This window comes from Etheostoma spectabile, chromosome 9, assembly GCF_008692095.1.
Source record: "Etheostoma spectabile isolate EspeVRDwgs_2016 chromosome 9, UIUC_Espe_1.0, whole genome shotgun sequence".
In the NCBI taxonomy this organism is placed as follows: Eukaryota; Metazoa; Chordata; class Actinopteri; order Perciformes; family Percidae; genus Etheostoma; species Etheostoma spectabile.
The window spans coordinates 35,636,965-35,925,322 of record NC_045741.1 but is presented as its reverse complement, the minus strand read 5'-3'; the positions used below and the strand labels follow the sequence as shown (position 1 = coordinate 35,925,322).

At 41.4% G+C, this 288,358-nt stretch overlaps 8 protein-coding genes and 1 long non-coding RNA gene across 20 annotated transcripts in view; 6 read left to right on the top strand and 3 right to left on the bottom strand.

Moving 5' to 3' along the window:
* The window catches only part of colgalt2b (collagen beta(1-O)galactosyltransferase 2b), a 23,357-nt gene extending 8,401 nt beyond the window's left edge, over positions 1–14,956 (top strand). For both annotated transcript variants that reach the window (XM_032524809.1, XM_032524810.1), the window contains 11 exons: positions 4,248–4,358; positions 4,497–4,614; positions 5,613–5,747; positions 5,842–6,046; positions 6,703–6,822; positions 7,210–7,283; positions 7,637–7,743; positions 8,435–8,567; positions 8,767–8,894; positions 9,008–9,214; positions 13,658–14,956. In XM_032524809.1, coding sequence (XP_032380700.1) covers positions 4,248–4,358; positions 4,497–4,614; positions 5,613–5,747; positions 5,842–6,046; positions 6,703–6,822; positions 7,210–7,283; positions 7,637–7,743; positions 8,435–8,567; positions 8,767–8,894; positions 9,008–9,214; positions 13,658–13,931 — 1,612 coding nt within the window. In that variant the 3' untranslated portion in view covers positions 13,932–14,956. The remainder of the gene's footprint in view (positions 1–4,247; positions 4,359–4,496; positions 4,615–5,612; positions 5,748–5,841; positions 6,047–6,702; positions 6,823–7,209; positions 7,284–7,636; positions 7,744–8,434; positions 8,568–8,766; positions 8,895–9,007; positions 9,215–13,657) is intronic.
* A 4,798-nt stretch (positions 14,957–19,754) lies between these two features.
* Positions 19,755–47,251, top strand: rgl1 (ral guanine nucleotide dissociation stimulator-like 1). Of its 5 annotated transcripts, none has more exons than XM_032524807.1 (19): positions 19,755–19,777; positions 35,315–35,468; positions 37,746–37,856; positions 39,894–40,102; positions 40,201–40,275; positions 40,411–40,601; positions 40,694–40,818; positions 40,943–41,158; positions 41,252–41,355; positions 41,450–41,534; positions 41,731–41,820; positions 42,141–42,227; positions 42,505–42,537; positions 42,674–42,795; positions 43,160–43,249; positions 43,433–43,616; positions 44,374–44,625; positions 44,746–44,860; positions 45,352–47,251. In XM_032524807.1, the coding sequence occupies exons 2-19, from the start codon at positions 35,424–35,426 to the stop codon at positions 45,537–45,539; spliced, it is 2,322 nt and encodes a 773-aa protein (XP_032380698.1). In that variant the 5' UTR covers positions 19,755–19,777; positions 35,315–35,423; the 3' UTR covers positions 45,540–47,251. The 5 variants fall into 5 exon arrangements, with proteins under 5 accessions (XP_032380698.1, XP_032380699.1, XP_032380696.1 ...); XM_032524808.1 differs by having other exon boundaries at positions 19,763–19,777; positions 35,311–35,468; XM_032524805.1 differs by lacking the exons at positions 19,755–19,777; positions 35,315–35,468 and adding exons at positions 25,507–25,764; positions 25,851–26,109.
* A 7,146-nt stretch (positions 47,252–54,397) lies between these two features.
* abhd17ab (abhydrolase domain containing 17A, depalmitoylase b) lies at positions 54,398–67,179 on the bottom strand. 2 transcript variants are annotated; one of them, XM_032524830.1, is made up of 5 exons: positions 66,372–67,179; positions 65,366–65,736; positions 63,437–63,631; positions 62,536–62,715; positions 54,398–59,800 (listed from the first exon to the last, which is right to left on the bottom strand). In XM_032524830.1, exons 2-5 carry the CDS (start codon positions 65,728–65,730, stop codon positions 59,575–59,577), a joined length of 966 nt encoding a protein of 321 aa, XP_032380721.1. In that variant the 5' UTR covers positions 65,731–65,736; positions 66,372–67,179; the 3' UTR covers positions 54,398–59,574. The 2 variants fall into 2 exon arrangements, with proteins under 2 accessions (XP_032380721.1, XP_032380722.1); XM_032524831.1 differs by having other exon boundaries at positions 66,711–67,179.
* Positions 67,180–72,400: 5,221 nt separating this feature from the next.
* On the bottom strand, positions 72,401–76,633 carry zgc:77486 (AN1-type zinc finger protein 5). Its single transcript, XM_032524848.1, has 6 exons — positions 76,480–76,633; positions 75,146–75,345; positions 74,655–74,766; positions 73,907–74,034; positions 73,519–73,620; positions 72,401–72,576 (listed from the first exon to the last, which is right to left on the bottom strand). The coding sequence occupies exons 2-6, from the start codon at positions 75,303–75,305 to the stop codon at positions 72,428–72,430; spliced, it is 651 nt and encodes a 216-aa protein (XP_032380739.1). The 5' UTR covers positions 75,306–75,345; positions 76,480–76,633; the 3' UTR covers positions 72,401–72,427.
* A 108-nt stretch (positions 76,634–76,741) lies between these two features.
* plin3 (perilipin 3) lies at positions 76,742–85,040 on the bottom strand. Of its 4 annotated transcripts, none has more exons than XM_032524817.1 (8): positions 84,952–85,040; positions 82,403–82,497; positions 81,993–82,188; positions 81,574–81,656; positions 80,886–81,117; positions 78,446–78,786; positions 77,843–78,061; positions 76,742–77,451 (listed from the first exon to the last, which is right to left on the bottom strand). In XM_032524817.1, the coding sequence occupies exons 2-8, from the start codon at positions 82,469–82,471 to the stop codon at positions 77,311–77,313; spliced, it is 1,281 nt and encodes a 426-aa protein (XP_032380708.1). In that variant the 5' UTR covers positions 82,472–82,497; positions 84,952–85,040; the 3' UTR covers positions 76,742–77,310. The 4 variants fall into 4 exon arrangements, with proteins under 4 accessions (XP_032380708.1, XP_032380705.1, XP_032380704.1 ...); XM_032524814.1 differs by lacking the exon at positions 84,952–85,040 and adding an exon at positions 82,597–82,768 and having other exon boundaries at positions 77,843–78,058; positions 82,403–82,492; XM_032524813.1 differs by lacking the exon at positions 84,952–85,040 and adding an exon at positions 82,597–82,763 and having other exon boundaries at positions 82,403–82,492.
* On the top strand, positions 80,126–98,416 carry LOC116694927 (uncharacterized). The gene is made up of 3 exons (XR_004333309.1): positions 80,126–80,211; positions 89,023–89,030; positions 98,404–98,416. It is a non-coding gene; the product is annotated as an uncharacterized LOC116694927 (long non-coding RNA).
* Positions 98,417–103,264: 4,848 nt separating this feature from the next.
* sema6bb (sema domain, transmembrane domain (TM), and cytoplasmic domain, (semaphorin) 6Bb) lies at positions 103,265–234,575 on the top strand. Its single transcript, XM_032524803.1, is given in 18 exon segments — positions 103,265–104,315; positions 165,613–165,737; positions 167,397–167,511; positions 174,027–174,087; positions 174,208–174,270; positions 184,682–184,780; positions 186,231–186,321; positions 186,790–186,909; positions 187,470–187,558; positions 188,341–188,524; positions 188,527–188,557; positions 195,643–195,774; positions 196,297–196,446; positions 197,755–197,934; positions 200,336–200,476; positions 204,272–204,349; positions 208,386–208,444; positions 228,382–234,575. Coding segments are annotated over 17 exon segments (2,607 nt in total). The 5' UTR covers positions 103,265–104,315; positions 165,613–165,631; the 3' UTR covers positions 229,290–234,575.
* A 21,470-nt stretch (positions 234,576–256,045) lies between these two features.
* Positions 256,046–270,689, top strand: rorca (RAR-related orphan receptor C a). Its single transcript, XM_032524812.1, has 10 exons — positions 256,046–256,401; positions 263,096–263,181; positions 263,352–263,493; positions 263,626–264,066; positions 264,186–264,307; positions 264,812–264,944; positions 266,250–266,357; positions 266,518–266,628; positions 267,223–267,335; positions 267,472–270,689. Exons 1-10 carry the CDS (start codon positions 256,395–256,397, stop codon positions 267,631–267,633), a joined length of 1,425 nt encoding a protein of 474 aa, XP_032380703.1. The 5' UTR covers positions 256,046–256,394; the 3' UTR covers positions 267,634–270,689.
* A 1,208-nt stretch (positions 270,690–271,897) lies between these two features.
* sh3gl1b (SH3-domain GRB2-like 1b) overlaps positions 271,898–288,358 on the top strand; it is an 18,670-nt gene continuing 2,209 nt past the window's right edge. Inside the window, exons 1-9 of one of the 3 annotated variants that reach the window (XM_032524825.1) lie at positions 271,898–272,312; positions 277,736–277,804; positions 278,776–278,848; positions 278,930–279,073; positions 279,296–279,429; positions 279,539–279,697; positions 281,227–281,330; positions 281,467–281,600; positions 284,018–284,434. In XM_032524825.1, the coding sequence (XP_032380716.1) occupies positions 272,268–272,312; positions 277,736–277,804; positions 278,776–278,848; positions 278,930–279,073; positions 279,296–279,429; positions 279,539–279,697; positions 281,227–281,330; positions 281,467–281,600; positions 284,018–284,160 (1,005 nt within the window). In that variant the 5' untranslated portion in view covers positions 271,898–272,267 and the 3' untranslated portion in view covers positions 284,161–284,434. Of the gene's footprint in view, positions 272,313–277,735; positions 277,805–278,775; positions 278,849–278,929; positions 279,074–279,295; positions 279,430–279,538; positions 279,698–281,226; positions 281,331–281,466; positions 281,601–284,017; positions 284,435–288,358 lie in introns of those variants that run through there. The other 2 variants (XM_032524824.1, XM_032524826.1) reach the window with 2 other exon arrangements.

The following is a 288,358-nucleotide window of genomic DNA, read 5'->3' as shown; positions in this document are numbered from 1 at the left end:
CTGCAGCCACGTCAGCCTCCACAGGAGAGACTATACTGCAAAGTCAACACAGACACACAGACACACAGACACACACACACACACACACACACACACACACACACACACACACACACACACACACACCACACACACACACACACACACATTGCCATAGTTATTACGTTTTAAAGGCATCTGCACTCTGGTCTATAAGAGGCATTCTTGCTTCTTAGTTACACACAGCACCCAGTCATTATTGGAAACTATATTAGATAGTTTATTTAATCAACAGTCACCTTACACTTACCTGCTGGATCCTTTCAGACCCATGTTTACCTAAATGGGCCAGTCTTAGAGACAAGCCTCTGTGTTTAAAGGCCAGATGTCAGCTTTCTCCTTCGTGACACACTCCCTGTTATCTGACACCCTCCTGCAGTGGATAACCTAAAGACAGAGAGAGTAATAGAATGGGTTGATAATTACGTTATGTGGTGGAGATGCCGATGTGACATGATTGCTGCGCTGCAATCTGACCAAACAAAATTGCTTTTAGCAAATATACAAATGTGTAGTAAAAATAATATGGTTATTTTTTTACTTAAAAGTGATACAAGAATGGGTGCTTAACTCAAACCAGTATCAGAATTGGTTGAATAAGGGATAATTTTGAATTTTCTTACTACAAAATACATATTTTGTCTTCCACTGTCTATGTTGTCTGCTGATAATACTCGTAGATGCCGCAGCACTGGCTAGTGTGTATGTTGATGTTTTGAGAAAAGCACAAGGACTATAGACAATAAGAGGGATTGATGCATGTAGGTGAAATGACAGATGGTTTTGTGCACTGAGATTTAATAACGAGGCAAGAATAAATGGACGTCTATGAAGTGATAGAAAGAGAGAGCAAGCGAGTGGTAGGGTGTGTAGGTGAGGCCTGGGGAAGCATGTTGTGTCCAGATGCTGATCATAAAGACAGAAAAGGGGAGAGGAAGCCCAAACTCTAAGCTGCAGGCAGCAGAATAATGAGGCTGCAATTTACTGTAAACTTCAAAACAGGAATGAGGAGATGTGGCACGAGGTAAGAAAGAGATATAGAGGAACGGAGTGATGAGAAGGGAGCCCATATTGTATCTTTGTGCAGAGATGCATACTATAGTTATTGTATATCCTCATTTCAATTTAGTTTTCCCAGACACCCAGGTAATGCTGCTAGCTTTGTATAGATGTGGCTGTGTCTCCATATTTTCACAGACATCAGCTTTGCACAGCTGAGGAATTTGCCAGGAACTGCAAAGGATCTCGCACTAAGCTCACAGTACAATACAGTTCAGCTTCTGTGGGTTATCTTGCCTGAAGGTAGAGGAAATTGAGGAGCACATAGTTGCCTCCTGAAGAAGGACAAACGTGTCTAAAATGAAATGAGATAGAGGAGATTATGCCCCATGGAAATGATGGAAAGCACAAAATAAGGCACATCAGTATAAGACACACTGAAAGGCAAAGGTGACTTTATTTGATGCTGTTTTCTTTGTCTGATTAAACTTGTAGCCGACACAGTGAGAGGAACCCTAACACTAAAGAAGGACTGTATCATCCTCAATAGATGTATTTTGGTCCAAAGGAATCACAGCACAATTAGTTTAAAAGCTTACCTTTTATTGGCAAAATCTACTTTTTTCTTGAAGTAATTGTTACCACATTTCTTTTTTAACCATAATGATTTTGTGAGGCAAATAAAAAGCATTTTAATGAGATATGTGTAGAACAAAGTGAGTGAGATCATTTATAAGTTTGGAAGCGGTTTAATGAGCTCTTTGAGGGATTCACCGAAAGTTTAATTATGTATCGATAAGAACATTTTGCACATTTTATGTTTAATAAAAATAATAATAAGGTGGTGCAAACACAAAACCCCTTGCTGTCTCATATATCCATAAACATACACATACCCTTTATACTACATACTGTATGTTCCCACATGCTGTACCATGTATTGTTCTTTACTTACCAGAAGTCCCTTCCTGTTTAAGCCCTGCCTGGAACCGAGACTGTCATAGGAAGATGGCGTGTAGGAACACATTTATTTCCCTCAGCAATGCAATGCAGTGCAGTTTAGCGGTTCAAAAAGCACGTTAATGTGAGTGTAGATGTACTCATTACCAGCGAGTCAGGTGTTTCAAAGCCCCTTATAAAAAACATGCATGCACGACGTGCTTGCACACACACGATTTTGACTTTTTACACACATACCCAGAACCCTTTACATACACTCAAAAAGATACATTTGAAATGGAAAACTACCACTTGGGCGACAGGTAAATCACCAGTCACACTGCTGTAAAAACAACATTCTCAGGACAAGAAAATGAACGTCCATATGTTTTTGTCACACATTTGCAAGTGTAGGCACGAACATTCACACACACACAAACACACACACACACACACACACACACACACACACACACACACACACACACACACATTCTCTCCATCGTTATAAAACTTGCCAATAAAAAAGCAGTGACACAGACCTTTTTGATTCATAAAATTGAAATCTCACTAAAACAGGGTTTTAATCATTAGATGACAACAATTTGCTTTTCCAGTAATTCAGCTGTTCTACCAACCAGCCAGTAACATTTTACACACACACACACACACACACACACACACACACACGCACGCACACACACTATTAAAATTATTGACCGCTGTGTCTCCTTCAGGCTCATGGCCCCTCTCCAGCTGGTGATTATGTCTGATGAGTTATTTTTCTGTCTGACTGGAGATTATTGAAATTCCACGCCTAAGAGGGCTCTGCCTCTTTCTGACTAATCTATGTGTACAAAGCAAGACTGTGCATGTTTATGTATGATTTGTGCATGTGTGTAGTTTGTGTAGTTAAATAAGCATAGGTGTGCATGTCTGTGCAAAAACAGGTGTTTCTGTATTGCTATTTGTGCTTAATGTGGGTAAATGAAGAGTGTCAACACTGTTATCTTACTTAAAATACAAGTAGATGTTGCACAAGTGTGTGTGTGTGTGTGTGTGTGTGTGTGTGTGTGTGTGTGTGTGTGTGTGTGTGTGTGTGTGTGTGTGTGTGTGTGGTGTGTGTGTGTGCGTGTGTGTGTTTCTATCTCTGTCCAGCTAAAATTGGGTGTGATTTTGGATAGAGTACAGCAAGGAATATTACAGCAAGCGGTGGAAAACTCCATTTCACTAAGTGCGTGCGTGTGTGTGTTTGTGTGCGTTTGTGTGTGTGTTTGTGTGTTTGTGTGTGTTTAATGCCCACATTAAAGTACTTCTGCTGACTCTGCATTTTGTTGACCTTTCCACTTTAAATAGCAATTTAAATGCAAAGACAGGTGATGTTTATTTTTCTGAACCTCGTATAGAAGTGATTGGGAACCGCACAGTGATACAGTTACAGTTTTTAATTTCCGTTGCACAAATGTACGTACACACACAAACACTCTCACCCACACAAACAGTAGTCACAGTGTCTTCTCTGAGTCACCTCTGGGAGCTGAAGTGGTAATCTCTGTGAAGATACAGCGACTCAAAGTGCAAACCACACGAGTGACAAATAAGCAGCTGCAACTGTGCTAACTTTTACACTCACACCATTAGCTTACAGGTATGGGGGGGGGGTGTGGGTATATGTGTGTGTATGTACAGTATATACAGGTGTTCTGGCTGTTTATGTGTCGAGTTGTTGACACATCTAAGTATTCAAATTCAGGTTAAGTGAATTATACTTTTAGGCTGGGTTAACTTTGATGGACATCTTCGTGGCAGTTCTGTTAGCATGTGCCTGGTATTACTTTCTTTCTCTTTGTTATTTTCTACCCAGAGTGCCTCAGAGTAATGTTTGTCTGCACTGTGGCTGTGCTTAATTAGGCAGTAAGGAAGCTTTGCAGCGCGGAAGCCGCCTGTTCCTGTCTGTAACATCAGACATGAATTGGATAAATCTGGAATCTTGAACGTCTTCTTCCAAAACACGCTGTCTGAATGTCACTGCTCAGAGTGTAACAAACTGTTCCTTGTTACCTTACGTTAACGACAGTTTGACTCAACTTTACATCCTCATATATTTCTAGTGGGTGTTATTTCTGGAAACAGTGCTGACATGCCAAGATGTTTGTTTCTGTGCAGCTGTTGACATCTCAAGTGTTTAGCAGATGCGTTTAAATAAGCAGCGTCATAGTTTCAAGAGTTCATTTGAATGACATGCCGTGTTGTCTGGGTTGGTGTTTCAGGGCAGCAACAGATCATAATGTGGACAACACCACTGCCATGTTGAGAGAATGGCTGAAGAGAGCCCAGGGTGTTTACCACTACGTGGAGTGGAGACCCATGGAGGAGCCGCGGTGAGTCACGATTCCCACGGGAATCATTTATTAACATTGAATCAAAGTAATGGCACTCTAGGCTTTCCTTGTTCTGTTTTTCTCACATAATAAGTTAGATAATGATGACCAAATGACTAGCTTTTGCCTCTGTATCAGGTCCTACACGGATGAGTGGGGTCCGAAGCACTGGCCTCCGTCCAGGTTCAACCATGTGATGAAGCTGAGGCAGGCGGCGCTGAAGGCTGCCAGGGAACGATGGGCGGACTACATACTGGTAAGACTTGAGATACTGTTTGAGTGTTGTATACGCTGCTGCTGATGTGATTGTAAAGCATGAAGGAAACAGCTGATGCTAGTCAGTGAGGTCAGTGCTCTGCCTGAACTATTACCATGCTTCAATTTGGTTTAGCTGGGAACATAAAATTATTTTTTACATTTGTAATTGAGGACTATTGATTGTCTTTGTGATGTCTTGATGTGGCTTTGACTGTTTGCATCAAGTGTAGCTTGATGTACACTGCAAAAATATATTTTTATTACTGATATTTCTAATTTGCATTTATAGAATTTTCTAATGCTGACTAAGCAAGACTGTGTTTGTTTAAAGGGACAGTTCACCTCAAAATCAAAAATAGTTATTTTTCCTCTTACCAGTAGTGCTATTAATCAATCTAGATTGTTTTGGTGTGAGTTGCCCAGTGTTGGAGATATTGGCCACAGAGATTCTCTTGAATACAATGGAACTAGATGACACACGTCTTGTGGTGCTCAAAGCGTCAAAAGAATACATTTGAAAGACTCAACAACATTGACTCTTTCCAGAAATCATGACCCTGTGACCCTAGAAAATTTACAGGCTTTGGTTGTGAACAGTGTAATCTAGGAACTATTTTCTTTCTTCCGAACCACACCTGCTAACCATATCATGCCCAGAAAGAAGCTTACTGATGGACGAGAAGCTCAAGACAGCGTGAGATGTAAACATTAATGGCGTCCTTCTCGTCTGAGCTCAGGTGAGCTAACAGTATCGGTTTGCTATAAAGTAATCTCCAAAGCAACTCACACTACAACAATATAGATTGATGAATAGCACTACAGGTAAGAGGGAAAAGTTGTATTTTTGATGTTGGGTTGAACTGATCCTTTACCTAAATGTAACATGTGTTCTTTTAATTAGATACAAGGCACATGTTTGTGAAAGATTGACCACAAGGATTTATTTTCAGAATGCATATGAGTGACTTGTACACTCAGACCATCTTCCCTCTTTAGTTTGTAGACAGTGACAACCTGTTGACCAACCCCCGTGTGCTAAACCTGCTGATGGCTGAAAACTTGACCGTGGTTGCTCCCATGTTAGAGTCTCGCTCTCTCTACTCCAACTTCTGGTGTGGCATCACCCCACAGGTAGACTTTAGACTTAAATTCATGCATCTGTCCATCCACTCAGCTTGATTTATTCCCTGAAAACCTCATTCTTCATCCCCCTCCTCTCTCTCAGGGTTACTACAAGCGAACCCCAGACTACCAGCCGATCAGGGAGTGGAAGCGGCTCGGCTGTTTTGCTGTTCCCATGGTGCACAGCACCTTCTTATTGGACCTGCGTCGTGAATCCAGCAGGGACCTGGCCTTCTACCCTCCTCACCCTGACTACAGCTGGGCTTTCGATGACATCATGGTGTTTGCTTTCTCGGCACGTCAAGCAGGTCCGTTTGAAAAACTCAACTCACAGCAAACTGACACATTTGTAGTAGGGCTGCGAATGCCACATGGCAGCTTCACTGAGATGAGCTGAGGACTGTCAGTGAAGTCCTTAATTCATGAGAAGTCTATTACAAACGTGTCTTTGTTCTGCAGGTGTGCACTGCTGAGAGCTTTTTTTGGTTTCATGCAAATGTTTGACATTACGGCAGATGAGCTAAAGCGGAGAAAAATTGATCCATGGGTTTGTCTTGACTGTGTGTGTGTGGTGTGTGTGTGTGCGTGTGTGTGTGTTATTCACACTAAAAGTACGATATTATTAGTTGCTAGCTGTATGCCCTCTGAGGTCTAAGCCATTTTTCCCTATATTTGGTTTGCCTGGTCACCTTGTGGAATAATGGTTCATGACCCGTCAGTCAGCGCCATCTTGGCCCTTGGCCCCTTCTGGATGCTGGTGTCCACAAAAGGCAACATCATGTATTTCATCTCTCTCAAAGCATTGTTTCCCATTTATTCTAAGAAAAATATGACATTAACAAAAAACACTTAAAGGAACATCCAACAGTTGGCTTTAGTGTGACCTGGTGTGCATGTTTATTTGAAACGTTTGGGTCAAAAGGTTTTATTTATAGAACCATGTGCACATGTGTGTGTCTTCCAGGGGTGCAGATGTATGTGTGTAACAGAGAACACTACGGTCTCCTGCCGGTCCCTCTCAAAGCACAGCAGAGTGTGGAAGATGAAAGCGAGAGTTTTATACACACAATCACGGAGGCTTTGAGTGAGTACAAACACACACAAACACACACACACGCACACACACACACACACACACACACACACACACACACACGTTCCAGCTGACTTTATCTGTCACTCCTTGATTACTTGTTTCTTCTCCTTCTTGACCTCTGTGACCCTTCATGATTACATACTGCCAACCCACTTTGTTAAATGTAATCCCCCTCCGCCGTATCTGTCTCTTCCCTGTTCCTGTTTACTCAACCCCTGCCTCCCTCACACTTTCTCACACTTTTGACCTCCTTCAATGCTCAGACTTTAAACAAATCAAATTAAATAAACCGCCACGATCCAGAGAAAATTCAGTTATTTACCAATCCTGTTTTTGCTGTCTTAACCGTTCTCCTTCTCCTCTCTCTGTCAACAGTTGACCACGACATTGAGCCCTCTGAGCACCTGTACTCTTCTCCATCACCACAGGACACCATGGGCTTTGATAAAGTGAGTTACGAGTGTGTTGGCTCTGCCTGGAGGAACAGGAGCTCTTCAACTTCTGTCTGTCTTTATATTTGCTGTTCATCAGCAACTCTCACTTCCTGTTTTTGTAGCAGTGTCACCAAGTTCTTCTTCCTTGTCTTTTGCCTTCACCTCATACCTCTCTGACCCTAACTTCTGTTTTATCATTCTTCTGTTTCTTGCATTATGGATCTCCTATTCCAGTTGGAGAAACAGTAACAAAAAACACAATAGAAAAAAACATTTGGAATATACTTACAGAATGGGCTTTCAGATTAAATTAAAATGTTCCGTCTTTAATGAACATGTATGCATTATTTCTGTTTAACTGTTTTTAGATTTTCCTGATCAACCTGAAGCGTCGGCTGGACAGAAGAACCAGGATGTTGAAAACAATGTCTTCACTGGGCCTGCATGCCACGCTGACAGACGCAGTGGATGGCAAGTAGGTCCCAAACACACAGCCCTGCATGAAGACGATGAACTGACCTGAAGGCTGATTTAATTAGCACAGGCCGTAGGGAGTTGGTTTGGGAAATATAGGATCAGTGGTTCAAATCCAAGTATGGACCAAAGTACAGAGTGTGGTTTAGCATCTGGAGAGATGCCATTTCATCTCCTGGGTGCTGCCTGGTGCTCTTGAGCAAGGCACTATAATGGCAGCCCACTCACTCTGACATTAATCCATTTGTGCAATAGAATAGGTCCTGAGCATGTGTGTGAGTATTTCCAGCCTATGTACAGTATGTAAGGATTTCTAACAAAACAAAGTGTAATTTCCCCACTGGGGATCAATAAACAGTATAAATTAATAATAATCCTAACAAAAATCTTCTCTGTGATAAAGTTTTTTGAAGTTTAGTTTATTCTGCACCACGACAGAAGTAAGTTTATCTAATACACTTTAAGTATGGTCCCTGAGCTTTCTGTCCTCTGTGCCTACTTTAATCCACCGTTGAGAATGCCTTAATCCTTCTTCCAGCCTTTGTTTTCCTGACAACACTTGTTGCAACTTGTATAATTTGACTTTGTTGTGTTGTGCAGCGAAGCTGTTTTCACTGATGACAGACTCAACTGCATAATGACAAATATAGTTATAAGAAATACCTTTCTTTTCCCTTCTCCCTCTCTTTCAGGGCTCTCAATTCGTCCCAGCTGCAAGCGCTGGGAATAGAGATGATGCCGGGCTACAAGGACCCGTACTCTGGTCGAGTCCTGACCAGAGGGGAGATCGGTTGCTTCCTCAGCCATCACTCCATATGGACACAGGTGAGAGCAGGGTAGAGTATGCACTAGCATGGGGAAGAAGTCATGTCTAGTTCAATAGAGTACAACACGATCATTACCAGGAATTATGTATAAGAGAGGGACAATCTGGACAGCTGGCAAAACCTCCGCTGTTATTCTTTCATTTTAAGTGCGCGTGTGTGTGTTGTGTGTGTGTGTGTGTGTGTTTTCTGACCATCAGGTGGTGGAGCATGGCCTCCAGAAGGTTCTTGTTTTAGAGGATGACGTGAGGTTTGAGCCCAGGTTTAAAAGGCGAATCCAGGCCATAATGGATGACACAGAGAAAACCCAGCTGGACTGGGACCTCATGTAAGAACCCCAACCCAGACACACTCCCTTTTTTTGGATTTCATGAATGCATGTTGAAACTAAAGTTTGCACCCATTTGCCTCGTCAACACACTCTTTCTGTCTGTGCTCCAGCTATGTGGGGCGTAAGCGTATGCAGGTGCAGCAGCCAGAGCAGTCTGTGGACGGTGTGAACAACCTGGTCAAGGCCGACTACTCCTACTGGACACTCGGCTATGCGCTGTCCCAGCAAGGCGCCAGGAAGTTACTGGCTGCCGACCCCTTCAAAAGGATGCTGCCCGTTGACGAATATCTGCCCATTATGTTCAACAAACACCCAAAGTCAGTCTTTACTTCCGTTTTCTTGGATTTTAAATGGCTGTGCTGCATAAATGCAATTCACTTACATAACATAGCAGGAATAACATGTGCTACAAAGGCATGGAGCTTTATTTGAGGCATGTAATGCAGAAAACCACAAAGCTACAAAATGAAGTAATACTGTATAGTGTTCACAAACACAGCCAGAAAGACCATTTTAGACGGTCTGGTTTATGAACAGACAGGTCAGTATTTACTGAGGAGGACCACAAATAGATGATCGCATGTGCATTCTATATCAGGTAATCCACATTAAAAATAAACACGAAAATGCAAAAGTAAAAGCTGTAGTTAAAGAACACAGGCAGGCCTGCATTGATCCATGCACAAAAACAGACACGAGGGCAATAATAAGCCAGTGTAGAAAAACTAAATGACCTACTCTACAGTAATTATCCATACATAGACACAAACATACATGATCGTTGGCAACATTTTAGATGGGATAGTGTGTAGTTTTCTAGTTTGTTCTCGTGTGGTAGACCACAACGTCTGTCCAGTTCAACTCCAAACTATACGTCTTTTTTTATCTTTTTATCGTCCTTCCCCCTGATTATGTCCTTTTTCTTTCCAGCACCACCCCTTTCTTCTTCATTTTCTTTAGTGCTCCCTCACACACAGGGCAAGGATTGTTCTTGGGGTTCAGTAGGTGTGCGGCTTTGCGCAGGACACACAATACCCGCTTTCTCTTTCTTTTCTCCTTGGGGATTCCTGCCATTCCCTGCTCCCCTCTACCTCCACCTTCACCTCCTCTCTCCTTCCCATGTTTTTCATCTTTTCATCCTTTAAGTCCGCCCTCTGTCTTTTCTGGCCCTCCTCTCATTCTCCATTTCTTTTTTACTTCTTTTAACCTTCCCTCACTCCCCCCAACAGACCTTTACTTTTTTGCACACCTACTCCTTCCCTGTGTCACCCACTTCTCCTCCCCCTTCCTTCTCTCTCTTTGAGGAATGTGGGCCTGCACGGCTCTTCCTGCTGGTTGGAGAAGGGGACAGGAATCCCATTGATAGAGGCCTGGGCGTGGGGGTGGGGCAGAGATGGACACTGTGTGAATGTGTGCGTGTGTTATTATATAAATACATGGAGATGTGTGTCCAGTGTGCAGTGTATAGATTACTAGGTAAACACACTGTGTGTGTATTCAACAGTGAGAGAATGTGAGTTTGTTCAAAAGTGAAAGAAATGGGGAAACATGGACGAAAAGGTAAAATGTGTCGTATGTTACATAAATAAACATCAGTAGATTATGTGCTGTTTAAATTGTGGATATTATGTTACATGTGTTGTTTTTAGGGAGAGGAAGGCTGTAAGGGTGGTGAGACTTTGCTGTCTTCCTTAAACGTCCCTTGACATGGTGCACTTTGGATGCTTTTATATAGACCAAAGTGGTCCCCTAATACTGTATCTGAAGTCTCTTTTATATAGACCGTAGTGGTCCCCTAATACTGTATCTGAAGTCTCTTTTATATAGACCTTAGTGGCCCCCTAATACTGTATCTGAAGTCTCTTTTATATAGACCTTAGTGGCCCCCTAATACTGTATCTGAAGTCTCTTTTATATAGACCTTAGTGGCCCCCTAATACTGTATCTGAAGTCTCTTTTATATAGACCTTAGTGGTCCCCTAATACTGTATCTGAAGTCTCTTTTATATAGACCAAAGTGGCCCCCTAATACTGCATCTGAAGTCTCTTTTATATAGACCTTAGTGGTCCCCTAATACTGTATATGAAGTCTCTTTTATATAGACCTTAGTGGTCCCCTAATACTGTATATGAAGTCTCTTTTATATAGACCTTAGTGGCCCCCTAATACTGTATATGAAGTCTCTTTTATATAGACCTTAGTGGTCCCCTAATACTGTATATGAAGTCTCTTTTATATAGACCTTAGTGGTCCCCTAATACTGTATCTGAAGTCTCTTTCCCAAAATTCAGTCTTAGTGCAGAATTACAGCCACTAGAGCCTGTCCCACAATGAGCTTTTCTTAGTATCTGCCATTTCTGAGTCCGTAGCTTTTGAGGAGGAGAGAAGGGGGGGGGGAAGGTGGAGGCTGGGGGTGTGGCCTAGACCAACTGCCACTTTGCACGTTTGAAAGCCATGATGTCTCTCTCTCACGGGCGGGCCAAATTCTCTGGGCGGGCAAAGCAGAGAAAAGGGAGGTAACTTTTCCCCTTATGACCTCATACGGAGCAAGATTCCAGAACAGCTTATCTGAGCTTTCATTTTCTCAAAGGCAGAGCAGGACACCCAGGGCTCGGTTTACACCTATCGCCATTTCAAACCCCTGGGGGACCATAGGCAGGCTGGGGGAACTCATATTAATGTTAAAAAAACATCATAAAATGACATTTTCATGCCATGTGACCTTTAACACAGTGCTTATCTTCTTTTTTCTTTATAACGTAATAAGTGTTTATACTCAATGCACATAAACAGAAGAGAAATACATGACAGGGAACCCAGTGAAAAAGGCCTGATTGTGTGGAAAACGTGTGGGTGTTTGTTTGTTTCTAGTCTAATGAATGCGTAGGGTTTCACTATCGTCATGAAGCGCCGACGGCCTTTAAACAGCTGATTGGACGGCGGGGAGTTGACCTATGTGGTGACCTCTGTCTGCACGAGCCGAAGTGTCACACCCAAACAGCCCCCATTCCTCCCTCTGGCCCTCTTGCAGGCTGATGATGACAGGCTGATAGTAGAGTTATGTGCTGTTTGTTACGTGACACATTATGTCCACATGAGGATGGGATTTTGATCTGCTGGGATGAATGTTTTTTTCCGATATTCTTCATCGTACCCGGTGTCTGTGTTTTGATGTATGTTGTTGTATGTAGTATTTTTTGGTACACAATACTTCTGGGCTATTTAGGGCTGCAACTATTGTTTTCATTATTGATAAATAAGCAAATGAGACTCTTGTTTGGTCTATAAAACAGTAAAAAAGAGTGAAAAGGATCATTATAATCCTCAGAACCCAATGTAGTGTCTACAAATTGCTCAACTTGTCTGACCAACTGTCAAAAACCCAAAGATCTTTAGTTTAATATCATATATGTCAAGCATTACATCCTATTTTACCTGATAATGGTTGAAAATGACAATTTGCCAGAATAGTACCTTATAACTTTACATTGAGTGAAATAATGACTTTCAGCTCTAATTCTACCACATTTCAGAAGGAAATAATGTGATTTTCATTCAAAAACATTTATGTGACAGCTAATAGACACATCAGCCTTTAAAACACATGATCATTAGCATTGCATTAGCATTGTTATAAATAACTTTCACCTTTACTTAAATGGATCAACAGACTGAATTTCCCCACCACTGTTATTATTAAACATGATTGTGTACATAGGAACAAAAACATTTTTCTGACTGTGCTGCAGTAGAGAAGAATGTCCTGTTCCCCTATTTGATATCCTGTAATTTTGCTGTCTGCGTTGAAAGTAAAATAATGGTACATTGAGTTTGTATGCTCACCAGAACTTCCAGTTAATACAGCATGATGTGTCAGTGAAGCAAAATGCTAAATAGTCATAGTCCTTCCTTCTTTCTTTGGCATAAAGCAGTCCTAGACAGGGTGAGTTGGTAATCCTAACCATGTCAGTGGTAGAATACTGACAACACTTTTCTAGATGTCAGTATTTTTATTGTACTCGCATTTAAGTGCCTAAAGCTTCCTGTTGGGAATCCTTCATCATTATTAGTGTAGAAACAACCGGTTGATTAGTTGATGAGTCAGTTGACAGACTTGAAAAGTATTTTTGATAATCAGGCACTGTCAATCTTTGCAACCAAGTGACATCAGTCATTCACATTTTATAGCAGCTGACTAACAAACAATGTTATACAGGTGTACAATACCATCGAAAACTTCACCAGTCCTTATGTGCTACATCTTTGGTGTAGATAATGCAGATACAACTTAATTTGACTGTTCATGTATGAGTTAGGGATTCGTTCTCTGAGAATCCTCATTGCTGCTTGTAGTTGGTGAAAGCCCCTTTACAGACCAGAGCCTTTTCCACCAAATCTAACCATTTGCTATGAATGGACAATTCCTTGACATACAGTAAGATTGTCATTTATCAAGCAACTCCCTGTTTCCAGTTTCCCAAATGTGAGGATTTGATCCTTCTCTGTTATTTAATTAACTTACTACCTTCGGGTTTTGTACCTTATTGGACAGCGTTAGACATCCTCTTGGACTCTGGGAAATTGTTATAGTTGTTTTTTCTAACATTTTATGGCTGAAATGAAATAATCAAGAGGTTCTTTGATAATGACAATAATCAATACATGCTGTCATAATCAACATAAAATCTCTTCCAGTGCCCAACACAGCTCTTCTTTGTCTCTCTTTCCATCTCCCCCATCTGTCCCTTCTTCTCCTCAGCACGGAGTTCATGTCTCATTTTGAGCCACGGGACCTGAAGGCCTTCTCAGTGGAGCCGCTGCTTATCTATCCCACCCACTATACCGGAGAGCCGGGCTACATCAGCGACACGGAGACCTCCACCATCTGGGACGATGAGGCCGTGGCCACAGACTGGGACCGGCAGCGCGCCCGCAAGACAGCCCAACAGGACAGCATTCGCCCCGTGGCGCAGAACAGCGTCACTGGAGATTCGCCGCCTCCTGCAGCTCGAGCCTCACGGGACGAACTCTGATCCAGAGACCTGAGACTCTGAGAGAAAGACTTGTGTTTACTATAACATGTACACACAGAGAATGTCATGTGTGCACACACTTGAAAAGACACTTGAACTAAAAGCTTACATACTGTACATTCACTCACAGGCACACACACAAACACACACACACACACACACACACACACACACACACACACACACTGGTGTCCAAGTGGATGAAGGCAGAGTTAGGATGTCATTCTACTCTGCTGCCTGATGAAGAGGGACACCCCGAAGGAGAGGAGGAAGAAGAGAATCTAGGACGAGGGCCTAGGCCTTTGACAAAAGCTTTATTTATTCCCAATGTGCCTCCTCTGGGCATCTGGAGCCAGTTATTTCCCGAGAAAACCTAAGCAACACATGGAAGACAGCTAACATCATTTGCAGGACGTGAAAGAAAAAAAAGATTCACACAAATCAATTTTTTTTTTTTTTTTTTAAGATTGTTATTTAAAAAGAACAGATGTGTGTTTTTTTTTAAATGGGCAGCCAAAGAATAAATCCTAAAGTTGTCTGAAAACAACTCTAAAGTGTGCATGTGAAACTGAATGCTTACAGAACTGATCATGTGTGGGAAGAGGGAGGCTGACATACTGTACCCAAGAGTGTCACTGCCTTAGATGATGTCACTGACTCACACACACACACACACACACACACACACACACACACACACACACACACACACACACACACACACACACACACACACAAACAGAGTACAGCCCTTCTTTGTCAAGCAGCAAGGCAGTGATGGATGTTATTAGGCTCAGTGTTTGTCATTACAGACATCTCACTTGCACAGCGGGCTGGTCCGGCTGCTAGTTAGCATTTCAGACATCAGTCCTAAACCTGCAGGATGTAAACTAGTATAAATTCAGACCCCTGCTTTGAATATATTTTGGATAAACTGGATTATTGAATTATTCATGTCCTCAACACAGGCTGTTCTTCTTTCAGTTGTGGTGCGGGGCTGAACCAAATAAAACAACTTCCCTGTTTCTGTGTCATTACTCACTCTGCAACATAAACCGACACACATGTTAACCTTATCTTCTTACAGTAGTTTGGATTATGATTGGTTTACTGGCATTGCAGAGATTTTGCAGATGGAACCAAATGAAAGAAAAAAAAAAAGATTTCAAACCCATGACAGGAAAAAAAACAAAAAAAACACACTGCTCTTTTTATGTTTGTGGGGCCGGAACAGAGCTTTCATTAAGTATTGTATATTATTGTTTATTTGGTTGAATAGCAAGCTTGACTTTTCTGCAACTGTTCACACGACCTGACATCCCCTACAATGGAAGACAGACTTTTTCTGCAAGCTCCTGAAAATAAGCATCGTGGCACAATACATTTCACGAGATGGTGGTAAAGCATGAAAGGAGTTGCAACCTCCCAATAAATTTGAGGTCTGAACGTTGATCACAAAGAGGACACTCAGTGGGTGTGTTGGCTCCAACTGTTCACGGGCTGTGAAATTTGGCTCAGTGTTTTATAGTTCCTGTCTGATGTGGGATCTAATGGAGAGGGGGGAGCTGGGGTATGGTGGGGGTGGTGAAGGTGGAGGTGGGGGTTATAGGCGATGATGTGGAAGTGGATGAGAGAAAGAAATGGAGGAAAGGTGAAGAGGACTATCCAGCACAAAGATCTATTTAAGTAATAATATCCTGCAATTGGTTTGAGATGTGAGACAGAACCTGTTAGACCGGGTCAAAACGTCACACTATTGCTAACCCTGCTCCCTGCAACGCTGACCAGACCTCACCTACAGTCCCATAACTATTAAGCAGTTAGAAGTTTTTCATTTGCAGGTTTATTCTCTCAGGCAAATTCCCTTTACAGTGAGATGCTGCAATGCCAAAAGAGAGGGATTACACTGCCCTCTGCTGCTCATGACTGGAATGAAAACTGGATTGTACAGTTTTTGTTATATGAGACAATACAGATCATATATTACATGAGACTGCGTATTACAGTATGATTCACTGTTACATAATGCAATAGATAATCTATCATATTTACATTACACACATACGCTATAGTGTACTTATTTTCATTTTAAAACATTAGAAGTCACATGTTTACCTCCTCCTCTTCTTACTTTTTCTGGTGTTTTTGTGTTTTATGGAGGGATCCTGCACTCAGGTAAGAGAAACATTGCCCTATCTAATATCTAATTGCCCTATCCTATTATCAGACTTTACCGTAATGTGCCAATACATTATGTATTATGTGTTATAATGTATTATAGCTTGGAAATTGTGCAGTTACTGTAAGTTTGCATTGGGAGTGCTCGAGAGGAAATATTGACCCACAGTAACACTTACAATAAGCTAATGTCAGGAGTTAGAGAAGAAGCACGCACTGGGAATCACTATCAAAATGTGTGACCCGGTCTCAATGATAAGGGGTCAAGTCAAGCCAATTATAGTCATATAAACCTAATTCACATATCACAGTTGTCTCAAAAAATACATACAGAATGCATTTTGCTGTGTTGACAAAACTAAATCCCTAAGTCATACAATCTAAGGGATCACAGTATTCTGAGTAAAACCAGAAAGCAGCAGAGTTTGATTCACAGAGTTTTTGGAGACAGATTTACACAATGCAGGATTCCAAATGCCAGTCAATACACAGCAACATCTACCTGCTGTCCTGCTTTCACATCACAGAGTACAAATGGACCAATGTCTACTTGACACTCATCCTCCCTGGGTGCATGTGCCTGTAGGTTGTAACCATGGTCAACTAGAGAGAAAGAGAGATGTCCCCTGTTTTATTTGAATATTTGAAGAGACATAAACAGAAAGTTCAAGAATACAGTTAAACGTTGTTTACGTGGGATAAAAAAACATGTTCTGCCTCCCTGTCACGTTTATCGTCCCGCAAACCAGCTTGTGCATCAAGTTGATGCGATGCAAATGAAGTGAGCTAGATTAGACCTACTTTTTTTTAGCGCTTGTGCACTGATGTGAGAAGGCGCTTCATAGTTTAGAAAATGGCTGTTTTATCAGTTCATTTATTTACATTCGCATATCTTAACTGATGATCCAATTACTGAAGGGGGTGTGCAAAAATAGTACATGTAAATGCCAAGTGCAGGATTCTTAGTCACCAAATGGAGCTAGTCAATTAAATTTTTAGTTATTTGCAATTCAGTTTCATTTATAGTATCAAATCATAAAAATTATCTCAAGACACTTTACAAATTGAGTAGTTCTAGACCACCTTCTATGATTTACAGCGAGTGCTGTGTTTGCGTTACTGGCAAGAATGGCAATAATTGATGATTCTTTATGAGATATTGTGTAAGTGGCTGATATGAGTCAGTGATGCTGTGCTGAACAGGGAAGAGGCTGGTGACTAACAGTAGTGTTGTAAGGCCCTGACCTTTGGACAGAGAAGGGTCTCACGCACATGCACAAACGTAACCCACACAGGAGCGCTCACGTGCACATCCTTTTCTTCTTTTGTTTTTCCTTTCTCTCCATCAGTGATCCAGGGAAAGTGTCTGTTGTCTCCTTCTGTTCTCATCTTCCAATAATGAGTAACTGTTCAGTGTCAACAAGAGCACCTCGGACCCCGGTGTGTGTGTGTGTGTGTGTGTGTGTGTGTGTGTGTGTGTGTGTGTGTGTGTGTGTGTGTGTGTGTGTGTGTGTGTGCGCGCAAGCAGGGGGTTGTTGTACTGTCAGTACATAAAAGGCCCTGGCTGCAGCACACTCACAGGAGTTTAATGTTTAATATAAATAATCTGTTAATCTGATGATATTTTTGTTTTTACATCAGTGCTAATGCTCCTTAACAAGGATTAAGTAAGAAGACAAAATTAAGAAATGCATTTTTGAGTTTATTGTGTGTGTTGTGTTCCTATGGTAACCAGCAGAGAGCAGTGTGGAGTTGTGAAAATGGGAACTGAAATGAAAGCTCAGCTACAGAATGTGTGGTGTGTTATCATCTGAAAGAAAAGGTTTAATAGGAAAATGTTCTAATTTGTATAAATTGTGACATTATGCCATAATTTAGCATCCAATAAATTAATGAAGTACATTTACTCCAGTACTGCATTGAAGTAAGATTTTAAAACTCTTACTTATACTTTACTTGCGAATTTCCATTTTATATTACCTTTTACTTCTACTTTACCATATTTCTGAGATATTGTACTTTATCTCCTCTACATTTAAGTGACACCTATAGCTGGTTTCTTTTCAACTTACACACAAAACGTTGGTTCAGCCTCTAAAATATATAAAATATAATGCATGTGATGCATTTTTGTTATAAATTAAATGAGCCTATATATAAATTAGTTGCACCTCAACAATAAATGATGCTTGCACAATAGTGCGTTGTAAAAATAATCAAATAACACAACACTGACTGTAATTTTACTTTTCATTGTGATATTGTACTTTTACTGTACTTTGAAAGTTTGGGATACATCTTCTCCCAATATGTTTTTTTGAAGATTCTACTCAGTATACAATATTTACTATTGCGTCCAATAGAGACGTCTCCTTGCGTGGGCCACTGTTTGTGTGAGAAACAGAGCAAGAGAGGATTTGTTTGTGTTGACCCAGACTAAGGGGATCTTGTGTGTGTGTGTGTGTGTGTGTGTTTTGTGTGTGTGTGTGTGTGTGGTGTGTGTGTGTGTGTTGTGTGTTGTCAGAGTTTGGAGAGCTTTACCTTCCCAGCTGTGTAAACTAATGCTGGCTTCTCTGTGACTGCCTCAGCACACTCCAACTCTAGCAGAGAACAAAAGAAAAGCAAGAAAATGGATTTCTTGAACTCATATTTTACTCAACAATGAAAACTAATTCTTCTGAAATTTAAAAATCAATGTGAGAGTGTGGTTGCAGTAAATAGAAAATGAATAGATTCGTGTTATGGCTGTTTTCTATGCTCCATCCCTCATATCCATCACTATTAAAGGGGTTTGGCATCAGTCAAGTGATGACCCACCAAACTGGGGTAAAGGGCAGTGAAGTGAAGTGATTGAGGTCTTCTAGAAAAGGCGCTCATAACAACAGAGAGAGGAAATGAAAGAAGGAGGGGGAGAGGAAGGCAGAGAGCGGAGGCCAGTTCACTGGAAGTCCATCCAGACAGCAAAAAGACAAGGCAGCGTGTTTACTCACTCTTCCTGACTATCGCGCTCCCATTCATTCCCAGCAGTCACTCAGAGAGTCATGGTCAAATGACTGATTTCTCCTCTTCAGTCACTCAGGCTAAACTTGATTTATCTGGTCTGATTGCAAAGGCATTTTAATGTTTGATGTTTTTTATCCATAGCATCCACCCATGAGTCACTGCTAAATATAAATCTACTTAGGAGTCTCTTTGCATTTTTGTGTGGTGAGGAATTGTGTCATGTTGAGCCAGAGTGAAGGTTTGAATCATGACCGCAAACACAGCTTCTGTCTCAGGAGAGGCTACGTGATGCCGCAGCAGTGTTTTCTCTTTGGTGCTGAGCTGTCGGTGATGAAAGAGGACTCCACGGGTGTGTTTGCGAGTGGTGGAAGACGTGTTAGCGTAGTGGTGAGAGATTCTTTTTGTAGGTGGCCGCAAGCCATAAAGGATTACTGGCTTAATGCTAAACAAAGTTTTTATTAGTTTTGTTAACGTTTTGTGTTGTTGTGAAATCTTCCTGTAATCTAAAAAAAGTAACTAGTTTTGACACAAGATCAACATTTCCCTCTGAAACGTAGTACAGTATAGAAGTATAAAGTCAAGTACAAGGTATATTTTAGCATAACATAAACATAGTGCATCAAATTGTATTGCTATTAAATACAGTGTGTGTGTGTGTGTGTGTGGTGTGTGGTGTGTGTGTGTGTGTGTGTGTATCCAAGTTCCTCAGCCATGGAGCAACTTCCCCGGATGTTTTTTTCACATTGTTGTTTTTTCCCATGGCTGTTGATTTACCTGAGAAAACAGGATGTAAAGTCTGACTACATACTGCAGCTTCTGACTGTAGGAAGCAACTTTCTTCACACTTTGTATATTATCAACCGCTGAATTGACATCTAACATCTTCAGTGTGTGTGTGTTTGTGTGTGTGTGTTTGTGTGTGTATATGTGTGTGTGTGTGTGTAGGAGCACTGCTTGGTCCCAGATAATCCTCTCCCCTCAGCAACTGCAGTGTTTTACACATGACTGGTTGTTATACCCTGAGCTTGATGAAACACACACACACACACACACACACACGCTTCATAATTGTTACACATTCATTATGGTTTCACCTTTGCCCTGCTGTCAGAAATGTCACCAAACCATACTGCTTAACAGAGAGCTGAATCAGTAACTTTATGAAGCCATCTGCACAGATAAACCTTAAACGGGGTGTTAAGTTACTGTAACACAAACACAAAGTCAGTGTATTTTAAAACACAGGATATGTGACAATATATTATATTTTATACTGACAAATTTGAAAAGAGGGAAGTGATTGATAGGGACTTTGGCAGCAACGACAATTACTCAAAACACCGAGAATAAGATTTGCATTCTGTTGAAGTTTCAATGAGTGCAGTTAGGATTCAGCACTTCATAAAAGAAGGCAAAGTCCATCTATCATTGAAATATTGGCTATTGTTGGTAGTTCTAGACCCTCGTCCATAACATCCTCCTCTCTATAACAGCTTTCCTGCCTTTCTTTCCTTTTCTTCACATTCTTCCACAGTCAAGCTCTCCTTAGTCAGGGTAGATTTTTAATTAGTGGGCTGGGCCACCGAGTTATAATCCCTCCCCTTTGGCTGGGATGAATGTAGGGGGAGAAAGAGAGAGAGACAATCCGAAAGAGAGAGAGACAATAGATTTAAATCATTCATGTGGTTGAGAGCTGTTGGTAAGTCAAGTTCCGGCATGCAGACAGAGGAAGATAAAAAAAAACAGAAGAGGGGAAGATAGGAACTTGTGGGGGGGAGACAGAAGAGAAACAAGACGGGGGAAGACTGAGGTGGACAACTTGGGAGGAGAGTTATCATTGGTGACACCTCTGAGCTGAGGACAAGTCGAGTCTACAAGCCGACTGAGAAGAGCGAGGAGGTGAGCCAAACATCTGACAATCAAGAATTAAAGGAGCCCCTGAATCAGAACCTTAATCTGTCAACCCTTTAAAACTCCGCTCCAGATCTCTATTGATTCCACGGAAGAAGTCTCCATTGACTCTGCCATCCAGACTGGAGTATGCCCTGCCATCCCTGTCGACCCTGCCGCTGATCCAGGCTGTCAGCATGATCTCCCACTACCCTCTGGCCACCCTGATGCCCTGGCAGGGGCCCAACCACCACTACCCAGACCTGGACTGCACCTTACTGCCAGAGGGGGAAGGAGGTGTCACCCTTCAGAGGTACCAGCCTCGCTTCCCAGAGAGCAGCCCCCGCCACTGGTCAGTACATCGCAAACTAATCTGCTTTTTTATTTATTTCTGGGAAGCCCAGGGTACTTCCAGTCTTCTGAAACAATCTGGCTATGTTAGCCTTTGCCTGCATGACCTTCCTGTGCCTTCTGTTGTTTGGAGTGGGTTTGTTTAGTGTCAAATGTCAGTTCTGATAGATTCAAGGATGGAATGGGTGAGTGAAGTGGAAAGTGTTCGGAGCAGTAAAAGGATATGATTAAGAATAAAAAAACAATTCACTGAGAAAGACGCTTGGAATTATAAACATTTAAAGATGTGCAGTGAGGGACAGAGAGATTGGCAGTGTGTGGGACTCCTCCAAGGTCTGTTTTATCAGTTCATTTATTGGCTGTTTTATCAGTTCATTTATTTACATTCGCATATCTTAACTGATGATCCAATTACTGAAGGGGGTGTGCAAAAATAGTACATGTAAATGCCAAGTGCAGGATCTTAGTCACCAAATGGAGCTAGTCATTAAATTTTTAGTTATTTGCAATTCAGTTTCATTTATAGTATCAAATCATAAAAATTATCTCAAGACACTTTACAAATTGAGTAGTTCTAGACCACCTTCTATGATTTACAGCGAGTGCTGTGTTTGCGTTACTGGCAAGAATGGCAATAATTGATGATTCTTTATGAGATATTGTGTAAGTGGCTGATATGAGTCAGTGATGCTGTGCTGAACAGGGAAGAGGCTGGTGACTAACAGTAGTGTTGTAAGGCCCTGACCTTTGGACAGAGAAGGGTCTCACGCACATGCACAAACGTAACCCACACAGGAGCGCTCACGTGCACATCCTTTTCTTCTTTTGTTTTTCCTTTCTCTCCATCAGTGATCCAGGGAAAGTGTCTGTTGTCTCCTTCTGTTCTCATCTTCCAATAATGAGTAACTGTTCAGTGTCAACAAGAGCACCTCGGACCCCGGTGTGTGTGTGTGTGTGTGTGTGTGTGTGTGTGTGTGTGTGTTGTGTGTGTGTGTGTGTGTGTGTGTGTGTGTGCGCGCAAGCAGGGTTGTTGTACTGTCAGTACATAAAAGGCCCTGGCTGCAGCACACTCACAGGAGTTTAATGTTAATATAAATAATCTGTTAATCTGATGATATTTTTGTTTTTACATCAGTGCTAATGCTCCTTAACAAGGATTAAGTAAGAAGACAAAATTAAGAAATGCATTTTTGAGTTTATTGTGTGTGTTGTGTTCCTATGGTAACCAGCAGAGAGCAGTGTGGAGTTGTGAAAATGGGAACTGAAATAAAAGCTCAGCTACAGAATGTGTGGTGTGTTATCATCTGAAAGAAAGGTTTAATAGGAAAATGTTTCTAATTTGTATAAATTGTGACATTATGCCATAATTTAGCATCCAATAAATTAATGAAGTACATTTACTCCAGTACTGCATTGAAGTAAGATTTTAAAACTCTTACTTATACTTTACTTGCGAATTTCCATTTTATATTACCTTTTACTTCTACTTTACCATATTTCTGAGATATTGTACTTTATACTCCTCTACATTTAAGTGACACCTATAGCTGGTTTCTTTTCAACTTACACACAAAACGTTGGTTCAGCCTCTAAAATATATATAAAATATAATGCATGTGATGCATTTTTGTTATAAATTAAATGAGCCTATATATAAATTAGTTGCACCTCAACAATAAAATGATGCTTGCACAATAGTGCGTTTGTAAAAAATAATCAAATAACACAACACTGACTGTAATTTTACTTTTCATTGTGATATTGTACTTTTACTGTACTTTGAAAGTTTTGGGATACATCTTCTCCCAATATGTTTTTTTTGAAGATTCTACTCAGTTATACAATATTTACTATTGCGTCCAATAGAGACGTCTCCTTGCGTGGGCCACTGTTTGTGTGAGAAACAGAGCAAGAGAGGATTTGTTTGTGTTGACCCAGACTAAGGGGATCTTGTGTGTGTGTGTGTGTGTGTGTGTGTGTGTGTGTGTGTGTGTGTGTGTGTGTGTGTGTGTGTGTTGTCAGAGTTTGGAGAGCTTTACCTTCCCAGCTGTGTAAACTAATGCTGGCTTCTCTGTGACTGCCTCAGCACACTCCAACTCTAGCAGAGAACAAAAGAAAAGCAAGAAAATGGATTTCTTGAACTCATATTTTACTCAACAATGAAACTAATTCTTCTGAATTTAAAAATCAATGTGAGAGTGTGGTTGCAGTAAATAGAAAATGAATAGATTCGTGTTATGGCTGTTTTCTATGCTCCATCCCTCATATCCATCACTATTAAAGGGTTTGGCATCAGTCAGTGATGACCCACCAAACTGGGGTAAAGGGCAGTGAAGTGAAGTGATTGAGGTCTTCTAGAAAAGGCGCTCATAACAACAGAGAGAGGAAATGAAAGAAGGAGGGGGAGAGGAAGGCAGAGAGCGGAGGCCAGTTCACTGGAAGTCCATCCAGACAGCAAAAAGACAAGGCAGCGTGTTTACTCACTCTTCCTGACTATCGCGCTCCCATTCATTCCCAGCAGTCACTCAGAGAGTCATGGTCAAATGACTGATTTCTCCTCTTCAGTCACTCAGGCTAAACTTGATTTATCTGGTCTGATTGCAAAGGCATTTTAATGTTTGATGTTTTTTATCCATAGCATCCACCCATGAGTCACTGCTAAATATAAATCTACTTTAGGAGTCTCTTTGCATTTTTGTGTGGTGAGGAATTGTGTCATGTTGAGCCAGAGTGAAGGTTTGAATCATGACCGCAACACAGCTTCTGTCTCAGGAGAGGCTACGTGATGCCGCAGCAGTGTTTTCTCTTTGGTGCTGAGCTGTCGGTGATTGAAAGAGGACTCCACGGGTGTGTTTGCGAGTGGTGGAAGACGTGTTAGCGTAGTGGTGAGAGATTCTTTTTTGTAGGTGGCCGCAAGCCATAAAGGATTACTGGCTTAATGCTAAACAAAGTATTTTATTAGTTTTGTTAACGTTTTGTTGTTGTTGTGAAATCTTCCTGTAATCTAAAAAAAGTAACTAGTTTTGACACAAGATCAACATTTCCCTCTGAAACGTAGTACAGTATAGAAGTATAAAGTCAAGTACAAGGTATATTTTAGCATAACATAAAACATATGCATCAAAATTGTTATTGCTATTAAATACAGTGTGTGTGTGTGTGTGTGTGTGTGTGTGTGTGTGTGTGTGTGTGTGTGTATCCAAGTTCCTCAGCCATGGAGCAACTTCCCCGGATGTTTTTTTCACATTGTTGTTTTTCCCATGGCTGTTGATTTACCTGAGAAAACAGGATGTAAAGTCTGACTACATACTGCAGCTTCTGACTGTAGGAAGCAACTTTCTTCACACTTTGTATATTATCAACCGCTGAATTGACATCTAACATCTTCAGTGTGTGTGTGTTTGTGTGTGTGTGTTTGTGTGTGTATATGTGTGTGTGTGTGTGTAGGAGCACTGCTTGGTCCCAGATAATCCTCTCCCCTCAGCAACTGCAGTGTTTTACACATGACTGGTTGTTATACCCTGAGCTTGATGAAACACACACACACACACACACACACGCTTCATAATTGTTACACATTCATTATGGTTTCACCTTTGCCCTGCTGTCAGAAATGTCACCAAACCATACTGCTTAACAGAGAGCTGAATCAGTAACTTTATGAAGCCATCTGCACAGATAAACCTTAAACGGGGTGTTAAGTTACTGTAACACAAACACAAAGTCAGTGTATTTTAAAACACAGGATATGTGACAAATATATTATATTTTATACTGACAAATTTGAAAAGAGGGAAGTGATTTGATAGGGACTTTTGGCAGCAACGACAATTACTCAAAACACCGAGAATAAGATTTGCATTCTGTTTGAAGTTTCAATGAGTGCAGTTAGGATTCAGCACTTCATAAAAGAAGGCAAAGTCCATCTATCATTGAAAATATTGGCTATTGTTGGTAGTTCTTAGACCCTCGTCCATAACATCCTCCTCTCTATAACAGCTTTCCTGCCTTTCTTTCCTTTTCTTCACATTCTTCCACAGTCAAGCTCTCCTTAGTCAGAGGGTAGATTTTTAATTAGTGGGCTGGGCCACCGAGTTATAATCCCTCCCCTTTTGGCTGGGATGAATGTAGGGGGAGAAAGAGAGAGAGACAATCCGAAAGAGAGAGAGACAATAGATTTAAATCATTCATGTGGTTGAGAGCTGTTGGTAAGTCAAGTTCCAGGCATGCAGACAGAGGAAGATAAAAAAAAACAGAAGAGGGGAAGATAGGAACTTGTGGTGGGGGAGACAGAAGAGAAACAAGACGGGGGAAGACTGAGGTGGACAACTTGGGAGGAGAGTTATCATTGGTGACACCTCTGAGCTGAGGACAAGTCGAGTCTACAAGCCGACTGAGAAGAGCGGAGGAGGTGAGCCAAACATCTGACAATCAAGAATTAAAGGAGCCCCTGAATCAGAACCTTAATCTGTCAACCCTTTAAAACTCCCGCTCCAGATCTCTATTGATTCCACGGAAGAAGTCTCCATTGACTCTGCCATCCAGACTGGAGTATGCCCTGCCATCCCTGTCGACCCTGCCGCTGATCCAGGCTGTCAGCATGATCTCCCACTACCCTCTGGCCACCCTGATGCCCTGGCAGGGGCCCAACCACCACTACCCAGACCTGGACTGCACCTTACTGCCAGAGGGGGAAGGAGGTGTCACCCTTCAGAGGTACCAGCCTCGCTTCCCAGAGAGCAGCCCCCGCCACTGGGTCAGTACATCGCAAACTAATCTGCTTTTTTATTTATTTCTGGGAAGCCCAGGGTACTTCCAGTCTTCTGAAACAATCTGGCATATGTTAGCCTTTGCCTGCATGACCTTCCTGTGCCTTCTGTTGTTTGGAGTGGGTTTGTTTAGTGTCAAATGTCAGTTCTGATAGATTCAAGGATGGGAATGGGGAGTGAAGTGGAAAGTGTTCGGAGCAGTAAAAGGAATATGATTAAGAATAAAAAAAACAATTCACTGAGAAAAGACGCTTGGAATTATAAACATTTAAAGATGTGCAGTGAGGGACAGAGAGATTGGCAGTGTGTGGGACTCCTCCAAGGTCTGTTTGTTGGATAACTGTGGTGATAGTGTGTGTTCTGATGTGAACATGAGAGAAACAAAGGCGAGTACATATAGCAACAGATCTGCAGCTTTTCTGCACTCAGCACTTCTGGTGGTAACATGGACAACTAACTGCTGGTGGCACAAACCGTGGTATACGCTTCCTACATAAAACAGATAATAATACAGTGTATGGTACAGTAAGTGAGGGTCAAATCAAAATTAAGTGATTGGTTTGCCATTTCTCTCAATGTATTGCATTTCGGTTCTTCTGTTTGACCTCGACTTACTGAACTTTTATGCAATGAGTCGACTGATCATAATACAATAACGCAAACTAGACAGTAACCTTTAGTGGCACAGATGGGAGGACAGCTGACCTCTTGTGCAAAGCAGTAATTCCCTGTAACTACTGCATATTGGTCACTGTGTGTGCGTGTGTGTGCGTGTATATGTGCACAATTTCGCTGACTGGTCACAGAGTTCACAGTAGAGGAATTACTCACTTTACTTCAGAACCCAAACACCATAATGACTTTAATATGTGTCAGCCGTTAGTAGAGCATGATAAAAATGTGGCTTACATTACACTTCATGTCAACGTACATGCATTCATGTTTATTTTCCTCTATCTAATTTGTGTGTGAGGTTGCAGATTCCCCAAAGCAGCGTGATTAACAGAAAACGACCTGCAGCGACAGCTTATTCCTGCTTAGTTGTGGCCTAATCATTTGCATGTGCGCACATGTGGTATTGGGGCTAAAGTGAAAATATTTTTGGTTTTTACATCTGGCATGTTGAGATTTAGTCAGTACAGACACTGAGGTCAGAAAAATAGCTCACTGAAGTGTCCCTGAACAAGACACTGAACCCCACCTGCTCCAGTACGGATATCCTGTGACAGCAACAAAGAAAAGTTGAACCCCAAAACCCAATTATGAAAATAATGTATGTTTTGATTCTATTCGTTGGGAGAGCGTCCTCTGCATCTGATACCCTGGCTGACATGTCCTTGTGATTCACAGCATCGTTTCAAGGGGTAAGACGACTGGAGGTTAGCATGCAGACGCTGACACTCTCTGGATGCTGTGAGGCTCGGCTTGCATCGCTCTGTGTCAAAAACTCCTCCCCGTGACTGTTTTTGCAGCATTGAGTTGTGATTGCCCTCACAGCTTTAGGCTGGGGACAATAAGGGCAATTATATAGAGTGGTAAATACCCTCAATAAAGTTATATAAGAATAAACAAAACCATCAGGGGGTTATTATACAAGACCAAGTGTAGCTAGTACATCCTTTCTTGTGATAAAAAGCCATAATTGCACAACCTCTCAACGTGTTATTTCATCAGTCTAACAGTTGCTGGCTCCCGCTGGCTTGGAGGAGACCTTACCTTTACTGCTGTCAGGTGTTCCTCAGTCCCCGTCAGTCAACTAGTTGCCTACCTGCATAAGGTTATGAAACCATGTCAGTCATATAAGGCAGTGATTGGACTTATACCCTCCTTGTAATCACCCTGCTGTGCATTTACAGGCAGCTGTCAGGTCCACAGTTCAGGTCAGAGATGAGGGAGGAGTGCTGAGGTGTCAATCTCTGTCAGCAGTGTGACTCCCGCATGAACACACACCATCGTTCAGGGTTAACAGGTAGATTAAGCAACTGAAATTAATGATAATGAATCACAAAGTATAAACTGAGAAAATAAAAATGCATCTTTTCAATATAACTTTTCGGATGGTGCAAGATGGTGTCACATGTAGGAATAACAAAGGACTTGACCGGGTTTAAACCCAGTTGCACAGAAGTGAGAGTGTTAACGAATGCACACATGTCAGTGGGTTATCACAGGACATTTTACTGCTCTACACTGCATTTTGGAAGTGTTCTTTTATACTCGTCTCACTTCATCAGTGATAAGGCAATGTAATTAAGCCGATAAAAACTCCAATAGAGGGAATATTAGCTGCTAACTCACACCCCTTTGGCTGACAATAACCAGCAGGGTTGTTGAATAACCTCAGAGAGCCATTTGCTGGAAATGCAGAAGTGATTTTATAAAAGGAAAACAGGGACAAAGGAAGGGGGGGGGGCAGAGAATTTCGATGATGGCTTGTTTTCCATTGAAAAAAGTAAGAAAGCTGAGTTAGCACTCCTCCTTCCTCTTCACTTTTTGAACAGAGAAGTGCACGTTTCGTGCTGATGCTCAGTGACGTCTCAGTGTTTCCTAAAGTTTTGATCCTCGCTCGTCATTTGTTTCGAGGATTGCTCTGAGTGATTCATTCATCCGGCTAAGACTAGTTCTGTAGCTTCTGACCTGCTAATTTCCTGTAAATTAATATAAAACCGTATGGGTTTCAGTGGTACAATTCTTTAATGTTTATAAAATATCTATGCATTTTACACAATTTTATGTGGCACAGCTGGGAAAGCACCATTCAGGGAAAAAGAAAAGAACTTGGCTTTATTGATTAACCCAGTAAGCACTGACAATACAAGACACAAGTAGAGGGCCGATAATGTACTTGAGTCCTTTCTTTTTGTTTCAAATTGCACAATTCACAAACTACCACAGTTCTCTTTTCTCCAAACCCAGGTTTCCATCATTCCCTTTCATTCAGTCCGCCACTTAAGATGGTGTTTACACACTTTGGTGACCCCCAGCGTGCAGGGTGTCTACTGGCCTGCAGCTCTGTAGAGGCACATATTGTGATCTTCGGCCTAATTAGATCACATAATAGGACTGATGTAAAAAAGTCAATACTGCTGGCATTGTCCCTGTCACCCGAGCGTCCATCCTAGAGTAACAACACCACAGGAACAGCTCGCTTAACTGGGGCAGAAACTTGTATGGAGATGGGTGTGTGTGTGTGTGTTTGTGTGTGTGTGTGTGTGTGTGTGTGTGTTTTTGGGGGTGGGTTGGTAGTAGGCAGAAGTCAATATGTGCTGCAGCACCATCTTTGATTTGGTTTGTTTTATGGTTTGGCTGCTCTGTGACACACACACCAACTTTTCTACTCCTTTTCCCGCTCAGGCAGGGCTTGCAGTATTAGCCAGGACGCATGACTGGGATCAAGCTGGCACTGTGATGTGTGTATTAGCATGTGTGTGTTTCAGAGAGAGAGAGAGAGAGAGAAAGAGTTGTGTGTGTGTGTGTGTGTTGTGTGTGTGTGTGTGTGTGTGTGTGTGTGTGTGTGGGTGTGTGGTGTGTGTGTGTGTGTGTGTGGTGTGTGTATGGCAGCAGTGTGTAAAGCTGGAGGCCGCTAGTGTCCGGACGACAGTTATTAATATGAGCACTCACACATTCTGTATGTCAGCAGGTTACTAACTATAATAACTCTACTGAGGTTAAACGCGATGATAAACATATAAATACAATAACTTTAGAACAGGAAATACATCCTGTATTTGATTAAAGAAGCATACATTCGTATTATGACTTTACACAGTATTTAATCTGTCCGTGTTGTTTTGGCAGAGGAAATATCTTATATTTTGATCGTTGTTTAGGCAACAGCTGTGCTGTCAAGGCTTGTTATTGTGCTACTGCCTCTTTTGTGTGTGTTGTTGTGGACACCACTTGTGCAGTTTCATTTCCTACAACGCACATCCTTCATTTGATTTAACACTAATAGAACTACAGACCTCAGAATTAAAACAAGCAAAAAATGGAAGGATGGTTAAAACAAGTGCAATTTTTGCACATTCTGATGTGATGGATTTGCAGTCTTATGTGTAGTTTTTGTGGGTTTTGGCGAGGCAGCAGTTGTTACCAGGGTGTGACCATCTTCACTGATGCTGTGTGGTGTTTTTGTTGTATATGTGACAACTTTAGGGTAGCATGTATCTGTCGGGCAACAGATGGTCCATCTCTCATTAGCGCGGGGGGGGGTTGCAGACAGACAACCAAGCCAGTCCAGACCGATTCATGCAAGGCTTAGCAGGGCTTAGATCTAGAGGGGGGTCAGGGTTGGGGCCGCATGAAGGGGGTTGTTGTGTGTGTGTGTGTGTGTGTGTGTGTGTGTGTGTGTGTGTGTGTGTGTGTGTGTGTTTGTTCTGGGAATTTATTGTAACTCTCCTAAATGCTGAGACACCTCAAAGTACCTTAACTACCAGCATACCATCTGAGTCATAATAGCTACGGAGAGGATTACCCTCACTTTACGGCCCGACTCATCCCATGTGGAGGCTGTTATGAGAAAAATAAGTCTGTTTCACAATTTCTAATAACCGAAACATCTCTTTACATAAATATGATTTGGGTGGTTTAGTGTTAATAAAACTTTGAGGAACTTTTCCTTGAAGTGTGTCTTGGTTTGCAGGGTCAGTTTTGTTTGTGTGGAGTGTGGAGGAGGTGGATGATGAGGAGGAGGAGGAGGAAGGGTCTCTGAAGCCCTGGACTTTACTGGAAACTAATGATGTCACCCATCCAGAGAGAAAAAAAAAAGGGAGAGCTCAACAACAGCCAGGACAATAGAGCTGAGGGGAGTAGATGCATGACATAAGAGAAGGAGAGAGGCAGACAGAGCTTTAATGTGGCTGTTTGAACAAAAGGGGTTCAGTTGACCGAAGGAGAGACAGAAACAGAGACAGAGAAAAAGAAAACGCAGCTGTGTGTGCTGTGTGAGTAGACCTGACATGTCCTAATCCAACTGTATTTTCATTGTTGCTGCTTCTGGATCCACAGACACTCATCTGCGGATCTGTTGCCTCTTCAAATAACTATCACATAATCTTGTGCACTTGTTAAGTGCTTTGCCCCTGCTTCCCTGCTCTCAAATGACCCATTTAAGCTACTTTGATTGTCTCATTCATAGGTTTTATTGAGCCCACGCCATAAATCCAGCCTCTTGGGTTTTGTTACTCTGGCCTGGTCTGGCTAAAACCTCTGCTGACTCTAGATAAATACAGCGGTTTATGAACTCTGCCCTCTACTGGGCAGAATGCGTTGAAAACACAAACCCACCAACCACACACAAACATACAGTGAGACGCACTGAGTGTTTGCATACCCATGCATAATAAAAGATGAATGTTGAAACAGTACGAATGAACTGAGACATTTGGTCCAGAAATGGTAGCAGATAAAGATCCTGTCCATTTAAAATTTTACACAATGACTTTCCACTGGAGCCACAGCTGATACTCCTCTCTCTGGATGACACGATGAGTCTCCTCTGTTTACTTGTTTCCAGCAGAAAAGAAAGCAGGGCGTCTCTTTCCGGTCCGAAATATGAAATCACTCTTTTTCTGGAATAGTGCATGATGGTCCTGTTGCATCAGGCATATCTGTCAACAAGTCTGGATCCTCTCAGTTTCTGGCTGTGTGAACTCTCCCTCTCTGTCTCTGTCTCTCCCTTTCACACTCACAGCAGAGATAATGTCCTTTCAAGTTAATCTCAACTTGTCTCACATTTTCTTTGATAGATGACCTTCTTATCTTGGATGTAAACACTGAGACATTACACATGCTGCCCAGAACCACCAGCCCCACTATTGTCCTCCTGTGTGTCTGTGGTTTGGTTCTGTTTTTTCAGTTTTGTGATTCCTTATGTTTTTCGTTCTCTCCTGCTCCTTCTACTAGCTTTAAGAAATCCCTTTTTCCTCTTCTCCTCTCATCCTTTTTTTTTTTTTTAACCATGCTTCAGACCAGAGAAGCTCCCCAGCCACTCAGGTATGAGGACAGCAGGCTGGCTGGAGTCAGGAGGCGGGAGACAGGAAGTGGGAGATTTCCTGGAATGTGCGTTTTTTCCCCACAGTGGTGCAATAACAGTGCAAGTGGTGCTCCTCCTGTTTTTGTCCCCTTTCTGTCTATACTGTAGCTTCGTGTTCTGACTGTGTGGAACAGGGATAAGAGCGTAATTGGGAAGTTCAATAATAGCAGGAACCCAATGTGAAAAAAAACTCCTCAGTGTAATTTTACGTCATTAGTCTTCCAAGAGAAGGGAGCACTTGGTATGAGGATTGGCCGGTATTACAGTGGAGGCATAATATGTGCAATATTTGATAAATATTAGAACATGAAGACACAGATTATTGTACTTAACTTGAGTATTCTACACTACTGCATTCTTCTTCTTCAGAGGAATATTTCCGCTACATTTATTTAACAGATACTGTACTATAGTTTCTGAGTTACTTTGTACAGATACAGATACAAGAACTTGGTCTGAGTTATTGAAATAACTTTATAAACACCCGTGTCATTTTATGTCAACTTTGGCATTCATAAAGACTTGATGAGACTAGCAGCTTGAATTGTCTGGCACCACAAAGTGATGATAAGACTCCGGGAAGTTACCGCTTCTGTTCAATAAATAGTTCATGATGTAACTCTGTAAAACCACAGCTTGTCACTTTCACATTTTGGTTTTTGGACAGATTGAGCAAATAAGTGTTAATTATAGGGAGCTTAAGAGGGGCTGGTAGGTGGATTTTGTTACCTTTGGAGCCAGGCTAGCTGGTTCCCCCTGTTTCCAGTCTTTATGATAGGCTAAGCTAAGCTAACCGCCTGCTAGCTCCAACTTCATATTTAGTGTACAAAGTGGTATCTACCTTCTCATCTAACTCTTGACATGAAATTGTATAAGTGTATTTCCCAACATGTTCCCAACTCTTTCTTTAACTTGTCCTCAAGGACTTGAGACTTTATTTGGACCAAAATACCTAAAAACACCACTGACATTTACTGAAAAGTAGCCACCTATTCCTCAAGCTATAACAGGCCTTAGAATCTTTTCTGATGCAGCCCATTAAGATGATAATATGAGTACGCATTAATGGACCTGGACTCCAGCAAAAGAGAAGAAATGTCTCATTTTTATCTCATGTTTAAAGATGTGCGCACTGATGTGCTCATCCATCAGTTGGCAGCTGTCACCTTTGTCTAATGTGTTGTTTGCGCTGAGATGTGACATCATTCCAACTATGAGACCAACACTACAATCCCCCTGGGGCTAAGCTGGAGGTCGTGTGGGGTTGCAACCTTCCCACTGCCCCTCTGGGCTTCCCAGAGACCCAAGTGTACACCAGGGCAGCTCGGCCTGGGAACTGGAGCCCGGCCAGATATGCAGCCTGATGAACAGTCAACGAGAAAGAAAACCTGATAAAACATGTGATTACCACACACAGAGATACACTGACGGAGATGTACATTGGGCTTCCCTGGCCTTTTAGTGCCCTGCAAGCATCGATGCCAAATGTGAGGACCTTGTGTGTGTGGGTGAACCCTGCTTCATGGCATGGTGTGTGACAGCCAGTGACGCTGTGTGTGACGTTGGGGTTGCGTGTTGGTGTTATGGGAGCCAGAAACATCACGTACATACACACACACACATTGTAAAAAGGGACCACAGTAGTTCTTGCCATCTCACCCACTGAGCCAGATGACAATAAGCATCATAACGTTCCCAATGTCTCCTGACTCCGGATCAGTAGTTTAATTATTTCATCAGCCGACTAAATGGACCTGCAAATGTATGAACCACTGCTTGCTCACATTTGATATATGTTCACGATACCACTTTGCACAAAAAGACCACTCACAAAGTCAACGCTTGATTCATATCTTCCTGTTTATTCACACAAGTGGGCTTTTTGAGTACGTGTGCAAGCCCATTCACAGTGGAACAGTGTGGTCATTCTCACACTCAGCCTATTCTGCTCTCCTGTCACTGACAATGCACAGTACTGGTGACTGCATCTACGACCTTCCTTGCATTGTCCCACGCTGGGGCCGTGAGGCGGCAGCTGCCTTACTCACAAGACAGCTACTCAATTCATCCACTCATCTGAAATCTGTATGTTAACATCACAGTAATATGTTACTGATGATAAACAGGTTGATAAACCATAGCTAGAAAACTTAAAGGTTAATGACCCAAAGAAGCCTCTGATTTGTTAAAGGGAAAGTTCACCAATTTTACACATCAAAGTCAGTTTGCAGGTGACTGGGAGCACTAATGAATTTGTGAAAAAGCTTAGTTAAGTTTAGCTAGCAGCACTTAAATGTTAAAAACAATGTTTTAAGTTCCAGTATGCTGAACTCTATTTACTGATTTAGGGGGAAAGACAAGCACATATTGACACTATTGTTGGAAACTGAAATATAAACAATGAACAACGAGAAAAATTTGCCTGGATTGATGATAATAAATGGCCGAACATATGCACATGCACTTCTCCTACAGGAGAATTGTACAAAGTGGATGGGTGAGGGTGGCAAAAGAAATTTACAGTGGGGATCACAGAAGAAAAAATGGAGAAGGGACCTTGAACTTGAACTTAACAGATACACAGTGTACATAATAGGGTTGGAAGCCTTCCTGGTCAGATATTAACTATTTGGATAAGACCTCCAGCCCGCACCACATCTCTGCTTGAGTTCTGCTTGACACCTGCATCTCTGATCAAACTTTCAGCGGTTGAATTGCATTGTGAGCAATGCAGGAGCCAGGTTTTGTTTTTCATTGATTTTTTGTCATTATTAACAAGCTAAACAAACCAAACACAACATAACCCAAATAAAAGAAGTGTGCAAATAACAACACAAGACGTATCATAAGGACCTATGTTGACTTGGTTTTCTAACCTCCATTAACGCATTATAAAAATCAGTCATGAGTGATCTGAATTTCATAGAACTGAGATTTATGATTCCTGTGTATTGGGGCATTGCGTAAACAAAACTCACAACCCTACGTCTGAGCGCGCACATTGTTTGGTGTGATGGAGGGCGGACAGAAAGGGGGGAGGAGTTTAAAGGCTGTTGTTAGTGCAGGAGGAGGAGCAGTTTGGTCATTCAGTAGAAGAAGGAGCCTGCTGACAGACAGAAGAGCAGGATTTAGAGTTTAGAGTTGAGCCAAACTGTGTGTGGTGAGAAAGAAGACATTTCTCAGCGAGGATCTGGGATTTGAAAGGAACGCATAGTCTTCTTCTTTCCTTGGCGGATTATTCCCGAGCTCTGATGCTGTCCCCGGATCATGAGAGAAACGCTCACCATGAAATTCGCCTGGAAAAGTAAAATGGTAAAAACAAAACAGAAAAACTCTCATGCTTTTCCATCCTGTGCTTTGTTGTTGGATTTGTGGTTTTGTGAAGAGAGGGAGAGAAAGGGAGAAAAGCTGAAGGGGGGGGGGGAATGGGGGAGCTTGTAGGCTTGGGAAAGTAGCGGATAAAGGGGAGAAGAGGAGGAGGGGAACAGTTGAACATTTTATTTTGATTGTTTTGTACTGGGTCTTAAAACCAGTTTAACCTACATTGTCGGTGCGTAAAGATGTCGCGCAAACTTCGGAAACGTGGGAGAGGGGGGGATAAAATAGAAAATCCCCTGTCGACTCCGCCAGAATATGATCTCGATCCATTAACCCTCCCCTCCCTGATGGTGGATATAAAAACTTTTGTCTGAGGGCCCACAGCGAAACAGAGAGGCGACACTTGGCGAAGCCCCGGGGCCATCAGTGGCTCTCTACGGGTCCCAGCTGCGTCCAGGCGAGAATAACACAAAAGCCCACAGGTCAGCGCCAACTGTTGTTGTTATTTTGGGAGTGTTGTTTCTCACCCAGCTGAAAGACAGATTAGCACTATTTGATCTTAGATGGTGTGCTATTTGCACTCCTTAGTGTCCTCCTCGTGCACTGTTTGAGCATCTTCTTGGGAAATGATCCAAGTTAGTGCAGAGAGTAAACAACTTATCTCCTGTTTACCTGAGTACCCAGGCTCCTACTGTGCTCTCTGTAAAGGCATCCCTGACAGGCTGTGCAATGTTTCTGGCCTGTGTTCTCTGCTGAATAGAAATATCACAGTGACAGGCTGTTTTGATTCCAATTTCCATGCAACCTCGTGGAACTTTGTCTCACAATAAGCCCCAAACTTGTAGCACAAAGCGAGCAGAGCCTTTTTTAAAACCCTGCTCTGAAAAACATCTCCAGTTCTGTGGCTGACAAAAAGCAGGCTGTGTGTGCAGACTGTGAACTCAGCATCCCGGGCCGGCCAGCACAGAGACCTCCAGCTATTGTTTTGGGAGTGTGTGGACTGCATGACTCATGCACTGATGTATTTATCTGTCTCTGCGCCAGCCGTCCAGCCAGCAGCAGCCAGAGAGAGAAAGAGAGATATGCACTTACTAGGTCGCTGACCTCAAGACGAGCTGCTGAACAGGGTAGAGGATGGACATGAGGACACGTTTTGGACAAATACAGCTTGTGACATCATACAACAACACAAACATACTTACTGGTTTCATCTGCCAGAGGCGGTTAAAATCCTCCTCTCCCTTTCTCTCTCTTTGTGTTTTGTGCTTTGGGGTTTCTTTTCATTTCAGCATCACATGTTTCTGTTCAAACCCAAACACGGCTCAGTCATGGCTGAGTGCCACCGGCCGTCCATTGAGCTTGTTAATGGCGACTTTGACCCTTGACTTGTTTTCTGGCAGCCCTTCTGTTTGGGGAATAGTGTGGACATGAGTGTGTAAGAAAGTGGGGACGTGTGTGTGTGTGTGTGTGTGTGAGACTTGGCCATAATACTGTCATGTGTGGTGTTTATATTTGGCCAGTCCCTCTCTTTTGCTGTCTCTGCCTCATTTGTCTCTGTCGCGATATGTTGATGTCTCAACATATCTTGGGCTTTTTGTACACATTCTTCTCAGAGCAGGACTTTTGAATTTGATTTCATTCTGTTTTTTTAATCTACTCTGCTGTCTGTCAGGGATTTATAACCAGAGGCAGACACAGTACATATGGAGCAAGATGAGCACAAATCGATTTAGTGTTATGAGCTGATCTAAGTGGGGTTTGTGCTCTCATTTGTAATCAAGCTCTCCTGGCTTATCACCATGTTTTGTTTTATTATGTATGGGTTTGTTTGCTTATCTCCATCATGTTGAGCTCCAGTGCAGCGCTCCAGCTCTGACCTCACCTCAGACAGAAGGGGACACGGTGAAAGAGATGGATTGGGAATAAAAGAGGGAGTAAAGACAGGGAGGGAGTCCTGGCAGGCTGCAGTGGTGGGGGTTGGGGAGTTAGTCATTCTTGATGTTTTCCTGCACTTTCAGTCCTTATTTTACTAGTTTGTTTGAGTGTTGTGGTCGTGTCTCTGTGTTCTTCTCTGATGCTTCCTTCTGCTTTTCTCAGAGATGTTTTAAAAAAAAAAAAAAAAAAAATCAGTTCCTATTTTGTTCAACTACTGAAATGACAAGATAGCTCTGCAGTCTTTATTTACAGAAACTTGTTATAACTTTTCCTATCCTGAACGTATCCTGTCTTCTGGAGGCTTCCAACATTTTCCCTCTTACTCTCTCCTTGCAGAGCTCGGTGCAGGACTGGGGGGAGGAAGTCGAGGAAGGAGCCATCTACAATGTGACACTGAAGAGAGTTCAGATTCAGCAGGCCGCCAACAAGGGAGCAAGATGGCTAGGGGTGAGTAGGCCCGCCTGATGTTTCCTAGTGTGACAGAATCACAGCAGATGAAGCCTTTTCAAAGAACAAGTCAAGCTCCAAAGCCTCAGCGAAACACATTATACAAATGAAAACCTGATGCTGCTTTTTCCACTCCATTAACCTGTTAAAGTGTGAACTGCAGATTTTATACTCAAAGTGGAATGGTCTCTCCCTTGGAATGTATCAAGTGTAGATGGTTTTAGAAAAGCTATCTAGTGTGCCGACTGCTGATCATAGAAAAAGAACCTAATCTCTATTATCTAAACCAATGGTGTCTTTCAACAGTAGGGCGTCATAGCATTGTGCTCCACCAGGGCTGTTGTTTTTAACATTTGAGCTATAAATCTCCCTGTGTGGACAACACCTTTTTAGCTGCTTGCTAAAAATCAACAGTTTTACCAGACTTGGACCGTTTAGCCCAACCATGTGATTTCCTGACTTTCGCGGCTGCCAACAATACTTCTCGCTCCCCTCTACAGTACTGTTTTATAAAGAAAAAACAAAAAATAAATGCTGGTATGGCTAAAAAGGGGTATTAAAGGCTTTTCCTTGAGTTGCGCATTTTTTCAGTGCATATGAAGCATTGCTTTTTCCTCCACTGTGTTGTTTATATCAGCATAATAAGATGTTATACGGTATATTATTATACTGCGCAGAAGGGCCAATTAGAGCATTATCCCGAGTTTCTCTGGTGTGTTTTTTTTTTTTTTTCTACCGAAGGAATGCATTAACCCAGCACAACAGAAATTACTGCCTTTGTTTACAAGAAACAAATCAGGCTTTCGTGTTGTTGGTTTGTTTGTGTCACTGTTGTCTCTTTGTGCTTTTGGCGCATAAAAGAAGAAATAGATAACAACTCTGAGGCTTTAAGAGTGATGTATTGACAACGGCATGAGCTGCCAACTGTATTCCAGCTAATTAAAACAACACAGGCACTTTATACAGAGCTGTCTATTGAGTCGAGTAGAATAGAGAGTGATCCTTGTTGAGGCATCAGTATATTTACTATACACAGTCAGTTGGTGGTGAATAACGGCAATTAGTGTACAATCAGTGGGATTGTTTAGTGATGCGTATTTACTGTGTGTGTGTGTCTGTGTGTGTGTCTGTGTGTGTGTCTGTGTGTGTGTTAGTAGGTTAATTGTGAATTGCAAAATCCTAGCCTGTGTTTGGGACTGTACAGCGGGTCACCTCACGGAGATGAATAATGGTATTTCTTGTTGTACGGAGTTATCAGAGGGGAGTGGTGGGAGAACTTGGCTGTGCTGCTGTCCTCCTCTCTATCTGGAGGGACGGTGGAGGAGGGGTCTGCTGTGATTAGAAGCAGATTGGAGCGTTTCCTGTTGTAGTATGCTAACTTCACCAAGGTCTCTTTTCTCTCCGTGTCTGTGCCACCTCCTCTTCTGCTCTCTCCCTGCCTGTTTTGTAACCGCGGAGTCTATTTCCCTGTGGACACAATGGTCGGACACATCTGGAGAAATCAGAATTAAATATAGGTTATGGTTCTCCTTACCGTTTCCTCCATCTTTGTTTTGTAATGAATTGTTTCACTACTAATTGGAGGAGACGATGCAGGAACATTTTCTGTGTGAACAGACAATAAGTCTTATCTTATTTTTAATCTTAACTGACAAATTATTTTATGTTCCATTTTGGAGATGACAAGTTAATCTGTGATGCACTCAAAGCCAAACAAAGCAGATAAAAGCTCATTCCATCTTGTGAAGAGCTCATTGGAGGAGTAGGATCTGGTCTCAAATGCAAGTCTCCTTAAAAACCAATCCAAGGCACACTATAGGGTTTCTGAAAAAATGAAAATGCTTTTATTTTACATGGCAATATGCATTTAAAATGACCAACGTGTTGCGACCGACATAGGTTTTCATTGGGATCCATAGCAGATAAAAGCATTTGGAAGTCCCAGCCAAGTTGTTGCAGTGCATTATGGCGCTCCTCAGTTCAATTCACACTGGTTTAACAATGTAAAAATATGTGTTGTGTTGCATGTGTGTTTAGGCGGAGGGGGATCGTCTACCTCCCGGCCACACGGTGAGCCAGCTGGAGACTTGCAAAATCCGAAGTATTCGTGCTGGAACGCTGGAGCGTCTGGTGGAGACGTTATTGACAGCGTTTGGAGACAACGACCTCACCTACACCTCCATCTTCCTGTCCACCTACAGAGCCTTCGCCAGCACACAGACTGTACTGCAGCTACTGCTAGACAGGTAGGGCTCGAGGAAAGTGTTGCAAAAAATGCAAAATAATGCGTTGACTATTGAGGTTTAAGAGGTTTTGAATATCTCCTTATTTTTTTTTGTTGCAGGTATGGAAGTGTTGAGGAAAATGAGCAAGGCACAGGCAGATGCAAAGGCTCTGAAGCCAATGGAGCCATCAGAAGGTGAGATACATTTTTCTATATCAGTTCCATATGGATAGCTTTTAATAGATTTCAGCAGTATTGTTGACTTATCACACCTTTCCCTCTATCATTGCCAGCTCTCTTAACACAAACCTTTCCCTACTGTCTCCACAGTGCCTTGGCCTCTATCCTGCGTGCCTGGCTGGACCAATGTCCTGAAGACTTCCAGGAACCGCCCGATTACCCATGTCTTCACAGGCTGATGGACTACCTGCGCAAGGCCCTGCCAGGCTCGGAGGCTCTTAGACGGGCAGAGGGTCTGCTGGAGCAACTGCAGAGTCAGGCCAGCATGGAGGACACTGATGGTAAATAACGCTCTTTAAACTCTTTTTTAAAACGTTTTTCATCATAAGTGAGTATTTCTCCCGAATCAAATCGTCTGTTTTCCTGCTTTTAGTTGGTTTCCAAGGCAACAGTTCTTTCTGCCTGGGGGAAGAGGAGGAAGTAGAGATCGAGGTCCAGGAGGACTTCCTGTCGTTTGAGGCCGACCTGGTTGCGGAGCAGCTGACCTACATGGATGCTGTGAGTGGAGGGAAATGAGAGATGGAAACGTGTGTTGTGTAGCAGGGAAAGGTTAGGCAGGTTACATCCCTGCGTTGTTTCGTCAGTGTCGTCACACTAACGTCAGCCTGTTCTCCTGCTCTAGCTGCTGTTTAAAAAGGTTGTGCCCCACCACTGCCTGGGCTCCATCTGGTCTCAGAGGGATAAAAAGCACAACAAGCACAGCGCGCCCACCATTCGAGCCACCATTACGCAGTTTAATGCTGTGGCGGCCTGCGTGGTCAGCACAGTGCTGAAACACCGACAGATCAGGCCGCATGTCAGAGCGCGGGTCATCCAGCGCTGGATAGACATCGCTCAGGTTGGCAGAAACACACACAAATTAATATCTATAAACCTACAACAAAATGGGTCATGTTGTGACTTTCTTTGTGTTCCAATTGTCTCCCAACAGGAGTGTCGAATACGGAAAAACTTCTCGTCTCTGCGCGCCATTGTATCTGCGCTGCAGTCCAACCCTTTGTACAGGCTGAAAAGGGCATGGGCCTGTGTGCACAAGTAAGTCTTGGTGGAAGAATCATTTCTGAGATTTTTATTTTGGACATGTGTTTGTCCTGTACCATTAGCTAATACGAATCTGTGCTTCACACAGAGACAGCATGCAGACGTTTGAGGAACTGTCGGACATTTTCTCTGATCACAACAACTACCTGACCAGCAGAGAGCTCCTCATGAGGGTGAGTGATAACTTTAACATGTATCTAATATCTGAGGGATTTGCAAAATTATGAATTAGTCAATTATGTGTCCTCTGTATAAAGAAATCCCAGTTTGAAGTGAATTAGACAACTTCATCTGGAAGTCTTAAAAACATTCCTTTATTCACTGGTGAGATGCTGGAGGTCTGAAGCTGCTGTTTTCTTTGCTCTACAGGAAGGCACTTCAAAGTTTGCCAGTCTGGAGAGTTGTGCCAAGGAGCACCAGAAACGCACCCACAAGAGACTACTGTTGCAGAAGGAAATGGTGAGACAAAGACTGGTGCAATAGGAGCTTCTGAAACAAGTGCCAGACAAGTGGAGCGTCTTTCAAAGAGAGCTAAAACTGAGCTTTATAATTAAAAAACAACACATTCCTCTAAAGCAATGTACTGTATGATGAAGCCACATGCTTAAGCTTTGTTTACTCAGTGCACCATGTGCTGTGCTTACATTAAGCCTGTGTTGTGTTTTACAAAACCCACCCTGGCATCTGGAAATCACAGGGACCACAGTGGAAATTAGTCTCTGGTTTTATAGTCGCATCCTTTTTAAGTATTTATTTAAACCAGGTGTTTTTCTCCGCAGGGAGCCATGCAAGGAACAATACCGTACTTGGGGACCTTTCTAACCGACCTGACCATGCTGGATACAGCTCTCCCTGACATAGTAGAGGTAGGAAAAAATCCATAGCCACCTTGTGTGTGTCTGTGTGTGTGTGTCTGTGTTTGTGTCTGTGTTTCAGAGCATGTGTCTGCAAGTTTACACAATTCTGCTGATCTGAGAGTCTATCTGTGTAACTGTTGTCAGAAACCGGCGTGTAAGTTTCCATGTGTGCATGAGGAATTTTGTCGGGCCGTTTTTGGAGCGGTCCACCTAATGCTGTTTGTCTAAGCAGCCGCTGGTATTTGAGGTCCATGGTCTGACAGCGTGCTCTTTGTGTCCTCCGCAGGGTGGTCTGAACAACTTTGAAAAGAGACGCAGGGTGAGTGTAGCTGCGAGCGGCCTCCTCTGACATGATTATACCATGACAATTACCACTTGAAGAGTTTGGCTAACATGTGCCACGTGTTTGAAGCCAAACGGTACTAACGGTGATGGCTTTCTCTCTGTCTCTGCAGGAGTTTGAGGTGATTGCTCAGATCAAGATGCTCCAGTCGGCCTGCAACAGCTACTGTCTGGCTCCAGACTCGGCTTTCCTCCGCTGGTTTAAGAGCCAGGTTCTGCTCAGTGAGGAGGAGAGGTACTGCTGCTTTACTAAGAATTCAATCTTTCTTAGATGCACCGTTATCCATTAGATAACAGGCAAATTGGTGCATGGGGTCATGGTCTGTTGGACCTATTGTTCACAAACACACAATAGAAGCTACTTTCTGTCCTTTCTCCACGCCTCTCCCTGCTGTTTCTATGTTGTGTCTTCACTCCCTACTGATCTATTGTGCTTATTGCTTTTGCTCTGTTAACTGTCTTCTCATCCCTCCTTCTCTTGTCCTCACTGACTTTCTCTTTCCCTCTCACTTAGAAACCACGCTTCTTAACACCAACGGCACATGATTTGACAACTTTTTATGCTGTCTTATGTTGATTATCAGTGTTTTCTCTTGCAGCTACGCCTTGTCCTGTGAAATTGAAGGTCTCGGTGACAGCAGTCCAACCTCACCTAAACCTCGAAAAAGCATGGTGAAGAGACTCAGCCTGTGAGTACATCCGGGAAAAAAAACATGTTAATAGAACCTAATGGAGAGGGTCTAGTTTAATATGTGAAGTATAGAAAATTTTCTTTGCCTAAGATAGTCACACAGTCATATATATTCAAGCACTGACTTGTTGTGACTTTTTTTACTTTTATTGTCTAATAACTGACTTCCGCTACTTTCCAGGCTGTTTCTTGGACCAGACAATAATACAGCCAGTTCTCCAGTCAGAGAGACGCCGCGCTCGCCTCCTACTGGCAGCTCCGGGGAGAGCATGGACTCAGTGAGTGTGTCCTCCAATGACTCCAGCAGCCCGTCAGACAGTGAGGGCCTCACCCCCACCCCCACCTCCGACTCCCAGCAAAACAAGGTGGGCTACAACGCTAAATAAAATGTGATTATTTTGATCAGACTTAGGGACCGTATTAAAATGATTGGTCTGGGGAGGGGGCTGAACTTTGTTTAACTTTTTTAAAGAGCGAGGCCTTCTCCAGTGTTATCGATGCATTTTTTTTAGAACCCCACCCTGGTGAACGACTAAGAAAAACTACTAAAAATTCTAACCCCCTGTCCAAAATACCTAAAAATAAATTCTTCGTACAATGCACTTGTTACTAACAAACATTGCACATAAAAAACTACAAGTAAGATATTTCTCTGTTCTGTCTCGTAGGAATGCCATATTGATCCTTCTAGCCCTAATCAGTCTGAAAATATTTTTTTACAACATGTCTTATTAGGAAAGAATAAAATAAGAGAGAAGGCCCTCTACTGCTCTCACAAAAGTCTTGACAACCTTCCTTTTAGCAAAAAGAAAAAAATACCCTACCTTTTCTCGTCCCCCCTCACCCTTAATAATGTACATGCAGTCCCTTGGTCCCTCCCAAAATGTAATTTGAGGAGGGAAAAGGTTTATATGAAAAAAAATTATATTTATCTCTTTTGAGTCTTGCACATCTCATTTTATACCCCCCATTTTCGAGTCTTGTTTCCTCTCGCCTCAAACAGCTGCAAATGGATGATCAGAATATGGTTATGTACAATTGTAGTTTGTATAAAATTGTATAGAATTATCCTAGGATGGTTTTGTGTATCTGTATGTAACTTATGCTTATATGTTTCCTCAGCTTTCAGAATCCTCCTCTTGTAATTCACTCCACTCCATGGACACCAGCTCGTCGACAGCCAGTGTCTCCATGACTCCTGCATCTCCTTCACTCCCTGGGCCCCCCTGCACCCACAGACGCTCCATCTCCCTCACACCCCTGTCCCCCAGCTCCCCGAGTCAAAGCCCAGCCTATAACACCCAGGCCCAAGATGCATGCATCATAAGAGTCAGTCTGGAGCATGGCAACGGGAATCTCTACAAGAGCATATTGGTAAATAAATATGTGTGTTTGTGTTCCTGTTTGAGTGAGATGCCCTTGGTTTACTCACAATATATGTAAAACCCTGTATGAGTTTTTTTTTTTGTTTTTTTTTGTCCGTTCCCTAAATAGTTGACAAATCAAGACAAGACTCCGGCTGTAATTTCTAGAGCCATGGCAAAGCACAACCTGGAGGTGGAGCCAGAGGAGGGATACGAGCTGGTACAAGTCATCTCTGAGGAGAGAGGTAAAAACCATGGCTCTACTTTTCAATTTAGCCTCATTCATAATTTTTTTTTTTTTTCATGGAACCTCTGCGGTTCTTGATGGTTTTAGATGATTGTTTTCTAGACGTGTATATCTTTTTCATTATTCAGACCTACATTTCTCTCAACCAGAGGGAGCTGGCTTTATGTTGGGCTTTCCAAAAACTGAAATAAACCGTGCCTCACATTATCTGTCATTCAGTAAAATCCTGAGGTATACAGTCATATATTTACAGGAATACAGGAAGCAGAAGCTGTTGCAGCAGTTACTGTATAACAACTATTACTAAACACCCTTTGTATTTGCAATTCAGCATTTCAATTACTGTAAGTTTTTTCCACTGATCAGCCGTTTTACAAACCACAACAAGCTGTGTATTGCTGACTAAAAAGTACAATAGCAGCAACAAAAGTGGGAGCCAGAACCATACTCATAACCCCCCCACCCACATACCTTTTTATCTCCTTTCAGAACTGGTGATCCCAGATAATGCCAATGTCTTTTACGCCATGAACACTTCGGCTAACTTTGACTTCCTGCTGCGGGTGCGAGGCACAGCGAGTCGGCCAGTCCAGCTGCGAAGCCGGTGTAGCTCCACACTCCCTCGCGCCCAGCACCGCTCCAGCCTGTCGCTTCGACTCAGCAAGGTCCCACTGTGACCCTGGACCACGGGGACCCAGCAGCTTGCCCTCACATCCCTAATCCTGGATGATACAGGGCGTGGACTTGACGTGAGCTGTTGTGTTTTACATAAGGAGGCTGGAGGGAACCATGGATGAGGAGCTCTGGTGAATTCAAGAAGCAACAGATGGAGGTTTTAGGTTTTAGACTCTTTTAGAAGCCCCACTTTGACTTTAATCTTGCCAGTTGAGCCTCACCCTGAACTGTGCCATCCCTTCCTGTCCTTTGCCCAGCCCTAATTTGGAACATGGATGTGTACTGTGACTGCTGTGCCAGTGGGACTTGCCTTTTGACTAGTGATGCCTGTGACAGAGTGGAACAGTGACTCCTTGTGGCCTCTGCTCTTTACAAAAACAGGTTTTTTTGCACATGTAATGGGAGCAGACCAAACTCGACCTCCAACAGTATTCTGATATTGAATGAAATTGTTTTTGTCCTGTGATGTCTATGTAGCTGAACATGTACTTTTCTGATAATAGAAGTGTGATGAATGCAGAAAGAGAAGACGGATGGTGAAATAGAAAGGAGAAGTGGACTGAGTGTCCAATCTTGTTGCCTTTAATTGATGAATGAATGGACTTTTGATAGTATTCTGAATGATATTAATTAATTAATTAATTGATTGACAGGAGCTATGATGTCATTCTTTCTCCTAGTTGGGCATGTTTACCTGCCATGTCCGGCTCGTGCACAGTGTGCACTGTGTGTGTCCAGCCCCTCTCATATTGTGAGCTGTGTGACGAATGTTGCGTGCATTCTGATTGGTTCCATTACTTGGTTTTAACAAGTCCTTGGCAATTATTGAAATGGCCTAACCTGCCCTATCTTTAGGGTGTAGAGATGACATTTGTGTTGCGTTCTATTCCAGAAAGACATTCCCTCACATTTTTTAGAATTTTATTGAAATAAAGAATGAAGATTTTAGATTTACATTAGGACAGAGAGGAGGAATGAAGTGACTTCCTGGAATGGAAAATACCAACGTGTCTCAAACTGATGCATACTTGTACCTCTTTGCCCCTCATTATATCAACTACAGAGTTGCACTTGGCAGTTGGTCGGGAATGCCAGTGGGATGTAAAAACAGAAAAGCAAACAAGCCGCTCTGTAAGTGGTGTTCTCCCTCTTCACTAAATGAATTACTATTTTTGTTTGTAATTGTTGCTTTTTATATGTTTTTGTAACACATGTCAGGCCAGCAATGTATGAGAAATGAAGTAAATGTTAACAAATTCAGTGTCATATATTTTAAAAACAAACAAAGCCAGTACCAGATAATACTGTGATACATGTGGAAATCTTTACTGAGGGACACATCACATCATTAAACAAACGAAACACTTTTCACCCAGTAAACACTCATCTGTTCCCAACACTATCATAGTTTCACAACAACATCACCAACACTTCTCACCAGTCATAATAAAGTGTCCTTTTTTCCTTCAGTTATAATCATCTCTTACAGACCTTACAATGTCATGCCATTGTGCCAATTTGTGCAACCAGTTCATGTTTCTTGGTTGATATTTTAAATTCCCTCTGTTGTTAATGGCCCAGTTGGGCCAATCATTTGTCCCAAGCAGCACTTCACTTTAAAATGTTCTCATTAAACCCCCCTCAGTTCCTGTGTTCGTCACTGCCAAAGACTCTTCCTCTACCTGAATGAATAAATAAATTATTATCATTATTATGATGGTTGCCTTGTGTGTCTTTGATTCCCTCTCATCTTTGGAATGAATGCTCTGAATCTATTTCTAACGTAAAATTATTTTGTTGAAACGCAACTTTTGTTATGTGATGGTTTTGTTTTTTTAAAGCACATCTATCTGACTCCACAGACAACCACACTGCTATCCTGAATTAATTGACTTTACAAGAAATTTGCCCCCTCTGACTTAAACCATCAAAGTTTTTACACAAGGTGAAACTTAACAGGTTTAATAATGAATCAAGTTTTATTAAAACCTTTTTGTATGAATTATACATATCTGTTACATTCAAACCCTTACTAAATGAGTTGCTACAAAGCTAATTAAGACCATCAGCTCTCTGTATTTCTCATTATGGCTATGTTCAGAAACTGGTGTCTTATCTTACATCAAGAGTCCATCATGTTTTTCCAATGTGTCCTCCTTGGTAACTGTGTGGAGGGGGGGGGGTGCGCGATCACGGAACAGAACGTTTTTTATGGTGATGCGCCGACATTTTTGTTGGCATTACTTACTTAGAATTCCTCATGGGGGAGACAGAAACTACACTATAGCTTTAAGCAGAGCTAAGGACGTCACGTTTCTGAATGAGAGGGGCGGGGTCATTCGAACTGCTGAAGTGATACAAAGGCCCATGGGAAAAATATATATTCTGAACTGTTTCTCTCCTAGTAAAGTATATTTTAATAATGTAGCTTACTGTTAATGTTTTGGGTTGGTTGATTAAGTGTATATGTTTATGTAAATGTATTGTTGCACCATGACCATGACATGGGTGGGGACTGAGGGATTCAAGACCAAGGTACTTACTGATTACATATATACTAAATAAATCTAGAAATTCTTGCCTCAGAGTGAAATTTTCACTTTTACCGATTCTTAAATTCGGACTTAAACAATGTATTGTTTTCGCTGTGGTTTGTGGATCAACTGAAGCGACTATGTTGTTCTAAAAGAAAGACAGTTGTAAGGAAAATACATGGTTATAATGTACACATTGTGTTTTTAGTACTAAATGCTATGCAAGTTTTTACTATTCAGTAAACTACTTAGTAAAAGCTAGCATAATATAGTATGCATGTTGGGTTTCTTTGAGTGTTTTAAGCACCAACATGTAATATATTGACTGTAATATATCCTAAAATGAGCCCAATGCGTCATCAGATATTAAAGGTCCCATGACATGGTGCTCTTTGGATGCTTTCGTATAGCCCTTAGTGGTCTCCTAATATCATATCTGAAGTCTCTTTCTCAAAATTCAGCTTTGGTGCAGAATTCCAGCCACTAGAGCCAGTCCCACAATGAGCTTTCCTTAGTATGTGCCATATCTGAGTCTGTAGCTTTTGAGGAGGGAGGGGGGGGAGCTTGACCAACTGCCACTTTGCTCATTTGAAAGCCATGATGTCTCTCTCTCATGGGTGGGCCAATTTCTTTGAGTGGGCATGGCAGAGAAAGGGGAGGTAACCTTGCCCGTAATGACCTCATAAGGGGCAAGATTCCAGATCGGCCCATCTGAGCTTTCATTTTCTCAAAGGCAGAGCAGGATTCTCAGGGCTCGGTTTACACCTATCGCCATTTCCAGCCATTATTGGTAAACTAAACCTCATAAAGTGAAATTTTCATGCCATGGGACCTTTAAGGACACATGCTAAGTTGTAATACTATGTGACAACAATGCTAATGCCAGTTAGTCGGGTGATCACCAGACCAAGCCAAGCTCAATAGATTTGAGATTGAGCGTTGGTCCGGGGAGTCCGCTTTGTATTTTCTCTGCACAAGAGCTGTGACCAACGGGCATAGTTCAAATGACTCTGTGCGTAATTGGATAGTCTTTCAACCAATCAGACCAACGATCCGGGTGACGTAGAAGCGACAGCGGCATCAACGGGCTGCTGTGCTTTGGTGGGGTTCGGTGGCCGCCGCTACGTTGAATGTAAACAAGAAGCTACTTGGAAGCTTCTCTATCGTCATTGTGTTAAACCCGCAAATATCACGCCAGGCAGACAAGCCAGTTTGTGATTGGTTCCCGCAAAATTGTGAACAGAAGCAGGAGATTTAAACGTGCAGGTCTCCAGACCGAGCTGCAGGGCAAAATCCAGTCTACAAGCCAGTCTTTTCTCGTTTAAAAATTTCCGTTCCATGAAGGAATGTCTGTTTGTGTTTTAGCCTGTGTGTTGTTATCAACTCCCCAGTTTGACAGCCAAGCCGGGTTGCCAGATCTACCTGTAAAAAACATAAACCCAGCGCGCTACAGCTACAGCGTTAGCATAGCCATGAAAGCAGCAAACAAACAAACGGGATCAACAGAGAAAGATTCTTATTAGAATTTGTACTGCAGTAACTATTACATAAAGACAACAAAACACGATGGACTCCTCAGTAATATCGTAATTATCTTCACTCAACGTTTTGTGTGCGAAAGTCGCCGGACGGCACCAGTTTCTGAACATGGCCATACTGAGAAATACAGAGAGAGTTTTGTGGAGCTGATAGTCTTAATTAACTTTGTAGCAACTCATTTGGCAATGGCTCGAATGTAACAGACGTTCATTAATGTAAAAAAGTTATGCACTAAAGCTTTAATATGATCTGTGCATTGCATACTTAAGGTGATTATTACAAACAACTAATGGGATTTAGTAATGAATATGGTTTATTACAAAACCTGAAAGAATAAGTAATGACTAGGGCTGGGCGATATTATATCGATATTGTGAAATGAGTTCAGATATAGTCTTAGAGTTTGGTAGAATATGGTAAGTGTTGTCTTTTCCTGGTTTTAAAGGCTACATTACAGTAAAGTGATGTCATTTTCTGAACATACCAGACTGTTCTACTTAGTCATTACATCCACATTACTGATGATTATTGATTTAATTTTATTTTAATTCTTTTATCTAACATTTTGTAAAAGTACCAATTGTCAAACTTGAAATATCCTCGCAATATCGACATCAAGGTATTTGGTGAAGAATATTGTGATATCTGATTGTTCTACTTATCGCTCAGAATTAGTATTGACCAATAAAAAGTTGAATTATGACTAAATCTGGGTTTACAGGGCAAACATAGTCATCTTTCTTCTTCTGAGAGCATTGGATAGATGTCTTTTTGCCCTTGTCTTGTGATAGATAACATGCTTGTTCCTGTTAGGATTGACATTACTAAGAAAAGGACCAGAGTCTGTCCTGGACACAGCCCAAATTATTTTGCTGAGTGGAAGACATTTCTGCTGAGTTGTATGCGACAGTCACGACCTTTCTTCCCTCAAACTGGGTTTGTGCGCTGGTCAAACACTATCCCAGGAATTCAAGGACAAACATACAGTACATTTTTGACATTCACAGGGATTCTTTAAAAACATTAAAACAGACATAACTTGTGAACTAGTGAATATAAATTTATTTTACAAGCCAGTGACTCTTCACGCAATGGGATTTTGTTCTTATCCATAAAATTAAGAGTGTGTAATCCAAATGACAGAAAACTACATTTTTGAGCTGGGTCATGTGATATTAAAGTGTGGCTGACTTTGTTTCATTGTGTCAGCACAAGAAAAATGTGTTTAGTTTTTCTAACTTTTCTCAATTTTTTGCTATTTCTTTGTAAAATACTGGAAACAATTTAACAAAACAAAAATCCTCCCTTGGTTGATCTCACAATTCATGTCCATATTAAGACCATAACGTGTGATAAGTGGTCGTAAGAACAGTAGACATTTATCCATTTGAGGGGATCTTAAGCCAAAAAGGTTTAGAAGCTAGTTGAAAAAATTAGCATTTTGTGTCATGAACGTTTGTGTGCATGCAGCTCAAGTCCCCCACATGGCTCTGTCGCTCTAAGAGACAAGTCCATTCTTTTGTAAAGTCAGTGTAATTATTCCACAAATGTGCTCCTCTCAGCCAGACACACAACTGTTTTTAAATGTGCAACAGTGCAACATAACACTACAGACAGTTAGAGGCATTCTGGAGACGAATGGTGAAAACATTGGTGCATCTCTGCACTGCGTGACAGGATTGCCTGTGGAAGGCTTTCAGTATTTCCAAAGGCCAGTATCGTCCTCTGTATTCTGAGTTCAAGCTGCTCCCCTCGGGCTGTAGGCCTCACAAAGCTCCTTAACGCCACAAGCTATTAACACTAAGGACTTCCTCTTTCGTGTTTAGTTATTCCAAGAATTTTAATTATTGTAATATGTTTTTTTTACACATTTTTTCTTCCATCAGTTTCATTTGACAGAAAGAAACTTGGTGCTCCCCGAGTGAATCCGAGCCCAACAAAGAAAACATTGAGGAGGGGAATGCATTAAAATCTACAAAGAAGACAGCAGATAAACATCAGGGAAATATACATAATGCACGGGGTAAAAGACGCTCTGCAGGAATGGTAATGAGAAACAGAAGCAAAACATAAACTCAGCAGGCGAGCAGGCAAGCCTTAAATTAATATGAAACACAATACTAAAGCAGGAAATATTCTCTAACACTAATTGATCCAAAAGCTGCATGTTCCCTTTTCAATGCTGGAAGGACTGTTTCATTAGAAGGCACAGCTCATCCTGCATGCTGGCGACTCCTTGACTGATTATGCAGCAACATGTAATAGGAGTACTTGTGTAGGCAATATCGTCCAGTTTTGTGTTTTCCCTACATCCTGCTTTGTGATATCAGCCTGATATCTGCTCTGACGTGGAGGTCAGGCCCTCTCAGTTGGAGGTGTCTCTGAGCTGCTTGTACATTCAGTCTAACCTGCCTTTGTCTGGGCTCATGATGTACCATATTAGTGGATGATTACTAGTTGTTATGAGGTCTGAATTAAATGAGCTAGGAGAGCAGTCCAAGAGCTAATTTGCACATACAAACACAATTTCAGATACATCGAGTGACTGACAAAATCTAAAAAAACGTCAAGTGTAGAGTCCATCGAGACATGCAGCGCAGGCATAATGGTACCATATGGATAAAATTGTGTATTATTTCATCACTTTTGGAATTTAATAAAACTTCCTTTTTGTGTGCGAGTCTCTGTCTGCTAGAAAATGAGATCAGAATGGGAATATTGTACTTACGTAAGCAGCACCATGCTTCAGAAAGAGTATTAAAATTCTGAAAGTGATCCGGGGTTGAAGTGGTTGACCTATGGTCTGCTATTATGGCTTGTACATGGCTGCTAAAAGATTCATCAAACTGTAACATTATTAATTATTCTGTTAAATATTTAAACAAGGACACTTCTGGGTCGGGACCAAAAGAATGAGATCCTGGTTAATGTGGCTCTGGAAAGGGGAGTTTGGGGTCCCTGCTGGAGCTGCTGCCCCTGCAACCCAATACCGGATAAGCGAACGAAGATGGCTGGATGATACATCTGGTGGTGGTGGGGGGGTAATCTTTAGCTCACCCAGTAGAGCGTGCACCCCATGTGGGCGGAGTCCTTGGCAGTAGCCGTGGGTTCAAATCCGACCCACAGCCCTTTGCCGCATGTTGTCCCTTTTGTAATTGGCCAGATTTCTCCGCCTATTCCTTTTCAGTGGCTAGAGCTGACAGAGGAGGTGGCAGTTCATTTTCACATTCACGATGAGTAAAAACGGTTGTTGTGTGGCAGGGCACCTTTAATTGCATCTACTGTGTCTACACTGTTTGCTTAGAGTGAGCTCCTTTTTCTGAACAGGCATCATAGTCATCTGCAGACTTGCGTCACACATTAAGGTCATGGCAAACTGTGATATTCATACGTCCAGTTGACACAGTGTCAACATCAATGCAGCAATAATGCAAAACCGCAAGACTGTTTCATTTCCTCATCCAGACCCTTCATACTACGTTTCTTTAGCTCTCAAACTGATGAGTATAGTCGAAATGTTTATCACTACAGTCCTCAAAAGGAGAACATTCAAAGTCTTCAGATAAGTCCTGTTTTAACCCTTGTGTTTTCCAGACCCAGCACATCCACAATCCTTTGATACATATCAACATGAAAGGGTTTCTGTGCTCAGGGATGTGTGAAAGACATGTGCGTTTGAGTGTGGAGGAGCAGTGGTGGTGGTGGTGGTGGTGTTTAATGCAGTAGATCAGGCTGCACTAACTTTGCCTTTTAGGCAGGGGGATGTGAGCTGCAGCTGCTTTTAATCCGTGAGAGCATTTGAGTAGGACACCAGATTGTTTATGTCGTCCGTTGAAAAAGAGCTGGCACAAGTGTGTTCAGAGGGAGGAGGGGGAGCGCAGCTTATGATCCATCTGTCCCTGTGTCCCTACAGCTCAACGCGGTGGCAGAGAGTGAGGGGAGGCAGAGTGTGAGGGGAGATGGGGACAAACTACAAGTCCTTTGGTACCGCTTTAATTAAAACACATCAGTTGAACCTTTTATTTCTGGAACAGATGATAACAAGCCCATTGCAAAACACCCCCCCACACACAGGTTTGTGGTACTATCTTTGTGGGGACCCGTCATTGACATAATGCAATCCCTAGCCCCTTACCCTAACCTTAACCATCACAACTAAATGCCTAACCTTAACCCTTACCCTCACTTCCTGTCCTGTGCTTCTTTGGCCCTGCTCTGAACATTTAAACAGCTTTCTTTTAAACAGCTTTTTAGAACCGAACCAGGTTTTATAAGGAGGTTTTAAGTGTTTTATTCACACCGGTGGTCCCCTTGTGCCCGTGCCCCTTGTAGCGTCCATCCAGGGCGCTACGTTTCTACCCTAACCTAACCATAACCTAATTCTAACCCTAAACCTAAAACCAAGCCTTAACCCTCAAACAGCCCATTAAAGTTCTGGGGTCCCGCATTTTGGTCCCACAAAGCTGTCAGAACCCCTCAAGTATACTGAACCCCCAGTTTTAGCACCCCACGAATATAGTGTTTTGCACGCACACACACAATTAAAGACTCATTTAGTCATCGGCCAATTATTCGCCCGAGCCGTTCTTGGATCTGTCTCGTGCAGCGCTGTGAGGCCTTTCACTACCGGCAGGTCATTAGTCACTGTGTGCCAGGACTGCCATGAGTGGAAAATCAGTGACTGAATGAGAAAGGCTGTTCTTCTCTTAGAGCTTAGAGCACATACTGACTGTACAACAACACATTTATGGGATGGCACTAACTTTTAGAAAAGCAAAAGAGTCAGGTTAATTACCAATGTCAGATGATGTTTTATTAACTTCTTATTCTTTTCAATTCTTGGAGAAAAAAAAAGACAAAATCTTCCAAAACTACAAATTAGTCAGTATAATAAACGATGGAAAACAATGTGGGATGACAAAGATGATACCCACAGACTCAGATGTGTGTTACACCAGTAATCCAAACATTTGAATAAAAGACATTTTTCATTTATCTGCTTGAAGCTTCTTTATCGTTGTTCTTTAATCACCCACCCCCCCCAAAAAACATATCCAAACTCACGGTTTGATGTATTGCTTGGCTGTACTCTTTAACCAATGATAAATTACAAACAGTTCAAAAAAAACTAAACAAAAACACCACCACCCTAAACTTGGTAATTGATGCTGTTCCAACTCTGCTGCTGCATAATGGCAAACAATTATTTATTATTATTACATATTTAATTTGTATGCAAATGTACTGTATAGTGGAAAAAGATCAGCCCAACCACATAGATAAATAAAAAAGTTAAAAGAACTTGAATTGAACATTTTTGCCTTTGGTCAAAAAGATAACATAATCAGCAGGTACGCTAGGTAAAGCTCTAAAAAAATAAAAATAAAAAGTTACACTTTGGTTTATACATACACATTCTTGCAATTCAACTCAGTTTAGGAAACACTTTATTCCTTTTCATTTTAAGCCATAGATTTGAATTTTGGCTTCAAACTTCTGTGGCTTAGTGAGTGTTGCACCTTTAAGATGGATGCTTTACACTCGCACCTTATGTCTGCTTATAAATCACGTAGGAGATAGAGTGCAGTGAATCTAAAGTAGGCAGGAAAAAGGAAGGGATTACACTTGATCTTATAAGTCAACCCAACATGACTTGAACAGGACAGGCAGGTGATAGAATCGTGAACCTGGCCTTTTTGTATACTGATAACAATGAGAGAAAGAGGGGGCCTTTGCAGGAAAACGGGACAATTTAGTGTATATTGGTTAGTGATATTTCCCTAAATAATCAGCGCTAAAAGAACAATCAAGAGGGCAATGCATGTTTTGTTACAAAAATCACACCAGCAGTTAGAAAATGTACTGTACCACTCTTACAGTTAATTGTTTTTGTAAAATCAATGATGTTACTAAGACGTTCTGCCTAAAATAAGCACACATAATAGTTATTATATGTATGCATACAGCCAACCAGACAGCTGTTATAGGCAGTTGTTGTAAAGACTGTAAACCAGAGAGAAGTGAGATTTGAAGTGGGATATTCTTCTTCACGTGCACTCAGCCTGTTTGCTTTCTACTTCTACCAGTAGCACAGAATAGTAATAACGGTTATCGATAAATGTGCCAAAATGTTGTCAGATTTCTAATGCTCACGTCTGTTTCTCAGAAGAGCTTCTTACTGCGCTCTTTGCTTACGCTGTTGAAGCTTTACACAAAATAAAGAACCATACTGCTTCCATTTGTTTTTGTGAGACATCTGTTCCTGTGCTTAGCTGTATAGAAGTGGGAATGATTTGAATTCATCAGAATGTGAAGCTCATCCATAATTAAAAAGAAAATCGACGAGCAATTCTTTTTGTCAACGGTCATTCACTGCTCAAATGGACAAACTGCCTCTCAAGATAGAGTGCAAATGAGTAAGATGGGCGTCAAACAGCATTAAAGAGATTAAAAAAAACCCGAGGTCTGTTTAATTTTAGTGTGTAGTTGCTTCTCTGTTCTAGACACGGATGGAAACAGGAACTTCACTGACAGCTGTGACCTACTGGTGTGAGACACAAACAAGACAAGATTAGAACAAAGCGGGCAGGACTAACAGACTCTCCACTTAATGAAGAAGCTGCAGGTATTTTCTTTCTAAGACTCTTGAACTTTAAAACAGCCAATCCCACCGCATTACCGGGACGCAGATGTGGTGCAGAGAAGAAAAGGTTTATGGCTCACCGAACTCGTCAGTTTTGGGATCCTAGTTTCATTTGGTTCTAAATTGAAGATTAAAAAGACCCCACACACTGGATGACTGTGTTTTCCGAAGTCTTTGCTCAAAGGATCGGAGGAGATTTAGGGGACTGAATAAACAAAAACAACAAACTAATGTGGAACCCTAATGTCTAAAAGAGGGTTACCTGAGCAAAATTAAAGATGCAATATTCAATTTCATCACTATGCATGTATGTATCAAATAAATACACATGGTAATAGGATATTAGAAAACACCGTTAAACAGGGAAGTGCACAGGTACAGGTTATTGCTGCCCAGGCAACTGCCCATTTGCCCTGATTGGATGAGCTGCCCCTCTGGTGGAAGAGCCTAACTAAACCTTTCTGTCTTTTCTTTTTTTTTTTAACGGTTGTGGCTGCATACGGTGATAATTACTAAAGTTAAATCAAATTAAATCGCTCTATCATCCAATCTTGCCCTCAGCGATGCCCCCAGTCACGTGGCTTTGTTTAACCCTGATTTTTGTCTCTGTTTCAGACTTTTATTTAGTTTTCACTAACACCACCTAACAGTACATTTTGGAATTCATGGTCAATAACCCTCATTTATATAGAAGTGTATCAAATATTTGAGTTAAAAAAAGCAGAAATTATGAATTATTTAGCTAATAGTTAAGATTAGAGTAAAGGGATCAGTTTCATCAGGAAGGAAAGTGATCAATTGTATTTGCAAAGAGTCTTGGATGGAATCCAATCCATTTTTTGTGGTAATCTGGTTAAAAAGATACCCAAATTTCAGATATGACATAAGACATGTTTTAAAGGGAGGACAGGAGGGTTATATTCTCACAAACACGGAGCAGCGAAAATGAAAGAGGGAAACCCAAGACTCTCTGCCTTCACAAGAGTTTTTAAAGTTATGGAGATTGTGACAAATGCCCTGTGAATAGTAACCAAAACAATCCACATGAGTTTTGAATAACGTTTGCATCACGACGCACAGTGTTTTCTTATATTAAAGTAAAATGCCAACCAAAGCTAATGACAGTTAACTGACGTTCCATCCGTTCCATTAATGTACGCTCTGTGGAGAAGAGAGAGGCTCAGGGATAGGATGGTTTAGGCTCTTGAATCTCACTAAGTTATAGCATTGTTTAAACGTTGTTTAGCCTATGACAATCAGGTGTGACGTTGAAAGTGAAAGTCGCCTTATTCTGTTATTAGAAGATAAATGAATGTCCCAATTGATTAATGTAATAAACTCTGTAAGATCTGCAACTTTGCAAAGCTGGATTAAAACTGCCAGCAGGCCAGCTGCCAGAGAAGCATTTGATAATGTCAAGCAACCATCCTACATTACTCTTTTAATTGGTATTAATTGGTTTTATTTAAGTTGGTCCATTTTATCAGAAGCATTTTCGTTAAGTTGGAGCAGGGTGGTTTCTGCATGTGTTGTTTTCCCTCCCTCCCTTTCCTCTATGTTTTTTGGCTTTGGGACGCGTTCCATGTCTCACTAGAATTGTTTGTATTTCTGAATATAAAAAGGTATTTATTTATTTTTTAATTTGATCACAAAAAAAGTGTGGAGTGGAGTAGGGTAATAACTCATTAAAACAAATGTTTCATTTAATAATAAATGCACAGTAATTTGGTTCTGTGCCGTATATGGCATTGTGAATTAGTTATTTATATATATATATATATATATATATATACCAAAAGTGTCAGTTTACAGAGCATTTAAGAACCTGGGGATTGAGCAAAATACTTTTACTAGTTGTAGTCATGTTGTATTGTTCTTTATAATATATACGCTACCGGTCAAAAGTTTAGGGACACTTAGAAATTTCAGCAAAAGGCAGAAAAGACTTTTTATTTAAGATTTTTTTGTTTGTTTTTTTTTCCCGTTATTAGTGACAGTGGATAGACAGGAAAGGGGGAGAAAAATGGGGGATGACACGCAGCAAGGTTGGTTTCGGACCGGGGCCCCTGCAGGACTCAGCCTACATGGGACGAACGCTCTTACTGGGTGAGCTAGAGGCCGCCCCGGCAGAAAAGACTCTTAAACTGAGCTCAAATGGAAACAGTGTGCTGCAACAACTAATTAAAGGAATTCCTTTTTGTAAAGATTAGTTTTTGGGCGTTTTAGGCCTTTATTAGACAGGACAGCTGAAGACCGGAAAGAAAGAAAGAAAGAAAGAAAGAAAGAAAGAAAGAAAGAAAGAAAGAAAGAAAGAAAGAAAGAAAGAAGGAAAGAAAGAAAGAGAGAGAGAGAGAGAGAGAGAGACATGCCGCAAAGGGCTGCAAGTTGTAATCAAACAGGCGGCCTCCTGCGGTGAAGACTGAGCCTTTGTACATGGGGTGCATGCGCAAGCAGGTGAGCTACCAAGGCGCCCCAAAGGGACTCATGTTTTTTAGGATTCTGTTATTCTAGGTTGGGCCTATTGAAAAAAGAATCCCAAAATTAAAAACCAAATACCTCCCCAACGAACCAGTAGTCGCGTATTCAGGTCCAGCCCTACGTGAGGCGCAAAAACAATGTGGGAATGGAAGCACGGCTGTAGTGCTTTGAATTTCGATTGCATTAAACTGTACAGGTGTTGCTAAGAGAAACCTTACAGAACTTAAGTTACAAACTTGTTTGCTATTCTGATAATTAGAAAACTAAAACATTCCCCAACACGTGTCACAAGCACTTTTGCAAGTCTTCTTTAGTGTTCCCCATTCTCCACCATTTCCATTTAACTATCCCATTAAAGTTACACACAAACTATGAGTAGGCTGGGAAATATTCAAGTGGACCCCAATGTTATTGATCTACATGATTACTTATGAGTTTGTTGTTCTGTTAAATCTCCTTTAATCATTTAAAGTATTTTTTCCTGTGGACACTGTCCATGTTATTGCACAGTATCAGAATATATATGCTGCCACATAACACGTGGCAGCTGTAGCCTACTGTTAAAGAAAAAAGAAAAAAAACAGCAGTCGAAAAATGCAGTTTGTGAAGACTTTCACACTCACGCACTTCTGGTGTTTATGAACACACTTGTTTTCTCCTTGTTGCATCAAACCATGGTCCATTAAAGGCGTTCTGTGCCCCGGAAATAGAGCACTGCAGTGTGTGAAGCATTAAACCCCCGGAAGCCTTGGTAAGTGGAGGGAGATGACTCTCGGACACATCTCCAACTTGGACACAGAAAAATGGTAATGACCACGTTGATGAGGATCCTGGTGGGGATGGTCAGGCGTGCTGTACTGCCAACTCCTGTCCTATGAAGCGGCGTAGGCGCTCCAGATACTGGCTGTACAATTCAATGTCGTTGTGTCCCGCTCCCTCCACCCAGAGAGGCTCCACAGCCTTGGGGCAGCGCTCAAACAGAGCCAGGCCGTGGGAGAAGTCGATGACCTCGTCCTCTGTCCCGTGGATGATGAGCACTGGGGATGTGATTTTGGACACTTTCTCAATGCTAAGAGATGAAAAAGGGAGAATGGGAAAAGGAGAAGAAGAGGTCAGATTTTTCTTATGCAAGAGCTCTGAAAGCAGATTGATCAAGTCAGGTTAATGGTAGTCTCGACGACATTCCACATCCAGGATTGTTGCACCGGAAATTTCCTCTTTTTTGGTCAGATGTCAGTCACCTTCCGCTTTCTTTGTGTTGGCATTCTAAACTCTGATGGATTTATGAGGACTATGGTAAACTGTTCCTCAGATCTCTGCAGGGTTAACCCAGACAGCTAGCTAGACTGTCTGTCCAATCTAAGTTTTTTGTTGTGACTAACAGGGTCAGCACTGCGGTGTTAGCCACAGCTAGCCAGGACCAGTCAGGATCACTTTACTGGCAAAGTCTCAATTGTTTTTTTTGAAAGTAACCAACTCGGCTACTCTAGCCATATAATTCAATGTGAGTACACAAATGTTGAAATGACAAAAATGCAGCCGTGATAAATTAGCCTGAAGCTAATGCTTAGCTACCTGTTCAGGAGGAAATTAGCCAACTCTGCGCGCTTTTGGACTCTAAGCTGAAACTGCTGAGTATCTTTTAAAAAGATGCCTGGAAGTCTGGAATGTGTCTAGTTGCTGCATTATGACCATTCATTGCTCTTTATTATGTTGTTCTATTGCACATGTTTTGTATGTCTTGTTATGACAATTTGATATTTTTCAAATATTTCAATAAAGAAGTTCACGTTTCAAGTTAAAGTACATGGAATCTTGGATTTATTTTTACCGTGGTATCGAAATAGGCATCGAGAATAGTGTTATTTTACTGGTATTGGGACCGACTACTGAATTTGTGGTATTGCGACACTCCTAGAAGAAATGACAATAAACCAGAGCACATTTTTCTCCCAACCCAGAATGCCTTGCTGCGTCTGAAGGAAGGTCTGACAATGCGAGACTAGGTTAATGGTGACGTCCAGCTGAACTCCCAAACCACTGGCAATGTGGATCAGGTCATATAAAAGTGAAATTGCGGTGGGTCAGTTTGCTGGTCTGAAGAAAAGTCAGTCAAATATGTTTTAATAATGTTTATTAAACAAGAATATCTTAATGGATGGGCAAAGCTTCATTTTTGTCTGGAATGCTAAAGTAAATTATTAGGCTATAAAGCATATGTTTTGCTTTATAACAAACGTGATATTTTAAATGTTATTTATTGTCTACCGACTGTAAAATAATGGTCTTATTGCCTGGGTGCAGATCATTTGCACATATCATTTAAGTCACACATACAAGTCTGACCCGTCTGTCACTTTAGTACAGTTTTGACAATTGAGTCTTGGAATTTATAGATTTTAATAGATAGAAATAAACATTTATTGCCAAATGAGATATATAAAATAGATTACAAAACTACTTCTGAAAAAAAAAAGATTACAATGGTAATTGTAATAAAGTTTAAAGTCCTCCCATGGAAAACAGATATCGTTTACATAGAAAACAGTAGAAAAGGCTACAGATAGACACACAGAGGAAGGAGGGATGCCAGCTGCCTACTCTGAATCTGAACAACAAGCGAACACTGGAGGCTTTCTCAGCTCGCTACACACACAGCAAGGCTTCCCCTGGTTTCCTACCACCTCTGCTCCCTTACCCACTTGTACCATCTGGGACTAGACTCGGCGTTAAGGCTGGCGTTGACTGCTTTTGAACCATTGTCAGACTCAGCCATTAAAACTAAACTGACAACAAGAAGAGAAGGGATACAGTCTCACTATTGATAGCATTACTTGGCGTTGGTACTGTCCCGCCATGGGAATCCATTCAGTTGCCAAGATTTAAAAAAGAAAAAACACAGTTACAACACATTTACAGTAAACACCCACATTACAGTTGCGCACAAATGTGAGCAACAAAATCTAAAAAAAAGGAGGTTATAACAAAATATGAAGCAATAAAAGCACAGCGCCAAAAGTACTGCATTTCACAACCGGCTACTTAGTGTTGGAGGACAGGCTTGTTAATAACAAAATGTTACTGTTTTAAAAAACTAAAAAAGTGTATGTGTAGTGTGTAAGTGTATGTTGCAGATCAATGCAACCATTCACTGTCACTCATGTTTAAAATATGTGGGACAAGACTTTAGTACTTGAAAGTTACAGGCTGCAAGTTCTACACTGTTGTTAAAAGTTAATGATAAACTAAGATTGCACTCATTCAAGATCACTTTTAGATCAAAATGAAAAAGACTTTGGTCGAAAAGTGAGATCCCTTCAGCAAGATAGCGCAGTTCTTCTCTGAAATATAACAGAAATCGGATGGTCTATTCACAGCTATGAAAATGAAATTTGATGTCTACACACTAACCAAGAAAAGACACTACAACTGAAACTATGGCACCAAAATGCTATCCGAAAGCACAGAGCTGTTCTTTCAGCGCAGATGTTTGTCTTGGATAAGAAACACTTCACAAGTGCAAGTAGAAAGTAGGCTTTTCTGTTGGCTGATCTGTAATTATTTGGAAATGTCAACTGGTCTACTAATCTGCGTGTGTATCATGTTTCCATGAAGGAGTTTATGAGACAGAAGGGAGTATAAAGACTTAATTCTCTGCATTATTTAATGAAATTGGTCAACTTAACCATACAATGCAACTGTAATTAATATAAATCTGAATTTGATTGAGGCTGATGAAGGGAGAATGGTTGAAAAGGGTACAAAGCGACAGAGAAACCATAGCAACACTCAGCAGAGACTTACTTGGGGAACGCGTCAAAGCAATAAGTTTTCTTTGTGTCAGGAAAAGCCACTCTCATGCCAGATGTAAGAGGTGAGTGAAGAACCACGGCAGCACACTCGTACCGCGACGCCAGGTCTACAGTGGGTACTGTACCAATGCTCTGTCCATACAGGATAATATTCTCTGGGCTGATACCATACCTGGTTAAGACCAAAGACGCAGAGAGAGCATTATAATGCAGGCTAGTGGAAGTTGTACCTTTTCACAGATTTTAGTCTAGGTTAGCAACTATAAGTATACAATGGAGAAAAATGAATGAATTGCTGCATGTTTAACTTAGGAGATAGAGTATTGAGACGTTCATTTAAAACAAACAGCTACACCCAAATGTAAATTCACCTCAACCAACCCTTAGTCAATGCTCCGTGGTGTCATGTCTTCCTAGGGCTACAGCTGCATTTAGGCAGCTCCGCTTTCACTAATGAAACACTTTATCACATTCCAGCGTCCTTGAGAGAGACATCCCCCCACAGGCCTTCCCTCCCTTCCTTCATCCATACATCTCACTCTTTTTTTATTCCCAAGGCATCTGTCCACCCTCTGCTCTGCTCTCTTCATCTCAGCTCTGTCCTGATCACAACCTCTGCCACCCTGATTCCCCCCCTTCTTTACATCTTTCTCTTTCGACCATCTTTCTTTTTTGACCACTTCTTGCTTTTTCTCCGGACACACAACAGTGGTATCCCTAAAAAAAAAAAAAAAATGCAGTGATATTTGAATCCATTGATATATGCAACATGGTTTGAGTTGCTCCTAAACTAAACCATGCACCCTGTCTCAGCAGAACATACGGCGGATAATAAATCCCCCATTAAAAGGACATATATGAGCCAATTACCGGTAGCCTATATCATAACATACCGCGTGCGCAGGGCGTGCCAGGCAGCATCTATGTCTGCATAGAGGTTCTTCTCAGAGGGCTTGCCAGTGCTGACGCCGTAGCCTGAGTAGTCGTAGGAGAAGATGTTGCAGTTAATGCGGGTGCCGAGGCCGATGTAGAAACTGCTCATCTGGCCCAGGTCGACTGCGTTACCGTGGGAGAAGAGCACTGTGAATCTGAAAGGACACATACAAAAGACGGGTTAGTAGATGGGCCAACAATCCCTGAGCAGTAGTATGGTTGGAAATAAAGCAGTCTATAGACAAGTATCAATGATATTGTTACAAGAGAAATATCTTGACTGCAAAACACCACTAGTAAATGAAACAAATGCCACATCATATGTATGGACATGGGGAATTGTACTGAAGTTCATTTGACGCAGAGTCACATGAAGGCAGAACTAGGCGATAGGGAGAAAATCAGATACCACAATATTCTTGACCAAATACCGCTATATCAATATTGCGACAATATTCTAGGGTTGACAATTGGTGCTTTAACAAAATATCTTCACACTTAGATTTTAGATAAATAATCATCAGTAATGTGGACATAATGTCTAAATGGGGAAAAGGCAAATAATAGAACAGCTAAAACAGTCTGGTAAGTTCACAAAAGTAAATGACTTTACTCTAAAGCAGCCTTTAAAACCAGGAAAAGACAATATCCACACAATATCCAAAATCTAAGACGATATCAAGTCTCATATCACGATATCGATATAATATCAATTTATTGCCCAGACCTACATGAAGGAGTAACAGAAAAATGACAACTGACACAATCAAATGGACTAACAAACAATCCAGTTTCTAATTCTCCATCCACAAGTCCAACCTGGTGACTCTACACTAAATCAAACTATAAGCAACCTGTTAGGATAAACACAGCGAGGTTACTTGGACTCCGAGCCAATGTGTCTTTGTCTAAAAGTGCGGTTGTTGGAGGATTGGTTTACCAATCTTGTCCAATGACTCTTACTTCCAGACATTTTGCACAACCCGAGAAGCAGGGTATCCACTATAGAAGCTGGGTATTCTAGCCCTTGCCTTTTATTCATGAATGCTTGTTGTGCTCTCTTGAGAAATTGGATACTTTTTCTACACACTGACTGTCCCTCAGTGGTTTTGTTTATGAACTCATGCAGCCCGTGGCTTTGCTCGTGGTCTTTTCACTCAGAATGTAGCACAACAATGACTCTTCCATATCAAGTCTAGTTTGGATTCATTTGTATGTAATACAAGCTAGACATTAATACAAGACACACAGACTGTAACAAAAGCTTGTCCATGTCTTTTTAATTGATTGAGTAAATTAATCAGCAGCAGCACACTGCAGCACGATGGGCATAAAACTGAAAGTTTTGCATTTTACAGTATATCTCAGGGCACATATAATAAAACATCTGTTGCTAAATGATAAGATCACGTTTCATTAAATTATCTACCAATCACTGCCAAAAAATACAGTGACACAAACCTACAAGAGAGACTGCCAGATGGCTGGAAATGATACGTCTCTGAAAACAGATATCTTGTTACTGAGCTAGACACTTCTTTATTATGATCACCATCATGAGGCAGAAAAACATACTGGCTGCGGGTGAAACTCAACATTTGAGTTCCTACAAACAAGAATGAAAAATAGAATGATTTTTTTTCAGAATTAAAGAAACTGTTATTATAAATAGCAGTGATCCATGGCAAAGCAGGAAGAGACAATCTTTTGAGTCAGCTGAGTCAACAGGGAGACAAGTAAAGGAAGTAGACCTGGATGTGTGTGAAAGAAGACTGACAAGGAAGAAAGGGGTGGAAACACTTCTGCGAAATGTGACATACTGTCAAAACATCAATATGAAAGGTCACTTAAGCTGTGGTCTATAAAACGAAACCTTTAAAACGACCTACCTGGCATTAGGAACACAGCGAATGTACATGCAGCCGATTCGGTTTCCTCTGCTGGATCGTGTGAGGAACACCTCTGTCGTGTCCAGCTCTCTCTGCGAGTACTGAAACTCTGCTCGCTCCGTCAGGTGGAGCTTCCACCTCCCATCCAAAGGCCCGGCCCCACCGCTTCCAGCAACTGATGCAACGCTCCGCGCCCGTAGGCTGGATGTCCCTGTTGCCCCTGGTGCAGCAGGGACAGCCTCTGGGTCTGGAAGAAAGGCGTAAGTGGGCTCAGGGGGCAGGAAGGCGAGCTTGGCTGCGATGCGGCTGGGGCAGGGCGGGCAGCAGAACAGGCAGCAGAGCTCGCCGAAAGAGAGGCCATTCATCCTTCACTGTGCAGGAGGAAGACAAGAGGATCACTGTCCTAATGAATCCACATCATCCTTGTGTTTACACAATGAGATACCTATTACAATGTAATGTAAAGGCCTTCAGTCAAAGTGTGGCTGCAATGAGGCTGACAATGTTTCTACAACAGATAGTTTGGGACATGTAAAGATTGATAAATAATTTGTTCATAGATAAACACATATGAGAAAAGTTAAAAATGGGTGTCACAATTTCCTAAAGCTCAAAGTCACTATGTTGTTTGTTGTTTGTCTAAAAACATTATGTTCACTGTCACATCAGACAAAGAAAATCAGCAGACCCTCATAATTGAGAGGCTGAAAAATATATTTCCAAGTAAGAACTTATCAAAACAGTTGCTGTTTATTTATTTTTTTGTCAATCAGCTAATCGATTAATTGTTGCAGGTCTAATACTAAATACTTTTTGAATGTTGGGTAAGCTAAATTAAGCCAGTTTTAGGGCTCTGGTATACCATAATGATTATGACTGATCACTTAAACATATCTTTGAACTAATAATTTAACGATGAGCCAATTATGAAAATAATTTTTGGATAGAGCCCCACAAGACATTACCCCAAATATATAATAGATGTACATGACAACAGTAGACCTACCTGTTGAGCTGAAGAGCCTAATCTAAGTTAAAGTTGAAAAAGAAGTTGCTCCGAAAACAAAAAATAAAACAAGGAAGACTTCCTCCGCTTCAGTCAAATTCAAACACAGGATACTGTTTGTAAAGTGCCCTGTCAGCAGGAGGAGTAAAAGCAGTGGACTGACAGGGAAGTGTTATTTACAAAATATCTGCTGTGTTGTCTGTGTGGAGACTGAAGTCCAGATCATATCCATTTTGTCCATTTGTTGAGATGTCAACGAGTCACTTCAGACACAATGGTGTGTTTCCCAAACGTGCCCTTGATATTTTAAGAAAACTGACTACAACTTTTGTAACTTACTTGTTTTTGACAGTGAGCAACGAACGTTTCCAAAGCAGTCTACCTGCAAAGTGACCAAAAACTAATCCTGAACGCTTTTCAATCACAATCAAACACGCACAGCACTGTCTACGCCTGTACAATTGAGTGATGTGTAAAGAATAACGACAAGTCTTCTTTTTTTTACCGGAGAGAGAAGCCGTTTGTCTGCGCGTACCAGCTAACGCTTCGCTGGCTTAAGCTAACAGCTAGCAAGAAAACAAAAACACGGCTACTCAGTAAAAACAGGGCTTATATGCGGCCACCCGATGTAAAACACCGTTAATACATCGTTTCCGACGGGTGTAATTGTGTCCATGAATCCACTCTGGAAGGTGCAGGCGTCTCCTCTGAATTTATGGATGGCGTCTTGTCATTTAAATTAATCCATGTAGCTAGCTACGTGCGGTGTTTTCCTTCTTCGCTGTCGTTTCACCGCATCCGGAAGCGACAGCTGACAGGATGTGACGTAAGGAGTTTCCATTGGACAATTATGGGAAACCTGTTATCAGTGTCTGTGAAAAAGTTGTAAAAGATGACATACTTGAACTTAATTGTTCATTTGCACTTTTGGAAAAAGGGTAAATGACACAGTATCCATTATCACCAAAGTGCTCATGAATCATCACATTTACTTCGTATTGGTGACTCTTCTACTCTAGACAAATGATTCATTCAAGTTGGTGGGAGCTCATTGTAATTAATTAATGTATTTGTTTATAACAAAGAACAAAGATGCATTAATAAAATGATACATGACAGGAATACATGACACACACACACACACACACACACACACACACACAACACACACACATTGCCTTTCTATTGCCTTCCAGCTTATTTATTATGAAGCCACTTTGTTACACAATACCTCACACCACACACACACACACACACACACACACACACACACACACACACACACACACACACACACACACACACACACACACACACACACACACACACACACACACACACACACACACACACACACACACACACACACACGTTTTTCATTATTCTGAATCTGATTGGATCTTTTTTTAGGTGAAAGGGTCAGGCCACCCAAATTACATTAGCCATTTTTCACCTCTAGTCATATCTAGCCATGCAGATAGTTTTAGTTTTAGAGTGATTTTTAGGAAAAAGGGGACTGAGTACCCAGGGCTCTTATGTGAGGAGAGGCCAAAAAGATGCTAGAATGAATAGCTGTGGATGCGGACAGGCCCATAGAAATTGTCTTTCTACAGGGCCCAGAATTTTGTACTAAGTCCCTGGGGTGATCAGCCAACTCCAAGCTCAAACCAATGTCTCAACAGACAGGACAACTGCGGCAGGATCCGGAAAGATTCATCAGAGTCTTTATGTTAACTTACACTGATTATAAGACCAAGACATACTTTGTCAAAACATTAGTTTGCTGCACACTATCAAAAGCACTTACTATAATTGTGTGCTCATCTTTCCAGATACTGCTTTAGCTTTGGTTATAAGTGGTTCTGAAATATCGGTCAAGTATAATTTGTGGTGCTTGCATGATTTAAAAAATTCAACAACAATGTGTATTTCTAGAAAGACAAGTCCCTGGACAGTGGGTGGACTATGGGTGTCCATGGGCTTTAATTATTGTACTATGAATAAATGAATCACACTATTGCAGCTAACAATATGAGAGGAAACTCAAATAAAGGGGTATGCAAAAGGTGTAAAACACCTGTGTCTGTTAATATGAATCTTGGTTGGTAAGTTTCCAAAGATCATCATCACTGGATATCTTATTTTCATCTTCTTGGCCAGCCCTGTGTGAAGACAAGTTATTGCCATTTTTGGGTGTAAAAGACATGCGATTGGTAAAATTATTTCATTATGTATTCCAGATCTTGTGACGAAGTGTTTCCTTCAGTACAGTTAAATGGCTTTGTGGCAATTCCTCTCACATCATGCATTGTGTGGTACCAGTTATGCCTGAAATGTTTTTGCTTTGTATTTAAAAACAAAATATATATATATATATATATATATATATATATGTTATATAAGTACAAAGCTGTGGGGCCACAGCATGACTGGTCTAGGACAGCAAAGAGCTCACAAATGCTTGTAACTATATACCACTACATATATAAATTATTTTTATAACAATTTATGTTCTAGAACACTGACATTTAAATAAATACAAAAGACAAGTATAATTTAAAATAAACTTTGTGAATTTATTGTTTTATACTTACTCTTACACATCATACAATCCTAAATCTTTAAAGAAAAACAAAATTAAAAAAAAGATATCTGGTGGTGTTTCTGGGGGACTGGAGTGCCAAAGAACAAGAACTACAGCTCTGTGAACATTGGAGATTTCATTTGCTGTCCCTCAAGCTCATTTTGAAAAGACAGAATGAATCAAGTCATCATTTGTCTTTCCTTCTGCAGTAAAACGGAATTTCAACCAGACTCATCACAACTGACAGGTTCATCATTATTATCAATCAAAACCCTTGCATGATGAAGACATTGATTATGAAAGGTTGTGCTCAATATGGGATTGAAGACATCACAACTCTACAGAAGCAACAGAATAAAAATGTATATGTACTGATAATATCTAGATCATTTCGGTTTGGTTGCCCTAATTGCTGGTGCCAAGTTCTTCATCACAAACAGTCAAAACAATAAGTGATCCAAATGTCCAAAACTACACGGAAGGAAATTGGGCTTTTCACCCAAAAACATAGTCAATATCAGGGCCAAGTAGTCTGATAAATGACATCGCAGCTGATTATGTGACCTATGGTGGTTTACATTCAAACTGCCCATGTTTATTATGAAAATAGGGGTAGGGGGTTCGATATGAGCAGTCAATAGAAAACAAATGTTTTCCGTTTCAAACAATCATCCCCAGTTAAGGGCTTTTACTCTGAAAGGACTTTCAATCTTTAAAAGAAAACAAAGTATTTTGTAGGTGAAAATTATTTTGTAATGGTCAACTCAGCAGGCAAGCTTGAATACTCTGAATACATAAGATACAGCTGCTCCAACCACTTGAATACTACAATATTTAAACTCCTCCTGAATTTCAAGTTTCCACCAGTGGTAATTAAATCACAGTCAGGGGCTTGAGATGCCCAACTTATCCTGGGTAAATACTCTCGGTGTTGGCACGCCTAGTCACAAAGCTATTTACACGTCCATCACCCACATTAGAAGAGAAATTATGATGAAGGCCAATTTTCCAATAAAAGGAGCCAGAACTAAACACAACCAGGTCCAACGTAATATTCTGTGTGTACAAGGAAAAAGTCATTCATGTCCAATACATTCTGCATTGGCTTATTTTAAAAATACACACTTCACAAATTCCTTGCAACTTTTCTACAGCTCTTTCATAAATATATGATCAAGGTTAAGCAACATTTACAAGGAAAGCTTTTGATAATCAAAAGATGAAACCTCAAATGCCCCTCTGCTCCTCAGAAGAGGCCTTTTTAACTTGCGCTAAGCTATGAATAGACTTCAGTAACAGGATAAAAGCATGGACTGGGATACTGTGTAATTCCGCAATTAATCTGACTAATATCGTAGAATAGAAGCCACATGGCGTGTAGGAGATACTCATGGTAGAGCCAACTACTAAACATACTTTGGACATTACATGGGCAGATGATGTGGTTAATAACTTGTAACTAAAAAGATGGGGGGGGGGGAACAGTGCCATCTGTGGCACATTCATTTTTTGGGATAATTATGAAAAGCACTTTTATACACATAGTACTATTCTCTGCCTTAGTCCCCCACCTTTATTACTTGGCAAAAAAACTACATTAAGATTATACTATATGAATAGGAGCCATATGGTATTTACATTTGGAAGAAAAGTAAAAAAAGTAGAGTCCTGTTAACTTGAACCTTAGGGTTCTAGCCATGCATTGTGCTACTGCTGTGCGGCTTTTTTGAACATTCCAGCTTCATTTCAAACTGTGCAGCCAGTTACCAAACAGCAACTTATTTGTTTGACTGCACACATGCAGGTATGCTTGATCTTCCTAGAAGAAGCTAGCTAGAGGCGATCTCCGTAGCAAGGACTCGTCTGTATTGGAGCACATTGTAAAAAGCACAGCACGCAAGTCCGTAGCATTGTGACAACCCTTACTTCAGCAGAGCATAAGGTGTGTCAATGTGTAGAGTCACTGCAACCCAGGTCAGTTTTCATTCAGCATGTGTCAGTGGTCTGCTGGTGGTTAGAGAAACAGGGAGCTTCACTCTGACTCCATAGAACAGAAAAGGGCATTAAAAGGAGAACACACCGCCTTACTAAAACAGAACGTCTCATCAATCAGGCAATTTGTTCAGCAAGCCTGCTATACAGATCAAATATAAACTGCAAATGACCCAGATGCTGAACAAAACTGAGTTGGTGTGGCGCACTATTTTGTGCTCTGCAGTTGACACGTTGTTGTGCTTTGTTTCCGAAATCCAAAACTATGGCCATTTCACTGCACGATTGTAACTGCAACGGCAGCTTAACTGGACTCTACTCTATCATGTCAGAGCTTGTGTATCTTTTATTCGATGGTTATATAATCAAGATGGAATTACTTAAATATAATCGAAAAGGTTAAGTGCAAACCTTAATGATTTGCTGACACATGCTGCCAATCCTCCAGCACAGACCAACCAAACGATAAAAAATAAATAGAATGCAATCACACAATTCAAGCTAACTACAATATATTAATATAGATCTTCTGATGTCATACGCTCATTAAAACAGAAAAAAAAGAAAACAAAACAGAATTCAATCACTCGGTTAAGTCAAGGTTCTCAGTTTCCCCTCCCCTTGCCCTCCCCTACCTTTCCCGTCCAATAACTGTTCATGCACCCAATATCAGTATGATAAGTCAATATATCAAAGAGAAACGTTTCTGGAAAATGCTGAGACTTGGGAGTTCAACATATGTTGACCAATAGAGAAAAGGTAAGAGGAGGTGGGAAGGGGAAAAACAATCTGCCAATTTGACAAGAAGTTGACATCATTTTCAGTCGGGGAGAAAAACAAAAAAATTATTTTCCAAAAGCCCTTAAAAGGTCTCGCTGATACATTAAATCTCCCAGTCAGGTTATTGTTTTTCTTTCTTTTTTTTCTTTTTAAAACTTGTTAGACCTTCTTAATTGACCCTTGTGTCATTAACTAGGCAGCGACACATTCCTCAAAAGCTTACCTGTCTCATTTCAATGGCCTTACAGGGATTGTATATATATAAAAAAAAAAAAAAAAAAAAAAACCACACGATCCCCCAAACAAAAAGAGGTAAAATCAAATGTCTTCCCTTCCCACAGCCACAGTCAACCAGGCCCCTATGGCTCTCTCCCTGACCCTCAAGCATAATGTGCACGTACACAGACGTACACGCCAAGCATAATGTGCACGTACACACACCAAGCATAATGTGCACGCACACACACGTACACGCACACCACACACACACACCACACACGCGTTCAGCCGCATTCACTAGTGGAGAGCGAGGGAGATGCTAGTAAGGGAAGCGTCTGGACATTGGCTGCTCACCACCCCGCCCCGCCCGTCTTAGTCTACCATGAACAAATGAAGCCATGATATCAGGTGTTTTCATCCAAGTTGCCATTGTTCAAATTCATAAAGTCAGAGACTTATTTGTTGTTGTTGCACTCAGTCCTCACAACTTCTGAATTTTCTCAGCCACCACGATGGGGTTCTCCTTGCGTATACGGGCAGCAGCTGCACTCCGGTAATCATAGGGACAGTCGTGTTTGTCAGAATAACGGTGAATGGCACAGAACAGGTTCCCGCAGCGACAGTCAAAACCTTCAACAAAGAGAAGCAAACATGGTCATTCAACCTGTAAGCTTTATTATAGACATCACTGCACAGTTAAAGAGTTTGCAAACAAATTCTTGTAAGCAAGACAAGGAATATGAAGTATTGCTGCACTGACCTCTACGGGTTGAAAGGGTCATATCAGGTGATCAACACCAGAGTATATTTGATCATTAACTGCTTTTACACTGGGACTATTGGATAGTATTTAAAATAGTGTACACAATGCCCCTTAAACAGAGTAAAACAGGACATAATTAAAGGTCAGCAACTCGGCTCAGAATTTGACTTTACCTTGAGGGTAATACTATATCAGGCACATTTTTAAATTATTTTTGTTCAGGAATCATGCATGGAATACAAATTCACTACTCAGCAGACAAAATGGCGACTGAAGCCCATTGAGGAAAAACATTAAGATAAAACGGTGGAGGCCAGCAGTACACTGTGAAATGCCTTGGACTGTGAAATGCACCACTAACTTGCAGTATGTTGCTCTCTGTACCAAGTGTTGGGTTGTGGAGAAAAAAACATTACACTAAGATTGACATGGAGAGGGAATCTTGTTAGGGAATTACATACTTTTTAGTAAATTTTAGAGATGCTGTTTAGGTAGAAGCAACAAGACTAAATTACAATGCTGGAGTCCAAAAAACTCCAACTGTTATCTATTGTGTTTGTCAGACACTGAAAGGCAGGAAGCTTTTAATCAGGAGCATCAAAATCAGAAGTAAGATGACTCTTCTTTCTCAGTAGCCAGACTCTTGATAAAGCCCCCCTAAAAAAAGCACATTGTCTTGGAGAGGTTCAAGGGACTGAGTTCACAAACGGTGTCATCTCACTGACAGCTTACTGACAAGGTTCATGACTCATGAAGATTTAAACATGTCTACTCAGTTTGAATGTGTGCAAAATTCTTCTCTTCCTTACCAGTGAGGCCTACTTTCTTCCGGCAAGAAAAGCAGCGGTTCTTTTTCTTGTTTTTATCTGGAGTTTGGTCATTATCAGACAAAGCCTGTGCTTCCCTACTGTCTCGGTTGAGTGGGAAAAAATCCACCAAAAAGTACAATCGGCAAAAACATCTATGTTTTTATCTTATTGTCATTAAACAAAGCCGATCTGTTCTACTGGTACTGTATGGTTAAAAACTATCAATAAATACAATGTCATATAAAAAACGGGTTACCGCTTTGAGTCAGTCTAAATTTTAGCAATCGCATTGTTTATTTTTCATTTCTCTTTTGGAAGGAAATTCAGGCAACTAAACGAGCACCCTATAACCCTCCACACAGGTGCTCCTGATTTCTGTGATGTTCACCTGAGCTGCTGCTAGTACCCTCCTCTTCTCCCTCCTCAGCCTCCGCTCGATCAGAGTCTACAGCTCCCGAATCCTGGGAGATGCTCATAGCTGTCATCTGTTGGGTTACTGGGCTGGGAGAGCTGGGACTGACAGCACAACAACAACTCATAAAAAGATTTCGGACAATTGATTGATTACATTCTTCTGAAATTACATTACAACGGACTGAACGTTTTGTATTGACTGGCAAAGAACTCTTACCAGAAAGCTCAGAGTTATCAGGTGAAGTTAAAATGGTTTGAGTGGCCAGGGGATTGTAAAATAATCCCAAAAGATTGTATATTGAACAGTAAAAATGTGAACATACATAAATGGCTAGTAGCTTACCATCTCTGATTTCTGCAGAGGCAAGCTGTTGTGCTTGTATTAATTGAAGGGATGACCACACATCACACAATGTGCTTGTGACGAACTGATCTATTCATTATTTAGTAAAATAAACAAGCATTTTAACAAATATAACCAAAAGTCCAACAGAATGACGAACACCATGTTAAGAGGGCAAGGTTTTCCAATCATTTTCATGTATTACTAAACCTTTCTGATGAGCTTCTAAAAAAATGAAATAATCATTAAAAAAAAAGACTTCACAGTGAACACATGATATTGTGTCTATAATTTGACTTAATGTATGAGATCAAAATGACCACCCATATTTACTGTTATTTATAATTTGAGGAGTCCATCCATCTGTCAGTCAACGTACCTGCTTGTTTGCTCCTCAGGTGGGGTTCCTGCCACCTCTGTGCTGGGCTCTGAGGTTGTGCTCTCCACAGTCACAACAGCTGAATCCGCTGATCCTGCCGGTGATGTAGCAGCTGGGTGGGGACAGAACAGTGTGATAGCACCAACAACACAGAACCTGTTGTTTTGGCCCTGGACGACTTTCCATTTGTTTCCAAGTATCTTAGTAAAAGCCATTCATTGCCCGTGTTTGTCTAACATGATCAGATGTGCTTTGAGGTCATGTGAAACAACAGATGGGAGATGTCACTCTCTTGCTTCGCTGATGCCACAGTGTAAGCAGCGACTGCTACCTCGGTTCTCCAACCCCTTTTAGCAAATTCCAAGTGCCTCTCATGACTGTCCAGTTTTTGACTGACCTCGTGTTCCAAGGTCCTGTCTTTCCCACCTAGGAGACCCAAATCTAACACCCCTCCTTGTGTTTTATAGGTCATGTCTCTCCCATCTTCCTACCTTTCTCTCCTGGCGGGCTGGATCGCCCCCCTCCCTGTTGTCTCTGCAGGTGTTCCTTGTAGCAGACCGAGCACATGCCATTGGTGCGGGGGTTACCATAGAAACCACATCCCATAGTGCAAAGCATTGGCACCTGCGTCTGATTGGTCTCCTGAGCCATGCTCTGACAGAGGGGGCAAGGGGGATGGGAGAGGATATTCCTGAAAATGGGGTTGCAGAAGTTAGTCAAAATGATTAGCAGTCCCTGTTTGATTACATGGTTATTCATATTTTTTTTGAGCTAAAAGAGTTTGGAGACTGGCATTGAGCATGAGAGTGGAGTTGAAGAAAAAAATGAGTAACTTAGGGAGCTAAGGGGTTATGACCCATTCATTACCGCTTGTAATTAAGGTTTAACAAACCTTACTTTCATACCTTCAAATCAAAATTAAGTCCAACACCAAAAGGTCTTAAAAGACTTATCACATTTAACTGAGAATTTGGTCAAGGTTTCTAAATTAATATGAAAGACAAAAAATAAATAATCTGACATTAATGATAAAACACTACAGCAAATAAACACAAAATAAAAACGATCACTTAATAATGTAATGCTCCTCCTGCAACACGGTAGGGCAATGCGCCAGGAGTTTTGAAAGTAGCACGCTATGGCATTGTGCACATCAATGAAAACAAAAAGGTACAAAGAGACGTGCTCTGTTCCACTGAAAAAGGCAAGTTACAGTCTGCGAAAACACAAGCTAGCTCTGCTAACGTCAGTTTTTTTGCTTTCTTCCGCCGCACAGCAAGATGTGTTTGATCAAGACAAAGTTACCAAAAAAGAAACAAAAGCTGAAGACATGTATACACAAAACCACCCCGAGAACTTTGACGAAACCCTTAAATCAAGCGACGACCGGGCAAATGTTAACGCTACGTTGCTTAGTCAAGCTAAACAACTTAATGCTGACCCCAGTTTGAGTTTGTCCGCAGCAGAAAACAATTGGCGTCCTATCTATGCTTGCATGGCTCAAAGCAAACACTGTAACATTAGCAAACAGCCTCGCTGGACGTGAATACCAACACAAAGAGCCGGATAAAACTCGCTTGGTAGCCTACCATCAGGATGAAACTCAAATAAAGAATAAAAAGTACAGCGTCCTTAGCGACAGACCGTAAACAAATAGTGTGTTTTAAATCGAATAAACGCGAGTGTTAGCAGGCTAGCGTTAGCTGACCTGCTAGCATAACCAGCCAGCCCAAAAACAGTGCGCTTGCCGACAGTGTCCCAGCTGGTTTAAAATCGGTTCCGCACAGCGAGAGTCTCTCATTGCGGTGAAGGATGATGAAAGTACCTGAAATACAAGGTACCGAGGGCTGTCGACGACCTTGGGTTTCAGATTTGTATAAGTTGTGTCCCCAGCAGAGCTCGCGGCCTCCTACCCAGCGCTACCTCCCGACATTCGAAACAACGACCATGACGTCATGCTCAGCATCGATTCAGCCTTCAGTCAGTGAGGCCAACATAGCAAAGTCCAGCACCCCACCAAAAACACTCAAAAATAATAAAAAATAAATAAATAAATAATTGAAACGAGACCCCAACACTGTGCTGTCATTTTTATTGACAGTTTATTAGCTGCTTCCATAAACCCATCAAGGTTCAGACACAAAACACTGAAATTAATACTGAAAATCTAAAAGAAAATTAATACACTATAAACACATTATGAACTCAACATGTCATTAAATTTGCATATCGGTTTTATTTTCACAAAGGGAATTTAGGACCTTGAAATGATCTTGGTGCTGATAGGAATGCTTTGAATTATATTTTGGGCACTATCAAAAGTCTTTGAAACAGCAGTATAGGCACACATATAGATTCATCTTCAACAAATGTACAAATGCTTATATCTTATCACGTATGTAAATTCTCTACGGCCACAAGTCGGAGTTTTCCGTCCTGATTAAATTCCATTAACTTCTATATCACAAATGTAGTGTCATTAACTAATAAAAATGTAGTGTATCATCATGAAAAAAAACATGACTAGATGAATTTAAGGCCTCTGTCATTAAAGCAAGCAGAAAGATATGTTTCTTTTTAAAATGGTCCATCTACAGTAAACACCGGTCTTCTGTCCCCACACTGATTATCTCCTGGAGAAACACAACAGTCTTCTCTAGTTGTGTGGCCCGCTCTGCTTCACCGCCACATCTCCCTCTACCCTCTCAGTGACCAGAGGACTAAAAGGTCCCACCAGCCAGTTGAGCGGTGTGTTGTGTAGAAGATATTCCATTACACCATCCAGAGACTTTTGAACCTGGGAAGAATAACAAACTAGTATCACTACCAACAAGATTACTTAACATAATCAAAACAAACTTAAAAATATGCTAAGCTTATTGTGGATGGGAATACTGGGGTTTTATATGTGTAGTACATTGCTAAATACAACATTAGCTTGACTGTCCTAGTTTCATAAATGCATCTGAATGAGCAGACATCCCTGAGAATGGATGTTTGTTTGTTTATGAAAAGTATGCAGGAATTTCCTGTTTAAATCCAGTTCAATAAGACTCTGTGGGTATTATTCAAGCACCGATATAAAAGGTAATGGAAGGACCACAAGTGGTAAGTGATGGAATTGAAAAAAATGTATAATTAAGCTACGCTGATGCAGCAAAACAAAGACAAAGTGGTGCAATTAGTACTTGGATCAGGTGGTGACGGCTGCGCTCCAGAAGGAGGGGTGTGATAGTGCTGGTGTTCCCTAGAGAGGAGTGCAGTTCTTCAGCTGATCGCCTTGCGCTGGTAAGCTGCTCCTGGACTGCACCTGGCAGACCCTGAGCGCTTGACACCACATTGGAGCATGCTGACCTCAGCTGATCACTCAGACCATGCACCATGGAGAGGACTCGCCATTCCAGCTGCTGTGAACAGAAATTAAAATTGAGACAACTGATAAACATTAGCATATTTAAAAATAAATATAGCTGTTAACATCTTCCCAATTCCCTTCCCTTTCTTTCCATTGGCCAAGGTAGTTTCCCCATCCCAATCCTGATGACACAGTGTCTCCCTCCTATTCTACATACATTTGTGGGTCTCTAAAATACAACTCAGCTTTATGCTAATTTCAGGACTCTTGTTTTGTTGTTATCCCTGTCACGCTCTAAGATTTCTTTAATTTGTTTAAGTGGTATTCCAAGTCACTGTGGAGTATACATGCGGCATATGTGCAGTAAATACACTGTAAATGCTGTCAAATGCAAACATAAAACATTAAGTCAATTCCAAAATGCTGCAGCCCTGACCTCAGCCTCATCTCTGGTCCCATCTGGCTCTGACTCAGTCTGTCCAGCTCCAGTCTGCTTCTGCTTCCACTCGGTCCAGCGCTGCAGCAGCTGCTCGGAGGCTCCTCCTATCTGGTTACTGGCGGTACCCATACTGGTACGGGCGCTCTCCAGCAGGTCCAGAGTGCTGGTAATCTGAGCCACTGTAGCATAGGTGGCATCCCTGGCATGCCGGGCCCGGACCAGGGACTGCTGCCGGGCTCGCTCCTGTATTTTTGCAGAGAGTTTCCCCAGGCGGACAAAGTAGCTGGGGCTTGCCGACGGGGTAGTCACCTCACTGGTGACAGGTTCAGCCACAGCAGCTGAGAGAGAATATTATTAATCTCATTTGTATTCAAAAGAGGTGTTTTATGCTGTAGAAATTGAAAAATGGCATTAAATATTTAGGTTCAAGCACATAGGTGGGATTATAATACTGTATGTTAAAATATACAATTTTGCCAACTCTTGAAAAAGGATAATCTAAAAAACAATACAGCAGCCATTATTAATCTCTTCGTTTCCTTTTTCTCAATACACACTGGAGAAACTCAGTATATGTACATTTATGGCATGGGTTATTATTATTATTATTGTTATTAGTGATGGATAGAGGCACAACTGGGTCCCTCCTACTGTGCTAACTGGTGCATCTATTACAAGTTGGACTTCTTGAGTCTGACAGGGTTAAAGCACATCTGCTCAAGAGAGACAAAAAGACTTGAGAGGCACCGTACTCCCAACGGTCATCTGTCTGTGGAAGCTAAGCGATATGCAGAGTAACACCGTCTCCTCTCTGTGCCTCTGTTAACAGCCACAGTAACCACTGAACAAATCCGAACCCCCCCCGAGTACTGATATTATGGGCACTTTGCTGCTGATAACAGTTGCGACTGCATCTTTTTCATATCCATGAATAGGATGGCCACTGCTATATTGGAGTGTGGCAGGTTGTCATGAAAACATGACATCACAGTAGCAGGTGTCAAAGCTGTGAGTGTTGGAAATTGTAGGTGCTTTACAGGCCAAGTTAACAGAGGGGCAGTTCCCTGGAATGCCTCCCTCTCTATGAATAGCATTGATCATTCATGTGTTCAGATCCATTCACTGTGGTAGAATGTAACAGTTTTATCCTGGCCACCCCTATCCCGCCATATTACCTTGTGTGGAATTTATAATAATAATTGATTTGGACGGTCTCACCTAATTTGCTGTCTGATATATAGGTAGATCAGTGAAGCGAGGACACAGTGTTGGCTACTGACTCTCATAGTAAATGGCAAATAGAGCAAACACCATCATTCACACATTAATTATGGAATCAATTCATTTTCATTACATGGCAGTATTGTTAGGCTAATCATTGGGCTTACAACTTTAAAATGTTCCTCTTTGATGCACAACTGTAGCATTAGTAAGGATGAACTGAAAGTAGATGTAACACCACTGCCATGTACTTTTTATATGCCAGTGTAGAACTAAATACTATTCTTTCCTATTTATATTTTGATTGCAAGTGCAAATGTAAAAAGTACAAAAAAGGCCCAAAAATCTGATTAAAGGTGGTATAGTACATCTCGAATGGCAAATTAAGGAATTATTATATATATATATATATTTTTTTTTAAATACTAGGGGTGTACAATTCAGAAAATGTCACGATTCAACTAAATATTGATTTTCGATTCAAAAACGATTCTCGATTCAAAAAGCGATTCACAGTATGTAGATGTACTTACTTTTCCCATGTATGTATGTATGTATGTATGTATGTATGTATGTATGTATGTATGTATGTATGTATGTATTATATATTATTCATGTGGATTTTTTTGCTATTTATTTTAACATCCTGTTATGATGTATGTGTATGTTGTGTATGATGTGTGTAAGATACTGGGACCCGGAATTTCTGTCTATCATGTGATTTTGAATCGGTAGAGCATGAATCATGATTCAAATACAAATTGATTTTTTTGCACACCCCTATGAAATATATTATAAGATACATTCTGTGCTCCGAATCCGAAACAAAAACATAGGGTCGAAATGATTCCCACTGACTTACAGAAAACCAACTAAATCAAATTTAGAAGTGCTTTTTTATTATTAGAGTTTTTTCAGCATTATTTATCGGGGTGAAACAGCTCTATGAAAAAAAAAGTATTTGTTTTGTTTATTAACAATCATCTGTGTTTTAAAAAAACAAAACAAAAAAATACTCGATAACCTGGCTACTCGTCCATAATTAATTACTTCCAACGGCAGCCTTGTTTCAGCTTCATTTGATCCAACTGTCAAAACAAACCTGTCTATACCTCAGCAGTCGCCATATGGGTTTATCACCTCCCCTGGTTCCTACTGGCAACAGCTAGTTTTTGGACTGATTATGCTTTACACATCAACGATGATAGCTACTGACCCAGCTCCCTCTCAGTGAGTGGTAGGTTCTGGTCAACCCAGTCCTCGGATTGGCTCAGGGCCAGGCCCATCCCACTGCTGACCATCTGGCCCATCCTGGTGCCCATGGCGGTGGAGATACCTCCAGTGACCGCTGCCCAGGTCAGCCCGACACCGCCCATCACAGCCCCCACCACGGCATCTTTGGCCCCTGCCACCGACTGGTACACCATACCGACTGTGTCCGACACCACCTGAGGAAGAAAAAGCAGATTATGAGTCATGCTTGGAGAGAAATGGTGGTGCTATTATGCAATTTACAGAGCAACATAGCTCTGACATTTGAGACAATTTAACCTACAAGGAGCAGTAAGGAGCAGTTGAGTGTATTTAATGAGACAGTGGTCAAATTATCTTTTTTCCAGCGTGTTATTTATTTTTCACCAAGGGGTAGCAGTAACTATTCACATATTGTGTAAGTGTAAGCACTGTTGCTCTGGATATCTGGAGTGTAATTCACCTTGTGGACTTATTTAGATGGCTAGTTAATGACGGAGTGAGGTTTTAAGCGTCTTCATACATGAATGTGCTATTACACGTGTTATAATAGGGCTGTTACTCTGTACAACAACCTAGTGTGATAAAGAGATACAGTAATTAATAAATGCACAGTAAGAATGTATTTCTCGACTGCATGGTTTCTGTCAGACCTCGTCCGCTGGTTGGTGAAGAATCGGCAGCTTCTCTTCCATCTTACCCAGTCCTTTCAAGGCATACTCATTTACCGTAGCAACTGAAACAAGTACATAACAGAAATTCACTACTAATTTAAGAGAAATTAGATGAATTGTTCTTAAAATCAAAAGAATCCTCTGCTAACTTGATCAGTGGGAAGTAATACCAAGGGACAAAAAGGGTTATTGTTTCAGGTTTGCAAGAACTGAAAGGGATTAAAAGATTTGGAAATTTGGTTGTTAGAAGTAGAAACCCATTTTAATTCTTGGTTTATTCCAGCCCAGAGGTAACAAGTGGACATCAGTTTCACACCTGCAATGTGCAATATTCTTTTATAGCACGCCACTATTGCAAATATATGACATCATATTCTGCACAGAGAAGAAGGACTCACGCTGTGGTTCTATAATGTCCAAAAGAGGCTTGGACCCCGTTGTGGCCGCTGCTCCCAGGGTTCGGACCCCACTCTCTGCTGCGTCCATCACTCCCTTCAGCAAGGGCACACTGTCTTTGGTGCTACTGTAGGCGCTGGAAACCACCTCGCAAGCTGAACTGACCAGAGGCAAATTGCTCAATCGGGAAACAACATTCTAGGATAAAAATAAAATTTAAAAACTAAAAACATTAGTGTCATTGAAAAGAAATTGTGAAATACAATACTGCCTGTGTAAAGTTAAACTCTTTTCCGCCAAGAGTTTAAGGGATAAGGATTGATTCCCCACAGTGGCTTATCAAGCATCAAATGAGTTCATAATTTGCCTCGGCTTGGTAATATGTGTCCTTTTGGGTCCCAGTGCTCCTCACCTGCTGGTCTCCATTAACAGGTTGTGCTGCCGCAGCTCCAGTCTCATTAGTCTTCCCGCTGTCTGCCATTAGGATTGCTAGGTTCAATCTCTGACATGGAATATAGAGTGTCAGACACAGAGATTCACCTCACATTGCTTGGTATGCATGATGAAATACATTTCTGATATTCTTTGTTGAAGTGGCTGATATACTTTATCTTGCAGAGACGAAATGTCTTGTGAATGTGGAAATGGAATCACTGTCCTGCCAGACAGTTTAAGAATATAGGCAGAAAAGCAACTCACCCATCTTAAATTCATTTGTCAACACTATGATGCAATCAGGATGAAACCGCACTTCAAAAAATAAAAACGGCGCAGCCAAGTCACCACACTATGTCAGAGTTGAAAGTTACGAGAAAGATATATATATATATATATATATATATATATATATATATATATATAATATATATATATATATATAATATATATATATACATATACACACAGTTTTTTTCTTGTTTGCTTCCCACAGCTATGTTTTTGCATTTTAAAAACTATATAGCATCTTGAAATAATGAAGTCTTAACATCAGAGACTCGGCAAAATTTAGACTTTCCTTATAGAAAGAGTAATTAATGATTGACCAAACCATTAATTAGAAAAATACATGGCAGATGAATCAATAATAAAAAAACAGGATGAAGAGATGCAAGTGAGGAAAGCAATGAGGGATAATAGCTGCGGTGCTCCCAACATGTGGGACGGCATCTGTTTGTGTGTTCTACCAGATGGCACAGGGAGACATAAGTGGACTCCACCTGTATTTATTGGAACACTGGCTATTAACCATGATTGATCTGATGTGTAGGGCAGATGAATCAAAGAAGGACATGGTCTATGTGATCATACTGCTGGGGAAACAGCAGTGCGGCTGACCAGCTGTAACCTGTTGCCAACATGCAGTAAATGCTCAGGTAGATTATGCTACACATCTGCCTGACAGAAGAAGCTATCCAGAAAACTACACCGAAGATATGCAACTCCATCCATGGATGACCTTTACATAGAACTGCTTTATTCATTTTACTAATTATTTTCAGATGTCAGGGTGAATATAACGCTTTCTGGTGATTTCATGACCTGTGGTCTTCCACACTCTGTGATTGCAAATTACAATTTATTGCAACAGCTTGGTTAAGCAACATGTTTTTTTTCTTCTAAAAGAGGCAGTTGATGGCATCACTGGCTTTATTACAAAGCAAAGTCTGCCACATTGCTCCCTGCTATCAAGTGTGTGATGAACCCGAGATAATTTTTTTATTCAGGAAGGCTGTTATGAAACACAAACTAAGCTGTTAGAGACGTTCGGAAATAATCATCTCCCTAACAACTGGTTCCAGCAAAGCACTTATAAAAAGGCTATCTGGCCTCCTATTGCGCTATAAGACTGTTTGTCACATCCTCACAATGTTGAGCCATGTCATCCCCTGTCAGAGAAGAGAAAGCTGCTACACTCCCTTTGGAGCTGAAACATAATGTGACCTTTGATATTAATGGACAAGCTGGTACATCTCCAGGAAACTATTGAGACACATGCCATAGGGGACAGTGTTGGAGCTGACACAAAAGAGAGATCACCACTAGTCAGTGGGTTAAAGAGGCCGACAGCTATCCTGGAACCAGGAGACAATACATACACCCTGATCTGACCGACTGAGATAAGAAAGAAACACATGCTAGTGTGTCATGCTTAACAAAATCAGTAAAGAGTAAATTAATCAAAGAAGGGAAGAGCTAGGTTCTTAAAGGTGGAATATATATATTTCAGCTTTATGTAAAATTGTGTAGACCAAGATCAGTGAGGTCAGATCCCAGATCAGTTTGAATGGGCGGAAAAGCATTTAGTCAGAGCCCAACCTGGAGGTTAGGGGTGACAAGATGACCAACATTCAATAAACTTCCATTAATTACAGTGTTCTTGTGAAAAATTGGACAATTCATTTTTATCAGGCCACTAAAAATCCTTCAAATGAAAAAAATTTGATAGGGGAAACAAACGTAGACACCTTAAACGTAACGCTGTGTTTGAATTCACTGGTATAATTTGCAGATTGTAAAGAACCGCAGCAGTCTTCTTACATGATCAATGGTCAATTCTGCTGAGTGGATGATTTCCAACCCATTTTAGCTGCTTTTGAACACAACACGGTGTCTTCTCAAAAGGCGCGCTGCATGCTACACAGCAGCTTATTCTTCTAGTTACTAATGGTTAAAAATTTCCCCAAATGTAAAAACTATAAATTTTTTGTAAACTTTTACTTCACCCAAACAAACAAGACAACAGCCCTCTTTTAATCGGCCCCCCCTTTTTTTATCATGTTTTTGGCCAGAAGCTTCCTCGCTTAAAACGAGCAAGAAGTAGGTTTATAATAGGGGGTTTCCAGTTCCAAGGAAAACGTTGGTTTAAGTTCGCTGTAATAACGTAGTACTAGTTAGGCAGCAAACTCTTGGAATTGGGTTTGGGTTTTGAAAAAAAACAGCTGTAAATCAGCCACTGCCTCATGGCAACCTTGTCCCGTCCTGCCGGACTTGGAAAATGTTGGTCAAAAAACCGGTCCACCCCAAAACACGGCCTTTTTCTTCGCTTTTGACCCAAAAAGCACAGTAGGGGCGAAAGGCGGAGAGGGGGTTTTGTCTTATAAATTTTTAACCAATTAAAAAAAAGCCGGAATGAAATTTAGACCCCAGGGCCCACCCCACACCCCAAAGCTGTCAATATGGGATTTTAAGGGGTACATTGTAAAAAAAAATGTAAATAATTCAAAAAAAAAAAAATAAAATTCATACAAAATAAAAACTTTTTTATGTTTTTTTTTTGTTTAATTTTAAATCGCTGGGGAAGTATGAGGAACTTGTTTTGTGATTGGTACGGTGGCCGCCAAAAAAGCCTACATAAAGGGAGAAGGGGCTAAAAATACAAAAACGCAAAAAACAGGCAAAAAAAAAAAAACGCTGAAAAGAGAAAAATACAATAAAAAAACATTAGCAAAGGGAAAAATTTTGAAATTTGAATATTTAAATTGCAATATCCTACTAAGCATTGATTGTTCGCTCACATCACTTTACTATGTTTAAAATAAGTTTAAAAACTCTTCTCTCACCTCCGGTTAAGTGCCGCCCCCATCCTCCACAAAAGGGCCAAAAGAGCACAGATGCTAAAAAAAAGTCCAAAGAAATCTGTAAAAACCCTTGACTTAAGAATTTTTTGGGGAAGTTTACTCTTTAAAACGTGTTATGGGATTTGGTTTTTGTTTCTACACCATTTATGATGTTTCAATTAAAAATTTGTGAGAAAAACATTAAAAACATTTAAAATGTCCCAATTTGTCAAAACTGCAACGGTGTTTTTAAAACCATTTAAAGTGTGTACATGGTAAAACAACATTAAACTTAAATAGTGAATCAATGTGATGCTGAAATGAAAAGGGGGGCCCTTTTCCTCCCCTGTTGATACGTATTGTAAAAAAGGGTGGGAGAGTCGGGAACCCATAAAACGCAATTAAAAATAGTAAACCCTGAGGGGGCAGTCTTTACCTTTGAGCAATTTAGATTTTTTTTTGTAGCCCACCCACACTGAGTAACGACACATTAAATTTTTTAAAAGAATTTCTTTTTTTTTTTTTTTTTTTTTTTTTTTTACTGCAGATGCATACTTAGAGAGCAGGTTTTTTGTTTTAAAATTTGAGTATAAGAGTAAGAAAAAAATAGTAAAAGGAAAAATTTTGCAAGGAGGTAAAAGGGGACAGAAATAAACTAAAGGCTGCTTTTTAAAGTGCTAAAAATGTTGGGATTTTTTTTATTAAAAAGTTCTTTTTTTCTTTTTTTTTTTTTTTTTTTTTTTTTTTTTTTTTTTTTTTTTTTCCCTTTTTTTTTTTTTTTTTTTTTTTTTTTTTTTTTTTTTTTTTTTTTTTTTTTTTTTTTTTTTTTTTTTTTTTTTTTTTTTTTTTTTTTTTTTTTTTGTTCTTTTTTTTTCCCAAACCTGCACCGTCCCCAAAAAGGAAACTGATTACTTTGAAGGGTTTGCTTTAAGGGAAAAAGCAAAAAGGAAAACCTGGGTTTTGCTTTTTTTTTTTGGCCCTTTTTTTAAAAACCTTTCTGCACTAGGAAAAGTTTTTTGTTTTGACACCGCCTGCGGCCGTGAGATTAAAGGGTCATGTGAAGAAAATACATGACGTGGGAATGGGTGGTCTGACCCCCCAGCGTTGGCTCCTTCCTTTCATATTGTTTGATATGTTTATGAATGACTAAGCAATTTTAACCTCGGATTTTTTCCTATAACTAAAGGCCCCAAAAATCCATCACACCATTTCCACCACACTCCCTGCAAAAAAGCTGGGGAACAGGCCCCCAAGGCTCTCACGGGTTTCCCCCCAAAAATTTCAACTGCTTAGGGGCAGTGATGAGGCCAAAAATTTTTTGGATATGAGAATTGAAGATTAGAATAAAGGAAAATATCATCCCCAAGAGTAAAAATGATCAACCTCCCCCCCTTTTGTCTTTTGTTCCTTTTGAAAACTACCTTTTTAAACAGCAACAAATTGACAATTTGACCAGATTTTCCAGGATGTCATTCATATAAAATTTTTTAAGGTATGTTGTGCCTTTCCCAGAAAGAAATGCTTTCTTTTTAAAAATTGTTTTCATAATAGAAAAAAAAGCACAAAATGCTGTTCATGAATAAAAAGCACCCAAAACATGGGAGAAGGTAAATGGTCACCAGTTTTCAAAAAATGCAAGGGAGTATGCAAAAAAAAGAATTTTCATCAATACAGAGCCATTATCAGTTAAAATCCCCAAATAAAAAAAAATAATCAAAAACCGCAACAAATAGAGGGATAACCGTAAAGTTTAAGATGTTTAAGTCCAGGAGCAATTTGAGTCTTTGACTCGTAACGCGTGAAAGATGAATTGTTTCAATAAGATATCCATCATCATCAAAGCGCACTTTAGAAAGGACGTGGTCTTTGCTAAGCAATGAAAGGAGCAATACAATTAGGCTCTAATGTAATCCATTTGCTCTGTTTCATGTTAACAATCAAACCGCAAGTCTCAGGTGTGCTGTGATCACATCACAAGCATTTCTTTGCCTCTCGTTTCACCTTCTGCTCTTCATTACCAGCGGCCTTGAAAATGTAGAAATTAGCTTCCATCCATTAATAGCTGACCAGATCTGCTTGGTTTCATCTGCACCACACCATTGATGGGAATCTTATTTCCCACATCCTGCAACAAATTTCCGGACGCTTGCAACGCCAGGTATCAGTAACATACAACACAGCTACAAATCATCTGCAGGTTGAAACTTGATATGGACCTCTGCCCTAACTATATTCTGCCCAATAACATATTAATAAGGCATAACCAAGGCTAGGGTATTGCACTGGCTGTGTGAGAAGACTTCTCAATCATGTTGAACTAATAAAGAGACAGGGGGTTTGACCTTTTTTTCACATGCTGGTGGGGCACGGTTTTCTTTTTAACATTTTTTTCCAAATGACCCCAAAGCGGCTTTGGGATTTTTTTTAAAAAAGCAATAGTTTGACACTTGGAAATTTTTTTTTTTTGGGTTTTCCTTCCCTTAGAGTTTGAGAACATCGTAGAAACCTCACGTAGGGTTAGGAAAATATTATTTTGGGCTAATCAAAGGCAGTTTATCAAAGTCTTGAAACTCGGGGAAAGATTTCCCTGGTTTCTTTTGTAAAAAACAAAACCCAAACCCCCTATCAGCCCTCAAAAGGGCTCTTTAATAACATTTTTATATGTTGTTTTGTTTTAGGGGGGTTTTTTATGGGGCCAGACTATTCTTTTGGCTTTAACAGTTTGCAACCAACCATTGGAGACCCCCAAAAAATTTACTGGTCCTGGCCAAGACTTTAGTCGGGCCCACAAAACCGCCCGGGGAAATGGACAATTGTTTTTTTTTTACCTTTTTGTGCTTTTAAAAAAATTTTAAATTTAGTGATTTTTAAATTTTTTCGGGGTAGGGGATTTCTTTCCCCAAAAAAAATCGGTCAGGGCGGGCTGTTTCCCCCCCTTGTTTTTTTAAAAAAAGGGGTTCTGACACCCCAATCCAAACCCCCAAACCCGGGCCCGCAGAAAAAGTAGGGGGACCAAAAAAATTGGCTCCCCAACGAAAAAAAGTGCCTCGGAACTTACCGAAGAAACCGCCGCCTTGGGAAACTTTCTGCCGGCGAAACGGAGGCCACTAATCTGTATTGTCCGGGGTATTGCCTCCCAAAACTGAAAACCCGAAATAAACGGAACATCTCTCTCTGCCCTTGTAAACACCAAACCCCGCTCCTTTTTTTTCCCCTGGGGCACAGTTTCACTAGTTGGGGTTTAGTACTATCCACCCCCAGATTTCATTGAGTCTACTACCCACACCCCCGATTCTACCGTTAATGGCCAAAATTAATTTTGCCCGGGCCCCCTCCCTGACACCCCCGGGAACCCCACCAAACAACCTAAATTCACCCCCTTTCCCCAACGGTCAAACAGCCGGAAATTTTTGGTTGGGTGTCACGCCTTTCACCCCCTTTAAGGTCTTTCAAGCAAACTGACTTTTTCCCTCAGCTAAAAAAGTGTATAGAATGGAAATAAATCTTATCATCAACCTGGGCAAAAAAGCCTACATACTGTCCCTTTTACCCCCCAAAATATATTAATTTTCCTTTTACCCAAATAAAATTTGGGACAAAACCCCCTTGTTTTTAAGGTTTGAATGGCTTATCTGGTCATCCTCAAAAGCAAAATACACAAACTTCACTAATTATGTGCATGGCCAGAGTGTATGAGAATTGAACATTGCAAGAAATTGTATTTTTTTCCAAATAAACCCCAAAAATGAAGCTCATAAAAGAAATTTAAACTTTATGCATTAACGTTTTGCGAGAGAAAAACAGCCCCTTTAAAATCTTTTGGTAAAAATTGGGCCGGCCCCGCGAGGAAAACTTAACTGGCTACAGACGTTTTATGACTGTTGTGCCTTTCGGCTTAAAGGATATTGGAAAAGTGATTTGTGGGGGCCCTCCAGCCAAACCCTTAAAAAAACCTAATTAAAAAATTTGTAGCCAAAGTCAGAGAACCTTTGGGGTTTTGCCAGGGGGCCCCTGTATGCAAAAACAAAAAAAAACCAAAAAAAACCAGCTGAGGGGTTTTTCCATTTCCACAGGTAGTCTCAAAATTTGCTTCCCCCTGAAATGCCAAATTTCCCCCACTCGTTTTTTTTAAAGACTTTCCATGTTTTTTGAAAACCAGCAAACGGCGGGCCTTTTTTTCCTGGGTCTCCCCCGTTTATTTTGAGAGATTTCACCCCAGGGGCCCTGACAACTTTCAGCTGGGTGCCAACGGCGGGAGGTGGAGAGGAAAAAGAAAAAAAACAACTTGGCCCCTGAAATATTTTTTTGGTTTTTTTTTTGTGTTGTAATTGTATGATTTTTTAACCTTGATGGCAATTATTGGGGACCCTTTCCCCCCAAAAAGAAGGCCTGATGTTTTGCTATCGGTTTTGGGGGGGAATTTGGGGGGGGTGAGGGTAATTTCAAAGCCTTTGGTTTACCCTAATTTAGTCCCCGGGGCGTTTCTTGTTTTTTCTTCTCTCCTCTCTTTGTGTATAAAAGATATCTCAAAATGTTTTAGCATTGATCCTCAATCCTTTCTCTATCTTTTTGTGTTGTTGCTTCTTTTATCCTTTTCCACTTTTTTTTTCCCCTCCAATTATTTTCCCTTTTAAATATCTTCAAAGTGTGCGTGGCTTCTCTCCTCTCTCTTCTCTTCCCACCTCACCTTCCATCTCATTTCCTCTACCGTGTCATCTCTGCACCAGATTCATAATGGCAGATTGATGGCTGCCTCTGCAGTAGCACTCAGTAATAATAAAGTCACCTAGATTGGTCCCAACTAATTTACAACAAACCCCACGAGTTTAAAACACTGGTTTTAAAAGGTTCATAAATTTTAAATATTAAACCTTTAAAAAAGTAATCAGAACCTTTCTTTACTTTTTGGGCTATTTAAAAACGGGTACTTTTGACTGACTAACAATAAGAAAAACCCAAATAACCGTGAAAAGGAACAATTTGGGGTAAAAATGGGTAAATTTAAACTGATTTTTCTTTTTCACGTACTGACAGGAATGAAATTACAAACAACCTTTTTTGAAGGCAGACTTATTGTTTCTTTTCGCATTCAAAAACCAAAAAAAAAAATTTTTTGATTTAAAAAAACCTTTTTTCTTTTACACTGAGAAAAAGGAAAAAATTCAAAAAGGAGTAACTGCGGGGATGTTTTGTATGAACAATAAGCTATCCCCCACCCGGGATTGTCAATATCCCGGGAATTTTCTCCCATTTTCAAAGGATTTAAATTTTCCTGTAAACTGGGATTAGGCAAAGATCACAGGGTTGAGGTTAAATTTTTGTCACTTTATCACACGGGACCTCATTTTTAGTTTTTTGTGGGGCCCCCCACTGTAAAAATTTTTTAAAAAATGGGTCATATTATTCTCTTTTCCCGGTGCATAATTGGATTTAGAGGGTTTTGGGTTTAGAATAGGTTTTTGGTTTGGGGTTTTAAATTTTTAAAAACACCCTAAATGGGTTTTACTTCCCATTGCTTGCAGCTCCTATTCCCCCCTGCAAGGCTCTCTGTTTTAGCTACAGAGCGGGCATCTCCCTTTATTCCATCTTTTTTTTGGAGTTGCCATGTCAGTAAGTACGGTACTATTTTTGGGAGAGTATGAAGGCGGGCCAGCTAAGGGAACTACGTGAGCATTTAACCCTTTTTTACCAAAAATGACGCACGTTTGTCACGGTAGTAAATTTTGAACTACAATAGAAACGGTTGGGGCATTTTTTGAACCCTTTTTTCTCTGAAAATTGGGAAAAAATCCCTTTTGAGGGGGTTTTTGGGTTTTTTACTTTTTAAAATTAAAAAAATTAGCATAAAGGTGTAAAAGTTATTAAATTTTGTTAAATTTAAATTAAAAGGTTAAAATAAAATATTCTATAACTCCTTACTGCAAAGTAGATTTTCAAGTCTTTTTTTGATATCCTTTTTAGATTATGGCTAATTAAAAAGCTTTTTAACACCCCCAAATTCCCAAAAACTCGAAAATTAGGGATTAACTGAAATCCCAAAAAAAAGGATTTTAAAAACTAAATGCCCCCCTGGAAAAATATAATCATGCCTAGGTTTCTCAGACTTTGTTTAGGCCCCCTTTTTTCTGAATTTCTTCCCAATGCGGCGTGGCATGGTGCATAACCCCTTTGGGCCCTTTCTGAGGTTCTATTTAAAACCGGGGTGCTACAATGCGGCCTTCAGCTCTTCTGCATTGTTTGGTCTCATGTCTTTTCATGAGGCAAGCCCCATAGATTCCCCTAGGGGTTTTAGGGCAGGGGAGTTTGTAATTGTGTTAAAAAAAATTTTTTAGCCCCTTTTTTCCTTCCCTTAACCCGCTCAAAGCCTTTTAATCTACAGCCCATGGTCAAACTCAAGCCCGCGGGGCCCGATGTTCCCGCCATGTCTTTTATTTGGCCCCCCCCGAGAGCTTTAAAAATTTTTTGGGGTCTAAAAAAAATACCAAAAAATAAAATTTTAGCCCTGCTTTTTACCAAAAAATCCCTTCCCCCACATGCCTTTTTGACTACCTAGTTTTCGGGGTATCCATGCCCAAACCCTACCAACCGTAAAACCTTATGATGCCAACGGTGGGGAAATGGATATAAATAATATCCCAAAAATTTTAAAAAAAAACTTGTGCAGACGGAAACTGTTTTTAAGAAAGATTTGGAAACGAATACTTGTTGTGCTTCAAAAGAAAAACCGGGATGTCTTTTTTTGTTTATGAGGGTTTTCGGTTTTTCAAAAAATACAATCTCGTCGGGAATTTTTACACCCCAAAAACGGAGCTAATACCTAAAGCTACCCCAAAAAGCAACCAAAATTTCCCAAGAAATTTAAAGGAAAAAATTTTGTTTGCAGCAAGTTTGTTTCCGAATCCCCACCAAAAAAGAGGCAGCGGGGAAAACTAGCTTCATTGGGGGCTGAAAATCGCCCACCTTCCAATCTTTTTCCCGAGGGCGTTTTTGAAACAGTGCATGCTGGGTCTGGAGCAGGGGGGTCCCGAAACCCGTTACAACTTTTTTAAAAAGGGCATTTTTTTCAAAAAACACCATCGCCGCCGATTTAAAGGGAAATAAACAAAATCACAACCGCTGGCCGAGGAACCGCACTAAAAACCCGGTTTTTCATTACTTTTTTTGAAAGCACGAAAAACCGGGCCCCAGCGCAAATTTTTCATTTTTTTAGGGTACAGGTGGAAACCCCCAAACAATGAGGGCTGTTGGATGTTTGGGAGCAATGCATGGGACCCCCCCACGGGGGCCCGGACATTTTTTATGCGTGGGGAATTTCCCTAAATAAAAAAAACCATTGCAGTGGGAAAAATTGGTAGGATTAACACAGACTTCACCGGGAAAGTGTGGGGGAAAAGGGGGGCTTTTGGTTTTTTAATGAAGGGGAAAAAAGCAAAAAATGAACTGTCCCCCACGGGCCCCTGAAAAACGTATCATTCATTTTCCCCTCAAAAACTTTGTGTGGGAAGGTGCTTGGGGGGGCATTGTGACCACAGTCATAAAACCCATAAACTTCATTCGGGCGCGTGGCCTGAACACCGTCTTCCAGCATTTTTTTTGCTAGAGATGGGCTCGAGCACGGGGATTCGTCCTACAGAATCGGTGGCGGGTGGGGCAAAGCCTAAAGCTTTTTTTTTGAGCCGGGGAAGACTTGCCTTTTTTTGCGAGTAAGTAACCTGTCGACTTCAACCCAAAAGGGGAGTGTGCTTTCGTGTTGTTGACAAACGCCATCTCCCCACTTTCGAACCGGGGACGCAAAAAATCATCACGCAGACCCCGCACATCACGGCTTTCCAGCGAAAATTGGACTTTTGTGGAAATAAAAAGGACACCTTTACATTTTCCCTGTTTGTCAAGGGGCATGTCTCCTCTTTTTCCCAATTTTTTCATGTGCTCATTTGTCCCAAACCCTGACGGGTTAAAAGACGATTTTGATCGGCCTTCTCTGACTTCGAAAAACCCCCTGGTTTGACCTTTGCCATCCTTTCCCCACGATGTCTGCACTGCCCCCCAAACCCTTCAGATTTTAATTGAGCTTCAAAGCAACGGGGCCTAAAAGCAAATTTCCCCGATGTTGAAAATCAGGACTTTTCCGTCTCTCCCCCCCGGTTTGATCCCACAATTTTCGACTTCATGGCCGTGTTCTGTCCATTTTTTGGACACCTACGTGCACTTTTTTTTTCCAAAATGATCTGAACAAAAACAAGCACGATACCCTCACGGTGCAACCTCCATCTGTTCTACGCATTGCCTCACACAGGCCTAAAAACCCAAAATTGACACACTGCAACGGAAAACTGGGCAGAATCTGGTCAAAAACAAAAAAATGTAATTAACCAGAAAAAGAAAAGGTTTTAAAATGTGTCTTTATGATTGTGATTGCATTTTGTTTTGTGTTTATCATTTTCAGAAACATGATCAATCAATAGTAGAGAATAATCCACTTGGTGTGTTTCAAGGACAGGCAGCATCTCCTCATCAAAAACTAACCAAAAAACTTGACCAATATAGTTGTGAACTGAGTCAACCTTTATTTTGGTATTTTTAGTTGATTACATATTATTTATGTGTAGCTGCTGTTGTAATTATTTAATGTTTGCAGGTCTTATGTGTGTATGCAGACAAATTGTGTTCTCATCATACCATCAGTTGGATGCCAGGCTGTGTGCAGCCTTTTTTTTGTAAAATGCTACATGTGTCATACATGTTCTTTGCAGCTCAGTTTTATGTTAGTTTTCTTTATTCACTTGGACAGTTTGATCCTATATTAATGGAGTTATGTGGGTTTTCATAAGCTGACAAAATTTAAAAGGATTTATGTTAGAGCAACAAGCAAACATATGTTTTCTATGCAACTGTATTGTCACTTGAATAAGTTAATAATAATGAGTTATTTAACATTAAGGAGTAGTTACTTTTATTTTACATTACATTCGATTATATTTAGTTACATTTATAAGTTAATTCTGGCCCTTTGAGGACAGCCATTATGCTGATGTGGCCCTTGGTGAAAATGAGTTTGACACCCCTGATCTACAGGATACATTCACACACATTCATACACTGTGGCCGGGCTGCCTTACAAGGTGCCACCTGCTCATCAGATAAACATTCATACACATTCACACTCCGATGCGCAGCACCGGGAGCAACTCGGGGTTCAGTGTCTTGCCCAAGGACACTTTGACAATGACTGCAGGGGCGGGGATCGAACCACCAACCTTCCGATTGGCAGGCAACCGCGCTACCACCGAGCCACAGCCGCAGTTTGCGGGCCAATCAAGTACAGTAATCCCATGGTTGTACAACCAGGTTTTGGTACTTTAGGCCGTGTGGGCAGGTGCCAAATCCCTCTGAAAAATGAAGTCAGCGTCTCCATAAAGCTCGTCTGCTGAAGGAAGCATAAAGTACTCTAAAATGTCCTTGTAGACGGCTGCGCTGACTCTGGACTTAATAAAGCACAGTGGACCAACACCAGCAGATGACATGGCTCCCGAAACCAACACAGACTGTGGAAACTTCACACTTCAAGCATCTTGGATTGTGTGCCTCTCCATTCTTCCTCCAGACTCTGGGACCTTGGCTTCCAAATGAGATGCAAAATTTGCTCTCATCAGAAAAGAGGACTTTGGACCACTGAGAAACAGACCAGTTCTTTTTTTCTTTAGCCCAGGTAAGACGCTTCTGACGTTGTTTGTTGTTCAGGAGCGGCTTGACAAGAGGAATACGACATTTGAAGCCCATGTCCAGGACCCGTCTGTGTGTGGTGGCTCTTGATGCAGTAACTCCAGTCTCAGTCCACTCCTTGTGAAGCCCCCCCACACATTTGAATGGCCTTTTCCTGACAATCCTATCCAGGCTGCGGTCATCCCTGCTGCTTGTGCACCTTTTTCTTCCACACTTTTCCCTTCCATTTAACTTTCTAATAATGTGCCTTGATACGGCACTTTGAGAACATCCAACTGCCTTTGCAATTACCTTTTGAGGCTTTCCCTCCTTTGGGAGGGTGTCAATGATGGTTTTCTGCACAACTGTCAGGTCAGCAGTCTTCCCCATGATTGTGAATTCCACTGAACCAGACTGAGAGACCAATTAAAGGCTCAGGAACCCTTTGTAGGCGTTTTGGATTAATTAGCTGATTAGAGTGTGATACTTTGAACCTACAATACTGAACTTTTTGCACCATATGCTAATTTCCTGAGATTTTGAATTTGGAGTATTCATAAGCTGTACGCCATAATCATTAAAAATTATATCAAATAATGGCTTAAAATATCTCACTTTGCATGTAATGAGTCTATATAATATATTAGTTTCACCTTTTAAGTTGAATTACTGAAATGAATGAACTTTTGCACCATATGCTATTTTTTTTGAGTTTCACCTGTATAACATTTAAAGGAAAGTGAAAAGCCTATAAAGCATAATATGAGCACTTTAAGTTAAAGCTATAACATTGAGTGAATAAAACAGTACCTTGGTCAAGTAACCTAACTTGTGTGATTTTTCTTCTCCACAATACTAAGGAACTGTATTTTGTTTCAATTTTGCAATGTTGTGTCAGATCAAACTTGCTTTTTATGCATTGATGGCAGTGGTGGAATGCAACTTAGTTAATTTGAGGTACCCTACTTGTTCTTTTCTTGAGTATTTCCATTGTATGGTACTTTATACAGTTTATGGTACTTTATACCAGAGGCCGACTTTACCATTAGGCAAAGGTCGGCAATTGCCTTGGGCCCCAAAACTACCAGAGACACAGTGCTGGTAGCTACTGACAACAACAAGCACTAACTTGCGCTTACAAGCGCTAGTGTTAGCATATAGCAAAACTACTATCGAAGTAGCATGCCTTTGTTTGCCTCGGGCCCCCAAATTGCTAAATCCACTACTGCTTTATACTGTACTTCTACTCCACTACATTTTGGAGGCTATTGTACTTTTACTCCACCAAAATTATTTTAAAGCTTTAGTTACTAATTTGCGGATTTAAATTATTGATACAAAATATAAAATCAACTCATACATTTTTCTATATTAAATTAGCCCAACCTTTGCAAAAAATGCAACATTAAAGTAATATCATGTAAATGAAAAGGGCCTGCATTATGAATGAATTGTTGCTTTTGGTATTTTAAGTACAGTACATTTTGATGGTTATACTTTTACTTGAGTAAGATTTGGAATAAAGGACTTTTACTTGTAACTGTAAGTAGTTTTACACTGTGGTATTGCTACTTTACTTCAATAAAAGATCTGAGTACTTCACTGGTTGATAGACGTCCATGTAGGAGGCCGAGATGATAATGTTCTTACTTGTATTACAAGTCATTTCAAATTGATTTGTTCAGTGCTTCAAATAATTTATAGGTTTTGTTAATATTATTGCATTTGTCATAGCCTTTAAGCTGGAGATGTGAAACCGCTTATTAAATGGCTGAGCTCCATTGGCTAAGTTAAGTTGTCAGAGTGACTGCTGAGCTTGTGTAGTTACTGTGTCTGATCACATGAACTCTGCACACAGTCTGTGTGTCTTTGTTCGCAGCTTGGTGAACCATGTGATTACTTTGGTCGGATGGAAAACGGTCACTCTGGAGACTGAGGCATCTTTATTTTGCAGTCATATTTCTGCTGAATTGTAATTTAGCAGACAAAAGCTCTTGCTGTGAAGAGTTCATCTAACTTTGGCATCAGCATATCCCCTCCTAATGCTAGACAACCGCCATTCTCTTCTCCTGTTTTCTTACTGTGCCGCAGCCGCAGGGGGTTTGACGACTGTGCTGCCCCTTTTCCCCTTGTTGTTGAAAGATTAAAAAGTGCATTCTCTTTCAAAGGTTGTAGTTTTTTTTTTTTTTTTGCAAAGCTTTTTCGTGGCAGCTCTTCTTCTTTTCATCTGGCTCAGGTCTACTACTACTGCCTGCCTGCTCTGACACACTGAGTGGGATGAAAGGAAACCGACAAAAGAAATATTTATCAATTGTCAGCACACAAACTTTGACAGGAGATGGCATGGTGTAAGTTCTTTTGTTGAACATGGCTCAAAGTTTCTGTGTCCTAAATTATTTCTATGCACAGTAACTGGAAACAGAATAATAAAACTAATCTGGGGATTACTTTTTTTTTGGAGAGCTTTTTAATAGAGCGCTGTCAGCAGCTACAACACTGAGTTGTTGTGGAAGTCCTCCCTCCCTTCCTGCATCTTTCCTGTAGTGTATATTCAGGAGAGGCAGCAATACAACCATGTCAGCATGTACACATCAGGCAGAAAAGGAGCAAGTTAGCATTCTTTTGGGGTCATGGTTCTGGCCAGCTGTCAAATATATGTCCAGTATTCACTCTCCTTTTAGCTCTGTTTTTGGGCTCCTCCAACTCAATTTTATTTGCTACATGAAATCGTACAATGTGCAATTCCAGTGAAATCCCATAGGCTCCTTCAATGTGAGCATGATTCATCATAAAACAGAGCGTGACCATCAGATCAGCACACAGAAAAAGAGTCACCTGGTTGGATGTCATCGGCAGTCCAGGATCCAGCCACACACACACACACACACACACACACACACACACACACACACACACACACACACACACACACACACGGGTGTAGCACAAAATTCTGGGCCTTGTATGAAGGCATTCTCTGTGGGCCCCTCCCCCACACCCACAGCTAGTCATTCTAGCATTTTTTTGGACCATCCTCACATGAGGGCCTTGGGTACTCAGTCCTATTTTGACAATCCCCAGTCCGACACCCCTGCACAGGACTAACTCCTCTTTTCCTCTGCATCCCTCTAAAAAGAATGGACACATCTCACAGTATGTATTGATTTGCTTTCTTGTCCAAGCCACTTTCTTGTCCTTGGTCGCTGCATGTTGTGAATAGACAGACACCTTGGTTTAGATTCTTATACAACACACACCACACACACACACACACACACACACACACACACACACACACACACACCACACACACACACACACACACACACACACACACACACACACACACACACACCCCCTGCTGGTTTGTATGTGAGATGGATGGACAGACATCCAGTGTGCAGGGACAACTCATCGTAATTTCACTGTTACTTTCCTCTGTTGTAGCAGTTAGCCTGTACAAAGACTTTCAGCAAGTCTGTCTTTTTGAAGTTTTAATTGCGGATGCTCATAAGTCACAGGCAGCATGGGATGATAATGTAAGCAGGAGGATTAATGTTAATAAGTATTACAGTGCTGGTGCAGGCCCATTTTTGTCTGTGTAAATGAAGATAAGACAACAACAAAAAACGGCAAATAACGAGCAAACCAAAACAACGTCCTACAAAAATATCAATGTCAGACAACAGTAGGACATATTATAAGCGCCACAAAGGAAATTGTATAAAACAATAGGTATCCTCTGCCAAGAGAAAGCCTTTAAGAGGCGTCTAGCATTTAAAAAAGCCTAAATTGGTGATAATTTTAAAAGCTTCATTTATATAATGTACACAATATGGTATTCAATAATATGTTTTTGGATTTTATCTTAAAATAGATAACCTTAGGCTAAATAGTAAATTCAGTTTTAGCTGGGGACTAAATATTTCTCCCAAATCAGACATTAAGCTGTCTGAATTGGCACCGCTGATTAGCAGATTGTGTCAAAGCAGCAGATTGCTTCCAGTAGCTTTATTAAGATGGTGAAGAGAGAGTGAGCTAAGCACATAAATGGCCCCTCAAGCCTAGAAGTCATTATTTCAGCAAATTAATTATTCATAAATCAAAGCTTAAAGGTGGCTTTGGCTTGTAGCAATTTAATGCCAAGGTCCAGTAGGTCTTAACTCCTTTAACACAGCACTGACATCCATTGACAGTGTTGTAAAGGCTTTTCAATGTGGTCCTCAAGTCCTCTACAGGCTGCTGGGTCAGACAGAGGATGTGGAGTGCTCTCACAAACCACCAAAGTGTGATAAAGCAACAATTATGTTTTGTGTGGATGCTTATTGAGATTTAATTTGAATGGGACCAAATTATCCCTCTATTGGGTTATTGTAAATGTAGGCTCAATGAGAAGAAAAGACATCACAATCATAAACTCAGGGATGGAAGTTGCTGCCGAAAAAACGTTTCAGGGTTCACTGAGTTATGTAAAAATGGACTTTCAGGAATTGTGTTTCCCATGAAATATTTATGCTGAATCATATAGCATCAAATAATGAAATTGGATACAATTAGACACATTTCTCACTCTGCTAACTCCGTAATGCTTGCATTTTTCCAATTAATGTCATTGGTATCGTCCACTCTGATGTTGCTTCACAGTATTTGAGAAATAGCCTAGGCTTACTGCAATTAGTTAAAGCTTTAGTGCGTAACTTTTTTATATGAATGAACATTACATCCGAGCCATTGCTTTCTCTGTATTTCCCAGTATGGCTATGTTCGGAAATTTGGGCCGTCCGGCAACTTTCGCGCGCAGACAATCTAGCAAAGATAATTACCACCTCTCAAGAGTCCATCATGTTTTTTTGATTCCTCCATATCCTCCTTGGCTACTATCACCTTTGTGGAGGAAGGGTGGAGGGGGTGCGTGATCACCAAAAGTTTGCGCCATGTGGATGCACCAAAAGTTTTGTTGTTATTATTTGGAAATTCCCCATGGGGGAGACAGAAGCTACGCACTCTAGCTTTAAAGTGCTCATATTATGCTTATTGTCAAGTTCAGAATTGTATTAAGAAGTTGTACATGAATAGGTTTACATTGTTTAATTTTCAAAAAACATATTTTTGTTGTACTGCACATTGCTGCAGCTCCTCTTTTCACCCTGTGTGTTGAGCTCTCTGTTTTAGCTACAGAGTGAGGCATCTCACTTCTATTCCATCTTTGTTGGGAGTCGCACATGCGCAGGAGGTAAGGACAAATAGCTGATCAGAAGCAGAGTATGAGGACGCAGCACGCTAGGACCTATGTGATCATTATAACGTTTGTTACAAAATGACGCATGTTCATCACGGAAATAAAGGCTGGACTACAATAGAGCTGTTTGGAGCAGTTTGAGTGTTTTCTGTTGGAGATGGTAAGTCCCTTTAGGGTGGACTTTGGGCTTTTTCACTTTCGTCATTTTTCTATTAATGGTAACTGCTCGACTCGCCTCGGCCGCGGTGTCCCGTCCTCCTTTTTTCATTGCAGATTAGGACCGCCTCATGCGTGAGGCGAGCCGGGGCTGGTCGTCATAGCAGGAAACTGCCGTGACCTAACGCAATGCACACAGAATGTCGAAGGTGAGTTGTTTTTGATTCTCGGCGTGTTTCCACAGCCAGAAGGCAAATTAGTTTCGAATGAACCAAAAACGCTCGGTAAACACGGCAGGTTTGTTCAAGACCCCGCCCCCCCATCTGTTGCTAGCAGTGATGACTCAGTGATTAGTGACTATTCTCTCCGACCAATCAGTAGTCTGCAGGTTTTCACGTCCCCTTTTGGTACCGCCTCAGCTCGCTTGGAACCTCGACTGAGGTAGTAATACAAAAAGTACCTATTAGCAGGTACCGGGGATTTTTTTGTAAAGGAAAACCTAAAAAGGCAAGTAAAGTCAAGGCGAGTCGAGTAGATTCCATGCAGTGGAAAAACGCCATTTGTAAACCTATAACATGCACAAAAAAGATATATAACACAATAAAGGAAAGGGAAAAAAGCATAAAATGAGCACTTTATTAAAATTTAACATAGAAACAAAAGTAGGCCTAAAGTAGGTTTGGAAACTACTTTTTCACATAAGGCAAGGCAAGGCAGGCAGCTTTATTTGTATAGCACATTTCAGCAACAGGGCAATTCAAAGTGCTTTACACAAATCATTAAAACAGATAAAACACAAGTACAAACAGTTAAAAGTCATAAGCATTAAAAATCAATAAGACACATGAATAGACAGTTAAAAACAAATAGAAACATTAGGACACATAAAACACAGAATAAAAGTTACAGTGCAGCATAAGAAAGAAATGAGCATTAATTTAAAGAAAGGCAGCATCAAAAGAAAGGTCTTCAGCCTTGATTTAAAAGAACTGAGAGTAGCAGCGGATCTGCAGGTTTCTGGGAGTTATTCCAGATATGAGGAGCATAGAAACTGAAAGCTGCTTCACCCTGGTTTAGTTCTGACTCTGGGGACGAAAAGTAGACCTGTCCAGATGACCTGAGAGGTCTGGGGGGGTCATAGTGTAGTAGCAGATCAGAAATGTATTTTGGACCTAAACCGTTAAGGGATTTATAAACTAGCAAGAGTACTTTGAAATCATTCTTTGAGACACAGGAAGCCAGTGTAAGACTTCAGAACTGGAGTGATGTGATCCAGTCTCTTGGTCTTAGTGAGGACTCGAGCAGCAGCGTTCTGAATCAGCTGCAGCTGTCTGATTGATTTTTAGGGAGACCTGTAAAAACCCCGTTACAGTAGTCAAGTCTACTGAAGATGAAAGCATGGACCAGTTTTTCCAAGTCCTGTTGACACATAAGTCCTTTAACCCTTGATATGTTCTTTAGTGATAGTAGGCTGACTTTGTAATGGTCTTAATGTGGCTGTTAAGTTCAGGTCTGAGTCCATGACTACACCCAGATTTCTGGCTTTGTCTGTTTTTTAACATTGTTGTTTGAAGCTGAGCGCAGACTTTTAATCGTTCCTCTTTTTTCCAAAAACAACTACCTCAGTTTTTCCTTCATTTAATTCAGAAAGTTCTGGCACATCCATCGTTAATTTGTTTGATGCAGTTAGTCAGTTTTTGTATTTGACTATAGTCCCCTGGCGATAAGGTTATGTAAATTTGTGTGGTCATCCGCATAACTATGGTAACTTATTTTGTTTTTCTCCATAATCTGAGCCAGTGGAAGCATGTAGATGTTAAACAGAAGAGGCCCCAGAATGGAGCCTTGCGGAACTCCGCACGTCATATGTGTACGCTCAGATGTATAATTACCTATTGACACAAAGTAATCCCTATTCTTTAGGTAGGATTCAAACCAGTTTAGTACTAAGCCAGAAAGTCCTACCCAGTTTTCCAATCGGTCTAGTAATATGTCATGGTCGACCGTGTCAAATGCAGCACTGAGATCAAGTAATACTAAGATTGAAATTTTGCCACTATCTGTGTTAAGGTGGATGTCATTAAAGACTTTGACAAGAGCCGTTTCAGTGCTGTGGTGTGGTCGGAAACCCGACTGAAAGGTATCAAAACTGTTGCTTAGTGACAAGAAATGGTTGAGTTGTTGAAAGACTACTTTTTCAATGATTTTACTTAAAAACGGAAGGTTTGATATTGGCCTATAGTTGCTCATTAGTGACTTGTCTAGGTTGTTTTTTTTTAAAAGTGGCTTGATAAGACCACTAGCTTCTGTTTATTCCAAATGTATCATAACTTCTAATTTGGATCCACTTCCTTTCCCTGTCTACTTTGCATCACGGCAAAATCCTGATTCTCCAGAAATGAAAGCTAAAAAAAAAAAAAATCACTTTTGTCAGAAAGGTGCTTCATTGTGGTCTTACTTTAACATCAGCACAATTTCAGACCTTTTCTAAACCATGTGCTGTTTGTCCTTTCGGTAAAGCTTCCTTGGAATAAAGTTCACCCTCCGCTCTGTGTTTGACGTGTCTAACAAGATGACAAAATTCACTTTTCATCCTGCCACCATGAAATACAGTCGACAGACAATAAGCCATGAGTGGCTTGACCTTGACATCAAGGGAGGTATTTTTTTAATTTTTTACATGACGGCGCAAAAGTGAAACCCAATTAGCCATTAATCAATTCCATTCCAGTCGCCGCATAACTCTGCTTCAGGTTTTGGCACTAACAGGCTTTTGGTGTCTCTTGTGGATGACAGCAGGGAGCAGTGCTGGAGATGCTGTAGCTCACACAACCGCTAGAAGACAAACGCCGTGGTCCTCCCACCTTCCCAACGCTCCTGAGCGCAGCCCCAAGGAACAGGAACTATTTTAATAAACCGATGAATGGGACTTTGCCGTGCGCTGGATCCTGAGCCTGGCTCTGTGTGCAAGTGGGGAGCATAAGCGGACAGAGGGACAGTATTTCCTTTCAGCGGGACCCGAGGTGGAAAAGACGCAGCAATGACAGAGCAGCAGTGGTGCGCAGCGGCGAAATAGACCAACTATTGTGGGGACGGAAGATTGATAAAACAACTGGGCGAGCAACGAGAGCGGCAGATGTAGCCTCATTTCCAAACGTTGCAGCTGGTTTGGTGCCAGTGGTGGTGCTGGATCGGTTATTATTGCGTTCTCCTTTTCATCATTCACTGCTCCCAGTCTTTCCAGATTACTTGGGGATCTCGGACGGCTGTCTGCGAGGGAGTATTGCTGCAGAGACTAACGGGGAATGCCATGTGTCGTTGCGCGACATAGAAGCTCTTTGTGGGCTGTTTTGCACCGGGGACAGGTGGTGCCGTGTGTGCGTGTATGTGTGTGTTGAAATAGAGCAGGGTTGGGGGGGAGGGCACGGACACACAACCCCTGAGACAGTTGTCTTAGGGGTGTCAGGCCGGCGTACGGGATCAATTTTTGCCAGAGACAGGTGCGACAGGGAGGAGTAGTTTGCAAAGAACCGTCACAGGATCTGGTAACGCACTAACGAGCCTCCTCTCTCTTCTGATCACTCTCGGATTTTTTTTTCTTGTATCCACCGGGTCTTACAATCGACTCATACTGCCGTTGCTCGGCGGCACCTTCCCCCGTAAAACCAGAGGTAAGTGACCCGAGCTGTCCGGTGTGGAGGTCTGTTGTGGTGGTGGTGCGCTCTGGGGGCACAAGGCTCTGTCGCGCCTTGATGCTTTGGAAACATTGTATTGGCAATGGAATAGGAATTGAATTGTGTGAATTGGTTCAAACGAACAATACACAATGCCGAGCAGATGTGTGTCCCTAATGCTTAGGATCCTGGCTTTACAGTAGGATTTTATTGTATAATTCTCAATTTCATACTGCGTAGCTTGCAGCCACGCACAAAACAAGCAGCTCTCTCAGCTGTCCGGAGCCTGAAGAAGCGCTTCTCCATCCGTCTATTGATTGGATATCGACACGACTCAGATATTGTGATCGGAAATGGCTGACAGTTATGTAGTTGTATTGACCAAGATTATTTGTCACTAGACATCATACAGCTACTGCCAATATAAATCAGTGTCAAATACCCACCTTAACCAAACCGGTTTTCCACAAGGAGCTGTTTAATATGAGAAATCTGGGACTTGTATTGTGTCGGGATGGATTTAGCATTTTTTTTTTTTTTTTTTACATTACAATTGATTTAAAGGGTAACTAGAAAACCTAATTTTCCAATCCAGTGAGTTGCAGAACTGTGGAAGCCGAGACTGAGGAAGGGATTGGCCAAAATGTGCTACTCTCTTTGTGTCTTTTTCACTGTTTGTGTGTTGTGTGTTTGTGTGTAATCGGGGTTGTGTGTGTTCTACAGTCCTACCCGCTGGGCCCCTGGTGTCCAATGCTCATGCCTTCAATCTCTGCTCATCCCTCCCTCTCCCTCTGCAGTATCTGCTATCTTTACAGTACATTTAGCTAGTTGGCTGGATAGTTTCAGAATCCCATTTTTGCTCTTTGTGCGTGGACCGCTACCTCTCAATAGCTGGCTCCAAGTCTTCCAAAGTTTTTCCATTTGGGAGCTGCATGTTTTTGTTGTGGCCCCTGTTTCAAATTCAAATTTCCTTTCAGCATTCCTTTTGTCCGACACCAGGTTTTGTGGACTGGAAAGAGAGACAGAGAAGTAAGTGAAGTCCCCAAGGGTCACAGCATTCCTATAATGAGCCCTAGTGTGTGTGTGTGGGTGCGTGCACGTGTGTGGTGTGTGTGTGTGTGTGTGTGTGTGTGTGTGTGTGTGTGTGTGTGTGTGTGTGTGTGTGTGTGTGTGGTGGTGTGTGTGTGTGGTGTGAGTGAGGGAGAGCAGGAGGAGAAAGACACATCTAAAGAAAGTGAGACAGTGCCCCTTGTCCAGTGCAAAGGTAGACATAGCCAAGGGAATACCAGCACCTCCACAAACCTTTCTGTCGCTCTGGCTGTGTCAATCAGCCTTGGAGGACAAGAGCCTCTTTAATTCCCCGTTCTCTGGGCTGTCACACACTCTGCCACAGGTTACACAGAGATCCTTCCTCCCTTCTGCTCAGATACACCACCCAGGGGTTATGTCCTGCACCACAATATATTTCAGACCTTTTTTCTTTCCTTTATACAGAAACAATAGTGCAAACTAGGGAGCCACAGTAGGAGGTAAAAAAGAAAGAAGTTGAGCTGAAACATGAAAGGAAAAATGATCATAAAGTAGATATTGTCTCATCATCACGAGTGTTGCTGCTTCTTTGGCACGACAGTGGAGGAGTGGAGCCCTCTTCTCGCATGTGCTGACATCACGCCACCAGTAATTACAAGAGACGCGCTACCAAAGGGAATGAAGACAACAGAGGAAATACCTGTCTGATACGAACTCTGATCTTCTTGTTGCACCGTATCTAGTTTTTGTTTGCACAAGGACAAAACACTTAAGAGTTGATAACAGAATCATTTTGCAAGTGCTTCAAGTCATTTTTTAGAATGTTTTGAGTAAAAATCTACCTAGAAATAATAATAAAAATTGTGCAGCACACTTCTCTCTTGAGAACAAGATTTGGGAACCAAAATTACCAAGAGGCAGACTTGGAGCTGCTGCACTGTAACCACTACAGAAATATTAGCACTAAGACAAGATTTAAGCCTCTAACAGTTTTTAAAGTTGCTTTAGTTATGATATTTCATAACAAGATTTTATAACAAGCTTGCTCAAATGAGTTGACTTTCTTTCTGCAGGCAGGGGAGAAGAGATACACGCTTTCTCAGTCATTATATAAATAACCAGACTGTAGGAAGCCCTACTCTTGCCAAAAGAGATTTCTCAGTAGGGTGCGAGATGACATGTAAGGGAAACATAAGGAAAGCAATCAATGGAGCAGTGTACCTGGTGTTAGAGATGATGTCCTAAACACTATAGAAGTCATTAGTGGATACAACCCCAACAGGGGGCAAAATAAGCAATAGTTGCAAGTTAAAGCCTAATACAGGAGCAGGATTTTGTGTCAATGGAGAACTCAGATAACAAGGCTAAGTGTGTGCCCAGGAAACCAGGCGGGGGGTTTGTAGTGTTCCAAGGTCCCAGTGCTGATGTCAGTTTTTGGCGATGTTTTCTCCGTCTCCAGTGCTTCTTCACGCAGCTTAACAAACTGCCCACTGGAGCGTGGCTAATCCTTGGCTAGCAGTGCCCAGTGATTTATTATAAAGTTAGTTAATTTGTGGAGATCTGCGACATCCCACCGTACACACATGCCCTTGACAGATCCCCGCTGTCTTTACTGCGGAGTCTGAATCGGCAATTAGTTTGAAGAATTGTTTGTGTGTGTGTAGGCCATTAAGAAAAGGGAGAAAGACAGAGTGAGAGTTTGCCTATGTCCATCAGAGAGAAACATAAGGCACATTTGTTCCTCTCATTGCCTTCCTGTGTGTGTGTGTGTGTGTGTGTGTGTGTGTGTGTGTGTGTGTGTGTGTGTGTGTGTGTGTGTGTGTGTGTGTGTGTGTGTGTGTGTGTGTGTGTGTGTGTGTGTGGTGTGTGGTGTGTGTGTGTGTGTGTCAGTCCGTCTGTGCCCTATACAAGTGTGATTAGCACGTCGCTTCGGTTAAATGGGTGCCCTGTTTCTGCCTCATTTCTGACGCCAACAGCCGCTCTGCACCCCTTGCCTTGGAGCAAGTGTTGCACCCTATGTGCTAAAATAACAGTGCGTTTTACACAATGACTTAGTCCCTCTTATCCACCTCCCCCGCTGCACCCTGCCGGGGGTTGGGACACCTGTGGGAACGGGGCAACTCTAACGTAGAAATAAAAGTTGTTGATTAGTCAGACAAAGCTTTTCCCAGACTAGCTCTGACCACATATGCCTCTTCAAAATGTGCTTTTGTTTAACCTGATTGCAAAAACATTTGTAGAAACCTGGATTCAGCATTAAAGCCAAGGTGGAGTGGGTGAGAGTGGGAATGTCGCTGGGGTTCTTTTATCAGTAAATCCTTCAACCGCTGTTATGATCAATGTTGTGGCCTCTTTGCTATCTTGTACCTAAAGTGGCCCGTCACTGATTTTTTTTCACATCATAATTTTGATCCCCTGGGTTATCTCTGTGGGGATTTAGGAGGTCAGGGGGTATTGAGATGCATTGTGGGAAAAGTAGGATCCAGTGTTTTGGGATTGACCTGTACTTGGAGATAAACTCTACGCCAATGCGTTGCTAAACTGCTGGGGTAGAGCAGTTAGTCTGTGTTTTTGATAACCTAAGTCTCTAACTAACCTAAGTTAAAGGCTCAGTAAAATCCAACGTAATTTGTCATTTTCTGCATTGAGTGGTGCAATATCTAACCATGCGGGATAGTTGTGCTTTTCTCTGTGATTTCTCCCGTCACGCCAATACAATGGAGATGAATGGAATTTCAGTTGTGGTACTCATAGAATTATGAGTTGTGCATAAACTCTACGCCGTCGCTCCTATAGCGTCCTTGACCCTTCCGGAGTTCTGTGTCGGGTTTGAACGGGTTTCTTAGCATCGTGGTACATTTCACACTTTGTTTACTTGTGCATTGGTGTATGTGTGTGTGTGTGGGGGGGAGTGGGTAATAGAGGGAGGAAGAGAGTGACGTCAATTGTCTTTGGAGCGAGTAGTGACTCTAGAGGCGTAGTGAGAGAAACAGTGTGCATCCCCTGTGTTTTCTGAACACGGTGGGTAATCTGTAGCAGGGAAAGTTAACCCTCTCCTTGATTTCATGTTGTTTATGGTGAGGGCGAACCAGGAAACGAGTCTGGTGATATGCAGCGTTACCGAGCCACGGCCGAGCAATGTGTGTAGCCGCGATGCAATGTAACATTTTTCAAAAGGTGCACGTCAGGCTACGGCGTAGAGTCTGGCGTAGACGCAGAGGGGTCCGCGGGGGTACACCGTCGATTCTGCGCTGAATCGTAAAACGGCCTTAAGAATGACTTGAAAATGATAGCATGGCTTTTGAGAAACAGTGCGCCTATTACTCTTACTAATCAACACAACCTGTCAACAGGGTTCATCAAGACTATTTTGTTGGTAGAAAGTATTTCCAATGAAAACAGTGCATACCCCTAGAGGTAAGTGATAAAGTATGATTTCTTGCAATTTGTGTGAACAGAGCCTTCATTGTCCCTTCGGCTGAAGTTTCTCCTTGGTAAAAATGAGTCATAAGGGTATACATTTGATTCTAATTACATTTCTATATTGCACCAAACGTATGTGTATGAACACCTGTGTTTCCTTTCGTCTCCCCTGAGCTTATCCAGTCTGTGTTGTATTTCTCTGGGTTTAGGCCAAACTTAGGCAGATATATTAAAAGCGTCCATTGTGGGAGCAGAACTGTCGCTATCTAGATCAGTGTAGTCTGAGTCTGACAGACCGGTAGGAAATACCATTGGGGGGGGGGGGGGCCCGTTGTTAAACCTGGCACCCCAGCCTCCTTTTTTCTTCTCTGTCATTCTTTCTTCCCTGCTTGTTTTCCTTCGCACATTCTGCCTCCATACCGCAGCTCCCCTCATTACCTCTCTTCTCCTGTTTCTACCCCCCCTCCCCATCCCCACCCTCCTGTCCTTCACTTTCCTCTCCTCTGCTTTTGTCGCCCCTCCCTCTCTCCGTCCCCTCCGGACCTTGATGTCAAGGCCTCTCAAGCAGTGTGGTCCCTGTCTGCAGGCTGTCAGGGCAGGGACACTGCCCACTGGGACCCTGAATGGACAAATTGACCGTAACAATGTTCCCACTTAGCATGTAGATCTGGGAGAAAGAGAAGGTGAAAAGGAGGTCCTGATGATGGATCAGGCCAGCCACACTGGGGGTGGGGGGAGAGAGAGAGAGAGAGAGGTCAGCTCTTTGAAATGTATGAATTTAAGACCTACATTAAATTACACAGCTCATCTTTTCAAATCCTCCCTTCACACATTCTCTCTCTCTCTTACACACACACACACACACACACACACCACACACACACACACACACACACACACACACACACACACACACACACACACCACACTCCACACAGCACACACACTTTCTGGTATTTGCCAAGGCTAGTGCTGATTGCCATGGCAGCAGGATAAACATGTTTGCCCGTGACCCTGTGAGTCTTGTATACCACACACACACACACACACACAACACACACACAACACACACACACACACACACACACACACACACCTCATTCTCAAGGTCCAAATGCCTTCCAGGAGGCTTCGTCAAGTCTGGCAGTTTGATCTACACTAAGGTGCTACCACGGCCTAACTAAGGGGTCAAGGATCATCCCGCCCGCCATTAAAATGCAATCTGGGCTATAGCCCAACGGGACCACCTCTGCCATTTAATCACACACTGCTGCTCCCCCCAATCATCTGCGCTGTCCCTTTTATCTTTTAATCACTTGTTTTTTCAGTCCTGTCTTCCTTTCACTCTCATCTCTCTGTCTGCCTCATGGCTTTTATACACCCAGTGCAATGCCAAGGTAGCCAGAATAGATGAGAAAGTTCAAAGAGGGAAGCCTGATATAATCAATAATAAGAGCTCTTTCATTTTTCTTTAAAAAATCTCTCTCTCTTATGGTACGTCTTATTGGCAGCCACAGGCTAGTCTCTCCTCAGAGTTTGTAAAGTCTATGATTTCAATGTTTTTTTGTCTATGCCCTTTTACTGTGACAGAATGTCTTGGAGAAGTTGGAGCGATATCATGTTGTGCAAGCCTGAGGATGCACAGTATGACAGGAACAAAGAATGCAGCTGTTCTCACCAAAGGCCAAGTGGCTGTCGAATAAAGATTCTTCCCATTGGTAAAACTGGCATTCCATGTCGGCTTATTGTACCTCTATGGGGTGTGTGTGTGTGTTCTATATCTGAATAAGGTAGACACTGGGGATTCTTCCATTCTCTGCAGCAGTGAAAAAGAGACATTTCCATGAGTATAAACTTCATCCTGCTGGCAGCGGACTATGAGTGATACTCCGGGAGACAGAATGAAAAGGCGGGCAGACATGATGGAGACGTCAACTTTTACTTCCTAGACACGGATAAACAGTGTGTGTGTGAACTAAGCTTTCTTCAGGACCGGTTTGCTTGCTATTAAGCCACACAGCACCACACACACACACACACACACACACACACACACACACACACACACACACACACACACACACACACACACACCACACACACACACACTACAACACCACATCCACACATCATCGTGTCTCTGTCGCTCACACTCTCATGTCAGCAGAGCCCCAGTTTGTTAACAAGAGAAGAAACTAATGAGGGGCCATGGTCAGGAAGGGAGTCGACAGGCTGGTCCCATATACCACCCGGAATACACAAACACACACTGGCACATTGAGGCTCACACTTGCATATTCCCAGACATACCCAAACACACACATACACACACTTACAGCAAAGAAACAAGCCACCCAATGCCTGGAGCAGCATATCCAGCACCTACACTGCAATTATATTATTTTTCTCCTCTGACATGTTAAAAATAGCAACACTTATTTCTATTATAGCATGCACATTTTGCACACCTCCTCAGTTTTATTTCCTGTGCCAGGTTGCTACGATAGCTAAGCAGATAACTAATAAGACTCAGTTTAACTGCTGTGTGGTGGGAGACATTGCGTAGAGGATGTTGGTCATATACATCCTGAATCATTTCCCGCATCAGCGCAGCGTGAATCTGGAGAAACCATGCCCTCTGGGCCAGACTGGTATTATCCCTGCTGCTGTTTTATAGCTGATTCATTTCTTCGGGGAACTTCCAGCCCAAAGGGCTCTGTCCTGTAGTTTTATGGTCGCAGAGAAGCTACAAAAATAAAATGAGAAGGTTCTCATTGGCTTTGTCTGTCACTGTTGTTGACAGAATTGTTTACTGCTGCAGCTGCAGCTCCAGCTATTGTTGCTGTGGTCTCTACTTGGTGTTTGGGTTTTAAGTTTTTTGACTGTAAAAAAAACAAATGTCTGTTCATTTTGCTGCCAAGCAACCACTTGTTTTGTGCTTTGAGGTAATTAACAGCTTAATGCGTTCAGTGACCTGGGGGAGTCATTCATGCTGAAAAAAAACAAAAAGAAAACTCTGGCTTGCTGGCACTGGGTGTGGGGCAGTTGGCGAAGTGGAGGGACGGAGCAGAGACTGTGACCGGCTGTCTCTCTTCACTCTGTGATGGTGAAGTGAAGAGAGAACAGGGAGCGGCTGAGGCGAGAAGGGGCAGGGACATGTTGACGGTTGATGGGTGAAGCTGAACTGTAAGGTAGTGGGTGGGGGGGGGAAATAGAGAGGCATTGAGCAGAGAGAAGTAAAGAGAGGTGGAAAATAGTGGAAGAGTCTCGAGAGGAGGCTTGTTCAGCTTCTGTTGCTGTTGGAAAGTGGAAAGAAAGTGGGCCCTTGAACGTACTCGCTTAAATTAACGGCTCCGAAGCACCAATTAATATACAGCCTTGCTGAGGGTCTGTCTGCTGTGCTGAATCAAAGAGGTCTTGCTGTGCAGTGCGTCTGCTCATCTCCTTAGCATGTGTGCGTGCGTCGCGCGCGCACACACACACACACACACACACACACACACACACACACAACACACACACACACACACACACACACAGATGGGATTTTAGCCAATACACTGGAGCCAATGAGTGAGAGATGAGATGAAAGGGTTGCATCGCATGGAGCTAAAAGCTGAATGTCAAGGTTAAAGAACTAAAAGGATAGGGATTTTCTTTGTTATTAAATGATGAAGGGAAGGTGACGTTTGATGACAGGATGAAAAGATGACAAGATGAAATAAGGAGTGGAGGAGGACGAGGAGGACAGAGTGTGGTCTACGAGGCTGGAATCACAGAATCAGACCAGCACCCATCTGGAGGCAACAGGTCTGGTGACAGCAGGCAAGTCCCCAATCCAGCCAGGGTCTCCTGTTGTCCGAGACCCTTGGAAACCCAGCCAATCCACCAGCCATCTGTAAACCGGTACTAACCACTTCAATGTGACAGATGTTGAAGACATCATGTTTGAAGACAGGCATGTTTGTCATGGTGGGTTGTCGATTTATAAATGTTCAAATTGAAAGTGGATGGCTGATATTAGCCCTGCTGTCAGAGATGAGTGGATTCTGTGAGGATTGGTAGACGGTCTGTATACGGAGGAGTTATGGGGAAATGATAGAAGGGATTTAAGCTCCTTCACAGCAAATCTGTTAATGCAGTACATGATGTCACGGCCGGAATTCATTAACATTAATTTCAATTGATACAAGCAGGGGCAACAATAGCCGTCACAAACTAATAACCCACCACAGCAAAAAATAATTGATATCCTACACACATAACAGCTACTTCTAAATCCTGCGTGCTGTTACAATAGAGCTGTTGATTGGCAAGTCTTCTGTGCCGGGTTTTTCGGTGGTTGCTGTGCATTCAGAATACCATAGCTAGCGTGCTCACAGTAGCTAGTGGGTCATTCGTATTTGCATGTAAATGTTTTTCACCCCTTGGCTTGACTGGTGGGGCAATCAGAATGGCTCTCTGTCTGCATCACTAAGAGGGAGGCTGCAATGACTGACTGTGACATTCAGAGCTCAGGCCAGGCTTCACTCTCTGCTTTCATTCGCTTGTTCGCTCACACGTTTGTTTCTATGGGAAGGGGAAGGCAAAAGACAGGAAAGGGGTTTTTTTTTGTGTGTGTGTTGATCTGATATGTCGTCAGTAGATTCTTTAGTGTGTATTCACGGTCCCCGGTGATTTGCTCTAAACATGAGAATCAGACCATGTTATCCCACGTCCTCCTACCTCATCATCCAGGCCACGGCCTAAGCCTCAGCTTGGCCACTTCCATCGTCCCATGGCGCTGTGGCTTTTTCTTGCCCGGACCAGCGTGACACACAGACGCTGGCCCACACACACCTCCCACATGGCGATGATGGATGCATGTGCAAATGCATATCTGCACAACGGAGGAGTGTTTTGTGCTTGACTCATGTAGCACATCCCAAGGTCCGGCAGTCTGTCAGGCATATATCAGCTTCTGTCATCAAATGAAACATGGTCCTTTAGCTCTCTGAGCTTCACTGGCTTGGTTTCTCTGCTTGCTGAGCGAGGCGGGTAGAGGGGATATCAGGGGACTAGGAAACTCAGAAGGGATTGAGTGTTTTCAGTGAAAAAGTTCAGCAAGGAAATGTACAAATTAGTGAGTGGCGTGGATGAGGACATACAGTGGATGGAATAAGTTTACACACCCATGCTAAAGTTGATTAAAAAGAGGAATAAAAAAACAAATTTCGGAAATTGATCTTACTGCCTTAAGTACATTTTTGGGGGAAAATCCAACCTTTTAAGGACACCAATTTTCTTTGTGAATGAATAATGTATTGTAAATAAATAAATGTTCTTATCAGGATGCATAGTATCCTGGATCCATGAAATAACTGGCCTTTATAAATAAAAATCCCCCTGCTTCTATGGGAATTTAACATAGGGGTGTGCATACTTATCTCCCTTGTATTTTACGGAAGGACATTTATTTATCTACAATACATTATTCATTCACAAAGAAAATTGGTGACCTTTAAAAGGTTGGATTTTCTTATTTGTTTTGAATTACGGCATTAGGGTCAATTTCCAAAAAATGTTTTTTATTCCTCTTTTCAATCAACTTTAGCATGGGTGTGTAAACTTACGCAAGCCACTGTACATAATCAAAATACTGTTTCTTTTGGAATGTGTGTTGATGCCACGAAAATGTCCATTTAACTGACATTATTTTAAACATGTTTTGGAGAATTCTGGTGCTCATATTCGCTGTATTCTTCCCAACACTGATGATGTGCGTCTTAGTCTGAGTATGTGAGTATGTCTCTGCCAATGTGGGAAGTGTGTGTATATGCAGTCTAAATAAACACAAAAACTATTTAAAAAATTCCCTTTTCCAGTTTATGCTGGTGTGTGTTTGATGTGACAATACTTCAAACATATCTCTAATCCTCCTTGACATTTGAGAACTCAGTTGTTTTATCCCAATTATAGCATGTTACTGTACGGTTTGTCTGCTGCTTAAACTGAGACATTGGTTTGTTGCTGTCATAAGGTATTTTTTAGCTTTAGATGTGTATTGGCTGCTCTTGTAAATATAGGAGCTGTAGCATTTTATGGGCTTAAATGTCTGCTTGTTGGCCTTTTAATCATGCAAAAAGTGTTGCTTCTAGTTTGCTTGTATGTGGGCTCACACTGAAGTTGACTTCTCATGAGTAACACGTTTCTCAACATTGTAACTCTTGTGGCAATTGCTCTTGTTGCCCCTGTCCTCACCTGGCGACATCATCACCGGCCTGCCGCGACACCCTTTTTTGTGCATCAACACGCGGCTAACTTGTTACCTGCTGTGTCTGCTCTAACCTTTTTCAACAATTATCCGCTTGCTCCTTATAAATAGCCTTGCTTGTTCTGTCTGTTTCATTTCAAAAACCAGCCTTGTTCTCTCTCCTGGCTCTCTGCAGCAGCAGCAGCAGCAGCAGCAGCACAACAGAGAAACTCGATGCCCGAGTCAAAACTGAAGTAATAAACAAGACCGAAAATGCCTGAGAGCCAACTCTTGCAGGCCTGAGATATGTCATGTACCATGAAACATTAAGGATGCTGTCACAAGGGGAAAGCCTTGGCTTGGTTTTTCCACTTGAATTGCATGTTGGAGACGAATAGCCATAAAAGCCATGTTGTTGCTGTAATAGCAAGTAAACAGAGGCCCCGGCCAAAATAACCCAAATCATCATAGGAACATGCAGCCAATAAATAAGCTTTCAGATCGGCCTCCTGCCTTCCCAGCATTCTGCTAACTCATAATGAAGCTTTTTATATTTTTTTCTACCCAATTTTTACGTTATTGATGACTCTGTGTTTTTAATGCTACCCTAAAGGGGTAGAGGCATAGAGGGCATAGATAAAGAAACACTCCTGCTAAATGTTAATAATGGCAGTTATTCTTGAGTAAGGTGGATTAGTTTTTATCACTTGCCTGTTGGACAGTGCCACTCCTCTCTAGTGGAAAGTCTTTATCTATTTATTTATTTATTTGACTCTTTTTCTCTCAGTTTTTTGGCTCGGGCCGCTTCACCTGGCACAGGGTTCCTCTCTGCTGTCACCAGCACCATTAACGGTCACAACAAAGTAGCTTTGAAGCTCTGCAGGGCTTATACCGTAATAGGACAGCTTCAGGCTCACACTATAATGGAGGGCTCAAAGCTCAGGTGCTCCACTGTTTGCTCTCTAGTTCAGATTTCTGTCCCCTTTCATAAGTTACGGCCCTAAAGACATCTGGACCAATTACTCTTCTCTGTCTGTTCGTCTACCTTTCGTACTGCCTCTTATCTCTGTGTTAGAAGGCTCTGGCATTAAAGGTTAAATCGACAGATGCAGTGACATGGATCATAACTGTACAGGATAAATGATGTGAAAGTGGTGAATGTACTATCTGGAGCTATTTTTAAGGTATAGCAACTGCTGGAAGCTCAGTGTTTATTGCCGTCTCATCTTTTAATTGGATGCATTTTGTTCATTTCCTTTGCTGATTTTTAAATCTTAATCAGATGGTTAGTTTACAGTCTTGCAGGCTTTAACCAGCTGGCTGAGAACATCTTCATCTCCGTCTCTTCGTCTTCTGTAGGGTCTCCATGGTTTCCTTGGTTTGTTAAGTCGTCAAACAGGCAGGGTTTTATGTGTCAGAGTGTGTGTGTGTGTGTGAGGGTGAGGTTCTGCCTGTGTGTGAAGGTAGGTAGGTTAACATAACAGTGTCTTCTGCCTGGTCTGGCATTAATTCAACGAGGCCAGTGAAAATGTGATGGGGATTATTCGTTTGGCAGTCCACAGAAGAAAAGCCCAAGCTGCTGTAAGGAGCCTTTATTAATATAATAACACTCCTCGGTTAGAACAGCTACCATGATTAATGCTCTTTATGTGACACATGCACACACACATGCACACACACATGCGCGCGCGCGCCGCACACACACACACACACACACACACACACACACACACACACACACACACACACACACACACACACACCCTCCACTGCTACCTCGCTTCATATTTATATATTTGTCACTTTCACAAAAAGCAAAGAGGGGAAGCTGATTATGCTTTCCACAGTCACTTCTCCATGTGTTTTCAGGCCATCAGCTCAGCATTTCCTTGCCATTGTCAAGTCAGTTCCCCGGTGCTGATAAGAAGTAATTGCCAGTGTGGCAGTTGACTTGCTTCTTCCTTGAGAGTTGCCATCCAGGCTGAAGCAGGCTTTGAGACTCTTTTTGTTCTTGTGAAAAGTCTACATCAATATCTTTGTCTGGAGGTGGGGAGATGTCGTTTGCATCTGATAATCCCTTTTCACTCCTGAAATTAGTTTCTCTCTCTTGAGGCTAACATGCAGAAGCAAAATTACAAATGAGCGAGGATTACAATGTAAAAGTGTGAAAGAGATAGGGAAATGAGTGGAACGTGTGTGTGTGTGTGTGTGTGTGTGTGTGTGTGTGTGTGTTTAGAGGAGGCCTCTCTGCCAGCAATCAACGATTTTTGCTGGGATACTCACCTGGATGAAATAAATAGATTCCTGGATTGTGGATACAGGGGGAGGGGAGCGGGGTGTGTGGACAGAGGACTCATCAGTCATCACACCACACACACCCCACACACACACACACACACACACACACACACACACACACACACACACACACACACCACACACACACACACAGACACACACACAGGCTGGCTCAGTGGCTCATTAATGCAGCCTTAGCACCACTGGCTACACCAGGCAACAAGCCAACCCAAAAACAGAAGCTTAGAGGTGATGCTCAGCACGGGCCATTCTGTGTGTGAGAGAGAGAGCGAGAGAGAGAGAGAGAGAGACCAATCGAACTAAATAAAGAAACAAAGCACGCACACAAGCTTCAGCACATGGACTTGCAAACACACAGGCGGGCTTAAAATCAGCTCAACGGACAACCGCTCACCGAGGAGTTGATATTTAGGTTTTTATTTAGACGTAAGGCTTAGGAGTGTCTGTGTAAGTGGATGTAGTCATGAATCCTAAAGAAGAACTCTCTCCTAGAGCCAGCGCTGTATTTTGGTGAACTAGTTCTCCTTCATCTGAATGCCAGGGGACAGAGACACACAGGGGAGACTAGTTATAGAAATAGCCTGAGCTTTTATTCATAAACACAAGTTCAACCTTCATCATGAAAACGTACTCTGTGTGTGTGTGTGTGTGTTGTGTGTGTGTGTGTGTGTGTGTGTGTGTGTTGTGTGTGTGTGTGTGTGTGTGTGTGTGTGTGTGTGTGTGTGTGTGTGTGTGCGTGCGCGCGCATAAAATAGCTCTTTTTCAGCCACTCACGACAGCTTACATCAGCAAGAGAGCAATATTGATTTTGTTGTTTCAGGGGCAAAATATTGTTCTTTAGTCTGTGTATACGTCAGGACATTTAGTTATTGTTGTCAGGCGAATCAGTAGCCTTGCTCAGAGTGTTGCTTATTTTTTTAAGGCTCAGCGAGTACAGCCAAGGCAGCGCGTTTTTTTCTTCCAAGGCCTCCTGAGAGTCAACCCTTAGGACCTGGACTTATTCTTCTGCATCACATTACCATTCTCATTAATGTGACTGATTATACACTTGGAAAGAGTAGGCCACAGTCGTGAGCCAACTGGCCAAAGTGTTTACTGGCACACAAGTGTGAAAAATCAGAATGCCCACTCGTGTTGAGTCACTTGTCTCTCAGATCATTCTGACGGCTGCGCACGTACCTTTGACATCTCATTCTCTGGCAGAAATGAATTTGCATCCTATTTAGAAGGATGATTTAGTGTGTGAGGCTGTGTTTGTGCTGGTGATGTGTTGTGTCAGTGCGTTTCTATGCTTAAGAGAGACGGATTTTAGCCGAAGTTAGAGTTAACACGATGTTGCTGTCGGTTTCGATCACCCACTTAATTAACCTTTCTTGTACGTTATGTGACTGAATGTACACTGCAGAGACCATTAAAAAGTGCCTAAAGGTAACTCTGTTTATTGCTCGAGAGAGTACAATGTACAAAACAGCTCTGATTGAGAAAGAAAGCAAGAAAATATGTGTAAATTAGAAAATGACTGTCTTGGTCTTCTAAGTGCACTATAAGTGGTGCCCTTGATTGGGTAAAAAAAAATGTGTAATAACACTTAATGTATAAGCTTATTTTTATGATAATTAGATGTTGTGCAGAGACTGTTAAAAATGCAGACAGACTTCAGAAGATAGGAAAACACTAACCCCCAGAGCCATCACGCTGTCCCAACCACAGCCATAATTTCATTCATTACTGGAACACAACACAAATACCCTGTAATATTAGACAAGAAAAGCAAAATTGAAATTGTTCTGGACCTGACTTTTTGCTGTGTTTTGGTATATTCCTAATCAGTATGTTCCTTAATATAGACCACAGCTACCTCCCATCGTTAGATGAACCACAGGCCTAAAATAGAGCAGAGATCCCATCTGCTTAATTCAGTTCAAGTCAATCTTTATTTATAGTGCAGGAACACATTTAGGAGCAAGAGTCAAGTATAAAACAGTTTAAAAATAAGAGACCATCCAAGTATTCAAAAATCACGTTACAGGAAAGGAAAAGCAAAGAAATGAACCAAATGCATTAAAACATGATAATAGTAGCAATAGTTTAATCTGGCCCTAAATGAGTTCTCTGAAACTAGAGATACTTCCCAGAGCATTAAGCATCAAAGATCTGTTATCCCAGTAGAAGGAAGCCAATGGCCCTGGACCCCTCTCTAATGTAATGGTGTGTGAAATGCAGACTGGCGCTTAAACTGGGCAATAATAAAGTCTCTCCTTTGGATGGCTGATGCCTTTTGTAGGAAAGTTAGATGTTATCAGATCAGGCTTGACCACAATTAAGCTTCCCCCCTATAATATCTGCAGACCTTCATATTAGAAACGATGACAATTTATTTTATGGGGAACCATTGGAAACAAATAATTATGAGGTCCAAAGATGGTCATCAGAAATATTTATCTGTTTTCATTAAGTTTATGACAAAATTATTTTGTGATTAGTGTTATTTAGGGTATTACTCATGTTACGGATACTACATGCTACACTGGAATGTAAATGATCCATCTTCATCCGCTTATCCGGTATCGGGTCGCGGGGGCAGCAGCTCCAGTAGGGGACCCCAAACTTCCCTTTCCCGAGCCACATCAACCAGCTCCGACTGGGGGATCCCGAGGCGTTCCCAGGCCAGGTTGGAGATATAATCTCTCCACCTAGTCCTGGGTCTTCCCCGAGGTCTCCTCCCAGTTGGACGTGCCTGGAACACCTCCCTAGGGAGGCGCCCAGGAGGCATCCTTACCAGATGCCCGAACCACCTCAACTGGCTCCTTTCAACGCGAAGGAGCAGCGACTCTACTCCGAGCTCCTCACAGATGACTGAGCTTCTCACCCTATCTCTAAGGGAGACGCCAGCCACCCTCCTGAGGAAACCCATTTCGGCCGCTTGTACCCTTGATCTTGTTCTTTCGGTCATGACCCAGCCTTCATGACCATAGGTGAGAGTAGGAACGAAAATTGCCCGGTAGATCGAGAGCTTTGCCTTCTGGCTCAGCTCTCTTTTCGTCACAACGGTGCGATAAACAGAATGTAATACCGCACTGGCTGCTCCGATTCTCCGACCAATCTCACGCTCCATGGTCCCCTCACTCACGAACAAGACCCCTAGGTACTTAAACTCCTTCACTTATGAATGAATGTAAATGATTACAATTTTAATTTCTAAAAAAAAAAACCACTGTTATATTTTGGGATCTTTTGCCCATGTTCCGATAGGATCAGAGAGTTATATACAGTAACTCCAGCAATAGACATGCACAATAACTTCCATTTCCTGTCAATGCTGGAATGCCAATGGATGTGTGTTATTTTACAATTATTATTACAATTTTTTGTTGCACAAACTTAACAAAACTTTGACCCCAAATCCTGGTTAAATGAAATCCGGTTGGTGGGTGGAAACAGTGGTTTGCGTAGCTGCTCAGACCACATAATAAATAAATGAATGTTCTTGCTCTATGTAATGTCACACTTGTGTTTGATTTGTGAAGGGTCAGAATCAGCCCCAATCCTGGCCACCGGCCGAAGTCCTTCCTTTTACAGTATGTCATCTATTTACCAACCTCTGTCTTCCCGTCATTGACCTATCAGAACCCCCATGCTATCAGAAACAATTACCTAGATTGTGTCAACAGAGTGAGTGTAGCAGGTAAAGGCGTCAGCATCCCAGTGTGAGTCGCAGGTCACTGACAGTGAATGAGGGGTAATGGCCTTCATTTACTACAGTGTGTGAGTTCAGCTGGAGGAAGACTAGAAGCTATCTGCCTCTCCACAGGGACTTTGTACCAAAGCTGAGCAGAGTGGTGCTTTCAGAAGAAGCAAGACACAGTGTTTGTGTGTATACGAGTTTGTGTTTTCTAATTCACGGTCCAGCTGACCTGGAGTTCCAAATGCTCTCCTCTCCTCTCCTCTAATCTCCTCTCCTATCCTCTCCTCTCCTCTCCCTGTGGGCGTCGGCCAGAGCACAAAAAGGAGAAGAGCCTGGGTCTCTTCCAACATGATTTCCATTAAGTGCATTTGGAAGTATGCAACTTTGTACATGCCAGCAAAGGAAGAAAAAAATGACCCTAGAGTGAGTGAGAGCTTGAAGTGGGCCAATCGAAGTTTGTTTGGAGGAAGACTGCGGTTGCTTCTTGCCAAGGTCTAGCAGGGCAAATTGAAGAATTTGGAGCAGCGTAGAGAACAGCATGAGGTGGAGAAGGAGAATAAGCTGGAATAAATGAGAAAGATTGCTGGAGTTTGGAGGAAGGTTGATGCTACTCTCCATGGCCAAGCCAGGGATATAGTGGAGCTTTTGAGAGAAGAAGCCACACGATTTCAGCAGAGGAGAAAGGCTTGGAAACCTCCATTATGTTATGATAAGCCACTGGAGATTGGAGGAGACAGCAACACGAGTGGTGGAGTGGTGTATGAGGATAGAGAACACAAGAGTTAAGGAGAAAGCAATGTCGTCCCCCCCCTTTGCATGTTTTGTAACTGTTTCTGCGTGTGCATGTTCTCTCCCCCCTGTTGTTTTTGCAATTACTCTCCTGAGACCAGGGGCGGTCTCCTAGAAGATAAGAGGGCTTGAGACACTTGGAAGGCTTGATAGAGCTAGGCACCTAGCGGCGCTCAGACAGGGCCTAGAGACACCACATAGTTAATTAACCAATAAGACTAAAACTGACTCTCCAGGCTGATAAGCAGGAATGAGAGAAACTCCGGAGACAATAACTCTTGCAGGTAGTTTTTAGGCTGTTCGCTCTTCTCGCAGCAACAAAGACTGAGACTCTTATCAGCCGTGGGAGGAAGGAGGGGAGGTACCAATTTCAGTATCATCTGAACGTTTTCTTTGTTATGGAAAGATGAGAAATGTGCCTAATCATAAGTCACTGCATTTACTTTATGTGCCTTCATTCTTCGATACAGGTATAGCTTATTTTCATTCTTGTGCATTTCTCTCCACGCTGTGCATTTATAAGAGGCTCCCTGCGGTCCGTGTCTGACGTATTTCCACCCACAGAATGCGATTCCACGGAGAAATATACCTGTGTGTATGTGTGTGTGCTCACGTTGTTGTGCACGTGTTTCTTTCCGTGTGTGTATGTGTGTGTCTGTTTGTTTGTGAGGGTGTTTTGGTTTTATGCAGCAGACGGGGAATGTTGATGAGTACCGGTAAATATGCGGTATGGGAGCCTTGGCAGACAAAGCATGCTGGGTTCTTGTAAACCAGTGGTGGAAATGATTAACATCAGCACCGTCCCCTAACGTACCCCGACTGCTTCCCCACCGCCTCATTTGTTCTCACTGTCAGCCTGGGGGGGGGGGGGCCTCATTTTCACTTTGCGAAAGAAGGAAGGCGGCGTATAATTGTTTGAGAGGAAACGCTTTGTCTCAATCTTTTTCTTTTTCAACAAGTGTGTTTATTAATTTTTAGAGAAGATAATTGTCTCAATCTTTTTAACAATTTGCTATGTTAATTACAATTTTCATTTTTCATATTTTCTCAACTTCAATTCTTCTCCTCTCGCTCGTGTCGGCAAATTAGGAATATGACATGCCAAAAAAGATGTCTACCTGCTGTTATTTTTACGTCTCTCTGTCTGTCTCTCCTACATGAGCATTTAAGCATCCTGTGGTTTTGGGAGACATAGGTTACTGTTTGTGTGTGTGTGTGTGTGTGTGTGGTGTGGGGGGGGGGGGGGGGGGGTCGTCATTGGTGACTCCAGCACACAACCTGCAGAGTTTGCAGACATCCTATGACCCCTCATCCCTTCACGGCTGTGTACATTTTGCCTGTATATCGCCTGCGCCCTGACATTTTAGCTTTGCCCTCGTATTTGTCCTGTCCCTTCTCATTATAAACCGTGTCCATTGCTGTCACAATGGCTCTTTTAGACGGTCTAGCTTGTGCCCTTACTGCCGTGCTCCTGCTTCTTTCTGTGTGAGCGCCTTCCTGTTTTTAATCACTGCCTGTACACTTTATATTGTTGTTCCCTTTTTTTCCTCCACATCCTGCCCTTTTCGCTTCTCCACATTCATGCATCTTTGCCACATTGACCCACAATGCCCCTCTGTTCGAAAACGCACCCCCACTTCAGACGTGACTGCGGCGTGTGTCTCCAGATCTAAACATTTCCCTTCATTACACCGGGTCTTGTAGCGGCAGCTTGGCAAATTGGCCTTATAAAAAAGCAGGCTGTGTTGTTCATTGAGCTGCCATGTCAGTAATAGTTGCCTGGCACCAGCTTTTGTTCTCCTCAGAGGTAATTGCTACCGAGGGATTAAGTAATGATATGACAAGGGTGAGGGGATGGGCGTGCCGTCCATCATCCATCTGAGTGTATCAGTGCACAAAAAGGATCTCCGGTTAAGAGAGCGGTGTCATTTAAAAAAAAAAAAAACATTTCCCAAGTTAATTCTGCAGGGCTTTGGTGTTAATCACCTCCAGAGTGAGACTGAATGAATGAAAATTATGTTCAGATCAGGTTTTGACTGTTACAGGTATGACTGATGCTCTTTTAGGGTTTTTTCTTTTCCTCACATCTTACATCTGCACTAGTTTTACTTTTGTTACGTCTCTTTGAATCTAAACGGCAGTGATGCATTTGGGCAGTAAAATTCTTCATCCTGGGCTTCAGTCGACTTGGGGGGAAAAAAGCACAGGCAGATAATTATTCTTGCTTTCAAGATGTTGGAAAAAAAAAAATTGAGATTACGTCGCAAATTAAATGTGCACAGAAACACAGCCACCACCTCCCGTAGACAGCTAGACCTTGCTTCCTCCTCTCACACAGTTTTCTTCTCTTCCATCCTTGGCTTGTCTCCCTCTCAGCTGTACATTAAAGTGGCATAAAACAGAGGACAAAAGTGGGTCCTCAAAGTCTCGGCACTTGAATGGCTTGATTTCCATTCGGGTGGAGACGTAATGTCTTGGCCTGCCAAGTGGCGAGTAGACAGATCACGGCCCGGCCCCGCGTCTATAAAGAAATGTACTGTACACAGTGTCGACTGATAATGAGATACACTCGACATCCAAAAGATCTGAGTCTTTTTGCTTCTCCTCTGTCACTGTGGGCTGGCTCACTTTAGAGACCAGCTCTAAAAAGCACATTTAAAAGGTGCCATGCCTCTCTCTTCTCACACTTTCTCTCTCTCTCTCTCTCACACACACACATAGTTATATATCTGCGTACCAGAGCCCTCTGTGAATTATCTCAACACAGTGAGGCGAAAAAGAGACAAACAGAAAGACGCTGTTTGACTATTTGACTCTCCTGCGATCTCACTTAACTCCATGTCTCCTTACAAACACATTGAAGCATCTGGCGATGGCATCTCGCCCTCACAGTGGGAGATGAGAGAGGCTGGTAGATGGTGCTTCACTATAGAACTCCTTTCTACTTACCAACCATGTATCATGCACACACGTACACACTCCCAGCCCCTTAAGTCCCTGTGCAATTTACAGCCGAAATGAAAACACTCCAACAGTTTGAAAGGGGGTGAGTACTTTTAAATATGGCCCAGTTTCTTTAATAAACACTACTCCGGTGTCACTTGGACATACACACCCTTTCATAGCATTGTGATAAGTGAGTTTACGGTGTTTAGATTATCCCAAAATGCTCCACTATTTCATTTTATTGTTGGCAGGACAACTCATGCTTATACGTGCCTCGGCTCCATAAGCCACCCATCTAGTTAGCGAAAGCAAGCCATTGTCGAGGAAAAGCTGCTTACGGTAGATGATCTGTTGCCGTACGTGTTTAGAGTGGAAAAATAGAACTTTGGTTGAGTTTTATGTATGCAGTTATGTAAACTCTTCCTGATTGAGTTCTACTAATTGGATTACAGATAAGATCAGGCATTTACAGCACGTCTAACTCCGACAATTGGGAAGTCTCGACTCAGAAAACAGATTGACTGAATGCAGCGAGATTGTAAAAGACATCATGTATTTGATTTAAAAACCGCCTGCCGAAATGATGCTAAACGGGGGCCTTTTCCTACAGGCCTTAGCCGTCCTAATCGACCTATCAAACGGCACCTTGGGTCCAAATCTGCTCACTTAATCCGGCGTCTGCCACTGCTCTGCATGCATATGAGCTGTTTTGATGCTGGGAGGCAAGCAAAGTTTTTTTCTTCTTTTCTTTTTGCTTTGAAGCTACAAGCTGCTCAAATGTTACTCTAATGCTTTTTTTGAGACTTGATGCAAAAGATCTAAATGTAGACAGCATATGCTTCTTGGAAATGTAGCATAGCAACAACAATACAGCTTGTAGAGTCGCCTCACCGCATACTACTGCTGTGCATGAAGCCTATGACTGCTTTTGGTAATACCACCAGTATACTAAAGTGGTGATCGCAGAGCTGGTTGTCACCGGGTCAGATTCGGCTATGTGGGTTTCAGGATTGTGCTGTTTGGCCATCGCACAAGGATCAGAGGTGTGGGGACGGATGCCAAAGAAATATCACATTTAGAGAACTACCAAAGGACGGGGAACGGTTGTTTTGGTTGGCCACTCAGCCCAACAATACATATGACTCCCTTATTAATCTCCCTCCATCTCTCCCCCTCCCTCCATTTCTCCCCTTCACTCTTGCACAAAGTTAGTATCACACCCAGAGGGGCAGAGTAGTTTCTGATTAAGGAAACTAAAACCTTCAGGGGTACAATAGGGAGCAGGCGATAATAACGGGCTACAGGATGGCGCACCTTTTCCTGGCCTTCATAGCCCCAGCTTTTTTAAAGTAAGGTCTTGGCTGAAATTTTTGGACCAAGGCAAAGCTTTTCCACTTCCTATCCCCTGCAAAAAATAAAACTGCATTTGCAAGCGCATGAGCGTCCAGTCGTCTCTGAGGAGTTGGCCCCAGCAGATGGCTCTTCGTCTCACAGCCATCAGGGACATTTTATTTAGCCGTTTGTCACACTGTAAGAAACGGGAGACCTCAATCTCTTCCCTCTCCATCTACCGTGACCCTCTACGGCTCCAGCCTGAGAAGGCCTAATGGAAACTCTCCTGTTAGTGCCGCAGGTTTGAGGGGGGGGAAGGTGGGGTCATTTTGATGGAATATTGGATGAACAGGGGTCGAAGGTCATGTTTACACAGCAAATCCTCCATTTCCCTCACGTCACATCTTTGGCAGCTGAAGAGCAGAAGGGAAAGAGGGAAGCTTGACATGACGCAGCAACTCACTCTTTTTCTTTTTTTTGATTGCTATCTTGCCCCCCCCCCCCGTCTGCTGTCTCACTGACATTTCACAAACATGCTGAGACATGTCGAGCTTGAGGGACATTGGAGCAGTTTGTCACCTGCTAACTGCTCTGTCTGTCATCAAATGTTGCATACACCCATACTAACCTTAATATTAGCATTTAAATTGAGTAACCATTGGACGGGCATTATTTCTCCCCAAACACTTTTTCACTTTGCCTTCTCAAAGGCTTCTCTTGGCAAGGGGAGAACTACAATAACCAATAAAGTCTTCTCTCTGATATGATAAAGAGCTGTCATGATTGATTTCCATGCGGCCACAACTCTGTACCCTGAATTAATTTGGACCTGTCTTTATCCTGTACTTCTGTCGTTCCTTCTCTTTTTTCTCACTTTGGTAGAGCTCATTTAAAATACCTTACTGCTGTTAGCCATTGACCGTGGTCCGCTGGCGGTGTTTTGGCACGAGTAGATGTTTGGATTTCCACTGCCTCTGAGATGAATGCGAAAAATCTGCAGGCGGTTTCAGGCAGGCGCTCAGCAGTGGTTTTGAGGCATTGAGAGGGGAAACATTTAGCAGAGAAGTTTCAGCAAAGCACTTTTTTTTTTTGACGCTGCAATCCTCAACTCGACTGAGCTCAGCACGGAAGATTACAAAGAATATGAATTTTTTTTCTACCCTTTAATCCCTCTTTCAGGTTAAGAAGGGAAAGAGTGTTATCTTTGTGTGCGCGCGCGTGTAAGAGAAAGGGCATGAAGTGAAGAGAAGAGCGGAGTTGAGGGCGCGGATGGTTGGCCAAAGTGGTCTTTATAAATCGTGCAGATCAAGGACACATAACTGATTTACCCCCCCAACTGTTAGGGTGAGAGCTGGTGACCTCTGCTTCATTAATTTCCAATTCCGCTTGTAGCCCTCTGTGTGTGTGTGTGTGTGTGTGTGTGTGTTGGTCTGCATGTGTGCATCTCTAGAGGCTGACGGATTGGTAGTAAGAGAGACAGCATCAGGTCAGATAGAGAAGAGCAAAGTGAGCAAGAAAAAGTAAAGTTTCTGCAGTCATCCTCTTGATGCAGACTCCCTCCTCTCTCCCACCATCATTTCCCCGTCTTCCAAACTGAAGAATGGGGCTGCAGGCAGAACATGCAGACAGGCCTTTGATGTCCAAGATGATAGTTACCAAGCCCTCTCTTCCCCTCTCTCTCTGTCTATGTCTGCCTCGCTCGTTCTCTCTCTTCACAACCATACCACGTCGGCACGTCCTCCGCAGATTTGCTCCTAATCACAGTCTAGCCTGTCCATGACACACCCAGTACCTTTTTCGTCCCCGTTTATGCTCCACTTTGTCTCCTCGAGTCACCTCCTCCCTTCCGTCTCCTTCATGCAGCGATCGGAGGGTGGTGTAAACACGAGTTGTCACACATTTCATCACCAGCTCGTCTCAGTGCAACCGAAGAAATGATGCATCCCGTCGACATGCTCAGAAGCAAGCGAGAGGCGACTGGCAGCCAGGTGTAATCTTGGGTAATAAACAGAGAGGACTCAGCATCTCTGAAAACAAAGGAGTTTGAAAACTGCCTGCAGTCAAAATCACTTCAGGGAGTAAATGCAGTGTAATATTCCTTTTATTTGCACATATATTTACATGCACAGTTTTGTCTCTAATTCGTATAAATCAACCTGGACATTTCAATACAACTTTGTTTAAGTAGATTAGACCAAATTTGTTTTAGGATTTGAGCCGAATAATCACATTAATGAGTGAGACCTTACTATCTGGAGCTGAGTTACACACTTTAATCACAATTCTCTCTGCAATTTAAAAGGCAGTAGCATTATTTAGGGAAGCCCTAATTTGCCTGTTGATTAGCCACAGTGGCTGGTGGATGCCCAATTGTATCAGCCACTTATATTTTTTACCAGCCACTTTTTCCAGAATTCATATTAATAAAAAGTGCACTAGCATATTTTGAATAGTTTCAGTACATTATTTTGTTTTGTTAGTACATATTGTATTATCATACAGTAAGCAAATAGAAAAGGGATTTGCCTTTATTGCCACACTCTGCTCCTGGGGTCCCATCTTTGCCACATGTATGGCAGTGCACTTGAGATGAGACTTGGATGACTCGTTGTCTTTTATTACCTCTCATTTAAGGTTAGTTGTTCCTCTAACAAACAAATTGTTTGCATTTTCTAAAGACGAGTAGGTTTGACAGTAAGTACAGTGCATGGACTGGTTGTCTGTAAGGTAGGCTTTAGGGTTGAACTGATGGACGATATCTTATCATTTTCCATCGTGATGGTTGACTGGCATCACAATTTCCCACCCTGCTCCCCCAATGAGCTCCATTCATGTGTACGTGAGAAAGAAAGGCTTTAAACAACTAAACAGAAAATGTCACTTGTTCCAATTACAGAGGGTTGGACACTATTCTGAAAACAGGTTGCACAATGACAAACTTTATTACAGATACTATTCCTGTGAAGTGGATGAAGACATCTCACACTACCCACTACAGACATAAACTGACCTAAATGAGAGAAAAGAGTAAATTCACTTTTATATATTTTGTCATGTGCCTATTTTCACAGAGCAGCTCACAGTTTTTAACTTAATGTCTTTTGTGTCCAGCTGTTGATTCTGTGCTCGCGTATGCCTCATTTGCACTGTATGGTTGTGGCTCCACTCGACTCATTTTTGGCACCAGGAGCCTTTCTCTATTTCATTTTCCACTGCAAGACACCCTCAGTGTAGGCGGGATTCTCAGCTGATCGCCATACCGTGAAACTGCCGTGACATCGTCTTCATCGCGACACTCGCGGAATCCTTTCAACGGCAGCACTAAAATTTGGTCACTATTGACATAGCTTGGTTATTTAAAAATGTGGGATAGTGCCGTTTGAGCTTGTGACAGCTCTCTGTGACCAATCAGTGGTTTGCAGTATTTCAACACCACCATCCACTATCAGCTCAGCTTGCTTGGAACCAGGTACTTTACACAACTTTTGCCAACGGAAACCAAAAAAGAGCCGATCGAGTTGAATAGAGCTGTGCCGTGCCATATCATGCAGTAGAAATGTGGCATTTGACAAAAAAGATGTCTGAAAAATAGAGTAGAACTTATGGGTACTATCCTGAGAAAGAAAATTACTTGTTGTGGGACATTTATTTGGAGATTATGATTGAATGATATTAGTGCAACTAAATGGAGAGCAGCCACCCAGAGCAGAGACTGACAGCAGTGCAGTTAAGTGCTCTACACATGGAGGCATTTTCATTGGTATTCTTCCTATTTATTTAAAAGAGGTTATGCTGTCAAGATTCAAGTGGGATAGCAGGGGATTATAGGGTAGGATGGTGTCTTTTTCCTCTCAGCTCTCTCTTTCTCCCTCTCTCTCTCTCTCTCTCTCTCTCTCTCTCTCCTCACCGAGTGTACCTCTCTCTGCCTTCTCTTCCCTCTGTTCCTCTACATGCTGTGGGAGTGTTGTTTAGACCTTACAAAGCCCCTGATTAGGGGGACTGTACTGTGCATATAGCTCTGTTTTTCTTATTTCTCCATGGTTGGAGACCAGACAGATGGACAAATCAACGGGTAAAACGCTGATGGAAAAATAAAAAAAATATGGTATTGGAGACAACTAAAGCAGCAGGAAGAGTAACTGGATATGGCGTGCAGGGGAGCTGGGGATTTTTGGCTCACCTGCCAAGATTTGGTATATTTAAAAAAATATTGTAGCCGCCCAATCAATCCATTCATTTATTAGTATGTTGCTTTAATGTTTAAGGTCCCATGTTGTAGGAATTAATGTCTCTTTTTATAGTACTTATAGTATTTGTGATTTTGAAAGATGTGGTTCAGATCAGACTTGCCTCAATTTTTAATGTAAAATGAAAGTAAATGTTGTTTATTGATAAATAACACAAACATCCTTAGAAAGGTGTCCATTATCAAATGCATTCTTTTAAAATAAGGATGATGAAATGTTTAAAAAAAAACCTCATAATTAATAGAATATAAATAACAGGAATAATATGGGACCTTCAAAACCTGCTTTCTCGCAAGGCAACAAGCGAGAGAGACACGAGCATCTCAAAGCCTACACAAAACTCACAAATACTGTTAAAGGTTTTACATTTTAATATTAATTCCCAGCGGACCGGGGGTTAGTTAAAGAGGCGTTTAATGTCAGACCTTTTTATCAATTCACTATTCACTATCCAGAAATTGTTTGGGAGAGGAGGAAAGTTCACCGAGGTATAGACCGTAGAGTCTCTTTAATACAGAGCCATTGATTTGCTGAAATGTCATTTGCTCACAGTCAATGAGGAGTGCACAGCAATCAGCGGGGATACACTTTGACAACAGGAAAAGACCAGCATACTTAAATGTTATAGTCTCAATCAACCCTTATTGACCAACTGCATCTGCCAAAGAGGGAGTTCTCTCAAACTTTGGCACTTGAGGAAAGACATACTGGGCCCCTAACGATCTAAGCAGGTGCATTTAGGGCATGTACGAATCCGCTTTTGCTAGTTTGACGGCGGTAAAAAGGGTTCGTGCGCCAAGCACATGGTTCAAAAGGATTGTACTTAGTGGCTTAATTAATCATAGGTGTGTTTTTGGTGTTACATGCCATAAACCAATCGGAGTGTCATCTCGCATTCCCTTTAAAAGCCAGGTGCGTTTGTACTTTGGCGCATTGCAATTATGATGGCGGATTTGCAGAGAGGCAGGTAGGAGAGATTTTCAGGTGGAGAAACTGATCTGCTCGCAGATCATATCATAATCATATCATAAAATCTATTTCACATTGTAATATTTTTATTTTTAATCTTTTGCATGGAGTATTTTACTAATTCGCTGGTGAAATGCTGCATTATTGACTTCAGTAGGTCAATGGCGCAATCCCTTTTCGCTGCCTCAAAAACACACCTCCCTGCAAGACCAGCACGCCCATTAGCGCACAGATGGGCGCAAGGGCATTTGCTATTTAAACAATGTTGGCACTGGACGGGAAATTGACAACTGCGTCAGTCTTAAACTAGCAAAGACACTTTCATCGGGCTTTGTTCTGTGCTGCGCCGGGTGCAAGATAGGGCCCAATGTGGCTACATGGGTGCCAAAGAGATGCAGAAATAGTAGTTAGAGAAGGCAACCTGGTTTAGGTGGATAAGGCTGTAGCAGGTGAAGTGACAGGTCAGGTAGTTAGTCTGAGAGAGTGCAATGAGAGGCTGGGTGAGCTGCCAGTCGAGTGAGGAGTAGTCATGTGAAACACGGACCAGCTACTACACATGAAAGTAATGTATCAGACAAAGTGACATGTCGATTGGGAGCTAAGAACAGGTATTGTAGGTGTTTGTCAGTAAAAGTGCACAGTGGTGTTTCTCTCCCTCACACTCGGCTCACACCCTCAATTTGAGGAGTAACAAAAAGAGGATAGAATCTCCAGAGTGGAGGCTGTAAGGTGGTGAAGGTGCTGATATACTCACTAAACTCTAGGTTCACTTTCTCACAGATTAAGCCTGTTCTATCCTCCTCTCTCTCTCTCTCTTTGTTCCTACGTCTCTGCAACCTTTTCACATCTTCTCTCGCTGTCTGCCTACATCATTCAGTCCAACTAGTTTTTTTTCTGCCATTTCCATACTCTGTGTAACTTTGGCAGAGGGCTTTTCCATTCTCTCACAGAGTGCAGTCCAGTTAACAGGCAGCACACAAACAAAGCTTTGTGCAGTAGGGTTATGGAACACTCCTAAGTGCAATACAGCTGTGCTCTTTTTCTTAAAATAATGTGTTGTTATTGCCAACACATTCTCACTCCCATCTTGTGAAAAACGGACGCTTGGTCATGTCCTTCATCGTTGTTTTTGACGCTAAAAGTTTTATCTAAACACTATTATTGGCGTCCCTTTTGATGCTTTTAGGTTAAGGAAAAGGTCGTGGGTGGGCTTACGTGTCCGTGACATGCGGGAATGGGGCGGTTATAGAAGAAAGTGACTTTAGAAAAGGTGCCACGAGGGAGACAAATCCCGGTCTCCTGCGTGAAAGTCTTGTGTTTGACCCATCCACCATCCCAACCAACCTCCCTGCACGGAATTTCTCCCTTCCGTACTACTCGCTAAAGCCTGTGTAGCGGCTGCTCTCCACAGTACGTTATACAAACACGCCGAAGGGCACCTTTTTCGTCCCTTTAGACGCTGACAGCAAACTGTCCAAACGTCCGTATTTTTTTACGAGTTTAGAGTGAGAACGGGTTGATATTACTGATAGAGGACAGACAAAATAGAAGATTACTCTACGGAGTACTTTTAAAAGCAAGCAGCAACACAAGTTTTACATCTTTACAGAGTTGGAAGGTTTTAGAGAAGATAATTGTTAAACTCAATGGGAGCAAATGTAACCTCTTTAGAGGATCCCAAATTGATAACAAATCAAGTTTACTAAGTGATTATGTATTATGTCATTCTGTTCAAAAGACAAATGAGCGTTCATTCAAGTTTTTAAAGGACAACATGTTCTTAATTGACTTCTCTCAATGGCTTTCTGGAAGTGTCCTTGGACAAGAACCTTTCTTTACTTGCATGCCAGCATGCTGCGATCATTGTGTGGATGAATTAAAGGTGTTTTTTTTTTTAATAATTTGGACTAAAATACAATAAAAAAGGAACCAAATTTTGCAGCACCCTTAGCCTGCCCTTAGGCACCCACTAGGAGCCACTGCCCACAGCTTGAATTGGGCTCTGTTCCGTTCCTTCAGTATCACAATGTGAAAGCATTTTCAGGCATCTCAAGCTGACCTTTTCTTTAATTTGATGAAATAGCTGTGGCCATCACACAGCAGCAGGATAATTGATACACGTGTCTCCAAATTGAAAAAAGGCCAAATATAATTTTCTCTGGATAATCACAATATTGTTTTGTGGAACGTCAAGTGGATTATTGCAGGCAGTGAAATGCAATAATATTACTGCAAGCATGGAACTTGTGTAATTACTTAAGTAAATATAAATAATAGGCCTAATAATGAAAGCACAATTTATTGTACTAAGCCTAGTTATGGAGATACTGAAGTGTCCTTAGTGCAAAGACGCATCTATTTTAACAAATGGACAGAAAGTGTTTTTACGTGAACCATTAATTTAATGCAAAAACTAGAAACAAATCTGCCACTGACAGTGTATTTGGTTTTATCTGTTTTCAGAAACGGTGCCATTGATACTTTGGACAACTCACATCCACAGAACACAATGTCTCCAGTTTTTATTAAAACTACTTTCTACTGGAGAAGTAGTCCCTAATAAACTGTGGACAGAGTGGTTTGTGGAAACCAGCCCATTCGTACCCAACACCCCCGCCTCATTGGACACATTGGCTCCCCTCCTCACAAATCCCAATTCCACTTTTCCCACTGTCCTATGCCCACAAAGACAACAGTATCTCAAATGCAAAGGGGCTCTTCCTCTGTTCAAATAACAAAAACGTATACACTGAGATAGCCCGAACCAATCTCTCTTTTAAAAGAAAGTAAGTACAGTGCATTAAGTATTTTTTGAAGTAATCAGAATACATGTTAATCCCTTTCTGAGTAGATCTTTGATGCTGTAGGGTTTGACAGTCATTTTTTTAGTAACCTAACCCGACCTGTTGGTACAGTAATCTGGCAGAAAAAAGAAGACTGAGTCAGATTTCTATAAAGAATCTTTAAACAACCACATTCCTAAGCAGGATTGATGATCCAGAAAGGTGGGTGTGTTTACAGCCTTAGGACTGACTCACTTGTATTTCCATTGTGCAACTTGCAGTTGATCACACAAAAGCACTGCAATGGATTTGGAAATGTGAACCCTGTCAGATGGTATAGCCCTGGGCTGCGGTGCTTTGACCAGCTAGCGTAGTTTACCTAAGAACAAAGTGAGCTGGGCCTAAGCCGGCCGGTAACATAATCCGCCCTGCAATGATTCCCAGGCATCTGGGGGTCACGCACACGGACAAGTCTCTCAAAGGCAATGTCATATCGGAGGGGACTATTCCCTTGGCTAAAGAAGAAAAACCTTATACACACACATATACACACACCCCTCTGACCGGCACGAGAGTGTGAAAGGGACAAGGCTGAGTTAAGTGTAAAGCCCCAGTGAGAGAGTGTGTGTGTTCAGTATCGATTAGTATTTGATCCCTGCCTGTCGCTCCTCTCCTGTGTCTCCCCGCAGGCTCCATGCTGACCTTCTCTGACTGTCTATCTCCACACACACACACACACACGCACGCACGCACGCACGCACGCACGCACGCACGCACGCACACACACACACACACTGAGCATGAGTACTTCCTCTGGCTACGTGCGTGATAACTTACCCTTGAAGGAGTTGGTGTGAGACGGTGTGGAGGCGTTAGGGGCAGAAAAAGAACACAAAGGGAAATAAAGAAAAGGATTTGGCTTTGGGCATGTGATGGAAGACAAATGGGGTGACTCAATAGGACTATTATGAGTGTGTGTGTGTGTGTGTGGGGGGGGGGGGGGTAGCGAGATGGATGGCAAGGACAAGGCTTTGAGAGGATGTGAATAGATGTAGGGAAGCATAGTTAGATCAGGCAATCTGCTTAACCAGCTTACAGCTCCTGGCCCTGCTCCCTACTCTCCATCCTCTCGCACTTTTCGTGTGTAATCGGACGTACTTCGATAGAAGTTATTATCATGACTCTGCCAAGTGTGCATTAGCAGTCTCCTCTGATATTTTTACCAAGCAAATTCTTTGGTTGACTTACATTTCTATGTACCTCTAGCTGTGACTCTGGGGTCATCTTTAATATGTTCGACTAGTCTCTATATTTCTGCATGTTCTCTTCACTTCTGAACCTTTTATCTTTGCCAACCCTGCTGCGCCCTTTTTCTTTTAATCTATGTTCTTTTCTGGCTCTTGTCCTTCCCCTCTAATGCCTTTCCCTCTCCTTCTCTCCTCTGCATTTTCTTAGCCCTCTTTATCTCCTCTTCCTCTCTGCCTCTTTAACTGTTAAGTCATGTTTTATAGTTCTTTTTGCTGGCTGGCTATGCCGCTGTAATAGAATTGCTCCTCCTACATGGACAACAGTTTCCAGTTTCCAGGGTAACAGAGATGGGGAGAGAAGGCCACAGAGTGCACTGTGGTATAGTCAATTTTATCACCAGAATGTTGTGGCCCATTTCTGATACACACTGCCTGCATAGCTGGCAACCGGAGGTGTGGAGATGAAGATGTAGGACAGCAATGTTTCTATCAGCCAAAATGTTATTGCAGTTTTCAATTTGTGTGATTGCATTTACTTTTTCAGAATAAAGTGTTAGCTGCTGTGGCTTGTTGCAGAGGTGAAGCAGGTTGATGCATTGTCCCTTGTCAGAAGTAACCCTGACTGGCATTTGTAAGGACAAGGTGTGAGCCTGAATGCCTAGCAGCCATTCACTGCCTTTTCCCTAATCATTCCGTCTCATCTTTTATTACCTTGGAAAGTCGTTCCTCTCTCGGGTGCTGGCACTGCAGATGTTTCTACCGCCTGCAGTATTGGACATTTTGTCAGCGGCAGGACAGAGGAGCTAGACCATAATATGTTGTTATTATCAGTAATATTGTGACTATGGGAATTAATATTTGCGTGCATAATTGCAACAGACTCACAGATCTGCAAAACTACATTAGAAAAATATATTTGTTTGTCAAATCTTTGTCACCTTGAGGAAAGAATCACACGGCAAAGACGAGCTGTTACCCTGTAATCCACATTATTAATTCTCTGAACAACATCATCAATCAAAGCAATACACCATAAAATCCTACGGTATGTTTTATAAAAACAGCATTAAGAGAGGTCATAGCCATATTTTCAGTCACTGTGGCACATTAGTTGATGACTGGGTGAATTGTGTGTATTTTGGGGGTATTTTGATGTCACTACAGAAGATCAGAATGATCTGTATCTCTGTCTGTATGTCTCTTAAAGAATTCAAAGATAAACTAAAGGTTAAAGGAGCATATCTGTTTATACTGCAACCAAAGGTTCACACACTGTTCCATGCCGTTTCCAGTAAACAAGATCTTTAGTTTTCCATTGGCAGGTCTTCTTGTGGTGGGCATTGTTTGGAATATGCCTTATGTAACAGGAAGTAAAAGGGGAAAAATGGAGAGAATTGTGGCAGAATTCTTCAAAGTGATGGAAGAAAATCAATTCAACTAGGGTTTGTGCAAAACAATGTGTTTTATAATCTGACTTTCACTCAGGTTTTTTGGGGTATTGAGTTTTTAATTCAATTAAAACAAAACAAAAAAATAAATTCCCAGATTAATGAAAATGTAATAACCAGAAATAATTAGCCCGTGCTTAATATGTACTTAGAAATTACTCTCTATAAATGGTGGTGACAATCAACTCTTGAAAGACTGTTTTTGTAGCCGTCCAAAGATAGACACATACATACAGTCATCGCCACTTTAATCAGAGTGGATAATGTTTAATGGCCACCTCTCTGGTGCCAATAGATCCCTGTTTGTTATTCCTGCCCACCGTAATGTCATCATGTTTCTATAAAAGGGGATGAGAGGAGAGAGGGATAGTGTAACTGTTAAGGCCTGCCTGGCCACTGTACCTAGTTTGCTCCAAATGAGAGGTTTAAAAGAGGGGTGTGTTGGTTGGGGGTGTTGTGCAGAGTGGTGCAGCGCGAGGCAACAGAGAGAGAGAGACAGAGAGGGTGCACGGCTATATTTAGTCTGACCTGAGTGCCCGTGTGTGGAGCTGGCAGGCCAGGCAGAGAGACAGGTGCAGCGGCTGGTCATTATGGAAGAACACAAGAGCCTCACAGTCAGAGGCTGTTAATGGGGCCTCATCTGACAACTACCTATAGCTCTACCACACCAACTATATTTAGCTCCCATTTGAGACCAGTGGTTGGGGCTTAGAGCTGTGTATGTCTTTGTGCGAGTGTGAAAATGTGTGCTGGGACTCAGTGGGAAAAAAACGGTGGCTGTATAGCTGGGGACTGGTGGAGCTGTCTCTAGGGAGACTGGCATCTGTTTGAAGACAACATACTGTGTTAGCAGTGTTTACTCAGGCGATGCAGCCAATCATAGAGTTGCTTCTGACCTGCAGGGTAATGCTTCTCAGCATTACACTAATACGAGCCGCCCTGCAGTTTGTCATATCTCTGTTGAATCTGCTGGTCTCTGCAAGTGTGAGCTGCACGTGTCTTCTTTGTACTCACGACACACCCCTAATTTGCCGCTAATGTTACACTTAATTAATACTGTTTTACAGACAAATGTTTTTTTTTGTGATCAAATATTTTTATTGTACAATTAACAAATAATACACTGGGACATAAGAACGCATCCCAGGACCAAAAAAATACACAGAGGAAAGACGGGGAGGGGGAAGAACCAACAAAAACACAACATCAGGAATGGAGCTTGCAGCTCACCAACAAACAGACACACATAAACAGACACACACAAACACACAAACAAAAGTCATCGACAGAGAAACGGAAACAAGCAATGCTGAGCCAAGAGTCCAGACAATTGTTTAAAAGTTAACATGGTTGACACTAAAACAATTTAGCTGAAGTGTTTACACAGAATATCCAAAAACTGTTTGGATAGAAAATACTCTTGTGTCAGGAGATTGTAGAGGACTATTTGTATTACTTTCTGTCTCTTCCTGTATTTTCTGACCCACACAGCTTGTCTCTCAACACAAAACAAATATTGGCTGCCATGTATCAAGTGGAGTCCATCATATCTCTCTATCCTCTGCCTGTCTGTCTGAGAGGACCCGATACCCCAAGAGAGAGACTGAAAAAAACAGGAAGTAGTCAGAGTTTCAGAGCTGTTCAACCTTGGACTGCTCTTTAGGACAAAGATGCTGTGTCACTATACCAAACCTAATAAAAATGACATTGCTTTAACTTAACAAAAGTTAAAGTAGTGCATCGACAAACTTTGTGAGGTGCAGTTCTTAAAGGAATAGTTTGACATTTTGGGAGTAAGATGCGAAGATTGATATCACTCTCATATTAATATGAAGCTACCACCAGCGGCCGGTTAGCTTAGCTTAACATAAAGACTGCAAACAGAGGGAAACCGCTAGCCTGGCTCGGTCCAGAGGTAACAAAAACAACCTGCCAGCACCTCTAAAGCTCACTAAACAACATGCTATATCTCATTTCTTTAAACTGTACAAAAACCTAAGTGTAAATGTGACATTTTTTGGTTTTACAGGGAGTAAATGTAAATGTGGGCATAGTGTCTTCCTGGAGGCAAACTTAAGAAAGCCCGGTCAAGAAATGGCATAGCCCCCCAACACTTTAACATGAGAGTGGAATCAATATTCCCATCTTACTCCGGGCAAGAAAGTGAATAAGCTCAAAATCTTGAACTATTCCTTTAATTTCACAGTATTTATCTATGACAAATGAAACCGACCATAGCTGACCACTCATTTGCATGTTACTGCACTTAAAGTGAAATGAATGATGCAGTAAAATCAAGATGAAAGGTACATTGGCCGTTTATTTACAGGTCACTGCTTCAGTTGTGCCATTAAGACTAGCATTAATGGGAGTCAGTTAGGTTAAAGGTTGTGTGAAAACAGAACGGGGGCCACGCTCACTATGGTAATCTAAGGTGGGCGAGCAGCTAACCGCTGAAAATTACAACATATTGGCTCTGTCATAACGAAATAATACCACCTGCTTCAATTGCAAACACCCTCTGGAGCAGAAGGAGAAGGTAAACTCCAAAAAAGAAAAAACTCCTCTTTCGATTTCACAGAGGAAGAGCACTGTTTTTACAGCAGAGTTTAGAAAATGAGTTTTTTCATACAGTCGCTGGGTTCATTTGTGCATTTCTATGTTTCTATTTTGTTGCCAAACAGCGAATGAGTCAGTCGGGAATGCAGCATGTCACAGGAGATACCATATTATCTGGCCCTGGCTGTTGGCTGCAGATTGCAACAGACAAATAATTTTCCCTGTTTGATGTCTATGGCAGGGTTCCAAAAACTTGTCTTCGATGTTGTTAGAGAAGTCTTTGGAATAGACTTGATTAAACCACTTGCTGCAAAAAAGTGGAACTTAAAAAATTGAGGTGCGGGACTTACAGATGACCTTTAGTTGACTCATAAAATGTCAGCTGGACCCTTCACCCTGGCCCCAGCCTGCCTTGGATCTCATGATCTCATCGGGAACGCAGCTTTTAAACCATTAGAGGGTAATTTGAGAAGAAGGGGTGGGCTGTATGGGGGGGGTTGGGAGGCGGTCAGGTTTTTTTTTTTTTTTTTTTTTTTTTTTTAATCTCTCTTCTATTTTAGTTCAAAAACCCAAGGTCATTGTCACTTGTGGGGTTTGAGTGAAGACACTTTGCATTCTGGGTAAAGAGAGCCGGTGAAAATAGTGGGGTCAGTGATGGCCCCTAGTTAAGGAGAAGGGGCAGTGGACGAGGGGGGTGGGGGTGGGGGGGTGACATCATCCAGAGAAGAAGACAGAAATAGAGCGAGGTAGGAGTTTGGGGATATGGAGGCCGGTTGAGGTCTAACCTGCCCGAGGCAAAGAAAGAGATGGAATATGGCCAACATGATAGAGGGAAGGAGAGGTGTGTCTGTAAGGGTTTGTAATTTAATCTTTGGGGACTGAATTGAATATGGGAGTGCTTGGCAGCCAGGCCTGAGTGAGAAAAAAAGACAAAAAAAGCAATCCATGGAGTCAATTAAAACAATTGTTGAAAATGTATAAATGTGCATCTAGTTTGGGGTACATTTGTGCTTCTTCCCAACACTTAAAAAACAAACAAAAAAACATCTCTATTAACAGTTTGTGTGCGATTTGAGCTGATGATGTATGAATATGTATGAGTTGAGCATTTTTGAGTGTGCTTGTTTTCCATCACATTAGCTCATTCCTCTCCTAAAACAATGTTGTTGTTTTTGCAAAAAGGAGCGAAAAGCTAAAAGAAGAGATGGAGTAAAGGCTGCAGGCAAGAGCAGGAAGGATTTGACAAAAGCCTGGTGTGAATAGTAAGAGGAATAAGAACTGTGTGCAAACTCTCAAAGCATCTCAAGATCTAAAGTAATAATTATGTATTTCAGCTTGTTAAAAATAATCCTGAAGTTGAGTTTTGCATTACATACAATAGTTTTATAGGCAGGAGGAAAACAAGTAAATCCATTAATTTGTTTGTGGGCAGCCACAGTACACTATTACAATCGCCTTAAATTAGATTAACAGATACATCTGTTTTACCAGACATAAGAGACCAATTAATGGAGTGAAGGCTGGAGTTTATTCAGTCCGTGTGTGTATTTGTTTCTGTTTACGTTATTGATTTAAAGGCCCTTCAGTGCAGGCAATCAAGATTTTAAGCCAGCCATAGATTTCTTTATGTAAGTCTTTACATGCACGCACACACACACACACACACTCTCAAACACACAAGCCAAACTCCCTCGTCTTACACCTCTTTCCAGATGCGCCCCCAGCAGCAGTGAGCAGCAGTGACTCAGGTTCTGTATCCAAACATGATGTGCCGTCCCAGTTTCCTTGCCTAAAGCCTCTCCTCAGACACAGCCAGCACACCTCATCCCCCATTTATCAACGGGCATTAGGCTGTGGTAGGTAGGCAGACAGGTCAATCCACCTCCAGATGGGCCCATGTTAGAGACAGCCGCTCCATCCATCTGAACCCAAGCCGCCAGCCCTCTGCCAGGAGTTCACCCGCTCCACATTAAGAACCCTCAACGGGGTCGAAAACACTTTCTGAACATTTCACAAGTTAATACTGAAGAGAAGCTGTGGCGTTGAGATACATGTGTGGGTAAATAAATATGTAATCCTGCTAATGCATTATTCCTTTCAAATCAATCACATTTTCTCTCACTATCATCGGCCTGTCTCCTCTCTCTCTCGCTCTCTCTCTCTCTCCCCGTCTTTTTTTCCCTGAGCCCATAAAAGTTGGAGTACTTTAATAAGAAGATGAAAAGGGGGAGAGGAAGTGTGTGATGTGATGGAGATGAGAGAGGTGGTGAAATGGAGATAGATGTGGATGAGAGCCAAAGGTGACAGTTCTCACCCTCTCCTCTCTTCTGTCCAAAGTCTGTTTTTTTGCTCTTTTTTTTTATAACCCCTTTTTTGCAAATCCCCCATCTCCACTCTGCCTCTTATCTAGCCATTTTCCCTCCTCACTGTCTCTTCTTCTCTCTTTCTCGCCGCTTGTTGCTGTCTCTTTTTCCTCTCTTTCCCTCCCCTTCATAAATAGGACGTGCATGGTGTGGAGCGGCGCTTGGATAATTAGCCGTGGTTTATTAATTATGAATGAGAGCGGGTTCTGTGGGAGCCAGTGAGTGGGCCTCTCACAGAGACTCATCAATTAAACAACAGAGTTCCCCAGCCTTTTGATTAAAGATAAAGAGGAAATAAGATGATCAATAGAGACCTGTTAGAGACTGGCAGAACAGATGAGCAAAATGCAAGGAAGGAAAGATGGACAGAAAAAGAGAGACAAAAAACGGACGAGGTGAGGAAGGAGCCCCGCCGACGCACAACAACTCCTGCTTTGAGGTTCATGTGACAGCTTTATGGGTGGAAAATGTGGGATGTGTGTGCATGAGACACTGGTGCGAGCGTCGGCGTGTGAACGTTTCACGTGACATCGGCAGCACAGTGGGAAAGCCTCGAATCAGTCTGCATCAAACGGTACTCTGCCCACACAGACCACGGCTTGGATCGACGCCAAGGTGCCAGCGCGGCACAGTGCCAAACCCTGCTGTCTGTTCTCGCCCTCCTTTTCCCTCTGCCTTCCATTTTCCCTCTCCGCCCTCGTCCTGACTCTCCTCTGTCTCCTCTCTTTTGTTCTCTCTTCTTCCTCCCCACGCTTTTCTCCTCTTTCCCGTCTGTTACTCCTCATCTTTTCTCACCTCTCTCGCCTCCCACTCCCTCTGCCACCGCTCCTCACTGCGGTCAGTTGTTCGACACGACTCCCCCCGTCAGCGGGGTCTTGTGTCTCATTTTTGTTCCCCTGAAGAGATTCAAAGGTCTTAACCCTCTTTCAAGTATTCTCTTTATTAATTTATATAAGAGTGAGGCTGGAAGAGAAAAGAGTCGATTTGACAGCACAGCAGGGATCAGTTACGAGCTTGTATCACGTTGTTTTGGGCAATGTTGCACATTCAGCAGGAGAGACACACACACACACACACACACACACACACACACACACACACACACACACACACACACACACACACACAACACACACACACCCCACACACCACACACACAACCCACACTGAGCATGAGGGCTTCTAGAACAGCCTCCCACATGTTACCCCTCTCAGCAGCCTTGAATTTTAGGCCAAGTGTGCAGTGAAAGGCCTTGTGATGGACTGCCGGTGCTGGTACTGTTAATTGACGCCTTGTCTGATTACACTTTTACACCGTGCACAGGGGGCTGCTAGGCTTGTTGCTAGGCTCCTGTCCAAGAGGCTATAAAAGTGGGTGGACGGTACTGTCATGCTTATCACAAACACACACACACACACACTCTCTCCCATGCACACACTCAGATTAAAAACTCACAGCCTGTCTCTCCATCCAGGTGAAGCATGAAAGGAAATTAGCTTTCACCCATATTTCCAGTTCAATTACTTTTACTTTCTTTTGAAATTGACTTCCAAGCGCACATCAACTGGGGCTGTTTGTGAAGATATGTTGGACTAATCTATGAAGTGTGAGGCCAGTAGGTATGCTTTCAGACTAGGGAGTTCGACACACAGAAAAATAAAGATTTATTTATCCTTTTAAGTCTGAAAGGTTAGCCACCTCATACCCACTTGCTATCTAAGATCTAAAAGCTGTGTTTTGTAACAACAATCAATGACACCTGCTGACAACAAATGTCGCAGAAGGTTTAAAGTAACTCTTAAAATAATTCTGAAATTTCTTTTCTCTACAGTTGCTGTACTCAGCACTGTTTTCTCTCAAAAGAGTGTTTTTTGAATCCATATTTTGACTATGCCTTGGCTCGGTTCACTATATTCTCACAGCTGTTTTCCCTGTCCAATATTAGATAGGGGCTGCCCTATGGAGCCAACACCAACTTCAAGTGGATTTGCTCAAATACTAAACTATTTCACATGCATTGCTCTCCAACTCAGTGCCACTTACTTACTTTTAGACCCCTGCACGGTCAAGTTCCTCCATACATCTCTGACTTGATCCAGCTCCATACTCCCACCCGTAGTCTGAGGTCATCAGGTCAGAGGGTTTTAGTGGTCCCCCGCACTCATTTTAAAACCAGAGGGGACCGATCATTCCAAGCAGTGGCTCCTAGGCTGTGGAATGACTTCCCTCCCTCCCTCTTGTGTGAATTCTGTCGAAACTTTTAAAAAGGAATTGGAGACTCTGCTGTTCAAGCAGGCTTTTAGTTAGTCAAGGGGTTTTTATGGTTGTTTGTTGTGTTTTCTATTTTGCATTTAAATGTTCTTGTATTTTAATTAGTTGTAATGTGTCAGATTTTATTGTGAAGCACTCTTTGAAAGGTGCTATACATATAAATTTTACTTATTTTACTTTACTTACTTCTATTGTTTTGCCTTTGATATTGATCAAATCAAATATAGTAAAAGCTGGAAAAGTAAATCTGAGCCTCCCTAAACGCCCAACCTGTCTCATCATCTTTTTTTTTTGCCATCTTTGATCACTATAAACAGCATCTGGTACTTTTGGACTAACCAGATCCCCTCCCACTTACAGGAAGGCCAGCTAATATGAAATGCATCCCAACATCTGGTCACCTCTGTCTGCAGCTACTGCGCATTAACACCACCAGAAGCTAAAACCAAACACATTTTGGTACCACACAGACGCAAATTTTATGCATTTTAAGGTTCAAAGTGCATCCTCTGCCCTCGCTGTCTCCCCCCCAAGGAAGCAGCTCTGTTCTCTTGGCATCCTCTTGTGTAGCAACTTGCCAGGTTACATAGCATTACCCTCATTACTCAAACCCCCTTCAAAGCGCTTTTACTCATCATGGCTTGAGGATAATGAGACAGCCTCCCTGGCCTCTTTAGGGAGCTGAGGCTCAGCTCGGCGAGGCAAGCAGCCACTGCAGCAAAGAGCAACTTCAGTCACAGCCTAACTTCGTGTTTTACTTGGGATTGGTTATGGATTTTGGCCCTTAGTGTTCTGCTGTCTTCACAGGCGCACGGCCTCTGCTCACTCAACATCCAAATCAAAGGGCATTTTTTTTCTTTATCTTTTTGTTTCTTTTTTTTTTTACATCCTCTCAGATAAGTTTTAATGTATAATGAGAGATCTCAACTTTTGTGTGGGAATTTTGCTATCATTAGCGGCTACAATTGTGTACTGTATGAGTGGATGCATTCACATGGAAACATGACCTCAGGCTGACATCAGTTTTGGCCAGACAGTGCTTTGTAACAGAAATAAAAGAGCTAAATACACAAGGGATGACAACTTATTCTGTTTTGAGTTTGTGCTTGTTTTTACTGCTTCATACGATATTTAAATCGCCCTGTGTGGTGAATAGAAGATGCCAATTATTATTTTTTTCTTCATGGCAAGTTTGATCTTTTATGAAGTCCCTTGTGCGATGTAGCAATATAAAAGGTTGATAAAACCTGAATTACACATGGTGTTAATAAGGCATGGCACAATTAACTTTGACACGCATATTTTCACTGTTGATGAATAGCAAGGTACCTTGACAGTGAAAGTGCAGAATGAAAGAAGCCAGAGGTAGAAAGGTAGAAAGATATTATGACTAAAGTGCTAGCTTGCTAGTAACAGCCCTGCGTGCAGTTTCTACATCACCAAGCCTCTGGCACCATGTATTTCATGAAGACAAGCAGATCAATTTCCCTGTGCCACTTTCTGGTGTGACTGCCTCTCAATCCCTGAATGTACGGAGACTCTGCTGGAGTCAATGTCTTGTTGCCATAGCGCCCGTTGGCATTGAGGGACGCAGAAAGGCTTGACTATAGAAGGAGACGAGAGCAAGAGCAAGGAAAGAAATGAGTGAGAGAACAGGGAGGGGTAGATGTTGAGCTTAATGAACTGCCATATAGCTGAATGTTTGGCTTTTTCAAACCTTCCTTCATCTCTTTGTCCGACCCTGCCTTCACTCTTTTTATCTCTCTGACAGATTCCCACAGCATGACTCATTCTGATTAGCATTGGGCAGCCATTTCAAAGCTCAAAGAGGCTTTCACTTATGGCCTAAAAGAAGAGTCATCTCTGCAATGCAAGAGGAGAGAGTTAAGAAATAGAAATGCAGTAGCCATTACGGTCTCAGACTCATAAAAACCGGCGGGCTAATTCAGGAGCATACAAATTGACGACCTGTGTCAGCCCTTTCGCACGGTCTTTAAATTCCATTTAATGTCACTGTAACAGGCTAATCATTTGTGTCCCCCCTGTTTGTGTGAGTTTGTGTCTGCGTGTGTGATTTTTAAACAACAACAGCTCCTGATAAGGGATGTGTGGGGAAAAAATGTGTTATTTAGCTACCACTCGTGATAAGTAAAAATGGAGGCTCAGGTTGTGATGGCTGTCCTTATCTTGTCATGAGCCAAAGTGTTTCAGCGAGGGAGCCCGGCATTACCACACTGCTGGCGAGGCTGTCTTTCCACTATCTTTCCATTTGTCTCCAGCCGTTCCAATCCAAACCTATATTTTCGTTTTTATCTCGCCGTGTCATCTCGCTCTGACTCTAAAATTCATTTATGGGCTCTTTCACTTCTCTCTCTCTCTCTCTCTCTCTCTCTCTCTCTCTCTCTCTCTCTCTCTCTCTCTCTCTCTGTAACGCTCTGTAACTCTCTCTTTCACTCTCTTTGTTCACTCTTACTACTTCCTTCTTTTCACCTCTCTTCACCATCATCACCTCTAGATAGATATCACTTCTCTCTTTCCCTTTCAATAAGGGCTTCCAGGCTTGACAGCTGTCCCTCGGCTGGCTCCACATGGAGAATTGTTGACTATGTAAGACTTGAGTCCTGTGTAAACAGAGCTACTGCATGTTGTCTTCATCAGTACACATTTAGTAGGCTGGGAATCCTGGCGTGATACCACTGCACTGTAGCTTTAAAAATACTTTTTAAACATTCAAAGGATAATTGCAGTTGTACAACTTGTATTTTGACCATCATTTTTACAAGTTACTATTATGAGATCTGGGAACATGACAGCTCAAATTGTTTGTGGAAGGACTAGAAGGGTCACTGTTTAAAAAATGGTGGGAATGAATTAGAACTCACATGTTGTGTTAATTTGTTCAGATTAACTTGAGCACAAACGATGTAGACACACCTTGAACTATACTGTAGAATTGGAAGTTGTTGCTTATGTTATTGTAGTAAGTTGTTGGCAGTTGTTGCATTGTTTTACTGTACAGCATCAGCAAATGGCCTCAACATTACCCATGTCTTTCCCATCTATGGTGTCGAGTCCAAAACGCTTCTACACATTGTTTCTCAGATGGTTTGGTGGGATGAATAGATGCTAGTTTTCTCCATTTTATATTAGGAAAGATAACAACAATAGCCTAGTTAACTGAAACGATGTATTACATGTCAAATATGGAAATGTTTCCCAGATTTAAGTTGTAGTTCAAATTTCAAATTAAAAAAATCTTAGAAGGAATGCAAGAAGATAATTATACAGGGTTAGCCAAACTTATTTAGAAAGCAAAACTAAGGTGAACAGTGAAATTATGACCCAAACTGTGTGTAGAAATCTGTGTGCAGTTTTCCTGTGAAATTAGAGCCCATTACTGACATTTATGATGAGTTCACTTCCAGTTTAGATTTGGTTAAACTGTCTGCTTGTTGCCCCGCTGGTTGTTGATAATTGTTCCGTATATGGAATACACATTGCATATTGCATTGTGTTTGTGTCAGAAAGGCAATTTGCACATGATAGAATAAGTTATAAGAATAAGTCTAACACGAGAATAAGTTATATTCAGACGCTGTATTAAATAAATGTCCAGAAATGGAACACAAATCCATAGCTCCAGAGGCAAGGTAAATCTTTATCTAACTGCCCGTGCTAAAATTAAATAATAACAGACATCATGCTCTGAAGCTGGAACGCTTTGTTGATAGGAAAACCATGCCTGACATTGGCCAGGAAATATTGAATAGATCTGTTTCTCACATGATAACAAAGAACAGGGAGCATGGGGGGAGAGAGAGACAGAAAGCTGTGGCCCAACAAAGTGGCCTCTGGGCATCTGCAGCAGTGGAACCCAGGAGATCTGTCAATAAACAGGCAGGTTGTTGTTGCAGGATCAATGCAGGCCCGAAGCATTGCTTCACTTTTAATTGCCATGTGCACTGACAATACAGCACATGGTCTCATGTGTGCCAAAATCTGTATGGTACTTCTCATCCCTGACATTATTTCTTATTTTTAGGCAAGGAGTTTTGGTTGGGAATTGCTTGCTGTACTTTTTTTGTGAGATTTTACTTTGATAAATACATGCTAGCTCGGGGTGTAATGATACACATAAATCTCAGTACGGTTTGTACTTTGGTTTTGAAGTCACAGTTTGGTTCATTTTCTGTATAGTAAGGGAAAAAAATGCAAAGCAAGTAAAGTAAAGAAGCAAAAAAATGTGCTGGTTGTTAATTATAACTTTGGCAAATAACAATCAGTTTACAATTTTCTAAACAAACTTTTAAAGTACTCATATAATGCTCATTTTCAGGTTTATAATTGTTTTTAGAGGTTACATCAGAATAGGTTTACGTGGTTTAATTTAAAAAAATACCATATTTTTGTTGTACTGCACATTGCTGCAGCTCCTCTTTTCACCCTGTGTGTTGAGCTCTCTGATTTTGCTACAGAGTGAGGCATCTCACTTCTATTCCATCTTTGTTGGGAGTCGCACAGGCGCAGTAGCTAGATGAGGATTACTAGCCAGTCAGAAGCAGAGTATGAGGGCGTGCCACTCTAGCAGCTAGGTGAGCATTATAACGTGTGTTACAAAGTAACAAGCGCTCGTCACGGAAATAAAGGCTGGACTACAATAGAGCTGTTTGGAGCAGTTTGTGTGTTTTCTGTTGGAGATGGTAAGTCCCTTTGGGGTTGACTTTGGGCTTTTTCACTTTGTAAACCTATAACGTGCACAAAAAGATATAAAACACAATAAAGGAAAGGGGGAAAGCCCAAAAGTATAATATGAACACTTTAAACAAATTGTAAGCAATATAGGGGGGTATGACTTCCTGGCAGAAATGTGGACGAGAATGAATTTCGTTCGGGGTCTCAATCACCTTCACCATGTGTTTAAAACCTGTGTTTTCAACAACTGAACACGGTTGTAGATCCGCTGCAATAAAAACACCTATGGCATTTGATATTGCTTTGGCCCGATCTGAATTACTAGCAAAAGTGTGTTTAAATGCAGAGGGGAGCTACGTTTGCACCATGCTGTTTTTTTTCCCTTTGTGGCAGAGATATTCAGATTTGCATGGTGCCGGTTCAAGTGAGTTAGCAGGTTTGACATGTTGCCAGAAACATAGCTGATCACTAATGACCAATGTTGGCACACTACTGTCCTCTTATCCACTTGTTTTTGTCCGTATTTGTATTTCACCGGGAAACCGAAGGAGACCTTATTGATAACGGAGGGTCTTCAAGCTCTGGCTTCTTTACATTGGCCGTGATGCCTGCTAGCGAGAGGCTCAGCTTGATTAAGCGTACTGTGTGCAAAGTGTGTGTACAGTGCTCAAAGTGCAGGATGGAGAGTGTCACTCCCCACTCTAAGTCGGGTGCAGATTTGAGTTGCGCATGCGTCACTCTGCGACAAGTAGATGCTAACAAGAGACTTCTGTGATGTCAATACAGTAAAAATTGACCTACTTAACGAAGTTGGTTCACTGCTGGCTACGAGTTAGCAATCAAACACAGCAAAGGCTGTCAGTTGAATGGCGTTATGAGCTAACGTTAGCAATCTATCAGTCATAGAAAGCTAAAACGTTTTTGAAATGATTCCCATTTTCTGTTATTGTTTTGTAATGAGAAAAGTTTATTATTTCATGGATTTCACAAATTTCAGTTTGACATGTTATGCTTCAAACCATTTAAATCTAAGCCTGTGCTCGACTTACATCGGGGAGTGACAGGGACTAAACAAACTTCTGGTCCCCCACTCAATATGTTCGTGTGGGAATTGACATGTAGTCTAATCATTTCTGTTAATTGTGATTGCATTGGGTGTACGTTAGCACCATTCCAGAAGTCCTGTACCAAAATGGTCTGGTACAAATACACGTACCGTTACACCCCTAATGCTAGCTTAACAGCTACCACTTAGTAATTTGTTTTTTGGTGGTTTTCTTTTCGTATTTTTGCAGATGACTGGCCACAGTTTGATAGTGTGGCAAAACATCAAGATAATAGCAGCAGAGTGAAACGGTTTAATAGCAGATAAATGAGAATCCATCAAAAACATGAATGTTAAATGTCACCTTCTGGAGCTCATAGCATATGTTCAGACAGGAACATGCGCAGCACAGATCAGCTGATCATCAGCTGCTACTATCTGCTGTTGAAAATGAACCCATACGTTATTCCATTTATTTGTGGATTATTTGTTGCCATAATCACTTTTATGATATATCAGGCATTACCACAAAATGTGTGTTGTTACGTGACCAGCTGACACAGAACAACAGATTAGATGTCTTGGCTCCATTCACTCATTTCCCACAGGGTGGTTGTGTTTTTGCTCAGTATGAGATGACTGTCTGAGTGGGCAGGAAAGCTGTTTGAATGGAGTCATTAAAAACCAAATTCAACTATGTTCTCCTCAGTAATAAACAATGACAGCACTGTCTCTAACTGAATTTGTGTCGATCATAATCAGATAGGACTTGAGCTTCTATATGAGGCTAACATACAGGCAGACATTGTGAAAAGAGGCAGTTTCTCCACTGACAGTAGCCACTATTGTCCTAAAAAGAAGTGCAGCCTGGGGCTGTGTTATGTTTTCAAGTTTGTTACTGTACGATAGCTTTCCGTGTGACCACCTACATTTACTGAGTGTATGGTATTTTCCTTCTGGCTGGTCTGTTCAGAGTCACTCTGGGAATCGTAGGAAACTTCAGCAGAAGTAGACCAAGTGGTTTTAAGGAAAGTGGCTACATGCAAATTGCTTCATCGCAAAAACAGCTCCTGGAACTAATTGAACATCACAGATTGAGGACATACAATTCTGTAAGAGTATCCAAAGGAAGCATTTTCCTTTCATACAAAATTGGACAACACATTCCCTGAAGCATCCCTGTCTTATCTTTTTGGGGCAAACTTAAACTTCAGAGTGTGAAGATATTCCAGCTGGATGAGAGTGTTAGAGGAAAAACTCTGCTAAAACCAAGCCAGGCAGTGTTCCTCAACGCCTTGATGTTTGCCCTCTTCTCACTGTTTTTAAATGGCAGCCTCTGTCAACAGCAGCAGCAGTGGGTGAGTCTCCAGTGGGTTTTGACTCTGCAGTGTTATACACCTTGCTCAGAAGCCTGGAGAAAGACCAGTGAACAAGCCACTTACCCTGTTATTCAAAGAACAAAATAATGTCTGTAGCTACCAATCTGCCACAGTGGAAAAAGCACAAAGAACGGTGTGCTAGACCAGTGGTGTAATGGGTAGATGAGAGAGATGGCTGATGGAGCTGTGTGGTGAATTCTTGTTTTTCTTATGTGGGATTTAAAAGGCCCAGATGAGCTGCTTCATTCCTCTCCACTGACTTCATGACAGGTAACACAGAGAGAAAAGCTCCACCGTACAACCCTTCAACCTCACATATATTTGAGCCTGTGTTGTTCTCCAGCCGTTACAATCGACACTACCAGTGTCCTGCTACCTTACCTGAGCCGCTCCTCTGTATGCTTAATGCTCTTCTCGTGTTAGTTCAATGTCCTATAAGTGAGAGCTCACCAACATATCTCCCTGCGCTCTTTGTTTCGTCTCTGGTTTTATTGAATTAACTTGACAACCAGAGTGGGGGCCAGTGACTTCCAAAGGGAAATGGCTTGCATTGATTTGATCCTCTCCATGAGATGCCAGGTACTAAAGTACATGGTTGAACATCCCTGATATCATAGAGCCACGAAGAAGGGCTTGAGCCTGTTTTATGCAAATAAGAATTGTTGGTGCTACTGGGTGACTGAGAGACAACCCTGTTGAGATGTTATCTCTGAAGTGTGTCATGTGACTTCATTTATTTTTAAGTGGGATGCGACGGATGGAGGCCGAAAGCCTGACAGGGTAAATAAAGAGAAGAAGCTGTTAACCATAACATCCGTAACATGTCTTCTTTGTTATTCAGTTATTCAGGTCAATGAAGTGACATCTCATTATATTTGTGTCTTAGCCTTGCACCATTGTTAAAGAAAGCTAAAAGGCCTCTTTTGTGCTCTCACTCTACACATGTGGAGCCATTGAAAGGGCAGGCTCTTCTTTCTAAATTGACTGCACTCACCCTACTTCATGTTCTCCTTCTCTTCTAATTTCCCCTTTTCTGTTCCTCCTTTGCTCTACTGCCTTGTCATCTGTCTCACCATTGTTGTCGATGTCAGCACGGCGATGACCACCTCCCTTCACTCCCCCACCTCATGACTTATAACTGAGTGCTTGGGTGGAAATCTCCTTTAGGAACCGTCTTTGCAAACACATAAGCGCTACAGGATATCTCTCTTCCTGCACAACTGTCTCTCCTCTCATCATCCTCCTGTCCTCGTTCTCTCTTCCCTTCAGCTCGCAAAAGCTTGTTCTTTAAAACCTGTCCTGTGAAACTTATTCAGTATCCCACAGCTACCCACCCTGATCCAGTAACCATAACCAAATCCACTTTAACACAGGCACAAACAGATCCCTAAGCCTCGTAGCTGAGGGGGGAAAGGAGAGTGCAATGAAATGTCAGGCTGGTGAGTTATCTTCACCAAGCCCTTCTAAATAAACCCTCCAGTCTTTAGTGTCTTAAATCCCATCCCTCTAACCCAGGAAGGAGATGCATTAAAATGTAGGAGCAAAAAGTAAAAAACATGATTTGCTGTGATGGGATGAGAGCGGCAGCAGGAACAGGAGGAGAAGAAGAGGAATCTGAGATAAATACAATGAGGTAGAGTTGGAGAAACGGGGTTTGACAAGAGCGAAGACAGATTGGAGAGAATAGATGCAGATAGAACCAGAGAGACGAAAACGGAGGGAGTGAGAGCATGAAAGATAGAGACATATATGGCTGAGCTGGCAGCCTCCTTCACTGATTAACATGCCTCTCAGACACGGTGAGAGGGATCAAACTTGCACACAGCCAGGCCTGGGAGTTATGCCTGCAATGCAACAGTAGTGTGTATGTGTGCTTGTGGTTGTTTCTGTTTGTTTGTTCCGAGTTTGGATCTACTGCTCACAAATTCTTTCATAAACATCCATTGTTGTTCACAGCTGCGTTGTGTGCACAGTTGTCAACTGGAGACGTCTGTTGATTGACACCACAGTGTGTGCGTGTGTATGTCTGTGTTGGTGTGTCTGTGTGTCTGTGTTGGTGTGTCTGTATACCACATGAGATGTAACATTCAAAGCAACAGGGAGAGATGAAGCAAAGACGGGAACCCAAAGTCACTGTTGAGCATGAACTCGTATTGACACAGGTGGAATTTATCAGATTGGGTGAGCTGGTGGCTGATTCGTAGTGAGAGAAGACAGAGTGGGAGAGGAAAAAGAAGGTGAGAGTTGATGTGACAGAGGAAAGAAGGTGATGCATGCTCTAGCCCAGGATGCACAGTATGTGTTTGTGTTGTGTGTGTCTGTGCGGGCGTGCGTGTGCGTGTGTATTTGTGTGTTGTGTGTGCAAGCTTGCATGCACATCTACAGCCTGGGTGCATGTGTGAAATCAAAGGCTGGGGACTTGCAGGAACACTTTTCTATCTTGGCCAGTGCCAGCCTCTGGGAGAAGATACTATGCCTCCCTGTCTCTATCGGGAAAGAGAAAATTGCTTTTAGACGCTGGTTATGATGGGCCGTTCACAGTGTAGCACTTGACAAGATGGTTTTGTGAAATTTGCCATTATAAATAAATAAAGTACATTTTTCCCAAATAGTATAGCATATATATATATAACAATGATGCACAGTGAATTGTTTCACCATCAACTTGACAGTGTAAACCGAGCGGTGGCTTCGCTTGTACTGTACTCCATTCCTGTGCAGGAAGGGGAGATTGCGGAAGAGAAGGTAAACACCATTAGCACAGAGATGTTGTTGTGAAGCCCAAAATGTATACAGACCTCTGTGTTCCTTCTAACTCTATGTCCTTCTCTCCTGATGGCTCTTTTCTTCTCTGTAACAGAACCCCTTAGACAATTTCATGCTGCCCTTTCACCCATTGTAGGATCCAAAAGTATCTGTGTATTGTACAACCTGACGTTGTAAATACTTTGTTAAAACACTCTCTGTTGTGTTTATGGGGACAGAACACATTTTTTTTATCCCACTTGTTATTTACGGGCCTGTCAATGCTAGACTAGGGAACACTTATACACTTTCTTTACGAGAGTTATATAAGAGGAGCTATACCATTGTCATATCTGTCTGTTGTACACAGTGTAAAGTATGTGTGTACATCCAGCGGCCAGTTAGCTTAGCCGAGCATAAAAACTGGGGAAGCAAATCAACTTATTATATGGCTTGTTTGTTGGTTACCAACCAGACCATTACATGGCCGGGCAAAGTGACGTCCTGAAGTCTCTACTGGTTACCTGGCAACCTCAACGGTGAAAACAAGACTTGAGTATGCAACTGCTCCTGGCTAAGAAACAGTCCGTCACATAACTCCTTGTAAAACCACAAAGTGTAATTTTTTACGCTTGGGGTTTCGTCCAGACAACAAACTAGAGATTTACTGTACAATCAATGAGCTTTAGAATTGCTCAGAGGCTAATGACACCTTTGACAGAGAGCCAGGATAGCCCTCACAGTCTTTATGCTAGGCTAGGCTAACCACCCCCTGGCTAAACGTGTTGCCTCTTGTACATTAGTTAATTGACCACTTTAAATGAGAAAATGACTATGTGCAATAAGAAACCATTTGGATGGTCAAGCAGATTGATGCATTATAACATCACTACGACGCTGGTATCCCAATCCTAATAGTAATCAATCACTCTGCTCTAAGCACCTCACGTTTTGTCCCTTTACGGCTCATTATTTCCAATGCTAGGTTTTAGCCTTCAATAATATCAAGGTGAAAAGTTCTTTGCCGTTGAACCATTTATCGTTATTTCCCCAGTAAGAATGAGTCATAATCCGCAGCTCATTTGTATTCTCCCATTTTTCTTGATACCTTTTATTATCTGAAGCAAACGTTAAACTACGAGTAGTAGAGGTAAAGAGGAACAGTAGAGTCTGCAGAGTCTGTTTTCTTTTTTCAATACCCTCCACTTCCCCCCAAATGGTCTATTTTTGCCCGCCATCCAACCTTGTGCCCCCACTGACAGTCACTTGTTGCTATTACAATAAATCCACCTCTTCTCCTGATTTACAACCAAAAAGGGCAAACAGTCTTTGGAAGGGAACATACACCCTATTGAGTTACTCCTGAGTATTTATGCAAGATAATACATGTCCTTGGGGGGGAATTTTAGACGAATAATCTTATCAAGAAGGGATTCTGTCGTGATGCAGAACATCTTATTGCCATTAGCAGGGTTTCTGTATTATTTATAACCATGCTGGAGATTATCGCCTTGTCTGTTTTCTTCTACTGGCTTTAAGGAGCCTCCAGCCAGTGATGGATGTGGTTGCTTTTAGCCTCCTGTCAGTCTCAGAGTGTGTTTTCTTTTCATTTTTACTGCAGTGTAGCTGGGTTCCTCCTACATGGATGGTTTGAGTGTGATTTATGGCTGTGGCCCCTGATCCCTGCCCTGCTAATGATGGTTGTAAACTGGTGGGAAGCCAAAGGTCAGGCCTATCTCCACTGTTGTGATGTGAAGTGATGTTTGACATCACCTGTCTGACATGTTGAAGCTTGAAACATGAAAGAAGTGAGGAGAAGTAACATGGACGGTGGACAAATAAAAGGAATGCGTGGTACAGAGAATAAATGATTTATCCCAGCGCTCCTTCTTGGAGAGTCTAGTTCCTCCTGAAACACAGACCTGCAGGCTCACGTGGACATTGTTGGACGATGCTGCAAAATCTTTGTTGTACTCCGTCTAGATTGCAACTATAGCTCCTCTGTCTCCTGGTGTCTCAGCAGCTGTAATTTCGAGGACCGCGAAGGTTAATGACAGTGACACAACTCCGGGGTGAGCTCCAGTAATTCTCAAAGATATCCATTCATCAACAATAAGTTATAACATGTATTACATTACTGCTCTGTCATCCAGCACTCTTTAGTCAGGCTACCTCTCGCCCGTTAATGGGAGCACATTGACTGCAGAGTGAAAGAGTCAGAGATTATCTTATTCCAGCACCAACCTTTAAATCCCCTGAAATTATATATCCATTAGACACATGGTGCTGTGTAAAGAAGATACCGAACTGACCGATGTACCTGGCCTCACTGTCAGGTTGCAAAGACAGAGGACGTGTTCTTGTTGTCTGCTCGAGTGTTACAGAAATGTTTTTGTCCTCCTCCACATGCTGCACATATTTCCCACTACATAAATCTATGGTGTCTCTCAGTGCATGGGAAAAACCAGTATTCTGTGCGTAAAGGTCATTCTTCATTTTTCATTTACCATGCTGTTTTCTCTCTCTCTCTCTCTCTCTCTCTCTCTCTCTCTCTCTCTCCTCTCTCTCTCTCTCTCTCTCTCTTTCCTCTTTCTTTCTCTCGCTCTCTCTCTTTAAATATGTGCACATTATTGAGGCTCCAGGATTTCATGGTGATGCAGATATCTAGTAAACAGACCCCGGGTCACTCAAGTCCTGAGCAAAGGGAAGAAATGGTGTGCATTTCGCTCTAGTGGAGGGAAGTCCTGCATCTTATTTACATTGGAGAGATAGAGGGGAAAGACTTAAGTGAAGGCATAGTGCCCAGAGGAGATGTGTGTGTTTGTTGTGTCCGTGTGTGTAGAGTATATGTGCTTATGTGTATGTGCAATCTATGTTGGTGAGTCATGGAAGATGTTAACAGTGTGGGGTCAGCAGAGCAGATTTGGGGGGGGGGGGAGTAAAGCAAAAACAAAGAAATCTTTAATCATATTAAACATTTATCTCTAGGGGAGATGCAATGTGTACTCAGATGCTGTTCAAAATACAAACACAAAAAAAAATAATCAAATGCACAGGGGAAAACATGTTTTTAGTCTGTTTTTGACTGGTAATGTTGGAGCACAACATAACGTGAACAGTCTATGGTGCCATAGAACAATGTAGCCCGAGCAGCAGATGCTGGTTGTACTGAGCTGCTACAGAGCTCCGGGACACCGGCTACCAGCGGGAGTTTAGCTGCAAACAGGGGACTGTGAGCCGGGTTCAGGCATTGCCAGATGAATGTCCTTTCAGTGGCCATGGTAGCTGAATAAAGCCAGAAAAAGTGAGCGACAGGCTGCGATGACAATTAAATGTAGCCACAAAAACGACTCATTAAGTTTAGGAACAAAATTCAATGTGGATAAAAACACACCTGAGGAATGATCGAGCCTTTCCTGGGTGAAAGTATTTTGTTTTCGCCTCATATAGTGAACTCTGCTCACATCTTGAAAGCGCTGGGTTTTATGTTGACACCACGTTGTGCCATTTCATTTTGAGATTATTTTCATTTTCATTCGAAATTGAAGTGCATAAGTGTTTGCATGGTGTTTGCATGACCGGCCAGTCTATATCCATGGTATTGGAAGGGGGATGTTTTGTTTTGTTGCGTATGATCAAAAATCATCCCTCCCCTCTGCTTTTTTCACAAATCGCACCCTGGATAGGTGTGCATATGGAATAAGTCAGAGAGGGAGTGACTGTGGAGCAAAATAAAAAAAATGATGTAATAATCAAATCTGGAAGCCAATGCAGAGATCGGACAAGTAACAGTGATGTATTCAAACTTGTTGTATTTTGGCAGTGGTCAGTCCACAGTCTTTTTAGATGGACCATATTGGACATATCCACACCCCAAGACTTTAATCCAGGGCCAATATACAGTGCCATCTTAGGAAGTAGCATGTACCAGTGTAGCAAGGCTGTGGGTAAGGGTGTAGAGGTCAGCATTGCACGCATATAACAATGTTGGACTCACGATGGACAGTTTCATAAAAAAGGCTTATCAAAACCACCGCCCATATTACCCACAAGGCAATGCGGCAGCTGTCAGTTCAGTAAATGATGACGGTGTGTAATGCTTATAGCGGCTAATGTAGCTTTGAGCTTCTGTCCCTAAGCAAAGATGAGGAGGGCGATGCAGAGTTATGGTAATCGCACTTCTTTCTAGCTCCACACCGCCAGATTTCTTTTTTATTTTCAAACTTGTAGTCTTCGGGACCAAACGACGCTGCCTCAAACAACATCACTTGAGGCAATTTACCATATTTCATTTAGCTCCATCTGGAACAACAGGATTCATACAATTTTGTTTTCAAATATTCAGTAGTACTCACACAGACCTGTAAATAGACTTTGATGGTGGAGTTCCCCTTTAAAGCATCGTTCTTATCTATAACCAGTTAGCCTTACATTAACCATGTCTGTCATAACCATCGTCTTTACCTGACCTTAACTGTTTTTTTAGAGTGTTGCCATTGGACATAAAAAAGGCAATGATTGTAACCATTATAACATACTTATAAGGCTTTGAATGTAAATGTTCTGTATTTATATAGCGCTTTTCCAGTCTTAACAACTGCTCAAAGCGCTTTTACATCTACAGGAAACATTCACCATTCACACACTGTGGCCGGGGCTGCCGTACAAGGTGCCACCTGCTCATCAGATAAACATTCACACACATTCACACTCCGATGCGCAGCACCGGGGGCAACTCGGGGTTTAGTGTCTTGCCCAAGGACACTTCGACAATGACTGCAGGGGCGGGGATTGAACCACCAACCTTCCGATTGGCAGGCAACCGCTCTACCACTGAGCCACAGCCGCCGAGAATGTAACACCATGTTTTGCAGAATTGTACCGTATTAACATTCTTGTCTGGTGTTCGGGTTGAACCAACACACAATTAGTACATGTAAGAGCTGCTGCATTTATCGAGAAGCCTTTCACTCCAGATATATTTTTAAGATGTTTTTGTTTTATTTGGGATACTGCTCTGGGGCTTAAGGCAATAATCAACAATAAAACCCCAGAATTATGACCTTTGTGATACTGTACTTCCAGGGAGAAAGAGGCTAATGAGAACATGTTTCTTGCCACAGACACAATAATAATTTGGTTTCATCTTTGTTGAGTTGCAGGAAGTTCTGGGACATCCAGTTCTTTAGGTCTTAAATGCGTTGACTTAAGAGGGTTGAGGGCTCCAGTGGACAAATATGGATACTGCATACCAGAGTCAAAACAACTCTACTATCCCACATAAGAAAACTTGTTTGGTCCAGTGCTCTAGACCCCATAAAGTCCACAGCCTTGAGTTTTTAATTTATGTTGCAATGTACAAGTTGAAAAGCAATGGTCCAAGTATTGACACCTGAGGGACTCACATAAATTTCCTACACATAAAGAGATGCAGAAAAATGTCATCCCTTTTAGATAAGTTGAAAACCAGGAAAGTACAGAGCCAAGAAGTCATTCCCACTAGTCTACTCTTGGCTCAGTCTGAATATAAATCTGGCAATGCAAGTGTGCTATTGGCTCAGTGCTCTTCCTCTCGTCTGTTTCTTTGTCTTTCTGTCTCTCTCATTTCAAAAATTCTTTGGCTTCATTCTCTTTATGTCCGGTGTGACTCCCCCTCTCTTTTTGAATGTCTCACTTGTTTCTCTTTTACATCGGTTTCTCTTCATCATTCCCTCTAGTGCATTATTTTTGTTATTTTGTTTGTCCTGCTTTGTCCTCTTTTTTTATAACCGCTGCGTTCATTTCCATCTTTGCCTGAAAACCTCCCTCACAGCGTACTGTCTCACGTCTTCATTTCTATTCTATTTCCTCCCCACGTATAGTGTCTTGTGTTATTGCTGATTGAAGGAAATCCAAGCAGCATCAGGCAATCACCTGTCACACACCATAAAGCAGCCTCTCCTATCTTCTCTCACTAATATGACAATTAGGGCAGTCTCTGGGAAATCTATGGGGTGTCTTTAAGTCTGCAAAAGAAAATGGAACAATCATAAAATCCTCCACTGCTTACTTAATACACTTACCCTTGTACCGGCACAGTCTCGTGTAGCGAATTCTGAAGGTCAACTCGGTGATGTGTAACAATAAAATCAGAGCAAAGTGGAGTGTACACTTTTGCCTCTGGCAAAGGAGTATTTCTTTGAACATTAATTCCTCTTAAAAAGTTAAGTGTTTTAAGGATCAAGTCATTTGGTAGTTTGAGTCTATCTCCCTTCCAATAACAAAGGTTATTAGAGCTTGAAACCCTTTGAGTTGTTGTTGGCTCCTCTCCAGTATTCTCTCTTTTTGCAGGGCTTTATTTGAAACTGTGAATTGAAGTGAATCCAGACAAGGTTCTGGTACTACTACTTCATCTCCTACTGCTACTATAGCTTCTACTACTATTCACAAGGACAGTGTCTTAAAGAATATTTCATTCAGCATGTAGATCTCTTTGAGAATGTCTTTGATTATATCTTTGTGCCACCATTATCAATCACAGAAAACCATGAGAATTGCACTTCAAAATGTAAACTTGCATTAATTGATTTAATTGGCCACTTGGGCTCAGCATAACAAGCTGTAAAAACAACATTGACATAAAGTTGATACGGAAAATGCTTGTCTATTTAAACATCTGGCTCTTCAGCTTCTAAATGCACCACTTTTTTTCAGCTAGATGCTAACTTTATCTTTCTGCTGTTTGGTGCATTTTGGTGTTCCTTTGGTACAGTTTCCTCAGCGGCCCTCTGCTGCTTGAAACTAGCTTCATGAAAGCACTGATAGTGAACCAAAACAGTAAAGTGTTGGGCTAGGCAGTCAAACCATGGGATGAAAGAGGTTAAAACACATGCTAAGGACATCTGTATAGTTCATAATTGAGTGATAGTTGTCTGTGGGTTTATTATTATTAGGACGGTCCCCTTTCACAAGTAGTCCTGGCATCCAATGGTAATATAAAAATATTGATTTGTGCACCTTTTTAATATGTGCAATCCATGCAAATTAAATATAAAAAACATTAATATTTATTGTGCATGAAAATTTAGTTTCCTTTTGTAAAATGATGATAAAAGGATTTGAGTGGAAATAGACCATGTTTGAACTAATTCTTTCTCTTTTTGAAGCTGGGCAACTAGAGTGAAAAGGGATTATCAGGCTATTGCTTGAGTACTGTGTTACCAGTACTGATACCTCTATCAAATACTTGATAGCCAATGTTATTATATTTTAATCATAAAAACCCCAACCACCAAAGTGTCCCCATTAATGCTGCTCTATTTCATTACCATTTTCCCTTTATCTAGGACATGCATAATCTTGGTTTTCTTTTGACTGTCCAATTTTTAGTGCAAGTACCTCACGGCTGTGTAATGAAAACACATTGAGAACGTACAGTACATGTCGAAAAGATTGGGGCTAAGGGAGAGCAAGAGAGAAACCCAGGTGTAACGAGATGGGTCAAGAGAAAAAGTTGAGCCTGTGGAGAGGAAAAAGCGAGAACCATGGCAACTGTATTAAGCGACAAAAACATTACAGAGCATATTAGCACTTTCATTTGATGATGATGTGTTTTATTTGCTTTCAAAGTATCCAAAGCCCTGCAGCAGAGGATCAATATCGCTGTATAACCAGCATCCAATTCCACATTGAAGGCGTTCCTCACAAATCGTCTTTGCCATCAAACAGTTACCGCCACTCTTTTAAGAGTGTTCTTTCGCCCGACTTGGCTCCGTATCAGAACTGTATCAGTCCTCATTAGGGCTTTGCCAAAGACATTAGACATCATTGATTGGCTGGTGATTTGTTATCTAAGTTATCTGAGTTGGCCACAGTGGTGATCATTCCGACGTGGCTTTAATGGGGTCCAGGGAGAACCCCCCCCCCCCCCCCCATACTTTTTCGACAGCTACATGATCTTTTAATGACTTTGTTTAGGAAATTACCTGCCTACGCACCCATGGTCAAATTGATCTGGGGCTATGGAAACAGACAAATTAACAGGTCTGTTTAAAACCCGTTGAAGCAGTTGGAGCATGGTGGTGAGTTCAGGAGTCCTCCTATTTCACTAATAGTAAAGAAAAGATAGTTAGAGTCAATGAGGTATTTAAGATCAGACGGAAGTTTAACTGGACCGAATATCATTTGCATTTTTCCTACACTAGCCATCTTTATTAACTTGGCGCCCAAATAAGACTGTTGGGATGATGCCTGGAATCACGCTCAATCCCTGAATATGTTTGTCACAACAACACTGAAAACAATAGTCATCACGGTGAAGGAACTGACACAATAATTTGCTTCTGACATGGGAGTTTTTAACGTTTCTTAAATCCACAGAGGCCACACAGTATGCCAGCTTCAATATGACTTCAGTGACATCTACTGCCATTTCCATTTTCGAACACAAAGTGCTACTGCACCCCGGGGTTGAATATTTTGAATTAGTGTCTCCTCTAAATGGCAAAATATATATGTGACTTGCAGTATTCCTTGTTCAATAATAATGGCGTATTACTGTACAGCTTGTGCCACGTAGCGAGGCTTCTGAATGGACTCAGCTGGAGCCATTTGTCATAATTACAGAGATGCTTTGGCTCTGAAGCATTTACACACACACACACACACACACACACACACACACACACAAACACACATTCTTGTGTATCTACTTATTCTGCTGTCCCATGAAATTGTATAGCCCAGGGTGTCTAATTATACTAATCGAATGCGTACCGCCTGACATTTATTCATACATTATTAATAGCAGAAACAATAGAATCTGTGATTGGATATAGTGACTTCCTGACTTCTCATCTTCTCTTTCTCTCTCTATTTCATACTTATCTCTGACTCCATCTTTCTCTATCTCTATTTCATACTTATCTCTCACTCCATCTCTCTTTCTCTCTCTTTCTCTCTCTCTCTTTACCCCTTGACCTCCTTTCTTGGTGACTCTTTCCCCTTCACCTCCTGTAATTATGCTTGTGGGTGTTGAGTAATTAGCATGCCTCCCACTTTTATTCTGATGTCTGTGCAGGGAATGTGAGAAATGTCCCAAAAAGATTATGTGTCCTGATAAGGTTATGTCTCGGACTCCATTAAAGGGACGGGCTGCACAATGGCTGTTTGTTTCCTTTAGGGAAGAGAGAGAGTATGGGAGTGAGTGAATGAAAGAGAAAGACTAAAAAATGGTTGAAAGAGGGGGAACTGTTTCTATGTGACTACATAGAGTACAATATGCCAGCATTTTACATACATATATATTTATATACATACTAATTGTCATTCTTTTTAGTCTGGGGCTGTTTGACATTGTTTGAGCAAGGTCCCTTATTTCTAAAGGGTCTGTGTAACTTTTTTTTCTTCTCACCCTTTTGCAATTCATTACACTTAGGGTGTTTGCCTCAACAGCCTTACCTGGTCTGGTAGGACCAGTAGCTAATGGTGGCTAATGTGAGCTGACTTTAGATGAAATTTTCTGTCATTGAGTCATTCGGTTCCCTGATGTAACGACTCTTTTATACTTGTGCTACTGTTATACTAGCCTATGTTTCCAATTTAAACAGACTTTGTAATAAACAATAACCCTTTCAATAAAATAGGCCTTGCTGCTCTGACTCCTTCCACATAAAGAGGCGGGTGCAATAAAACGTAGTCTACACTAGCAGCTATCATTCACCAAAGTCAAGCAATAACACTAACTAACTAACCGATAGAGGCAGCGGTAGACCAGCCACTCCTGTGTTCTGCGTGGTAAAATAACTGTTTTTGTTAAAGGAGTCTGCTGGCTTTGTTTTGCGGCTTCAGTTACCTGTCAAAAAGGGGCCGTCTGGCGTTTTACACTTAGACGTGGAGTGATACTGAATTGCGCAAAGGAATTAGACATCATAACTGTTGGATGTGGTTACTACAGTATATTACTATAAACCATTTAGATTGCTTGATTTGAGTTACCTGTTTTATAAAAAAAAAAATGTTTGAAATTTGTGGCTACTTTTAGGAAAGGTGGTTTTAACATGACAATGACCCTGTGCATAAGGTTTTATCATAATTGATGTGTCATCAACAAACTCTTTGCCAGTAAAACTCTCTTAAACCCACAATACAGTTGACTGTTAGTTGAACTAAACACAAAACGAGTCTAAGAGAGATAAAGGCTGACACAGAAAGGAAGCGTGCATAGTAGACACCGTATGTTCAAGTCTTTGTTTTACACATTGTGCGTCTGTGACCATAGTAAAATGCTGGGGAGTTTTGCATGAAGAAAACCTTGAGTATTCAAATTTGAAATGTTGCAATTGTGCATGACTGAAAGAAATGTTTTGCAGTGGGGATAGAAGGCCTCTCCGCTTGATTTTCAAAACAAATTACCCAATTTTGCATTCAGTGTTAAGGTGACAACAAGACTTCTACTACTACTTCTAGCTCACCTAGTAGAGTGTGCGCGCCATGTAGGCTTTGAATCTGACCTGCGATTATTTGCTGCATGTCGTCCCTCTTTTCTCTCCCTTTCCTGTCGATTAAAGGCCATAAAAAGCCCAAAAAATAATCTTAAAAAAGAAGAAAAGAAAAGATGACAAACGAGAATCAAAATGTGTTTTGTAAATTATGTATTATGTAGTGTATGTAATTTTGAGGAAAACACACACCAGGATAGCTCGGTTGGTGGAGCGAGCCCCCGTGTGTGGAGGACGCGGCGGGCCTGGGTTCGGCTCTGACCTGTGGCCCTTTGCTGCATGTCATTCCCCCCCCATCTCTCTCCCCTTTCATGTCTTCAGTTGTCCTGTCGGATAGAAACAGATGCCCATGAAATAATCTTTAAAAAAAATAAGATAACACAATTCCATGCCAGGCTTGTATGAGAGGGATAAAATGATAGAAAATTACAGAGGTGTTAGAGCTCAATATAATAACAACTTGAATAAAAGTGCCTGTTGAATGGTCAGTGAATTGCAGTAACAGCACGCAGAGGCAACGGCCAGCCAGTCATGCCTGCTGAGGTTTGTGGCTAAAGTCGAGAGCAATCCTGAGAGCTTTTCTTCTCCGAGGCAGTGCTTGGTACATTTTCTAGATGGATCGTGTAAGTAACTTAATTTGGGTATGATTTGTATTTCCACATGAATCACATCCGAGACCTGCATGTGCCTCTGTACTGCCCGATGAAAAATACCAACAGTTGTCAGAGAGGTGATTTGCGTCGCTGGCAAGCATTTAATTTAGGTAAACCACCACATCTCTCCCTCTCTCAGACTTTATAATATCCTGGATAATGTTAGATGTCTGGTGGGTTATTAAGCCTTTCACTCATTCTCTGTCTATACAGATTTTCCCTTAATCTACGGGCCATATATTTCTCTCTGTCTTGCCCAAGATGTTGCTTTTTTGCCTCCTCATTTTTCTCAGATGGGTCATATGTGGTGTGATGTTTGATGTGGTTATGTTGTGCCACAGTGATCTCTTCTCCCTCAGTGGATGACTTAACACCCCCCCCCCACACACACGCACACACACACACACACACACACACACACACACACACACACACACACACACACACCCTCCTAAGAGGGCGAAGACTTAGAGATGCTGTGGGAATACAAAGATAAAGCTTTAGACAAGAAAACCAGCCAGTCAGTTAGGTAGTTAATTAGCCAGTGATTGAATGAGTGAATATTTATCTGTCTATGCTTATGTGTGCATCACTTCTCTGCCTCATTTAGCAATCACTCACTTCTTTTTCTCCTTTTTCTGTCTTTTTCTTTCCCACAGACTCCGCCCTTGTGTTGCTATGGCGACCGTGGCACCGCCCTTCTTCCTACTGTGTTGCCTGCTCCGAATGGCCAGCTCGGCGTTCCCCGAGGAACCGGGGCCCCTCAACTTCATCCCCACTGAAGGTATTGACCTCACCAAATTTCCCACCCTCTAGGCGCCTACTCCCCTGCATGTCTCTCACCCAGGTCGTGATGTGTGAGGTTGCGGCCTAATAGGCAGGGTGTTGAATTGGGAAAGGGCAAGAAGGAGGCGGAGGGTCAGACAGGCTTGCACACAAAAGGGTGTTCAGGTCAGGAGGTGTGGGGTCGCATTCAGGAATGAGAGCAGAGTGAAGTAAGGCGCTCTCACATTCCTGACTTTCCCACACACACACTCAGAACCTCGAGAGAGACCTTACACACTCAGACTTTGAGTCTCCATATAAGCTTGGCAGTCTGCAGCTCAGATCCGACCTTGATTGATCACAGTTCAATATTATTGATTGATGGTTTCCCTGCTGAGTCTAGAGCCTTCTCAACGTATCAATACCAAACAGTAGAGTGTAGCGGTTGTCAGGGTACTGAGTGGTACACTGAGCCGCTGTGTTAGACTCAGCAGCTGTGGTTTACAGCCGGAATACGTTATAGTAGAAAATGCAGGCTCATCTGGAGGGTCAGACAAGACAAGCACCGGGAGGCGTGGAGGAGGACAGAAAGAGAATAGAAAGAATCACAGTGGGTCCCAGGACAGAGTGATGTAGATACAATAGGAAGAAGTTATAGGATGGAAATAAAGCGGAAGCAGACAAATTACAGAGGTGAATAAGAAGAGGTGACCGATGAATGGTCTACAGGGTGAGATTTAAAGGGGTAAATGATGAAAGAGCAGAGAAGAGATGAGAATCTTCTCATTCACCTCAGTCGAGGTCAAAGACAGATTGGTAATCCATAATCAATTAAACAAGTAATCAAAAATTAGTCCCAATCACTCGACAAACAACAACTTGTTATTATAATGGTGACATATGATGTATAGTTCAGGCTTGACTAGACAGATTTGGATTAGTTGTTTTTTGTATCTCAATTTGTGCTCTGCTCTGTCTTTAGCTGTGTTCAAAACCGTTCCTTATCACGGAAATAGTGCACTATATATTGTGTTCCCCATTTTGTAGTGGTGTTCAAATTCTCCATGGTAAATTTCATTCACTATATAGTCCACTAAAATATACCCACAATGCACTGCTTATTTAAGTGTACATACAATGTACCCTACATTTTACTCCACAACGCAACACGGCCGCGTTTGCCCGGAGGAGAAGAAGAAGCCGAAATCACTGCGGAAGATGAAAAGGAGAAATGGAGCGGACTTTCATTTCTAAACAGTGGAAATGTAACATGCAACATATGCATTACCTTTTTACTGTTCTTCTGAGTGCTCAGTTTGTTTCAGGGACGTATAAGAAGTATTTTAGTCTTGGTTTGTTCACATGATGCTGGGCCCGCAACAAACAACACGCGAAGTCACGCAATAATGTGTTTTCAGTGAGTGTCCGCAATCTCGTTATATAGCTAGTTCATTGTTTAATAAACACTATATAGAGAAGAGTGAGTGAATGAGGGAGCAGTTTCGAACACAGCTCCTGGATGCTCATAGTAGCAGATATGCTGATGTTTGGATACCTGTTACTGCTGCAGAACTGTAAAACAAATACAAAACCACTTTTATGTTGATGACTTTTGATGGATGTCAGTTTGGGAATCAGCCACCATCATTATGTGTTTCTGTCTCTCATTGACCAACAGTGGTGAGAAGACACCCAGTGTTTCTGGGACGACCCCACCGAACATGGCTGAGACAAGAGCCTCTACACATCCAGAGGATTCTCCAAGTCAATCGGACACTCTACATTGGAGCCAGGTGCAACAGACAACACACAGACAGACATACTAACAAATTCATAGCATGAGCCGTTCCTTTATGGATTTATCTACAGAAGGAATATGCTTTACAAAATCTGGGACCTGTGATATGCCTTTGATTGGTTGCATCACACACATGTACACATACAGATATAGCTCTGTCAGAGCCATTTTCAGCTTTAATATCTATTGGAAGGTCTGTTATTACTTATTTTGTTGGTGGTTGGTATGTAAAACCTACCATCAATATTACAGCTGTGGAGAGGTACACGTTTCTGGTTAAATTTATTACTGTGGCAGCTCTAACACTTTGGTCAATGTTTCAACATGCTAACTGTATACATGTTGACATGCTAACATGCTAATATTAACATTCAGCTGTGGCTTAGTGCTGCTGGGGTTAATTTTGGACCCTCTCCTCTGATTCAAGTGATTTCATAAAAAAGTAATGATTTCTCTCTTTTTTTAAGTTGCTGGTGTGATCAGACCTGAGCAAACAATTAAAACTTGGAGGTCAATTAAAAAACATAATTAAAGTAACTTTGTTACTTATTCCCTGTCAAATGAGATTTTGTTTACACTTTCTGTACTGTGTATTAGAGCCGGACTGATAAAGGATTTTTAAGGCAGATACCGATTAAAAATATTTGGTTATTTAAAAATCTGATAGGCCGAAATATTGGCCGATACATATTTAAAAAAATGAATAATTCAGAAACATTTAATGTTACAAAACATAAACAGATTTCCCTAATATTAGTTATTTGTAGTTATTTATGAGTTCTCACTAAAATAATATGATCACAATTTGTTTTATGTCACAACAAAACAGAGGAACATTAAAATATATTAAATGTCTGATAAATAAAATGTATAAAAATATAAACTTCAGATATGAAACTTGAAGTCCTTTGAACAAAACAAGGTAACAAAAAAAAATCTGTGTTGCCCACAGGGACGTTGTAGAGCGCCTCTGGTGGACAGACTATGCAACGCCAACGTTCATAACATGGTTGACAGTCCGTTTTTATTTTTTAAAATATTCATTTATCAGAATTATTTTAATTTCTTTTTAATCGGCCGATATAAATGCAATAACGATATGTTGGGAAATGCCTAAAAATAATGCCAATAATATCGGCCCGCACATTTTTCTCCCATCCCGGAATGCTGTGTGGACTCGCAAGACCCTCCTTCAGAGCGCTGTGAAAGAAGGTCTGGCAATGCAAAACTGTTAGACATTTAACCCCTACAGCCATGATATTTGTTCGGGCACAGAGAAAAAGGATGTGCAACAGATCCAAATTATCAAAAGACACATTTGTGTGTCAGATATGTTATTAGTGACCCTAAAGTGCAAAATGGGTGGTTGTGGGGCCCCAAGCAGTCTTCAAAAGTAGATATGGACTTTCCATAGTCCTGGCTAAATTTACAGTATTGGATTGATGTCTCAATTTCAAGAGCTCTAACATCATCAGAATGCAAGATATGTCAAGTATGGCAAGTTGCATGTGGACTCATTCCTTGGACCATGAAAACCTGTTGTTTTTCTATAAAGTTACAAGTTCCTTCCATGTTGTCTTCATGTTTAATCGTAACACGATATGAGGCTCATTATGCCTACTAGACCTTATTTTTTGGTCTCAAATAGCATATACATAAGGTTTGAACAAAATCTAAAATGAGAACAAAAAACTCTATCTGATTTGGAACAGAATGCCCCACTAGCTATTGACAAGTTCCATAATCTCTTCTGATTATTTGGTAAAAATAAATGCGTGACTTGTGAGAGACTTAAGCAAGTTTTTTTGTAACAAATCTGTTACAGTAGCTTCATTTGAAGGCTGATATTTGGCCAGACAAATGCTTTCTAGTTTGGTGTCCATCCGTCTGTCAGTCTGGTGAATGTGCTGACCCTGGTGATCAGGAGGACCAGACGAGGATGGCCTGCTCAGCTGCACCGGGTTAACACCATAAAGCTACATCTGCTGCTCCCCAGAGCCATTCAGGAGCCGACCTGAAACAGACTGAACTAACAAAAACCATACACCTCAAGATTTACTACCCTAGTTGTCTAAAAAATACTCAAGCTTGAAACATGCTAAAGAAATGAGACACAGTCAGTTTCCCCATATGGTGCTGGTTATTAACTGTAGTGGCAGTCTGAAAGAAGACTGAAGTGGTTTCCAACAACAGACGCCACTGTGGTCCAGGAAATGACCCAGTCCCTGGCTTCCAGCTGGCCTAACCCCACTACTGAGAGTTGGTTGTAAATATATCAAACTATTTAACATGGTTCCAGTCATTCTGACTATACTGAGAGGGTCTATAAGCACACAGCCTAATAGTAAAACTGCACACAGACAACTACAGCTACTGCAGTCAGCAGGTCTGCTTTTAAATATTACTGGTGCCATAACGCAGTCTGTGAGACGTTCATTTCAATTTACAGCTGCAGAACGTTTTTTACTGAATAGCAGAGGTAAACTGATATGAATGTCTCAGCCAACCGGATGATAATGAAATGCAAGACTGACAGGTGGAAAAACGAGAGAGGCGAGGGGGGTTCAGGGCAGCGTGATGGATTCACAGAAAGACAGTATATTTATATATTTCTTGAAAGTGGCTAATAGTGTTTGCGGCTTCCTGACAGAAAATGATCAGCCTAGAAAGAAACAGATCCGTGTTCAAGTGCTTGTATGAGCCAGAGACAACCCAGCAGGGAGGCAGAGGTTTAAAAAGTGTAATATATAAATAAGTACCTGAGTGGCGGCAGGTATGACTGCCAAAAGCTCCTACAGAGTGCATGGCCTGATAAGACGCCTCACTCATCCCCAAATCCTGTCACCATTAGCATAGCTGCTCCCTAGACTGCAAGCACTGCTTAATCCCTGCCCCAAGCACCTGCGGAGAGCAGATACCTCTCCCTGTCCACCTCCCCATCCTTGCTAAATGAAAGTAAACTATGTGTTTGGCTTCTGGGGTAAAGCACCGTGCTGCGTTAAGTCCTATTTCATTGCTGTCCAGATGAGCAGCTGTGTATCCTGTGGTCTTCAGCCCTCAGACAAATCCAAGAGGGTAATCCACAAACATATAAACCAATTGGAGAGTGTTTATCTATTGATGAAGATGAGCAAAGGAACAAAGCCAATTCTTGATTAACTGTTCCAATTGTGATAAAGCATAAGGGGTTTAGCCATCTGGTGGTGTGTGTGTGTTGTGTGTGTGTGTGTGTGTGTGTGTGTGTGTGTTGTGTGTGTGTGTGTGTGTGTGTGTGTGTGTGTGTGTGTGTGTGTGTGTGTGTGTGTGTGTGGTGTGTGTACATCTGCATTAGGTGAAAAGGAAAAGTGTGTTGACTCACTGCCAGTTTAGTGTTGCTCTGTGTATTAGTCTGCATACGCTGACCTCAGAGATCATGTGGGGGGGTCATGTGGCGGCAGTCACAGCCAGGTCAAATGCCTCATGGCAGACGGACAAGGAGACGCTCACTTGTGGCAAAGAGTGGAAAGCTCGGAAGGTGAAGCTGCCAGGCTGTTCAGCTGTAGAGCAGCTAGCAGAGAAAGTATAACATGCAGACGAGGGCAAGTATGTGGGGAGCTCACATACCATAGACCCTATATACTCTATACTATATACTACTATAAAGTTCACACTCTGGACTAAACCTCTTAGCACAGTGTTTTGCCTTTAGCATATAACTAGTTAATGCACTTTGCCAGTGACTTGCAGACTGATGCAATTTAAACTAAAACTTTGGAAAGCTGCTGTTTGGAAATTTGGAAATATAACTAGAGCGGCAACCAGTGATTATTTTCATTAATATTAATCCATCTACCTTTTTTTCTTGATTAATCTATTAGGCATTTGGCCTATAATAAGTCAGTGTGTGGACATGGTAGTCACAGGTGAATTTTATAAAGGATGAACAGAATTAACAAAATAAGCCCATAAGACGTCATAAAAGACCTAATATGTCAGAGTACAAACAAATCAAGAGTCCACTTTAAATATATAAGTATACTTATTTTTGTCACTAATTATTTTCACCCCAATTTAAACTTCTTTTGTTGATAGATGTTACTTATTTGTATCGCATGTGCATGTCTATTTTATCAATTATTAATATGTAGACATATTTGGTGTATTTCACTGCTTTTCTGAGTGGTTGTTGAAGCCCTAGGCTCAACTATACAAATGATGTACTGTTAGTCTAATGCTTGAAGGTCTTTAACCAAAGTGTTGCTCTCTAAATGAACTTAGTGGGTGGTGCAGGATGCTTCTGCACTTTTCAGTTTTTGAGAGCACTACAAATCGACTTTTTGGGATTTATTATGTCATATAAAACTGGGGCACATATTTACAGACACCTAAATACATGCAAACTCGCACACAAACGTGCCAAAGGGTTCTCTCCCTCAGTCAGCAGAAGTGTCAGAGTAACTCGGTGGTCAGCTCAAATCTTTCCATTTCAATTTCTTCCAGTGGAACAGCTTTTCCTGCACGCTACTTGCAGAGGCTCAGCTCTGATCACACTTAACCACAATACGGCTGCTAGAGAGAAAAAGAGTAGGAAAACTAAAAAGAATTATAGGAAAACGTGGCGGCTTAAGATGTCGTGACCTTGAGTCTGCTGTTGTTTGGTTAGCCAAAAGGAGAAAGTTCATGAGCTGGTCAAGTCTGAAATTTAGGAAATGTTGACAGTTTCTCTTCAGATATCTGTGTTGACCTGTATTAGCCAGGTCAAAAAGGGTCGGAGGCGATTACAAAAATAACAGCTCAGGCACACACACATCCTACACACACATACACAAGGCCAGACAAAGACAGTGAAATAGGAGACTTTTGATTTGTAGGCTTTAGGCCTGGATTTTGTGAGTTAAGGCGCCTTTGTTAAGTTATGACCTAATCAGTCGAGGATATTCAAGACTGCATGCACATCCTGAGACATAAAGAATAATGAAATCTTTACACAGTAGCACAGTACACATTAAATCCACTAACACACATATAAACAAACAAAACATACAGGCCACAGGCTTTGCATCATACAAACAACCTGGAAGGCAAGAGAAGAGATGGAGAGAGAGAGAGAAGAGAGAGAGAGAGAGAGAGAGAGAGAGAGAGAGAGAGGCTGCAGCATAAATAATTCCCCCTCCTCTGCACGGTATCAGAGGCAACTGTGCTGGCTGCCAGCAACTCTGACCAGGAGGCCTGTTGCTATATTCATTATGTTAATGCTGAGACAACGCTGAAGCAGCCTGGATGAGATTATGCCTCACACTCTGGCCCACTCCACTGTTTGGAGAATGCTTAAACTCTGACCTGTTAAGCAGCAAGTGTTTGGTGATTTTGCATTTCTTCGCCACTTAGCCGTTATCCTGTTCTACGAGGTTGAGTAAGAGCGGGAATCTTTTTTAAAACACCAGCAGGAAGTGAAGATGAATTATTCAGGAGCGGAGTGTGGCACTTGGCCTACCTGTGCTCTCATCATGCACACATTCTCACAGCTCTCTCTTTCAGAAAAAACAGATGCAAACATTGAGACACACGCTGCAGTGGTATGAATGCTCACATAAACCGGCACTACATGGCTGCATACGTGATAACCCCTGCTTCTATCAAAGAAAAAGGAGAAACCAAGAGAACATGAAGCACTGGGAGGCAGAGCTGGATCAAAGATGGGATCGATACTGCAGCAATAACATGGCTATGGCAGATTTACAGATTAGCCCATTCAGAGCCTTTGCCTAGATTAGATCCAAGCTTCAGCTTCATCCCAGTAGATACCGAGGCCTTGATCAATATGCAAACGTCAGCTTCTCATTTAGTTGGCTTTTTAACAGCACAATCCAAGGTTAATGCAGAATTATGAGCAGATTAAGAGTGTGAGAAAGCAGTGTTGGGAATATCATGAATACATGCATGGTGTTAGGTTTAGGACCATGTGTAGGCAGCTTGCGAGGATGTGCAAGCATCAGTGTAACAACTTGATTAAATCATCCATTAATTCAATTTCAGGCTTTTGAATAAGACTGATAAGCTGAATCCGGGGGCCTACGAGCATATTCTGTGCAGCAAGTAGAGTTTAATGAGCAGAGGCAAAAGGCGAAGGGGAAATATGAGACATCATTATGTAGTCGGGTTCCATTTCTCATATATATTGGGAGCAATGGAAGACATTGTCGAGCTCTTCTTTAATCTCTGAGGGTCTCATCAACTTCAAACGAATAAAAGTCTCTAATATATATGTATTACTTAGCTGCACGCACAGTTGTAGAACCACACAGATTCAATATACAGGGATTTATTCCTACTCAGAGCTTGTTTTAAATGTGTGGCCTGGATTTCATCCAAAACAATATCTGCACCAACCTGCATTGTCCTGAGCTAGCAATAATATACAGTATATACTATAATTGTGCTGTGGAACTGGTATTCATGGTTACCTGTTGCAGCTTCTTGCCTTACCTTAAACTTTTGATTTTTTCTCTAATTCTATATTTCTCTCTCTAGGGATGACCTTTTTCGCGTGGAGTTGGACATCGTTGCAGGAGACGAGATGTTCTATAGCAAGGTGAGAACCTTCTGGACAAACACCCACAGCATTCACAACATTTAGGTGGATGTATGATAGAGAAATGCAAATGTGGCTAACCAGCTGTGCATTGTAAATGTGTGTTTTGTAATTTACTAGAAAAGGACGTGGGAGTCGAACAAGAATGACATCAGGATCTGCAGGATGAAGGGCAAGCATGAGGTGAGACAGTCTGACATTATCTCTTTCTTTTTAAAAGAGCTCTGTCTCTTGTGTGAAAACAGTACATTAAACCTGCATTAATTGATTTTTTTTTTGGCCACATGGGGACAGTTCAGCAACTTGTGAACACATCTACACATCCAGTAGAAAGAGAGCAACATAAGCATTGATTTGAGTGTTTCTGCCCACCTGGCAAAAGTAAGAACAAAATTCATTCTCTATAGCTCTGTGTTTGGTCTCCACCAACGCGAAATATCTGGCTCTTTAGCTGCTGAATGCTCCACTACATTAAGTTTACCAGCTAGACACTAAGACTCTTTCTGCTTCTGGTCAGGTAGCGTACACTGTTTTTTTAGTTTTTTTTAGAGCCTTTTCAATGAAAACCACTGCATGTTGAAAAGAGCACTGAGATTACAAAAACTAACAAAAAGTTGAGAACCATAAAATGTAATTAAGGAGCTAGAAGATGCTAGGAATGCTTCATACAGCTACTGTATGGAGTTAAGTGATGGTTTGGGTTTTACACCCGTTTTTATATACAAGTAGTCATTTTATCCATTGTTAATATAAATATATTAATTTTAGTGGCTTTAAAGAGCTTCATCACAAATAATGACAAAAGATAATTTTTACTTTATGATAGGAGTTTGAACTACACACATTTTTTGTATTAATTATAGGGCTGTAACGATACACCAAACCCAGGATTTTTTAACCAAAATTTGATACAAACATAGATTCTTTTTTCTCCCACATGGCATCGTTTTGTCATTGATTACATCCCACTTTGTAACAGCAACAGTGCAATACAACAGAGACCTTATTTTTTGATATTGATTGATTTCAATATTGATCGATCCAACACAAAGATTTTTTTTGTACCTTAAAATAATGTTTTTAAAATTGTTTCAGTGGTTCATTAACTCGTTCAAATGAGATATAAGAATAATGGTAATGGTAACAGTAATGGACAATTCCGCTTCCCACCTGTAGGGGGACCAAAGAGGAAAAGTGTTTTTGTGCCTACTGTAAAGGTGCTGGTTGACAAGCAAGTAGCTAATGCTAGGTCTATACCGTTAGTTAGCTAATTCTTAGTGGGTAACATAAGATTACAACATTGTTCTATACGCTCAGTTATCTTTTAGTATGATTGTTTTGACCACGGTTACCAACTCTGGGCTAACCCACGAATTCATCAGTAACGTTAACTGTATCGATAGATTAGATGACTAATCTAATGGTAATTTAGCTAGCTAGCCCTGTCTGACTGCCTCAATCTCACGGGGCTGTAAGGCTTCAGCTGGGATGAGAGCTGACAACAGCCCCGGCCCAAGGACACATTCACATTCAGCCCCCATCCAGGTAGCAACCATCCACTATCATTACAGCCCCGGCCCGGTGACACATCCACAGTCAGTCCCCAGCCAGCTAGCAACCCAGGCACCCGAATCAGGACAGCAGCCAGTCGTAACATTAAACCTCCATTAGCGTTACCGGTGCACCCCCCTCGCTTTTAGCTGTCTTTACAGTAAACTAAATTTACCTGACAATACGGGGATAAAGCACCAAAAGGACTAATACTAATAGTAATTTAAAGATGTGATAGCATGGGATCTGGACGAGAAGGATAACTCTGGGAGTTGAAGAGGTGTGTCGCGACTCTGCCTTCTCACTCCGTGGTACAGGTTTGTGGATCTGAGTGACGCAATTTTGGTTATATATTGCATATAGTTACAGCCCTAAAATGTTTTGTCAAATGGACATAACTGGGCCAATATTAGATCAAATAACTAATTATACAAAACTCTAGCTGAACAACACACTTTAAATTACAATTTATAGCACAAAAACTCTCCATTTATTGATTTGTAAGTTCCTTCAGCATATTTATTTTACTGGAGGCATTTTCTGAGTTGATTTAATCAATCCGCTTCTTTTGAAAACATTTTTTCTATGACCCCGAAAGCAATTGGAGAATGTATGCAAAGATAATGTACACTAGAATTACAGATCAACTATATTGGATGACATTTTGTTAGTGAAATATATTGAAATCATGTCCAGTCACTCAGAGCTTTTGTCTTACACTCTCTCTCTTTCTTACACACATTATTATGGCACATGTCGTACTGTACCTTTCGTCCTGAAGCTTTGGTTTCATTGTGCCAGGCATCTGACTGTCATGCCTGCTGGCTCAGACTCAATACGAGGGGGGATCTGACCGCGTATTATGTCATTGTCCCTGCTCATTTAACACACATCGATCAGAAGAATAGAGCCCCTCCTACCCATACACCACTTGTTCCACCATCATGAGTTAGGAATGCAGTTTGTGCCCTCCAAAAATGCAGGTGGGCGTTGGGAAACGGAGGCGAGAAGGAAAGAGATGGGGTGAAACGTCCCAGCAGCCACCAGCGGCCCACGCCTCAATACCTCTTATATCTCCAACACACACACACACACACACACACACACACACACACACACACACACACACACACACACACACACACACACACACACACATATCTAGCTGCTTCACATAAACAGCCTGTATTCAGTACATGTGTGGGTGAGTGGAATGGTAACGGAAGGGGGGGACATGGGCTCTGTCCCCTCCAGGCAGAAGAAATAAAATGACTTATTTAACAAAGTGAGAGAACACCTGACATTAAATCTGTGTGAGACAGTGCCAGACAGAAACACAATGGAGAATAGAGGGACAAAGACAAAAAGCTTGGCTAAGAGGAGGAGAAGGGAGAAAGAGAGGTGTGAGAGAAGAGAGGGCTAGATAAAGAAGGAGAGAAGGGGGGGGGGGTCCTTGTTGGCCGGCCCCTAAGGAGAGCTGTGGGGCTGACTGAGATATGAAAGGTCTTCTTGCCCCTAATGACTGGGCTGCCTGGTAAAGCTGAGTCACACGGCAGTGTGAGGCAGATAAGAACACTGCCCCATCCTTCAGTCAGCTCTCTGGGCTCAGACGCCAATGAATGGACATGCTTGTGTGTACATATGCATGTACACACAAGCACATTCAGTTGCACACTTACACGCACACACACACACACTCACTATGCTACAGACCATATGGATTTCTAAAAGCCAATATGATATGTTCAGGCCAAAACAGGTTAAAAAATGCAATTATTTTTCAAATAACAGATGCTGAAAAGTTGGAGCTACACATGTGTGCCAATATAATGTAATCCTGTACAATAACATCAACATACAGCCTCAATAATGACCATAGAGTTGAAAACTCCACAGGGTACCTTTAAAATGTCGCATTTTAAAGGTACCCTGTGGAGTTTTTGTCTAAACAGGGTTTATATTCTGTGTTTCCCCCCCAAAAAGCACCGTGTTTAATGCATTTCCTTTCTCATAAAACATTTATATTTGTCTTCTTCCCTGCATGTTGCTGGTGCCTTGTTACTTTTCTTGGCACAATACCACTACCAGCTGATCAATGGAATAGTGTGGAACCATTGGCAGGAATGTGTATGGTGTCACCCACATGCTCGTGCACATGCACGTGCACAATACCAAAGAGTAGGGAACTCAATAATCAAGCATTGCTCCATAGCACAACTAAAGCGCTACTGGGCACCTAGACACTTTATAAATGTAGTGTCACAATAGCGATATATATTGCAGTGTAGTACATTTTATGGAAATTTAATTCATAGATGAAAATGTTACACACAAATCAATACATGTATTCTGACAATTGCTACTGCCGCTTTAGGAAAGCATTTCAAAAGAAGTAATGTGAATATGATTACCAAACAAGTAGAGTGATTCACTGTTTAGTTTATCGAGCTGTAAGACTTTGGAACTTCCACGTCAAAACCATAGACCGCTATTATTAATGGACAGAGCATGTGTGACGTCACCCATTGGTTTGTGGAGATCAGAAATGAGTCGTCGAGTTTGCGTCATAGACCAATAATACACGGTCTATGGTCAAAACACAGGTGTGCTCTATTTGATGTCATTATAGTATCTTGGATTTATTTAGTCAAAAATGTAGTTTGATAAAGCTTGGCTTTATCAAGAAATACTTGAATTGGACCTAAGTGTGCAGATCCTTTTTTTCTTTCCTTAATATTATATTCTTTGAAAGAGAAGATTGTGTTGAATTTATATGTTTAGAAAGAAACACTAAAACAAGTTCAGGAAACGGTATCACATACTGTGATGCAGCCTTTAGGACCTGGTTTGATGTTATGAAAACCAAACGATAGGAATTTTGTATCATGATATCAATTAGACGGTGGTATCATCTAGCTGTATTTACTGTGGGGGTTTTGTATCCATTAGATTAATACAGGTGTTTGTGTGCCCCTGTTGCTATTTTGCTCATCACGTTGGAGGTGAAACCGAATAATTAACCAAAGAACATTTTCTGACTCTAATGCATGCATACACATGGAGGTGTGATCACCATGTACATTATATATATATTGTATGTTCATACATATTCATGATTTCAAGGGTTTTTTCCTGCTCTTTCTTTGTTTTTCTCTTTTCTGCACATGCATGAAAACAATTAAGAAAGAAAATCACACCTATCTTCTGTGTGCCTTCTTCACCCTCCATCCCCTCCCTTCCCCTCTTCTTCTTTTCCACTCCTGAAAATGTCCTGTTCTGCTTGGAGGATGGTTGTGTCAGATGTGAGACATTCACCACCTCATAATTGGTTTTGTAATTAAATGTTTCTGCTTGGTTGATCACAAAGGACATGGTATTCTCCTTAATTAGGCTGAAAATTCAATATCCTAATTCTTTTCGCCTTTTCCCGTGTTGACCAAGCGATTGTTGATGAAGGCAACAGTCACGCTCGCTGTCACTCACTCTGCATATTCCATTGTCATATTGTCCTTTGTCCTTTGCTTTTTGCTGTGTCTTTATCTATCCTGTATTTGCCCTTTTCATGTTGTTCTCTGTCATCCCCTCCCCTTCTTTCCCTCTTCTTATGAAAGCAAAAGAATGCAAGAGATAGAGGTTGAGACGTTCCCCAGAGGTGGCACTGTGCCAATCCATCGGGCCATGGCAGTGTAGCAAGTACATGAAAACAAAGGCAATCCCATATAGTAGAGCGCTTTTAAAGAGCGGTTGGGCATCGTTATAAGCAGCACTTAGTGAGATTGTTTGATCAATATTGCGTTGATCGTGCTCTCTGAGGAGCTCAGGGTTTTCAATCGTCCAACCCAAATGCCTTTTCTGGGTCAGACAGTGAGAAGATTCAGTTTTGCAGCCTTTTTTGGCTCGAAAATTAATTGAAATTCCACATGTGGATCCACTTTCATTCCTTGTAGTTGTTGCCCTTTTTTATCTCAACGATGCTTTATATGTATGAGCCATCTTATTGCTGTGCTTTTAGACCTGAGACATTGTGCCATGTCTGTCATTAAATCTTTGTGCTGATTTTACACATTTCTGTGCACTAAAACATTTGCCACCGTCTTTTGGAGGTTGCACCACACTTAGGACATTAAGGTTGAACCTTTTATTCCTTCTTTCACATCACACCAGCCCATTTTTATATTACCAAAGAATTTGTACTTTTGAGGCTACCACCTAACTCACGACACAATACTGAAGTGCAAAAATGCCATAAACATCAAATATGGAGAAAAGAAGGCTCTGCACACTCAGTTTCAATTGGAATGATAAAGTAGCCCAGTTTTTCATTACTTGACCTTTATCGCTGCATATGTTGCCTTAAAGATGCTTTTGCAGGTTTTATGGCCCGTGAATTATGCTGTAATTAATGGGCATACTACCTATTCACTACTTATTTGGATCTACAGCTGTGAACTGCATTTCCCATGTGCACTTGCATGACAAGGCACATATTTGATGTCAGTAAGGTTTTGTCAAAATTCAAGCCTTGATAAAGGTTTACCAACTAAAACGTGACTTTATCGTAAAATAGTTGCATAGGACATTAGTGTGCTGCTGAACCTAATTTCTCGATATATTCCCCCAAATCCTTTTTTCTCTTTTTTTTTTTTTTTATACAGGCAAGCATACATTATCATATGTATAAATCACAATGTGACATGTTGCCACCGTTTTCTCAGCAGGTTGTCAGACAGAGAGCTGTCCAGAGGTGATTCAGGTTAAGTGTGTGTGTGTGTGTGTGTGTGTGTGTGTGTGTGTGTGGTGTTGTGTGTGTGTGTGTGTGTGTTGTGTGTGTGTGTGTGTGTGTGTGTGTGTGTGTTCCACCAGGGAGTGGAGCTCAGCCGACCCCACGATCTGCAGGTCCGGCTGCAGGTCAGCTCTACCGCTGAGGCTGCCACATGGCTGACTGGCCTGAAAAAACTCTGGTTTTCTCTGTTTGCTCCAATCTGTCTCTCTTTCCTTCACATTCTCCCAATCTCTGTCTCTTTCTTTTTTTGTCCTCCTATCTCTATTATCTTTCCCTCCCTCTTTCCCTCCCTCCCTCCCTCCCTCTGGTGTCTGATGTTTGTTTGTGGCCTGTGGTGTGTTCAGTCAGAATTATCATCAAACTGAGAAGAATGGTTGCTGAGGGACGCAGATTAGTTTTAACATGCTGAGTAAGACCGCAGCACTCAGAACTGCACATTGCTGCTAATTTGGTACCGCAGTTAATTTATCCTCCGCCCACATGTGCACAAACATACACATTCCCTATCTTCTTGTCATAGAGAGTCACTCTGTTTTCTGTCAAAATTGTGCATCAGGGATTTTTCTGGGAATGACAAGCCTGTTGTTAATGAGTGAAGAAAAGGCTTGCCAAACCTTTTTGAGTGTGTATTGTGTATACAGTATATATGTGTGTGTGAGTGAGTGAGTGTGTGTGTGTGTGGGAGAGTTCTGGCTCAATGGCGGCTCTTGGCAGAGCAATGCTCTCTTCTCCCTGGTCACTAACATCAGGGGACCAGCCAGGCATGTAATGGAAACTTTGGAGATTTAGAGCAGCAGCTTGCTAAATACAACCCCCTAATGTACTGCCTTAGATGGCTCCTATTGTACGAGCATTACCAAAGCAGGTCATAAACTTATTATATTTTATAAGAGTATGAAACATGCTGTGGTTGCTCCTAAAGCAGGAAAATGAGCAGACGATTTTACGACGTATGCACCTGTTTTGTATTTTGCAGCGGATTGCTGATTGTTGCCGGAGGTGAAAACCCATGGTCGTTTAGGTTTTTGGATAAAGCCTCATCATTAAAAAAAAAAACATTTAACCCAGGTTAAAGCCAAATGAAAATGGGTTGTTTATCTTTTCAGACTAAAGGTTGAGTTCCGGACAATAGATAGAAAGCAGATGCCGAATGTGGAGCCTCCTCAGTTTTAATGGTGTCTGACTGCTGCAGGTTGTTTTGAGCAGATGTGTTGTAGCAACAGAGAACTTGTTGCCGATCCTCTGACTGCGTGTGTGTGATCACTTGCATTGCGTTGATAGAAAATCTCTGTGCCTGTGCCGAGAATTCAAGAGGAGACGACTGCACTTGCTCGGTCAACATCTGCAGTAGTAGAACTAGCCTGGCAAACATCTGCCTTTAGAGCAAGAGACTGATTAAAAAGCTGCTTCCTGCGTAGCGTCTAGTTTATTTAAAAGCAGGAAACACATATGCAAACTCGCTTGCAGACACACATTGTACACACACTTGCAAACTAACCATCTCCCCCCTATCTTTTCACACTCTTTCTCGTCCTTTAAATCTCCCCTTCATTCACAACCAACCCCATTTTTGCACTCAGGCGTGTGCTCCTGTGTAATTCATCTGTACTGCAGATTAATTTTATAGCGTCCAGGCAGCTCTGCCGCTGTCAGTAAGGCGGAGGAGGAGGAGGAGGTAGAGGAAGAGGAAGAGAAGGAGGAGGAGGGATGCAGTTGTCTGGGTCTTGGGAAGGCTTGCCAGCCAGCACAGGTGGTGTTTTGTCTGGATCCTGCCCAGGGAGTGAAGGAGCAGAGAGAGGGGAGGAGGCAGAGGGGATAGGAAGGAGGCACCAGCATTTGGATTTATATATAATTGTTTCATTCAGTGATTCAATACCTGATCCTTTGTAATTGGTTTATTTCTTTAATGTGGAAACCATAGTAAAGCCCTAATCCAGTTGCATGAATTGGGCTTTGAATAAAGAAAGACCAATACCTGGGAGTGCCAAATTGCTTCCTGGAATGGATGAATAAGGGTTAATGAAAAGCATGTACACTATGCAGCAGGGGATGAATTGTGGATGTCTGTAAAGTACAAATGGCAATTCAAATTCAGTAGTTAATATGTTGTGATCTGACCCTTGTTTTTTATACTGTAGTCATGACATGTTTCATTTTCTGTGAACAAGGATTGCCAAATGTGCACATTTGTGCACTGGTTTTGGCTCTTCTACGAGTTGACTCCCCTCTCGGAGAAGCTGGCAGTTGGACTGGGTTGTTATTAAGAGTGCTTCATCTGGCTTTGTGATTACAGCTCTGACCGAGCTGACAGACTGCAACCCCATCGACAAACAGCATGCAAATGATTCTCACACATGAGCATGCATCTGTGCTGTGATACAACAGATATGCATTCACACATGAACACGTACTTTATATATGGTGGACTAACACACATACACACACACACACACACACACACACACACTGTCGCAGTCGTGCCACAATTTGTCACAGTGTTGTGCCATTAGAAATTTACACCTCACACTTGACAAACACCCTGCACACCAACACACACAGAATCACACCCGTTACACTCGCACATGAAAACACTTCCTCCTTTCCTGTTTTTTTGCTGCTGAAAAACGAGAACCCAGCAGGGAGCGAAGTGCGAAGGTTGAGGGGGTAGGAGGGTGGAGAGTGGAGCATCTGGAATAACACTCACCCGTCTCTCATAGCACTGCTTTCCCTCTGATCTCTTCAACACACTCACTCATACACACTCACACCCATTAATGTACAGACTGTCATTTCACATACCCGCTATCACCACCCCTGCTTCTGCTCCAGCCCTACTTCTGTTTCCGATGAGATCAGTGCGGGTGCCGGTCTTGAAGTAGACCCCATCTGGGGTGTGCGTGTGTGTGCGTGTGTGTGTGCGTGTGTGCGTGTGTGTGTGTGTGTGTGTGTGTGTGTGTGTGGTGTGTGTGTGTGTGTGTGTGTGTGTGTGTGTGTGGCAGAACTGGTGCCATCCTGGCTGGGACACTAGTAGTGGGGGAGGTGGGGTTGTTGGCTGCTTAAACCAGTAATCTACAGTGCTTTACTGTCGTCACTCAGTACACACGCGGGCGGTGGACTCAACCCTGCAAAGTCAAACTGCTTTTAGTACTTTTGGGCTTTTAATGTCAAAGGTCATGTAAATTCCTGCACGTGCAGATTCACTGTTGATAGATCATGTTTGTTCATCATCATGTTACGTTTTTGTTGTGAAGCCACCTAGACAGTGCTTCCCAACCTGGGAATCAGGACCTCTAAGGGGCAATATAAGGAAGAACAAAAACCTTTCTGTTAGCCGTACTGTACATATGTTAGAATTTTTGTAATGTTTTTCTTCTTCTTGTGAAATACTGAATACTTTTATCTCTCTTTATACAGTGCAATCGTACAAATCAAACTACCTGTCAGGGGAAAATAATTCTTCCTTTAAGCTGCTCACAACAATTTCTTTTATCACTCTTGACTTTTTTGCTGTATTCTTTATTTTGTAACTGTATTGCCAGTATTGTGTGATCATCACAGCAGTGTAACATTTGTGTTTAGTCATTTCTACCATAAACACACTGACACACTATACTTTTGTCGAGGCAGCAGTTTAACTTGAAAGTCATTTTTCTCCGTTTCACTACACCAACATTTATTACTTTTTGACACTGTGGGGCTAAAGTGACTATTAAGGCATGTGGTGCTCACACCACTTCTCATTTCAAAGAATAAACATGAAAGGATTAAACTGTGACTTGGTTTTATTTAGTCATTAAGCTCGCTTCGTGTAGTTTGACGCCTCACGGTGGAGAAATTAGCTTTAAATCTGTTGCTTGTTTTAAAATCCTGAGGCTGGTTTGGATTAGCGTCTGTCAATCACCGTGTGTGTGTGTGTGTGTGTGTGTGTGTGTGTGTGCGTGCGTGTGCGCGTGCGTGTGTGTGTGCGTGTGTGTGTGTGTGCGTGCGTGCGTATGTGTGTGCATGTGAAGAGTGTAGACAGTTAAAGTTAAAGTCTCTGCAGGCTACGTTCAGACTGTATCAATATGATTGACAGCGTTAATGGTGTGATAATTCCGCACATCAGGCAACTGAAAAGCTTCATTTCACAGAGCGGTTTGGATAATCAGTCCCTAAAAAATAAACTTAGTTTTTCCTCTATTCGCTCCATCATTTCGCCTATCTCCTCCTCACTTTTACCCTTCCTGCATATTAAGCTCTCCCTTTCTTTCCTCCCTGCAGGATGAATGCCGTAATTTCATGAAGGTGCTGCTCAGCAGAGAAGGAGGCCTGTTTGTGTGTGGGACCAACGCCTTCAACCCGTTATGTGCCAACTACACTGTAAGTTAACTGTAAGATGTCGTCATGATGATTGGTTTGACGTCACCTTAACTTCTCTTCTTCAACAGAGGTCTTAAACACAATCAGTGCTCTGCCTCTTAGGTGAAAATGTACGGCTTGATTAGAGTTGTTTGCCCGGCACTCAGTGCGGTGTTGACTTCCTCTCCACTTATTTATCCTTCTGTCTGGCAGTTCCAGTGCTTTGTTTCCCTGAGATACAACATTTGTTATTTCTCGGTGGTTAAACTTTGCGGTCTGCCGAGCTTGTTATCGTTGAGAGTCAGAGACGGATAATCAAGAAGAACACAAAGAGTGGAGAATAGGAAGAGGATGGTATTCAGAGAGTAAGGGTGGAGACGTGACTTGATTTCTTTTGCTCATTATTAAGAAAGCAAAGCAATTCCCCAGTTGGAGGCAGAAAATAAGAGACGCCAGAGTTTAAGCTACAAGTGTTAATTGTTGACAGACCTGATTCAAACAATTTGCCGCAGTGTACTCTGACTATTTTTCTCCACCCTGTCCAAAACAAATTCGTCACAGTGTGATGGTTTGTATCCTGAATCCTCCACCATGCAGCCTTATGTGCTCCACTTCCCAACACATCCCTGTCTCGCTCAATTACAGTAACAATTTCAAACTTGTGGAAAGAAAAACTACACATAAATATTAATCATCGCCTTGGCAGATTTTACATCATTTTGCAGGAATATTAACGATGAAGGCAGTTGCGTTGGCAAAAGAAAAAGTGTGGGGGGGGGGATCCTTTCACTATCAAAGGCATTTTGAGATAAGTGTTATTTTCAGTCTCTCACATTTCAAACAAGCTCAACAGCGGAACACTGAGATGAACCTGGCCCATTATCTGTCAGCCACTAATGACATTTTACAACAGTGTATAAAACACCTGCCTCTCCATGATAGGCTTTCTGTTTCTCTGGGGACTAGTTTGCAATGCTAGCTGCTGTTTTATTTATAGCTGTTTTTTTAATAAAACGACCTTTAAATTATTTCCATCTCTGCTGCAAATGAGAATTATACTGTGCTGCTGAAATTGTTTGCTTTCAGCTACTTTTCAGGTGGACATGTTTTTGATTGTGTAATAGAGGGAGAGAGATGCCGAAGATAAATTTCACTGTGTATGCTTGTAGGATTTTATGAGGGTGTATGGCACCCTGTGTGTCTGTATGTGTGTGTTTTATTTATGCATGAGAGGGTGACTCTTGTTGTTGCTGCTGTGCCTAATTGGCAATAGTGAATCATTAGTTTGCACTTAAGGTAACACTCCCTGATTGTCATTCCCTTTGTGGCTTGTTTTCATGATGCTTCTGCAGACACATTCATATTGAGTGATGTGTGTGTGTGTGTGTGTGTGTGTGTGTGTGTGTGTGTGTGTGTGTGTGTGTGTGTGTGTGTGTGTGTGTGTGTGTGTGTGTGTGTGTGTGCGTTCCAGGGAGACACTCTTGAGATGGTAGGAGACACGGTCAGTGGTATGGCGAGATGCCCCTATGACCCCAAACACGCCAATGTAGCTCTGTTTGCAGGTAAGACACTGCTTTAGTTTTAGTTTTTATTCCTCACCTGCAGGTAAATCGGCACTGATGAATATTATTGAAAGCCCACCAGTACAAACTGCAAGCTCAACAAAACGGAGCAATTGGAATTTTTCGGTTGAATTCATCTGCTTTGTATACTTCCTCTGATTTAGACACTCTAAAACACTATAATATAATCAACAGTGTTCTGTGGCTGAAACTGTAGGGAGCCATTACTGTCATCATCCCATTTACTCATATGAGCCAGAAGTAAAACTGTTGGTGTTTTTTGTGTGTGGGAGTGCTGCAAAGTTGCATTTATATTGTTATCCGGTCAGTAATGTTGTGTTTATGATGCAGGACTTTCATAAAATGCTGTTATTCACTCCAGCTGTAAAGTTTGTGGTTATGCTTTGGCAGTCTGTCCAATTCACTAAATTGTGTGTGTTTGTGTGTGTGTGTGTGTGTGTCTGTCAGAGGGGAATCTGTTTACAGCCACAGTGACAGACTTCTTGGCCATCGATGCGGTGATCTATCGTAGCCTTGGGGACAGCCTCGCTCTGCGCACTGTCAAGCACGACTCCAAGTGGTTTAGAGGTACCTACAGACATGTGTGCATCAGAGTCTGGTGTTTTGAGTGTGTGTCAGCATCACTTAGAGGATGCAGGATCGATACATGTGTCAGTGGTAGCAGAGGGCTGAGTCAGCAGCCTGACAACTCCATGTTCAGGTCACTGGACGCCAAGCTGTCAAACGTACTGCTCCCTGACAGAAAATCCGCATCACGGTCAAACCAAATGATGACAACAGGACAAACAAAAAAAAAAAACTACACAATATCAGACACCCAGGTTGTTGCCGGTCCCGGGTGTAATAGAGCCAAAATGCATAGCGTGAAACCGAGTTCTCTGAAACATCAGGGAGTCATAATGCGCTTATTGTTTGGTGTGAAATCCCCTTTCACCATGTAATGAAATTAAGCATGGCCTGTGCCTCTTTCTCACTGACCTCATGTTACCTCTGTGTCATGGGAGCGAATGATGCATTTGCAAATGGAGACACTGTTTACTGTTTGCCTTCTCTTGGTCCATCTACATTACATAACACCTTTTTTCCTCACTGTCTTTCTCTCACCTTTTCTCTCTCTCGCAATATAGAGCCCTATTTTGTCAGTGCTGTGGAGTGGGGACCTCACATCTACTTCTTCTTCAGGGAGATAGCCATGGAGTTCAATTACCTGGAGAAGGTATAGAAGTCATTCTGATGAAAACATATCCCTCTGAACTCCCGGTATTCACACTGAGGAGCTGCTGGTCCATTCAAAGCATATTTTGAAAGGACTGTGGATATGAATGTGTGGTTAAAATGCAACATCATGAAAGCAGATGCCGCTCGAATACATCCCTGCTGCTATTATTTGAATGTCAATATCAACTTTTTTCCAACAGCTACACTGATCAGTCCTCCTCATTATTGCATGTCTGCATATCTAATTCAACAAATCAAGGTCTGAGTAAACAACTCATGTCTGTATTTACCTGAGAAAATCCTTTTTTTATAACTTTATATATTCTCTGTCCTTACCAGAGCTGCTAATAAATTAGTAATTCACATTTGGGAAGTGTTTGCACAAGGTCTCTGGCTTTGACATGTTTATGGAGAGTAGAGTAAATAAAGACTTAAACAGCATCACCGTTGTGTGCATATGGGTGTTCAAAGAAGCAATTTGGAGATGCACTGACATTTTTATTAATAATTGATATTAGATTTTCCATTTTAAAACAATGATCTGTCAAAACCGGGTTTCCACACTACAAATAGCATGTAAGTGACTCTTTACAGCTCACCCTGAATTTGAACTAAATATGCCGTTTTGAAGATGAAACCCAAAGCTTGCTCCCCAGCTAATCATTGGAGTGATATGTCAGCTGTACTTATATGGATACATCTGTCAGTATGTTGCAAGTGTATTTTGCACAGTCATTTTCCAATGTCTACATCTGCCCACATCTGCTTCTCTACGTACAGGTGGTGGTGTCACGTGTGGCGCGGGTGTGCAAACGCGACCTGGGTGGGTCTCAGCGCGTCCTGGAGAAGCAGTGGACATCGTTCCTGAAGGCCCGTCTGAACTGCTCCGTCCCCGGGGATTCTCACTTCTACTTTAACCTGCTCCACTCCACCAGCCCCATCATCAGGATGCACGGCAGGGACATAATCTGGGGGTGTTTTCTACACCAGCAAACAGGTACAACATACACAACGTATTAACACATACCTTTAAACAAGCGCCAAGGAACACAAATATGTATTTTCTCTGTTACACTTAGCAACGGTCTGTTATACAGAAATAGCAGACTGACAGAAGGCTGTGATGGACCAATCAGAATCACATATTTAACCAATCCATTTTTTTTTTCTCAATTTGTTATTCCTTAAAATGAATAGCACTTCTATTTATTACTGCTCCGCAATCTTTCTATGTCGTACTCCAAAGCAAGTGCAAACCCTGGTTGGTAATCTCTCCTCCAGATCGATAATCAACCTGTCTGCCTACAAATACGTAAGCTTAATTTGTGTGTGTGTGTCGCCCCTATTTTTCACCAAGCACGTTTCCAGTCAATGCTTGATATTCTACCAGCTACGCCACAGAGCGTGCGTTAGGCAGCTCTCAGCTCCGCTAAAAATATAAATTTAGATTTTGGTCAATTTACCAAAAGACACCCCCCAATATCTTTTATGTCTCCTTTACGACACCACGGACAACAATAGATTTATCTTGGGGGTTGAAAAACACAATAGACATCACAGATCTTTTTTTTGAGGACAACACCAGAAAATAGAAGACATGGGGTTTAACTGGAGTGCTTTTCAGTGGTAGGTAGATACTTGCTTAAAGGTCCCATGGCATGAAAATGTCACTTTTTGAGGTTTTTTAACATTACTATGCGTTCCCCCAGCCTGCCTATGGTCTCCCAGTGGCTAGAAATGGAGATAGTAAACCGAGCCCTGGGTATCCTGCTCTGCCTTTAAGAAAATGAAAGCTCAGATGGGCTGATCTGGAATCTTGCTCCTTATGAGGTCATAAGGGGCAAGGTTACCTCCCCTTTCTCTGCTTTGCCCGCTGTTGGAATTTAAAATTTATATGTGCTTGATTGTTAGGGATGCTTCCTGAGTCTGGTTTCAGTCCCTCTTTTACAGCTCACTTATCTTTTGCTTTGCAAGTCCTGAACTGAGAGTCATAAACCTTCAGTCACATTCCATCTGAAAGATAACAAATAAGCACACAGACACATCACTTTGATCAAGAGACCCCACCGTTGTGAATAAGACTGGGGGTCCAAGATCCAGAGAGGCAGACAAATTTGGGGGAGAGCCGTGTTAGGTTCACTCTGTATTTGTCTCAGGATATATCCTATGTAATAAATGGATTCACACATCAACATCTGAGATTTTGACTACTAATTGAATGAACCCTGAGAATGGAGCAGGATTTAGCTCCAACACCGCCCAGAGAATTTGGCCCGCCCATGAGAGAGAGACATCATGGTTTTCAAATGAGCAAAGTGCCCCCCCTCCTCCTCAAAAGCTTCAGACTCAGAAATGGCACATACTAAGGAAAGCTCATTGAGGTTGAATTTTGGGAAAGACACTTCAGATATATATATATATATAAAAGCATCCAAAGAGCACCATGTCATGGGACCTTTAATAAACACGGGATTGTTCTGTAGAGTATTTGTAGAGACAATAAAAATCTGCGAGTCTGACACGCAATTTCTAGACGCCCTGTGTAGATTCGGAGTAACAGAAGTGGCTTAAGTGGAGGGATTCAAATCCAAGTCTTCTCTGGAAAGAGAAAGAGGCATTCAATCAGAGTGTTTTATAAGAAATACTCAGACATAGAAACACATCTTGACATACTTCCCTTGAAGAATACTTCCCGTGATAGACACCCAGTGTGAAGCAGCACTAACACTGCTCACCTTGAAAAATATAGGACCACCAGAGTTGTTCCTTCACCTATGAAGTTGGAAAGAGCAAGGCTTCCTACAGGCCAATCAAAGCTCCAGAGAAATGAAAGCGGCTGTGTGGAGGTACAAAGGTCAAGATTGTGGGGAACACAGTAATTTAAGGCACATGGCATGCTTTCACTGAGGACAAAAGGATGATTTGTTGAAAGACAAGATTAAATTGAAAAAGGTGAGAGGACAGTGCTGCCTGTCAAATGCCTGTTGGTATTTGCAGTCAGACACAACACAAAAAGCAAACCAGAAAGAACAAACAAGAAAGTGGGCCAAAAATATTTATGTGAGCTGCACATACTAAATACTTGGGATCCTAAATGCTTTAAATATATATTTGTATGTATATTAAAGAGTCACTATTGTTCTGAAGTGATCTAGTATTACATTTTCCTGAAACAACTAAGAACACTGCCACAGTGGATCTCATCCCACTCAATTCCCCCTGCGGCAAGTGCAAGAAGAATTAGAGTAATCTACTAATTGTGCTTTGTTGAAATGCTGCATTTTTAGCTATTTTTCAACATTAGCAAGAAAACATGATCCTAATACTCAATGAGGGAGATTCATTTACTTGTTAATAGACAAACTGTAGTGTGCACGTTTGTGGGAACATCCTTTATGCATCCTCCAAGTTTCACAAGGATGTACATACTCTTTCAAATAAGGTATTGCATCTGCATTTTGCGGTCTGAGTGACTAAAATCCTTTAAAAAAAAAAAGTCTGTATACTTTTTCTGTAATGGCCACTCACTTTACATTATCTAATTGGTCCTGACACCACTTACTGTGTTGGGTAGTGCAAGGCATTGAAGCAAACATATTTAAACTTTGATTTTGACTCTGGTCTGAAATCAATACAGTGCCTCACTTAAATGCAGCCAGCATCTTAGCTATCACCTGTCAGTGGTCCCAGGGCAATAGCTCAGTTTTTTAGGATGTAAGACAAGATGTGTCTTAAAGCACTGGGCTACCAGTAACAGACAGGACAGAAACAGGGGAAGAGAGACAATCAGAGAGTAAATGCGATAGGAGAGAAGACAGAGAGAAGAATAAAGAGATGGATAAAAAATCTCAAGGACAAGGAAGTCAATAATGGACAACACATGCATCCCTCCCTCCCTCTCTCTCTCTCTCTCTCTCTCTCTCTCTCTCTCTCTCTCCTCTCTCTCTCTCTCTCTGAGATCTAAAACTGTTTCATCAGCTGCATCTTATCTGCGTGTTTGGAAGGCGTACGCTGCGAGAAGGGGCCACTGCCTGCAGAGACAGATGGATGTACACACCCACACACACACACACACACACACACAAACACACATGCACACACACTCATACACAAACACTCACATGCACACACACAAACACACACATGCAGAAACATCCTTACAATGGTTCCCAGATAACAGCAGTTGCAGCATACTACCAAGGAGAACCAGCTGAACACACACACCCCTGCTTGGGTAAACGGCTACTGATTCCTATTTTAAATAACTGCCAGCAGAGAGAGGAGAGAGAGAGAGAGAGAGAGAGAGAGAGAGAGAGAGAAAAAGAGAAAGAGAAAGAGAAAGAGAGAGGCAGACACTTGATGGAGAAAAATGAACACAAAGAGAATGAGAGAATGTGTTAGCTGAGCTGCAAAACTCCCAATGGCCCCGTGTGGCCCACTGCGTCGGACTAGCTAAGTGCTCGCCAGACAAATTGCTTTCACTGGCAGCGTGTAGTGAAAACAGCATGAAGCAAGAGTAAGGACATAGCTATTCTTTCCTGCCATTTGGCCCTGGGCAGCATATATGGGACTGTAGTTTGGGAATAACTGCATGGAGTCAAGGTTTAACTGGGCCCTCCCGGAGTCTCTCTGAAGTCATAGTCATGTTCTCCTCAGCCCGCATACTCCAAAGATAATTTTTCAGCCACAAATAAGCTTCTCAAATGTTATGAAGTTGCATTTTTGTGAGATCCTTCAGTCTCTACTTTCAGAGTATAAAATCGCCTCCAGTTGTCGATTCTTTTGTGCATCCACTTCTGAAGCCCCAGGCCCTTCCTCTCGAAGAGGGATGAAAGAAGAGCTCGGATTTCCTACTGAGCATCTCCTGCACTCAAACTCCTAAAGCTCAAGAGGTCAAGGAGGTGTAGGGAGCAACAGCAAACTCAAAAAAAGGAGAATGAAAATATGAAACCGTTGGGGAGAAGAATAGGAAAGAAAGTATATTTTGCTTTATTTAGCAGCTCGAATAAGTGTGTATATGTCAACAGAACAGCAGCAAGATGTCAAATGGAATGCTTGCTGTCATCATGCTGCACTGGACTGGTAGTGAAAAACAAACAATTCTCATTATTTCTAAGCTTATTGTTTTGGCAGCTGAAAATGTCTATTGCTGCTGGAGCAGACTGGCGTGGGCTCATTAGGCTTAATGGAGCCACGCAGGAATGCAAGGAAAACATCCCATGCAAAGTAAAGTAAATCTAGTGCATCCTGAGAGTGGGAGGCCATGTTTGGTTTTGGTTGTAAAGAATCCCATGTGAAGGGGTCAGACAGCAGGATGTCCCTCTGGGAAAACACGACAGCAGAGGGGATATGAGGAGGACTAGGAGCAGGAGGAAAACAGGTTTACTGTGCCAAAAAAAGTGTGACACAAGGGAGAAGGCACAGATGTGCAAGCTAGTCCCCCCAGGCCTGCACAGGTAGAGAAGGCAGGGGATGCATGGTGAGGGATCTTGCTCAGGGTTGAGAAATGGGTAGGGGAAAGGAACACCATGTGTAGTTGACAGCAGAGCCATGTCACAAGGAAAATACAGAGTTGTTACAGTGGTGTTCACTATAGTGCACATGAGCCTGAATAGTCACGATAGGGAGAGAAAGAATATCTGCTGGGACCTGATGTGGAAAGGTCAAGAAAATGAAATGAAAAATGAGAACAGTTGGGAGGTTTGTGGTAGAATAAATGAAAGAAAACGGATGACTGAATAATATTAGAGATTAAGATAAAGGGTAGAAGTTCAGGAGGTGCAGAGAAAAGAGTCTCATCATTAAGGCCTAAGTTGAAAGGGTTTAATATGAAACCTTTCATGATTTTGATCATAGTTTAGATCGGTACTGTATTGTGTACAAAACTGTACATTGGTCTGTTCTAAATGACTACCATATGATTGGTCAGAAATACCTGTTAACAATCTTTCAACACTTGAAAAGATAACAAATGAGCCTACTTTCCAAAATGTCAAACGATTCCTTTAAAATCCCGGCGGAGCCTTGTTCTACTGAACAAACAGTTTAGTGCGCTACGTTTATTCCATCATGGCACCCAAATCTGATTTGGCCGGGGAAAAAAAGTAACATAGTTTATCTGAAACCCCTCTGGATTCATACTAGGTGAGCTGGAAATCAAGTCAAGTCAGTCAGTGAAGTTAACAAACTCAAAAATGATTGAAAAACATATACTCGCTGTAAAATAAATTTGTACTTTCAGAGATTTCGGATTTCTTAACCTTGGATTTTTTGAAAAACATTGAACAAAAATGATACAGCGCCCAAGGGGTTAAGTGATATCATATTTCACAAGGTCTTTATTTTTGTATGTTTTTTGTATGAGTGTACAACATTTACATTATCTACAATTCATCAGAGTTAAACACCTAATTAAAGGATTGACATTGAAACGTCCCCTGGCTCCTACCTTCTCCTCTTCTTGTCTTCCCATACAAGGCTTCATGTGTCTGGGAGGACCGTGTTATTCCAAGCTGTCAGAGATCTTGTTAAACAGTGAGGAAGTAGTCTCCGCAGCAGTCCTCCCAAACGGACACCCTATGCATCTTGTCTGGACAGCCTGTCACTCAACCCAAGCCAAGGAAAGAGTGAAGGACGGACAAATGCTGGTGGACTGAGAGGGATAGAGAGAGGGACAGGCAAAATATGAAAGTAAACAAAGTAAAGTGTGCAAGGCCACTGTGAGAATAATTTAAAAGTATTTGTGCACAAGAACACAACACACATGGACTCATGGGGTGAAAGCAAGGAGTGGTGGCATAAAGCAAAGAAAGGAAGCCAAGCTGGCACCAGAGCAGAGCTGGCCAACATGTCACACATAACATCTGGTGCCGCCGGTGCTAAGAGACACACCGTATCGTCCACATGCCTGCAGCTCCCCCACGCTGGCCGGGGTTGAGTCACATCCCTGCCTATGAATGATAAGCACTGAGGGAGACGGCATGACCTGATCAAATGGCACATCAGGAGAGCACAGCTCCCTGCTGCAACAGAAATCCAGCCTTCGGGTGCTGCCTTTCCAAACAAACCCTTCTATGGCTTTCAAAGGGGCACTCAACAGAAACGCCGCTCAGAATTACCAGGGCAGGCCCTCAAATCACCAGTTGGACGTTTATGTTTTAAGAAATAAAAGAGAGAAAGAAGGCTGGAAACAGATGGGGTATGTGTGGTACTGTTATAGCAGCAGGTTGCAGGTGACTCAGTCTCTCAGGTTTTTTCAATGCATGGGTATCGCTAAGCTATTAGCATTTAGTCACTAGCTCTCACACCACGCACACCATTAGTCATTGACGAGGACACAGTCAGAGCAGAGAGTTAAGTCTCAGAGCATAAAGCATGGGATGTGTTTTTAAAACTCATTCCTTATCTCATCCTGACACTTCTTTATTTCTCTGTCTCAGTAGTGCTTCCCCTAGCCAAAAACACAAAAAGAGATAGTGAAGAGTGTAACTTTGTGAATCATTTTGTTGTTTGTGTGTATGTGTGTGGGCTACGGACACATTTTAAGCAGATGTTCTGTTCCCTGTTGCAGGGTAAGTAGTAAAGCAGACCCCCACCCCCTTTAGAAAAGGCAAAGTATTCAGTGACTCATATCCTATTTAGTTTTATATTCCACAAATTCCAGCCAAGACCTTTTCAGGTGTCTAATCTAGTCATTGGATCCGGTGCCTATCTATTCTTCGCCCACGGAGTTCACATCTTCTGTCTTATCCAGTCTTTCTTTCCGTCTCAGTGACAATTTCCGTTGTGTTCAAGTTTTTGAATGTCAAAATATGAACAGCCCAAATCCAATTTGTAATCTTCTCTGGAAGCCTGTTCCTTTCTCACACCAACAATTGACTTTCTACATTTGAAATTCTTTCCTTTCTTCTTTTCTATTTTTCAGTATTATCTACCTTGTCTTTTTTATTCCAACATTTATTCTTTCTGCACCCCTGTAAAAAAGTAAAGCCCACTTGAAGCAAGACTGACAGTCATTTTATGTCAGTTCAAAGTATTTCATCAATTGACTGTCTCTGTCTCAATCTCCCTCTGTCTCCATAGTATTCCGGGTTCGGCGGTGTGTGCCTTCGACATGGAGCAGCTGGCTGGGGTGTTTGAAGGGAGGTTCAAGGAGCAGAAATCACCTGAGTCTATTTGGACGCCTGTTCCAGATGAAGTCATCCCGAAGCCAAGGTGCAGATGGCTGTAATCAATTAATGCACCTGTGTTCATGGGGTTATCAGGAAGAAAACTGTATTATGAACCACCTGTATTCAATTCCGTCATAATACTGTTCTATAAAGGTGTGTTTTGCGGGTTGCAGGTTTGATTCCAGTTACAAGGTGAAACAAGTTGATTTTACACACATGTAATGGAGAATGCAGGAAGATGCTGTACATGATATTACGGCCTATATAAAGTTCAGTGAAATTAAAGTCACAGGGATGTAAGAAATTCATTCTTCACGAGGACACACATTGTTCTTTGCCAAAGTAAAGGCAACTATCCCATCGCTTGACAAAATGTTTCAAATAACAGATTCTTTTGACTATATAAAAAAAGTCATCTTTTGAAAAAGTGCTATATGTCTGCATGTGAGACAATAAGACAGTCTAGACTGCTTCATTATATAACTATATCTATGCTGAGGCCTAAAATAGTCATAAAAGAGCCTAAGTACTGTCTGTTAAACATGTGCTGGAACTTTGTCCCCAGACCCGGTGGCTGTGCCATTCAAGGTTCCAAGTTTAACTCCTCGAATGTGTTCCCTGATGAGATGCTCAACTTTGTCAAAACCCATCCTCTGATGGATGAAGCCGTCCCGTCACTCGGACAAAGACCCTGGATAGTCAGAACCATGGTCAGGTGAGACTGAGCTCAGATAAGTAGTTAGACACCAAACCCTGGCTGATTATGTTAGGAGACATTTTTAATTAACATATCTTGCAAGTTGCAAAATGTTGATAGGAAATGTATTTGATTGGAATTTGTATTTTTTGTAATACAATACAATATTCAACTGAAGTATAATAATTGTTTCATGGTTATTTTTTGATTGCTTAATGTTCAGGAAAGAATGCAGTCTTGAGTAATTATCGGAAAAGTCAAAATTGACTTGAAGAGTGAGACAGGGTGTATTTACATTATTAACTTTTAACAGAAACCATACTCCTATCCTAACTGTGATGCTTTGTTTTTTTGCAAACCCTCCACCCAGACCACCACCATATGACTTTTATTCACTTTTACAACTTTACATTTCCTGCACTTGTAATTTTTTTTTACCGTTGAACATAATCCAAGCAGCAATTAAATTACTATCAAGACATACAGTACATTTGGAAAAACAAATTAGTGGTATATAACCAAACTTTCTGTACAAAAAAGAAGCTGAGTTCTAACTGCCAAACAACGCATGCTGTAAAATCTGCTAATTATATTTTACAAACTTAATTGGATAAGTTCAGTGAACACTGAGCAGTACTGAGTTTATCAACTCATCATTTCAAGTCACTGTACTGGTTATGTAATTATCTGAAAATAATAAATAAGTCGACTTGAAATTAACCAAACGTATACTCAAGATCAAATGTGAGTTGATCCCACTAAACCCCTGTTTGATGTTTTACAGTGTAGCAGACAGGGTTGCAGACATACACAGATATATGTAAGCAAACGCACACATGCTCTGTCTGTCTGTGGATTCCTTCTGTTGGAGTTAAACTGGCTGGGTGTTGAAGCCCGTGGTAGCAGGCAAGCAGCTTGTTAAACAGCACAACATGGCTTCAGTCTATTCTCGTATACTGGCTCATACACACAGGACTGTGTGTAGTTCAGCATCACTCTGCTATTGTTCCAAGACAAGCCCATTTACTTGACTGATATTATTAATGACTGAACGTCTGCCATAATTAGTTTATTATGCAAATTTGATGAGCAGTTTCTTCTCTGTGGAATTCATTTCATTTTGCAGTGACTCAAGAGAATATGGCATATTATCATTTAAATTCACAAGAGTCTGTCTTTTACACCTAAACCAATCAGTTGCAATGCACTCAAATCATTATTTTTGCCTCTCTGAGCTACTTGATCATGCTTTTATCTTTTATGGAGGAAAAGTCCCAAATAAGTCACACAGCTCTGTGGCATTAATGCAGTGCTTTGTCTCTCCAGGTACCAGCTGAATAAGATGGTGGTGGACACAGAAGCTGGGCCTTATAGAAACCGAACCGTTCTGTTTCTCGGGTCAAGCAGAGGGACCATCCTCAAGTTCCTGATCATGCCCAACCAGGACAACACCGTCACCAACAGCAACATCTTCCTGGAGGAACTGGAGGGATTCAACCCTGATAAGTAAGACGTCAATGCTTACAGAAAGGAAATTGATTTGTGAGTTTGTTAAATGACGTCTTGGTTAGTGAGCTTTACCTGATTTTATTTTACCGTTATTTTGTAACCCGTTTTCATTCTTTATGCTAAGCTAAGCATAAAGAATTGACTGCTGGCGTTCACACAGACAGTATATTTACTGTACAATCTGATTGGTGTCAATCTTCTCATCTAACTCTCAACAAAAAAAAAAGTATTGTATTTCCCAAAATGCCAAATTACTCCTTTACGGCACAGACCTGCACAGTTAGAGAGCTTGGTGTAAAATAGCGCAAGACATACACAGCAGTAGAGGGGAGGAAAGGGATGAATGACATCTGGGGTTGATATATACACAGCGAGGAGAGCTGTTGGTGTGATATGCCTAGAAAAAGAGTTGCAAGGTAGAAAAAAAGGCATGACATGTCCTCGAAACACAATGTGTCCTGAATTATGCAGAAACCCTCACCTATTCCTCGAGAGATACACATAATTGTGCAGGAGCTGAGCCGATGCAACCCCCATGCAGAGAATACAAATAGGGCAAAACAGAAAAGAATATGATTACAGGCTTATATTTCTTATCAGGAAATCTGAACATCTTCTAATGAGGTTGAGGACATACTGTATAACGGCATTATGGGGAAAATATAAGAAAGTAATGAAATGATGATAAAATCATATTATCCTTAATCTTGACCAAAATTACACACTTTCAGGAAAAATGACCTCTTATCTTTTAAGCTAAATCATATTTAATATCTGGATCTTAACAAAAGATCGGAGTGGGCTTCTTGTCCCTTTCTAATTAGCATTGTGTACGAGGCAGGCAGCTTTGAGGTTTCATTGGCTGTCCATCACTACGTAATGAACACTGGGTACAATGCCTTTTTCAATCTTCATTTTTGCTTTTGTTCCCTCTTGAGATGCAGTGTTCAACTTGGTGGATGGCTGCAGGCTGGGGGGAAGAAGATTTTCACACAGATGTAGGCAGATTTAGCTAGCGATTATCTTTCACCAAGGCTAATTAGAGGCATTTAAAAAGAAAGAAAATGTTTCTAAACACAAGATTTCTGTCGTGGTAATTGTGCTCCCTGATATACTATTTCTCCTGCAATGAGAGGAAACCAAACGATTATTTCTCAAACCAACTGGCTGGAAACACACTTTCTTCCTTCAGTGTAGTCCAATCCACTTGTACTGTTCTTATTTAGTAATCAACATTATTTCTTTCCCAACCCCTCCAAAATATCCGCACTAATTTGTGTCTCAGCTTATTAGTACTGCTTCATGCTTGACAAAATGAGGGATAGGATGGCAAGTGAAATGACAGGACTGTGTGATGGACGAGCTGCTGTGGACTGGAGCCAGTGTGTGAGGGATAATTTGGTGTGCATGGTGAGCCCACCAGTAGGTCAGTGACAGTCACACAGCTGTAACAGCAGGCACCCTGCTAATCAGGAGACAGAGCACAGCCACATCACTTCATTTTATGCTCCAGTCCAGGCCAACTCCAACCTCACCTTACATACACAGACATAGAGATACCTTGTGCCCTGTAATAAACCCCAGGGTACACAGGAGCAGGGTCACTAACACAGTCATCTTTTAGGAAGTCAGCATAGGAATAAATCACTGCTCTGTGATTGACTGGGTGCCATGATGGACCAGGAAATAAGAGAGATGTAACACTAACAGAACCTGTATCTTCTTCTGTTTTCTCCCCTCCATCTGATCCTGGCTCTGCCCCTTGTATTTTCTTTTCATGATTCTCCTGTCGTTGTTTCTTTGCCATTTTCCTGCATTTGTTAGCTGTTTATTCAGTTTTTCACTTTCCCCAACATCTGCTCCCCCTCTTTTTCCCTGCTTTCCGTGATATTGTCTGTGAAGAATGACTCACAGCTTGGCCTTAGCAGAATGATAGATTCTTCTTAATGACTATGGGTCCGCTGCAATGTTATTACCATAAACCATCCAGATACAACTGATGCATGAGTGCACATGTGCATAAAAAGGTATAAATCCGCTGCACGGAGGTAAGTCGGTGCCAGCTATCGTAGCTCTAAGTGCCAATTAGAAGCGATTCAGCTCCTGGCTGCTGTTTTTTTGTTGGCCAGCCGACCTCTCGAACCTATATACAATCAGCACAGTGCATATTTGGATGGACACTGTAACATCTGGCTACACAGCTACCTCTATTATCTCTTTCACTTTTATTATGGCTTTTATTTATAGATTTATAGTTTATTTTTTGGCTGTTTCACACTGAGTCATGAGGAATGTTTTTTTTCCTGCTGCAATGCTCGGTGAGGTCAGAGGTTTAATGTGGTCTTGGTCGTGTAATTGAAAATGCCTTATGCATGTTTGTGTTTTGTGTGTGTTGCAGGTGTGCGGAAGACTCTCTGCAGGCCAGGCAGCTGTTGTCTCTGACTCTAGACCGGGCCAGCCACACTCTGCTCCTGGCCTTCCCCTCCTGTGTGGTCAGAGTACCGGTGGCACGATGCCAGCTCTACTCCCGGTGCATGAAGTAAGTCTGCACCAAACGCTGGAACATAAAAGGCCAGTGGGCAGCATAATAAGAACTGAGGTGACCATTCAAGAACCATCTGGCTTTCACAAGTGTCCTTGAGTCTAACACTGTGAACCTCTGCCAGCTCCAGGGTTGCTGCTCTGTAGCTGACCTGAATTTTCCTGCAATAATAACCAAACTACAACGTAATAACAACTATCACTGTACCCTTGAGCAAAGTGCTAATCTGTTAAATGCTGCATAATACTGAAATGCAGGCAAAATGCAATAAATGCGCCAGTAAATTGGAAGAAAATCTAATAAAAGCTGTTAGTGTAATACTTCACCATAAAATATAATGCCATGTTATTACCTTTGCCTGTAATTTTAACTTTACCATAGATGTACCATCACTTTAATGAAGAACTAGAAAAGTGCAGTCAGTAGAGAGAAGATCTCCGCCAGGTGTGTGCACATTGCCATCATGTTGACCACAAAGTTGCTCAGTGTGTCATTACCATAAGTGATGAGTTAACCGAAAAAGATATTTCAGCAGCTGGCTGACATAATTGAATGGATAATAAACGACCACTGCTGTAATTTCTTTGATTGAATAAATACAAACCACAATTGTATAACCTGGGCATGCAGATCTGAACACCAGCGATGTAAAATGCCAATTTCAGATGCTCGAGGATGTGCAGCCCTGCAACACAGCCTCCCCGCCCCTGAAAAAAAGCTCTTTTTTTTCATTTGCTCCCTGCTTGTACATCCCAACTGCCAAAGCAGTTCTCCAGTCAAGATGGTGAAAAACAAACGAGTATAGAACAAATCTGCAGAATCTCTGGTTCGCAATGAAACCAAACTGTCGGTTTTGAGCCCCGACAAAGGGCAAAATGTTGCCTGCAACAGACTGGGTAAAGCTTGTTTTTAGCGTAGCTGATTTCTGGAAACCTTGCGGCCGGTTAAGAGGAGTGAGGAGTCAGCAGTCAGTGGCAGTGTGAAACAGAGCAGTCAATAAAACGATTTTTCAAAAATTGTCAATCCCCGCAACTACGAGAGCTCCTTAAGAATACAGCCATACATATCCACAAAAAATACGAAGCTGATGCGTAGATACAGTATGCAAGATTAGCTGTGAACAGACAGGCACGCACCGAGCATTCACACGCACGACCGAACACATGATCCTAAAAACAAATGATATTAACAAATAATATACAGTAATGAAGCTTACGAGAATGGTAAGCACATAGCAAAACCATATAATTGTTGTATAATATTTGTACATCATCAGTTACAGTGTAGTACAGAAGTGAATTTGTGAATTATTATTATTATTGTTATTTAGCAGCCAATATATGTAGAGAGATTGTAGAGTATTTCATCACTTTTTCAGCAGTTATAAGATTATCAGTGAAGTTTGTTCTGGCAGTTTGTCATTTTGAATGTGCTTAAAACTGAAGGTGCATCAGTACTGCAAATCCACTAATCCTACTTAATGAACACACAAATGCATAAATTTAAAGTAATTACCTTTCCTCTGCACACACACCTGCAATATACACCAGCACCGCAATACAGACTCCCTCGCTAGCACATTTACTCAGTCTCGATGCCCGTGGCTGTGGCCCGGTAGGCTCCACTGACACACTAACAGAAAGCGGTGCACACACCAGCACATCAGTAGTGCAGTTTGTTCACTGAACCAGGTGAGTCATACGAGCGTGTAATCCAGAGCACATTAGGAAACGCTCACATGCTTTCTGAGGATGGGTTTAATGTGTGCGTTTATGTGTTTAGAGTAGAGACTGAGAGTTAATGTTGTGTCTGCGAGTATTTTCAAGATTTCTTAGTCACGCTTCGGCAGATGCAGGTCTGCTTTTTAACCTTCAAAGAGTGTTTGTGAGTGCTTCCTTTCCACGCAGCTTTCATTCTACATGGCTGTCTTTTTTTTTTCAAATAAATCTTTAATAATTCAACGTTTTACTGTCTGCTTTCCAATGCATACAGTTGCAGATTGACCCTTTTAACCTCATTTAACCCCGAGTGCAAAGTCATGTTGTGCAGCAAGCCCCCAGTACGTTGTTAAAGGACCGTATCAGAGGTTTTGCATATTATCCGTCAACAACAAATAATCCCTTTTAGGCTACCTGACATCCCTACCATCCATTATTATTATTATTTTTTTTATTCCACCACTTTTCATGTTGATTCCCTTTTATGTGTACAGTAATTTCTGTTCATACCACTGGTGTGTTATAAAAAGGTGCTTACAGAGAGTTGAATTTCTCTGGCTTTGTGTTTTTTTATTTTATTTCGAATGACATAATCATTGTATTTGTGAACAGAGAGCATTTGATTTCAAAAACTCTCAGTGTTGTTGCAGCCAAGGGCATACTAACATCTGATGTTTAAGAGATGGAGTTGAAATATATATAATTTATGAACCATGTAGTCTGAAAATCAAACCCTGGGGACAAACTGCAAGCCACATGGAAATTATGGAACCGTTATTGTGATAAAGACTTGGTGATTTCCTGCATATAAAAGGTTGCCGTTGGACAAATAGTTCTCAAATCCCCAAATGTTTCAATTTCCTAGACCTAGTTTTAGGAAAACAATCTTGAGTCTTATTAGCTTTTACCAAACTTCTATCTGCATCCCTATCCTCTTGTAAGTAATTCATTTTCTCGCTTCATTCTGAAAACTATTTTATGACCAAGGCTTAGGCCTAGCTGTGTGTCATACCTCTAATTAAATAACAAGAAAGCATTTGAAGTAAAATCTGCATTAATAAAAAGTTTGAAATAAAAGTTTCTGCTATCAACTACGTACATTACATACAGCATGGCCAATATTGAAGTAGATCACAACAAATTCACTGTGATGAATAACAAGTTTCAAGTCTTAAGAAGTTGGAAAACAAATTGGAAATCAATAGCTTTCTGAATATTAGATAGTTAGATAGCCTTTATTGTCAGTCCATGGAGTCATTCAGTGAGTAAAAAAGTGCAAAAATAAAAAAGCAACAAGATATACATTCAGGGCATAACAAGTAAATAAATAAAAAGGTATTGCACATGAAAGGGGGCCAGTGATAAGATAAAGTAGCAAAGTGAATTTTACATTAAAAGATTTTTCATCATTTTTCATTTTCATTTTCATTTTTCATTTTTTTTTGTAATCTTTGGTTATTTACAGTAATTAGGAGTTCTGATGGCCCCTCCAAGGGGATGAAAATGATTTTATTTTAGGTTTGCTGGGCTCTTTATGCACCTGTACCACCTGGCATAGGGTACAAGGTTAACCAAGTTCTGTCCAGGGTGATAAGGGTCTTTAAATATGTGCCTGCTGAGACACCGAGAGCTGGAGATGTCCTCCATGAAGTGCTGTATAGAGCTTTCCTGTCTGCCACTGAGCAGATACAGTGTGTCAGTGTTCTATCAATGCTAGAGTGGTAGAAGGCCACCAAAAGCTTCTTCTCATAGTGGTTCCTCCGCAGCACGTTCAGTAAATGTAGTCTCTGCTAAGCCTTTTTAACCAGACTGTTGTGTTGGCAGACCAAGAGAGATCCTCCACAATGTGGGTTTCCAGGAATTTGAAGGAGGAGACCTCTCAACAAAGTCCTTTTGAAACTCATGACTTGTAGTTGATGGGCTCAGACATCCTGACTTTTGGTTCTGAGTATGACCTCAGTGCAAACTAAATGACTAATCGAATAATCAAAACATAGTCACTAAATTAATTAAATGAAAATGTAAAGTGAAAAAGAGGTTCACAATTAAGTGATTTTTTTGCGTGTCTCTGCAGGAACTGTATCGCCTCCAGGGATCCTTACTGTGGCTGGACCAGAGGAAGCACCTGCTCTTTCCTCAGACCTGGGACCAGGTATGACACCTCTCCATTCGTACATATACATCACCACGACGCCCACACCGTCATAAATACAGCACGGGCCCAGAATCAACATACACGCTCTGTTGGGTCTTTCTTTGAGTCGGCCTTGAGTTTTACCACCTTTCTTTGTTCCCCCTCTCCTTAATCCAACAGTATATTTCTTTTTTATTTTTTTTATTTGATTTATTTCTGCTTTTACCATTCTTCTCCAGGTTATTTTTCTGACAGCACACCTATCAGACCACCCGTAGATATGTCCCATATATTATTTTTCTGGTCTGGAAGTCCTTGGTTTTATCTGTCACTACTTGAGTAACATCTGTGCCCTCTAAGTAGCCTGTCTGCTCTTTGTACATTATTGATTCAAGATGTCTGCTGCTGCTGTTAAACAATACTATGTTCTTTCACTTAGGTTGTTATCAGGTGGCAGCCATATACTGTGTAGGTGTGTGAGTGAGAGCAGAGTTTTTGTGTCTGTGTTGTGGAAAACTGTCTATGATGTACTCAGACTGTGTGTTGTCTGTGTGAATGTGTGTGTGTGTGTGAGAGAGAGAGAGTGTGTGTGTGTGTGTGTGTGTGTGTGTGTGTGTGTGTGTGTGTCATGCTACTGAAACGTGGCGATTTGTCTTGACAGCTCACCTCCAGTCGTGGCTGCCCCCCCACCCCCACCCCACCCCTCCAGTGAAATCAAATCTCTATTTAGTCGGGTTGCTTATTGAATTAGTCCTTCAAAACACAGGTGTAGTGCCAGCAGAACAGACAACATTCGCCTTTAGACCACCTCGGGCTGCCTGCTTATACTATTAAAGTCCTCTGTGTTGGTCTTGGATTCGATTTGCCAAGGGCGGTCAGCACGGCAATCGATTTTGCATTAAGTTACTTTGGATTTCCACTTTGTGGAGTAAATGCAACCTCTCAGTTTGAGATGACACCAGAGGAGAGCTCATCAGTTGATGGTATATAATGTTAGATTGTAATTTTGGCAGTTTCCGAGGAAAGGAAGTTTTGTGTTCTTTGTGAAAACAGTTGTTGATGATGTTGATTGTTCCTGACTGTCCCAGACAGATGTTATTGTATAGCTTAACAAGGTGATACAAATAATTTCTCATCTTTGTTTGCGTCTGCCAGTAAGAATATTGTGCCAAATCAATTGTTTATCCGTTACTTTTAGCTAAGTGTTTCTCTGCTCACTTAACTATTCACTCTCTCTTAATTGCAACATGTAATAAAACCGTAATTTCAATTTTTATCAATATTGATATCAATATTTTCACAAGCAAGTGCAAAAGTAACCTCTGGGGTACACATACTCCTATTTGGGACTCTCCGCAGTAAACATTCAAACATCCAACATAAATACTCATAATGGTCTTTAAATATAGATCCAATGTACCTGGGAGAAAGAAAAAAAAACCAACAACATAGCTCCCCAAAGCTAACGCATACAAGGTGAATGACCCACAGAGCGTGAGAGGCAGCCAACTGAACAAACAACATTATTCTTTATTAAGGTGACAACACGCTGTTGGTTCACAGTGCACTTGGACTCATTTGTCAAGTGATTTCTAGGTATTAAAAGCAGGGATGTTGGCTGCGCTGCTGCCTGAGCCTTTAGCTAATTCCAGAATGCTGACTACTCTGTCACTTGTCTCAATGGGCTTTTTTTGTACTGTGGTTCTTCTAAGGTTGTTTGTAGGCCAAATAGTGATTCAGTGTAACATCACTATTTGTGGAACCATCCAGAGCTTTGTTTAACTCTATGTAAAGATTTTCCTTTTTAATCCAAAGTGTCATCAGTGGTTTTGACTGACTCATTACCATAAATGATCAAGCAAAGCTGGTTATATATATCCATTTCATGGCAGAGGTAACTCTTCCAATCTAAATTACACTGGTTGAGGCGGCTAATAGGGACCTTTACTCCAATTAAAGAATCAGGCTCCAGAGAAGGGATATTCTTCAATTAGTTTATTCCACTTATGCCCAGCTCAGTCGGGTAGGTATTCTCCATATGGGGCTTTGTATGCGTGAGGGCTGTTGATAAACCAATATAGATGCATTAAAAAAATATGTTGTACCCTAAAGGCTTGTAACTTTGAATAAGCTCCCATAAATGTTTGTTAAATTATTACATAGACTTTCACTCACCTGAGTCTCAGTCAATTATAATCTAGCTAGTATATATGCGCCCTGGTAACATTAACTTATAGATCATGCAATAAAGTCAACAGATTATTATTTTTGTGTGGATAAGACAAGCGAGGGATAACCTCTTAAAGTGCCCATATTATGCTCATTTTCAGGTTCATAATTGCATTTTGAGGTTGTATCAGAATAGGTTTACATAGTTTCATAAAAAAAAAAAAACATATTTCTGTTGTACTGCAAATTGCTGCAGATCCCGTTTTCACCCTGTGTGTTTAGGTCTCTGTTTTAGCTACAGAGTGAGACTCACTTCTTTACTAATCTTTGTTAGGAGTCGCACATGCGCAGTAGCTAGGTACGATCACATCAGCTAGATAACTCTTTCTCCAACTTTGGTCAGTACCAGGCAGGATTAGCTGGGAGACTTCTTCTAAACGAGGGCACACTTATGGAATACCTGCAGAACAGGGACATGTAAGTAGTTCTTTTGTAGATTATGGTGAACTAATGTGTGTTGTAGGAGTGTTTTGCCATTGAGAACGAGCTAGCACGCTAGCATGCTACGGTTAGCCACCTTGTCTCGGCTAGTTACATAGAAAGCCATGCGGATTTTGAACAGCTCCACCGGAGACTGAAGACAGAGGACATTCAGAAACCTGTATCTCAGTCTAAACAGCATGGATGGTGTTTTTTCCAAGTTTGTATGCGTGTGGAAGCACAGAGACACAAAATAACACCCCAAATCCCAGAAAAAGGGATTTTTTTCATAATATGGGCACTTTAATGAGTGACCTTTCAGAGGTGCTGCTTGTTTGGACAGCAAGCTGTCTTTATGCTAAGCTAAGCTAAACATTTCCTAGCTCTTGATACATACAGTGTTTACTGCACAGAAATGAGAGTGGTGTTGATATTCTTGTCTTACTATGGGCAAGAAAGCAAACTATAAAAATGTTGTATTAGTATAAGTACATTAGTGTGTGTGTACAGTTTTCCAGCATTGAAATTAGATTGAAAACCTTGTGTGGGTCCGGTTTTGGTAAATTAATTGAAAACATGTTACATTATGGAACAATGATTGTAATACGTTTTGTGTTATATCACTTAGTGACAGGTATTTCCAGTCACATGTTTTTTTCTTGTGAGCACCTGATCTCTGTGCTGGCTGTTCTCATTTCCTCTCTGCTTCCTCACCTCATCATATGTTTTTGTCCTTTAGGTATTCCATACATCACTGTTGCCCGAATGGGAAATTAGTTTTAAAGCACAAGCAAAAAATGGGGTAATTTCTCCAGAATATGAGTAAAGTTAGAGGTTTTGTTGACCATTTACTTTCATGACAAGTTACCTTTTCATAAAGGTATAAAAATGTTGATGATAAATGATAAAACTGACATTATGATAACAATATCCATATAAATAACTAAAACAGTTTTTCCTTCTGTCACTCCCTAATACATGAAGACAGAGAGTGTATATTTATGCCACAAATATTTAACTTGAAGACAAGTATGCTGACCTAGAAATAATTGTAATTCAGTGCATTAATTAGCTTAATTAATGACCCTGCAGGCACAAGTGATTATCTTTAATTTAAAATGGTGATTATTGCAGGATATTAGACCACTTGAGGGCCTTTTGAGTTCTTTTGCTGTTTGAATGTTTTTTTTTTCGCTCTCTCACTTTTGTCACAATAAAAACAAAGATTTCTACAGTCAAAGTGTTTAAGGAGCTTGTATAGATATACGCTCCCATGTGACTTGTTCTCGGCTGTAACATTGAGATAGTTTTCCTCTATCAGAGTGGATCTGTGCTGTGTGTCAGTGGCCGAGCTGCTGTGCCTTTGTGTCCTCTGATTAATGACGGTGTCTCTTTTCCTCTGCAGACTGCCGTTTGAGCAAGATGTTGAACAAGGAAACGTGGCCCACTTGGGGGACTGTGACGGTAAGAAGAGTGATTCTCAGTGTGTGTGTATGTGTGTGTGTGTGTGTTTGTGTGTGTGTGTGTGTGTGTTTGTGCGCGTTCTTGCCCAAGTGTTAAAGCTAATAGCTTGTCTTGTCTTCGCCCAGATCCTTACATAACTTGTGTATCTGCAGGGTAAACAATAATACAGTAAAAGGAGAGGAAGAGCCTGGTAGCTTCAGTTTAACCAGAGGAAATCCACAAATAAACAGACAAGTCCCAATCCTCCTCAGTGCTCTGTAGTTTCTCACTTCTCCCTTGAGTAACCAAAATCCAACACGAAGACAGTCGGCTAGATTCTTTTGGTCTCCGAGCTGGCAAGAAAATCCCTGTGTACTTTGTTCTCCTCACTGTTTACTCGGTCCTAACTTGTATACTATCTTTGCTTTGGTCTGGTAGCTTTTGTTGCATATACATGTGGTTAGTTATATCCCGCTCTGGCTTGAATTCCCCTTGATGTTTTCCTTTTTTTTGCCTCCCTCCATATCAGTTCGAAGTATTATGAATAGAAGTGGTACACAGCAAAGCAAAATCCATCTATTCTAGATATGTAGAGGTTTTGGATACTCCCATGATGCCCCTTCTCTTTGATCTGAGAGCTAATTCCAATGCGTGCAAATTAATCCTTTGCTTCTGAAAGTTCGCTGAGTTCATGCGCCATGCTCCCTGAGAAAAGAACAGATAAATATTGCATAATCGGAACCCGCGAACAACTCTAATCCTGTTTCAGATAGGCGCCCTGTTTGATGCTGCTCTCTCACTTCAGGTCCTCTTACTGCCAAAGCCACAGGGGAGGGAGTAACTCATGGCTGATGCTCACTCTATGCATGGTGGAGTCATGATGTGTCTTCAATGAGCATGTGTAGCCCCTTATAGATCATGAGGGGGGTCCTTATTCAAGCTCCTAAACAAAAACCCATGATCTTCCAAAAGGGGTTATTATATTTCAAACAGTTCCTGTTGTGCAAGCATCCTGCTTTTCATCCATGCAATAACATAAACAAGGAAAAAATCGGAGATATTTCCTCTCCATAAGGGCACTACAGTACACTCCAGCAAATACACTGTGTTGTGCAGGAAGCTTGTGATTAAAAATACAACTTTTATGATCATTACTCTACAACACCAGCGGGTGAGATGAACATAATTACTCTTGCTCAGTGGCTAATGGACTGTTTTACAAGCTCTAGAATTGGACCCTCTTCTTGTACTTGTTATATCTTGACCTCTGGTGCAAGGTCTCCAGGTCAGAGAGAGTAATGACACTGATACTGTGGTGTAGAACAACTTTCCACTCACTGCACACTGTAGATCTTAACAGCACTTTTTTTAAATGGGCTTTAAGATGTACACTTCCCTTAAAGGGGTGCTACAGTGATTTGATGTTACATGTCTATAAAGTTGGGGGACTTTGGTTAAATCAAACCCACAGTGGCAGAGCTGTCCTGACTTTTAGTCCTTAGCCAATGAGAGTACCTAGTCACCTAACATACTCTCTGTGAGTTCCTGCATTTGTATGCCTTGCTGCATGCACCTGGAACCTTGTGTCAGGTGGAATAGGAAACTGAGCGTTGTGGCACTTATTCTGGATGACTTGTTCCTAATCTAAAGTCACAAAAAAACAACTGTATAAATAAATGAAGCTGCCTTCAAGTAGATTGGAAATGTCAAGATCTAGAAATGATGTGACAGAAAACAGTAATTGGGAAATATTAAGTCTACTTGTGCTATGTTAGGGTGGGGGTGGGGGGGTTAATGGACACAACAGGACTTCACACAAATGGGCCATTTCAGTGTCACTCCCACCGCCACTCAACCCTGCGGCAAATCGCCAGATTGCTGTTTCCTGGTCTGAATGGGCCCTTGAACTTGCCACAAATACTAACATTAAAAAAAGCACAGTTGCACAGAGATGAAAGTGTACAGTAACCTGATGGCTGCTCCTCTTGGACCGGTGTCAGATAGAGATGCGCTGCCCTGCTCTCTTGCCCTGCCTTTGAGAAATTTCTGATTTCTAAGGCTGGTTCACTGCATCTGATCCAGTCGTGAAATATTCCCGGGCTGAACTCAGTTGACGGAGTAGAGCTCTGCTGTCGCTTGATGAACGAGAGAGCTGCTTGGTTGGCAAGGCGGGAATGTGAGGCAGCATCTATCTGACGGCTGCCACCAACACTTAGACAGCACTTTGTCTCAGATGTTGTGATGAACTCATATCTCTTTTTTTCTTTTTTGACACTTTCATTGTCTCTGATATGGATGCTTTCCTCAGTGTTTCCTGTTCCTAGTTAACACTGAGTCCATATTTCTTTGTCTTCCTGTAAGACAAAGATTCTTCTAGCCATCTGCAAACTCAATATTCAGTTAGAGGAAGACAGAGAGAGGTGCAGCCTGAGCTTGTTATGACAAACTGTCACTGACACTGTAAAGACTTTGAAAACTGCCTATGTGTCCGTCAGCATCATTCTTTGTGCTTCCCCACGTGCCTCATTCTTCACACAGGACACAAACTGTACATACATCTGTGTACTTATGTGTACTTACAAACACACAGACGCTCACACACACCAACACAAACTCTTCAGGGACCTGAATTGGTGAAATAGACAGAAGGCTTTTAGTTGCTGAATATTTCATATTTCTATATTGGACTCATTTCACCTGTCTGGATCTTGACTCAGCAGATGGGAGGTGAGATATGGTCTGGCCTCTCTTTGGGGAAATTCAGCAATCTCATTTTCACCCTCCCTTTGCTTACTTCATTCCTCAAATAAGGAGTTCCTTTTTGCAGCTGCCTCTCAAACTAAACGTTCACTTTCTGGACTCCAGCCACGATCAAAGTTCACACTTTGTCACATCTTTAACAGTCAGTAATTCTTAAAATCTGCTTTTTTTAATCATGCATTTTAATCAGGGTTGTGGTTAGTTTTGGGGGACAATTTCATGAGTATAAAGTAGTTCCAGTGAAACATTTTCCAAAGAAATTGTTTCAGGTAAGTTATCAATGGACCTATGACTGGAATGTAGATATGTAATAAGTTACATGTCTGAGCCTCTTCTGAACAACTGGCCATGTAAGTGAGGAAGAAGTTGTCAGCAGTGTTGGTGAACTGGCCCTTTAAGGTTGAGTTTAGGCTGGTTATATTCATATTTTTAAAGAGGAAATTATGCTAGTTCTGGCTTTGAAGCTTGTCTGAAAAAGAACTTATTGTGCCATAGTATCTGCTCCTCTGCTGCTCTGTTGCCTCCCCTCTCTCCCATGTTTCGTCTCCCTCTCCAGGCCCAGTCAGCGCTACACTGACTTCAGAGCAGCCTTGTCATCAGACCTCAAAGGGAGATGGATGGACGGCCTTACTTAGAGCCCGGCTAACTGCCTCCCCTTTCTCCTTAGCCAGAAAGAAGCGGCTGCTGGAGGAGAATCGATTTCCATCTCTCCTCTGGCTGATGGCAGTCGAATAGATATCAAGGGTAATTCTGCAAGGGGAAAGGAATGGGACTGAGAAGAGTGCGGATGGGGAGGGGAGACCGGGTAAATCAGATCAAGGACCAGAGAGCAGAGTGAAAAAGAGATTGAGAGATCATAGGACGATGGCCAACTTTGAGGATGGAATGGTGAAACGGTTCAGGGGATCAGAAGTGCAGAGTCATGAGGGTGAATAAGAAAAGAAACTGAAAAGTGGAAATAAGAAGCAAGGTTAGAGGAAGAAAGAAAGGCGAGGTGGTGGGATAATCACAAGTGAGAAAAGACAAAGGTGAGGGTGGATGAAAGCTTTGCGAATGGTGCAGGGAAGTGAGAGGAGAGGCTGTTTTAATGGGTGCTAGGCCGGGCCGGTATGACAAATGGACTGAGAGTGCCACGGGCGTCTCCTGTGTCACAGCGCTGTCACGGGCCTCCTCAGCGGGCTTGTGGCCAGGCTGTAACTCTGTCGAGGTGACGCGAACCGGCTGCCTCGTACTCTTCATCTTCTCTCCTCGTATATCAAAGAGCTGCTGCCCTTCTCCTCACTTCCCACTAGTATCTATTTATTTTTGTATCATTTTGCTCTTCGTAATGTGTCATTACAAAGTCGATGATGACACCATTGCTTAAAAAAATATATTTTTCTGCAATGTATAAAGACCACAGTGGGAGATCAGTTAAATTGTAGAAAACTATGTGAGGAAGTGGAGTGGAGCTAAGGGTATTGCCTTGTGGTTATGCATGGCTCTCTTTGCATTTATTAGAAGACAAAGATCACCCCCCTCCTCCTCCTCCACACACACACACACACACACACACACCAAATATTAGTATGCGGAGACTGTTCTTTGGAACCCGCTATGATCAAAGCAGAGTTTGGAAGCACGTCTAATGCAGACAATGTTTTGTGGGAGGAACACTTTGATGAAAGAGATGAGGTCAGAGAAATAACTGGGTCCAATTTAATGTGTGTGTGTGTGTGTGTGTGTGTGTGTGTGGTGTGTTATAAGTGTGTGCCTGTAGGTCTAATAACCTATGGGCTCTATTTTCTTTCGGCCATGAAGAAGGCTAACTTCGTTGTTTTTCGGTAATTTTGTCAGTCCAAACAAACACACTTGCGACGAAAGGGGGGGGCGCGGTGGGAGTGACGCAGCTGTTCTGGCGTAAAGTGTGCATTTCCACCTGCTAAGATCACATTTTTATTGCAAACACATGCAGAAAGAGCAATGTTCAAGGCTTTTTCACAGAAACCCCCAAAACGTTTTGAGTTTCACCTCTTTAACTTCAACATTTTTCAAACACACATCAAAAGACAGTTCTGAAAGCAATGTTTCAATGCTTTTAGGCTTTTAGGATTTCCTGCTTCCCCTGATTAAACACATGTAGCCATCATACAGCAGCTGGAATAATAGGTTTGTTCCATCCGTTTTCTGTGGTTTGAGCTTCTGACACACCACTGCTCAGAAAATACATACACAAACATCTTAATGGTGTCCTGTCACACATATTTCATTACTTTGTGGTAATGTCTGAAGTTCTACCATGGACTTTGTAACATTTTTTGTGGAAGGAAATGCCTTAGTTACCTTGTTTCCAACCATTCTAGCATGGTAGGCTAAAGAAAGCCTGCAGGAAGACAGGAAGATTTGTGCCAGTTCTCATTAATATTCAACGAGCTAAGCTGCTTGACTCTGAATGGCTAACAGCTAGCCAATGAGAGCCTGGCTATTAGTATCCTTTGCCCAGCGCAACTGGGCGAGCTCGTTAATAGTAATGAGCTTAGACAACATGACATCAGACTGACCAGCTTTTGTAATTGGCCTGATCTCTCCGCTTATTTCTTTTCAGTGGCTAACACATATGGATCTAACATATTTAAAAAAAATGCAACTAAAAACGGTTTTCTGTGGCATTGCACCTTTAAATGTTCTGAACACCATACTAATAAACACAAAGAGTACACGCTTATACTGTTCAATAAAAAAATCTTTTCCCACATTTTTAGTAAAACACTACAAACCTTTGTTGAGTTATTAATAGTTTTTGAACAGCAATGAAGTTCTACAACAGAGGCAAAGCAAAATCCGTCTGTGGCTACACAGACAATACTTATAGATAGATACATGCATAATGTGATTTGTGATTCTGCAACTTCTGATGAACATTAGGAAACTGTCAGACCTTAGTAAAGCTTCTCCTCACACCATGTGCTTTACTCTATTCCTCCTACTGAGAAAGCATTTATATCTGCTTCAGCCTCTTTTTCCCTTGCTACTCGGCTGTGTGCCAGGACTGCGCTTGCGCCTCTGGTCTCTGAAATCGCAAAGAAAATGAGTTGGTCACACCCACTTGTGCCCAGAGTTTGAGCTAGCAATTCTGCTTGCAGGAAAATTGAGCCATTAATGTCTGTGTGTGAGCTGTTGTGTGCCCTCTAATTTAGAGAGCTCTTCACAGTGGACAACTCAGCTAGCATGACACACTGCAGCTGGATTTAGGCTGGATTCAGTTTTAATGATGTTTGAGCGGAACACACCCTGCTGACAGAAATCACCTAACTAACTCTGAACTCCTCTGGTGTGTATGTGTGTGTGTGTGTGTGTGTGTGTGTGTGTGTGTTGTGTGAGGATGTGTGAAAGTGCATGTGACAAGTAATATAAACCATTTCTGTAAACAGCGTAATGAGTCGATTTGGTTCAGGCGTCGACAGACGGTATACGATGTCAGATCCACTTACGGACGGTTATCGCGACGTGTCAATTGGCTGGCTTTCAGTTTTTCCAGGTCGTGACCCTTGCTGACAGGCAGATCATTTACAGCATAAACGTGGGCTGCATGGGTCTGTCAAACCTCCAACTTTTCTCTTTTAATTTGCCATGAGGGTCTCTATACTCTAAAGGAAAGACATTGTTACATCCAAATAATTTTGTGGTGACCCTGCAACTGCGCCTGAATCTCCCAGCAGCCATGAGCTAAACACTCCCTCGGTTTTATTTTGCTGTTTGCAAGCCTTTTGGGGGAACCAGTCAAATTGTGTTTGCACAGACAGCTCATCAGCTAAAGTCAACTCTGTTAAACCAGCCATCAAATTGGAGGAGGAGGTTTGTGTGTGTGTGTGTGTGTGTGTGTGTGTGTGTGTCTGTCTGTGTGATGCTGTTGCCACAGGAGACACATCCTGCTTCATCACGTTTCCTTGTTCCAATTCAATACTTTTCTTCTCAAATCTCTTTTTCCTCCATGTTGATAAAAGCAGAGTTGGCTTTCCAACAAGTGCAAGCATCCAGGCGCTCACCAACGCACACATAGAAACGTTCACACTTGCACGAACACATTCGCCACCCGTTTTCCTGTGAACTCACTCAGCCGTAATGACATAGCTAGTGTTGCCACAGTGTAGCTACAGATGGAAGCAATTATGGTGCTGTGAAAATATTTCCTGAAGAAAGGCAGTGTTTTGACTGGTGGAACAGCGGGATGCAATCACTCAGTAATTGAGGTCCACTGAAACATCAATGAGGCAAAGGCAGAATGGAGATTCCTTGTTGTGGCGTCATGTTGGAGGAGATGACGATCATCTTTTTCCCTGGTGGCTGTAACGTTGTGAGGCGCTTTGTGCGGGAAAGAAAATTTGTTGGCAAATTTACAGTCGTGGTCTCATCTAGTTCTATCCTAATCGCTGCGGTTTGGAAAGGGGCCCAAGTTGAGGTTTACATGGCAGCTAGTTAAAGCACAAGGTCTTAATTTTGCTGATGATAAATGTGTTGCCCCGTAGCATGAACCCCAACAGAGAGAAAGAGACAGACATTTGCCAAAGTAGTTAATATTTGGTTTGATGCTGTCTCCTCTTTCAGACAGAGAGAAGGCTCTCTAACCTTGACGCCACAGTCGTCCTTCCTCCTTTCCTTACTCCCTCTGCTGTCCCTCCTGCAAGTCAGACACGAGAGAGAGAGGAGAGAGAGAGAGAGAGAGAGTTTCAAGTTGTACATCCCCAGACGCCAGTGTGCTCTAACTCACACATCTCTCCCACCCTCGGGGAGATTCTGAGACCTGAAGAACAGAGCTGATCCCCTCTGTGCGTACTAAGGCTTGGCTGATGAAATATGAGGACCTATGCGCCTTAAAACAATTGACGTGAGTGTACCTAGGCATAGCAGAGGAAAAAGAGGAAGTGGAAATACTGTATGGCTCACTGTGTGCCGTTTTTCAGTATAGAGATGGGGAGTCTTTTTAGCGAGCTCTTAAGAAGTTAAGAATAGCAGCCTCAGCCTCTGGAAAGCTTGGCGAAGACTCCTGAAGGGCTTCGGCTCTTTTATCTAACTTCTTCCTGTGAGTCCTCTCTATGCTCCTCACATCTCCTTCTCCACAGCAGTAGTCTCTGAGAGTTTTGACAAACACAAAGTGACCCCTCAGCGAGCTGCAGGTCCTCCATGATGGGTTTGTGTGTGTGCGCGTGTGCCTGTGCGCGTGAGTGTGTGCTAGGCTGCCATCATTCTACAGGTTGAAGTGAATTTTGGGTGGTGAGGGTTGTACACATTTAGGCCACAGTTGCTCTGTGTGGACTGACTCGTCGTGTTTGTTTTATTACTGATTTTCATTAAAAAATACAACTTTTAAGAAAAACACATCAGTTTAATGCAATATTCACTCTGCTTTAATGTCCCCACACACATCAATTTGTTGTTCCCCTGATCTCTGTAGTTTACAGTAGACGAGGTCCTCTAGGGACCTTCACAACTCAGAACCGGCTTTGGGTAATTGAAATTGAAGAGAAAAACGAGAGAGATTTAAGTGCAAATAATTTGCCCATTATGTATTTAATTAAAAACACAATAATGTTTTTAAATAAACAAAATAAATACAGATTTATTTTAAAAATTGAAAACACTTTATATGTCCTCGGGGGGCAATTTGAAGTGCATTGAGTAGTTACAGTAAGCACAAATAAAACATAGGAAACAATGGACAACCTACTTAAAAATAAAAATAAATAACATATTGACCCTGACCTACCTACAGTTGGTTTAATCCAAGGTTATAAAGTTGATTCAAGGTATAAAATTGGATTTATTGGTAGAAAATAAAAAATAAAAATATATTTATACAACCACACTGATTGGGGTCCTTTTGGACTTTGGACTTTTCTAAAATGATTACATTATATATACATATCATGTTACATAGTATTTTGCAGTAAATGCAGTATTTAAATGTCTTAAAAACATGTTATCTAAATCAGCTTCTTTCTTCTTTCTTTTCATGGCGTTCTACACAAACATAATTCTTTCTGCCTAATTGGAAAAGTATGGGTCATTTTTATTTCTGGTTTTGTGTTTAGTTATGCTCAGTTGAAATTTTGTGATGTCACATATTTTCATGCACCTATCAGGATTATACATTTGAATCAAAACGTGCTTTCAGGAAAATAAGTTTTCAGGGCCTTTAACATCTGATATTGGTGTTGATGCATTTTTTAAAATTAATCCAAAGGCTGCAACCTGGATTAACTGTAACTGTAGAGCAGACATACTTGATTGCAAATAGTTGTTATAGTAGACAAAATGTAGTTTAATTTTCAACTGAAACTACTTCAACTGACTATAGTCCAATAATCAAACTTGAACTGAAATTACAATCCATTTCTGCCATAATTAGGTGGAAATTACAAAAAGCTGCCTCTTTGTGTAATTGTAGCGTACAGTAAGCATGGTACATGAGTTTGAGTACCCTTACTAAAGTACTGTACTTGAGTGCAAATATGAGGTATTTGTACTTTACTTGAGTGTTAATATTTCATGATAATTTACTACATGTCAGAGATAAATGTCCTTTTTATTTGACTATATAGTTTTTAACAGTTATGGCGCCTACATATAGGGCTGGGCGATATGGAGAAAATCAAATATCACAATATTTGTGACCAAATACCTTGATATCGATACCACAATATTGTAGTGTTGACTATTAGTGCTTTCACAAAACATTTACACAATGAGATTTTTGATAAACGATCATCAGTAATGTGAAAATGAAAAATACACCACTTATGTCATATTACGATATCCAAAATCTAAGACGATATGTAGTCTCATATCATGATATCGCTATAATATTGATATATTGCCCAGCTCTACCTTCGAATCTAGGTACTTTTCACATCAAGTCTTTACATCTGTGTGTGTGTGTGTGTGTGTGTGTGTGTGTTGTGTGTCGCGCGTGTGTGTGTGCGCGTGTGTGTGTGTGTGTGTGTGTGTGGTGTGTGTGTGTGGTGTGTGTGGCGGGAGGGGGGGTGCATTTGGACCAATGAATTTGGCTAAACTCACACACACACACACACACACACACACACACCCACACACACACACACACACACACACACACACACACTCACACAGGGTTGATGAAGAACAAGGGCCTCAGGCTGGTCTGTGGCCAGTGCTGAGTAATAGTTACCCAGGAAAGTGCGGGCAGGACCTGGAGGCGCTGTGTAATGCCTCAACAGAGAGTCTTGCAGTGTGACATCCAGAGTACTGTAACTACTCTCCACTCACACCACTTGGGATTGTTTTTGTGTCTATCATTCAGACAGAAATCGACCATGGTGAGTTCCCATAACTCCCTGCATCAAACAACACTTTTCATCCTTTCTGCAACACATCAATAACACTACTGCATTTTTTTCACTCTCCCTCTCGCTCTGTTTTACTGTCACACTCTCTCTGTCTCAGTTGTCATTCTCTTTCTCTTCATTTACATTGCTCCTCCTCTGTAACACTTCCTCTTTCTTTCTTTGTCACAGCCTCTGTTTTTTCCACATTTCTTCTCTAGCTCCCTCGCTCTATCTTAGTCTGTCTATCAGCATCTTCCTATCTCTTTCACACACAGCTTTGTTGCAGCTCCTCAGTATTGATCACCTTAAACTCTTTTTAGTCCAGGTCAGCTGACAGGCGCTGTGATTCTGAGCGATCGTTCAGCACAGGATGCATCTCGATGTCTTGTCCACCTGCGAGGCCTTGGTCCGTGTCATGGCAGAGACATTTCATTAAAGGCGGCCTGTAAATTAACCAAGCAGCTGGGTGGCTGAATGAATGCGGTGAGGGTAGTTTCAATCAGCCACCCAGATGGTGTGCAGCCCCAACATGAGACCTGATGGTTTAATTATTCTGTTAAACCTTCAGAAATTTGTATCAGGAACGGGTCCAACACTTGTGAGTGCTGGGGGACTTAACATAACAACAAATTGTCATGTGTTTTCAGCTGGTGGGTGCATAGTATAGCACCATACATGCTCTGATATGATATATGAGTGTGGCATGTGAGAAAGATTAAGTTGAAAATTGCCTGGTTCGTGATTTGGGAATGAGAGATATGAGCCCTCTGGGCAGATAGTTAGACTAATGCTATGCGGACCTGCTCTCCAATTGATTGCCTGTGACACGTTTGTGAATATTTATTATTGCTTTCCACGGTTTGTTTTTGGCTTTGCACCTAAAATGAGAATATCAATTACTAAACAAAAGCACAGCCAACTCTGCAACCCGTAAGTTATAGTATATAAAGAGGAAAAGAAGAAAAAGCTGCATCCTGCTCAGAAACATGTCTATATAGACACAAGCACGCTCATGCGTAGAAAACTCTCAGGAAAACAATTTATTTCACCACAGTATCCGCCACAGCCCAGTTGCTTTGTTTGGATTGGATGCAGCTGAAACCACTAACAGACTCGCCCCTTGTTAAGCTGCCTCTCACTAAAGGTTGACCAGATTGGGAAAACAAGGTCTCCTGATTTAATTGAATCCATAAATTCAATGAGGAACATTCCTGACAACAACATGTGTGCATAGACTAGGAACAAAGACATTTATGGGCAACAGTGCTGTAGCTTATGATTACAGCGTGAAGGAGTCAGCCCCCCCCTCCCTCTGATTATTATAGCGCTTCCCCCAAAGCAACTCTAGACTTACCTCATTTACCCCAAGCAGAGATTTTTCTGAGCACGAAAATGGAGAAAGAAACCGATATATGGAATGAGGGCGAGAGTTAAAAATTAAGAGGTGGAAGTGAGCAATGCATATGCAACAAGAGAGTCATGCAGGTATGTAATTATGCAGTCATAATCACAATCCCTGACTCTGAGGCAGCCAAAAGTCCGATCTGCCCTCGCTAATAGACCAAGCTGAAGTCTTGAATCTATTGAGAGCAGGTTTTTTGGTGGAGATTTTATGGAATTTTAATTGCAAACACATGGCTGTTGCACATAAATGTTTTAACATATTGATCAGTCGGGCACGTCTGCCTAACCCTTAGGAGAGCTAAGGTTTTTTTTTTAACCAGGGAGTCGTGCCGAACTCTTCAGCAGCAAAAACCGCTGTTGGGGAGGGACTGTAAATGGTTTTAAAATCACCCCAAGAGTAAACACAGTTTAGGAGCAAGCTAGCTTTAGTCCCAGTATGGAGCTCTGCAGTGTTCCTGTTCCTTTTTAAACCGATTTCGTTTTGTTTCTTTCCATCCTCGCACCCATGTCGGTCGGTGTTGGCCTCACAGCTCACAACATAAGGGGTGGTGTGTGTGTGTGTGTGTGTGTGTGTGTGTGGTGTGTGTGTGTGTGTGTGTGTGTGTGTGTGTGTGTGTGTGTGAGAGAGAGAGAGAGAGGCAGTAGTGGAAATAGAGAGTAAGATAGACAGAGTATCTCCCAAAAGAGAAGTAATGGGGATAGTGAAAAAAAGGAGTAATAAAGCAGGAAGGAGAAAGACGTGCTAAAAACAAGAAACAAAATAGGGCCGGCAGTCTTTCAACAGAGAATAAGAGCAAATGAGCAAAATCACTGAGCCATGGGCGGAGGCAGTGCATGCGCTCACTTATTAACACACACACACACACACACACACACGCATATTCATACATCTATACACTCTTATTCACACTATGGCGCACGTGCTTTGCCACGTGCATCCCTGCCGTCACTGCGTGCATAAACACATTAACATGCAGAGAAATGGTGGATTCTGGAGATGAAAGCCCCTCAGATCAGCGGCTGAATGCTGACACAGTCGTAACCTATCAGGCTCAGAAGTGTGTGCTTGTGGCATCAACAGGTCCATCGGGATGCTGTAAAGTCTCTTTGTTCTGTTTTGATGTGCTGCTTTTCTAAAACATTTCAGCTCTAAACTGTATAAAAGTTCCCTTGCCTGATTTTTTGATTAAGGAACTTATCGAATGATAAGGAAGCATCAAATAGTTCCCAAATTAATTGGTTAACATCTATGCTGAAACCTCCGGACAGAAATCAAAAACCAATGTACAAAGTGGGTGAAACAGGCTTCTAGATGCTGTTTTGTGTTCCCGTGATATGCAATTTTTTAGGAATAGTTTTGGTTAATCACAACATAGGTTTTTATTTTGGTAGTTTTGGTCATCACAATCAGTAATAATGCTGTAAGGGTTGGGTTACGCTAAAAAAAGAACTTGTTTGTTTGATATGTCTGAACATGTCGGAGATTAAAGTTTTTTTATGTATAGCTGTTCCGAATGGTCCCACACGAAGGAGGAGTCAAAAGTCCCCGTCTTAGAGAGGGAGGAGAATGGGTATCATTCATATACGGTATATAAAGATGGATGACGCGTCTCCGCCATGGACAGTTAAAGAAATAGACCAACAGATCCCGTTGTTCTGGACGGAGACCAGTGAAGGATAATAGAAGCAATTTTCCGGTGATGGCTTAGCGTTACTGCGCAGAAACCATCATTTGACATGTACTCTAATTGTTTTTGTTGCACCAACAATTCAAAATTCACATTGTTTAATTTCACATTGTTTAATTTTAAGATTTTGGGGAAGCAAATCTCTTAAATACTTCATTTTGGGTAGGAAATTACATGTTTTTTTTTCTTTTTCGTTTAAATATCCCCTCATCCTTCAGAGGTCCTGACCCCCAGGTTGAGAATTGCTGCTTGAGATTTTCCGGCTTAAAGGTTGACTTGTCAGACTTTTGTAGTGATGCTACAGTGTTTCCAGATTTCAGCCCTGATGAGTAGAGTGTTCTCACACCGGATAGAATGAAGGCCACAACTATGAAAATCAGGCACAAGTTGTAATAAACCGTGATTATCCCTTGGAGGCGTGCTTCTAATCAGATCCTAGGTTAATCATCCTCCCTCCCCTTCGTTTGAGTCTCTGTCTTTATCTCTCACACACACACACACACACATGTTCACAAGGCCGTCGAAAGCAACGCCAAACTGCAAGCATGGGCCAAGCAGATACACAAAGTCTGCCAGTCTGCCAGTGCTCTAATCAAGGGAAATGTTTAACAACTGGCATGGAGCTAGCAGGGCTTTTTATTAATTTCCCCCACCCTACCCGGCAGAACAAAGGGGGGAAAATGAGAGTGGAAAACATGGGGGAACATTTTTCAAATCCCTCAGATCTACGTGACCACACCTGTCACGTTTGCCATGTAACGGAAACATCATTTCTTCACGCCAACAAGAAATTTGATCGTGCATGGACGACCATGATTTGAAAGTGTGCAAGTAAAAGTTGCTTTATTTTTTCTCTTTTGAATTTTTAAGCCGTTACTCCCATCATGCCGCCACCCTTGGTGATCAAAGGAAGGCTGGGTAAGAGAGAGAGAGATATGGAGAGAGGATTAACATCCAACAAGAGGATTGGGCGGAAGGGAAGGACGAAACAGCTGACTGCGGGGCGGAGACAAAGGAAATCGAATACCGAAGAAAAAAATCTAACTGTGTAAAAGCTCCCTTGAATTTGACAGCTAACTGCTGCAATCATATACATTATATATTGTATTACATATTGTACACAAATGTCCTATCGTTTCATCTTTTTGGTACATGCTAGGTCTCTCATCTCCTCCAAATTTCCTTTCTCTAGCCTTTTCTCTCTCCTCTTCACCTCTTTAATTCTCACTTGTGCCCTCCTCTCCTCTTACCTCTTTTGTTTCAAACTATCCCCTTTTGTCTCATGCCCTTTTCTCTCCTCACTTCCCCTCCTTTTTCCTCAACCCATATAAAATGCCTCTCCTCTCATTGTTACGCTGTAATTGGAGCTGGAAGCTTCAAGACAAGCAGCTCAGTTTGCATCAGGCTGACAGGCAGGCCCGTTGGCTTCTATTAAGCTTTAATAAGTGAGAAGGATTGTAAGAGGAGAGAAGGAGTTGAAGGGAGTGGAGAGTGTGCAAGCTGCTGCTTCTAATGTCATCTCCTGGTAGAATGCAGGACCTGCGCTGTCCACAGAAAACCAGTACTAGCACTTCATTTTGCTCGGCTACAGTTCAGCCTTATTGCCATGCGAAGATTTATAAAGTTGTATCCAAGGAAAGACAGATATGGCGGAATGAAAGAAATTCCCGAAATTCTAACTATCTCATGCAGGACTCGGCTGAAAGAAAGACGAGTCAGAACTTTGATTTTAAAGGCCACCTGTCCCTGTTTCCAGCTGCACACAGAAAGGTCATTCAACAGGGGGTCCCGAACGACACTAGGGGCGAAACGGAGGTACTGCAATGGGTACCGAAAGTTTTGAGGAGCAACTTTGTTTTTATATCCCCCCCCCGCACATTTTCCACTAATGAAAGGCTTTAATATCCATTAACATGAGTTCAACGCACTGGTGCAAAGATAAAGGGTGAGGACTGAAATTCTTCCATCTCAATGCCACACATTCAGTAACAAAGAGACTCTTTCAAGCTGGGCACCGTTTATTCACACCTGTCCACTAATGTATGTTAAATAAACATGATCTGTCAGTTATGTATAGTTCAGTATGTAGCAACATATGTATGTTTTATGTGCCAGTGGCACTAACAAGCATCACTATTTCTTCACATTTATGTTTTAAATGTCCATTTGAATAGCTTTTATGCATTTTACATGCAATTGACAGACTATGTTGATCTTGGCAGGTTCAGTTTAATGGTTAGTGGATGCTTTACAATGCAGTGCATGCCCCCTTCACTGTGCCTCGACATGTTTAAAATAACATGTATATTGATACTTGTATTATTGAGTATCTAATTATCATGCACAATAACAGGACATTTACACATGGACTATAGACCAATTTGATATACCAATTTTATACATATACATATGGGGGTCCCCGCTCCATCTCGCCATCAGTTTGGGGGTCCTTGGCCTGGAAACGTTAAAGACCCCTGCACTAGAAAGTCGTATTAACACCAGACACACACACACACACACACCACACACACACACACACATAGTGTGTGGCACTATCTTTGTTGGGACCCGTCATTGACATAATGGATTCCCTAGACCTTACCCTCACTCTAACCATGATAAAGAACCATGATAAAGAACCTTAATTCTAACCTGAATCCTAAAACCTCCAAAAAGTCTTAACCCTCAAACAGCCTTTTAATGTTGTGGGGTCCCTCATTTTGGTCCTAGAAAGCTGTTGGGACCCCACAAGTATACTGAACTCCCATTTTTTGTACCCCAATAATATAGTTAAACAAGAAAACACACACACACACACACACACACACACTTGTCATATTCTCTCCTCCTGCATGAAGATGACAGCACGTAATTATTAGTGCACCACACCTGAACAGTTGAAGTTGTAATCTGAAACTCCAGCACAGCAAACATCGGACCAGTGTGAGTGTATGTGTAGATATGTTAGCTGTGCGTGTTGGTGCAGGTGTAGTTCTGTGTGTGTTGTGTGTGTGTGTGTGTGTGTGTGTGTGTGTGTGTGTGTGTGTTGTGAGAGTTGCTTTACCCTGTTAGGTTGCGGTCAGGGCCTGAATTTTCTGTGCTTGCAGCGCTTCATTTTTGTTTACAAAGTCATCAAGGCTGCAGTTTATTCAAAGCAATACATCCAGCTATGAATCAATTCATTACCTGACTTTTCAAGCTCCTCCTGTGTGTGGTGTGTGTGTGTGTGTGTGTGTGTGTGTGTGTGTGTGTGTGTGGTGTGTGTGTGTGTGGTGTGGTGTATAGACACTGTAAGTTAACATGTTGGTAACTTCAAATGCCTTTTCTTGCGTCACATCTGCTGCCCCCACAGACACTCTTCTGACTGAGGAGAGGAGAGGTCATATAATTGAAACTGGCAGTCTATTGAATATTGGCCTGAAACATGAAAATAAATACAGCAAGAATCGAGACTCAGTTTAGACTGCTGCAACAAAGATGCCAACAATATGTTCAGAAAAGAATGCCCAATGAACAAATGCCAAATTCAATATAAACATGCTAGAAGAACACTGGTGCTTAAATGAATACGCAAACATGAATGTAACCACGAGCTGGCTGTGTGACAGCATTATGGAACAAAGTGAAGAAACGTATGTTGTTAGAGCCGAATTATGAGCTGTCATCCGTCTTCAGAGCAATTTTGAGATATTGAGCAATCACGTTTTTACATCCCGTTGGGCAAGACTAACGTCCTCAATGCACCTTAATACTCAGTTAAAGAAACACTTCAAAATGCCAAACGCAAGCCACATGCAGAGACCTTCTTCAGGAGATTGTTAAAAGAAAGATTATTCTCAACAATCCAGTTTGTAGGTCGAGATATTAATTATTAAGGAAATGTTTTATCCCAAAAATTAATATTCACAAGCGGTGATGAACTAATGGAAGAGGAAGAGTAAAGAAAAAAAAAAGTTCAAATAAAATGAGGGATGAAGAGGTTGTGCCACAAAGCAAACAAAATAATTTAAAACCAATACGCTTTAAGACCAAAGACAATCCCGCTGAGGATTTGTCTGACAATGAACTAAACTGAACGGTGCATATCACATAATTATCAGGCTGTAACTAAGGCCTGTGTCCACGTGTGTCACTGAGCTCATCGGATTGGTGCTAAAGGACTAATTAGTGCTGAGACATTGATTGACCAACAAGGCCAGTTGATCAATGCCAAGTTTCCGTCAATGGAAACTGCAAACGTGTAGAGAGTATGGACAGCCATCAATAGTGTAGAGGATCTATTGTCTAAACTATAAGGTGAAATAGTCAGTGACAAGGGATGGATGAATAGTTTATTACAATTCTGCTCATTTGTTACAGGGTTTTCTTAGAGTGCAGCTTTAATGCCACAACAATGAAGCTGTACAGCCCGGCAATCAACCAACTGTCTGAATAAATAAAAAGAAAAACACACACTAGGTTCCTCTCCCCTAAATTGCCTGATTATTGAGTCTATACAGTACTTTATCTTCAGGTCCATTTTTAGCTTCTATTGGACTAAATATTTTCAGCAATGCCAGAAATGTGTCCCTATGGCAATGCCAGTCCACCACTTTGTTCCAAAACAAACTGAAATATCACCACAACAGATTGGAATTCTTTTGATACTCATGGTCCCCAGATGAGGACCCATACTATTAAATTTGATTCAGAATTGAATGTTCCTCTCAGGATGAACTGTAAAAGCTTTGGTAAAAAATTTTTTTATTTAGCACCATTATCAAGTCACGATGTGAATTATTCCAATACTTTGATTTATGACAAAATACCTGCAAAATTATTGACATCCCCATCAGTACTTTGTGTATGGTGCTGATTAACCAATGTTAGCATGCTAACAGGCTAAATATTGCTGTACCTGCTACCTGTTAGCATTGCCATTGTGAGCATGTTACAGTAGCATGTGGATTTTAGCATTTAGGAACTGCGAGTTGCGCTAAACTCGCTAAGTCTTTTTACCACAGTGATTTTCTGGTCTTTTCCCTGCTCTTTCTCTTTACACATTGTGAGATCATTGTACTCGTGTTGCTAGAGAGACTTTGAGTCAAGGCCACCAACCAAAATGAATGTCCTTTTTTTTCACTGAGGACCATTGACAGCATCGTCTTACAAAAAGAAAGAGCTAAGAACAAAGCCTGGGATTTTTCTTCAGTAGCCGGAACATTGTTTTTGGAAAGAGGTGTTATTATAAAGCGAGCAGAAATCAATCTTTAAGCTCTAACCTGTTGGAATGAGCTCAAACAGATGTGCCCAAACCTCCCAAAACTATGTGAAACTAATTAGATAGATTGCATTTTGTATAAGAGTAGAAATAGCTTTTACAGCGCTTTTTGCGCCTTTAATGCGTACAAGAACCCCTCCGGCACAGCACAGCAGTTCCGTAGTCTCTCACAAGGTTTCAGCTGCCATTCCCCAGCTTAATGTCAATGTGTAAAGTAACAGTTTTTTTTATACCAAGCCACAGGCCACATTAATTAACCACCAGGCTGTCTCATGCTAGGGTATTATTTTGCACCACAACCAACTCCATTTGTCCCCATTAAAAATGAATTTGTCAGACACTAAAAGTATGTTTGTTTTTAAAAAATAAATGCTGCTGTTCTCTGTATGTTTATTTTCACTTCTTTTCTGTGCCTTATGGAAGTGAGTAAGTGGCTCTCAATGTCTATTAATGACATCCATTTGTTTTGTGTGAGAAAGGATTTATTTTACCGTCCTTGTGGAGACAGTCCTCCCTCTGCCTCTATCGGTGCTGTAATTTAACTATTACTCTGTTTGTCTAAGGCCCCAAATGTTCGAGTTTGCTTTGGGCAACTTCTCTCTCTCTTTCTTGCTCTCTTTCTTTCTCTCTCTCTCTCTAACACCCTCGTTTTACTTCATCTGTTTCTCCTCCATCTGCTTCCCTTTCGTTGGATTCGTTGGTGTTGGTCCCAGGTGCTCCCGCTGCAAAGAACAACTTTTCTCCTGGCGTTATCCTAATTGATCTATGGCAACTCGTGCTGTGGTCTAGCTGTATTCATATCTTCAATAATTCATAAACTGTTCTCTCAGAGGGAGTTCATCTCATGTTCTTTTACGAATGAAATACAGAAATGTATTGTCTAGTCTACTGATAAGACTTTGGCATATAGATGCAGTAAGGGAAAAATATCTACACAATTATTTGAGCAATTTTTATAAATAAATTCACAGCACAGAAAAAACAAGTTCAGATGATTTTTTACAGTGTGTGTACTTTTAACAACAAGCTGAGCCAAAAGCATCCAGAGGTGTTTTTATATAAACTTATGGGATTATTACATGTACTTTTTTTAATCAAAGTACTTCACAAGTAGTATATACAACACAAACATCTATATGGGAAGTATAACAGATTTCTATAGTTTATAATATGAAACCTTAAAATTATTAGTCATCATTAATGCCAGACTTGGCATCTCTCCCCATAAAGCTAATGTTGTGAAACATGTTGGGGTTGAGAGCTATTCTCAATCAGGAAGACAGTTATTACAGCTATTAAAATCACCATCCACTTTACGTAATGAAGGCAATTATCCAGAGCTACCTTGGCTGGAAAGCATTCCCACCCACATAGGGGAGAGAGAAAATAGGCTATTTTGTCTTCCCGTTTGTTAACTCCCACATGTTTAATACAAGAAACACTGATGCTATTTCCACCAGTTGACTGATGACTTTTGTTTTTGTGATTGTATCTCTCTCTTTGTAGGAATGCTGCTCCAAGAGACTTTTATCGAGGAGCCTGACGGCCTGGTGTCCGTAAACCTGCTAGTGGTGTCTGCTGTTTCAGCCTTCACAACAGGAGCCATCCTCTCCGGCCTCACCGTGTGCTGGATCATGAGTCACCGCCACCGCCACTCTCGAGGCTCTGGAGCCAACGGCGCCCGCCGCAAAAATGACAAAGAGCAGAGCATGCTGGGGCAGGGCCGCAGCGGGTCAGTAATGAGCGTAACAAGAACCAGCGGCGGGGAAAGGAGGCGTTCACAGGCGGACAACCCCTTTGTCACGCCCAACGGCTGGCCTAAAGGAGACATGGACCCAGGCTTGCTGCCTACCCCGGAGCAGACCCCACTGCAGCAGAAACGGTCCATGCGTCTCCCAGACACCGACTGGGACCAGAGCCAGACCTTCCTCACCGCTGTAGGAACTCCCTGCCCCAACAACTCTGTCATCTACTTGAGCTCTAAGTTCCTGCATGGTGGTGGAGGGGGTGGAGGGATTGTCCGGATAGAGGACCCAGGGGAGGTTATGCTGCCCCCGCACCCAGAGCGCCAGCGCTACCTGATCTTAGCCACCCAGAGAGGGGAGCAAGGTGGCAGTCGTCCCAGTGGCACCCTGAGGAACTCAGCGGGAGAATACATCTACCCTGCCACGCCGCAGGACTCCCCCGACCGACGGAGGGTGGTGTCCGCTCCCACTCCCCACATGGACTATGGGGAGCCTCGCTGGAGTCACGAGGCGCTCAACTACAACAGCAACAATGGAGTGCCCTATCACTCCCAGCGCCCGGGCCTCATTAGACCAGATATGCATGGGCCTCGAGGGCTGGGAGAACTGGCTGACTTCAGCCATCTTCTAGGGAAGAACATGGGAGAGCGCACCCCCAGTGGCCAGTGAGGCGATGTACGTGAGCCCTGGCACCAAGCTCTCTCTGAACACCCATTCCCTCCAACAGCAGACTGGAATAAATCAACCCCTCAGACTCACTGTCCCGGTCCAACCTTACCCTGTCTGTCCTCTCTCACTGTCATTCAATGTTCTGACGTCATTCAGCTGACTGAAGAGAGAGACAAAGAGAGAGTTGAAAAAGAGGAGGAGCAAACTCTCCTCACGTTCACGCTCCTCTGCTCTTAATCTGAGGTGCACCCCTCTGCTCTGTAAGTGGTGCAACCCGCAGAGCTTGACACCACAGGACAAACCGTGAGGTAAAGAGAGGGGTGCAAAGGAAATGGAAGCTTCTTAAAGTGTGGAGATTAAACAAAAAAAATGAAGAAAAAAAAATGATGATGATGAAGGGAAATTTCCTTGCAGCGCCAAATGTGAAAGGTCTCCCTCCACCATTTTGTTCACCGTTTTGACACCATGGATCTAATTTGAGTGTGAAATTTTGTTTCTGCTTTGGTTATTTTTGTGCCAGTGGCATCCAGCAGAAAACAATGTGCTTTACTTTGGATTTCATATAAGACTAAAACTGTTGTAGCTGTGCCAGCGGGCAGTGACTCTTAATGAATCATGCAGTGTGTGTATCGTGTGTATGTGTGAATGTGAGTCACGAGCCACGACAACCCCAACCAGTGTCCTGTCTGAACTGTGAAGTATAACTACATAATGAAGTTTCTGTACGGAGAAGGTTGAAATTGACATTATTTCCCCTTTTTCTTTTTTTTTTCTTTTTAAAACAATCACAGAGGATCAAATGGGTTTTATTATGTGTCTCTTACCAATCGGAGGTTTGAGTGGTTGACCGGTGGCTAGTGAAGGGTTGAGATTACTCCCATTGTAATTTTTGTGATTCCCAGTACTTCAGAGGCAGCGCTGGAAAGAGCCATCATAAAGTGAAAGAAAGCAATAAGGACGAAGATGAAGCCAATTTAATTTGATATTTTATAATATAAGTGTTTTCTCAGCAAAGCAAACTGAAGTTTAGATATGTCAGGAGGAGCTGGGAACAGGAACAATATCGCCCCTCCATTCTTCCCTCCCTAGCTGCCTCTCAGTATGCCCGGGTCTGTCTGACCTGACCTCAGGCCCCCATGGGCTCCGCAGTCCATTTGAGGGAGGGAATGTGAGCTGTGGCTGTCTGGCTGTGTGACTGGGGCTGTGAGGCCCGGCCGCTCGGGAGCTCCATTCAGCCTCTTCTGCCCGACACTGAGCCTCTTTGTGCCCCAGAAGCAGGAGGAGACTGCGGCAACAAATAGCCGTTAAGAGTCAGAGACGTAGCCCAGCACCGCAGCCTAGCAGAATATCAATGAGGAGGACAGCAGCTCCATCCGTCAGGTGAGATGTACCAAACCAGGACCGGGCATCTCGTGGGCTTCACCCACTCTGGTGATTTACTGGTTTGCCAGGACAAGGGAGGAGCTGAGGGCTGAGGCCACAGTTGGGACACTGCTAGCTGTCACAATGGTCATCCCTTGTGGCTTTATCTCTTTCAGTGTGTTTCACAACAAAAGCGGGATAAAGAAAACAGATGGGCATGGGTATACTTGGGTGTGGAGTTACTCTTTCACTTGTCTGATCTTTTGATGTTTCCTGTTTTTTGTTTTTTTTTGTCCGTTCTCATCTGTTCTTGATTCAAATGTAGATCCAGAGATAGCTTTAGTTCATCTGGGTCATTGCTTGTTAGAGGTGGTGTTTTTTGTGTCTGTCGGCTTGTTTGTGTGAGTCTCTTTGGGTTTGTGTCCATGAATGCGTTACTCATGTTGAGTGCAAAAAACAACAACTGCTTTGATCAGTTTTACTCTCATTCTCACCCTTCTTCTTTTTGTCCACCTTCTTTCTCTATTGAGCCATTCATTTTGTGCAGCAACCCTTTGCTTGACATTCACAAATCCGCGCTAATGGTGTCAGAGCCCTGCGGGGGAACAGTGTATGCCATACGATATATTTACACAATTTTATTTTACAAAAAGAGGTAGGTTGGATAAATACACAATACACAGTTGAATTTTTATTTACTAGTGCCGATATGACAGCTTTCAGTTTTTGTGACCGTAATCAAATACACGTACTTATATAATTAAAATAAACATGTCTTTCCACAAAGCCCTATTTTCCTTTTAAAAGTAGCAGTGTGGAGCTTTATAGCGTCTTTTAGCTAATTTTTGTAGGAGGGTTTCCCTCTCACCACCTTAATCAATGTTGATTTCGGCCTCAGCTAGTAGCTGTTTTTTGCCATAATGCTAAAAGAAATCTGCTGCTCACTATCTGCAAAAAATGGCAGACAAACAAAGTTAGCAACCCACTGGTGAACATTGTGAAACATTTTGTAGCTAAAGAACAGATATTTACACCATAAGTTGGTGGAGACCAAAAGTCAATACTGGTCTTCTCCTCAAAAGGTGATAATATGTCAGTGTTATCATTACGGTTTGTTTCTGCTGCCACCAAGTGGCCAGAAAATAAGGCAATGAAGGTTTAATACTAAGGCTGGGTATTGTGAAATATTTTAACACTAAGGCCAATAAATGTTGTGAAATCTATTTTACATTTACTGTAATAACAGAAGCCAAGGTAACATTGTCTAAACACAAGCAGCTGCACGAGAATTTTCTCAAGAAAAAGAAATTGTGTAATTAAAAACAAAAATAAAACAATCAAGTCCTTATTGCATAAAAAGTAAACAAGATTGTACATCTGATAAAATACCCAATACCAGCTGACAGCTTTTGTGCCACGGGCGCATTCTGTTGGTACCAAAACAACATTAAGGTTTAGTACCGAGCTCTAAAAAGTACACAGCCAGAGCTGGAGGTACTGCATGAGACAAGCCAGTAAAAGAGATTCATGAAAGCAAGGACAGAGGAGGAGGTCAGGCGGGCGAACATGATGTTACTGCATTACCGCCTGAGCACATTAATACAGTGTATTCTTTACACATTCCACCCTGAAACAGGTCATTAGTATTGAGGATACGGAGCCCTCCACCCGCCCGGCCTCGCTATATCTCTCCGTCTCCATCTCTGCTGTGATCTGTGTGTGTGTGTGTGTGGTGTGTGTGTGTGTGTGTGTGTGTGTGTGTGTGTGTGTGTAAGGCCTCTCTGTCTCGGTTGGCTTGCCCAGCCAGCCGTGTCCTCGCTCTGCATCTCCTCCGGTGTTTCACTAAACATGCTTGATTAGGCAAAGTACATTCCCAGCCCTCTAATGGCCTGATGAGCCCTTGAGAAGATTACAACAGACACATCAACCCTAAGAGGGAGGTTCAACCAGCTCTTTACGCCCCTCCCCTCCGACCACCAGTCACCACACACACACACACACACACACACACACATTCACATGCATTTGCACAAATACCATCGACCCTTTAACCAAATTGGGGACGCAATTGAATTAAGATCAGAAACTTAGCTCAGGCTTGAAATAGGCAGTCAACCCTAACTTGTTCTATGAAAGGTACTGTGCTTGATGTTATCTTACTGACTGCATAATTTGATTTACATTAGTTCAACATTACAGGGCAACTAAAGAATTTAGATGTAGCCTCATGGAAGTCAGCCTGTTTATCAAAGTCATCATCCTCCCTATTTCTTTACATACTTCATGTCATTCCAATTCCTCCTCTTTCAACAGCTGCATGTTGTCTTCTTTCAAGTTTTTATTGTTAACAGACACACACTATCTCTCTGCACACATACATTATATCTCCACCCAATGTAAGGCTGAGCCGTTCTTTCATCCTGTTTGTCCCTATTAAAGGTGAGCTTGTTAATTTAATGAGTTGGTGACAGAAACAGAATTCAAACGAATTGACAAAATCCTGCTTTATTTCACATGAAATCCTGAATGTGTTACATTTTGTAGACATTTCCAAAGCCTTTCATGCGGTAAATTGCTTTCCTTTGCCTAGAAATTATTTAGTTTGGAGTTTTTTCTTTGTTAAATGTCGCACATATTGCCTCCAGTCCATCACACAGATACACACACACACACACACACACACACACCACACACACACACTCTCTCTCTCTCTCTCTCTCCTCCCTCTTTTATCTCTATCTTGCACATATCATCACACACACACACACACACACACACACACACACACCACACACACGCACATGACATTCTCACCCAGCCTCTGTGACCCAGTCTGTCTGTCTGTGTTCTTATTTATCAGGTTGTGTCTGTGTGCCTGTTAAAGAGACCATGCCTTTGTGTGTTGGGGTTGTTTGTGCCGTGTGGCCCAGTGATGCGATGCCTCCCAGCCAATAACTGCCAATAATCTTGCCAGACAGTGATCCACTGTGCTGTATGCCCCAGAAAGAGTCCAGAAACGGAGGCAAAGTTGTATTAAATCCACCATCGCACTTGGGAATAGTGACATGAAACTTCTTCCTTCTGAGCCAACTTACAAGAGGAAAAAAAGCACAAAAACAAGGCAAAAAAAAAGAGTTGTAGATGTATTTAGTCAGCACTGATCATCTCTGTCAAGTTTTTTTCTATAGTTTGTTTCTGTGGTAGGTATTTGTTTAAGATTATACGGAATATTATTGTATATGATTTTTTTATTTCTCTGGTGTGCCGGATTTGATGACGACAATGAAGACGAACCTGATGACTATCATGTTAATTATTTTATTGACAGTGACAATGAAGCAGTACTGTGAGCAGCACTGAGGTGTTGTATTGTGTGTTTTATTTGGATGCTGAGTCTGAAAGGACATGGACGGGAAGAGAAGGATTAGGAGTGACCGAACTCATACAGACTGAGGTTCACAAAGAGATTCTGCTTTTCTCCTGCTACTGTGAAGGACCCATCCCCGTCGCCCAAGGGCCCTGTGGGGCAGGCGGTCATCAAATGAAAACACATGCCCCTGCTACGTGTACATAACCTTGATGCTTACATGTAATTTAAGTGCAGTAGCTGCATGACGACACAGCCTCTGTGTGTGTACAGAAGTAGCGACGTGTGAATTTGTACAGTACATGCAAGTGTGTGTGTGCTTCTGTCCGCGAAGAAATCTGTCTGTCGTCACGCAAAAAAGCAACATGTGCATGCACCCTCCAACAACTGCAACTGCGGTACACACACACACTGCACACACACTGCACACACTCCAGCAGTTGTTCACCATTCTCCACATTGTCCTGAGCTCTGCCTGTCACTCCGCATGGAGACTTTGCTCTGTGTCAACTTTCTTATTCTAATAAACCACTCAGACGTTGAGCTCCAAGGTGTCATCATTGACTACAGTGTATTTAAGTTCCTCAATTGATTTATATCATTTATTTATAATCTCATAATAACATTAAAAAAACTATAGCACAGTGATTGCCATTTAAAATTAGTTATTTTTATAGTTATGTAAATATACTATATTGTGGCTGTTCAGTGAAAACCATATAGCCTATCACCATATTTGGTTATTTTTTCTTTTTATAAGCTAAAGTTTAAAATATTTATTCATGGTTGGTTTTCCTTTCTCTTAGGCCAGAAAACTATTTGATAATAAGAAAATGAATTGCCATGAAGCAAAAACAAACCTGATTTTCCTATTCCATGAAAAGTTGACAGAGAAATCCAGATGCGTGTTTTTTTATCTACCATATTATACAGTGATTGTAACATTATAACCCAAAGCTGCACATTGTATTGCGGTGTAGTAGCATCACTCTTCATTAGAGGGAGCTAGAGCACTATAAGACACATTATGACTTGCAATAAATGCCAGGAGCAAGACTTTTTGAGTAAAACAATCATAAAAATGTGGAAATCTGTTCATATTGCACAGTGTAGACAGACCTTTACATCAGCCCTTACCTTGACACCCCTCCCCCACCTCACCTCTCTCTGGGGAGCCTATCAGGCCATTTCACATCTGTTGAGTGGTGGAGGACTGTGAGGACCTGTCAGGGGCTCTCATTCACTGATGTTTTATGGGACTGAAGCCCTCCAGTGCTGCAGTACTTGAGTGATAGGAATGATGTAGGAGGAGGTGGACGGTGACTGCATCCCACCCTGTGCGCATTTCCACTGGAGCATTTGTGGCATCCTTGTTCACTCTTCTCTGCAGATTTAAGGTGACTGCATGTGCCAGCTTTGGGATAATTTACAGCTTGTTTACACCTGGCCCATTTCCCATCAAATCTGTGAAGAAGTATGAGGGAGTGTACTTGACACCATGCAGCATCTACAGTTTCTATCTATCTATCTATCTATCTATCTATCTATCTATCTATCTATCTATCTATCTATCTATCTATCTTCTCTTCCTCCCTGTCCTCTCCCGCAGGCCTCTAACCCACACACACATACACCTACACTCATTATGATGAATCTGATTAATAAAGAGGCTGAAGCAGTGCCAGTGGGTACTCTCCTTGATTTGACTCTCTACTCCACAGCTGAGCTCCGTGTAATAACAGCCATCTCAGCATCTCAATATTTAGACTCCAAATACCTTCTATTTCTCAAAACCTAATACTGTTTTCTATACTGTTTGTAGGTATACAACAAATAGACATTTTCAGGCCTTCCTAAAAACCATTTGTATGCGCCAGAGTGGCAGACACATGTTATTGTAGTATTATAGCGACATCAGGGTGTGTGTGAGGGACCAAGCATGTCAGCACAATAACAATGTGCAAATTAAGGGTTTTTAATTACCCACATTTCAATGTCCAAACCACTTAAACTTGGCTACGAACACTTGTAACAGTTCATTTAACATTTAACAGAGAAAAGAAATGCAGCTCTTTCTAACCTCATGTAAACCGAGATCCATTTAATCAACAATGAACACACTAACAGTAACATTTATACCTGTCTGTTCAGACAATGAACATGACACAAAAAGGGGGACAGGGAGACATGAGGTACATTATACTAAAGTAAAGGGAGTATCTTAACTACAGATAGTTTCTCGGTTTCATCCACAATTCTATTTTGCTCTGTAATTGAGCAAGAGCCTATAAGTTAACAAAAGAGATCAACGCATTTCAGCTTGTGTCCTAGATGACCCGAATAAAAAGCTGAAATGCATGTGTCACTCAGTAGCTGTTTACCTTGTAAAGGACTACTGTGAACATCACCTCGTGGCAGAACAGAGATTGAAAAAATGAAATGGTGTGTGGAAATGGAAACATAACACAGCCTGTGCAGCATATAGACATGAGACTGGGCCTTCACAGCGTGTTATGCAGATGGTGCGAGGCAGAGACACAGAAATGTCACAATGTTAACTCTCAGACAGTCTGAGAGTTAACATTGTGACATTTCTGTCCACCATCTGAGTCAGACTTACAGTATTATGCATGTTATATTGATGCAGGGATGCTTACGTAATAGATTGTAAATGTAAACAACTGCGTGGATAAATGACATGGCATACAGACACCTTGCTACACACGAAGATACACTAAAAATGCAGTTAAGTGGATGTGATAAACCTGACAACAATGCATCTATCCAAAATCTAGAATGTATCTGATGATACGTGTCTTTTCTGTAATTGTTTCTATTCATCAATTACGAGACATGCTGTTTATAGATCAGACAACATTTGTCACACAGTAAGTAGAGTATCACGTTGCAGGTGCTTTGCAATATAATAATTTACCACCAGGAGGCGATGTAAGCTGCTGGAAAGAAATCCACAAGAGTACATTTAAATTCTCTTTCTGTCCTTTTGTTTGCTCCAGCGTTTATTTCCAGCTGGCTCAGACTGAGATAGATCTAATCAAACCAATACATGGCACATTTCTAATTTTTCAGATTTTAAATTAAAAACTTTTTTTTGTTTTTGTTTAAATATTTTACACTAAATACTTGGTATGTACTACTGGATTGAGAACTGTATGTGAGTGTGCAGTGAGAGGAGAAAAGTACAGCAATATGAGGGAGATAATGAAATAAGAACTACCAGGGATTTGCAAAGGGGAGAGATGAAGGGAAATTCAGTGGAGTTGTGTTGATTAACAGGTCTATAAAATCTAATTTGGCAGTTGGAGTGGGATCATGGAGCCCCCAGATGGACACTCATATAGTGAGAAGCACAAAGCAAAAGGTGTAGAGTTTATGACTTATTATTGCTTAGATTAAAAAGGGGCGACTGTTTCTATGTGGAATGGAAGACAGGCACGTAGACATGTTGAGCTTTATCGATGAAAGCTGTTACAAGTCAGAACTTTTGAGTTTTTGAAGACACATGTCAGCATGTTTCACCTGATAGCATGTTATCTGGACATATGCTTAGGTTCATCCACAGATGATTGATGATTGATGATTGATCCACTGATTCTTTTTTGCATGGGTCGATGGGGGGTGAGTGTTCAAGACCTAAATGCAGATCTTCCAGCTAAAGGATAGTCACAATTTGTCAAAAAAGAGTTGCGTGGAGAAGCGGAAGCAATACTCAAGGTCCAGTATCCTAAACTGACTACATGTAACTATTGAGTGTTTCTGAAGCTACGTCATTTTTCATGTAATGGTGAAAATGACACAATTTTTACGTAGATTTTATAAGTGCCGTTGCTCGGTTTTGATTTTTCCTGCGTAGTCACAGAATGATTTGTGGCAAGTAGACACAAAAGCAGACCAAGTTAAGCTTTGTGAACCATTGTCTATTTTCTGAGCCCACTAGATGGCGCTCTTGGTTTTAAAGGTCCCATGACATGGTGGTCTTTGGGATGTTTTTATATAGACCTTCGTGGTCCCCTAATACCATATCCCAAGTTTCACCATATCTCTTTCCCAAAATCAGCCTTGGTGCAGAATTACAGCCACTAGAGCCAGTCCCACAATGAGCTTTCCTTAGTATGTGCCATTTCTGAGTCTGTAGCTTTTGAGGGGGGGGGGGAGGGGCTTGACCAACTGCCACTTTGCCCGTTTGAAAGTCATGATGTCTTTCTCTCTCATGGGCGGGCCAAATTCTCTGGGCGGGCAAAGCAGAGAAAGGGGAGGTAACCTTTCCCCTTCTGACCTAATAAGGAGCAAGATTCCAGATCGGCCCATCTGAGCTTTCATTTTCTCAGAGGCAGAGCAAGATACCCATGGTTTACACCTATCACCATTCCTAGCCACTGTAGGACCAAAGGCAGGCTGAAGGAACACATATTAATGTTGCAATTCAGTATATTCTCAACCAATTGTTGAACAGAGTGCTCCATCTAATGGGCTTGGAAAATAAAGACAATGTTTCACGAAGCTTCATTCGGCCATCATTAGTAGACGGGGCTACAGTGACACCGTAGAATTTCTAATAAGGAAGAGCCTAACCTGTCCGCTGTATTGTCGATGCCTCGAGAGAGAAAAGGAAGTGACTCAGAGCTTGCTGTAAAGCAGTATCTCTGGCCGTACAATGTGTATGATGTCATTGACATTTTAAAAAGGCTTTTTTGAACGAAAACGACTTTAAAAAAAAGAATCGTACACCCAGCAATGTGTATTTTCTTTGCCTCCCTTTTGAATGCAACATTGAATTTACTAGAGAAAAAACAATATCCTGAGAAACGTTGATTTTGAGGGGCATAACCATGGACCTCCATTCGTTCTGCACTTGCATTGGAGCGCTCTCATATGGAATCAGAGTGGAACTGCAACCAGTTCAGAAGCTGGAAGTTTTCCCCGAGAGTGGAAGTTCTCTCCTTATTAGACATTCTCTGGTGATACCCGGTTTCGCTCACAACACACCCAGGCTAAGTATGCAACACTTAAAATGCAACGATGCATCTGTAACGTAGTCTCTTACTGGAAATGAATGAATGATTTTCTGCCTCAGAAAAACATTCTTTGCAACTGTATAACATGTCTCTAACGCTAACTCAATAATGTAAAACTGGATAGAAAAGACCTTTACACACCTAAACACTACCACCCAAACTAAAAGTTACATATAGCCACTTTAACGTCTTATTTCTTTATGTGCCAATTCTGCGTTCTTCTTTATTTTCTGTGCAACAACCTTGCCTTTAGAGATCCTCGAGGTAAGTAAGTAGGCCAGTTCAGTTTACTGCAGTAAGATGAGCTCTGTAATTAGGCTACCACATATTTAATTCACTTTATTGGAACTACTCAGCTATGTATGAAAAAATAAAACCACTGCCTACACGGAAGACTGGAAGCTCTGCAGTGCAGCTGTCAGGAGTGCTTGGCAATCTTAACCTGTACATCTCATCATTTTTCATCCAAACACATCTCTTTGCCTTTATTTGATCTGATTTCTAAGTGGAGCTTGATAGCTGTGCATTATATGCAATAACCCCAGCAGTCCTACATTATGTCATGCACATCTGTGAGTCCCACGTAGGCCTAATTACAGTCAGCGGCATGTGTGGCTATGTAGGTGTAATTGGAAAATCGACATGGTGTGTGAGTAAATGTGTAGGGCCTAATTGCCTAGTCAGCGGGGTGTGCAGCTGCGCCCTACGTAAACACTGTAGGAAGGACATTACAAACATCTTCACAAACACATACAACACTGATTTTGTGTTTTTGTCTCTGCAGATCTCCATGACACTGCAACAACATGCATGAAAGAAAATATACGTCATCACTGCGGGGATGTGAGCTGTGATTAAACTTTTTTTTGTCTTTCTAGTATATTATGGTGCGTAATGCCTTGGACACCATTTGTCATCCATTTTTAGGTACACCTTCACAAACGTACCGCATACTGTGACCTCAATTTTGCCACTTTACCTCAAGCAGGGGATGTTTTTTGCACATCATTCCCCTCTCTCTCTCTCTCTCTCTCTCTCTCTCTTTCCCTTTCCCCTTTTTTCATGTCACTTTTAAACTGTCCACTATCACTCAAAGCTTCTTTTTTTTTAAAACAGAGGAAATACAATGCGATAATACGATATGATGATGAGATAATGAAGCCATTTTCTTTTTGAATGCAAATGTAAATTATCTGCACTTTATTTTCCAGCAGTGTGATTTGCAGTAGTTGGATCTTCGGTGCAGTTGTGCCCAAACAAGATTTTGACGGAACAATTCTTTTTTGTTTTTTCTTTTTTTTTATATATCAAAGTAACCCAGTCCCAGTGACTCCAAGAGAGAGACAATTGTGCATAATGCAAAATTGTCCAATTGTCCAACAGTCTGATATCACATCATGAGTGCACCTCAGTGAGTTATGATTTAAAACTCAAGTTTCACTATTTCTTCTTCATAATAATAGTTATTATCCTGTTGGTTGTTATAAGACAGATTCTGTTTATGTTCGGGGCACACAAAATGAGAAATGAGAAAACTTTTGTGGTCACTAAGATTAATGTAAAAGAAAATAGAGATGGTATTTCATGTATTTAATTACTGTTACAATGTATCCATTCATTCCTTGTGTTAACCAGGGCTTCTAGATGTAGGGCAATGTTTTTTAACGAATGAAATCAGTTTTTTTGCTGCGTTATGAGCAGCCTTCGTGACGAGGTTGCAGCACACACAAGTTGCAATAAACTTGTAGACGTAAGAGTTTATTGGGGGCAGTAGAGCAGAACACTGTTTCGTCAGTGACCTCTCTTTTGTACCCTCTGAACCCTTTTCAATGCACCCTTCATTTCTGCCTCAATCTCTTTCACAATTTTCCAATAAACTGTCCTCATTTTTTCTTTGGTCCTGCGCACAAAGGTGTTTACTTGCTTTATGTGACGCCAAGATTACCTCTGCCATTGTCCAGCTGTGCGTGTTAGTAAGGCAACCAGGCGTCTCCATGGAAACCCAGTTTAAAGGTCAGCATTTTGCAGGTGCTCTTGGCCAAGATGTAAATATGCAGTAAATTGAAGCCTCGTGACTGGACTTTGAGTGAATCATGGGGGTTCGTGCGGTGTTGTTTCCTCTTCATTTTAAGACTAATATTGATGTTAGGCCACACATCTTGCTCCCTTAAACCTCATTTTCTTGTTTGCAAATTAGACAGAATGACCTCAGAGAAACGTTCCGGGAACGGCCTCTGAACGTTTAAAAAAAAAACTTTTGAGAACCTCCAGGAAACGTAACTTGGAGGTTCTCTAACGGTTATTAACAAAATAAATGAAACAAAATAAAATAACAAGGAGTAATAAAAAAATAATGACAAAAAGTTCAGAAACGTTCTCTGAAGGTTTTAAAAGAAAATAACCTTAAGAGAACAGATTGTAATACCTGGAGGTTCTCTAAAGGGTTGTTTTTTTTAATAACTAATTGAAAGGTATTTATTTAGAAGTGGGCTGGCTGGTTAGTTGGCTAATGCTAGCATGCTATTCCACCAAGCTTCCATGCTGCGTAAATTAGCCGGACAAAGTTGTCCCTCATCTGGACAAAAAAAACCTGCTTTCCCCATTCTGTTGGCTCAGAGCTCGACAGCCTAAGTCCACAGGTACAAATTAGTTTTGCACCAAGTGTATCGCCAAAAGTGTTGCAAAATTCGAGACGCGCAGATTGGCCACTTTGTGATGCAAAAGAGCTCATAGTTAAGTTGTAGTGACAGATTTGAGAGGTTGTAGTCACTGAGTTGTAGTGTGATGGGAAATTAAAAAAGTATACATAGGTTTGCAGCGGACATTGTGTACGTTTAAATGTCAATGTACACATTTGTGAATATTTTTCTGTGACTTTTACATTCAGAGTACAGGTGTGGGAACATTTTCCACGAATGCAAATTTCAACTCACAAGTTTAGATTTTTTTTTTACAAGCTCTAATGTGTTTTTTTCTTTGTGTGACTTCAAATCCAGATGACATGTGTGTGAATATTTTGTTTACACGTGCAAATTTCAACATCCAAGTTCAGATTTTTTGTTCTCACATTGTATTCTACAAGCTCTCACATTTTACACCATAGTCACCTTCATAGTTAGCTACCCTGGCTCTGTCCAAAGGTGAAAAACATGGTTTTATGGGGTTTACATAGCTAATCAGGCTTGCTGGTTTACAGTCATTGCGCTAAACTAAGCTAAGCTAACTGACGGCTGGCATACCAACCGTAGCCTACAGTGGAGTGACATTAATGTTCTCATCTGCAAAAGTAAGAACTGTAGAAGAAAATAACTGCATTTCCCAAAATGTTTACCTCTTCTTTTAAATATATTAACGTTGTTTAATTTTCGGGATTGTACAGGTGCCGCCGAAATTTCTGCCGGATGTCCATAAGATTCGACCAGATGTCCGTCACCTTACTCTTTCTTTGTGTTGGCACTTTAAACTCTTTTTATGAGGACAATGGTTAAAGGTGAGCGATGTTGGGTGACGTTACTTCTTGTTGACAATCAAAGTATTTAAATTTTTTTTTTAAAGTCTACCTTGCCTTAGAGACTGCGTTTTTTTACAGTGTGTTCTGGGGACAGGCAGCTCGCAGATAGTGAGGAGATGTTTGCTGTAATGTGACAACCAATGTTGTAGCCTAAAACGCTCGTGACATCTTAGAGAACCTTTAACTGCTCCTCAGATCTCTGCAGGGTAAATTCAGAAGTATTGCTGATCTCCCCTATTGTCCTCCTATATTAAATCTGGCCTGAGATTAGATTTAAACTCCTGGGGACGTCTTTGTATTTTACTGAGGAGTTTATGAGCAGGACATAATAAATCCATGGCTAACTTCCTCCAGCTATCCAATTCATGCAATTGACTGCATGTATATATATATATATATATATATATATATATATATATATATATATATATATATATATATATACAGTATATATATATATACAGTATATATACTCACACAATTATGCAGCTATGTGTTCATTGCTCTACTGACAACTGTATTGAAAGAAGGATGGCATCACTTACGTACCAACCAGCTCCAAATGCCTTCTATCATCTTTAGAAACTAATGAACTGCACACTCTCCAACTGCCATATACAAACAAAAAATATATTGGTGCTGCAGAGAATTCAAGCAGCGATAACAGGCACGTTGAATGTTTCACTTTTGTAAAGTGTGATAACTTTGTGTATGATTGTAAGTACAAAATGTGAATGATGTACAGGTTGGGGGGGGCAGCTACTGTATGTTGTCATTTCCCTTCCAGCCCTGAGCTGTGAGTAGGACCCTGTTCTTCCCTGTCTCTCTTTTTACATCTCCCCTTTCCACTCTTGTTTTCCTTTCCTCATATTTCACCTCCTGTCTCCTTTGTTCTCCCTTTTCTGCCTAATACGTTTTTTTTTTTAGCTTCTTTGGGATGTGTTACATGTCAGATGATCAGTAACACCATGTTTACTGTGTGGGACTACAACAATTTTTCCTCCTCGGGCAGACATGAATGCCGATCAAATTAAAGGCACAACACTTTTATTATCCTATAAATTACATCGTATTGACTTATACATGTTTTGAATATGAATGTTTCCCTGTATTGAAAGCAACAAGTCCAAATGACATTTATTGGTCACTTATTCCTACCCTTTAATACAACCCATTGGAGCATTTCGTAAAGTTACACCCCCCACAGGAGCGTTTCCACCCTCATATCTGAAAGTACGTAATGGTCGCAGTATAAAACACATTAGTTATGTTCGTTAAGTTATGTTTAGGCACAAAAACAAATTAGTTAAGTCATGGTTTGGGTTTAAATCAGTACATCTGTTATGTTACTTAGCTTTTGGTTACGCACGTGACACAAAACATGCCGTAGTTAAGTTTGTTACATAAAGTTAAAAGTTAAAGTACTGTGTTTTTTATACTTTACCTCAATTCTTGCTTTCCTACCATCATAATTACCAAAGCCACTAGAGGGCACTGCTACTATAAATGTAACATGAGTCATAATTTTTCTGCTTGAGCAAACGATGGGGGTGGGTTTCAGAGGACAGTGTCATTTAAAGACCTACAGAGCAATTTTTTATGTAACAGGCCTCTCGGTCCTGTAATCTTTTGTTGGGCTGCCATTTGGTTTACACTTCAACCAATCAAATTGTATTTGTAAAGTCCTTCATATAGACCCTTTGCAAACACGTGTTAAAAAAAAAAGCACATGTTTGCAAAGGACAGTGTAATAGACTAGCAGAAAGTTAGTTTCAATCAGTTTAAAACACATAACACTAAATAAACTGTAATAATAATACTTTCTTCTTCTTCCTTTTGGCTTCTTCTATTGAACAACAAATTGTCGAGCCGTTATCGGTCAAGGTAGGGCATCTGGTAGGTGCTCTCAAAGCGCGGTATTTGGAGAAGTTGGAGATCGATTGGATACCAAACCTTACCTTCTTCCTGTTATGGTAAGCTCTAGTGTGGACCACAGAAGCAGATTCAGACTCAAAGTTAAAAATGGTTTATTGTCTCTCGGTAGTATCAAGTCCAGCTGTGCTTCCTGATGGAAGCAGAGATTTACGGGTGGCGAGGGAACGTGGCAGGCAACGGCAGTGGATGAATTTAGGCTGGTGCTGCAGATGAGAGAGACTAGATTAGACTTAAGCTACACAAAATGGTTTTGTAATTTCCAAAACTAAGTTTTTCACTAGAGACTGAGAATGAAGGCCTGAGGAGTTTACCACATAGTGAGTCGAAACAATCTGGCGTTGAGTGACTGGAGAGCTGGGTTTCTTGTACTGCTGTTGATCGTGATAGAAGCCAGGTGTGCCCAATAATGCCTGCAGCGCCACGCCCTGCAGATGAAGTCAGGTGAGGAGACACACCGAAAGACTGACAGGGAAAAAACAAACAGAAAACACAGGGAATCTGGGGGTCACAGACCGGGCTGTGACACGTCCTCCCTCCGTTTTCACGGACGTCATTGAATCGGCAAGTCTGCCTGACTTCAGTCCACACGATCTGTAACACCATGTGTTAACCGTGGTATCCCCATACACTGGTGCTGATCTCAAAGCATTTAATAGTGGATGCTTACCAGTTCTTTGTGGCTGGCTGGGTTACAGGTATTCGATGCTACGCTAACGGCGGGGGTACCTCATTATGGCAAAGTTAAGACATTAATCTAGGGTGTATTTTGTATTAACATACATAATTGTAACATTTAGCCATTTTCTTATCTGTGATTGTATTCGTGTAGGCTGCTATTAAGATTTGACCGGTGGATATTACGACAAATTTAATTGATATTTTTTGTATGTGTGTTAAGTGAAATGGTCAAGGGTACAGCTTTCTTTTTGGGATATGTAGGTCAGTGAATAATCAATGATAGTTAGTTACCTGGGAGCATCCGGAAATCGTACCTCCTTTGGGGAAAATCTTAGGCTAACAAGTCATCACCTGCCGTTAGCATTCCATCGACTCCCAATCATTTTGGCGTCACTTTGACAGCAAATAACTTTTAAAGATTCTATTTGTCCATTGTTTATTTCTAAAGAAACACAACAATGTATAAAAGCTCCTCTGCCTTGTATCTCATGTTATGTGTTATGATTGTGTCATAAAAATGTGACTTTCTGTCGCACAGTAGAGAAATTACCATATAGTCAGATTAGCTCACATTAGCTGTTTAGGTTTAATTACTAACGTTAACTAGCATTTTAGTTAGCAACAATTAGCCTGTGCCTATGTTATCTCCCAACATATACATTTGCTCTCCGTCTCTGCAAGATTTAGAAGGATTCAGATTTCTCTTGGCAGAGGTACAGACAGGTTGCTCACGTCACATCTACGTCTTCAAGCTCAGTTTGCAGTATGCTCAGCCATCACTGGAAAAGTGCTTCTAATAGCCTGGTCTTCATCAAAATCAATGGCGTTGCTGTGTCCATTTCTTATACTGTCTATGATTGCAGGCAAAAACAGACCATGCAGAGTTTTAAAAAGTAATTTAATAAATATGAAAACTGTAATGATTTTAAAATGATTTCCTGCCTCATTTCCTTCATAGTCTTAAGGACCGAAGACTGCACAAAGCAGCTTGATCCACGATTCACTTGTTTTGCAGACTAGGCATAAGACCTGTGTCAACTACTTTTTTGAAGAACATATTTTTATTATTATTTATCTTTTTAACAGATGACCTGTGTCAATTACTGAAAATGTCACATACCGCATCGTGCTTCCAAAACCTGTTTGGAGTTGGGGAAAGTATAAAAATGAAACAGTAAAAAGATTGTTTGACAAAGATGCCCCAGGACACAAAAAGCCGTGGAAAGCCCTGCACAGAGCCCTCTCCACCAGAGCGGTTGCATAATAGGAGCTACTTTAATTGTGTGTTCAACTGATTAATCTGGCTTGGAGAGAATATTAATGCCTGAGTTGCCAAACACACATGAACAGAATCATAATGTTCTCATTATAATCATTGAGCTCTCATTTACATCTGATGTGGAGAGCAACTGTGCCAAAAGGGTTGTGCTGATCTTTATTATGTAAAGAGCCCAAAGTGCCTTCACACTTCTTATCACCAGGGGTCATAGTTTTGTTGCAGTGGGTTATTATTCAAAACGATCCTCACCACAGGACTCTAATACAACCAGAGAGGAAGAAGGGGGACATACGTACATAAACAAAGGCATGTCTCTCCTGCTGAGACAAAAGACTTTTTTTTTTTAACTGGGAGTAACCAAACAAAATAATCTAACAATCTGTTCCCCTACAAACCTAGTGAGTTTGTTTTTATTCTGGAGGCGAGGGGAATAGAATTGAGGCACAAGAGAGAGTGTATTGTGGTTTAAACAATTCAGTGAATGAATTCAAATTACTGAAACAAACACACATGCAAAGACGTAGTATAGCAGTTACAGAAAGATGATGTCATTTTAGTTCAAACACAGCCTTTAAGGCTAATAGGTTTCTTCACTGAAAATCCATGGAGGTCTTGCACACATGCCAGTAAAAAGAAACTGTATTATTTAACGTAGAAATAAGTTTGTTTAAACTTAAACTAAAACAATTATTTTTAATAAAAACAAGTTGAAGGCATGATGATAAATGGATGATCGCAATTTATCTGACATGCTCGTGGATGGAGGAGAAATGAGGGATTGGTGGACGGAGATGATGGGGTTAGAAAAAGTGAAAAAGAGAAAAACAGAGTGGACAAGAAAGAAAACAAGACAGAAAGGAAAGCAGGGAGATTCAATGGACGCTAAATAAAATGATCATTTCAATTTGAATTCTGATATCTGGCATTGGTGGTTAAATGCTTTTGTCAGAGCAGCAGGACGGACAGAAAGAGAAAGAGGGAAAAAAGAGGGAGGGGGGAGAGAGAAACATGCCAACAACTAAAGCTGGGAGATTTTAGACTGTGATGTTGTTGTGAGGCAGCGCAGATCGTGTGACAGTGTACTGGTTCAATTTATTAAGCATGTGCATGCAGCTCATACCTGCTTGTAGGTTCATGTTTGCATGGGTCATGCTACTGTAAGTAGGTCAGAAACACATGGCATACAGTATCATGCTGATTCATCAGGGATAAGTAAATCCTCAACAGCATGACAGGGGCCCATCTTAATTCACCCTTTAACAATATAATAGAAATTCGGGACACCGCTTTCTTTGTGTCTTGAGGACTTAATGGCAACCGCTGCCTCACTGCGGGACTCACGTCTGTGCAGTTAAAAGATTATTTGTAATATGCACATATTATTTAATTGTTTTGGTATATGACATGCGTTGAGGCAATCATTGGAGACTGGAAAGCTGTAGTAAAAGTCTCTGGATTCACTAGTCTAGTTCATTCTTGTAGGGGGCTCACACGTTGAACATGTTATGTTCTAACCTTTGAAGTTTTCATGAAATCAAACCCAGTTTTTATACTATTCATAGCTGGCATTGTCTCAACACCGTTATGCTTTGTAATTACATCTCCATATTCTAGGTGTCATTGTTAGTGTTGGATTCCAGAGGATTGCCATTCCAGGGCTGAATTCTTATCACCTACATATGCACGGTGGATTGGTGTGAAATGATGCAGCATGTGATCCAGAGGTACGGTTTGTAAATTTGTCTTATTGATAACAGCATCAGGTCACTGTTCCCTCTACCATGGCCGTGTCAGAGATGTATTAACGTTCCTGCTAACCCAACAATTCCCACTGCTTGTAGATCCCATTGAAACCCTTCAACTGGTGAAGCATCGAGTGGCTTCTCCCATGAAGATGCAGTCACAGGAAACAACAATGGGTTGGTGACTGATGTTAACGCCAGCAGCGATTGTACATCAAAAATTGAGTTTTTACAATCAAGTCACAGCTGTGTGGAAACTAACTGCACTGTGTGCAGCATAAAAAAACAATCAGCAATTTATTTTGATTGACTACTCTATTGAAACAACACAAATTGCCTAAATAATAATAATGATGATGCTTTACATTTATATAGTGCTTTATCATAAACACTCAAAGCATGTCACGGTGGGGACTGCTTTCTAACACCACCAACGTGTAGCACCCAACTGGATGATGCACGGCAGTCTTACGACGCCAGATGCTCCCCACACACCAGCTTGTTAGAAAGAAGAACGCACACGCACGCACGCACGCACACACGCACACACGCACACACGCACACACAGGCCCGGGACAACCAGGGTTTGAACCCCATACCTTATTGCTGTGTTGCCCCAGTGCTAAACATTGGGCCACCGTGCTGCCGTAACAGCAAGTTTGGTGAACACTCCTTAGGTGTCGCCAAATCCACCTGGACTGAACTTTTAAGGATGAAAACTTTAAGGTTTATAAATATGCAATATTTGATGATATCCATAGAGCTCACAGGAATTCAAAAGGTCACTCAATTTATCACATCAAGGCCTGCTGTTTTTTTTTGTACTGGGAATTAACTTTTAACCAGGAAATCTGAATCATACAGTGTGCCTTTTCATTTAGGAATTAGTTCTTTGAATTATGTGTGATAGTAAGATTGTATTCATATCAAGCCGAAGGGAAGACAGAAAGAAGATGGCATCTTAGGAAAGCTCTATATGCACAGAGGTAGATACAGTACATGAAGATGTGGCTCCCTGGCCAGCCCTTACCAGCACTTTAGAGATAGATGGTTTTTGGTCTGATTGCCACAGGCCAAGGACACAGAGCAGTCATGGTTATGATTTAAGATCTTTCAAGTGTGTGTGAAATTTGAAACTTTCCTTGGTTTGATGGCTCAGACCAACACACATGTCAGCCATTATAAATTCAAAGGCCAATGTTTTCCAAATGTAACCCCAGTAGAGGATTGTAGGTGCTCTTTCAGCTGCTTCTTGAAAGGTGTGACTGACTGTCTTCATACATGCTCAATGTCTTCCTCCGGAGCAGCTGGCAGGAGCAAATGGATCACACGTTTCTTTCACAGATGCATTCAAGCGTGCCAGGATTACAGCTTGACATACACGCCTACATGCAAAGACACACACACATAACCAGACTGTGGCTCAAAACCAGTAATCAGTCATTACAGTAATCAACAGTGGTGTGTTACCTGCTCTTATGGTTGAACTTACAATCCACTTCAATCAACAGGCTGCAGTTGAAAAACAATTCTCTTGATGTAAACACTTGTGTGTGTATGTGTGTGTGTGTGTAAGTGAGTGAGTGCATGCACACATATGTTAGTGTGTATTGCCACGTGTGTGTGTGTGTGTGTGTGTGTGTGTGCGTGTGTGCGTGTGTGTACGCATACAGTATGTCAGTGTGTCTTGCCACGTGTGTGAGTCTTTGCATGCATTTATGTGTGCATTTGTGGGTGTCTATTCACCTTCAGGGCAGATGATTCATTACAGACAAGCCATGGGGTCGGGGGCCCTGTCAGCGGCTGTTGTCATGGAAGCAAGTGTTGGAAACAGGAGATCCCCTTTCAGTCTCATCTTCAGATTGTTGGCACATCGACTTGCCCTTCTCTCTCTCTCTCTCTCTGTTTCACTCTGCATGTCCTTATTGTCTCTCTGTACTGCTGTGTCTCATCTCATCTCTCTTGCTCACACTTTTTGCTTCTCTGATAGGATTTCTTGTTTTGTTAGTTTTCATTCTATATGGATAAAAAATGCTTCATAAAAACAAATGATTTTTTTTATCCTTAATCAATGTTCAGACTACTACTTCTGCTAAGCTAAAATAGGCTAAATTGCTACTTCAGCTGGATATCTGCAGCTTAGCATGTTTCTATTTTCCAGAACAAGATGCAGGATTACTGTTAAAATGGCTCCCTGGTGGACACACACCAGGTTATGCTCATGTCTTCTTTTTCTTAGAGAATCTGTAATTACAGTAATTTCCACACTGTAAACATGCACACTCACACACACACAATGCACCCTGGAACCCTGTGACCCAGCTGTGTATATGGCTGCCATACAAACGTTGTCTATTGATCTTTGTTCAGCTTGACGTCTCTCTTTTCTTCTTGGTAAAGTGGTTCGTAGAGGAAATTCCATGATGGGTGTGAAGAAAATGTGTAAAGCAACAGAGACACCAGTGTAATTTTTTGCATCTCTAGTTCTTTTGTCTCTTTAGTCGTTCTAGTCTCTCTGAAGGTGTTTTGGGTCGCTCTAAAATCATGGTGGACTCTGCCTGTAGTCGTTTAAAAAATGTCAACCCAACAAACAGAGGTTCTGGTACTAAAAAGCCAACTTCCCATCAGCCTCTGCTTTGGGTAGGGGGGGGCACCCCTCTGGCCCTGCCCCTGTATGTGGCGCCCTCAGAAATTGACATACATTATGGCATGTGCCGACATATAAAGACATTAGATGATGATGATGATGACGACAACAATGTTGATGATGTGTGCGTGTTTGTGTGTGGGTGGGTGTGCGTGGGTGGGTGGGGGTGGGGGGGTGTTATGGCTACCTGCTACAGTAGGTGTCTCCAGGAACACATTTTGCTATAATTACATACAAATACACTGCTGGTAATTATGACATCACACTTATGCCATGTGTTGCAGCTATAGAACTGAGGACAGGATTTGCATTTAATTAACAATGAAGGGAAGGGTGGGAAAAATCACAGCTGGTGGGAGGACTGAGATATGAAGTAACGAACTGCCAGGCCTTACAGAACGAAGACACACAAATGCCTTTGGATCTTTGGACCTGTGTATTGCAGTGAATACTTGAGCTCATCTGAGCCTGGATCAGTCATCTCATCCAGTCATAGCAGGCTGCTGTCCTTAGTCCAGATCCGGTCTTATTTAATATTCCTCTAAGACTCCATTTTTTATCTCACAGATGTAATCTGCCATAATCTCTTCTGGGTCCCTGTATTATCTATTAGGCTGTCTAAATTGATGTTTATTCCTCTATCCTTGAATGAAACCGTGTCACAAGTCTGCAAATGTCTGTGGTCGCCTCTTCCTGTCATGACTGTCAGATGCAATATTATCTAGATGGAGGCAGAGCATTATCGACAGACAACAGGACGAACACTGTGTGTGGACGCAGCACGAACAGATACACCATGGTAAATGTCACCTTTAATTGGATGCCTATTGTTAAGATCTTGCCCGTCAAGACCAAATAAACAGCGTGACCCCTAATGACAGGATGTGAAGCTAATGTGTACCTGAAGGTAATAAATCCAGCCATCTCTAGTATCAACAGTTGCTGAGCAAGGACAAATACCACATCAAAAGTGAACTAAAGGACACTCCAGCTTCCTCCTTGCATGTTTGTTAGCTCATTAGCTCACGCTTCCTATGTCACATAGTTAGGGCGGGGTACCGTTCCAAAATATTCAATACCGCTACTGGTACCGATACCAAGACCGGGACTTTGATACCAGTTTCTAAATGATAGTTTGTTTTTTTATACCAATTTTATAAAACAAAAGCAAATTTCACCATTACAGCACAAATCTTTTTTTAATCTATTTTTCAGCTCTTACTTTGAGAGCCGTCTCTGTGTTATGTAGAGTGTTTCCTGGGTGTCTCCACAACGTGAAACGTTAGACAGACAATCACAAACATTATTAGATCTTTGTAGAAGCAAGCTAGATGCTTATTGGCTCACTGACGCTGATGAGATACTCCTTAATTATTGAAATTGGCTATTGAATGACGATGCCTTTTTTGATACTCAATACTAAAAGGAAATTTGGTTGGGGCCTCAAAAGTATTACATTCGGTACCCAGTTTACTTTGCCACAAGCATGTCATAATTGATGACATTTTTGGTGAACTGCAGAATACTAAGGCAGCGGCATTAGTACAGTTTCAGTTAAAGGTTAGTAAGAGCAATTAAAGAATAACTCTGTCCGAATTTCTACTTAATCCTGATTGCTATATGCTCACGAGTACTGTCTATAGGAAAAAAAACTCCAAAATTGGTGCTAGCAAACTGGAGTTGCTGCAGCTAATGGCCCGAGCTCCCAGTTAGCTGCATTGGCAGTTGTGGTAGCGCCTTTGTGCCTCTTAGCAGACACAAAATGCAATGGAAATTGAGGGGGTTCAGCCAGGTTTTGGTGATAATCATAACGCAGCAGTTCCGTGTGTAGTTGTTTGTTGAACCCCCTCATCCCGGACACAGCTGCGCAGTTAGCTGGCCGAGCTAGCTACCAACAGTGTCGAGACAAGGTAAGTGAGATTACACACTTTGAATTTAAACAGTTTCTTCATAACGTCTGACTTGAAAATGCATCTTGTTGTCACCTAATGGCCCTGTAATTGACTGACTGACATTTTAATTGCATTTTGTGCCTGCTAAGAGGCACCCTCTCTCTCCCCCCCCCCCCCCCCCCCCTCTCTCCCCCTTAGGATGAACTATAAGGACATTTGTGATGCTCAGACTTTTCATCTATTATCTCATCAAGCAAAGAAAAAATAAATGCAAAACTAAATGATACTCTGCTTAGAAAGACCCTGTGAGACAATAACAAGCTACAAAATAGCTTAAATAGACTGTGTGACACAATCATTTTATCAGCTGCTGTTTCCAAGGTTAAAGAATACATTTATAAGTTATTGTCAATTTGTGACTTCAGTCTGGAAATATTGGTACTTCAAGCACAAATTTCAGTCAGAAACCAGTCAGGACATCCTTCATGTTGTGGAGGAGAAGGGAACAATTAGTTACAGGAACAGGAAGAAAAGGAAGGAGCACCCCCTCCCCCCCTGTAGTTTGGTACACTGACCTATTGATGTGAACCTAGTGCAGGTGAAAGATAGGTACAAACCAGATTACAGCCACAAAGAGAGTCCGAGGAAGAGAGATTAGTGACCATTTGAAAGGGGAGAAGGGAGGGGATTTAGCAGGATGAGGAAGAGGAGAGGAGAGAGGATTATGGAAGCCAGAGCCTGAATCCTAAAATAATCCTCTCAGTATACTGGGCTTTATTCGCCGTGGGGCAGAGGCCAGTTTGAGCTATTAAACTGTCATTGCATTCGTGCGCCACAGTTTGAACATGCAGAAAACACTTCAGAATGTGTGATCATCACCACCACCACCTCTGTTGTAGAGGAGGAGGTGCTTGATTTCTTCTTTAGTTTAGTATATCTCTCCGGCCCAAGACACACACACACACACACACACACACACACACACACACGTCGGCAGGCGCGTTCATTCCGTCTGCCTTAATCTGGAAAGCTGGTTGGGAGCTACAGGCCTGTGTTCTAAACTCTAAGCACCTCCTCCTTTCCATGCTCCATGCTCTAATTTGGGTATTGCCATGGTTACATAAGATTCAGGGTCAGCGGGTCAGTTACGTTACAGGCAAACACTGGATGGATGTGTGGCAGCTTCACGGCGACAGCGGGACATAATCATGTATAAAACGAGAAAGATGGCAGATGAGGATCAGGAAGGAAACCATCAGACTGACAAAACCACCTAAATAGGAGGAAGAGGAAGTTTACAACCATAGAATATCATAAAGCAAAACATTCCTACTGTACTTTTCCCAGTATTGTATTTTTTTACTGTACATTCAGGAAGAAGCAAATACTTATGTTCTAATGTCTTTTTCTGTTTTGTGTTGAGCAATTACACAAGTGGGACAGAGAGGACTTGTAGAAAAGTATAGAAAAAAGACTGTAAACAAGCATGTAGGAACAGTAGATATCAGAACATAAAACATGCATAGGTGGTGCTGAGAGACTATAAAGTATAAGCTTTTATTTATGATAAAGACCAAAAGCTTTACAGTGGAAAAAGACAGAAAGACAAGGAGGAGACTCACCACGCATGCACACCAGGACGAGAGAGGGCGGGGTGTGAAAGCTGTGTGTTGCTCCACTAACCTACTTACCATAATCTCTCTCTGCTCCTCATTTCATAATTGTGTCTGAGTTACATGATACACTTGTCATTGTACCCATGCTTGCAAATCGATTATTTTCATCTGCAGTGTTTCTGTTTTCTTTCTTTTACACGCCCACATTTCTAAAGGAATAAAAATGCACCCAGTGCACTCTAACACACTAAAGATAGACAGAAATACAGACACACGTAAGGGGTGGCTGTGACTCAATGGTAGAGCGGACGCCTGCCAATCAAAAGGTTCGACCTGCAGTCCCATGTCGAACTGTCCTTGGGCAAGACACTGATCCCTGAGTTGTGTAAATGTGTGTGTTTATCTGATGAGCTGACGGCACAACCTCGGCCCCAGTGTGTTAATGGTGAATGGAATCTGTACTATGTAAAAGCGCTTTGAGTAGTTATTAAGACTAGAAAAGTGCTATATAAAAACACTACATTTACATACATGTCTATTTTATGTGAAGCATTTTGCATCAATACATTTGTATAAAACATCAGCTTAGATGTTTTTAAATGCATTGCATGCTTAAGTATGCATTGCATTAAATGCATATGATATACATACACTTTTGAGTTAAAAGCTTTCCCCCTCACTGCTTTTAAATTCATGAATGGACCATTAATTGCAAAGTTAGTGTAACCATCTAACCCTAATTTCAGGAATGAAAGACAGAACCCAACAGCACAACAACAACCTGTGGTCACACTTCTCCTCCACTAAGATTAGTGTTTGTTAATCTATCAAAATAATGCAGGTTTACAATGTTGCATTCAGCTAAAGGGGAACTGATGGCATCCTAGCTTCTCCTATTATATACAGTATGTGTTAAAAACAAAGTGTAGCACAGCAAATATACCCTATATTATGTCCTTTGGAGTATCTCTATTTGTTTTGTTATAGGCTATAACTTTGGTCCCCCGCTGTATGGAGCTTTCTGTTTTTTTGTTTTTTGTTGAAAAGAACAGAAATATGTGTGTTTTAGAGCAAGCTATGGTAACATTAACCAACATATGAGAAATGAGGAAAAATGTACATAACATTACATTCGTTATCTATGCTCCTCCAAATATAAACACATGTGTACGCATAGTATGGTGTGTCCAACTGAAAGTGATGTGAAAATACAGATTTTAGTAGTAGCCTAGTAGTAGTAGTTTACAAAATTATAGGCTTACACAAACACACACACACACACACACACATATATATTTATCAGCATATATGTCAGCCTATATATATATATATATATATATTTAAATTGTAAAATTCATATTTTAATTCCTACCTTATATGTAGTTGACATTACATTCAGTTGCCTATGTAACACAAATGTATCATTGTTCCTTTTTATTGGGCAATAGTGGGAAAGAAAAATGTAACATTGCTGATGATTATTAAAGGTAAATTGTCTACCAGGAAATAAAACTGTGCGCTTGTTTATTAAATAGTTCCCACGCTGGTTGACTGGTCGGTCTAAACTGAACTGTCTGAACTGACACACTGCCACACTTTCCCACGCACGCGAGAACCTCCTTGCGCGCGGAGTGTGGCGCGCGCGTCCGATCACGGGGCACGAGGCGGGCGGACCGCGCTCATGTGTTGTCCACGCGCCGAAACTAGGTTAGAGAGCCGCAGAGTCAGAGCGGGACAGAGCTGTGAGAAGACACGGAGCTGTAAGCTAGTTGTTTTATTACCGCATAGGTGTTTTAGCAAAACTGTCAGTCTGAGACTGGCGTAGCTGTCAGAAAGTAACAAACTAAACACACCGTTGTTTATTTTAAGGTCGACGCACGCGAAGAAAAGGTAGAAAATCCATATGAGGATTTGCTGTTGTGACAATTCTCAGCTGCTCCGGTTTGGAGCAAATAAGTGCGCGTCGCTCTCAGTGTTTCTTGGCTTCCTTTCCACCTGGAGTTGTATGACTTGAAGACTTGGCTAGACTTCACCGCCGACATGAGAGGTGAGTTTGTGAAAATGTTTAAATTTGCTAGAACGTATTTTCAAGTCTGGTGCAAATAACTTTTGAGTTGTATTTAGCGTGTTGAAGGCACTGCTTTGTGACAGAGTCCAAAGTGCGTAGGCTGCATGCACGCTCGCACTGGATTTAAAACCACATTATATCAGGAAAAAAAAAAAAAAACAGAGTCTAGATGTTATGCAAAATTGTCACCTTACGGACTTTGGAAGTTGTTAAATTTTAATAGGGTCCTAAGCACATTTAGAATGTTTTGAAATGGTTTATTTTAGCGCAGATACATGTAGGCTATAAAGGTATTAACATGAGTTTGGTTAGTTTAGTTTATTTGTATAAACTGCATGGGGGTTTGTGCATTTATTCAGATTTGCCTTTGACGAATGCGTAGTTATGTATTATTTATTTCACCGGTGACTTATGTAAGAAAGAAAGGAAAGGGAGGGAGGGAGTGAGCGGAGTGATTCAGAGGCTGTCAAACCAAGCAAGAAAATCTGTTGGTAAGGGTTGTTTACGGTTAATAAATAGTCCCCCTTTTCCTTAGAGATTTCTCCCTATTTGCTGTATTTCCTTACACTTTCGTAGGAACTTCTGTATGAACCGTCCAGTAACCTAGTTTTACAATTTGGTATAAAAACTAGATTTTTTTTCAAATTTTTAATTTGACGTTTTAAAGTGCCTCAAATCACTGATTGTGTGTTGAACTGTGTTTCACTGTTCTATTTAGTTCAACAGCCAGCGTGATTTTGTTTTCAGCGTCAGCAGTATGGCGGACAGTGTGTGGAGAGAGAGAGAGAGGAGAGAGAGAGAGAGAGAGAGAGAGAGAGAGAGAGAGAGAGAGAGAGAGAGGAGGTTCTCCATTGACCTAGTTCTGTCATTGAGGATTATAGCAAGTTTGTGTATTCCTGGGGGTGGAGGGCCATGGTCTGTCGTCATTACTAATGAGACAATGTTGATCATTTCAGTCAGTTATCCGGACAAAATGTTTCTCCTTTAAATATTGGAGATTTGAGCTGCACTGGGAGAGCCTGAGTGCAATGCACCTTGCAAGATGCATGCTGTCTTTTATTAGTTTTTCTTACGAAAACAATCTGATGTTGTGCGAGAGAGATTTTTTTTATATGAAATCTAAAAACAAATATCTATTTACTTATAGTATGATGTAACATGGCACAATTGTTTGGTGGAGTTGTGATGTCAAAGACATGCACTGCAGTGAAAAACAGGATGTGAGAGCACAGCAAGCCCACATGTAACCATGAAGCACAGCAGGGTTCAGTTATGCTCAGTTTCCCTTGTCAGCTAAGGTTACATCAACCACAGTATGTGTCACTGCAGTCAAGCGCGGCTTGTCAGTCTGATTTTGTGAAAAAATACCACATTACCCACAATGTCATCTCCAGTCTTGAGTTAAATTCACTTTCCAGAGAAAACACAAGTTACATTAGAGTGTGGATATCACAAGCAGTGTATAGATGCCCATTTATACCTGGTAGATCGCAAACAATGCAGTTGTACTTGTTTATCTCTCAGTTATCTGTGCAAACTGTTGCACAAACAGGTTAGGTAAGTATGATGCAACACAATCAAATAGACAAACTTCAATAAAGCACTTATAAATGTTATGCCTTAGTGGACTAATGCTGTGCAGAGCTGTGTTGGAGCTCAGTTAGCCCAGGTTTAAAGGTAGGGTGGCAGTAAAAAGGAAAGGGCGCTCTCTGCTCTCCAAGTTCACTGCTGTGCTGAGCTCAGCCTCAAAGCCACTATCTGTTAGCAGCCTGGGGCAAGTTCACAGCAAGCTACAGTATGTGTCAAGGTGCCCTTTCTCTCTGACAACTGTGTGCTAAGATTCCTTTCCCCTTATCTAAAGCTTTAACTTGTCACCCAGCCTGCATGTTAGTATGCAAGCAAAGTGTAAGGTAATGTTAAGGCTGTGCCTTTCTGCTTATCATGACTATTAGGGAAACAATTCATTTTGCTGCACAATATTTACTTACAGATGATATTTTTGTTTGCAGTATCTAAAGTCTTTTTGATAGGCCCTATCTATTTTCCAAGTAAGGATAAGGGACATTTAAACAGACGTACAGAGATTTTTATTCAAGGCGACTGTGATTGCTGCAGCATCGTCCGAAATTTGTTCTTGCGGTTTGGAGCAGCATGCAAAATTACATGCTGTGAACTGAATTCCTCAGTCTGGTTTTGCTTGTGTTGCAGAGGCCCACTAGGGTTTGGGCTCGGAGCTGCATAAACAGCACCATCAACTGAATGCACTTTATCCTCTCGGATCAATGGTGAGGGATTAGAGAGGCACAGAGGGTGAAGCCTGGTTTCTTGGCAGGCATAGTATTGTTGTTCAGCATGTGAATGTTTATCGTAAGATGAGTGGGATAAGGTGTTAAGTATGTAGAATAGAACAGTTTTATATCCAGTCAACATGTTTATTGTTAGTAATCCATAGCATAAAATAAAACAAAAACCATGCAACAAAAAAAGTGAAAATAATCTCTCCATCTTCACCTGTTTGGGCTGTTGAAATTCTTTTTAATAATAATAATTAATATTCTCTTCCTCAAGACGGGAAAATAATTATGTTTATTACATTATACTGATGGTATCCCCAACAAGATGAAAGGAAATCAATTGGTCACTTATAATTTATATTTTTGTAAAATGTTGTAATATTCAGTGTTACTCTACTGCTCTAAAAACCATTGGCTAGGGCTACGGTTAAGAGAGATGCATGATGCAGGCCTTTACGTGCAATGGACTCACATTAATGTGTACACTAATACCTCTTTATCCACTACTGCATCTGCTGAGTAATTACATAATTCTGCAGTGCATTTTTAAAAGTGTGGGGTTAGCGTCAGGTCATAATATACTCTCTGCATTCTCTAGGTAGGTCAGGGGAAAGAGGAGGGGAAGAAGAGAAAAAAGCTGTCATTACCGTTCACATTAGCTGTATAGAAAACACGTGATAGTTATGGCCCTGAATTGGGAGATATGTTAAAAAGAGAGAATGACTAACAGAGGACATTAGGGCCCATTTAAATATACAGTAACTGCTAACTTTGTAATTTTGTAAACCCTCTCTATTGGTAACCACACTCTACAGCATGTAGCACATACACCATATATGCTGTTTTTCCCATTTAGGCCCCAGGAGCCCCTCAGAATGCAGATAGCGTACACAGTATGAGATGTTAACGTAATGTGTAAGGCAAATAGGACCTTGGACTCAGTTGGATTAGCTGGGATGAGAGAGCAAAGTCTCTCTAGCGAAGGTGTTAAAGCAGGTGGAACGTGCTCATCCAAAAGTTGTTATAGTTGTGCAACAGAAAACTCAGATTCAACAGAGTCTAGCTAGCTGTCTCGATTGAGCCTGCAGAGAGGAGCAGTTAACCACAGTCCTCTTAAAGTGACCGGAGTTTAGAATGCCAACACAAAGAAAGCGTAAAGTGACAGACAACCGGCTGATTTTCCAGTAGCACCTGAACAATCCCAGAAAGGAAACGTTGTTGATGTAGACTACAGCACTGACGTAGAAAAGTGCTTACCAACTGACACAAAAGGTATTTTAAATCACCACATATATTTTCATTTGCATGGCACATTCTCAAACTCACATGATTAAAGCAATTATTCCTAACGCTGCAGTGTGAACAGACAATAATGTTCTAGGAAATGGGATACAAATTATGATGACTTTGCGTAAATAATGCACACCAAAGATCCTATGATATGTATTAAATCACATTTTTGTGATATATTTATGTACTGAATATTGTCTTAGCTCCATTTAAACTTAAAAGCTAGTATTCACCTAGCCAAGTTACATTTCAAAAAGTCTAAACATGTAGCTCCTAATATATGCTTATTGCATTTAACACAAGGAATGTGTGTTTGCGTAAATAACATGCTGTCTTAGAACCAAGATTCAGGGAAATTCTCTAAATAAACTCTGATGAGAATAAAGAAACTGTTGTTCAGGCCCATGATGCAACGCAACATACCAAGAAATTAACAGTCAGAGATAGGAGACTGTTTTAGCTGTCACAGACCACTGTAATAACGGCTCTGCACACTGTTATTTACACTAAACAGTGCACACTTCTGTGCTGAGCCGTGATTTGTGCGACATGTATTTGCCAATACACCAGAATGGCAGAAGGAATCACTGGGCAGCCAACTGCACCAGTGTAAAAATAGATTTATGTTCTAGCTCAAACACAGCTGAAATTTCACTCAAATACTTGACATGCTGCAACTTGTTCAGAGCTACTATTAGCCACGTCTCTTGCCCCTGCTGCAGCTTACTGTACTAGATGTTTAAGGAAATATGTCCAGATGTTGTGCAAAGGGGGCAGTTGGCCCTGCTAGTTTCAACTGATCGTCCATCTTTTCTGTAATCAAGCCTTACATTGTTGTCCTTTCAAACCAAAAGGAAGACTCTTCCTTAAAAGATTTGGTTCCACCTTAAAACCCACAAGAAGGCTGCCAGCACAAGTGCCTCCCCCTGTGCTGAATGAAAAACTGTGTCAGTGGAGCAGCTCCTGTTCTCCGGGCCTGACGGCGCAGCCGGTGCAGCTCAGCTGACTGGCAGGTGAGGCGGCGAGTCACAAACGCAGCCTCTCACTCAGCATCCAATGGTAGTGCAGGAAGAGTGAATAAGTATCGTCACACTGTTGCCAAGACAACCACCTTTGAATGAGTGTGTTCGTGGAATGTGGCCAGACGGCAGTTATATAACAAGCTGAAGGGTGGAGGTAAAGCTCTGGAGGGGGAAGTATAGAGCAATAGAAAGGGATTTTTTCCCCCGTTGCCATTTATTTATTTATGTCCTCAGTTGCGTTAGTGAGTAAGAATTCTACCCAACAGAAACACTCAAATATGTCAGCAGCACTGTGCAGAAAGTCTTTTTGGAGAGAAAATGTTGAAGGTCCACTAATCTCTCTCACCACACAGTGACTCATGTGATCGGTTGGTCGTGAGTAGTTTATCAAAGAGCCTTTAGAAAACAGCAATTTTCTGGAGAGCCAGCTGTGATGGCCGGTTAAAGCCGTCGCTGTGTTTTAGGTTACCTAATACCCTCTGTTATCCAGCTAAAGTGGTTTATGGACTGTTTGGCACACCCTGCTGCCCAAGCCAAATTTAATCTTGCTCACAGTCTATGTCGTAACAGTCAGTTGTAGTTGTTTTGTGGGTTACAGTTGTAGGCCTTGGAGGGTTCAGAACAGCAGTACGCCTTTGTTAACCTGCTAACATTTTATTCATCCTGGAGGAGAGAAAGAGGGCGAGAGAGAGCGAAAGAGAGAGAGCGAGAGAGGTGAAACTTTATAACCCTGGGCCTCAGCTAATGCAATTGACCGGCTATTCTGGGCTTTAGGAGGCACAGCTACTTAGATAAACAACATAATGAAAAGAGCAGGCTGTTCCCGAGTAAGAAGGCTCAGGCTTCCACAATAAATTCAAAGTGTATAATGTATATGTTGTCTACTTTGTCAATCACGGGTTACACTGTGTTCTTGACACTTCTCTTGTTTCTTCACAATTCTGCGAAATTGTTATAATCATTATTAGCTACATTTGAAACATCGCAGTGCGCAGACAACATCTGACTGTCACAAAATAACTTGAATTTCTTATAAGAAGTCTACCTGCACCAATAAATGTCACGTGCAAGGTGGTGGTTGTCTTGTTTGAGTTTGGTTTGAGTACAAAAATCAGGCTTGTCCAGAGTAAATATTGATGTATTATAGGCTGCCCACTTTATTTGATACAACTGAGGCTGTTGTATTGACAATAACTGCAGTCAGCATAACACACTAAAAAGAAAATGTTGAACGTTCCAGTAACTTCCCCATATCTTAGTGCTGCAGGGCAGTGATCAACAATATGTTTACTTGTAATATACCTGTGGGCTGGGTTTTCCCAACATTTTTTTAGATACCAATTGTGAAACAACTGAAATGATTAACATCACATCACATGCTACGTATCACTGTAGGACAGCTTAATTTCCTTCTTTTAAGATTAGTTTTTGGAGCTTCTCTTTTAATGGACAGGACAGCTGGTGAGAAAGGGGAAAGACATGCAGGAAATTGTCACCGGTCCGACTCAAACCCTGGAGGTCTTTGTAACTGTGCGCCTACTCTACCAACTGAGCCAACCCGGCCACTTCCAGCGGGGTTCTTGATCTATCGACTGGTTGTCAGGAAATGCCAATCACAGATCCCAAGATGATCTTTAACTATTTTGTTTGACCATCAGTCCAAAACTCAGAAATAATAAAAGGATCTAAATCAGAGTAAAGCAGTAAATCTTACACTAGAGGCAATTTTGCTTGAAAAATGACTCAAACGATTAACTGATTGTCAAAAAAAGTTGTTTTTGAATCTATCTTCTAATTCTTTCAAATTTAGATTATTGTGTCATTATGAAAGAAATACACAGCATTATGACTCTCATTATGCAATGAACGCAATTAGTGTTTAATCATATTATTTTTCAATAAATCTGTGTATTTATTAGTTTCTAGGTAACTAACTACAAATGTTAAATGTTTAAAAGGATCCTAATATTACAATATAGGTTTTGAGTTTCATATTAAGTTTGTTTTTTCTTTTTCTTTTTTTCAATTTTACTGTTTTTTCCCCCTCCCTCTTCCATCTCTCTCCAGCTCAAATAGAGGTGATTCCGTGTAAAATCTGTGGGGACAAATCATCAGGGATTCACTATGGTGTCATCACCTGTGAAGGCTGCAAGGTGAGCTATCACCCATCTCGCATCTGTTGTCAGTTGCAGCAGCTTTAAACGTGTTGTTATCACCATTCTGATCAGTCTAATCAAAGCATTTTGTTTATACCCAAAAAGTGTTTAGATGCTCACATGGTTTACCACTGATTCACATTTTGAGTGTGTCTTTTTGTCTGTAGGGTTTCTTCCGACGCAGCCAGCAGAACAATGCTATGTATTCCTGCTCACGTCAGAGGAACTGTTTAATTGACCGGACCAACCGTAACCGTTGTCAGCACTGCAGGCTGCAGAAGTGTCTCGCGCTGGGCATGAGCCGTGATGGTGAGTTCAGCCGCTCGATCTATATTTAATTAACTCAGAGTTGCCACCGGCCACTTTTTATGTAATCCTTGTTTGACCTAGACCATACCTTCCTGAATTTAAATTTTTTATTTTTACATCCTTCTGCTGCAGCGGTCAAGTTTGGTCGAATGTCCAAAAAGCAGCGTGACAGCCTGTATGCAGAGGTCCAGAAGCACCAACAGTCCCAGGAGTGTGCGGGGCTCAGTGTCCGCGAGGAGAATAGCAACATGGCTGACCACTGCCGCACTTACAGAAGAGGCTCCAGCACCACGCTCAGTGACCTGGAGGACATCACCATGCTGCCAGAAGGCTTGCTTTTAGACCTGCCGCTGACACCAGAGGATGGATGTAGCGAGTACTGTAACCTGGACATGGTGGGTGGCAGTGCAGGCAGCAGCTCATCCTCTCAGAGTTCTCCAGAACAGACCAACTTCGACTTTGTAGACGCCAACCACAGCATCAAGCATGAGTACCAGCTGTTGCACGACTCTGGACTCTTCTCACATGCTATCCTTAACCCGCTGCCCGAGGGTTGCTCCCTGCTTGAGATAGGTCAGTATACATCCTGTAATGCCTAGCTACTGTATAATGGCTACTGCTGTTGTGTCATTGAACTTTAAATCTATCTAAAACAACATGATTTTCCTTGCGAAATCTTTCCCTCTGTTTAGAGCGTATAACTCAGAGTGTGCTGAAGTCCCATATAGAGACATGCAAGTACAGCACAGAGGAGCTAAAGAGAATGGCGTGGACCTTGTATAGCCCGGAGGAGATACGCTCATACCAGACCAAGGTATATATGACACATTTTTGTATTGCAAACATTTATACACAAAACAACCATGGGATTTATTAAAAAAAAGTGTTAGCATTTACCTATACGGAGTTAGTCAAATAAACTGTATTGTGAACTTTTCTGTACAGTCTAAATCTAAAGTTACACATTTCATATCATTATGGTTGCTCTCTTTTACAAAGTTCACAGAGAAATGTTTTTTTAGTTTTTAACTTTTCACAAAAATCAACTGTAACACTTCTAGAAGAAAGTTTCCGAAAGTGTCACCATAGTTATTTTTATCACACAGCTCCTTCTGGGCCTTTTGTCTCACTAGTCAAGGTTTTAGGATGAGTTTAAAGAAATACGTTATTATCAAACAATCTGTAGGTTAGGACGTCTTTAGGGGAAATCAAAGTCTAGCTAAGCACAGAGTCCAAAGAGAATAATGGAGTACAACTTGTATGATGCATCTCTTGTATTGCAATTCTCATAAAAGACCCCCTGCCTTTCTTCTTTCAGACAGCTGAGGTGATGTGGCAACAATGTGCCGTTCACATCACCAATGCAATCCAGTATGTGGTAGAGTTTGCCAAGCCAATCGCTGGCTTCATGGACCTCTGCCAGAATGATCAGATTATCCTCCTCAAAGCAGGTCCGTGCATGACACCAGTACACAAACATTATAATACCCTCAGGTGGTAGATGACTCCACATTGTGCAAGTATCACATGCAAGTGGAGTGATGCTTCGGAAGAAAGGCTGGCCTTGTTTTAATCACGCTCAGGTCATCATACTGTGAGGCCTTTGTGTGATGTTTTTTCAAGTGATAGAAATTTAAAATTTAATGTTTGGTTTTCAGTGACAACCCAAACAATAAATCTTTCTAAACAATAGACGAATGGCTTTGAAAGGCAGCCAAGGCATTCTTATTTGATGAAGAGGAAGCACGCACAAGGCTTTTAACAGAAGTGTTAAGATAATGAAAGGTTTGAGATGTGTTCACACCCATACATCTGCCAAACCTGACTACCACCTGAAGATACAGGGTTGTGAATGTAAACTAATCAGAAGTTATAAATAGGATCAAACAGGACTACATTCTTGAAAGTTTCATTACTATAAGCGTGTCAAATCCACAGCAACACATCATCTACAGCAGGGGTGTCCAAACTTTTTGCAAAGAGGGCCAGATTTGATAAAGTGAAGATGCCCGGGGCCAATAGTTTGTTCGGACATTTTTTAACTACAAAAGTTTCATGCAAATATACACTATTATAAAACAATTTTCATTGTCACAATTATCTTTATTTTTCGGACATTATACTCCTTCATCACGGCAACATCTTCATCGCAAATAAAACAGACAAGCTTTCCGTTGATTTCTTTAAAGAAATAGTCATTTTCCCACCGTGGTTGAAATTTTCTGCACTCACTTGCTACCTTTCGTTTCTTCGGTGCTGCCATTTCTGGTGACTCGTGGTACATTTTTTTCTTTGCTTATTTTTGTTAAATGGAGAAGCACCTTTTCCGTTACTGGCTCTATCTAGTGTTAAAACTGAGAAGTGCAACAGAGTTGAGTTCAAGCGCCATGTGCGGGCCATATTCAACTATATTTTCAGAATTTGCTGCGGGCCAATAAAAACTGACCGGCGGGCCGCAGTTGGCCCGCGGGCCGTAGTTTGGACACCCCTGATCTTCAGTAATAATGCAAAAGCCTTGATTATGTTAATTACGTTGTACAGGTGACAATTTCTGTGTCACTCATGTCAACTCAAGTAAATAACATAACATTTTCACTTTATAGAAACATGACAGTGCAGATTTAACAAACTAAGTGTGTATGTTCTTTTTCCTCTGTTCCAAATTGTTTAGCTAATATAATAATAATACATAGCTGTAACTATTTAAATATGTATATGGCACTAATCCTAATTCTGGTTTTCTTTTTTGTCCACAGGCTGCATGAATGTTCTTCTGATCCGTATGTGTCGGGCCTATAACCCCATCAATAATACACTGCTCTTTGATGGGAAGTTTGCCACTCCTGATCTTTTCAAAGCCCTTGGTGAGTCTCTCTCTATCTGTCTGAATGGGGAACCCATCAACTTTATGAAGGGAGAAGCAAGGGATATTAAAACTCTTGTTTTATGTTTCATGTGTGTCAAAATCATCCCTGTCAGTAGCTTCTGTTTTGATGATGACTTTCTCCTTCTCCTGCCCTCTAGGCTGTGACGATCTTGTAAATGCAGTGTTTGACTTAGCTAAAAGCCTGAGCCGTATACAGATGTCCGAGGAAGAGATGGCTCTCTTCAGTGCTGTTGTGCTGCTTTCACCAGGTGAGATCATATTTCTTTCACAAAATGGATTAATGCTCACTGTAGTTTTTACACTAATACTAAATTGGTGAAATAAACCCATACAGGCCACTTTTCAGTATGACCTACATTTGGCTCATTAAAAGCTCTTGGCCTGTAGTGTAGGAGACAGGAATTATTCATAATAATTACAGATAATTAGCTTCACTTCTTAAACCTGTTTCACAAATGAAAATAATTATTGAGGATGACCTCTTTAAAAATTAGAAACATTTTTCCTTTCCATTGTTTTTGCAAAATGACTGGATAATTATGCAAATGATTAATTACAGCTCTAACACCTTTGTGACTAATGGTATTTTACTCCAACCAAAACCAGTCTTGCAAGTAGCTTCTTAATGATATAGTTTCACTTAATGTGAAAAGAAGCAAAAAAGAATGAAAATAAAGTGTGTTAACATCATAAATAAAATTTCACCAACTCAGTCTGTGCCCCCTATTCAGAGACCAGTCTCCTGTTCTTGTCCTAGATGTTTGTATATTGTTAACCTCACCAGATGCAGTTTCAAATTGGCAACACCAATAAAACCATCTTGTTACTCTAATTTCTCTCAGACCGACCCTGGCTGACAGATGTTCAGAAGATACAGAAGTTGCAGGAGAAGGTCTACGTGGCTCTGCAGCGCTGCCTACAAAAAGAGGGAGCATCAGAAGAGAAACTAGCCAAGGTACAAATCCTAACACATTACACTTTGGTGAAAACAACTGACATGATGCGTTGTTCACATACTGTATTAATAAGATGTTTAATTGGTATTCATTTATTCTTTTAACTTTTTCTGCTCTCCTGTATGTCCCTTCCAGATGGTGTCTAAGCTTCCCATCCTGAAGTCCATTTGCAACCTTCACATTGACAAACTGGAGTTTTTCCGTCTTATCCACCCTGAGACAGCATATACCTTTCCTCCTCTGTATCGGGAGGTTTTTGGCAGTGAAATCTCCTTCCCAGACTCCACAGAGGGTTAACAATGTTTAGCTAAATAGCGGGATTCAAACAGAGACATTGAGGTGTAGGGAGGGGGAGAAAATGTGGCAACCAGCTGAGACTAAAACCAACCAGCAGCTCAATGACAATCCTGCACGTTACACTTTAGGACACACTCCTCTCACCAATGAGCTCCCAACCCTGTGGAGTAGCTCACACTGCCCTGCAAGCCAGTCCGTTCAGCGTAACACTATAGGAACTGCTGCTGCAGTGCATGTTACCTCTTTTTTAGGGAGTTATTCAAGAGTAGCCGACATTTGTATACTCAATTATTTTTCTATGAGAAGACCTCCAACCTCTCATGAAGCTGAATTTGACTTTCCTGTAAGCTATCGTTGAATGTATCCCCCTTTTCCCCTTTACCCTTCAGCACAGCCCTAGGCTTGATATAGAATGTACATACTTATAATCCTCACACACTTTGTGGCGGTTTTGCAGTATTTGCATTCAATATTTTTAGTAGCACCCATATTTTGCAGTTTTGTAATGTACAAACTGTTTTAAGGGACCACGATCAAACTCACAGACAGGGTTTTTAAACTGTGCACCTACAAACTCTTGCGTACAGAGCCCAACACATGGCACTTATCTTTGTAGGTATTTTTTTACTAGCACACCTACAGACACTGACATAAGTGAGCTCTTTTCTTTTTTTTATGCAATCAGTGACCTCAGCCCTAATACCTTTTCCCTTTGAAAATGCCACTTTGAGAGAGAGAATCACAAAGGTATTTTGAAAGTATTTTCAGATGCTCCTTTTTATATACATATATAACACCTTTAGAATCATGTAAAATAAGGGCAGTCGTGAGGGGGATGAGCTTGTGTTTTCTAAAAAACAGAAACTGCCTGCCCAAACTTTGGGGTTCTGGGACGGAAAGATTGTTATTGCTGGAAAGACACTTATGAGTCCTTGTTAGAATCCAAAATGAACTTTTGGCACAAGACTTTACGGGGTTCTACACTCAGACTGCCATCTGTAAAACGTATATTAAACCAGCCAGAAATAAATACGCCCTCCCACTGTAGCTCCAGTAAGCTGGATGAACAAGGTGCCGGGCAGCCGACCACCGGGGGGTTATGTGCTCTCGCCATGGAAGAGCATCTGGAACCGTCTCAGGCCCCCTGTGCAGAAGAGTGCCATGGCTCAAAACCTCCAGCAGCGTCGAACCAGCAGATTCAAAAGAATGGGTTTAAAGAAAGAAAATGAACCGAGAGTTTGATGATGAAATGTGACAGTTGACCAAATTCCCACCTACATGGTTGGATAAGGAGAGTGGACTTGTGGGTGAGGGTGTTTCTTAAGCGCCCTAGACATAAATCAATTCATCAACTCTCGCTGCTTCGGGTTGAGCAGACACAGGAAGCCAGGGTGTTCTGATTGGGGATTAGCTCTTCTGTTCCTTTTCCCCGCGCTCCCTTACTACCTCACCCTCTTCAAACACTACATGGCACAGCAAAAGGTTGACAGAGCCATCAGCTACCCCCCTGAGTTAGTATTTCTGCACACATACTAGAGAGTTTCATTGGAAATGTAATAATTAGTGGTCAAATTTGAAGGCCAGTGATGACAAAACTATCCTAAAATATATTATTATGCTCTTAAAACTGGATAAAAGACAAAAAGCAATCTAAACTGCTGGTTGTACTTACTCATCTTTGACTGCTTTTCTGTCATTTGTAAGCAGTTCAGGCCTTCAGGTCCAGCAAGCCCTACTTAGATACAGATCTATCTGAAGTAAAGTCTCGGGAGATGCAAGGGTGTGTCTAGAAGAAATCTTACAAAGTAGGGGGACATATTGGATTTCTCTACATGTGTCATTCTGCCAGTGTCCTAAATAAGCTACTAGAAAAGAATAGTTGTAATCCATGCTGTTTTTATCTGAAGCATTTTAAGACAATCACACGACATATTTTGGATGACTAGCTCTATGTAATATGTCCGCCTGGTTTGCTTTGCACTGCTGGGTCAGTGCTGTTCGCCATACATTATCTCACAGAGTATGAAGAGGGTATTACTCTTTTCTGGGTACGTAAAACAGTGGCATGGTGGGATTGTGCAATAAGGTCTTTCCCATTGTTCTCTGTATGTTGGGCCTTTGTTGCTATATTGTGTACATTTTCAAAAGCACTCCAACACCTCACAGCACAACAAATAATGTTATTTAGTAATGTATATAATGTACCAAATATACAGCCAACCACTACACAGGTCAGCTCTCAGCTGACATGATGACCGACAGATGACACTTACAGATTGTAACAAAGTGCAATACTTTGTGTGTTGAGAGTGTTAGACATGATTTGAAAGGATTTAGTATACTTTATAGTTTTGCAGGCCTATAAGCTGTCCAGGGGGCAGTACTGAAGATCTGCACTTGCATTTACATTTAGGGTTTTTACTCAGGGAGATAGCTGGGCTCTCTGTCCTTCATTGTCTGCAGTTCGTCTATAGCTAGCAAGACACGTCGCACCATAATAGAAGATCTTAAAACCTTGATCACTGTGTACAGTACATGTTCTTGTGAATGTTTGACTTCAGAAGTATCAAAGATTTTACCCTTGTCTAACATCTTTATTGCAAGACTTTTTTTGAGTTTGAGTCATAGATTAAATAGAATATTAAAAAAAGTAAATATAGTACAATAAATATAAAAGATGGATTATTATCTCAGAATCTTGTGTTGGTTTTGTTGTGATATTTTGTATCTTAATTTTTATCCCTATGTGTACTGTTTGTTTTTCTCAACAGTTTAGTGTTCTTTTTGTCTTGGAGAGATGTAATTCTATTTTTTTAAAGAGCGTTTTTAAAGATGTCTCCCTAAAAGTTTCTCTTGTCATGATCCTTGTTTATATGTTCACTCTATTTTAAGATTATTATTATTATTAAATCAATATAGATTTTAATAAGAAATAATTTATATGTTATGGATAAAATGCCCAAAAGGTTTTAACACAGTAAAGTTTTATTGCACAATGGTGATACAATATGTGGATTTAAGAATGTAATAAAAGGCTTTTTACAATTAAGAAAAAACTTGGCTTGACTTTATATCTCATAAACGTATCATACTATTTATATAAACATATCAGATATTTCACATCATTTTGCACCCAAAATAATTTGCACAGATGAACTGATGTACTGTATATTCCCACAAAAAATTATACATTTAACGCAGTTTCATTTAACAGATTTCTTTTCTTTAACACATTGTGGTTTGAGCTTTCTTACCTTTCAGACATGTCTTATTTGGTCAGATGATACATACAGACTATGGACAGGAAAAACAAATCTTAACACGCCATTTTTAACACTTATGTAAAAAAAAGGCTTTTAAGAAAATATTTTGGATGGACTAGAGTTTTTGCCATTCCAGTCCTCATACATAAAAACAAATTAATGGGCTCCCTGTATTGGGAGCATGTAGTGCCTTATTACCACTATATAATAGATAATGGCTATTCAGAGATTCAGCAACATGCTTGAGTAAGTAAATCATTTAATGTATTCTCAACCAGGGAGCCTGTGTGTGTCCTCCCCAGTCACACAAAAAAACATTTATGCAATACCATAGTATCAAGTCACATACGTAGTTTTAGTACTAGTAATAAGCTTTTGACCAGTACAATTCATAAACCTTGCCATCAGTTTGATGTTTCCAGATAAGGCAGCCAGCTGCCCTGGGGCCCCAGAAGCTGCAGGCTTACTGTGTGTCAAGTGGGTTGTGCTGATTTAATTGAAATTTAGTTTGAGGATACAAACGACAAAATACAATTTGAACTGACATTTTGAGAGCCTTAAATTGTTCCTTGTTTATTACCTAAACTTAAGACCCTATGGTGAGTTATTTTAGTTTTTTCTTAAATTCATGATACATGACATTAACCAAAGTGCTGCACAGCAAATGTTGGGCGAGTAGGTAGTATTCCAGTATAGAAGAACTGACAGACAGAGTGTGGGAGCGAAGGGGGGTTAATATAATGGCCAAGCTGATTATTTATGCACTGGGGCACCTTAGCAAGTTAATAGTTAATCATTTATATTTCAAGTTATCACATGCACACAATAATCTCATTTAATGTATCTTTGCCAATTACGGACCACAACGTTTTTTATTTGTTTCTTCAGACATAAAAAGGCTGGATTGCCTGAGGATGTGAACATCTGGCCTGTAAATCCTGCAGCAGACAGACAGACGGTTGTGTACCCGCTACATCCAGCAGGGGGCGGTGTGCACTAAGACAACACGCCTGCAGCGTTAACTCGTGAAACTGATTTCTTCAAAGCGTCTGGTGCACATTTGGTGCTTTGTATAACTTATAAGTGTGCCCTAGGTTTTTAATGCCTGTTTTTTTTTAGTTCGGGAAATACAATTTTGGTTGATTTGGCACATTTCGTTCCGTTATCTGCTGTGACAGTGGGAAAAGTCAGCCTCGGCGTGGACGTGGTCAGTTGGCGTGTCCCGTGTCGGAGTGACGGCTGTGCAGTCCTATGATTCCTCCGAAACAATTTTTGCGCTGGCCCCTTTTCTAACATACTGTATCGCTAACTTTAGTTATACCGTGACCTATTTACTCCTTCGTTGGAAGTTGAAGACAGTCGGGGTTCAAGATGTCGGTAGCGGGTTTCAAGAAGCAGTTTTATAAAGCCAGCCAGGTTTGTAAAACCTTTCTTTTAGCTAGCGACTGTCATGTAGTAGCTAGCCTCATTTAGCATTAGTAGCTAGCGGTTTTATAGTTGTCTAATGTTAATAACGCATTGTTAACGTAGCTGTTACTTTGTGGTGACAGCAGGAAGTTAACGTTAGAAATGCTTGGTGTTACTGTGTAAAATGTTATTTTCCGGTTGTCATGTTGTGATATGTTCAGCTAGCGTTAAAGTTAAGGAGCATCTCTCGGAAATGTTTTGTATTAACTTTAGCTAATGCTAAGTAACGTTATTATGCTATTAGCGGTTTACAGGTATTTAGGCTAACTTAACCATACCACGCACTGCAGCAAATCAGATTCAGAAAGTACACATCCTGTGGTAAAAATTAGCTAGCTCTGTTTGTCTCAGGGACTCTCCGGGTGAGTCAGAGCTCTTTGAGTAAAAGACAATACACTAGAAAGTCGTGCAATAAAAACCGAGCCTGTATTGACACAATTAAGTTAACAGTTTTGTTTACTCAGAGAAAGACCATTTACCTCTTTGAGGCAGTGAAACATCCCCGTTAGGTTTTAAAATGTTTCTTTGCAGTGAAGACCTATTTTACATATGTCTTTATTCTTTTGTTTAGTGAGACAGATCAATATTTAGCTAGGGTAGTTGAGGGGAGACGTGTAAAATACCATTGCGTTAGAAATGCCTCTGCCTGCCAGTGTTACTGACTGTTTCTGAGCATGATGTGCCTGCTTTTAATTTTGGCCAGATCTCTTAGTCATGGGTGGGGACGGTTAAAAAGATTTTTTTTTGAGTCTCTTTTCTTCCTACCCCTGCTGATCTAAGCAGGAAAGACATTTGGTTTCTGCCCCAGCTTCCTGTCAGGAACAGACTCAGATCCCTGTTGGTTTCATGGATGCGTAATAAAACTGGTTGGTTAGGTTGTGAGGGGAAATAGGGGGGGGGGGGATTCTTGGTACTGACTGCAATGAGAGTGAATAGTAAAGGTGTTGGTGTGGAGATTAAGTGGATTACTGGACAAGAAAGTGAAGCAAAAGAATGATGCAGAGAAGGAAGTGGAAGTGTCCTTTCCATTTGTTAGACTGCAATGCAGCTGCTTATCTTGCCAAAACGCCATGAGAGTCAACAACAGTTGACACAGCTCAGATTTTCTTCACTGGAGGCATACAGGACGTTGGCTGTGGAAATGATATATCCTGTAGCTTCCATATCCTTGTTTTTCTCCTTTACTTTCTCTTCTTCCCTGTTTTTCCAAGAACTTCCCTTAACACTAAATTTTAAAAACATGAAATGTCAGACTCAAAGAGCAGCACAAACAACATCACACTCTGAAGTTCTAGATATCACAGTGAAAGTGATTGTTAATCCTTAACGGAGATGACAGATTTTGAAAGAATCCAGTAGGCATTTGACCTATACCTGTGCAATTTATCGAGTTTATTTATGCACTTACTGAATTATAAGTCTTCTGGTTCTCAAATGCTTAAATTTACAGCTCAATATTAAGTTATGGTTACTTGAAGGACATCAAAAGATGAAGTACGGGATAATACTCAACAAGTTATCTGCTTCACGTTTATAATAGATGATGTAGATGCAAAAAGATGCAAACAACGAGCTGTTGCAAAGCAAATATCAAACATTTATCTATTTTTTTATTACACCGATAACACGAGCTCTACACTTGTTTCTGCTCCACTTGTCTTTTGTTGAATACCAGTGCAAACTACAGCAAATAAACACCTGTGCAGAGTTGTCCAATTATACTGTTCAGTTACCAGAAAATATTATACACCTGCCAGCCAGCCAATTTTGAGAACTCCAAGTAGCCATAGTATAATTGTGATATCCTGTGGTTATTTTTTACCTGCCTTCTTAAACTTTTAACATTATCTAGAAGAAGCGCCAGATCTACAATTTATAAGTAGGATTGGGCATCGAGAACCGATTCCTACTTGAATTGTTTTAAAAATTACAATTCCAGTAGAATTGTTTCTTTATTGGAATCGTTTGGAATCATTTAGAGGATTTTTCAAATCTGATCATCGCCTACCACTTTAATATGCGCAAGTTTTGGTTTCCAAAGCAGCCAGGCGCTTGTTGTGTTGCAACCTTGGAGCACAGTAAGCAGCGCTCTAGTGTGGCTTTATTTTACATTTAAAAAAGCCCTGTAAAACTGCAAACCACAATTGAATCAAGATAAAACTTTCCTCTTATTTTGAAAATAGGCATGTGACCCGTTCCAACGCCACCCCTCAAAGTCTCGAGAATCGAAATGAACCGGAATTGAAAGGAAGAATCAAAACTGGAATCAGAATTCTTCAAATCCAAATGATGCCCAACCCTTATTATAAGAAGATGCAACTTATTCTTTGTCACAACAATTGTAAGGTAAACAGTAGAAATATAGCATTCATGTACAAAGTAATTCATCAGGAGTGTGTGCTTATTGCCTTTCTGCATTGGCACCCCTCTGTGCCGACAGACCGCCTCTATTCAAACCAGTGAGACGGCTGTACTCTAATTTTTTCAAGCAGTCTGAATGTGGTCTTACTGTTTCTGGCCTAAGATGCTCATCATATTGAGTGTTAAGACACATTTTAATCAGGAAAGAGTAGTTTACGGATATGTTGATGAAAAGAAAAGAGTTTGTTGCATACTTCATTTGGCATTAATCTCCATTTAAAGAAGTTATAAGTCTGCAACATAATCCCCACCCCTGGGAAGGTGTTACTCTAACTAGATTGAGCCATAATACAGGTGCTGGTAAAGACTACAGCATTGGCTCCTGTGAGTATGAAGGAGAAAATAGCAGTTGTAGGGTTACTGATTTACTGAAGATAACCAGTACCTTCCTGAATGAACAGGCTAAATCTCTATCATACCTACACTTTTTTTTAAACATAATTCCCTCTTGAAATGCGGTTTGCACAGGTACTGTGGTTGCAGAGCTCACATTTCCAACCACACTGACCTGGTTTTCATGTATTCTAGACGCAGTGTTGTTTCAATAAAACAAGTTTTCATTTTACCCTTTTAATTCTACGCTTAAATTTTTCTTGTTACAAACGATGGCTTTGACAATTGCATGTTCTACAATAACAATGGACAAGTTTGTTTTGTGGCAGGATTCAACTACTGAAAATAATGTGTTTCCCCACCAACTGATGTTTAACAGCTAATTTATAAAATGCTGTGTTAGGAAATGATGCTGATCAACATCAGGCTGCCAATTCACCTCTTGCTCTTGCTTCTCATTTGGCGTCAGTATAAGTCAACTGGGGCTTGCAATCTTGAAATCATCTGAAGCCAAACAAGATCTTGATCTAGGTCTTTGTGATAATGCAGTTCCCACTGACTACTAGTAGCTTAAAAACCCACTCATTATGATGAAAAAGATCCCTGTTATAGATTGCTCCCTCTGTGTAGCTCTCTGCGTGTTTACACCAAAACCTCCAGATGATAACTGTTTTGTTGATGTTTTTGGACTTCATTCCTTTGAGCCTGTGTGCATGTAAACAATGTTGCAATGACATGAGAACTTGGATAAAAAAAACAAACGTAACATAACTTTGTGGCTAACAAATCCCTTTGCTACTTCCCAAAATCAGAAATAACTTAAGATAGACTTGAGTTGACTTAAGACTTAAGTTTAGTTACTCTCTTCCCCTTCCCTAAAAGTCTTCTTTCTAACAGAAATTTAGGACTATAGACCGCAGTCTAAACTCTGAGGTAGGGAGTCAAATGCTAAGGAGAGTTGAGGCTGTATTTTTACTTCTAATCCCAGAGGCCTTCTGTCATGTGCTTACCGCATACAGCAGAGATTCAGCAGTATGACTCCAATAACCCACACTATTAGGTCTGCGAGCTGCTGCTGGGCAAGGAATGACAATTATGTTTAAAAAATGTTTGTTAGAACAGGTAGTAGCTTATTACATCTGTTTAGCCTTGACGTTAACCTTTGAGACTACATATGGAACTCTGCTGTTCTCTCACCAATCATAATAGTGTTTAAATAAGCTTTTCTCTTAGAGCCAGAAAGTCCTGGTAATTCCAGTAATCTCTAACAGCAGCTTGAGTCATTTAGGAAATGACTCAAGCTGCTGTTGGTGCATCAAAGATGAGTGAATTTGAATAAGGAAAGGAACGTGGTATCTCTTCATCTATCACAAAGGATTAAATACATCTAATAAACCAGTTCAGACCTGAAACCATCATGTGTAGAGGTTACAGGAGGATTCCACTAAATGATGCATTATGTAGTATCGGCCTGGTCCAACGACGATGTATACAGCTGTCTTAAAAACTAATGAGTTGTAAAGAAGAATCCCTTATATTGTTGAAATGCAAAATCTTTAGGAACAACTACTGTGTAAAAAAAGAATAAAATCAAATTCAATTCTGAATGTTTTATCCCTCTTTCAGGACCTTTTTTTTGTAGTGTTTCATTAACTATCTAGACTGTTTAAAAGCTCCCTCTGTTACTCAACAATTAAACATTAACATCAGTGTTGTTACAACCTCCCTCAAAACATAAATGCACAAGCTCAAAAGGTGTTGTGAAGCATTTTGTCTGAAATCATGGTATACATCTAAGCAAAAGTGGGTGTTGTGGTCCACTTTTGTCTTTGCTGAATGGGTCTACAAGTTACTCTGCAACCAAGAATTTTTGTTGCGTGCGGCATGCCTTTTTTGATTATCTTGTTGTTTTTCTGTCCATTCCACTTAGATACGGAACCATGTTGCTTAAGTATCTTGAAGTCACAGCAGTACTCAGCCAGAATAACAGTTTAATTCATTTTCCAGTTCTCTGTGAAAGACGTTTGTCTCTGAAAAATCACAAATCCGGCTCACAAATTAGGGGTTAGGCAATAAGGATGTACAGAAACATTTCACTGTACATGCACAGGAAGGGGACTGTTTTCCGTTTCTTAGACTTTTGTCTGTGGCCTAAAAACATAGGGAGAGATCTCACTTGGAAATAGAAATGCTTTCAATCAACTTGTTTTAGTCTACTCATGTTGTAGCATTTTGTTTTTAATGAAATCAAAGAAACAGTAAGCTGGCCCCACATTTCTTCATCCTGCAAAGTGTAATAAGCAACATGGATTGTATAACGCTGCTCGTGTTGTGGTTCTATTGTGCTTTTTTATTTGTAATTCCTATGTTAACGTCACCTAAGGAGTTGGGTTAATAGTAGAACTTGTACAACACAGTGCTCCACACAAACTTCGCTAGAAGAAATGTTCATTATTGCTTTGTCTACACAGAGACGGCGTGTGTACATTAGAGATGAGCTCATGCTTGTTTCCCGCTCAAATGAAAACCTCATGAGCAGCAATAACTAATTAGTTTTACTGTCTTTCCTCCCCCTTTCTCTTCTCTCTCCCACTCTTTTGGTCTATCTCTCCCTCTAGATGGTAAGTGAGAAAGTTGGAGGTGCTGAAGGAACCAAACTAGATGATGACTTCAGAGACTTGGAACGGGTAAGAGAGGCATCTTTCTGTGGTCTTAAACGAGCCACATCTTTGAACGAAGCTGTAGGCCTGGTTGGTTTCACACACTACAGTCAACCCATATACTGCTGTTTCTGTGGAACTTCCATACTTGATGTTGACACCCCATTTAAAGCCATACACACTGTTGGTTGAAAAACAATTATGACCTCAAAGTTTATAAAGCCTTGGACTCCTGGTTAGTTCACCAGGTAGAGCGGGCGCCCAAATATAGAGGTTTACTCCTCGACACAGCGAGCCCGGGTTCGACCCCGACCTGCGGTCCTTTGTTGCACGTCATTCCCCCTCTCTCTCCCCTTTCATGTCTTCAGCTGTCCTGTTAAATAAAGGCATCATAAACAACAAATCAATTAGCAACATTTTGATAATCGATTAACTTCTCAGGTAAAAATGCCAACATTCACTGTTTCCAATGTCTCCAATGTGAATATTTGCTGGTAGTGAATTGAATATCTTTTGTTTTTTGGACTGTTAGACAGACAAAACAGACAATTTATAGATGTCACATTGTAAAACTATTTTCTGACATGTTATAAACTAAATATTTATTTGGTCAATCCACAAAATAACTAGCAGATTTATTGATCATTAAAATCATAAAAATGTACATTGTAGCCCCAGTTTACATTTTTGAAGTTGTTTGACATCAAAAACATAAATGAGTCCAATACAAAAAGATGTTTGAGAGCATAAGAAAGCATGTATTGGTGCATGTCACTATAATACCCATAACATATACTATATTCCAAACTGAATTGGAATGAAAAAGCTCACTGTGTTTTAAAAACACTTTAACTGTGTTTATGAACCTATAAGCAAGGAATTGCTAACAAAAGGTTTGCCTGCACACCTCATTTGCCTGTCACTGTTTAATTTTAGGTATGTGTTACCGTGGCTCTGTTGTATACTTCTGATGTATGTGTGCTTGCTGTATTTTGTAGAAAGTAGATGTGACCAGTAAAGCGGTAGTGGAGGTTATCTCCAAAACATCAGAGTACCTTCAGCCCAACCCAGGTGAGGAGAAAACATGTTTTCCTGCATGTGTTTAAACTGTTTTAAAGCCCTGTGATGACGTTTTTGTTCAACTTCCTTCAGCATCACGGGCCAAACTATCCATGTTGAACACCATGTCTAAGATCCGCGGTCAGGTGAAGAACCCAGGCTACCCTCAGGCCGAGGGGCTGCTAGGAGAATGTATGAGCAAGTATGGACGGGAGCTCGGAGAGGAGACTAACTTTGGTAAGGTGTGCGTGTGCGCATGCGTGTGCAGATGTGTGTTGTATGCTGACTGATAGATTGCACCCACACTGTTTACAGTGCTTTAAAATGCTATTTTAAGTATTGTATTTGTGTCTGTGTGTGGTTTTGTTTGATAGTATCTGTTACTGTATGTGTGGTCAGATGGCAACATGGTTCTGTGGTGCTGTCGCTAAAGTAATAATCTCTGTCTGTGTGGCTCAGGCGGAGCGCTAGTAGATGTTGGAGAGGCCATGAAGAGATTGGCAGAAGTCAAAGACTCTCTAGATATTGACGTCAAACAGAACTTCATTGATCCATTGCAAGGGCTCTGTGACAAGGACCTCAGAGAGATACAGGTACATTGGCACACATATTTTTTTTTTTTTTTTACAAATTGAATTTGAGTCAAGACAGTGATGACTTCTGTGCCCCTCCCTAAACTAACTATGGCTCTGACCACCTCAGCATCACCTGAAGAAGCTGGAAGGCCGTCGCTTGGACTACGATTACAAGAAAAAGCGTCAGGGCAAGATCCCAGATGAGGAGGTTCGACAGTCCCTGGAGAAGTTTCATGAGTCTAAGGAAGTGGCAGAGACAAGCATGTACAACCTGCTGGAGACTGACGTGAGGACTGATTTATTTATTTTTTGCAGTTCAGTGTGTGGTGTTAGTGAAGCAGAATTTTGAGCCTGATCCTGCCTGTGTGCGTTTTATCTTTAAAAATAAAAAGGGTAAGTACACCCAAAAGTCAGGGATTTCTTGTATTCTTCAGCTAATATAGAAATAGCTTTTTTTGGGTGAAACCTAGTCATACGTAGCACAGCGTTTGTTACAATTACCCACTTTGAACACAGGGGGAAAAGAACCTTTTCTCACCTCGAATATGCAATCTAAAGATACTGACTTTAGGTCCTTACATTGATATTTATATTTCCCAGTATCCCCAGTGGGGAAATTACAATTTACACCTTGTTTAGTTAGAATTCACTACACATAGGCCTAAAACACACACACACACACACACACACACACACACACACACACACACACATACATTCATGCTCAGGACGTATTCATGCACAAATGGAGAGATGTCAGAGTTAGTGGGCTGCCAGTGCTGGACCAGCGCCCTGATTTAATGGGGCGGGGGGTGGTGTACGGTACGGTTCCTTGCTTGTGAGCTCCTGGAAGCACGCAGGAGGTGAACTGGCATCTACTGCCACCCCTTATATTACAAAGAAACAGTATATTAATGAAAACATTCCAAAGGACAAGTACAGTTCTTTTTAATTGTTGAGCTGGACTGAGCTTTGCTTTTGCTGCTGTTCAATACACACCCACAGGCCAAACGCAAATAGTTACACCTGGTAATAGGTTCAGCCAATACTCACACTGGAGATAAGCATGTTTTTTTTAAACAGCTGCAGTTAACATTTAATCACCATTTAGGTTTAGGAATTATTATCTGTTTGCCCTGTACATAACTGGTGTGCACACTTGTAGGTGGGGAGGCATATTAGAACAAAACAGCTATATACCTGAGGGCATGTCCGTCTATATTGATTTGTGGGTTTTGTTATACCGCAGCAAAACAGTTGATGGTATTAGTTTTAATATTCTAATTATATTATAAAGGTGTGAATATGACCAGGAGGCTACCTGGAGGAAGTCAGTCTGTTCTGTGTTTTCATTTACTTCTCTACGTCTAGCCTATAGTTATTTTGTTCCCTATGTTTTGTACATACCATGTATTTGTACATTTTAGCGTGAAAAACACATTTTTGATGATCTAAACTCAAGGTCTACTTACTAGCATGAGATAAAGTTGACTCTTCTAGAAAAGTGGACAATGAGTTAAGATTATTTGGTCAAACAAATATAAATTATTTATTATCACACATTAGCGTCATAATCATCATTCAGTATAGACCACATGCTGTTGCTGTGAATTTTATGAACTGTATTATTTTTATAAACCAGAATATGGAACTGTGTATCCTTTGGAATGACTAATGCAGTAATTTCAGCAAAGTGACACAGACTTATCTCTCTGTGTGTGTGTGTGTGTGTGTGTGTGTGTGTGTGGTGTGTGTGTGTGTGTGTGTGTGTGTGTGTGTGTGTGTGTGTGTGTGTGTGTGTGTGTGTGTGTGTAGATAGAGCAGGTGAGCCAGCTGTCATCCCTGGTGGAGTCCCAGCTGCAGTACCACAGACAGGCTGTGCAGGTGCTGGAGGAGCTTTCTGACAAACTGAAAGAGAGGTGCAGTAATGAGATCTGTTTTGTGTAGTAATCTGCCTGTGCAGCTTTCTGCTTCGAGCACAGTAACTTCAAACATCATACTGTATTTACTGTGGGGGGTTCAGAAAAGCAAAACATTTTCAATCTTTTTGAATAGGATGATTGATGCCCAGACTCGACCAAGACGTGAATACACACCTAAACCCAAACCTATATTTGACTTTGGAGACGACAGCCCTTCAAATGGCGGCTACTCAACCTCAATGGCTCCTCCACCTTCACGCAACTCAGGTGAGAAACAGCTGATGGGGTCTAAAATAGGGCTGCAATGTACAAGGAAAATATGCGATAACATTGAATTGAATATGATCACCACTATTGGGCAATATTCAAATAATGTGCAATAACCCACACTGCATATCACACTGTAAAACCATATTTATGTCTTTTGTATATGCACCCCCCCAACCACAATTGGCACTGGAAAGGAGTTGCTTTTAATCTTGTTGTACATGTATATAGTGACAATAAAAAGCATTCTATTCTATTCTGAATATTGCGATATTACTTAATTACATAAACAGTGTACTTAAAGTTACTCATTTGTGCAGCTTTCAGTAGTCTGCTGAAATACAACAAACTGCTTGTTGATTCAAACCACTGAAAGGAAATCCTTTCCAACATTCCTTTATCAAACAAATTGAAGATTTAATTAAAAATAAAAGGCACCACTAAAAAAAGAAAGAATGAACCCATAACATTTTTAAGTGCAGTTTTCTGCTGATATTTTCTTTCAACCAACACAAAAATCGATATTTTGCAGCCTTCTGTGATATTGCACCAGTTGATATCACAATGATGATAAAAAACAAAACTCAATATATTGTGCAACCCTAGTCTAAAAACCCATTTCTAAATAAGTATAAGTTAGTAAAGATCAAAATCAACATATTGTAATTTTACCATAAACACTTGAGTAAAATACATTTTAACTAGCCATTAATGTCAAAATGATGAAGTAGGTCACTGGTTTGCACCAGGGAACAGATGATGTCTTGCCAGAGACATTGCATTGACAGACCTTCCTCCACAGCGACGCGGAGGGGGTCTGGCGAGTCCACACAGCATTCCAGGATGGGAGAAAAACGTGCTCTGGTTTATTGGCATTTCTTTAAACCAATCCCAATTGTCTTGGGTGGTGCTAAGCGCCATACGGAGCCATGGCACCTTTGCAAAATAGCCTCGGAAAGCCAGAGATTTGTTTTGGTGGAAAGTGTCTATGTTCAAATGTTGTTTTAGTCGTGCAACTGAAAACCCAGATTGGACAGATAGTGTAGCTAGCTGTCTGGATTTACCCTGCAGAGATGTGAGGAAAGGTTGACCAGGGTCCTCATAAATCAACCAGAGTTTAAAATGTCAACACAAGAAAGCCCAAGTTATGGGATGTCCGATATGAGTGAATGAGTGAAAATAGGGCTGTAGATAGATATTAGGGCTGTAATCTCCCAGGCGACTGGTCGATTTTATTGGTCGATACGTTCTGGCTCGACCAAAATTCTGATTGGTCGATTTTTTGCCGTGTTAATTTCATCAGGTGGAAGCATAGTCCGTTACGGTTTATGGGTGGAAAGCACTAATTGCTAATGGGGGTGTTTTCAGAGCATCCCTGTTTCACAGGTAACAGTCTGTCTTCAGAACACCCCCCCCTGTTTTCACTTTTTTGGATTAGCCAAACCCACTGGGGACCCCCATTTTACAAAAATAGATAACGGAAAAAGTCAAATGCAAAGTTTGCATGCTTTCACTCAAAGAGAAAGTTTCAGAGTTAATGCAACACAGCGAGGCTCTGAGCTTGACCACAGATATAAATATTTAAATATACAGTATATATTAAAGTGGACGTGCCTTTTGTGTTTAAGAGTAAAAGCTTTAAATTAATAGTTTATCCGTGTCTCAACCGCGAACCCGAGCTCCGATGTTCAGCCGCTCCGTGCGAGGACATGCACAGCGCGCTGATGTAGCGCTGTCAGAGCCGATAGACATGTCATTTCAGTGCAAAATAATTAGGTCAAAAAAGATTTAATATACTGCAAATAGCCTGCACCGCCAAGTACTGCGGGACAGTACAATTAATTAATCTTACGTTTTTTCCGCCCCTCCGCACCCCCCCCCCCCAGTCAATTTTTAGTCAAAATTTCAGGACTTCAGTCGACCAAGATTTTCTTTGGTTGATTACAGCCCCAGTGGATATAGAGTAAGAAGTATAAACTCTCTCTGGGGGGAATTTATCTTTGTATTCATGCTTACTTCACTCTCTGGGCCACACGAAAGGGCAGCATATGGGTTGTTTAAAAGACCTTCCATACCAGAGTTCCAATAGCAACAAAACATGCAGCTGTTTCTACAAAAACACAAGATGGACTAAGCCAAAGTAGCTTCCCTGCGAGCAAACACACTCCTTGGAAATCAGATGCAAACTTAACTAGAAAAAACTCTCTATTGCCAACATTACTTCTCAGGACCTGCAACCAATCAGTCCCCTTGAGGACAGAAATGTGAAACAAATTGTCTTTTTTCTGCGGTCTTATTGGGGCTGGGTAAACGGTGGCATGCGCTAAATGTTTGTTTCTTGAATGCACTTAGTCGTTAACCATGAGAAAATGGACGTCTGTTTCTGACCTTGTTCCTCTTTCCTGTGATATCATCAGAGCCGTCTTTTCACTTGGCCACATTGTCCTTTCGGAATCCGAGATTGTGTGAGTCACAAATTGTGTGGGCCGTTTCTTTCTTCTGTCCTCACCATTCTTGTGATGTTGAAATGTCCAGTGTGCTTCCGCAGCTTCTGGTGTGAAATGTAGGAAGTAGGATACAAGTTAGTTCTCACAGGTTTGACACATAATTGGTGGTTTATGGTGCACGTATACTGTCACTGCATGCATGTGGTTTTGTATGAGCTTCACATCCTGTAGTCAAGATACTGCAGCCTGATTTATGAAGGCTCCTAACATCTCTGCAACCACTGACACGGTCCACAGTTCCTTTAAACATGCAGCAATTAAACATATCCTGAAAGAACAGTCAACCTATACCAGATTCGAGGGACAAACTTCCTAGCTACTCCTTTTGTTATAATAAATGCTATATTAATAAATATTACTGCTATTAGTGTTACTATATTAATAAGTTATGAAGCCAGTGCTTTTGCCAGTGGCAGGAAACAAGCCGCTGGAGCTAGAATTCAAATGATTGATTCATTATCAAACTAGTATCAGAATTGATGTTGTTATAAAGGGTTGTAATGCCACCTGGAAGCTGTGTGAATTAAGCAATATTTTTTAATTTTATTTATATTTAATTAGTGTAGATCTCAGTTCTTATGTGGAGCACATTTAGTTTTTAGTTTTTATCAACCACCTTTTATTACAAACTACTATAGTTTGTAAGTAGTTTGTTCTTACAGTTTTTATGTCCTGCCACCACATTGCAGAGTGCTGTTTGTGTTATTTTTAACCCATTAACTTGGGGACTATACAGGGTACAGCTAATTTGACATTGGAGCAACTTGCATTCAGTGTAGCACATTACACTGCTACTGTTATTGAGGAGAAACAGCTTTTCTTGGAAGCACTAGTTCATTTCCTACTTTCCTTTAAGCTGTTATTACTGCATTAAAGTGCTCATTTTCAGGTTCATCATTGTATTTAGAGCTTGTACCAGAATAGGTTTATGTGGTTTAATGTTAAAAAAAACATATTATTTTTGTTGTACTACACTGCAGGTCCTCTTTTGAGCTCTCTGTTTTAGCTAAAGAGTGAGACATCTCACTTATGTTCCATCTTTGTTGGGAGTCACTACTACCCAATTAGAAGCAGAGTATGAGGGCTAGCAGCTAGGCGACCATTATAATGTGTGTTACAAAGTAACAAGTGTTCATTGTGGAAGTAAAGGCTGGACTACATAGAACTGTTTGGAGCAGTTTGTGAAAAACGGGTTTTTTCACTTTGTAAACCTATGCACAAAAAAGATATATATAACAAAATAAAGGAAAGGGGAAAAGCCCAAAAAGCATAAAATGAGAACCAGCAATATTTGCTCATAAATACATTTATTAGTATATGTTTAACTTTTTCGTCATAGCTGGTCCTGGTAAGAGGAAGCAGTAATAGCATCATTTATCAAAATGCTTGTTAGACTTTTAATTGGCATTTATTCTAATACAACCTACTGTTTAGATTTGGTTGCTTCAGAGTGGGTTATATTGGATGAAGTCTTTACATTATTATGTTTTCTGCCTCTGTAAAGTGATACAGTCTGGAGTTAAACAGAATGAGTGACCAAAGCTTTCCCCATCTCTCGCCTGCCCAGCACTCTGTGGGGTAAACTTGATACAATGAGAAAATTGTTTGGAGACAAAACAGCCTAGTTTGTCTTTTGTGCTGATCTATGTGAGGTCACAGAGAAAGGGATAGATGGATGAAAAGGATGGTGTCTGAGGATGTTGTGGTTTCAACTTGTCAGCACTCTTGCGCTTGTTAGAAATTCTTATGTCTAAGCTGATCTGACTGCACCACATGCTCATGCTATACTATTACATATATAAACGGTATGAATCACAGCATACAGTACAGGGTTCCACGTTAAGGTTTTCTTTCACTTGTCCGGAGGGTTGGGTACCTTTTGCATCTGAACCAATATCGGTACCTGAAATTCTGTTCCCTGAACGGTACATTTTTCGGTACTTTCCCTCTGTAATTACATGTGTGTGTGTGTGTGTGTGCGTGTGTCAGAGCTACGCTCTCTGTCAGCATGCAGAGAGGACAGATAAGCTTATGCTTTTGCGGGCGGCTGTGGCTCAGTGGGAGAGCGGTTGCCTGCCAATCGGAAGGTTGGTGGTTCGATCCCCGCCCCTGCAGTCATTGTCGAAGTGTCCTTGGGCAAGACACTGAACCCCGAGTTGCTCCCGGTGCTGTGCATCGGAGTGTGAATGTGTGTGAATGTTTATCTGATGAGCAGGTGGCACCTTGTACGGCAGCCCCGGCCACAGTGTATGAATGTGTGTGAATGTATCCTGTAAAAGCGCTTTGAGCAGTTGTTAAGACTGGAAAAGCGCTATATAAATACAGAACATTTACATTTTGCGCTCTCAGGAACCAAAATTTGGCAGTTTGATTTTACATTTACCTTTTGCTTGCCCGACGTGGCATTTTACTTGCCATCGGCTAACCCTTATTGTTGAACACTGCAGTTACAGTGGGGTTCGAAAGTTTGGGCACCCCAAGTGAAAATTTGTATTAATGTGCATAAAGATGCCAAGAAAAGATGAAAAAATCTCCAAAGGCATCAAATGACAGATTAGACATTTGTATAATATGTCACAAAAAGTTAGATTTTATTTCCATCATTTACACTTTCAAAATAACACAAAACAAAAAAATGGCGTCTGCAGAAGTTTAGGAACCTTGCAGAGTTTCTAGCATGCACCGCCCCCTTTGGAAAGCTGTGACCTGACAGTGTCATGGATTGTTCTCAATCAACGTCTGGAAAGACCAGGTGATGTCAATCTTAAGATTTTAAATGCCCAGACTCATCTGACCTTACTCCAACAATCAGCATCATGGGTGCCAATATCCTCTGTTCGGAATGTAATTAAGAAATGGCAGTCATCAGGAACAGTGGAAGTTAATGCAAGATCTGAAAGACCAAGAAAAATATCAGACAGAACAGCTCGCAGGATTGTGAGAAAAGAAAGTCAAAACCCTCGTTTGACTGCACGATCCGTCCAGAAAGACCTGCAGACACTGGAGTTGTGGTACACGATTCCACTATAAAGAGATAATTGTACAAACATGGAATTCATGGAAAAGTCATCAGAAGAAAACCTCTTCTATGTCCTCACCACAAAAATCAGCCTTTGAAGTTTGCAAATTAACATATAGACAAGCCTAATGCATTGTGGAAACAAGTTCTGTGGACTGATGAGGTAGAACTTTTTGGCCGGAATGAGCAAAGATACGTTTGGAGAAGAAAGGGCACAGAATTTAATGAAAAGAACCTCTGTCCAACTGTTAAGCATGGGGGGTGCATCAATCATGCTTTGGGGTTATATTGCAGCCAGTGCCACAGGGAACATTTCACGAATAGAATGAAAAATGGATTCAATAAAATTTCAGCAAATTTTGGACTTGATGCCATCTGTGAAAAAGCTGAAGTTAAAGAGAGGATGTTTTCTACAAATGGATAATGATCCTAAAATCCACGATGGATTACATCAAGAGGCGCAAACTGAAGGTTTTGCCATGGCCTTCACAATCTCCTGACCTCAACATACAGTGCCTTGCGAAAGTATTTGGCCCCCTTGAACTTTTCAACCTTTTGACACATTTCAGGCTTCAAACATAAAGATATAAAAATTGTATTTTTTGTGAAGAATCACCAACAAGTGGGACACAATTATGAAGTGGAACCAAATCTATTGGATATTTTAAACTTTTTTAGCAAATAAAAAAAAAAGTGGTGCATGCAAAATTATTCGGCCCCTTTACTTTCAGTGCAGCAAACTCACTCCAGAAGTTCAGCGAGGATCTCTGAATGATCCAATGTTGTCCTAAATGACTGATGGTGATAAATAGAATCCACCTGTGTGTGATCAAGTCTCTGTATAAATGCACCTGCTCTGTGATAGTCTCAGGGTTCTGTTGAAAGCGCAGAGAGCATCATGAAGACCAAGGAACACACCAGGCAGGTCCGTAATACTGTTGTGGAGAAGTTTAAAGCCGGATTTGGATACAAAAAGATTTCCCAAGCTTTAAACATCCCAAGGAGCACTGTGCAAGCGATCATTTTGAAATGGAAGGAGTATCAGACCAATGAAAATCTACCAAGACCTGGCCGTCCCTGTAAACTTTCAGCTCAGACAAGGAGAAGACTGATCAGAGATGCAGCCAAGAAGCCCATGATCACTCTGGATGAACTGCAGAGAACAACAGCTGAGGTGGGAGAGTCTGTCCATAGGACAACAATCCGTCGTACACTGCACAAATCTGGCCTTC

Excerpts from the sequence above, each read along its gene's own strand:
- abhd17ab (XM_032524830.1), bottom strand. The coding sequence starts at position 65,730 with ATGAATGGCCTCTCTTTCGGCGAGCTCTGCTGCCTGTTCTGCTGCCCG. Across the intron at positions 63,632-65,365 it reads CGCTGTGTTCCTAATGCCAG|ATTCACAGTGCTCTTCTCCC; the intron begins GTAGGTCGTTTT and ends GTGTCCTTTCAG. Across the intron at positions 62,716-63,436 it reads TGGCACGCCCTGCGCACGCG|GTATGGTATCAGCCCAGAGA; the intron begins GTATGTTATGAT and ends GGTCTTAACCAG.
- rorca (XM_032524812.1), top strand. Across the intron at positions 263,182-263,351 it reads TCACCTGTGAAGGCTGCAAG|GGTTTCTTCCGACGCAGCCA; the intron begins GTGAGCTATCAC and ends TTTTGTCTGTAG. Across the intron at positions 264,945-266,249 it reads GATTATCCTCCTCAAAGCAG|GCTGCATGAATGTTCTTCTG; the intron begins GTCCGTGCATGA and ends TTTTGTCCACAG.
- plin3 (XM_032524813.1), bottom strand. The coding sequence starts at position 82,704 with ATGAATTTAAGATGGGTGAGTTGCTTTTCTGCCTATATTCTTAAACTG. Across the intron at positions 82,493-82,596 it reads TTTCGTCTCTGCAAGATAAA|AGATTGAACCTAGCAATCCT; the intron begins GTATATCAGCCA and ends ATTCCATGTCAG. Across the intron at positions 81,657-81,992 it reads GGACATTATAGAACCACAGC|TTGCTACGGTAAATGAGTAT; the intron begins GTGAGTCCTTCT and ends TACTTGTTTCAG.
- zgc:77486 (XM_032524848.1), bottom strand. The coding sequence starts at position 75,305 with ATGGCTCAGGAGACCAATCAGACGCAGGTGCCAATGCTTTGCACTATG. Across the intron at positions 74,767-75,145 it reads CAGCCCGCCAGGAGAGAAAG|CTGCTACATCACCGGCAGGA; the intron begins GTAGGAAGATGG and ends GTCCCCACCCAG. Across the intron at positions 72,577-73,518 it reads GAAGAAAGTAGGCCTCACTG|GTTTTGACTGTCGCTGCGGG; the intron begins GTAAGGAAGAGA and ends TCTTTGTTGAAG.
- rgl1 (XM_032524805.1), top strand. The coding sequence starts at position 25,954 with ATGATCTCCCACTACCCTCTGGCCACCCTGATGCCCTGGCAGGGGCCC. Across the intron at positions 41,356-41,449 it reads GCATGGGCCTGTGTGCACAA|AGACAGCATGCAGACGTTTG; the intron begins GTAAGTCTTGGT and ends TGCTTCACACAG. Across the intron at positions 43,250-43,432 it reads ATGGTGAAGAGACTCAGCCT|GCTGTTTCTTGGACCAGACA; the intron begins GTGAGTACATCC and ends GCTACTTTCCAG.